At 49.8% G+C, this 246578-nt stretch overlaps 25 protein-coding genes, 1 long non-coding RNA gene and 3 pseudogenes across 37 annotated transcripts; 14 read left to right on the plus strand and 15 right to left on the minus strand.

Moving 5' to 3' along the window:
- Positions 1-2122: 2122 nt before the first annotated feature.
- LOC120642275 lies at positions 2123-6931 on the minus strand. Of its 6 annotated transcripts, none has more exons than XM_039919072.1 (12): positions 6697-6931; positions 6389-6605; positions 6175-6300; positions 6035-6082; positions 5850-5948; positions 5577-5766; positions 4535-4693; positions 4229-4429; positions 4040-4138; positions 3721-3936; positions 3549-3624; positions 2123-3471 (listed from the first exon to the last, which is right to left on the minus strand). In XM_039919072.1, exons 2-9 carry the CDS (start codon positions 6423-6425, stop codon positions 4126-4128), a joined length of 873 nt encoding a protein of 290 aa, XP_039775006.1. In that variant the 5' UTR covers positions 6426-6605; positions 6697-6931; the 3' UTR covers positions 2123-3471; positions 3549-3624; positions 3721-3936; positions 4040-4125. The 6 variants fall into 6 exon arrangements, 5 of the variants coding, with proteins under 5 accessions (XP_039775006.1, XP_039774929.1, XP_039774850.1 ...); XM_039918995.1 differs by having other exon boundaries at positions 2202-3471; positions 5850-5900; positions 6381-6605; XM_039918916.1 differs by having other exon boundaries at positions 2202-3471; positions 5850-5936; positions 6381-6605.
- A 449-nt stretch (positions 6932-7380) lies between these two features.
- LOC120650978 lies at positions 7381-8803 on the minus strand. The gene is made up of 3 exons (XM_039928303.1): positions 8681-8803; positions 7636-8579; positions 7381-7533 (listed from the first exon to the last, which is right to left on the minus strand). The coding sequence occupies exons 2-3, from the start codon at positions 8572-8574 to the stop codon at positions 7393-7395; spliced, it is 1080 nt and encodes a 359-aa protein (XP_039784237.1). The 5' UTR covers positions 8575-8579; positions 8681-8803; the 3' UTR covers positions 7381-7392.
- Positions 8804-12723: 3920 nt separating this feature from the next.
- LOC120650986 (protein FAR-RED IMPAIRED RESPONSE 1-like) lies at positions 12724-14841 on the minus strand. Its single transcript, XM_039928314.1, has 3 exons — positions 13791-14841; positions 13223-13680; positions 12724-13121 (listed from the first exon to the last, which is right to left on the minus strand). The coding sequence occupies exons 1-2, from the start codon at positions 14428-14430 to the stop codon at positions 13238-13240; spliced, it is 1083 nt and encodes a 360-aa protein (XP_039784248.1). The 5' UTR covers positions 14431-14841; the 3' UTR covers positions 12724-13121; positions 13223-13237.
- A 181-nt stretch (positions 14842-15022) lies between these two features.
- On the minus strand, positions 15023-16744 carry LOC120650996. The gene is made up of 6 exons (XM_039928318.1): positions 16533-16744; positions 16237-16350; positions 16020-16103; positions 15681-15737; positions 15384-15566; positions 15023-15289 (listed from the first exon to the last, which is right to left on the minus strand). The coding sequence occupies exons 1-5, from the start codon at positions 16712-16714 to the stop codon at positions 15548-15550; spliced, it is 456 nt and encodes a 151-aa protein (XP_039784252.1). The 5' UTR covers positions 16715-16744; the 3' UTR covers positions 15023-15289; positions 15384-15547.
- A 291-nt stretch (positions 16745-17035) lies between these two features.
- LOC120647864 (putative receptor-like protein kinase At4g00960) lies at positions 17036-21716 on the minus strand. Its single transcript, XM_039924687.1, has 6 exons — positions 21064-21716; positions 20727-20973; positions 19024-19240; positions 18819-18939; positions 18169-18360; positions 17036-17245 (listed from the first exon to the last, which is right to left on the minus strand). Exons 1-6 carry the CDS (start codon positions 21223-21225, stop codon positions 17036-17038), a joined length of 1149 nt encoding a protein of 382 aa, XP_039780621.1. The 5' UTR covers positions 21226-21716.
- A 7947-nt stretch (positions 21717-29663) lies between these two features.
- Positions 29664-31287, minus strand: LOC120651002 (protein PHOTOSYSTEM I ASSEMBLY 2, chloroplastic-like). The gene is made up of 4 exons (XM_039928328.1): positions 31216-31287; positions 30520-30757; positions 30302-30430; positions 29664-30192 (listed from the first exon to the last, which is right to left on the minus strand). Exons 2-4 carry the CDS (start codon positions 30712-30714, stop codon positions 30121-30123), a joined length of 396 nt encoding a protein of 131 aa, XP_039784262.1. The 5' UTR covers positions 30715-30757; positions 31216-31287; the 3' UTR covers positions 29664-30120.
- A 3673-nt stretch (positions 31288-34960) lies between these two features.
- On the plus strand, positions 34961-40144 carry LOC120642588 (nodulation receptor kinase-like). The gene is made up of 12 exons (XM_039919200.1): positions 34961-35621; positions 35876-36026; positions 36226-36297; positions 36379-36450; positions 36626-36694; positions 36794-36975; positions 37304-37524; positions 37856-37982; positions 38057-38125; positions 38331-38520; positions 39092-39224; positions 39439-40144. The coding sequence occupies exons 1-12, from the start codon at positions 35543-35545 to the stop codon at positions 39778-39780; spliced, it is 1707 nt and encodes a 568-aa protein (XP_039775134.1). The 5' UTR covers positions 34961-35542; the 3' UTR covers positions 39781-40144.
- Positions 40145-48069: 7925 nt separating this feature from the next.
- On the minus strand, positions 48070-50035 carry LOC120647893 (cullin-3B-like). Its single transcript, XM_039924708.1, has 3 exons — positions 49899-50035; positions 48591-48731; positions 48070-48490 (listed from the first exon to the last, which is right to left on the minus strand). The coding sequence occupies exons 1-3, from the start codon at positions 50033-50035 to the stop codon at positions 48070-48072; spliced, it is 699 nt and encodes a 232-aa protein (XP_039780642.1).
- Positions 50036-50117: 82 nt separating this feature from the next.
- Positions 50118-50471, plus strand: LOC120647904 (multiple organellar RNA editing factor 9, chloroplastic-like). Its single transcript, XM_039924715.1, has one exon. It carries the CDS (start codon positions 50118-50120, stop codon positions 50469-50471), a length of 354 nt encoding a protein of 117 aa, XP_039780649.1.
- Positions 50472-54033: 3562 nt separating this feature from the next.
- Positions 54034-54514, plus strand: LOC120642772. The gene is made up of 3 exons (XR_005662743.1): positions 54034-54056; positions 54154-54288; positions 54372-54514. It is a non-coding gene; the product is annotated as an uncharacterized LOC120642772 (long non-coding RNA).
- Positions 54515-54783: 269 nt separating this feature from the next.
- LOC120642688 lies at positions 54784-55475 on the plus strand. The gene is made up of 3 exons (XM_039919286.1): positions 54784-54970; positions 55055-55153; positions 55287-55475. The coding sequence occupies exons 1-3, from the start codon at positions 54854-54856 to the stop codon at positions 55458-55460; spliced, it is 390 nt and encodes a 129-aa protein (XP_039775220.1). The 5' UTR covers positions 54784-54853; the 3' UTR covers positions 55461-55475.
- A 10149-nt stretch (positions 55476-65624) lies between these two features.
- LOC120642827 (protein NLP3-like) lies at positions 65625-69448 on the minus strand. The gene is made up of 5 exons (XM_039919466.1): positions 69233-69448; positions 68562-69127; positions 68306-68350; positions 67287-68205; positions 65625-67119 (listed from the first exon to the last, which is right to left on the minus strand). The coding sequence occupies exons 1-5, from the start codon at positions 69351-69353 to the stop codon at positions 66473-66475; spliced, it is 2298 nt and encodes a 765-aa protein (XP_039775400.1). The 5' UTR covers positions 69354-69448; the 3' UTR covers positions 65625-66472.
- Positions 69449-75687: 6239 nt separating this feature from the next.
- Positions 75688-80469, minus strand: LOC120647914. The gene is made up of 10 exons (XM_039924723.1): positions 80147-80469; positions 79310-80065; positions 79068-79220; positions 78715-78984; positions 78452-78641; positions 78231-78362; positions 78013-78147; positions 77484-77925; positions 77320-77395; positions 75688-75762 (listed from the first exon to the last, which is right to left on the minus strand). Exons 1-10 carry the CDS (start codon positions 80153-80155, stop codon positions 75688-75690), a joined length of 2238 nt encoding a protein of 745 aa, XP_039780657.1. The 5' UTR covers positions 80156-80469.
- Positions 80470-82669: 2200 nt separating this feature from the next.
- Positions 82670-86575, plus strand: LOC120642941 (protein STRUBBELIG-RECEPTOR FAMILY 1-like). The gene is made up of 15 exons (XM_039919528.1): positions 82670-82784; positions 82877-83024; positions 83101-83230; positions 83354-83425; positions 83530-83595; positions 83683-83754; positions 83844-83909; positions 84054-84119; positions 84221-84639; positions 84738-85006; positions 85108-85382; positions 85492-85615; positions 85718-85845; positions 85950-86109; positions 86251-86575. The coding sequence occupies exons 2-15, from the start codon at positions 82907-82909 to the stop codon at positions 86356-86358; spliced, it is 2073 nt and encodes a 690-aa protein (XP_039775462.1). The 5' UTR covers positions 82670-82784; positions 82877-82906; the 3' UTR covers positions 86359-86575.
- A 776-nt stretch (positions 86576-87351) lies between these two features.
- Positions 87352-88554, minus strand: LOC120647924. The gene has a single exon (XM_039924731.1). It carries the CDS (start codon positions 88552-88554, stop codon positions 87352-87354), a length of 1203 nt encoding a protein of 400 aa, XP_039780665.1.
- A 20546-nt stretch (positions 88555-109100) lies between these two features.
- On the plus strand, positions 109101-138122 carry LOC120643053 (WD repeat-containing protein 11-like). The gene is made up of 21 exons (XM_039919613.1): positions 109101-110273; positions 110855-111162; positions 111265-111332; positions 111523-111610; positions 111713-111894; positions 118080-118216; positions 118302-118368; positions 118687-118801; positions 118954-119065; positions 125107-125182; positions 125304-125486; positions 133088-133248; positions 134044-134146; positions 134372-134576; positions 134649-134935; positions 135006-135127; positions 135201-135345; positions 136081-136173; positions 136770-136843; positions 137319-137372; positions 137462-138122. Exons 1-21 carry the CDS (start codon positions 109258-109260, stop codon positions 137769-137771), a joined length of 3906 nt encoding a protein of 1301 aa, XP_039775547.1. The 5' UTR covers positions 109101-109257; the 3' UTR covers positions 137772-138122.
- Positions 138123-139017: 895 nt separating this feature from the next.
- LOC120643153 lies at positions 139018-143321 on the plus strand. 3 transcript variants are annotated; one of them, XM_039919690.1, is made up of 8 exons: positions 139018-139257; positions 139457-139547; positions 140283-140388; positions 141167-141355; positions 141599-142063; positions 142181-142264; positions 142360-142446; positions 143018-143321. In XM_039919690.1, exons 2-7 carry the CDS (start codon positions 139497-139499, stop codon positions 142419-142421), a joined length of 957 nt encoding a protein of 318 aa, XP_039775624.1. In that variant the 5' UTR covers positions 139018-139257; positions 139457-139496; the 3' UTR covers positions 142422-142446; positions 143018-143321. The 3 variants fall into 3 exon arrangements, 2 of the variants coding, with proteins under 2 accessions (XP_039775624.1, XP_039775634.1); XR_005662979.1 differs by having other exon boundaries at positions 139019-139257; positions 142367-142446; positions 143018-143309; XM_039919700.1 differs by lacking the exon at positions 142360-142446.
- Positions 143322-146337: 3016 nt separating this feature from the next.
- On the minus strand, positions 146338-147675 carry LOC120643410 (50S ribosomal protein L3, chloroplastic-like). Its single transcript, XM_039919792.1, has 2 exons — positions 147124-147675; positions 146338-146775 (listed from the first exon to the last, which is right to left on the minus strand). The coding sequence occupies exons 1-2, from the start codon at positions 147620-147622 to the stop codon at positions 146486-146488; spliced, it is 789 nt and encodes a 262-aa protein (XP_039775726.1). The 5' UTR covers positions 147623-147675; the 3' UTR covers positions 146338-146485.
- Positions 147676-149523: 1848 nt separating this feature from the next.
- Positions 149524-151058, plus strand: LOC120647934 (protein FAR1-RELATED SEQUENCE 5-like). The gene is made up of 3 exons (XM_039924740.1): positions 149524-150747; positions 150827-150928; positions 151014-151058. Exons 1-3 carry the CDS (start codon positions 149524-149526, stop codon positions 151056-151058), a joined length of 1371 nt encoding a protein of 456 aa, XP_039780674.1.
- An 820-nt stretch (positions 151059-151878) lies between these two features.
- On the plus strand, positions 151879-158612 carry LOC120643490 (annotated as a pseudogene).
- Positions 158613-160919: 2307 nt separating this feature from the next.
- On the plus strand, positions 160920-164242 carry LOC120643571. 2 transcript variants are annotated; one of them, XM_039919999.1, is made up of 9 exons: positions 160920-161174; positions 161525-161633; positions 161764-161907; positions 162290-162377; positions 162535-162634; positions 162980-163085; positions 163220-163366; positions 163599-163684; positions 163918-164229. In XM_039919999.1, exons 1-8 carry the CDS (start codon positions 161104-161106, stop codon positions 163665-163667), a joined length of 834 nt encoding a protein of 277 aa, XP_039775933.1. In that variant the 5' UTR covers positions 160920-161103; the 3' UTR covers positions 163668-163684; positions 163918-164229. The 2 variants fall into 2 exon arrangements, with proteins under 2 accessions (XP_039775933.1, XP_039776000.1); XM_039920066.1 differs by having other exon boundaries at positions 160926-161174; positions 163599-163694; positions 163918-164242.
- A 1749-nt stretch (positions 164243-165991) lies between these two features.
- On the plus strand, positions 165992-179029 carry LOC120643686 (probable histone acetyltransferase HAC-like 1). 2 transcript variants are annotated; one of them, XM_039920234.1, is made up of 17 exons: positions 165992-166450; positions 166607-166842; positions 167191-167296; positions 167431-167707; positions 168044-168547; positions 169229-171006; positions 171852-172148; positions 172249-172527; positions 174422-174550; positions 174646-174846; positions 175003-175145; positions 175221-175536; positions 176732-176871; positions 177209-177287; positions 177430-177819; positions 177966-178183; positions 178290-179029. In XM_039920234.1, the coding sequence occupies exons 2-17, from the start codon at positions 166649-166651 to the stop codon at positions 178399-178401; spliced, it is 5163 nt and encodes a 1720-aa protein (XP_039776168.1). In that variant the 5' UTR covers positions 165992-166450; positions 166607-166648; the 3' UTR covers positions 178402-179029. The 2 variants fall into 2 exon arrangements, with proteins under 2 accessions (XP_039776168.1, XP_039776100.1); XM_039920166.1 differs by having other exon boundaries at positions 165995-166528.
- A 1441-nt stretch (positions 179030-180470) lies between these two features.
- Positions 180471-183771, plus strand: LOC120644032 (ribosomal RNA small subunit methyltransferase H-like). 2 transcript variants are annotated; one of them, XM_039920662.1, is made up of 7 exons: positions 180471-180967; positions 181109-181240; positions 181882-182004; positions 182102-182170; positions 182609-182617; positions 182693-182801; positions 183036-183771. In XM_039920662.1, the coding sequence occupies exons 1-7, from the start codon at positions 180584-180586 to the stop codon at positions 183437-183439; spliced, it is 1230 nt and encodes a 409-aa protein (XP_039776596.1). In that variant the 5' UTR covers positions 180471-180583; the 3' UTR covers positions 183440-183771. The 2 variants fall into 2 exon arrangements, with proteins under 2 accessions (XP_039776596.1, XP_039776538.1); XM_039920604.1 differs by having other exon boundaries at positions 180482-180967; positions 182609-182801.
- Positions 183772-184343: 572 nt separating this feature from the next.
- On the plus strand, positions 184344-190655 carry LOC120643973 (annotated as a pseudogene). The gene is made up of 13 exons (XR_005663284.1): positions 184344-184919; positions 185031-185251; positions 185356-185560; positions 185694-185769; positions 185864-185999; positions 186087-186191; positions 186285-186368; positions 186464-186553; positions 186641-186706; positions 186796-186852; positions 186960-187037; positions 187144-187191; positions 187334-190655. The product of XR_005663284.1 is annotated as a protein HIGH CHLOROPHYLL FLUORESCENCE PHENOTYPE 173, chloroplastic-like (transcript).
- Positions 190656-191737: 1082 nt separating this feature from the next.
- On the minus strand, positions 191738-202374 carry LOC120643889 (probable LRR receptor-like serine/threonine-protein kinase At3g47570). The gene is made up of 3 exons (XM_039920425.1): positions 202301-202374; positions 192645-194722; positions 191738-192559 (listed from the first exon to the last, which is right to left on the minus strand). Exons 2-3 carry the CDS (start codon positions 194677-194679, stop codon positions 192192-192194), a joined length of 2403 nt encoding a protein of 800 aa, XP_039776359.1. The 5' UTR covers positions 194680-194722; positions 202301-202374; the 3' UTR covers positions 191738-192191.
- LOC120647945 (LRR receptor-like serine/threonine-protein kinase ERL2) lies at positions 195492-196222 on the minus strand (the record flags this gene model as incomplete). The annotated part of the gene is made up of 1 exon (XM_039924745.1): positions 195492-196222. A coding segment is annotated over one exon (690 nt), but the record flags the coding sequence as incomplete, so codon positions are not given.
- On the minus strand, positions 201279-202887 carry LOC120647954 (annotated as a pseudogene).
- A 2894-nt stretch (positions 202888-205781) lies between these two features.
- LOC120644157 (guanine nucleotide-binding protein subunit gamma 2-like) lies at positions 205782-208644 on the plus strand. Its single transcript, XM_039920749.1, has 4 exons — positions 205782-206465; positions 207877-207929; positions 208022-208066; positions 208173-208644. The coding sequence occupies exons 1-4, from the start codon at positions 206199-206201 to the stop codon at positions 208273-208275; spliced, it is 468 nt and encodes a 155-aa protein (XP_039776683.1). The 5' UTR covers positions 205782-206198; the 3' UTR covers positions 208276-208644.
- Positions 208645-208814: 170 nt separating this feature from the next.
- On the minus strand, positions 208815-224841 carry LOC120643816 (ATP-dependent DNA helicase Q-like 4A). The gene is made up of 25 exons (XM_039920318.1): positions 224532-224841; positions 223770-223956; positions 223633-223690; positions 222788-223201; positions 222466-222636; positions 222246-222376; positions 221776-222148; positions 221563-221694; positions 221116-221202; positions 220929-221050; positions 220345-220465; positions 220122-220273; positions 219914-220049; positions 213075-213198; positions 212929-212999; positions 212779-212847; positions 212565-212684; positions 212321-212479; positions 212147-212227; positions 211871-212035; positions 211695-211750; positions 210578-210677; positions 210386-210480; positions 210237-210314; positions 208815-209872 (listed from the first exon to the last, which is right to left on the minus strand). The coding sequence occupies exons 2-25, from the start codon at positions 223931-223933 to the stop codon at positions 209419-209421; spliced, it is 3633 nt and encodes a 1210-aa protein (XP_039776252.1). The 5' UTR covers positions 223934-223956; positions 224532-224841; the 3' UTR covers positions 208815-209418.
- Between the last annotated feature and the right edge of the window lie 21737 nt (positions 224842-246578).

The raw sequence follows: 246578 nt of genomic DNA on the forward strand, positions 1-246578 counted from the left end.
GTTCAGGAAGTGTCTCAGCTAGGAAACCATCATGTGGTATTGCTGAAGTATCTCCTACAGATGCAAGCAGACACCTAGCACAATGCATTATCCTTGATATCATACATGTCAGCGAGGAAGGAATTGACCCTGCTGGTAAGGTGCTATATGGACGTGGATATCTCATCCCTTTCACAAAATTGTTGCACCAGCTTCTGTGGGATGTCCTCTTACTTGGAGTTCAGAACTGCGTCATCCTAGACACGATTCGGATGTAGTCAATGCCCTCATAGCATGCTGCAATGAGCTAACAGATGCAACAGTCAGACGGTACGCTCTCGTTTTATGTATGTTATCTGAGGACTTTACTTTGAATGTTTATTTACTTCTAAGTGCAAATTCTAGTTTTCTGTTTTTAGCTGGCTGTCAATGTTTTCTTCTACCTGATCACACTTTTTTAGGTTGGTTCATTTGTTACAGTGAGTGGGTCATTCATCCATAGTGAGTGGGTCATTCATCCATTGCCATGCTACTTGGTACTGACTGGATCAGAAGTTATTAGCAATTTTGTTCAAGGTAAGGAGGCTGATTCAGACATTATCGATGTTGCTCTTCATCGCTTCCGACAGTTAGATGCTACCACCCAAATTGGTAATGTACGTTCACGTTGGCGTCACTTCCTCGAATCCGATTTTACGGTAATACTTAACTGATCATACCATCTTTTTTTGCATTAGTAGGAAACCTTTTTTTTGTTGCTATTTGATTTTTCCGTTCGTTGTGTTATTTAATATTTTTCCTATGGTTATAGATGAACTTCCTCGCTGGGTACAGACCGGAACGCATCTTATCTGTACTAAATCAGTTTACTGATGTTGATTACTGCATTCCAAGTTGTCAGATGGTATGGCAGACACTTTTTTGTTTGGCTCTTTTCTTTCTACTCTGTGTTACCACATTTTCAACTTTGATGGATGTTAATTTTTTTTTTGCCCAGCATATGTCTCACTTATCCCCCCTCCTTTTTCATACCTTATACAACGATGTGCAGATTGTAGTACCTGTTCTAATCGAGAACATATGGTGTGCGTACATGTTTGACACGCATGGTGCAATCGTCTATGTGCTTGATCCGGCACACGCTGCTGCCCGCTACCCGGTACATGAAGAGATCCACAAATTGCTTCATGACTCCTTAGCCAATTGCCTGGATCGTTTTTTCGAAGGATGGTATTTGAAACCAATCTCTTACTAGAATCTCGAGTACCCTGCACTCGGTCTCGACAATGTTACCCCGTACGTGTTACTAACATAAGCTCCAATTGTTTGGTGCTTTTTTGTAATTGTACATGCTCATTGGAATGCTCCATTTCTCACTGTGCATACTTTTGCAGTGATGATACAGGCATTGTGATGTTACATTATGCTCGCAGTTTTAATGGTGCTCAACTAGAGGAGCTCTTGAACAAGGTTACACAGCTAATATATCTGCTGCCAGTGGATATGTTGTACAAATGTTATTGATTTTTTGTGATTTTTATTGGCATGTCACTCTCTACTGGAATGTTACTGATTGGGCTCTAATCTTAACAGTTACACAGGATAACCTTTTAATCACCAGGCACTCTATTTTGGCTGACGTTCTGATGTTGGAAGACAATGATGCTGTGCTGCTAGATTCGGTGCTCCAGTGCTTCTGCAAGTGATACACCATGGCTCAAGGACAAGTTACTGGGGATATCATATTTTGTGTCTTAGTTTATCACAACAAATACAAAAATGCTCTACTGATAAGATAGAGAGTTTGTGTATTATACTCCTGCTAAGGCTTCTTTGTGTTAAGCCAGGACTTTAGATTGTGAACTACCTGTAACATGGAAGGCAGTTTATTTTGTGAAAGACAGTGGCACAACGTTTTAACGCGGGGAACTTACACATGGTGCTTACCGTTTGCATAAATAATTTGGTGTTGTTTCGTTATAGTTTATTTATCTGCCAGATCTCAAACCAAGCACATATGCTGATTGACATCCATTTCATTATCTTTAAAGTACGGTACTAATGCAGTGGACACATAGATAATTGGATAGGCAATGTGATAACTTGTAGCACACATGTAGCCATAACATTTTCATTCTTGATCTGCCACACACAAATACACATGGTCATTTTAGTGCTTTTTTCTGCCTTGAGCACTCCCATGCAACTTTACAACGACTAGGTTATTCATCACATACCGATATCTAGTACTAAATAAGAGTCTTACAAGTCTGATGGTACCAATTCATGGATCCATTACAAGACATCCCGCTAACATTACAATTTTTTCTAATGCCGGTCAAAACCTCATGAGCTAGGTTATTGGCAGGAGTGTTGAACCTTTAGTTCATGAGGTAGGAAGTTATCGCCAGGAGCAGAGAAAAAATGAGCACCAGCACGACGGCCATGTCCTATTCAGCCGCTGCAGGGAGACCAGCTGGAACATCAGCTTCTCCTGCAATTGCTTCTGGAGTCGCTGGACCTTGAACATTTGTCTCTGCCGCCACCGGGAAGACTTGTGTGCCCAGGGCTGCCCCATGGAAACCAGATGCATCGGATGCAGTTGGATCTGCCTTCCCGAAGTAGGCAAGGTACGCCGCAAAGTGCTTGTTCTTGTGAAGGGTAGCTGCGGAATGAGCAACCCGGGAAACCACAAACCTGATCATTGCAAGATGGCCAATCCCGGTAAATGCCCAGGATCCTACCTCGGAACACCACGTACCATGCCATCCCTTTTTGTCTTGCAACCCTGGAAAAGAACAGACAAAGCACTGCGAACATAAGTGTTCCACGATAACGGAAAAATCCAGATCTGCAAAGGAAATGGATTCAGTAACTAGAAAACCAAATAAATCTGCGAATCGGAAACAAGCCAAGGCAAATCAGAAAAACAGGGTCGACATCTTTGTCAGCAGAACCTACCTGGTCTCTTGGAGGCTTCTTCAGAGCTTTCTGCTTTTTTCTAGTGCTGCCTTTAGGGGGGGCTACACTGAAGCTGCCAAAGTGGATGGGGGAAGGGGGGTGTTCAGCATTGGTTGGTTGGGGGCGTTGGCCTAAGGTTGTGTGTTGTATTTATTGCCGGTCCTAGAGCCTTCTGTTGTAGTGTGGGCCCCCGCATTAGCAGGTGTGTCCACTTGAACAAACTTACTTCGGGACCATCCGCATCAGGTATCAACCTTTTAGTGCCACGGAAGTACAAATTCTTAGTTTGTCCCACATATACCAATTTTCAGCCATAAATTAAGTAATTACATCATACAGTGACAATGATATGTCTTCGTGAGCGTGCGTACATGTCTTATGTTACATCATAGGATTAAACGATCCAAAACAAGGTTTCAGACTGTAGTATCAATTGACAGCTTCATCTCCCAGCAGGTACTTTGGCTTCGACACTTTGTTGGATTGCATCAGGTTACAGAATAAAATCATCCTTGTATTTTTTGCCTTCCGCTGCCATTTATTCGGAAATTTCTGTCAGTCTATGAACATATGTGCAAGTTTAAAAAGGCTATTATTTGAGCTCGTACCTTATCAATCACAAACGTTAGTTTATCTCCATCAAACCATTTTATGTAATGAGCAACATAAAACGATGAGTCCTCCCTACACTCAAGAGTGGAGTAGCTTGTTTGCATCAGTTCAATTAGGTATCGTCGTACACGAATAAACCAACAAGCAACTGGAACAGATGGTACTTACTCTAACGCTGGTGGATGTGCAAAGTTGTAGAATAAACAGTTCAAATATATAGTCAAATAACTTCTTATGCATTGTGGCAACTGTGTCAGAGTGAACTGCCCTATGAGCTTCTCTTGTCTTTTGGCACAGCACCGGGTCTAGTATGTGTATTCTGAACTTTTCTAGATCCCAAGCATACAAGGACCAGTTCCCACTAAAAGCACAAGGTACCATTATCTGTACACAGTAAGAAGGTTTATTTCTTTTTGCATGTTATGCCACATTTCTCGTTCCCAACAAAGATGAAATCTGAGCATGTTTTGCGAGATCTAGGACTTACCAGTCGGCAATGCTATGCGTTACTCCGAAGGTGGTGCCCTAGAAACAGCTCCTTAATCTTTTCACTGTAAATTCCTTCACCATTTGCTATCGCAAAATCCTGTTTCACATATATTATGACACTGGAAGATATCAAGGTTTTTTAATAGTGAGTTGTTTTACCAACAAATAATTTCGAGGTCCTGCTTACCGTGAAGCATGGCGGTAACAGGTGCCGCCATTGTCGGTGCTCACAGCTACATCTTTGTACATCGATGTGTCTTCCTCCTGGAGTAATCTTACAATTGCATCAAATATTTCTGTGGTAATTGGCACAGATTGCACAAACCCTTTCCAAAGTTCATATCCTGTCAGCCTTATTGTCCAAGGATCATCATGTTCAAACCATACACTGTGAACAGTATGTGGAGAAACCCAGGTTACTGTGGATCATATTTAAAAAAGTAGCGTATGAATCATTTTTTATGTAGACAGTAAATGGTGATTTTTTACTTACCTATTGAGTGCTGCAGGTTCTTCTTCTTCAAACTTCTTGTACATTTTCTCTATAACAGATATACTTATGGTTCTTGGAATCAAGTTGAGCTCAAACGGTGACGGAGGTACTTGCCTCTCAGCAACATGACACTTGATGGGAGTTACACCTTTCTTGGATCAGGGGCGTCCCGACCAAAATGGGGGCCCAGTGCGAAATGCTAAGATGAGGCTCTAATGGTCTAGTAAAATCAAACAACAGTAATAAGTAACATATAAATAGGATATTTCAAAAATTATCGTAGCTATTTTTCACTTGAAGAACTTTATTTTTCGGTAACTCTTTGAAATAAAATCTTCAATGATGCGCACAAGAATCATATTTGTTTCTTTCAACGCTTTTGATAGAATCATATTTCCTATGCTGTTTTGCTGACGATATGACTTGCATTTGCAATGGAAAGAACAAAATTAATAGATGTATTTTAATCATCAAGACATCAACATAATTAAACGAGAAATGAAGAAAATAACACTGAATTAAATCTTACTCTTGGGCTGGCCTTCCGCCTTGGCGAGTGCCTCTGCAGGTGCAGCCAATTGCAAATGCAAGCAACGATCAGGATGGAACACACCTGCGATGGAATTGGATTTGAATGCAGATGGACGTTGGGCGGTTTGGGCTCTGGACGAGACATGAGTCCTACTCAGTACTCACCTGTCATCGACGCCGCCGGCCGCCATGTTGCTTGCCTGCTTGCTTTGGACGCACACGCAGGGGCCAGGGGTGATGCCTGCCGCGATGGCGATGCCGATGGGCGAGGAAGCCGAAGCTTTAGGGTTCCGCGTCATGTGTGCGTCGAGAGAATTGGTGTGCTGCCGATCGGTTCAACTTCTATCAATTTGGGTCTCGTTTCCTATAAAATGGACTGCAAACTCATAGAATTGAAGCCTCCTATACTACTATATACTAAGATGTACTTCATATTTTGGGGGCCCTTCAAATTTGGGAGCCTTGTGCGGTCGCACAGCCCGCACGGGCCCAAGGACGCCCCTGCTTGGATACTGGGATAATAGCCCCTTGGTCCATGAAATAATCTGCCCCAGAACCACACTTGTTTCCCCTGGCGGAACGTATTTTCCTAGATATTATCTTCGTAGTTCTTCTCCGTTTTGAATGCAAATTATTATCTGGGCTGGCCTTTCTTTTGCCCATACTAGGATTGTCTAAACCTTTTTTAATTCGAGTACACCCTACGGCCAGTCGGTAGTAATATAAGTTGTCAGCTATAACAGCAAAATGAAAATGTTCTGTACCAGATTTCTCCCCCACTTACTTGAGTTATTGGCTGCTACGGCATCTGAATTATTTTCTGAAGAGTTCTCTCCTGCGCCGGGCCACAATGAAACTCGAGTTGCAGTTCCTATGCCATTTTCTTAAAAATCATAATAATTGCTATCTGCATGGATCTTCAACTGTTTTTTTGCAATATAATCATTCAACAGAATTCAGAAAAATTACCACTTGTTCCTGGAGTTACATTGAAGATCGGTTGTTGACGCTCTCTCACTGCCACGAGGAACATCAGTTAAATGGCAACAGTTACGTCTAATGACATAATTTGCAAATGATCATATATATGGAGTGTTTGTGGCTGTTACCATGTTCTTGTGAAGTGCACCGTTTGTGGCCTGTAGCTGAACCATCACTTTCTTTAGATTTGATTCCTGCATCCACGCCCAGTTTCTGCTTAGAATCAGGCAGACCCGACTCATCCTGGTAATTCCCTGCAGAAAGCAACAACCTCACACATCAGCATTCGGGCAGTATACATTGTCACACTGTTTGTTCTGTAAGAGAGAACAACCGGAAGACCTTCGTTCATCCGCGCATGTGCCATCACATCTTGCATGCTCCTCGTTCATATTGACTTCAAATGGATTTGCTCGGTCCGATACACCATGTACACCCATGATACCTTCCTGGACATTGCTCTGTGGTACAGTGAAGTCTTCCTTCCCCACCTCAGTATTCACAGGCACAGCACACTTCTCTGAACCAGTTGCAGACGAGTCTTTGCCAATATTGGGACCTGCATGCAGTAGTAGTAATTTATCACAGAGATAAACGCCCTCTTAGCAAACGGAAACAATTTGTCTTTACCCATGACAAACACGCAGTACCTGCTTGGTTGTTGCTGGGGCCACATTCAGTTTCTCATACATTTGTGTACGACTGGATACACTGTACCAGGTTTTTTTCAGACCTGCGACAACGCCCTCCATATCTCCGAACAAATCAGTTATTCGCCGTGCATGTTCCTCAAAGTTCCTCTTGTTTTCTTCATGGGCCGTCCTTGAAACACTTTGTAGCTGTGTGGTAACTTGGTCCAGTCCTTTTTCAATTTGAACAATAATGCGGTACAAAAGAAATTGTATGTACTTAGTTTAAAGTACAGATGGAAACCATATACTATGTTGCTAGTATGCAACCTATCTTTTCTAAACAAACCTCTATCGTATTGGCCCCTAATGGTGGTGTTGTTGTAGGAGTTGGCCCTTGCGGCTGCTTTGCTTCAAAATCTTCTTTTCGATCATCTGATTGGTGATTCAGAGGAATATCTCTTTGTTCACGGTCGCCCGACAGATCCTGTTGCATTGAAGAATGTGCAGTCTCCTCATTCTTCTCATCTGGAGCAGTTTATGTTGGCAACTGCCTTTGGTCATGCTCACATGGCATGCGCCTCTATGAATTGGTAAGCAAACAAAATAATTAAAAAAATAAATACTAGATGAAGCATTTAGATCGCATATAATATTTGTACAGATCCGTCAAATAATATGATGTTTTCCGTTGTTTACCTTCCTGTTCAAGTATGCTTATTTGGCTCGTATTCCTTTGCAGTTCTCATGAAGATTTGTGAAGTCCAGCAGGTGTTGGGTCTCATACCACCTAACCCTTGGGAGCCATCCTAAAGGGATGTTGTTCTCTCCAAGGTCAATACTATCCATGTAAAGTAACTGCAATATTTTTTTAGTGACAAAAATAACTCATTAGTTGAGTTCAGTCCCTAATAACAGTCTAACGGTCTAAATCTAGAATAAAAGCACTCCAAATTATACCTGCAAATACAACCAGCATCCGCCAAGCTTAATTGAACTTGGGTTGCTCCTCGCATTCAGCTGTACTGCCCGCGCGCTTGACTGTAAAACTGCTAGCACATAGCCACCCCAGTTGCAATTCAAGAGCTTCTTTGGGTATGCTATGAAGTTCCATATATCTCTTGGAACAGTTGCTGATCGTTTGGCCGGCCCAAACATATATGCGTAGCAGTATCCGGCCATAGCAATCATGAATGTTTCTTCATCATATTCAGACATTACATTTCCATACTCCCGACATAATACTTTTCGTAAGTCATCTAAATCTGGGAGATCCTTGCTTTCTTCAGTCCCAAAACGCTCATGCAGCCTGACCTTCACATACTCTGTTACTTTACTACTACTAATCATCATCTGTGCACCAGTACATCTTATCCCCAGTATTCTTCTAACAGATTCAAGATTCATTTTAACAAATGACCCATCAACAAGTTTTATATTCATATTTTCTACATCCATCCTCTTAAGTAACCAGAAAACCAGATGGCGGCTATTATGAAATCCATGCTCAAGGTACTGCAACCCACTTAACCCTAGCTTGTCTAGGATCTCTAATTTCTTGGTGTTGAATGTAGAGACTACTTCTTGTACCGCATCCGAGGAAGAACACCCATGGAATTTAAAAGGGCAAAAATCCTCTTCTTCCCCATTGTCCTCCTCTTCGGATGCAGTATACTTACTTGTACTGTTCGGTGGCTCGGAATCATTGCGTCTGGTCTTCAGTTTGTTGAGCAGCCGATTTCTGGCTCCCTTGATGTTCTTCGCATCTACATTCCCCGCTGCCTCCCCTTTCGGTCGTGATCCGCTCCTTGTTATACTTCTAGTGACTGCTCGACGCCCGGCGCTGCCGGAGCTTGAATGGTCGCGTTGCCGGAGTCGCCCAGGATCCCCCTCTTCCATGTGTCCTTTTCAAAGTATCAGCAATGCAAAAAAAATCTTTCATTTACAACCAGATAGTAATCGTTTCGATGTGTACCAAGTGGGACTCGATCAAACGGAAACGTACCTTAATTTGCGCCAGCCGCTTGCTTCTTTCTTTCTAAATCTTGCGGAGCAGAAGGTACCTTGTACTCACCCGTTGCCGCCCCTCTTTACCTTGCTCACCTCGCCTTTCCAGATTCTGTCCCAAAAAAACTGGAGCCACGTATTTATTTAATGAACAGCCGCCCACCCGGTGCCTAGATTGCACCGACCACCAATTAAACTAATCAGATTATTAGATTAATTAATACCCCATGGTCTTAGTTAACAATTCCGACTATCTCACTGTGGCTCATTTCTCAACACTGCTAACTCATGGTCTTAGTTAATAGATCTTGCCACGGAAAAAAAACGCATCATCGAAATGAAAATTAGTTTACTCAAACTTCAGTACTAGAATCACACTTTCTCTGGAGTGGCAGATACTCCAAAACACTGTGCCACTGCTACAGCCAAATACACCTTCTCCTCGCTGGACAACACAGGTGAAGGATTTGAGGACTTGGGATTACAGTTAGCTACTAAATCTTCACGCTAAATAAGAACAGGATCCTGCCAAAATAACAAAAGCATCCATTCGTGGCACATCATTTACAAAATACAGATTAAACACCGATGCCAATGCCGAATCTAGCACACTCTAGCCTTCTTTGTTCGAGCGCTGCAAATCTCGTCCTCATAATCATCCGCAGTACAACCATCACTTAGGTTTCCATTCGCGCTGGAAGCAGCATCACTGTCGTCCAGTCATGGGCATTCAGTTGTGCTTGTGCACCATTCTGAATCCCCATGCCCTTCAATGCCATCCCCTACCCCGACTGATTGCATCTGAAAACAAAAGCATTTTTTTTTGCAGACGGTATATACAAACTTCTTGAAATCGAAGCATGCTGTCTCATACCTTGACGATGGAAGGAGGAGGTTCATGGGTCCTGGAGATTGTCGCACCTATCTGTGCATTCACTGACTCCTGATCCACCCACGGCAAGAACAGTTGCACATGTCTCATCAGAACACTGGCATATAAACAATCTGAATGCGCATCATTAATAACTTTTCTTACCTGATCCGAGGTACACTCAACTATTGATCCACTGCTTCCGGCCCTTTGCGTCGCCATTATTCGACCAAGCAACAGACCATCCCTCCTCTCCAACCGGATTTGCTGATCAGAACCCTTTGCCACGAGTACATTATGTATTAGCTCACTAGCTTTGGAAATCTCAGAGATGTGAGCAGGCATAGATCACGTACCACCGAGGAGACACTGCCTGATTGCAGTCCCGCCATTCGACTTTTTCCAGCTACAAAGATAAATGACAATTCTTATTCGCATTCCAACAGGTCGTCTCTTTATATAAGCGTGCTGTGTCATACGAGTTAACTAATGAGTTCAAAATTTGAATTACCAGGCACCAATCCTCACTACACGGTACCCAAAGACAGGGGTTGGGGGGGAGGTGGCATGCGGCTCTGTATTCCAGACTGCCACGTATCACAGCCACAAAATTAGCACGGTACTTGCACAAACCAGCACACTAGTAAGCAAACCCTGTACCAGCTTGAATGCTCAATATGCCCAGGCCCTGTTTTATTGTCTGGCTGATACATTCTATCTTATCCCAGGTACTGTTTTATTGTTAGCCAGATTTATTCTCTCTTCTATTTAGTTGATTTCATTTCCTCTCTTTTTTTCCCCGGCTGCCTAACCATACGAACCGCACTCCCAAGATATTGAATAGGAGTTCCTGAACAAAATCATCATTTCTGTCCTCCACCACACTGAAAGTTGCAATAAACATAAACAGCCAGCATTTCGCAAACAGGATTTTTACACACTACTAGTGCATTATTTTTATCTAGACCTGCAAGTGCATTTTCTGGTAACCATTACTAGAATAACTGGTAATTCCAAGGCAGATAATTTCAACCTACATACTCAGCACATGGGGGGGGGGGAGTTGGAAGTGAACATATTTGCACTTGAAATTGAACATGGTGGGCCTGAAAGTTAACTTGTAGTTAACTGGTAATTGGCAGGCACAATCTTTCTACAAACGTACTAAGTACTGTCACAGCAATAGTCAGGTATTATACAAAATACTAGTGGTTCCCCCATGGTGCCAGGTTTCTGCACTGATATTTTATGCCCTACAGGAACATGTACTCAGTTGATGCAAGTTGCTGCTGGTTCACATTACAACGATCGACTGAATGCCCGGTAACCCCACAACCGCTGCATGTAGGTGGTCTTCTTGTCTTCTTTGTTGCTGGATCACGATCTGGGCAGCTCTGCATTGTGTGCTTCTCGCTTCGACATAGTTTGCAAAATCGTGGCTGTTTTGACAGCTTCTCATGACTTGCTTTCTGCCTCTTGTTGCTTGGCCGGCCTCGTTCGCTCTTCCTTTTAGGTGCACGCTGAGGGAACTGATTAAATTGATCAGTATGGAATGCACTCTTGATCTTCAGATTGACTGTGTCCTAACCCCATTCCATCTTTCTTCTTCGAAACTTCAAACAGTGCTTCTATTCCTTCATCAAGAATTTTCATTGCCATTGTGTAGCTTTGTGCATTGATGTTCCCCATCTCCACGAAATGAAGAGCTCTCAGCATCAATGACGAGTGCTTGTACGTTTTGTAGGAATATGGGGTAGCAAAAACAAAAATTTTCTACCGCATAAACCAGGATTACTGCAGTTATAGATCACGGGATTACCACTAGACGCATGGTTGCGGAACTTCTGTAGTGCGTCGGTGAAGTGCAGATGGAAAGCCGGCAGTGCAATTGCGAGAACCTTCTCACGTGCGGCTCGTCCTTGTGCAGCAAATGCGGCACCTCCAAGGTATCCACACGTACGGGAAGAAGCGTCACGATCCGGACTACTAGATCCGCGAAGGCGACCTCGGGCTTGGTGCACAGGAGGGGCGGCACTATTCACCCGCGGCTACTGTTCACGGTACTGTAGCGGCGGCAAGGAAGAAAACTAGGGTTGGCCTTGTGCGCCCCCTCCCCTGTTTATATAGCCCCTTAGGTGGGCTACCTTGGGCGCCCCCTTTTGGGTCTAAAAGGCCCATTAGTGCACTTAAGCCTAGTCTAATTCAGATCTCATCCTTATCAGGCTTCTTTCCCTTAAGTGTGTGACCCTATGGGCTCACATGCGAATAGACATGGCCCGAGTACTCTTACTCGGCCCAATAGTAGACAGTGGCCTCTAGCAAGACATGTCAACTCCTATACGCACACAAAGATCATATCAGACGAGCCGCCACAATATCATATACATGATGTTCTCTTTGCCTCACGATATTTGGTCTAGCTTAAAGCCGACCACTCTTTCTCGAACCTGTGATTCGGAATCCTTGGTTAACTCTTAACCCCAGCATGGCCATGCATTTTCTGATCTGAATCACTCGAGGGCCCAGAGATATCTCTCTCTTATAGAGAGGGGCAAATCCCATCTTGACCGACTATGTCTCATAGCATGCTTCTTGACAGACCCGAAAGCCACCTTTATGACTACCATGTTACGGTGCAGCGTTTGATGGCTCCTAAGTAAGTCGGTTCACATCTTAAGTACATATGACGATCTCAGGTCTTAGGACACAGCATACATATTGTGTAATGAGAAGTCATCATCTCGTATTGGGTCAGTTCAATCTCATATCTCATATGAGCCCACATTATTAGTTTGACATCACCATGTCTATGACTTGTGAAACATAGTCAATCAACTAATACATGTGCTAGTCTAATATTCATGTGTGTCCTCACATGAACTCCGACTAGGAACACTTTAGAATATTCATACAAGTAAAGAGTTTCACAAATACTTCACATAAGTATTAATCAATGCAAGTTGTCATCTATGAATATTCAAGGAACACTTTATTAACCATGAATACAAGGAAATATGATTGCCTCTAGGGCATATTTCCAACACGTTTGAGCCAAAAGAGCTGGATTGTCTTTCCTGTACTGAGCTAGCTCAGCAGGCAGTACACGTCGCGCCTCCTTGGTCCAACGTTGCACTATCATACTCTTTGGAATTTCCTGGACGCCAGTACTGATCATAACATGCATAAAATACGTACCATTATACATTGCTCATCAAGCAAATATCCAGTTCGGAATGATCACATTTATCTCATATGTTGAACCAAACTGCTAAACACTCACCCTCAATATGTGGCTGCAGGGTAATCTGAAATGCTCAAATAATCCACACTCGCAAATGTACCTTGAACCTCCTTCTACCACTTCAACTGCATATTTGCCCTTGCACCATTGTTTAACCCAGTTAAAGTTATAGTGCTCGGCCAAAAAATGCACCCCTTGTACAACCTCTATTGCACGGTAAAACTCTGAATCTTCTTTTAGCTCACAGAATAATGCAAACACTTTGAGAGTATAAATCTTGTGTGCATGGACTACTAGAGGGCCACCAATGCTCAGTTTTTGCATATTCTGTGTGGCAGAAAAAATAAACACAGAAGATTGTCACTGCTACGCGAACTTAATAGTTGGACATAGCAAGAACAAAACAGCATATTGTACCCATTACTTACCAGCTTATTACGCCTTTACTCATAATTTTCATCCTCATCCCTGATGTATTGCATTTTCATGTACTGGTCCAAGAACTGACGAAGCGTGCAAGCAGGTGACAGTATATTTTTAAGCATATGATTTGCACTCTCGCTCTGCTGTGTGCTTGTCATTCTTGCACAAAACACCCCCTTGAAATAGCTCTTCACCCATTTGTGTCTCGTTTCATAGATCTGTGCAAGAAAACTGTTGTTCTGAAGTCCAAACTCCTTCACCAATGATGCCCAATTAAGTTCAAACTCCTCTATTGTCAACATCTCATTTAGTATCATATGGAATTTGTCTCGGAATTCCTTGATACTAGTGTACTTTGTCCCCAAACACTCTTTCACTCTCTTGAGTACATGCCACTTGCACCAACAGTGTATGCTATCCTTCCACTCCTCTGCAATAGCTACCTCCATTGCACGGCATTGGTCTGAAAATAAAACCACCAGTTCAGAAAACTTGCAACAATACCTAACTGTATTACTCATTGTAAGAAGAAAGGGAAAGCAATACGGAAAACATCGCAACCGCCATCTTTACCTGTTAGTACTGTACTAGGCTCCTTACCGCCCATCAATGATGCAAACTCCCGGAACACCCAGCGGAAGCTATCAATTTTCTCATCAGTCATTAGTACACCACCAAAAAGAACTGTCTGAAAATGGTTATTCACTCCAACAAATAAACCAAAAGGCATGTCATACATATTAGTTTTGAACGTTGTATCAAAACTGACTACATCCCCAAAATGCTCATACTGCATCCTGCTTCGACTATTCGTCCACATCAAAGTCTTAATTCTACCATCCTCATCAGTATCGACACTAAGCATAAAACCTGGGTCAGATTTACGGAGTTCACGGATCAAATCCAAGGTCTTCTTGATATCATCCTCAGCCTGTTCACGATTAATATTTTGGCAAAGTGTTTTCAAACATCTTTTCGTTGCAGGCACATTTTCCATCGACCCGAAAAAATTGCCCAAAATAGTGTAAAGCTTAGTGATACCGATGTTATTTTGCCTTAGCATACGGATCAAGTCCTTTGTGTACTTGTCAAGATGATGGTGTGAAGGCCAGTGTTTCTTCTCACCATATGTTTCAGAGAGCGGGTGATTATGGTCAGAAATATGCTCCACCACGACCCACCCATCATCCGATATTCGATGAAGGCGTAGCATTGCTTTACAGTCTGTTTTAGAAGAACTGGTCTTCACATTACCCTGGGCTTTCCCTTGAAAACATTCATAGCAAACATAACACAAGTAGTCATATAACTGAACCACCACTCATTTTTATATTTTATTACTAGGTGTTTTTCTTTTACTCCTCTTCTCAGACCACCTCTTCTTCCCCCAGCAGATGCCAAACCCACACTCCCAAGAATACAGGTTGTAATACTCATAAGCTTCATCGCAGTTGTCAAATTCTGTCCCCACACTTGGGTTTATTATGTATGCACTAGTCCGGTCACCAAACTTCATGATGGCTTGCTGCAGAGCACTTGTCCTACCTCGTACAGGCTCCCTGAAGTTAGCGCCTTTAACCTTAGTTCCTGAGGCTGTGTTTAGTTCCGCGAAAAGTTCCCAAAATTTTTCACTGACGCACATCACATCGAATCTTACGATACATGCATGGAGTATTAAATGTAGTTAAAAAATATAACTAATTGCACAGTTTGGTTGTAAATAACGAGACGAATCTTTTAAGACTAATTACTTCATGGTTGGACAATAGTTGCCAAATAAAACCGAAACGTGCTACAACAACTTTTTCGCGAACTATACACACCCTGAGTCACAAGAACAATGAACTTCAGAGTGCAGGCAGCATATCAAAATCAAACTAATAAATGTCAGCATTTTTGTCCTTTGCCTTGCTTACCTTTTCTTCCAAGGGGCAGGATTACTTTGGCCTGCATAAACAACTGTAGAGAGCACCCCAGAAGCAGCAACCATTGCAGTGTTATCGACACAAGAATTATCTAATGCAAGCTCATCAGGTGGCGTATTCAAGTCAATTATACCAGTTCCATACAACCTGTACAGAAGTTGCAAATACAAAGAAAATTAATTAACACCTCATAATCGACATCAAAACACATGCAGTTACCAGGGCTAAACAAGCACTATACCTTTCAGCTTCCAAAGGGTGCACACCGGTTCCAGGCAGGTTCATGTTGTCAGGTGCGGCGTAATTCGTTGCAATTAAAGAATGGATCAAGTTGTGGTCAGCAACATCAACAGTGCCCGGCTCAAACTCTAGCCTCTTTGTTACATTATGATCGACATCACATCTTCAACGCCCATCTCCCAGCCTGATTGTTAATCAAATTATCTCTACGTTTTTGGTAGCAGTTGAAATTACATAAACGAATATATGGAACGTGAGGATGAAATTTTTTTTAAAAAAAAGGTTCAGCAGGTATTACCTTGTCCGCATTTTAGTACTAGAACATTTATCATGGCAACTTAGCGCAGCTTCCATTCTGAAAATTACAAGCACAGATAGAGTCCATTTAATTTCATCAGTACAGCTAATGCTCAGCTCTCCAACTTTACAAAGTAGAATAGGAGAATACGTTGGAATCAGAATATTTGCAAGGTAAACGTTTCCTACTACTTACCCTTTTAGGAGTCATCATTAATATTCACAGTAAATAAATGACGAGTACATAATAGTATACACCTATCAGAATTGCTAGTTCATCGAAAGGCAGGAAAACTTTGTGAAAACCAATGTGAACGCACGTTCACATAACTACACTAACCTGACAATTGCCCCGTTAGCACCATAATTCATCTTGGTGTCAATATGTGTTGCACCACAAGTTTCTTTCTCTGCATCCTGGAGGCTGCAAGTACAGCAGGGTACATAGCAGAGAATCATATACGAGCTTTATAGACAGTGAGAAGAACAGCAGTGTACATAGCAGAGAATCATATACGACATTTCACAGATGCTGAGAAATCAGTCGGCCAAATTACCTGGTAATCGAGATGTTCAGGTCTAAAAGATCTTGGCTCCTGGACAGGCAACTTCCCCTATCAGATTCTTCTAGCATTGAATACGACCATATATTGCCAGCAGCATTTCCTTGTCTGGATAAAATAAAGCAATCGAACAAAGGCCCCGGGTTCTGATCAGTGGTGCTGGAAAAACAAAATCAGGGTCCTAGCAAAAGCAAAAAACTTTCCGAAATTGCCGAACAAATGCGCGCAGAAACTTTCGAAAAGCAAGACATTCCCGAATTCGTGACATATTGTTGAGCTAAGGAGCTAACCTTCCATTCTGAACAGGGGACGAAACCTGAAGTTCGTCGGCGTAGCAGCCGTCTTCGCGATTCGCCTCCCCACCTCGCGCTGATCTCGTCTGAGTATCACCGGATGGAATGCAACTGATTGCATCAGTTGCAGTTGCCAATTCCTCCTCGCTATACAGCAACCGTTTCGCAGCACTCGCCATCGCCCTCACCCCACTGTTCTGGTAGGTGAAGCCCGGAAGCTGAGCGGTTGAAACTAGATGCCCATCCGTCTAGTTGTTTTTAATTAGCTCTGGACGGGGATTTTGAATTTCGAATCCACAAACCGGGAATTAGTAAGTTAAGCCACCTAAAAGGGAGAGCATCTCCACCTGTACACGAATCCTATTGGCTAAATATCACATCGTATACACTACGTACCCTGCATGCGTATCTGCACACCTCCTGCACGCCGGACAGAGCTGCCCACCACATCTGACACGAAGCACGAATCTTGGGGTACATATCAACGGTACAGATACCTTCTACCGCGGTACCCTAGTACTATAAATCTTCATTCTGAACAAGCTGGCACCGTCGGCCGGAGCAGCGTCCAGTTGCCTGCAGAGGCTTTGCACTCCCGAGGCCATGGCGGTCTCCGTCACCGAGTAGAGCTCTTCACCCTTGTTATTCGAGTTAATTCTCTGAATGCCATCCGAGTAGAGCTCTTCACCCTTGTTATTCGAGTTAATTCTCTGAATGCCATCAAAATTTAAGATAATTCCTTGAATGCCATTAAAATTTAGACCATCCCTTCATTGCCACTAAAATTTTACTTCAATCCCATCAATATCATTCCGTGAGTCTGCTGTTAGAGTGACCGTTAAATGAGAATAAAAAGACGTTATTGCCCTTGTAATATATGGATGGCGGCACCCCTCCCATGGTGTTGCGCACGGTCGTGGGCGGAGCTTCTCCGAGGCCAGGTCGCCACAGATCGGGCTGCCATGACGCCCCTCCCGCGGTTCTTGGGCGCGTGCGCAGATGAAGGGGGCGGTGCTACAGGTTGAGCACACGACACGCCGCCGTGTGGGGTGTAGGCCCCCTCCCCCAACCCCTCCCTCACTACAAGGGCGCCTACATGTGGGTGCCGAGCAGGGGTGTCGCCAGCCAGGGCGCCACCGGCCCTCTCTCCCTCCCCCAACCCTAGGGCCCGGGACGCCTCCGCGTGGGCGCCGAGCAGGGGCGCCGCCGCGTGGGCCTCCTGGTGGCGGGGGCGCCGCCCGCCGAGCAGGGGCGCCACCCAGCCAGGGCGCCAGGGCGCCGAGCAAGGGCGCCGCCAAGGCCCCCACACGCCAAGCAGGGGCGCCGCTGCGTGGGCCTCCTGGTGGCGGGGGCGCCGCCCAGCCATGGGGCCGCTGTGCTGGCGCCGAGTAGGGGCGCCGCTAGCCAGGGCGCCGACGGCCCCCTCTCCCTCACCCCACCCTAGGGCCCAGGCTGCCTCGCGTGGGCGCCGAGCAGGGGCACCGCCTAGCTAGGGCGCCGCCGCGTTGGCGCCAAGCAAGGCCGCCGCCAGGGCCCCCACGCACCGAGCAGGGGCTCCGCTATGTGGGCCTCCTGGTGGCGGGGGCGCTGGTCTGGCTTCGCGCGCCCTCCTAGCGGCGTGTCGCCGACGCGCATGGGCGGAGCCGAGGAGGCGTTGGGAGATATTCTCTGTTTGCTTAAGAATATCGATTATACCTTGTGCAGATGGTCTCTTCGCCGGATCATAATCCAAGCATGTCTTGCCCACCTCAGTGCACACTCTTATTTGTTCCAGCTGCTGTTCTTTCTGTGATTTCTCCACCTTATGCCTCCAACATTCAAGTACCTACAAAATTGCAATCATGAGTATGTATTTAAGTGTACAAATTAAAAACTATATGTCTGGTGAAACTCACAAGCCTCATCAACTGCGAAATCAAACTAACAAAAATATCTCCAAAAAGTTGATTGTAGCCCAAGGTTCCAACGCCATGTGAATAATATTTTTGGTATCTTTTAAGCGACCAGAACAAATAGAAACAAAGACTAATTATATGCTACAAATTAATGACATATGCGACAGTGTTTATTTAATGTCTTCTAAGTTTATGTACTCCATGATTTCTACTCAGGTAGGATGCTTTTGCAGCCAAATTATTTATTGCCCCACTTGATGTGCTCTCAGTAATGAAATATGTAATGTCTCATATACAAAGAATGATTCTCTTAAAAAAAACTACTATGCAATATAAAAGGGGGATAACGAGCATCCAGCCTATATGTTGGAACATGAACTCTTCTTACATCCTCAACAACAGGACACCCCTTCTCTGCTGTCAGTATCTCTATGATGATAACACCGAGACTATATATGTCTGACTTGTATGAAATTCCTCCTTGGAAGACTTCTGGTGCGAAATAGCCCCTGTGAAAATAGGAAAAAGAATAATGAAGTTTAATTCAAATCCGAGCAAAATGATTTGAGCGCCCAGGATCTTAATTAGCTTACTCTGTTCCCACGAATTTTGAAGTGACAGTATGGGTCTGCTTTTCATCAAAGCATCTTGAGATACCAAAGTCTGCAATTTTCGGCACCATATCATCGTCCAGCAGTATATTAGCAGGTTTCAAATCTGAGTGAACAATTCGTTCATTGTGGAGATACTGTAAACCCTCACAAACCCCCTTTATTATTCGATAACACTTTCCCCATTCACGAGATGAATCTGTAAAGGGAGCGGAAAACGTGGGTTTACTGTCCTTGATTTTTAAATGCAAAAGGATACTGGAAACGAACAATCTTAAGAAAATATAAAGGTGGAAAGCAAAGTTACAGGTCAAATGATTTTTTTTGAAAGAACATAAACCTTGTGGTTCAGCGTATACTAATAAAAAGAAGAGAATTGATCCAGTTTATAGGTAAACCAGTTCCGAAAACCATACACCACACCTACAACTATAGCCGATTGCATTGACGGCGCCGCACACTGGCCGGTTGGATTGGGGCAACACTATCACACCACCGCCCAAGTCAGATTGGGACATCGACTCAGGCTTCAACTCCGACAGGTTGGATTGGGACATCAACACAAGCCTCAATGGATCTCCGCCCGGTCAGATCGGGACGCGACGCGAACAACTACACAACCAACACCGCACACTGGAGTTAGTTAGGAAAAAGCAAATAAAGAAAAGCGCCCAAGCAAGCATCCCCGCTGGAACTACCCGACAACGCCTTCCGCGTAATAGAGATGCCCAACTCCGCCTTTAGGAAGGACGTGATGCCAAAGGCGCCATCGACGCTGCCAGCCCCACCACCATGGCGGGGCTGGGGAGTCTCGCACGGCCGAAATCAATGACGTCACCACGACGACGCTGACATACGACCGAGCAAACCGTTATCGGCCACATCAAAGTGGTGCCGCCGACACATCATCGCACAGATCGCAAACGCCGGCACCTAGGAGCTCGCCCGCCTGCCATGCCAGAGACGCTACCGAGAGAGCAGTCATCGCGTGCCAGCCACAGGCGCCGCACCACCACCACCGCATCAAACCACGCACGCTCGTAAGGCTGTGGATGGCTGCAGCCGCGTCGAGCCATGCCATGCTAGTGGACGCTCTCGTTACCTGGCGCCGCCGCGCACTGGCCAAAGCCGCAGCTTGACCCACGCGCCACCCGCATGTCCCCAACACGAGCTCGGGTAGGTAGATCTAGGGGTCGAGGTGCGGGCCAGCCGCGGGAGGCGCCGCCGCCGCCGCCACGTCCCCGCTACCGCCGCACCCCGTCGCGCCGAGGCCCTGGGAGGGCAGATTTGGGTGCCGATGGTGCGGATCCGGCCGCGGGGTCAACCGCCACGGCCATGGAGGGAAGGCTACCAAGAGAGGGCTAGGGGGGAGGAAAGGAGAGAACAAGGGGGAGGTGGAGCCCCGCCGCCGCCTTTCTTGCAGCCGCACGGGTTTCCAACGGCCGCTCGGGGGGCAGCGAGATGGGGAAGCAGGGCTGGGTGTGGCGGCGCTTTGGGGGGAGGGGGGACAAGTTCCTCTGCAGTTCACTCACTCACTGTAGTTGGGTGACTGCCATGTGGGCCTCGTAGTGGTGGAGCCCACGTGGCAGTCACTCAATTGCAGAGGATCCCGTTGGGCGGAGCGGGGCAGGAGCGACGCAGACAGCTGTTCCTGAGGTGGACAGGTCAAATGATCATACTCGTACCTTTGATGTATTTATCAAGACCTCCATTAGGTAGATACTCAAAACAAACCAACCTTTCGTGTAAATCTGCCATGACCGACTCTACCCATTGCCCTTGTGTGACAGAGCAATATCCAAGAAATCGTACTATGTTTTTGTGCTTGGCCTTCATCAGACAGCGAACCTCTCCACTGAATTTCCTATCATCAAAATCAGGCCTTCGTGCCAACAGCTTCTTCACAGCGACTGCCCCATTCTCAAGCAGTCCCTGCAGTAGCAACACAAACCTTTTGTCAGCATTAACTTGATTTTTCAGAGCAACTGTGACCAAGACACTGGGGAAACTGAGAGTCTGCACCTTGTAGACCACAGCGAACCCACCACATCCAATTTGTTGGTCATCAGTGAAACCATTTGTGATGTGATCCAGAAGAGAGAATGGCAGGGCTTTAGCCTCCATGCTTTTATCAGAAAGCATGCCCTCCAGGTCACTTTCTGTAGTACTAGCTTGGCGATCCATTTACCACAGTACCTTGAAACAATCACATAAGTAAGATTGAAAGACTTATTTACTCTTCTATTTTGCAAGAAGAAAAACTTTATAGTGAACGTCAATCAACAGGTAAAATCGTGAAATAAAGAGTTCTCAATAAACTGGACATGTATTATGAAACAGAGCAAGTATATCAATTCCAGGCTCCACATTGATCTTTGTTGCTCATTGTTCATGCCAACTGTATAACTCCCCACTTATTTGACAGCGTATATAAGTAGAATAACACAGGAAATTGATGGTTATCAATTACGGAGTGGCATACAGCTGCAGTGATGAAAAAGACAATCTAATCACCTAAAATTCAGAAACAGAGTTCTAAATTCGAGCTTGTGTGCACGTTTGAAAAGAGCAATTGCAACAGCAATCAACTAATTATTATTTCCATATCTTTTCAAGGGAAAAATGGTACTCATTGACTGGAGAAGCCTAATATGCAGTGGGTGGTGAGTTTCAGATATGGCTGTAGTATGGCTGACAGACCATTTCTGAACCCATTTAGGGGACGAGAGGCAGGGACGGAGGCAATGGGGACTGAGCCATGGCTCCCTGCATGCATGTGCAATTATACAAACTAGGTGGGCCGCGCGCCTCGCTGCGCCCAGTAGCGTTGATGGGCCTTGGGCCGAGCAGCACACGACGCACAACGTGGGTCTAAAATCATGCCCAGCGGCGAGCTTCTTCGTCTAATCCCACCCAGCGCTGCCACGCGTCAGGCAGGCGACGCGAAGGCCGAGCGCTGTGGAGTGCCCTCGCCGCTTGCTGTATAGGGATTAGACTATTTGAAAGTTACCAAATTCCGGATACAAATGTTTTGATGTCACCTGAAAGTAAGAGGTGCAGGAGGTTTTGGTATATTTAGTTTGATAGATTTTAAATTCTAGTTACAAAGGTTTTAATGTATGAATGAAAGCTAGAGATTCACAAAGTCTTTAATATATGATTTGAGAGTTTTTAACACGTAACTTAAAAGTTAGAGATATAAGAAAATTTGAATGAGTAATTCAATATTTTTTAATTTTAGGTGCAAAGGCTTTGATGTCTCACTTACAAATTGAATTTTGCAAAGTAGACTGCACAAAGTGGTTTCAAATCCTGATATACATTTTTAAAATATATGAACTGAAATTTAGGGATCTAAAAAGTTTTATATACATGGTTTGGGAGTCCCTCAAAGTGGAATATGAAGTTGCCAATACATGAATTGAAAGATGTGGTGTCGAAAGAACTGTGTACGTGATTTTAGCTTCAACTTTTGCAACGTGACTTGCTGACTCCAACACTATCCTACAAATCATGTTTTGGATGGAACAACAAATCTTAAGCAGAGTTGTGGCGTTATGGTAAATTGTAAGTTAGAACATCTGAAGAATGTGGCATTAGGCGGCAGTACAACATCTGAAGAATTTAGCACTAGGCGGCAGGCAGTACGCATGTATGACCTTAACAAAGCCTGTAAAACGGACTAAGAAAGATGGGCATGAATCATTCGGCTCCCAAAGACCATACCATGTTCTGCATACTGATAATTTCAAAAGACCACGCTATGTGTTAGCAGCTCAATTTTCACTCTCATTGAGCTGAGAGGATGACACTCAAGTTGGGGAAGTTTTCTGGGTTTTTCTTCATTCACACTCACAATGCCATGTCTTCCAACGGGAGGGGTGGCCACATATATATACAGCAGGCTGCTGGGCAGCAAACGAAGCCAATAATGCTAGTCTAACACTAGTCTAACTGCTGTCCTAGAGATGACACTAACTGTTGTCCTGCAGTCCAAGATGCTGCAGGGGTACAAGAGATGCCTGCAGTCCAAGATGCTAAGGACTACAAGATGCTGCAGGGATACAAGGGACCACAAAGACCAACAGCAAAGACTTATCCATCATTCTCCCCCTAAGTCTTGTGCGTCGTCTTGTGGGAAGATTGGACCATCCCAGTCCTGGAGCAAAGCTCAAGGAACTTGATCCTCCCAAGGGGCTTGGTGAGCAGATCCGCAAGCTGATCCTTGGTGTTGATGTAACTCGCATTGATGCTTCCTTCCTCCAAGCAGCCTCGGATGAAGTGATACCTCACCCGGATGTGCTTGCTCCGTTCGTGGAAAACAGGGTTCTTCGCCAAGGCCAGAGCAGACTTGCTGTCCACCCTGACCTCCACTGCTCCAGTGTCTCTGCCGAGTAGATCACCAAGTAGTCGAGCGAGCTAGAGCGCCTGAGTCGACGCGGTGGAGGCCGCTATGTACTCGGCCTCGCAGCTGGACAAGGCCACCACCTGCTGCTTGATCTACTGCCAGCTAACGAGGCACTTGCCGAAGAAGAAGAGGATCCCGCTCGTGCTCTTACTGGTGTCGATGTCACCGGCATGGTCGCTGTCGCTGTACCCGACGAAGTGTGCCGCTCCAGGGCACCTCGGGTAGTGGAGACCATGGTCGAGAGTCCCCGCAACATAGCGGATGATCCTCTTCACGGCCTGCTGGTGCTCCGTCGTCGGTCGCTGCATGAACCGACTAACGTAGCCGACGGAGAACGCCAAGTCCGGCCGTGTGTGGGCGAGGTAGCGGAGGCTCCCCACAAGGCGCCGGTACTGAGTAGCGTCCACCTCCTCTGCTGTGCTGTCACGGCTCAGCTTCAGCCTCTCCTTCATCGGAGTGAGAGCTGGGTTGCAGTCGGTGAGCCCAGCGAGCTCGACGATGCGCTTGGCGTAGGCGGTCTGTCGAAGAGTGATCCCGGAGTCGTCCTGGTGCACCTTGATCCCCAGGTAGAAGGAGAGAGGCCCCAGGTCGCTCATCTGGAAGGTGGCCTTCATCTCCTCCTTGAACGCCACCACCTCCGCATCCTTGGTGCCGGTGATCACCAAGTCATCGACGTAGACACCCACCAGCAGGGCATTTCCGCCATTGCCCCGCCGGTAGATGGCCGCCTCGTGCGGGCTTTGCTCGAAGCCCATCCCCTTGAGCGTAGAGTCCAGCTTGGCGTTCCACGCCCTCGGGGCCTGCCGCAAGCCATAGAGGGCCTTGCTCAGGCGTAGCACCTTGCCCTCCTTGCCGGGGATCGCAAACCCCGGCTGCTGGTGCACGTAGACCTCCTCCCTCAAGTCGCCGTTGAGAAACGCCGACTTGACGTCCATGTGATGGACGCGCCAGCCCTCCTGGGCAGCCAGCGCAAGGAGAAGTCGCACGGACTCCATCCGTGCCACGGGAGCGAAGTCATCGTCGAAGTCGACCCCCTCCTACTGCACGAAACCTCGTGCCACCAGGCGAGCCTTGTGCTTGACGACGGGACGACGGTGCCAGCTTCATCCCTCTTCAGCTTGAACACCCACTTAAGGGTGATCGCGCGGTGACCACGAGGGAGGTCAGCAAGCTCCCAAGTGCGGTTCTTCTCAACCGCGTCCATCTCCGACTGCATCGCGGCACACCATGCCGCGTGTCCCTCGGCCTCTGCGAAAGACCGAGGCTCGCCGTCGTCGCACGCGAGGTGCAACTGCGTCTCTAGGTCGTGAGGCACCAGTCCCGGCACCGGCTGATCACCGAGAAGGTCCTCCATCGTACGGTACCGCAACGGCTCGCCGTCGTGATACGCATCAACGCGCTCCTCGTCGTGAGAGCAGGTGTCGAAGTAGATGTGCCCGGAGGAGTGGCTATCGGTACTGGAGTGCGCGGCGTCGCCGGCTGTGGTGGTGCAGCCGAGGAACTCGGCGCAGCCGGAGTCGTAGCTGAAGGGCATGGTGCCGCCGGTGTGGCGGGAGCCGGAATCGGTGGAAGCTCGGGGACCGGGGTAGGCATGCTCGGCGAAGAAGAGCTGCCTACTCCCCCAGCTCCCTCGAAGTGGACGTACTCGACGGTGAAGTCGTCGTACGTCGGAGCCGAGCCGTCGTCCACCGCCTTGTCCCACGCCCATCCTCACCCTTCGTCGAACACAACGTCGCGCGCCGTGCGCACACGCTGTGTCTCCGGGTCGAGAATGTGGTAGGCCTTCGAACCCTCCGTGTAGCCGATGAACACTCCCGGAGTGCTCCTGTCGTCGAGGTTGCCGATGTGGCCAAGCTCCTTGGTGAACGCGAGGCAGCCGAAGACCCGCAGGTGGGAGACCGTCGGCTTACGCTCATGCCAAGCCTCATACGGCGTCATGCCATCGAGTGCCTTGGTGGGCGAGCGGTTGAGGATGTAGACGGCCGTCACCACCGCCTCTCCCCAGAAAACAGCCGGCATCCCCCTCTGCTTAAGGAGGGCCCGGGCCACCCCCACAACCGTCTGGTTGCGCCGCTGTAGCGAAAATGGCCTCTCATGCCATATTTCAATATAATGTTTTGGCGATTGATGGCATACACAACACTTGGACTAATATGATTGTTAAGATGACCATTCTCAGGCTTTTAGGTTCAAGTGATGACAAAGAGAAGATAGGCGTAGCTAGGCCCGAAGGGCCGCCCCTATGGGGGTTCCTGAAAGCTCTTCGATTCAGGAGCACCGGAAGAACCGACGCCAGGGCATCGGAGCATCCGGTGGTAGTCGGAAGAACCGATGCCATGATACTTTGGTGCAGAAGGGAATCGAAGCCAAGTCAGCCTATAGGCACCGGTTGAACCGACGGTCCAAAATAGGGCATCGGTGCAATGGCCGTCCTTTGTACCAGAGACGATGTCAAGTGCCCAGAAGAAGTTTCTTCAGCACCGGTTCAACCGACGGTGCATCGGTGCATACCACCGGTGTAATGACGTCAGCGTCCAGGAGAAGATTCTTTCAGCACTGGTTGAACCGGTGAGGCATCGGTGCATTGCATCGGTTCAACCGGTGGTCTCTGCGTCAGCTGTCAGGACTTCAACGGCTACTTCATGTTGTGAGTGACCGGATGAACCGACGCTACCCCACCAAGAGGCATCGGTTCTTCCGGTGATACGCAGATTTACAGCTGACCGTTGGAGCAACGGCTACAAGACTTGGTGGCCTATATATACACCTCACCCCGTCCATTTGAAGTGTGCTGGAGTTGCTGAACATCCCAAACACACCCAAGAACATCTCCAACCACCATAGAGCTTCATTGTACATCATATAGGCTTAAGCACACTTGTGAGAGTGCTTAGTGCTTGTAATAGGGATTAGTTCTTGCGAGAGCTCCCTTGAGAGAAGTCTTGCTGCGGCAAGCAACTTGTGATCCGTCGTGTGACCCTCCGTATTGGTGTGGAGTGGCAACGACACTTTGTGCGGGGGAAGAGGAGGCCCCCTCCTTGGTGGAGAAGCTCCGTAGTGGATTTCGGCCGGGTGACCGAGAGAGACGGTGGCGGTGCACTAGACTCGGTGTCTTGTGTGCACTTGCCTTTACTTGCCGGCATCGCCTTGGTGGCGTAGTGCAAGATGGTGATCGGAAGAGCCTCGGTGTCCCGTGGACGTAGGCGTTTGTGCCGAACCACGTTACATGACCGTGTCTACTCGGGAGTTTGCATCCCTCTTGCACTTACCTCTTTACTTACCTTATTACGTTTCCGCATTTACTCTTTCTTGTGTGCCTTTACTTTCCTAGTTAGTTTGATTAGGATTGTCTATAGGTTGCAAGTTTTTAGGGGTAAGTAGAGAGTTGCATAGATAAACCTTAGTCATAACTAGCATGTGTAGGACGTGTTAGGTTTATCTTATGCAATTAGATTAAGCCCTAGGATAGAAAAGCGATTAGCGACCCTATTCACCCCCTCCCCCTCTAGGGTCGGACACCCCGGTGATCCTTACAGCCGCTCAACGACGCCGTTCTGCTGCGGGCTGTACGACGCGGAGTAGTGGCGCTGGATGCCCTCATCCGCGTAGTACGCCGTGAACTCGGCCGCCGTGAACTCTCCGCCGTTGTCGGTGCGCAGCACGCGCAACTTGCGGCTGCTCTCCGCCTCCGCAGCAGCCTGAGCGGGCCTGATGGCGTCCGCAGCCTCTCCCTTGCTACCGAGGATCATCACCCACATGAAGCGGGAGAGGTCGTCGACGAGCAGCAGGAAGTAGCGCCGTCCTCCTGGTGTGACCGGTGTCACCGGGCCACACAAGTCCCCGTGTACGAGATCGAGCCGCTCCTTGGCTCGGAAGCTCGCCTGCTGGGGGAAGGAGTGCCGCTTCTGCTTCGTCAGCGCACAGACATCGCAGAGTTGCTCCACGTGGTCGAGGCATGGGAGGCCTCGCACCAGCTCCTTGGCACCGAGCCGCTTCAGGACCTCAAAGTGGAGGTGCGCAAAGCGCTCGTGCCACTGCCATGCCTCGTCGTCCCTGCGAGCTGCAAGACAAAGAGGCTGGGCCACCCCGACGTGGAGGATGTAGAGGCGGTTCTTCCCTCGAACCACCTTGGCGAGAAGCTGGCGACGGTAGTCCCAGATGCGGAGGACCCCGCTGTCGGTCACCACGCGGGAGCCGCTCTCATCGAACTGCCCAAGGCTGATGATGGAGTTCCGCAGCGTCGGGATGTAGTAGACTCCGGTGAGCATCCGGTGCTCTCCGGACTTGGCGGTGAAGATCACAGAGCCCACGCTCTTGATCTCCACGGCGGAGGAGTCCCCGAACCTGACGGAGCCACCTACGTCGACGTCCAGGTCGGAGAAGAACTCCCGCTGCCCGGTCATGTGGTGCGTGGTGCCGGAGTCGAGGTACCAGCCATCGACCCTGTCGTCATCGGAGCCGTTGCCGAGGAGGACTCGGGCACGCGGCTCGTCGAGGTAGAGTAGAGTGGTGGCAGGCGGTGCCGCCGGATGCGGCTCCATGTCCCCATGGAGTAGGAACAGAGCCGGCTCGTCATCCGGCTGGGCCCCCGCGACGTGGGCTTGGCCCCCACGCCTCCGCTACGGGCAGTCCCTGGCCCAGTGGCCGGGCCTGCCAAAGTTGTGGCAGGCGTCGTCTCGTGCCGCCTTGGGCCTATCGGCGGCGCCGCCCTGAGCATCTCCGCGGGTGCCACCCTCGGCACACCCTCGTGCCCCGGCTTGGGCACCTCCGCGCCCCTTTCGCGGCTTGCCGCGCTTGCGGCCACCAGTCGAGGAAGAGGGCTCCCCCTCCTCCTGTCACCGCGCCGGGCCTTCCACTGCTCCTGAGTAAGGTGGAGCTTCCCACCGATGGAGATGCCTCCCGAGGGAGGCTGTGGCTCGTCGTTGTCGACGACCTTGAGGCAACCTATCGCCTCATCGATCGTCATGGTGGAGAGGTCCAGTAGAGACTCGATCGAGCGAGCGGTCTACCTATACCTCTCGGGGACGCAGCGGAAGAGCTTCTCGACGGCTCTCTCCTCGTCGTAGGTGTCGTCGCCGAACTGCACCACCTTCTGTAGCAGAGTGTTGAGACGGAGGGCGAAGTCATCAACATCCTCACCTGGCTTGAAGGCCAGGTTCTCCCACTCCTTGCGAAGTGCCTGGAGAGTGGTCTTGTAGGCGCGGTCTCTGCCGATACGTGCCGCAGCGATAGAGTCCCAGGCATCCTTGGCAGTTCGCTTCTTGGAAAGCGTGAACTGCATCTCGGGCGGGGCTGCTGCGATGAGAGCATCCAGCGCCCGTCGATCCTCATCGTAGTCGACGTCGCCGTACCGGACTGCCTCCCACATATGCCGCACCTGGAGCTTCAACTCCATGACTGCGGCCCACTCGACGTAGTTGGTCTTGGTGAGGGTGGGCCACCCACCGCCGGGACCGACGTCCCTGACCACCGCCTGGAGGCCGTGGTAGCCGGGGGCGCCGCCGCGCGCACCCCAGCCAGGAGCGCCGCGCTGCGCGCCGCCGCCAGGGGCGCGGCCTCCGCCGCCGGGTGCGCGGCCCCCTGGTCCGTCGCCGGGCGCGCCGCCCTCCAGGCCGCCGCCGCCGGGGTGGGCTGCCCACCGCGCGGTCCACTCCCGCGCTCTCTCCCTCTCCAACTCCTCAAGGTCCCCGTCGGCGGTGTTGTCGACGGCGATGGAGCCGCTGAGGCTGCCGCGCAAGGTCTCAACCTCGACCTCCACCGCACGCGCTGCATCCTCCGCCGCCTATGCTTCCACCTCCGCCCTGTCCGCCGCCAGCTCTGCTGCAGCCAGCCTGGCCGCCCTCGCCGTAGCTGCAGCGACTTGTGCCGTCGCTCGCCTGCGCTCCTCTGCCGCGGCGAGCTCCGCATCTCGCTGACGCCGTGCGCTCGAGGCGACCGAGTGCTGAGACGGTGTGTCGGACATGGCGCGCCTCCAAGGGGCTGCTGCGTGGAGAAGACGCAGCCTCAGACGAGCTGCTCGGGTGAGGAAAGTGGAAGAGGGGCTGCTGCAGGTGCTGCTGCGCTAGCTGCTACTGGTGCTGCAGCAGCTGCTACTGCTGCTTGGGAGGGAGAAGAACAGGAGATATCCAGTCTACAGGAAAGTACGGCTCTGATACCAGATGTTAGCAACTCAATTTTCACTCTCATTGAGCTGATAGGATGACACTCAAGTTGGTGAAGTTTTCTGGGTTTTTCTTCATTCACACTCACAATGCCATGCCTTCCAACGGGAAGGGTGGCCACATATATATACAACAGGCTGCTGGGCAGCAAACGAAGCCAATAATGCTAGTCTAACACTAGTCTAACACTAGTCTAACTGTTGTCCTAGAGAGGACACTAACTGCTGTCCTAGAGAGGACACTAACTGCTATCCTGCAGTCTAAGATGCTACAGGGTACAAGAGATGCTTGCAGTCCAAGATGCTAAGGACTACAAGATGCTGCAGAGGTACAAGAGACCACAAAGACCTTCAGCAAAGACTTATCCATCACTATGCGAACAACACTTGTCAGGCATTCAGATTCAGAGCATGTGAGACTACAGTGTGCTGTATATCTGTATACTTGAAATATGATCCACAACGCAGTCATCAGAAGGAAAGAAAACGTAATTCAGATGGTCAGGGCCCGTCATGACTCGTTGCTCTCCGGGTAGGTGACGCACTTGTACACCCTGCATCTCGGGCACAGGATGAATCCCGCCTGCGACGCCGACGCACACGCAGATACGATGGAATTCGGAAAAGAAGAAGACGATGGAATGGAAGTAGTGGCCGGAATTCAGAATTCAGAAAAAAATACAGTCACGCACGGCTTTGCAGGTCGGGCAGCGGCGGTACAGCCGGCTGCCCTCGGACTTGACGTTGTTGTTCTTCCCCTCGCAGAAGTCGCAGAGCAGCCACCCCGCGCCGCCGCACGCTTCGCAGGCTACACCTTCTTCCTTGGAAGAAGCCACAAGCATACACGGAGAAACGTCAAAGGTAAATAATGGCAGGAAGCGCGAACGGCAAGCTGGAGACGGTCACTGACCTCAGTGTCGTCGAAGACCACCGGCGGCGCGGCCTGCTCCGCCTCCGCGGCCGCGGCGAGCTCCCTTGGCACGGACGCGCAGCCGATCCTGCCCGTGCTCCTCGCCCGCACGGCCGGTGGCGGCAGCGGCGAGCTGAGGCGCCAGTGAGCAACCCACCGGTCCAGGCTCGCCGCGGTGCTCCATTGCGCCGCCATCCGAGCAGGAGCTCCGTGCTCGCGCCTCCCCCACCCACCGCTCCTTCTCGTGTGGATAAAACAAATAAGAATAAAGCCACGCGGAGGGAGATCTCACTACCGAAGCAAGGCCACCACCAGAAAGGAACGTGAGCGGCGGCGGCGGCGGTCGAACTGGATCCGGCGGCCTTTCGGCAAGGGCGGCGCTGAGGCAGCGAGTGCGGCGCGGAGGGAAGCGAACCGGCAGAAGGGGCGATTGGCCCCAACCCTAGGGACGCCACGGAGAGACGCCACGGAGAGAGGTGGGCCGAGCAACACGCGACGCACGACGCGGGCCGAAAATCAGGCCCAGCGGCGAGCTTCTCCGTCTCCCACCCAGCGCTGCCACGCGTCATGCGGGCGGACGCCGAGCGCTGTGGAGGGCGCTCGCCGCTTGCTGTATAGAGATTAGACTATGTGGATAAAACAAATAAGAATAAAGCCACGCGGAGGGAGATCTCACTACCGAAGCAAGGCCACCACCAGAAGGGAACGTGAGCGGCGGCGGTGGCGGTCGAACTGGATCCGGCGGCCTTCCGGCGCAGCAGCGCCCCCACCCCCAGCCGAACCCCCGGCCAGAAATGCGGCACAGCAACTCGAGCTCCACCAAACCCTCGCCTCGCCCTCCCCTCCCCTTTCTCCCTTCACCGAGGGCGGCACGGAGGCAACGAGTGTGGCGCGGAGGGAAGCGAACCGGCAGAACGGGCGATTGGCCCCAACCCTAGGGACGCCACGGAGAGACGCCACGGAGAGAGGTGGGCCGAGCAACACACGACGCACGACGCAGGCCGAAAATCAGGCCCAGCGGCGAGCTTCTCCGTCTCCCACCCAGCGCTGCCACGCGTCAGGCGGGCGGACGCCGAGCGCTGTGGAGGGCGCTCGCCGCTTGCTGTATAGGGATTAGACTATTAGCTCTTTACTCCCTCGGTCCAAAAATAATGCAACTCTCGCTCCCGAGGAGTCAAATAATTTAATATTGATCAAGTTTTTATAAAATAATATTTATATTATAAAATAAATATTATTAGATTACTCATGTAATATATTTTCATATTAAGTATATTTGAAGCTATAAATGTTAGCAAGCTTTTATATCGATTTGGTCAAATTTAAAATTGTTTGACTTCTCGAGAAACGAGAGTTGCATTCTTTTTGGGACGGAGGGAGTAGTTACTAGGTAAATAAAAATAAAAAAGCATTAATTAGCACCATTATTTGTAATTTACACGCTCTTGGCCCCCTCAAGAAAATTTTCTTGCTAATCTCTGAGGAGAAGGAATATGATATCAGCAACAGTGAATTCTGAAAAGAGGATTGCTATCAAGTAGAAAGTATACACACGTTGATCTGACAATACACTCTACTACCTCCGTTCCAAATTATAGTTCGTTTGACTTTTTTTATCTAAAATTTGACCAGTTATGTTATTCAAAAAAAATGTGTAAACTTAATCAAATTTAAGTCATTTTTGAAGACCTTGTATTGATAAAGCAAGTCATAACAAAAGAAGTGATATTTTGCTTAAATTTTTGAATAGAAGAATGGTCAAACTTGGAGTTAAAAAATCAAACGAACTATAATTTCGAACGGAGAGAGTACAATTTATCTTGCAATACTCGAGTTACTGGTATTGCCTAACTTTGATGCCAGCAGCTCAACAAGCCAATTTCGACTCAGACACATTAATCAATTGCAATCATGTGTCCTATGTGTCCACATATACATGATTGTAATCTCTGATAGCTTAGTGCTAAAACTGGAGTTCGTTTAAGTTTACTTTACACTACAAACATAGACTTGCACGGCTATGGAGTACTATGATGCAGATCAGGACATGCACAACAAGCAAAAGCCTGTTAGCTATGGGGTGCGCAGCTGGTCAGGCAAGGCATGGAATGAAGCAACTCCGGATCCGCGTGAGAGGCCGGGGAAACGGAGGCCGGCGTGTCCAGTGTCCCCCCCTCCGGCCGTGCTCGGGCGAGGCTTCCGCAGCGCTGACGCCTGAGCTGGTGGCGGTGCCCCCTCCTCCTCTCGATCGCACTCGGATCCTGAATCCTGATCGGAGGCGGGGGTGGTTTTTGGCCGGGAGGAGACAAGAGACGGAGCCACGGGACACCGATTCAAAGTCAATGAGCCATTCCCAACTAGAGTTTTATGAATATTAATTAGCTAGCATGCTACGATGACATGATGAGACTTGCTACGGTGCTTGGAAGGAACATCTGGTTCCTCCACTCTAAAAAAAATCTGAGCCATTGATCTTTAGAATCCATCTTTTTCTCTAATGAGGGATACTTTAGTAATTATATTATTTTATTGTGATAATGTAGCGACTATCAATATAGCAAACAATCCAATTCAGTTTGATTGAACGAAATATGTGGAGATTGACAGATTCTTCATCAAGGAGAAGATGGATAGTGGGGCTTTAAAGTTGGAGTATGTAAGTCTCATGATCAACTAGCTGATTGTCTGACAAAAGATTTAGGTTCTAATAAGAATAATGAGTTCGCATGTAATAAGATGGGCATGTTGAATATCTTTAGCCTATCTTAAGGGGGAGTGTTGGTATATTGTAAATAGTAAATATATAAAAACCATTGTGTAAAGTGGAGGAGATAAAGAGAAGAAAAGAGTTACAGAGAGTAGGGATGACCCAGCCAAAATTTATTTCCTAATTCCAACATTTTATTTTCTAAAAAATAATTTGTAGAATCAAGCACGTTATCCGCATCTACAAATCAATTTTTAGCTGCGACAACTAGAAGCAGGTATCATACCTGCCTCTAAAAATATATTTTAATCCACCTCTACAAAAACATTTTTATAGTAGTGTGTTATATCATCTCCAAAGTACGCCGAGTCACAAGGAGAAGCTCGTGCGTACGACGCCGCAAGGGCCACAACAATCATGGCGGAGGTATGTGATATGCCAAACAAAAATATTTATATATAAATTGGTAAAATTCAGTTAGTAATTCAGTAAAATTTTATAAAAATTACACAACAATTCGGTACACAACTACTAAATGGCCTAATAAGTCTAAAATTCATAGTAAGTCTAAAATTACAATCTATAGTTTAAAACAGCACACTAATAGTTTAGAATATAAACAACGCAAACTTAAATAACAAATATGATTACAACACTATTTTTCAAGCGTACGCTTTCTAGTTTCTAATAGCCATGAAAATCTTGACTACACCATCTTCATCCATATCTTCCAAAATGTCTCTCTCAATGAACAGGATCTAACAAGGCAATCATCCAAGAGACTATATATCACTCATCTTATTTCTTTCCTTGATTTTGACAAATCCATACTAGAAAATGCCCTCTAACACTTGGCGTCGCCACCAGTAGAAACAACAACACCGTTTTAAGAAGCAACTAAGCCAAATCATAAACTGTGTGCCTATTTATTTGCACTAGTTTAACTGAGAGGTCAAGAAGGTTTTTTAGACCACTGTCCACTGAATCTATCATCATGTCTCCTAAAATCAATATAGGTATCAAGTTGCAATTCTTGCTTAAGAAAATCAGAGCCAAAGTCGGCATACCGAGGGATGGATATCGAGCTCGGCTCGGCTCGGCTCGAGAATATTATAATATCCTATGTTTGTCGGTAGAACTGGGTTTAAAGTAATAGTTTCTTTAATCAATGTATAGGGGATGAACAAAATTGATTATATTTTTACTCAAGCAAGTGTTTATACTTTTGTAGTACATCTACTCTTTCATTGGTGTCAACAGGCTCTGGTTGGCCTGGCTGAAGAGATTGTTAATTTTGATGTTCCGTTAAGGTCTACTAGGAAGATAAATGGAAAATATATTCAATCTCTTCGTCTCTCCAGATTAGAGGGTAAGTTACAGAAAGGAGCATGCAATGCTTCAAGTTGAATCAACATCTGAAAATTTGGTGACAAATTATATTTGCTCCCTGCAGCTGTTCATGGCAAAATTATGGAACATATAAAGGATGTTGACTCTTTAAAGCCCAGGGAAGTTTCTCACTCTGTTTGCTACAACCAGCGAATAATATTTTTCTCTCACACCAAATCAGCACCAACTACCAACCAGTCAGTATTATTTTTCTCTCACAACAAATCAACACCTGTTACCAGCATAGAATAGCGAATAGAGTGTCTGTATACTGGGGTAAACAATTTGGACTCGTTATTTCACAGCAATATATGGCATGTCCGAACCAAGCTCTGCCAGCATCTTGTTCACAGGCATCACAGCAGCAACTAGTTCATCCACACATCCTCTTCGCTTCACCGCCTGGATGAGCCTCTCCCGGATCTCGTCGGAGCTGGTCACGCCATAGGCGGAGCCCCAGCTCCTGAATGGGCGTCTTGCGATTGGTGGGGACGAATGTCCTGTCCATGTACATCAACAAGTCTCGGGTCATCTTGACGGCCTCGATGTGCTGATTCCACTTGGCCAGAAGCTCCTGCAAGAACGCGGCGCCGCCCTCCGCCGGAGCTGCCTCGTTCAGAGTCCTCCAGAGGCTCTGAACTTCAGAGGCCATGGCGGTCTACAGTGCGGGGGAAAGAAAGGCGCGACGTCGCTGTCGACGGCTACAAAACAAGGAGCTCCGTCGGTCAATGACGCACCGGAACAGTGCGGGGGAAAGAAAGGCCGCCGTCGCTGTCGACGGCCGTCCCGAGCGCCAGCAGACAACCGGCGACGCTACAAAACAACGCGCCGACCAACCGCCCCACTGCTGACCCTTTCCACCCCCCAAGGCCCCCTGCCTTCCGCCGGCCGGCAGCGGCAGCGGCAGCGGCCACACCCCCACATGGTATGGCCGCCCGCTTCCTCCTCAACGGGCTCCTCCTCCTCCTTGCCGCCGCCGCCGCGCCGTCCTATAGCCTCACCCAAGGTAGTTTTGTTTGACGTGGTAGCCAAATCCTTTCTCCAATTCTTGTCTTCTTGATTATTTTGGTCGCCAACGCCAATAGTGCCGATGGTTTGTTTGGGTCGATTGAACCATGAATCGGAATTTCGTGCTTAAAGCAGGCTGTTTTTTTTCTCTAACTGACGTGACTTACTGATGTTTTCTTCCAAATTTGGTGACTGTGTTGAGCTTTTCTTCTGATGTGATTGGGGACTTTTTTCTTCTTGACTTTGACACAGCCGATGTTGCAAAGCGATTGAAGGAGGAGCTGTCAGAGAGGAACCGAGAGAATGAGATGCTCAAGTCATGGAATGGGGACCCGTGTTCCCTGTCTACCTGGGAAGGATTCTCTTGCGAACCCAAGGATGGCGCCCGTGTCGTCGTCAAGCTGTGAGTGACACAACTACCTGATGATCAACGTTCACGCACGTGCTTTCAGAACACCAGCTTGCCATGTTTTTATTGCTGTTATGTTCAGATTTGGTTGTCCTGTACTGTGAATTGAGATGTTTTTATCTTGTCAATATGGTACTCGCCTTAGCAAGTGGTATTGAATCAGAAAGAATGTGATGAACTGGTACTTGCGCAGGAACTTTTCTTCCAAGAATTTGCAAGGCCAGATTCCAGCAGCGATTGGGAACTTAACAGACCTAACTGAAATGTATGTTTCACTGTCTGATTTCCGTAACAAATTCATGCTTTGATAGGCATTGGCTTTAATGTCTTATTCTTGTTGGTGCAGTGATCTGCAGGTCAATAATTTCACTGGATCTATTCCGGCATCCTTTTCTGCTCTCAAACACCTGCGCAATCTGTAAGCATAAATTATCTGTTTCTCTATCTTTCTCCTTATAACACAAAGGCTTCAATAAAACTCATGGGTAATTCCAAATTTTGCCATCTGATCTCATATGCTTCTCACATAACATGGATATTTTGTGTGAATGGCGACCTAAAAGATTTGATCAAACAAATGTCATCTAATCTAGGTCAGTGAAGTGCAACCCCTTCCTAAGCAACCAGCTACCTGATGGTTTATCAACTGGGGTGGATTTCAGGTAGCATTTGTTTTGTATCCATTTTCACATTATATTTCTTTTACGTGGGGCAGCAACATAATGTCACTAGCCTTTCTTTATGTTATGCAAAATAAAAAGCCATGGAGCCTGTGCTGCTGAAGTGTACGAAAGCCCACCTGGAGTTGCTAGTCAGAGAGTAATTGTTATCGGCGGTGTTGCCTGTGGATCTTTGGCATGCACTTTTGCTCTTGGATTTCTATTTGTTTGTTTTAACAAACGTGAACGGCGTTCTCCAGAAAAAGACTGCTCATCTACAACAAGTATGTCTCCTGCTGCTACAGTCATATTGTAGTTGGTCTTCCGATTTCTGTGCAGTCTTTATTTGGGGGCATGAAATAGAACTTGCATGCCATGTATAGCCTCTTAGATGTACATGTACAACTACCAGCAGTTATATGATCGAATGCAAAAAAAAGAACAACACTGGCAATAGGGCATGAAACCCATGAAAATAGAATCATTCCATTTTTTATTTCAGTGGGAGGCTAATAAGCAGAAAGCAGGGCAAATATTTCACTGTTTCAGTGTATCCAGTGCTTAAATATTTGATAGGTAAATTCATTTCTTGTTTTAAATTGGTTTGTGCAGATCCCATTTTTCAAGAATGTGGCATCCAAAACACTGAAAACCCTGCGGTGCATCCTTTCTCCCTCAAATCTATCCAGACTGCAACAGGCAACTTCAAAACATTGATAGGAGAGGGTGGGTTTGGAGCAGTTTATCGAGGTACATTACCGCATGGACAAGAAGTTGCAGTAAAAGTCCGATCAAGCTCATCAAAACAGGGAACACGTGAGTTTAACAATGAGGTACAGACCAATTCTACCATATTAGCTTTGTTTTCTCCAAAAGAAAATCACACCAGCATAAAGGAATCTTGTGTGGAAGAGTTTGTTCTGAATCATGGACGTAGCATTTGAGTATTTGATCGCATCACAATGTTGTTTGAGAAGTTTTATTTATCTGTCTGTTGTCATATCTAGCAAAAATTCCATGATAACTCTATTTTATATATGGTCAAATTTTACATCAATGTTCAGTTGTTCCAGATAGTTCAATTTCTATCTTTTCTGTATATATCTATTTAATCATTTCATCAAGCAAAGTTCCTCTGATCTCTGGATCAACCAATTGACACAGTTAAGACTTCTTTCTGCTGTACGGCATGAGAATTTGGTCCCACTTATTGGCTACTGCTGTGAAAAGGATCAACAGATATTGGTATATCCATTCATGTCCAATGGCTCACTACAGGATCGCCTCTATGGTACCATGTTCCATGAAACTTTATTTACTTTCACTTGTTATACCCTTATTTATAATCCCCATTTTGTTTTGCAGGTGAGGCATCCAAAAGGAAAGTTCTTGATTGGCCTACCAGGCTATCTGTTTGTATTGGTGCAGCAAGAGGTAAGAAGCACCTTTGTTCTGTGAATACCCACTCTGCTTGTTTCTCTTTGTCCTATAGAGGAATCAAACTAAATATTCTTTTTTGTGCAATTCCTGGAATATCTTGTTGCTTTATGTTGACCTTTGGTCTATAAATATTGAACAGCATGAATGCTTCCTTTTATTTCTACTTCTGCATAACTCATTGCTTGTTTTACTTGTTCAGGGCTGGTATATCTGCACAATTTTGCAGGGCGTTGTATCATACACAGAGATATTAAATCAAGCAACATACTTCTGGATCACAGCATGTGTGGCAAGGTAGCCGATTTCGGGTTTTCTAAGTATGCACCTCAGGAGGGTGACAGCAATCCATCAATGGAAGTGAGAGGAACTGCTGGATATTTGGATCCCGAGTAAGTTTTCTCATGACTTTCATTTTGGCAATAAACATTAGAGGATCAAAGACTAAGTTTGGAGCAGCAGTGATTTACATAGATAGAACAACATATTGTTTGAAAAATAACGTTGAGAAAAATTTAAATGTTTCCATCAACCTGAACATAGCATTTGGGACTAAGTTAATCTGAACAACAATGTTTCGACCCAGTAGATAATGTTCAGTTGCATATTTCCGCTGTCCAACTGAGAATCTGTGACCAACATTATTGCAATATAGCAGATCCTATAATTTCAATAAATGACTTCATTTTAAATCATCCAAAAATTTAACTGCAACTTGAACTCTAGAAATGCATATAATTGTGTAAACGAAGAGTTGTTGCATGTGTAATTTCTTGATTTTTAGACATTGTTAAATGTGGACTAACTAAAATTTCTCTCTTTAAGAATTCGACACCATAGAACAAACCACACATCATATGTCAGTTTCTCAATATTATAGGTCAGTTGAAATTTCGAATCATCATGCATCGAGTCATCCGGAACATATTCATCATGATTTACTGATGCTTCCTTTTCCTTTAGATACTATTCCACTCAGGTGTTATCCACCAGAAGTGATGTCTTCAGTTTTGGAGTAGTCCTGTTAGAAATTGTGACAGGAAGAGAACCTCTTGATGTCAAAAGGCCCCGTGATGAATGGAGCTTAGTTGAGTGGGTATGTTCACATTACACTCTATAGCCATCCATTGTGCATCTCAATCAAATGTACTCAAATGAACAGCTTCTGTTTGGAGGCTTGCAATCCTTTGCCTGCATCCTCTAGTTTTTGTGATTGCTAAAATATTCATCATAGTAGTTCTGACAAAAAAAATGCTATATTTCAGCTACACAACTCCAAAAATAATCTACATTGATCCGACATCATGCAGGCAAAACCTTACATAAGGGAGTACAAGATCGAAGAGATGGTGGATCCTGGCATAAAAGGGCAATATTGTTCAGAGGCCATGTGGAGAGTGCTTGAGGTTGCATTGGTATGCACCGAGCCCTTCTCGACCTTCCGGCCAAGCATGGAGGATGTTCTCAGGGAGCTGGAAGATGCACTGATCATCGAGAACAACGCATCCGAGTACATGAGGTCCATCGAAAGCACCGGGACTCTGGGGTCCAATCGCTATCTGTCAATTGACAGGAAGATTTCTGCATCAGGTTCAGCGCGAATTGACCCGATAAAGGGACATTTGCAAACGATGCCCTCACTTCCTAGGTAACTGGACTATGGATTGTGCTTATGATCCCACAACAGGTGCCATCAGGGATATACCCTTGTTCAGGGCACATCTGAGCTTGGACGCTGAGCCTTGAGCACCTGAGAAGGGCATGGGGGGAATTGTTACCCATGTCTGTAGCCTGTACCCATGTACAGTACCCACCGTGGTGAGAGCACAGATCAGCTATACCTGCACCGGGAAATGTTTCTGAAGCCCAGATAATGGGCTAGTTTTGCCTGTAAGATTTCCATTGATTCAATCACCTAAAAGCTGGTGAACGTATGGGCGCAACTATTCTTTGGACATTGTTTTGAACGACAAACATTGGAATGTGAGATATGTTGACGCAACTCCTCCCAAAAAAGAAGAATATATGTTGACTTACCATCACTTCATTATTGAAGTGTTGCTATATTGCTGAGCAGGCGCCACTGAAACAAATACATATTGAAATCTGTTGTCTGAAGAACTCTTGTAAAATTTAGGAAAGCAAGTGTAGGTCACAAACAAGCTGACCTATGATCATCACATAAAAGCCTTACGACCAAACAAATGCAATCGATGTCTGTCAATTTCAAATGTATCAAAGGATGAAAGGAGAAATTGATAGAAGATTTAGATCACGCAATATTGGATTAATTGTCATCTGAGAAACCAGGGTACAATATATAGGGACCTAATCTAGGCAATCTCAACCACCGTGACTTATAGAAACAGAATCACGTGGGAGATGCCGATCTGATCCTATGCGTGAAACAGAAAGGCACAAGGCAGGCGATAGCCTTGCCGTGCAAGTACAAAAGCTAACCATATTAGCTAACACCCCCCCCCCCCCCCCGCAGTCTGAACTTCGGGTGCACAGATGTTCAGACTGGTCCTGAATTTTGTGAACACTGAGGTAGGAAGACCCTTGGTGAAGATGTCTGCAAACTGGGATGTCGTCGGAACGTGAAGCACACGAACGTCACCAACAGCAACACACTCACGGACGAAGTGGAGATCAATCTCAACATGCTTCGTACGTTGATGCTGAACCGGATTGGTGGAGAGATACACAGCACTTACATTGTCACAATAGACAAGTGTGGACCGTGTGAGAGGACAGTGAAGTTCCAGAAGTAGCTGTCGCAGCCAACAAGCCTCAGCAACACCATTTGCAACTGCCCTGTACTCAGCCTCAGCACTGGAACGGGACACCGTAGTCTGGCGCTTGGAGGACCAGGAAACCAGATTGCAGCCCAAGAAAACTGCAAAGCCTGAGGTGGACTTACGGGTGTCCGGGCAACCCGCCCAGTCGGCGTCAGTGTAGACCACAAGCTCGGAAGGCGACGACGGTCGAAGGAGGAGCCCATGATCAAGGGTGCCGCGCAAATAACGCAGAATGCGCTTCACAGCCGATAGGTGAGGCTCACGCGGAGCATGCATGTGAAGGCACACCTGCTGCACAGCATAGGAGATATCTGGCCGCGTGAAGGTGAGGTACTGCAAGGCACCAACCAGGCTTCTGTAGTCCGTGGCGTCGGTCACAGGGTTACCATCTGTCGCTGAAAGCTTAGTCTGGGTATCCACTGGTGTGCTGCACGGCTTACACTGAGTCATGTTGGCAGTTCCAGAATGTCCAGGGTGTACTGTCGCTGTGAGAGAAACAATCCACCAGATCGGCGCTGAACAGCAATGCCCAGAAAATGATGAAGCTCACCGAGATCCTTCATCGAGAATTCCTGCTGCAGAGCGGTGATGGTGCGCCGAAGGAGAGCATGATTGGAAGCTGTGAGCACAATATCATCCACATAGAGAAGCAAGTAGACGGTGTCATGACCATGGCGATAGATGAACAATGACGTGTCCGACTTTGCTTCAACAAAACCAATGGAGAGCAGGAATGTAGAAAAACGGCTGTACCACGCACGAGGTGCCTGCTTCAATCCATAGAGCGATCTGTTGAGCTTGCAAACATGATCAGGACGAGCTGTGTCAAGGAACCCCGTAGCTGACTGCAGTAGACCGTCTCAGACAAGGTGCCATGCAAGAAGGCGTTCTTCACATCGAGTTGATGAACAGGCCACTGCTGCGACAAAGCTAGGGACAGGACTGTGCGAACGGTGGCGGGCTTAACGACTGGACTGAAAGTCTCATCGTAGTCGACGCCAGGCCGTTGCGTGAATCCTCGAAGAACCCAACGTGCCTTGTAGCGATCAAGGGAGCCGTCAGCATGGTACTTGTGGCGAAAGATCCACTTGCCTATGACAATGTTGGCGCCTGGGGGCCGAGGCACCAAATCCCAGGTGTTGTTGGACATCAGCGCAGAGAATTCCTCTTCCATGGCAGCACGCCAGTTAGGGTCAGCAAGTGCGCTTCTGTATGTCTTGGGGATGGGCGATGGTGTCGTCGAGGCATGGAGGAGGGACGGCTGACGGAAGCCATGTTTTCCGCAGGTCGCCATCGAGTGGTTGTTGACGACGGGGGCGACCGGCACGGCACCCTTGGGAAGGGGAGGGCCAGCCGCAGCACCGCTCGGTCCGGGCGCTGGGCCAGCCGCAGCACCGCTCGGTCCGGGCGCTGGGCCAGCCGCAGCACTGCTCGGGCTGGGCGCAGAGCCAGTCGCAGTGGGCGGACGCGGGCGCCGTGTGTACACGTGCGGTAGCGGGGGACCAGCGCACGGGGTGCTGGCGTCGCCGAGTCGGAGGAGGCCGCGCGTGGCGCGGGCGTCGCCGAGTCGGAGGGGGCCGCGCGTGGCGCGGGCGTCGCCGAGTCGGAGGGGGCCGCGCGTGGGGCGGGCGTCGCCGAGTCGGAGGGGGCCGCGCGTGGCGCGGGCGTCGCCGAGTCGGAGGAGGCCGCGCGTGGCGCGGGCATCGCCGGGGCCGCGCGTGGCGCGATGACGAGCGGGTGGAGGACCGGTGTAGGACGTGCCGCGCGTGGCGCGAGCGATGGCAAGCCTGGAGTGCCGCCGTCACAACCTGCATGGGAAGAAGGAGGACCAATGGGGGGAACACTGGTCGTATGGTCAGTAGACAGGAGCTTAAGGTCAGTGGTCGATGGTGGTGTCTTGGAACGGGGAAAGGAAGCCTCATCAAAGACAACGTGTCTAGAGATGATAATCCGGTTCGACGACAGATCAAGACACCGGTACCCCTTGTGATCGGAGGAATAGCCAAGAAAGATGCAAAGGGTGGACCGAGGCGAGAGCTTGTGCGGCGCTGTGGCGGACAGGTTAGGGTAGCAAGCACAACCGAACACACGGAGATGCGCGTAGGATGGGTGGGATCCGTACAGGTGGAAGAAGGGCGTCCCGAAGTCGAGCGTCTTGGTGGGGAGGCGGTTCAACAGGTAAGTTGCCGTGTGAAGGCCTTCGACCCAGTAAGAGGCAGAGAGGGACGCCTGAAACTGCATGGAGCGCACGATGTTGTTAATGGAACGAATCATACGCTCAGCTTTACCATTTTGGGAGGAGGTGTACGGGCAAGACATCCGTAGCTGCACGCCATTGGTAAGGAAGAAGGACCGGGAAGAAGAATTATCAAATTCTCGGCCGTTATCACATTGAACACTCTTGATGGGACATCCGAACTGGGTTCGCACATATGTAAAGAAATTGGTTAGTGCAGCAAACGTCTCAGACTTCAGACGAAGTGGAAACGTCCATAAGTAATGAGAACAATCATCAAGAATGACAAGATAATACTTGTAACCGGACACACTTGACACAGGAGATGTCCAAAGATCACAATGAATCAAATCAAAATTCTTGAGTGCACGAGAGTTTGAATTGTGAAAAGGCAAACGGATGTGACGACCAAGCTGGCATGCATGACATAAGGTGTCGATTGTGCTTTTATTACAGGAGATGGCTGTAGTACTAATGAGCTTGGACAGTGCCTCAGAGCCGGGGTGGCCAAGGCGGCGATGCCAAGTGTCGACTGGTGTGGCGGTGGCAGCAACAAGGGCGCGCTGTGAGGAAGATGACGCCGGGAGGGACAACGAGTAGAGCGGGCCAGCGCTATTGCACCTGGTGATCACGTTCCTGGTGCGAAGATCCTTCACAGAGAGGCCAAACGGGTCAAACTCAATGGAACAATGGTTATCAGTGGTAAACTGGCGAACAGATAGAAGGTTCTTAATAATATCAGGAGCAACAAGAATATTATTAAGATAAAAGGGGCCAGGTAAGACTGAATGACCAGAAGCTGTAACAGGGAGAGTGGAACCATTGCCAATGATAATGGAGGAAGGATAAGCGGAACGTGGCGGGCGAAACAGCGAGACGTTACCGATGTCGGGCGTCATGTGAGCGGATGCGCCGGAGTCGACGACCCACTCGGTGGTGTTGGGGGGGGGGGGGTTCAGAGTCATCGTGCTGAAGTTGTTGGCAAGATGCTGCTGATCCCACCCGCCTGACCAAGGAGTCCATGGCGAGGATAGAGGCGGCGCAGGTGGCTGCACCGGAGGCTACTGCTGGTAGTACGCCTGTTGCCACTGTGGTGACGGAGGACGCGGCGCCTGCTGCTGCTGGACGTAGGCGGCGAGCATGGCCTGCTGATAGGCCTGCGCTTGCTGGAAGGCCTGGGCCGTCTGCGGGTTCCCGGCGCGCGGGTTCGGCGCATTCTGGTGAGATGGAGGGCGCTGCTGTCCTTGCTGATGGCCGGTGTCACCCCCCTGGTTAGGCCACGTGGTGATCTTGCCCGTCCAGGGGTTGTAGAGGGACGGCCACGGGCTGTTGCCCTTGTTCCGACGTCGGCGGCGGTTGGAGTTGCCGGAGGACGCCGTGGTGGAGGGTCGTGGCTGTGGCCCGCTGCCGGTAGGAGTGGTCGCAGGGCCACCAGTGCTGGGAGCAGGCGGCGTTGGCGTACCGGAGCTCTTCGGGGCGTTGGCGAGGAGAGCACTCGGAGAAGACGATGCAGGAGTGCCGGTGATGAGTTCCTCGAGGAGTAGCTCATTGCGGACCTCGTCGAACGAAGGGAACGGGCCACGGCGAAAGTGAATCCGCATGTGACCGAACTTGTCGTTGAGGCCGCGCAGAACATTGAGGACAAGGGTGCGATCGTTGATGACCTCGCCGAGGTCCCGGAGCTTGGCCGCCATGGACTTCATCTGGCGGCAGTAGTCGCTGACAGACAGCTCACCCTGAGAGAAGGCGCGGAACTCGGCGTCAAGGCGCAGCGCGCGAGTTTCGCTGTTGCCCAAGAACTGCGCCTCGATGCCAAGCCACGCCTGGCGAGCAGTGCCGCCGCGGACGCGGACGGAGTCCATGATCTCCGTGGTGACCGCACCGTAGATCTAGGAGAGCACGACGGCGTCCATGCGCCTCCATGCCGAAACACCAGGGTGGGCGGCATCGGAGAGGATGTGGCTGGAGAGAGCGTAGCGATCCAGGGTGAGGAGAACGAGATCACGCCACCGATCATAGTGATTGGACAGCGGATCAAGGACGACGGACACAAGAGTCCGGATGTTCTCCACGCCGGCGGCCTGGGCATGGAGATTGGCGATGACAGCGGCTTCGAAGGCGGCGGCGGCGTCCGCTGGTGGGTCGTCGTCATCCTCCTTGGGTGGATCGGCCCGTCTGCGGGCCTCTTCAGCCTGATGGGCGAGATCGGCGGCGGCGCGCCGCTCCTTCTCGAGGGCGGCGGCGGCGGCGCGCACGCGTTCTGCGGCGGCAGCAGCGGCCTGGGCAGCGGCGTCGGCTTCGGCGGCAAGGGCCTTGCGCTTCTCCTCCTGGTCGGCGGCGAGCTTCTTAGCTTCAGCAGCCGCGTGCTCCTGCTGCTCGGCAGTGAGTGCGCTGTCGTCAGAGGGAGGTGGCTGAGGCGCCATGGGCACGACGGGGAGCGGCGCAGCTACGTCGGCGGCTGGGGTGCGGAAGCGAGAGGTCACGGATCGTGACGGTCTCTTGATACCATGATAGAAGATTTAGATCATGCAATATTGGATTAATTGTCATATGAGAAACCAGGGTACAATATATAGGGACCTAATCTAGGCAATCTCAACCACCGTGACTTATAGAAACAGAATCACGTGGGAGATGCCGATCTGATCCTATGCGTGAAACAGAAAGGCACAAGGCAGGCGATAGCCTTGCCGTGCAAGTACAAAAGCTAACCATATTAGCTAACAGAAATACTGATAGTTTTTAGGAGGCAAAAGAAGAAAAGTCGAAAAACCGAAAAGTAACCCGCCAGCTGACGCATCTTGCATTGTAGCATACACCAAACCTAGGTCTTACTCAGCAGGTAGAAACTCTAAACCGCCGAAAAGATCATGGGTTTTGTTCAACAACAACCAAAAAAAAACAGATCATGGGCATACAGATTTCACAAGTAGGCCTTCTGGGTTTGTCAACAGAGAGAGTTTTCAAGTTTAGTTCATGTATGGTTCTTATATGGGCGCTCTACTACACGCTTGTTCCGTTATCCCACATAGTACATGTAACGAAAAGCAAGAGTAACTTGCCGTAAAGTTTTATCAGAAAACCTCAAAGAAAAAAAAATGTAAAAGCTTCATCATAGGCTTCTGAACAAGAAGCTCATGATCTGTCACATAAAACTTGATGAGCCACCGGAGGCTGCAGTGCCCGATGTGAAGGCAATTGTCTATCACATCTTTATTGTTCACTGGCGTCATATGTTCTTGATAAGTATCGAGATCGAATATTTAGGCAATAGACATGCACAAAACTATAGATGAAATTGAAAACTTAGCTGTATATTCTTCCTCCATTCGTAACGTGAAATGAGGTAGGAAGTATCTGGAAATACTAGACTAAGGTACATGATTTGTTGAATAAAACCAGTCTCAGACTGAAGTATATTCTTCCTACATTCGTAACCGTGTGGTCGTGTGGACTGGAAAGGAATCGCAGATCAGCAGGCGCGCTCAAACGCAACGTGAAAGGTCAAGGCGGGTCGGCTCCCTAGGCTGGATGAGGAGGGAGGTGAGAACGGAGGAGAGACAGAGGAGGCGAGGGAGTTATTTAAGGCTTTTGGATGCAGCCCTGCCAGGCAGCATGCCGCCCAGGCAACGATCCTGACCCCAGACCACCAAAATCGGACGCTTGGGCTCGCTGCCTGGGCCAGGCAGCTTTGTCAGGGCACCAAGCAAACAAGCGATGCACGGGGCAGCGGACCTGGCAGCGATGCACGCACGCAGAGGCAGAGTGAGAGCAGGTACAATAAACCATGTCAGCTTGGCTTATAGCTAAGACAGCTCCAAAATTCTAGGTGGATGAAAGAGAAAAAAGAGAGACAACGATCTTGGCGTCGCATTTTGCGCCGAGCTCCAGTGCGAGAAACAATGCGGCCGAGCCGATTAAGCGCCGAACTCGTCGATTACGGAGGCGGTTTGTGGGCCCCTTTCCTTTTTTCGATCTCGTGCGCCTCGCCTGAGTTTTCTCCCTCCCACTGCGATTTTCCTTGAGCGTGCTCTCTCCCAGAGAAGAGGCTAGGTCTCGGGGACGGCGTGGGAGGGGGAAATGTTTGTGGGCGACGGGTCCATGGGGTGGCCGGTGCGACCCCCCGCCAATGGATGTTGTGTGCCCACCAATTCCATCCGACAGCCAGCTTCTGGATTTCCACCGTAGAGCCAGAGGCTCCATTGGCTGGCGGCATCGGTTAGAGCGGGGAGGAGCCTAAGGTCCCCCGCAATGGGCGAGTTACGACGATTGATCAAACTATTTTTTGCTCTGTTTTAAGTTTGAAGTGAAAACGAAGTAGTTTAACTAAATTTACATGTTGATTTTATGAAAACTTAAGATTTAATATGCAAATTTTTATGAATCGGGAAGGTTGTACTGCGGGTTGATTTTAATAAAAGTTATGATTTTTTTTGTAAAAAATAACATAAAGAGGAGGTCATATTGCGGTTGATTTCGTTAAAGGGTGAGAACTTTTTCGCAAAAACACTTGAGAGAGGAGTGGAGGACAGACTACAAGTTGATTTCGCTAAAAGTTGGGGTGCTTTTTGCAAAATGACCGAGAATGGCACAATCTGGACCATCCGCCTGGCCAATCCGACGATCGGGAAAAGTAGATGACGTGGCCCTATAGGATGCCCTGCTTTGATGTGTGAATCGTATATAGAGATTATTTCAGCGATAAGAGTATATAGTACTTGTCTGTTTGACGAACATAAAGAGTAGTAATTATAGGTTACTACAATATTTTAAATTATATGACGAGTGGTCGAGCTTGTGTCAAAAAAGTCAAACGATCTATATTTAGAACGGATGGAATATCCTTTTTAATACCCTTTATTGAGCACTAGTTTCATAGGGCACAATCCACTCTTCTTATTAAGCTAACCAAATACCCTTTGAAAGAAAAAACCCGGAACGTCCGGACCAAGCTCTGTCAGCATCTTGTTCACGGCAGCTACCAGTTCATCCTCGCCTCCTCTCCGCTTCACCGCTTCAGTGAGCCTCTCCCGGACCTCGTCGGAGCTTGTCAGCTGGTCACGCCACAGGCGGAGCCCCAGCTCCCGAATGGGCGTCTTCCGATTGGTGGGGACGAATGTCCAATCCATGTACATCAACATGTCTCGGGTCATCTTGACGGCCTCGATGTGCTGATTCCACTTGGCCAGCAGCTCCTGCAAGAACTCCGCCGGAGCAGCGTCGTTCAGAGCCCTCCAGAGACTCTGAACTTCAGAGGCCATGGCGGTCTCCACGGCCGAGTACAGATCGGCACCCTTCTTATAGAGGACCATATAGTAAGCGTTCCTGTCGGCTCAATAGAAATTGATCCGGTTATGATCAACTGGGAAGACACAAGGAAAAGAAGAATGGGGGCTGATGAGAGTGAGAGGTGAAGATGATCAACCTGTGCAGCATCTCAAGCAACATGGTTGTGCTGCCTTGAGCGTAGAATTCCCTGATGGCCTGCGTCGCCATCATGCATGCTCCGGCGAAGAATTCCGGGTCTTGCTTGTGCTTGAAACGCTCTGGTTTCTCCATCGTATGCCTGCACATGAGTTGTGAGTTACGAATAGGATCATGATCTATGTAAACTGGGAGATCCATCCATGCATGTAAATTTATTTGCAATCTATATGTTTGATGAAATTAAACTCGTAAATTAAATCTCGTCAACTACGGAATCCACGCTCAACAAAACATTGGATGATTGGGGAAATCCGAGGCAAATGTGTCTGTGTTTTCGTTCGCAATTCAGGACCAGTTTAACAAACTCGCAGATAAAGATGAAACTATGCTAGATTAATTAATATTTAACAGATCGAAACAATCCAAGTGAAGAACAAATTAACACTTTTGCATTGCATCATGCCCTGCCCCCAAAGAGGAGGAGGAAGAAGATTCATCACAGACTTTGACACTAGTTCCAGAACACGATTGGGTGAGCGAGTAATAACCCGTGAGCTCGTCGCCGGTTCCTCGCGCCTCCGCTCGTCGACAGATCCTTGGTCATCTCCTCGTCGCCGGTTCCTCGATCCAATCCTTGAGAACCTACCGTTCCCCCACCGGCCGTCGCCGCCGCCGCGTCACTAGAGCAAGATGGGGTAATGGAAGGGGAACGAGTAAGATGGCAGCGATGGGGTTTACGTCTTTGATTACCCGGTTATATATGCATGATTTCTGACTTTACCCTACCTAGGGGTGGTAATGGGTCATGGCCGGTAATGGATCATGACTCTAGTGACCTCTTCATGGCCCAATAAAATCCTTAAATATTTTAGTTTAAAATTATATAAAATTAGAGTTCAGTCATTTTAGAGTCCGGCCCTTAAATTTTATAGTTCCTTTATCACCCCTAACCCTACCCAAAGCTTATCAACAAAATTTTGTTTCTTGCTCTAACATATGGATGGTTTCTAGATTTCTTTTGGTGAACGTGCGACACGTGCATCGGTACATGGCTGCTAGTACATCGTAACTTCTTGTCATGCCTGCTGACTATGGGCCTGCATCTTGTTTAGGCCAATCTCAGTCGGAGTGTCATGAGAGTGTCATAGATATTAAATTTGCTAACATATACCAATAGTATGAGGAGAGAGAAGAGGGGAGTGTCATGAAATGTGAGGAGAGGGTCATCACCATGACACTCTATTGGCACATTTCTTAAGATTCCAATCTAGATAACTATGTCGATGACACTCCCACTGAGACTGGCCTTACATCTGCTGCCAGTTGATCGTCCTCGCCTCCTCTTGGCTTCACCGCCCCGGTGAGCCTCTCCCGGATCTTCATCACCAAGTGGTCGCGCCACAGGCGGAGACCTAGCTCGTAGATTAACATGTCGTTGATCATTTTGACGGCCCTGATCATATGTTGATCCCACTTTGGGTGGACGTACGTAGAACTCGCTAAGTTGGAGGAGACGGCTGCAACTATGGCCCTCGCTTTGCGCCTCCGGCGGACCCTTGTCGCCGCCGCCACCTCCTCCTCCTCGCTTCTCCGTCCGGCCGCACCAGCCTCCCTCTCCCAGCCTCTCCCGCTTCTTCTCCCCGGCGCCGCAGGAGGGTTCCAGTCGAGGGCGGCGGCGGCAGCGGTGCGGGAAAGGGGCTACAGCGGCGTGGCCGAGGACAAGAACTCCCCTGACAATGGGTGCGACTACAAACACTGGCTCATCAGGATGAGTTTCCCGGACCCCAAGCCGTCCCGCGAGGAGATGATCGAAACCTACCTTAAGACCCTCGCCATAGTCGTTGGAAGGTATAATTTAACTTCCAACAATTTAGCATAGGCGTGTTGTTTTCGTGTTGATTTGAAGGAAATTTGGAGCGAGTCAGATTGCAGTGGCAGCATCCTGCCGGTGAGCAGCAGTCAAGCTGCATACACTACTACAGAACAGGCATTTGTTCCAGACCTTCAAAGGGGTTTTTTTTTGTCCCGGATCCAATGGCTAGTCCGGCAGGAAGAGAGTCAGGGGCCTTTTGTCCCGGTTGGAGCCACCAACTGGGACAAAAAAAAAGTATCTTTTCATCCCGGTTGGTGGCTCCAACCGGGACTTGGACCTTTTGTCCCCGTTGGAACCACCAACCGGGACAAAAAAAAAGTGCATCTATCCCGGGTGTAGCCAACGACAGGGATAAAACACTCATGTCCATATGTTTTATCTCTCTCCCCTCCCTGACGACAGTCCACACCATCCATTAATTCCCTGCCTTATCTTCTTCTTCCCTCCCCTCTCCTCTCCCTCTCCTCCCTCTCGTTTCTTCCTCTGGCTTGGGGATGAGGTCGATCTGCGCCTGCAGGACAAGGCGACGGCGAGAGCAGCGGCGTAAGGCGGCGGCGAGCAGCGCCCGCTGGCTCGTGGCGAGCAGCGCCCGGCCGCGGCGGCGCGAGGCCGCAGCGGAGCAGCGCCCGCTGGCCCGTAACGGCACGGGGGCCGTGGCGGAGCAGCGCCCGGCTGCGGCAGCGCGAGGCCGTGGCGCTGGGACGACACGGCGGCGCGGGATCCGGCGAGCACTGCCCGGCGGCCATGGCGCGTGGCCGTGGCGAGCTGAGGCTGCGGCGTTGGGCTGCGGCGAGTGGAGGTGGCGCTGGGCTACAGCGTTCCTCTTTGCTTTTTTTTCTTCAATGATTCTGGGATTGAAATTGAAATTATGTGAATGATTTGGTATGGATTATACGCATGATTTGTTTGTGGATTTCGATTATGATTGGGTTCGTGGATGATTTTTTCACTGAGAATAAAAGATTTGGAAAAGTGGGAGCCTGCATGTGGGCGAACCGCAGGCGAGGTCGGGCCTGCGAGATTTTTTTATTTTGCAAAAATATCATTTGTCCCGGGTCGTGAGCTGCCGGGACAAATGGACAAAGGGCATTTATCCCGGATGCTCAATCCCGATTGAAAAACCGGGATAAAAGCCTATTGGCAACCGGGACTAAAGCCCTATTCTGTACTAGTGATAGTTCATCTAAGCAAAGATGTGAGAAGGAACAAAGGAGCGTGTGTGTGGGGTGGGTCGGGGATTTTTTTTATTTTAATCCTTTTTAATCTAATATTTTATAAATAACTCATGCAGATCTAAATTTCCAAAAACTAGCCCTTTTGGTCGCGCCAAGCTCTGTGGCGCGACTCCCTGAAGAGTCGCGCCACATGCTTTGGCGCGACCAAGCTGCCACGCTGGAACGCCTGCGGCCAGGCAGCTGACGTGGCAAGGCTGAATCGCGCCACATGCGTTGGCACGACTGAGTCGCGCCATGCGCCATGGCGCGACTCAGCCCATTACTAGGCGGCCCAGCAAGTAACCCTAGCCCACCTTTCTCTTTCTTCCTTCTCTTCCATCCTCTTCCAAGCAGCGGCCGCCGCCATTTTTTTGCATCGCGGAGCGGAGAGACCCCGCGCCAAGGCAGCACTACCCGCGCGGCGCCCGGTGGAACCACCACCCGCGCCTCCACTGGGCCGCCGCCATCCGGTCTTCGGTCGGTCGCCGCGGAACAAGGAAGGAAGGGCGCGGCGCGGGTCACCGGTCCAGCCGCCTGCGGAGTCTGTGGAGGGCGCCGGTCCCTGGCCCGCCGGCGGCCCGGCCTTGCCTCCCGCGGAGGCCGCCGGTCCCTGGCCTGCCACGAGCGGGGGCCCGGCCTTGCCTCCCGCAGAGGCCGGCCTTGTCCGCCGCGGAGGCCGCCGGTCCCTGGCGCCGCCGCGAGCGGCGGCCCGGCCTCCCCCCCCCCCCCCCCCGCGGCGGCCGCCGGTCCTTGGCCCGCCGCCATCCGCCCCTCCCCCACCAGCGCCTGACCTCCTCCCTGGCCCCCTCCTTTCAGTGAGCAGGTACATTTCTTCCTTTCCTCCTCTGATTTTTCGATTGAGGTATTCATGAAGAAATTTAGAAATCAATATTCGTACTGCATATGTATAGTAGTTGGTGGGTATGATTTGTTTCAGCCATGATTGTTCCTTTCATAATACCATTTGTGAATAGTAAATAACAATTGGAATTGGGTGTTACTCACTAACAATAACCAGAATTCATTTATATTTGAAAGATGGTATTCAGTGAATTAGTTAATTGATTAGCATTTTCACTGATACTAGTGCAATAAGAAATTTGTCATGTGCGCTAATTGTATCTCTGTACTTGGTTTAGGAAAAAAAAACATGTGCAGGCTCGTTGTTGTGAATATTGTTAACAAAAATTGAAGTTGAAAGCTGGAAAATTATAAGCTGTGAACTATAAGCTCAGAACTTAGAAGATGGACTTGCAGTAGTTGACTATAGCCAATGATTAGGGCTTGTTTTTTTTTTTTTGAAACGAAAGTGCAGCGTAAATACGTCTAGTGGTAATCTGGATCAGCATTACTGAATTAGGCTGACTAACACACTAAGGTACCAACAAAACTACAAATGAAATATTTAATGACTGCATATGAAATATGACCTTATAGTGATTTATCACTTGGTTGTTCTTGATTTCTCGGTTTTTGAAAATGTAGATGGCACAGCACCCGCAGTATCCCCTCCTACAAATGGTTTATGATGAGCGGCACCGTGGCAAGATACTAGAGGAGCGTACGGAGGTGAACTTGTGATTGAATTTTTTTTGTGTGAAATTACTAATTCGACTTTAGTTGATTACAATGTTGACTGATATGTTTGTAGGTTTTGAGGCCTCTACGTCCCCGCCTTCACAAGACTCACACTTGGGACGATAGGTACGCACCATACCTTAAACGGGCTGGATTCCTCCCGTTGGCGTGGTTGGTCAAGGATGGGCTCCCCAGGATGGATAATGCAGCTCTGACAGCACTTGTTGACCGATGGAGGCCTGAGACACACACATTCCACCTTCCTGCCGGTGAGATGACCATTACACTACAAGATGTGGCTATGCTCTTTGGACTTCGTATAGATGGAAGAGCTGTGACCGGGAGCATATGTCCAAATGGATGGAGAGATAGAGTGGAGTTGTTGTTTGGAGTGCACCCACCTGAACCACCAGAAGACACGAAGGACAAGAAGCCTACAGGAGTGACATCAGCATGGTTGTCCGATCATTTTGGTACGCCACCTCCAGCTTATGCTCCGGCAGGGGTGGTTGCTAGGTTCGCCCGAGTGTGGCTATGGCAATTGGTCGCAGGGTTTCTATTCCCGGATTCGAGCGGGAACACAATCTCGTGGATGTGGTTAGAACTTATTGGTCACGAATGGGACAACATTGGCAGTTTCAGCTGGGGAAATGCAGCACTTGGATGGTTGTACCGTCAGATGTGTGATGCGTGTAGGCGGAGCGGAGATAATGCAAGCCTTGGGGGTTGTGCTTACCTTTTGCAATTGTGGATGTGGGAGCGCATTCCTATTGGCTGGCCCGAGAGGCATAGTATTGGGGTAAGGACCTGATTTGTGCAGTTGTTTGGCACTATTGTTGTCTGCTTCATATAATCTTGAATATTGGATAACCTCATTACTTATTGTCTTCAATAAGGTTGTTCCATCATACGAGGAAGAGGCGGTGGGTACTGTGGGTTGGCTGTGGAACAATAGTGAAACCGTGCACGGGAATCCAGGAAGGCGGTACGTAGACTACTGCAATGCTCTTGACTGCCTCAGTGCTGCACACGTAAGTCTACTACGACTTCCCTACCGCAAATCATGTAATGTAGCCATATCATTGTTGTAATCAAATTGAATATGTTGTCTTAGGTTGAATGGCAACCATACAATCGCCAAGAGGTGCAAAACATGGAGCTTAGTCCGCAATGCACCATGGATACTAAATATTGGCGCTCCGTCTGTCCTCTTATTTGCTACTATATTGTGGAGTTTCACCTTCCAAATCGCGTGATACGTCAGTTTGGAATACTTCAGACATGTCCTCCCGAGCATCTCAGTACTAGCCAAGAGCTGCATGCGTAAGTTTTTTTTATGCAATATCATGTTATGGAAATTATTTGCATGTTTTGATATAAACTGGAACTGCATTAATGCTTGCAATATTTACATGTAGAATCGATCGTCGCAAGCAAAGGGGTATGAAAAACTGGGAGGAGAAGCACGTTGCCCATGTCAATGCTTGGAATCTCCGGGCAAACATTGTTTTTGGCGGATCTGTTCACCGTGACTCCCAGTTCAAGACATACTTGGAGTGGTTGAAGCAACAAACAAGGCTGAAGCTAAAGGTTGCAATGGACGCTACCAACATCGAGGATTTGCCTTCGGACCCCGAAGATGTCTTCGACGAGTATGATGCTCACACGAGAATGGGTAGGCAGCCCGAGAGAGGACCCTTTGAAGATTACATTGTAAGTTATAATTTACATTACTTGAATACAACGAATCATGCAATAGATTGTGACCTATTGTGTATATGACATATGCACCTGCAGGGTCATCAAATTGGTCGTTTTGCTAATGAGGCGGGACAAACGTTGAGCGTGCCAATAGGCTCTCCGGATGAGGCCACTGTGCTTAGGACATTTTTGCAGGTAAATGTCTAGATTTCGCTCTAAACTGGCAATTAGTCTTTGGTGGAGAAATAGTACTCTTAAACGGTTTTTCTTGCCTATTGTAATGCAAATTTATTCCCTATTAAGGATTTTGTTGCCTAATGTAATGTAGAGGTTTAGACGGGGATGCCGGAAAATGGCCTTCAAACTAAACTGCTTATCAGCACAAGGACAAGGACCGGCGGATCATGAAGAACCTTCCGGATCGCGCCAACGTGGTGGAAGGAGCATGAGTTTAACATCAGATTTGGGCACATCATCTACAGGTTCCGTTCCATATTTCTAAAATGATTTCCATTTGTGCTACTTCTTGTTTTGTGAGTAGTTATACAAATGTTGAATACATACTGTTTTGTAGGAGGACGTCGCAGCCAACTAGGGGGTTGTCAATATGTCAATACCTCGTAGGAGGGGCAAGGAGGCACCACCTCGGAAAACTGGCAGCGAGGAGTCTGAGGAGAGCGTCACCGACGAGTCCGAGGAGACATCAAGATCACATGATAGCGATCCACCCTACGGCCCTGATGAGATTGGACACTCACAGCTTCCAGGCGCTCCAACATCCTCGCAACGTTCTCCAGCAGCGAAGAGGCAGGCCGGGCCGTCCCCGTCGTAAAAAGAAACCTTACACCCCCCCCCATTCCTCCCATGCCAAGACATAGTCTAGAAGTAGTTTCATTTCATCAAGTCTGCACATGTAACGGTTCTCAGGATATGTGCTTGTTTTATGGTCATGTAATGGGCTCTTCGTGTGCACTGTAGTCGTTCTATTAGTATTGCACTAGTAATTGTGGACAATTTATATCTTGTATGATCTTCTGAGATCTTGTAATCGTATTTTATGCTGTGTGATGTGGTTTTGTTGTGGCTTGTTGTGGAGAGGAGTGCAAACTGGTTTGTGTGCTGAGATCTTGTAATAGTATTTTATGTTGTGCGACCGTTTGCACCAGATTTGGCCTAGGGAGACTCCCTACTGAATCACGCCAGGACTCTTGGCACGACTACTTCAGTCACATTTTACCCCCCAGCAAATCTGGTTTCGCTAGTAGGTTGGCGTGACTCTTCATAGAGTCGCGCCGACCGTTTTGGCGCGACTCAATAAAGAGTCACGGCAAGCCAAATGGCGCGACTACTTCAGTCACATTTGACCCCCGGCAAATCTGGTTTGGCTGGCAGGTTGGCGTGACTCTTCATAGAGTCGCGCCGACCGTTTTGGCGCGACTCAATGAATAGTCACGCCAAGACAAATAGCGCGACTACTTCAGTCACATTTGACCCCCGGCAAATTTGGTTTGGCTGGCAGGTTGGCGTGACTCTTCATAGAGTCGCGCCGACCGTTTTGGCGCGACTCAATGAATAGTCACGCCCAGACAAATGGCGTGACTACTTCAGTCACATTTGACCCCCGGCAAATCTGGTTTGGCTGGCAGGTTGGCGTGACTCTTCATAGAGTCGCGCCGAACGTTTTGGCGCGACTCAATGAAGAGTCGCGCCACGCACAGCCATCGACCAGTTTTGCCCTAGGCCAAAATGGCACTAACTAGTCATGCCATTCCCCACGGCGTGACTCGTTGAGCAATTGCAACACACCACGATGCCGACTAGTTTTGGATTAGGTCTGAATTGTGACAGCTTGTCACTCCACAATCCAGCCCCGACCAGAATTGGCAGCATCTAGATTGGAATAATCCACGCTACAATACAACAACCAAATGAGTACAAATATTTAGTGCACGAAGGAGTACAAATACGTACCAAAAGTCCATACAAATAGGCCAACAATACAAATAGTCCGTCACACACAGTCTAGAAATAAAAATAGTGCATCACACACACAGTCCAACTATACAAATAATAACAACCTAATCTGAATCGTGGTCAATCAAAAGCTCATCATCTCCCCAATCATCATCGTCTGCATCATCTTTGTTTATGGATATGTATGCAGGATTTGCCTTATTTGCCTCAACTTGTGAAGCAATCAGCTCTACTTCCGCTCCATTCATTGCCCACCATCCATCGTCATCATAATCATAGTCATTGCTACTTTCAATGGCTACTCCCTTTCCTTTATCGTCGACTTTGGATTTGCATATGGGCAATTCATGAACTAGTGCCTTCTTTGCCTCCGTCTAAGCCTCCCTTGCCGTCTTGTCACTGCACATCTCTGAATTCACCTTTCCATGCCCTAAGACACCCTGAGCACCCACAACATCAGATATGTCAATAGGCAGGTCACGAACTAGTGCCTTCATGGCTTCCATTTGAGCCTCTTTTGCCATTCGACGTGCACTTTCCAAATCAATCCCCCTTTCTCTTGCCTCCGTGAACTGGAAGTATTCCTCCCATGAGCATCTACGATATACCTTCGTAGGATCAAATTGATAAGGCTGACGAACTTCCATGGACCTCAATCTTTATGCCTCTTGCTTCCTCCGCTCCTCCTCCTTTCGCTCTTGTTGCCTCTCCTGCTTTGTGAGAGGTTTAGGATACTTGATTCGGTTCTTCCTCCAATAGGAAATGAGTTCTTCCTCAAACGCCATGCCTGTTTTGTCGAACCTACGCAATCCATATTGGGAGACCATATCTGCAAATACAGGGCCCCACAAAGTGTTATGGTCTGGAATTGGAACATCTTACTTGGATCTTATAGTCTCTTTTTTCTTGATTGTTTCTTCTATCTTCAATGACTCAGAGCACCGGGCCAACTGTATCCTCAGCTCTTCTCTACCCGGAAAGGTCTCCCAATCACATGTCCTCCCCTCCTGCAACATGAACATGATGTTCAACCAAAAGTATACACAATATCAAAGTTTTTCCCGAAAAATAACAATGCGAATAGTACAAGTTGCTTACCAAATAATCTCCGTACGAGTTTCCACAAAACCAGCCATAGCCAAGCTACGTCTAGACCACACCTCTACGAGCCAAGATGCCACACTTGCACCGAGGCCGAGGAGTCCTTTCGCATGGCCGTTTCTATTTCCCACTCTCGAATGCTCGCACTTCCTCTTCGGTTGGCCAATGACTTTTCGGACCGTAGATGTACTCTTCGAAATCACATAGTGGCCACCCGTCCTAGAGCGGAGTTAATATTAGTGAACAAATATGACACCATGGTAATGACACAGGTAGCAGACAAATCTTACATGTGTTGTTAGTTTGCAACGGAAGAACGGTGTGAACTTAACAAGTAGTTCAAGGTTAGGTCTTTGAAGCTTGCAAGGGACTCCACAGTGGCACAGTGGCCGATTTGTAACACGGATGCTTGCAGCCTCGGCCTTCTCTTCCGGCGTCATCGAAGGAGGATTTGGTGGAGGAGGCACCCATCGCTTGAACTCATGGTATGGCTTAGTTTCATTCTCATGATAAGGAAATAAACGAATTCTAGGGTCAAACTTCTCAGGTCCGTCAATCCATTGAAAGAAGTCGCATGGGTTACACGTGATCGGACACCCAAAACACATGGTCACACTCCACTCCCGAGAGCACGTGTAGTAAGCTCTTGCAGCTGTTTTCGGATGCCTTGATTGCTTCACCTCTGCTGGAATTCCACATTCACAATTCGGGGAAGGCACGGGGGCATTCTCATCATATTCGGAGTACACAATTTTACACTTCCGTGAAGGCAACATCCTGCAAAAAAGTAGGAAATAATTAGAATACTACTATTTGAACATAAACAATATAAAATTATAGTGGTTCACACGGTACGAAGCATTAATCAAAGTTTCAAAAAAATCAAAACACTTTATTATGTACAACTATTTTCTTACCACTGCCGAACTATTTCTCGACACTCTATTTCTTTGGTTTTTGGGCAAATTTTTTGGGCCCTCCTTGTGCTTCTCCATTCGGTGACCCTCTTTATGGCAGATGCTACACCGAACCTTCGAACTTTCTTGGTTGAAATCACCATAACCATAGATATCATCACCGTAACCACTAATTTGATCCATCTCATTACGGAGCCATTTTTTCTTCCTCCTTCCAACCTTATCTTTGAGCAATCTACAATCTGGAATGTACTCATCACCATTATACTCGGGCCAATATGCCGGATCAAGAATCGGTTCAAATCTAGATTCTCATGTCTTCAAGACAGTATTCTTAGAATATAACAGTGACATGTATGCTGGTGATAGGTGGGGACACACCTCTAACGCGGCATGCTGCAATCATATGCGAGCATGGTACATGCAACAGCTGTGGAACACAACAGTGCAAGTGACGCTTGTGAGGTCCACTTTGTACATGCGGCCACCAATCATCTCTCCTCCTACAGTCAATGCGGTTGCTGTCCTAACAGAATACACATATGTTGTCGGATCAAACAACTCAGCTGACATGCTTGCAACTGCCTTACCTGCTTTGGTTAGGAGCTTCTTGGCACTTTTCCCCCATAGATCTTGGTTGGGCCTAGAAGCTATTTGTTGCCTTGCTTTCTCCCATCTATGCACAAAGTATGAATTGACCTTGTAGAAGGTGTACTCCACAATGGCAGAAACGGGCATAGCACGTACCCCTTTAAGAACCTTATTCAACACTTCTGAGATATTTGTGTTACATACATCATATCTAGAACCATCATTATAGGCAAGAGCCCACTTAAACTTATTTTCCATTTGGTCCTCCAACCACATTGTTGCCGGTTCGTTCATCATACCCTTTAGTTTTGCAAGCCTAGTTTCAAATATCTTCTCCGCCTTTGATGCACATACTAACTTTAGCTGCTTTATGACCTTTTTACTCTTCTGTCTTTGCCATATATTAGCGGCAAAGTGTCTCATACACCACCTATGCACGACTGGTTGGTACCCTTCCATGTGGTCCTCAACTGCATTAAGAATTCCTTGATGCCGATCCGAAATAATGCACACCTTACGGTCCGGTCCAACAACATCTCTACGGACCAAATGCAAGAACCATGACCAGCTGTCGTTGTTTTCACCCTCAACCAACAAAAATGCTAGGGGGATCAAACGATCCTCGCCGTCCATGCCTGTTGCAATCAACAATGCCCCTCGGTACTTCCCGGTAAGAAACGTGCCATCCACACTTACAACAGGTTTGCAATGCCTGAATGCCTGTATACATTGCGAGAAGCACCAATATGCACGTTTCATTACAGGCTTCATGGAACCCTTGTGCATCTCTTGCCTGCCAGTGGTATGATAGCACCACTTTGTCCCCGGGTTGAAGTGTGCAATTGCACTTAATATTCTTGGAACCCTTCCATAAGCTTCCTTCCAATCGCCCCATAACATTGCTATAGCATGCTGCTTGGCCCTCCAAGCCTTTCCATATTTTACCCGATAATTTGTAAAACCATGAATAGCTTCAATAATAGCTGCCACAGAAACATCTGGGTCAGCATGAACCATTGCGGCAATGCGTCTCCCAATGTAACGTGCGGTACATTGGGAGTGCTCTTGAGAAACCTCAGATGTCCCACATGTGTGAGGTTGTTTAATATTATTGATCCTCCATTTCACCCTATCATCAGCGACAGGACGTGCCCAAACCTTCCAAGGACACCCCTGCTGGCAACGAACCGTGTACCTCAATTTAGCCGACGAATGCACCACGGCGTACGGTCTATGGTGCCGCACAGAGTAGTCCCTCAAGAAAAATTTAAGATCCTCAAGGCTATCAAATATCATTCCCTTCTCTATCAACTGCTCACCACTACCGGGCTCAATACATGCATGACGTAGACCCGAATCACAAAAACTCCCTTTTGGTATAGAATGAAAAATAGGGACATCTGGAACATCAACATGCACAGCCTTCAACTGCCTCAACTCAACTGTAGTCAATTGGGATATACGTCTTCCAAACATTGTTGATCTATGTTCTCTAACTGTCTCTTCTGCCATTTCATCTCCCATTGGTGTTCGTGCCACGAATGGAGTTTTTTCAGTTCTTCTTGTAACGAATGCAGATGCTTGGGACACCCTAACCGACGGCAGCCCATGTGTTTGTTGCCAAATATGTGTCCCATCTGTTTCTGGAAGTACCATATCATTGTCGTCTTCACCACCCTCATTTTCTTCCGAGCCCTGAGATATGTCATCATCATCGACCTCCTCATTGTCAAAGTCGTCTTCATCGAAATTATTGTTTACACGGCATGTGTCAAACCCAATTTCATCACCACTGTCATCATCATCTGAGTCATGAGAAAGATCATCACCATAACTTTTATCTTCCTCCTCGGGTGCATCGGAATCATGATCCGGTGAAATGGCTTCTTGAGTTACATGTTCAATGGGGTAATCATTACCATCTTCAGCAGGGGCATCCATGCTACGATTGCACACATCAACCACTATCTCTGCACAACCCACTTGCGAACCTCTGACCAACTCTTTGTAAAACAACCAATCATTCTCACAACCAATTGGCATCATCACATAGTGTGACCTTTCCTTTCCAGCATCAAACCTACCACAAAGCCTTAACTCCATATGTTTATTTTCTACTTTGAATAATGAATTTACTCGACACATTATATCATCGAATGAAGGTGCCACATCAAATCTTGCTACTTCTTGCCTCATTCTTGCAAACTCTACATTTTCTTTAATCGTCCCGCCCGAAAATAAACGAACTAAACGATCCATCTACACATATACATATACACAAAATGAAGAAGATAATATAACTATATATGGCATTACTTCATTATAAGTACAACACACTTCTTTACTTCATACATGATTAAGATAATATAACTATATATAGCATAACATAAGAATTTTTACCAAAATACACATAAAATAGATTTGCTACTATGACGATTATTCACACTTTATAGCTCTTTGTAATAAAAAAATCTAAACAACACTATCACCTCCAAATTGATACATGCAGCAATTATTACACGATACAAAAGTGTCACAATCGTTCAATTGCACGATACACCACAACTAATCCTACCCGATTCGTACTCAATCCCCCATTTCAACTCAAACCCTACCTAAACTCTAGCCAACTCAAACCCTAACAAAACCAAGAAATGGAGAAAAACCAATCGGATAGAGTGGAGGAGCTACCTTCAGGGATCGATTTCCCTTCGTTTCCCCTTTGAATCGGGTGGAAGATCGAGTGGATCTAGAGGGGGGTAGCGACGGGCGGCGCCATGGAGCTCAGGTTGGGTGGGGAGTGAAGGAAAAAAGAAGGGGAGGTGGAGGAAGAGGCCGTCCAGCGGGTGGGCCTATATTCAGCTGAGTCGCGCCACGGCGCATGGCGCGACTCAAGCGCGCCAAAGCATGTGGCGCGACTCCGCCTTGCCACGTCATCCGCCGCATCGTGCGTGTGCCAGCGTGGTAGCTTGGTCACGCCAAAACATGTGGCGTGACCCTTTAGAGAGTCACGCCATGTAACTTGGCGCGACTAAAAGGGCTAGTTTTCGAAAATTTAGATTGGTACGGATTATTTATAAAATATTAGATTAAAAAGGATTAAAAAATCGTGGGTTGGGGGGTGCAAAAATGTCCATGCTGACACCGTTTGTGTCTAAAATGGACGGAATGGTAAATTTGTAAACAATGCAATCTTTCGAAGGTAATCTTGACGGAGTTTTTTCGATGGTAAATTTGTAAAATGTGGAACTTTTGGTGTTCGGATCCAATTTTCCCTTATAAATATAGTAGGTGTTTCATCCTTAACCAATCGAGTTTTCTCTTACTGACAGTTACGAGGCTTATATAAATGAGATAGACATTTGAATTCAGGCAACAGCAACATAATTTTTTTCTCATTTGCTGAGACTTGAGCTTCTTGTTGTTATGAGGAGGCTAAGAAGAGGATGTATGCTTTTAGTACAACAACATATATTGGTTTTCAGGCTGCAAAGGATGAAGAAATGACTGTAAATTTTCGTGGTGAGTGAACATGATATGAACTAATGTTTATCCTGCAGTATGATTAAAAAGTTATAGTTCTTACCTGCCTGTTTTGGTATTTTGGCCAGGGTTGCCTGGAGTATGCCTGTTTTAGTATCAGCCAGATCCAAGTCTCAGAGGGGAGAAGACGATCCGGCGGTTTGTGAATGTTGTGGCGGAAAACATCAAGAGCGCCCTGCACTCGCTGCATCGCCTGGACGTCTCAAAGCATCTTTTCTACCCATCAGCAGCAGAAGCAGAAGCAGAAGCAGAAGCAGCAGCAGCATTGAAGAGGAAGAGCAGCGGCTGGGCACCACAGATACCAACCTTAGAGTGTCTGCCAGCGCGTTCCATATGTTTCCGGTCGACTCCCACGACTCGATGGGATAATGCTTCCATGGAATTCTTTGCCCTCCTGAGCCCCCGCCGCAGCGAGAGCAGAATCTTCTGTAGCACAAACAGTGGCCATTCTGTCCTCTACCACGCCGACTCGCAGTGTGTCCAATTAGGGCTGGAAAAAAAAGCTCGTTAAGCTGGCTCGGTGGCTCGTTTCAAAATTGTTCCGATTACGTTCGTTCTTTTTTAAAAATAAAAATTAGTTGATTTGGAACAAAAGTCAATTTTGTCAGGCTCGGCTCGGCTCGGCTCGTTATGCTCGATTTGAAGTTGCATATCAAACAACGCGGGAGACTATAATAAATACGAATATATTGATTTCGAATAAATCTCGAAAAAAGTCGAGGCTCGGCTCGATTTCACCCCTATGTCCAATGCATGCCCAGCCTGCAGGATGAGTTCATAGGAAGGAGGCCTATTACCTTCTCCACAGGACACCCCAGCGTCCCAGAAGAGGACCTTTTTCATCTTGCATCCCGGTGCACAGTTATCCAGGTTCCATGTCCTCAGGTTTGGCCCCAATAGAGATGCAAGTGGGTACCCAATAGTATTTTATGGGTCAACTAAATAATTACGATGGCATGCCATTTTAGTTTATTTCTCCTCCTAAATTAATTACACACAATACCATTCTAATTCATTTTATAAAAATTTGGGTCGACCCAACAACTCAAAATAAATATATCTTACATCCCTAGCCCAAGGATAGAATGGATGATTGCACTAGGAGCCGCAAGGGCTGTACGTGGGAATCCCTTCCGCCGTTACCCTTTGGTGGTACCATCAACTCTCACACACTGATTGATGATGGCCGCACCATCTGCGTTTCATCCGCTCCAGATGCAGATGGTTGGGGCACCTATTGCTTTGACACAGTGAAACGCGAGTGGTGCTGTTAGATTTAGTCCCATATCAGAAATTGATAGTGGGGGAGCACAACATATAAGTTGAGCTAGTTCTCATCTAACAGGCTAGTCTTTTGAGTTGAGTTTGACCTGAGATCTAACAGGCTAGTCTTTTGAGTTGAGTTTGACCTGAGATCTAACAGGCTAGTCTTTTGAGTTGAGTTTGGCCTGAGACCTTGGTTGGGCTTCTCCCTCAGCAAGCACCGTCACCTGTGTGTGACGTCGGACCTCTGTGCCGTGGACCAACCCCCGATGTCACAGGTTGACATGCCATATCTGTGGAGACCCCACCCCCGATGTCGCAGGTTGACATGCCATATCTGTGGAGACCCCTGATGACTGGTCGACGCTAAGGTTTGACATCCTCAACCTTGGCGAAGGCAAGTTTTGCATGGTTGAGATCTTCGAAATTGCTGGTGACTCTGAATCAGAAGACTACTTTGAGCTGGGTGGAGATTTTGCTGTGCTTACAGGTGTTGACAGCCTGTTCAGTTGGCTTAAGCCACGGCAGATTCACTGTAGCAGCTGGTTTTGCAGACTACGTTGACTACGTTGAGCCGAACGGGGCGTAGTTGGTAACAAGCAGTGGCGATGGTGATAGAAAACTAGAGGGGCTCCGGATTCACAAGTCCAGACGTTACACTTTCATGCAAGATCAGGTAAAGTGGGTGATATACTCTATATCATATACGCCGTGGGAGAGGAGCGCTGAGAGCCCCCGGCGCCCCTGGGCACGGCACGTGTCCCAGGCCTGACGCCCAGCGTGGAGAGGGAGAGCTGGGAGCCCTCGGCGCCCCTGGGCACGGCACGTGTTCCAAGCCCGACACCCAGCGTGAATTTGCAGGCCGGATGCGCACCGCCTCCGCTAACACACTCAGACAGCACCGCCTCCCTCCTCTGGCCCACATTGTGCTCCTGCACATCGCGCGACGTCTTCACCTTGCCCCTTTTCCGCTTACCTCTTCTTGCCTTCGTTTCTTCCTCCTGGGCAGCGGGCGGCGCACACGCAGTTTTTAGTCCTCCAAAGTAGTGCGTTACTAAACTTAGCTTTTTGGTTACTAATGTGATGTCCGGATCTTATTTAGGTGTCACAATTAATTGTATCTTGACGCTATATATTGTGGGATCCTTCGTTCAAAAATGTTGTCTGGATGTGCTGAATGTTTTTTCCCATAACATGTGCTTTCTTTCTTTGCATGAAGCTTGTTTTACCAATCTCGGAGGTACTCGTGTGTCCACAGCATAGTGTAAATGCGGATCTTGGTCTTTCAAGAATATTTTCATTCTTTTTGAACATTTCGATTTCCCCCTTCTTGTATGCCTCTTTACATTCCCTTGTTTATGTACTACTAACATCGGAGGGAAGTAAGAAAGCACAGTGGGAAGAATAGCTGTCACTTCCTCAGAGCGTGTCAGATATTTTGTTGCAAAGCTTCTTCCCTGGCTGGTTATTTCGGAAATTCTGCTCCTGCATGCAGTATCTTCTACTTCAGTAGTACTATCAGATTGGAGTATACTGTCCCAGGTTGAGGCTCTGTGTATGGAGTATTCAGGTTCAGGTGGGCGAGCTTCGTCCCCGTTGTTCTTTCCATGCGTTCATTTCTTGGTAAGTAAACTGATTGTATGCCCCCTGAAGGTATGAGATCAAGATCAAGTTATTGGTTGATGGGGACCGGAGATTGTCACCTGAATACCCCATCGGCCCATCGCTGGCAAGGGAGTGGAGTGACACAGAACAATATTCTTGTTGTGGAGTAGCATATTTCCCTCTTCTATCAAATCTGAAACTATGCCGAAGCTACCTCCTTTCACTAGTAATATGTTCAGCTACCGTTCGGTTGCCTCACGCTCTCACAGAAATCAGTATTTTGTGAAATGCATACCTCCAGCTGCATCAGTATGTTCTTTACTGTTACACGTACTACTAGATCACACTGACTAGTTCTTTTTGTGCTATACCATCTGCAACAGTGTGATATGCTCCAACTTTTGGCTTGAATTTTCGTGAGGTCCAGTAGTGACACTGATCCGTGAAAGGCTGAAAGCTCTACAAACGCTTGTAAGGAACATTGGTTAAGCCCCAAGGGCCAAGTCTCTACTTTCAGTGACTACTCTGAACTGCCACAGGAGCTCCCATGGTTTTCCGGTGCCTCCTGAACCATCAGCCTGACCACCGGCTGAGCCAATGCGGAGCCGGACGACGCCGCCGCTCCTGACACCGCTGGAACGACCTCGAGGCACTCCTGGAAGTCAGCGTCGCAGGACAAGAGCACCCACTCGTTGTCATCGTCCAGGTACTTGACGTCGAACTCGCTGGCCTCCAGCCCCAGCCTCTTGGCCACCTCCCCCTTCACCGTCGCCACGCCTGCAGAGCTTGGCACCCTGAACCTGACGATGTCCCCTCTGTAGCTGGCCTTGACCGTCACCACGCCGGCGTCCACGCCGCGCAAGGGCGTGCGCAGAGCTGCGTCCCTGGGAGGAGGTGGAGCTTGGCATGAGCCTTGGGAGGAGGTCACTCTCAGAGCACTTGATAGGCATGGCAGGGCAGGGCCACCGCGAGCAGTAGCCGCAGCTGGAGCTTGGTGAGAAACAGCAGCAGCCGCAGTCGAAGCGGTCATGGGGTTTGTTGAGCCTGGCACCGATTCAAAGACACGCTTGATCTTGTCGAGGGAACGGTTAGCCTTGGCGATCTTGCGGAATGGCCATCTGGAGATGTCGTGCTGCCTGCAGATGCGCTTCATCGTTGTCGGACAAACTGCACAAGAACAGAGACATGTTTTACCTGAGTGCCTGACTCATGATCCAACATTCAGTCACGAACATAGTTCATGTTAAAACTAAACGTTCAGGACAATGCAGTGTTTGTGCATAAATAGTTGATGAATTCAGGTTGTTCTTAGATTGGAACAAAATTTGCCTTACCGCCTAGGCTCCTCGCCGCATCTTTCAGGCTCCCTGAGAAGTACCGATGCAGTACCTCCAAGCTGACAGTTTTTTCACCCTTTCTTTTTGCCTTCTTTTTCTCCTCAACAATTTGTGATCTTGGATCCTTGTCTCCATTTTCATCACCATCGTTCATCTTGGGTGCTTCAATGTCTGCAGCACCCACAGCTGTTGCCAGATGTAGACCCTCCTCGTCTGAATCCCTCTCATCCTCTCCATGATCGTTCAGCTCAAGCTCAGGGGCATCAGCCATGACGACACCATCATGCCGTAGCACGCACTCGCCGTCTGCAACGATCTCAAAAGCCAAATCCTGCAACCCGCTTATAGTGATCGCCTTCAGGTGGCCATCGCCAAAGAGTTCCGTGATCGTGGCCGCGACAGCGTCCGCCGCCGCCTTCTGCGCCGCGCCGTCTCTGCAGTCCGTCGGGAGAAAGAACTCCAGCACGCACTGTTCCCGGCTGCCGTCATCCATGGACGCATCGTCGTCGTCGTCGCCGCGGCGCAGCTGCACGCACACGGCGAGGCAGCCCGCGAGGCCGCAGAAGCGCGCGTGGTGCGCGAGCGGGTACGCGTCCATGGAGTACTTGGTGACGTCGGCGCAGAAGCGGGGCCCTCGCGCCGCCGCCGCCTCCTCGACGAGCCCGCCCCGGCCGGGACGCAAGTGGTGCTCGACGCAGGCCTCGCGGAAGCCGATGAGGATTTGGTCTGCGTCGCCGGCGAGGTAGAACGGGGTGCCGGCGGCCGTCAGGGTGGCGGCGTGCTCCGTGCTGGTGTTGCAGCGCTTGCATCTGACCCAGGCCTGCGCCAATGGCAGCCTGTGAGCTTCACCCACGGTGGTCAAGATGTCTGACACCTCGGACATGGCCAGCTGAGCCGCCTCGTCGTCGTCAGAAACCTGAGAAATGGCACTGGATTGGATCAGTAGATGAACACAGTATGATCGTGAAATCAATTGTTTCTGATTTTGCATTTCCTGTGATCGCACCCATTCGCACCTCGGCTGCAGGGCGGCAGATCCCTGCACCTCTCAACGCCACTGCCTGCATTGCATTTGGTATGTACAGTAAACACAAGTTCAGAAAGCAGGTCGTATTTTTCAGAAGCTTTGGAGGAAATTGTGCCATTCGGTCGGTTTGATTCTTGTGAGGCTTGTACTGTTCATGAAATAGTGTTGCATCTTGCCGCAGGAACTAGCAAGATCGATGTGCAGATCAAGAGTTGGAGTTGGAGCAGAGTAGTAGGTTAGGTCACCTGGAGGGCCTTGGAGAGCTTGTCGACCTCGGCGGCGAAGCGGAGCCTGGGCGAGGAGGTGACCAGCTCGACGACGGCGACGCAGGAGCCCGTGCCGGGGTCGAGGATGGGCAGCGCGAGGGCAGCCTGGATGTCGTAGATGAGCGCGTAGCTGATGCGCGCGTACTCGCCGGTGCCGTAGTACTGCACGTTGGGCGTCCACTCGGGCGCGCCGGCGTCGAACACCCGGCCCGGCAGGCCGCGCTCCCCGGGCACGCCGGCGCCGCCGACGGGGAAGGCGTGCGTGAGCGAGACGGTCCGGTACTGGAACAGGCGGTGGCACTGCGGCGGCGCCAGCACGAAGGGCTGGCCCCGCGTGGCCAGCACGCGGCGGCCCCCGTCCCGCGCCGGCGCCCACACCTGCACCAGCGCGCCGCCGCCGTCCCCCGCCGCCGCTTCCTTGTAGATCCTCAGCGCCCGCGCGATCCGCTCCTTCACCGCTCCCCCTCCTCCGCCGACCTCCTCCTTCCCCTCCGTTCCTCCTCCTCCGCCGCCGGCGCCGCCGCTCCGGCTCCGATCACTCCCACCTGCACGCCCACGCACGGATCCACGCAAACAGCCACGATCAGGCAAGCGTTCCGCCGGACACCCATCGATCCACAGCAGCAAGCAACCGGAAAAAAAACGCTCACTTGCATCGCTCCCCCGGCCACCGCCGTCGCGGTCGAGGCGGAGGTCGAACCACTGGATCACCCCGTCCATGTTCGCCTCCATCTCCACCACCATGCCCGGGCGATCCCCCCCGCACCGCATGCAGCAAGCCGCCGCAGCAATGTCGAGCCGCAGCTTCCCAAATCAACTCAACCACCCCGCGTCGCGGCGCGGGTCAGCGTCTGCTCCCGAGTCGGTTTGTTTACTCGCCTCTGGCGCCAGCTGGCGGGCCGCCATTGGCGAGCCGCGCGGGGATCCAAGGAATATTACGGCTGGCAGGCTGGGTGCCTGGGGGTGGGGGGATGCGGCAATTCTATTTATCGCGCGCGTGGCTGTCAGCCATCACGTCGCACAAGCCCGGAAGCGCAGGAGGAAGTTCCGCTGTGTTCGGCTGTTCCGTACTATGCTGGACGGTGGCCTCATCTTTTTTTTTCTATATCCGGACTCATCTAGTACTATTTCACTCTCCATTAGATCGGTCCGTATTAATTAAACACATGTTCTCGTATCAATTCGCTAGCTCCTCAGTTCTCGATTTTCTACCTAGGGGATGATATGGAATTTGCAGTTCTCATTTCACCATCATTTTAATTTTGTTAATTGATTAGGATGGACCAATGACACGTATAATTCTCGTTTCTTTCTTCTAATCCTAATTTTACTACTTTAATTTGTCTTAACTTTTGCCTTCATGCATTAGGTACGGGGCGTTTATTCATTGCGCGTGTTTTTTGCGCGCCGTTGCATTGCAGAAGGCTTCCCCCGATTCTATTGTACAATCCGTTTAGCGTTTTGAAGAGTTTAACAACATTTAGAATTATGGAACATTTTAAAGTGTTTAACAACATTTATTCAGAACTTTTTTAAATGTTCTAATGTTCCGGTACAATTCTGAAAAGTTTTACAAACATATATGAAATGTTTCGGAACAATCTAAAATGTTCCCAAACAAAGTCCAGAAATATTTTTAGCACAATCTGAGATGTTCCCAAACAAATCAAAAATGTTCCGGAACACTTTGAAATGTTCCAAAACAAAGTCCTGAATGTTTCAGAACTTTTCAACTGTTCTAATGTTCCAGTACAATTCTGAAATGTTTTTCCAAACATATCTGAAATATTTTACAGACATATCTGAAATTTTTTGAAACATAATGAAATGTTTCCAAACAAACCTGAAATATTTTTAATCATCCAAAACATTATAAAGTGTTTAACACTATTTATTTGGGTATTTTTTCATGCAAACACTCTGAGGTGTTCCCAAACTAATTTAAATGTTTCGAAACACTCTAAAATGTTCCGAACATTCCTGGATTGTTTTTTATCACTTAGAATATTATGAATTGTTCTTAATCTTTCAAAATTTTCTAATGTTCTAGTATAATATATGAAATGTTTTACAAAAAATATCTGAAATGTTTCGGAACAAATCTGAAATGTTTCCAAGCAAATGTAAAATACTTAATCATTCAAAACATTATGAAGTGTTTAACAGACTTTATTGGAAACTTTTCATGTAAACATTATTTCTAGCACACTCTGAGAGGTTCCCAAACTAATTTAAATGTTTTGGAACACTCTAAAATATTTCGGAACAAACCTGAATTGTTTTAATCATTTCAACATTTATTTAGAATTTTTTGAAATGTTCTAATGTTCTGGTGCAATTTTGAAATATTTTCAAACATATCTGAAATGTTTTGGAACAATCTGGAATGTTCCCAAACATTTTAAAGTGTTTAACAACATTTAATCAGAACTTTTCGAAATGTTCTAATGTTCCAGTACAAATCTGAAATGTTTCGAAACAATATGAAAAGATTCAAATATTCAGAACCTTTCCAAATTCTTTAACAATATTTAACTTCAAACTTTTCTTGTACACAAATATTTTTCGAAACAGTCTGAAATGTCTCCGAATTAACTTGAAAAGTTCTTGATTAGGTCCTTCGGTCCTAATGTTTGTTTTTCCTTGCTTCTTCGGTCCTCCCTGATCTTCCCCCAATCTGCCGATTGTTGATTAAGATCAATCAACTGTGTACTTGTTATAACTGCTTAATGGGCCGGGCCCAGCTTTCGCTTCCGCGTGCGTGGCGCGCGGCGCGCCCCCAGGCTTCTGCGACACGATCACGTGAAGTCGCATAAAGCGACATATAGACGCCCCCGGGGGATGTGCCGGTGGGGGATTGGGTTTGGATCGGGGCTGGGGTTAAGCCGCGGCTTTAACTAATCCGCGGGGGATTAATAAACTAGCTTATCTTCATGCTGCAGCTTTGGACTTTTGCAAATTGCATCTGGTTCAGTCTCGCATTGGGTGCTGGAGGGAAGCAGAGCACCATGAGAAAATCTCGTTTGATATCTTTCGCCTTGGAAACAACGACCGCGACAGAGGCGAGTTGTGATTAGCCACGAACATGTGCGTTTAACACGGCAAGAGTGTTATGATACAAATAAATTAGTGATCAATTCTGTAATTAGTTAATTACTTATTTAGATTAATGACATCATTAGGATGTCATCAAGTAGTTGTTAATCTCATAAAGGGGTCACTCTCAAAGGGGTATGTCCTTTGGAGAAGAGACACCCTTTCCCTCTTGTATATATAAAAGGAATGATCCAATCATCAATCTATACAAGAATTCACTCATTTCATTCTCTCTTCATTTTTGACTCTCAACACGTTATCATGCACTGTCTCTTCACTGAGCGCAAGAGAAGGCGGAAGAACTCGCCGAGTTCTCGTGCAACAGGAGACCGAGAACACTGCCGAACTCACATCTCTGGAACTCGCCGGCTCCGATTTCCCATGCGAACTCGCCAAGAACACATAGACTCGACGACTACTACTCTGAGTACTTCGGCATCTCGCCGGGAACACGAGGCCTCTGCACACCCATGGCAAGAACGACGAGTAAGAACGGATTTGTTCATCTTCCTTTCTTTAAATCACAAAAGAACGCACCTTCATTCTTCGACGATGACGCCGCCGCCCTCGATGGCGGCGGTGCCCATACGGCCGCCATCGGCAGCAGCGGGCACCAAACCCCCTGGCCGCACCACCGCGGACTCGGAGACGGCCTCGCCGATACCCAACAGCGACGACACTAGATGTGGCACCCTCGGTGCCCACTGCTCCAACAGGGACGGCGCCCATGGCGATCGCTCCTCCTCCACCCGCAACAGCCACTTCTTCCCCGCCCTCGGCGATTACCGCACGACGTCCTTGCTGCAGCGATGCCTTCAACATCATCCGTGATGACCTCGCTGGAGCCCGCATCACCGCCATCGGCGGCCGCACCCCCACATCAGCGGCGCCAATGGCGCTGGGCACCGCCCGCGGCGGCACCGGCAGCGCAAGACCCCCGCGGCGGTAGCGCCCTCCGGCGCGAAGGCAATCGGCGGCCGGCGTTTCACCACCCGAAGCACCCCGCCACGCAGGGGCCCTCCTCCGGCCGGTGGTGGCCGGCGACCGACTGTTGGCCGGCGTACAAGGGGGCGGCCGGACCGGCGACGCCCAATCGGGCATTAAGCGGCGGCGGACCCGCAGGGGGCCAAGGGGCGCCGCGGCGTTTGGGGCAGGGGGCGCACACCAGGAGGAGGCGGCGCTACAACGTCGCACAAGGAGCCACCACGGCGCCCAACGGCAACACCCACCTGCGGCAGCGCCCACCGGCAGCAATGGCGGCGGCGGCGGCGCGCCAAAGGAGGAGGCGGCGGTTCTAGGGAGGAGGCGGTTAGGGTTCCCCTACCGCATCCCTCCCTGCCTCTTGAATCGGGCCGAACCAGGCCGGCTCAAGCCGAGCCAGGCTGCCAGCTGGCCGGGCACCCGCAGGTGGGCCGAGCCGAGCCGAACGGGCCCTTGGCAGGCCGCCGAGCCAGGCCAAGCAGACTGGCTGTAGCCAAGCCGAGCCCCTGTTCCCTCTACAATTTCACAAAAAGGCCCCCAAATTTTAAATATATTTACATGTTTTAGTATATTCAATACTACATGTACGTATTTAAGGCCCCAGATTGTTTCATTTTAGCCCTCAGGATATTCTAAATTTGCATAATTTTGAAAAATGCTATGTAGACTATCAATTTTAGAAATTAGCACCAATATAATATAGATATTATAATTACCGCAGTAATTATACATATATGATCCGCAGATCTCATATCGATTATGCAAATATTATTTTAGAACATTTTTTCATGTGCAATTTATTTTATTTGTATCATTACAAATATAGGGCTTGATTTTTATTCTACATCATGTAGAGTTATGCTAAATTAAAATTAAGGTATATAAATTTGAATTTTGGAAAAACACAAGGTAATGGAGGCCTAGGCATCGGCTGCGATAAATTCTTTACGAATTTATTTGCCCTGAGACCATGCTTTTAGGCAGCAAATTATTTGCCCGTTACTAAAGGTCTACATCTTATGATGATTACCTAATGTGTATATCTAAAATATACTGCACAATTAAAATTGTATAAATATGACTATCAAGTCATTTATTTCCGTAGGAATATTATAAAAATAGTTACACTATTCAAAACAATATACCTTAAATTATGATTCAAGAATCATCTTGAATTCAAATATTTTGCATAAAATTACACACAATATATTTTAAATATATCTCAGTAAATTAATCCTATACATGATCTTTCATGTAGAAAAATGGCTCATCTAGTAAAAAAGGATTTCATAGATTTCGCAACTATCTATCCCGGACTATACATGTCAAAATATTGCTAACAAGCAAAGGTCTTATTGACAGCATCAATGAACTTATACACAAGCCCGTATTTCAAATATAACCAAATATATAACATCATAATTCTTGAGACATCATCTTTACCCTATCTCAAGATATTGGAAAAGGATCCGCACAAACTTTGGGTTGCACTCAAAGAATATTATTATTAACATAGGGCAACATTTTTCCAGAAGCATGGCGCAAGTGGTCCCCACTTCGCATTATGAACTACAAATCTATCGCAGAATTCAATTCTGCAGTGCCCAAAATTTGTTGCAAACTTCAGTTTTGTGATCAAATTATAGATAATGTAGAAATAATAAAAAAGACAGTATCCATATTTTCCCTTTCAAATAGGTAATTGTAACAGCAATACCGTGGGCATAACAATGCCAAATATTCTGATATCATACATGACCTACTATAGGTAGCAAAATATGATGCGCTCTTAACAAAGAACCATCAACTTCGCCCCGCAGGGCCCAGGACTACTATCAGAAAATAAATATAATGATCAGAATATCGAAATGAAATTTGGTGGCACGAAATTCAAAATGAATTTCAAGGAAACACCAAGAAATATCACAAAAATAAGGGTCCTAGCATAGGCAAAGGCATTTTTTTTAGAAAAAATACTCAACATGACAACTTTCAAGTTTGTCAAACGTTGTGATTATCACAATCACATCACTAAAAATGCAACATTGTTAGATATTTGGTTGACTTATTCTTGAAATCCGTTGGTAAACAAGTTCAAGAAAACAAGTTTGAAGCACACTTCAACACTCGACCTACTAACAACAGTTGCTCCAAGATGTTCCTACGGAACACAATGAAAATGTTCTATAGAACAAAATAATGAGTAGATCCCACTATGTGGAACAACCTATTGAGCACTGACGATATGATCGTAGAATTTTAATTCAACGATATATTTAGAGAAAACTTAATCTCTATAATTCCCATCAACTTGATTACCTAGCCATATTTATATTGTGTCGTAAATATTTGTTGTCAAGGATTATCCCATAGGATCAATCCAAATAAAGAAGGAATTTATTTAGTGGACATGGTCCCACTAATAATATACTTAGGGAATTAAATACTTCCAAACTCTCACAAAGAGTAAAGGAAATTTCACACAAATCGCATGAAGCGATATTGTGATAATTGGTTTTGGTCGAGCCATATTAATTCTCCCTATAGTTATTCAACTACTGATCGAGGATGTGTTCTTGTATCCAGATTCGACTCATACTTTATTGAGTTATAAAATATTTGTCACAATGCTTTCCATATGGAAACTCATAATGACAACAATGATGAATATAAATTCATCATAAAATTGACAGATATATAAAGCAAATGCTTGAAATAATTCTTTCAGTACATCAAACTCATAAAAATGTTGCGTACAAGATAATTTTCAGAATCTTGATATCATCAAGATAAGGCATTATTGCCTTAATCATCCTAAAATTTTGATGACGTCAAAATTATCAGCAATTCAATTAGTCATCACATAGATAATTCAAAATTTCCCAAATCTTCAGATTTTTTTTGTGCACCGCATGTGCCATGAGAATTAGTATTAAGAACCTCTTATCTTAAGATCAAGGTTGAACCACTACAATTCCTTGGACGCATTCAAGCAGTGGTCAATCCATCCATTAGCCGGACCATATTTCTACTTCATAGTACTTATTGATGCATCAACTAAACGGTCCCGTATGTATTTGTTATCCACATAAAAATCATGCCTCTGCATGATTCATTGCTCAAATTATCAAATTAAGAGCAAATTATCCGGAATACCTAATAAAATCCATCAGGATTGATACTGCTGCTAAATTCTCCTCAAAAGTCTTCAATTATTATTGTATGACTCTAAGCATTAATGCGGAATATTTTTATATCATATATACATATACAAAATGGATTAGCCAAATCTCTTATCAATAGATTAATTGACAGACCATTATCAAAGAATTGCAAATCACCAACATCATGTTGGCATCATTCGGTCTTACAAACCATAATTATTTTAAATTCAACTTACTGCAATCATAACGGCACCCCCGTTACAGTAATTACGTGGAATCTGGCCTCAGCCAAATATTTCTCATCTGCGTGTCGGTTATGTTTCACAAATACCGATATCACCACCGCAGCATACATCTATGGGCGTTGAGGATCCATACGAGATATTTATCCGTCATTTATAAAATATCTTGGATCACTCACAAGGGATTTATTCATTCATTTAGAAGCCCGTATGCTGATTACATTTTGAGGACAATTCCAGACATTAGGGGGAGATTAATACCACATATAGAGAATGCCAGGAATTATAAATTATAGAAGAGTGTTATCACATTCGATCCTCGTATCCACGTATACACAAATAATATCTAAACCAATAGTTCAGAACATATTATATTTGCAATACATTGCAAATAACCTGCCAAATGCATTTACTCATCAAAAGTGTCATCAAATAATATTCCTACAAGTAAAGTGCCAGAAAGAAGTGAAATGTCACTCAACTCCCATAAGAGGGGAGAAGTATGGTCACAAGCTAGGAATACAACTTTAATAAGCATCCGCGGGAATAGGGGAAGACATCCTCCAAGACAGTAAATGCAAATCAACATTATAAATGTTATTAGACACTTTATTTATGTACAGTTGAATTTGGTTTTGCCATGCGATTAGACGGAAGTAAGCGCGCGAGTCGTCGCCAGGAGGCACATGCATGCGTCCACGTCAGACCTTACCTTCCAATCTTCCATGTTTTATTCAAACGCAGACAGCAAACAGCAGCGGCGCACCTGGTCCTGCCCTGCCTCGCGAGACCCGTTCGTCACTGGGAAATTAAAAAGAGCCGCCGGGCGCCGTTCCGCCGGTTATACGGACGGTCCACAGGTGCTGGCGCACATAGCTACTCTGTTTCGAGATGCGTGAATTGGGGGGTTTCGTTTATTTTTTTCCAAAGTATACGGTGTCATGGAATTGAGGAATACGGAGCGTAGGGTCCCGCAAGCGGATTAAAGAAAAAAGAAGTAAACAAGAACTCGGCTTCTTGTAGCCCACTCATCGAAATATCTAGAACAGCGGTACTGTGCAGCTACTAAAGAAGTAAACAAGGACTCGATTTCTTGGAGGCCGCTCCTCGAAAGATCTGGAACAGGGGTACTGTGCAGCTGCCCACTAATCTCGCACCTCAACGCCATGGGGGAGGAAGGGGGTTTCGCAGGCACATTCGATCTGGAGCTTTCGCCGATGGGTCCCGGGCTTATCGGCGAGGAAGAACCCGTACCTGGGGGGAGAATTGACGCTTGATTTCAAAACCAGTAACTTCAATATGACGTGGATATGGGTGCGTCACCCATGGCCTGCATACAAATGAAAAGCTCATATTATGCAACCAGCTCACACCTGAACCGAGGAGTCTGCATCAAGGTTATCACACTAATGTCTAACCTGGCTAAAGCCGTAACATATTGTCCCGTCACCCATATAGACAGAGACAGAATGGATTCAGGGGTTGGTTTCCGATGCACATGACCATTGTAGAAAGGATTAGGTGCGAAGCCCCCAAATGCAAGCTTCCGTCTCGGAAGTGGTGTAGTTGTGGATGCACCAAACAAAACCTTACCCTCACTACTAGTCCCTTTGTCATCCTCAAGCATTAGCATCCCACCTATCAAAAGCTCGCTGTAGTTTTTATTCGAAGATCTTGGAGACAATTTTCGTTTTGCTGCTGCGCTACCGGTAGGTGTCACAGTCAAGGGACTAGATATTTCTCCCCTGTGTACTTGAGTTACCTCAACCTCAACATCATCATCAATTCCTAGATCAAATGATGGCATATCAGATCGATCTTCCAGCAGCCGTGACTTCCCCGATTGAACAGACACACTTCCTGTGTTCCAGGTAGCAATAAACCCACTTAATCATGCAATTTACCTAAACTTATTAGCTATTAACAATGCAGAACATCGAATCACACCTTCCGACGTAAAACGCTTTATCCTATCTGCATCGCCACCTAAGGAGTTGAAGCTGCCTCTCTTTCTACGAATATCCGATGATGGATGTCGATTGTCATGCAGCATGCTGTCCATCATTGAACTCTCCCCATGTCCTGCAATATTACACCAAAAATAGTAAAGATTGCTACTGTTTATCTGAATACAAATATGTCACCAGGCTTCAAATCTATCATACCTTCAGAATCACTAAACTCCAATCTATGGCCCCTCAAACTTTCAGCAATAGCTCGCCTTGTACCTTCAGAATCATCCACCTCCAATCTATGGCCCATGAAACCTTCACTACTACACCGCCTTGTACCGATACCTAAATTAAATGACACAAAAAAAACGTACATATGTCACCAATCAGATGAGAATGTAATCCACAAACTGCTGACCAACAGAGATACATACCAGGAGGAGTCTTCAACCTCGAGACCCCTTGACCCTTCTCACTGCTTGCAATACATTCCTGGCCTATCATCTCAATTAAGCCCTCCGCCAACAATATATTTTCCTTTATAAGCTGACGCTGATGTTCTACATAATGCCTTACACAATTGGCATTGTGTCTCTTCAGAAGGTTGACTACACCACTTCCGATCTATAAAGCACAACCACCCATAAGAATGGAAGGCAAAATGTGGACACCAAAATTATACTTGCATTTTACTTACAATGTTTGGATATTTAATCTTCAAGTACTCAAACAATCCTCCTGGGTTCAGGAACTTTCCAATGTCAGCAACCTGAGGTGTAGAACTCCGAAATCTGGAGGTCCCAGCATGAGCACATCCATCTGGATCACCAGAAGCAGGAGCAGTTTGTTCAGCTGGTGTGCTGTACGCTCTTCGTGCAGTGCGGCACTTGGGTGTTAATGCTTCACCCCTAGACATCGACCTCTCCACACGTCTCCTTTGGTAGCACACGCTTTCAGCAACCCTAGGCTGCAGCAAACACAGACATGCATCAAATTGTAACCACTAAATACGTTGTACTTCAATAACAGCACCATCTAGCCATCACTTACCATAGCAAACGCGCATATATCATCTGACCCGCCACAAATAACACTCCGCTGTATCATAACCCTCATCCTATCATTATCAAACACACTTATCCTTGGGAACACATTGTGCGGCAAATTGTATGGCCCAACATCAATATTGTCCAAATAAAACACCTGCCAGCACATTACATGCATATAAGTACAAGCCTTCACTTATGCTAAACAAAACAAATCTCAGTAGGTCAAATTTTGAGCTTTTGTACCTGAAGGAACAGATGGCATCCTGGAAGTTGTATTGTTCCCTTCGCAGGAGATGCCGACTGAACTTTACTTGCAGCTTCCAACACACATCTGATGACGTACTCACACCAGTTATAGTGGACTATGTGATCAGCACACTTCAAAGCGCCCCAGTAGTCTATGCTGACATAGTCATGCTTTACTGATGGTGCTAGTAGATGGCCCATGACATAAATAACAAAAGCAATTTGGAAACATTCGTGCTCCAGCTGGCTAGAGCTTTCTGTTAGTTCCTTTGTCAGGAAACTCTCGATGCGTTTCAAACTGTGGGATTCCCGGTCGACTAGACCAAGTGATTCCCGCATAAACGCCACTGCTTCTTGCGATACATGTGCATCACGTCCATCAATTTTCCGTGGCCCACATGGTATTCCAAACACTTTGTGCACATCACCATCGAAGAAACGGATCATATGGTTATCACCAACCACAATTGCTTGTGATTCGATATCAACTTGATTCAGCAACCATAAGCTAAGCTTCAGGTTCAGCTTGGTCAGATTAGGCACATTCAGCATACCACCGAAACCAATTGCCTCCACAAGCTCCCTTTTCCTTGGTGAAAATGACTGCACAAGCCGATAGATCTGACCTGGGGAAACACGGGAGCTACCAACCTCGATGTGCCCTTGCACCAAAGCCAGACTTCCATGTTCCTTCTTCCCGGTGGCTACTTCTCCCCCACCTTGTCTGCTCCCAGATCCGGCCGCATCCCCTCCCTAGAATTACATCAAGGAACACATTTCTCAGAAAATGTAGCTGTGCTTGAATACGGAAAGAAATCGGCACCGAAAACTCACCTCCGCCATGCTCTGACGATCACGCGCGACACAACTGCTGCCTGATCCTTGTCACCGATAGCTCATGCCGTTCAACAGAGATCTCCGTTGAGTACTAGGATGCCACAATGGATCTACAAGCAGCTGAAGCGCCGGGTTCTATTTCCAACGTCCGCCAAGGCCCCAAGCAAAAAAAATGAGCTGTAGGATATTCTATCTCCAGAAGACTCCAGCTGAGCCCCGCAACTCCATCCAAAGCCACGCGTCCAACCGACGCCTCGATACATGTGCCTTAGAATATAAAATATGCATCCAAATACGGAATTCGCTGTTATTAAATACAGCACCAGTACGCGCGCTCGTATCTGGACGTCCTGATCTCAACGTGATCCGCGCCGTACAGATATCCGGCGCACCGGCGCCGCGCGGCACAAAATCCCCTCTCGTTCGTCACTGGCTCACTTGTGGTCTTGTTGTGGATAGACTCGGGTCGACACGATCGACAGGCAAGCACGCATTCCCATTTTGAAAATCGGTTACTCAGTTCTCATTGGCTCTTGAACAGAACCAGCAGCCACATATAGGTTGGAGCAGCAGCCAGCTAATAGTAGGGTCACATACTCCATCTATTCTGGAACGTAGGACATTCTGAATTTTTACAGACAAATTATAAAAGTAGAGAAAAGATACATGTACTTCTCATTAGTGTACTTTTCAATTAGTCAATTGCTTAGTTTTTAACTACTCGCACCAAAACCGAGGAGATTAGTAGCCCTTTTTTTACTCCTCTTGCCCACCACAATTGATTCCTTTACAAATCTAGCACCAAAATCAAGGAGATTAGCATGATTTTTTATCCAAAAAAAAACTCTAGGGTACCTTACATTTGAGTACAAATTTCAAACCCTCCAATGTTTTACGTTTTAGGACGGAGCGAATAGACACCATCTAAGAAACTACAGTAACTTCCAATGCATAATTTATAATTGTGGTTACAAAATAAATTCCTCCAATAACCTTTCTCCTCTCCCCACCTTCCTTCCGCGGACGATGTTGTGGCGTCGTGGTAGCAGCTCCAGTCTAGGAGCTGGCCAACCGGGGTTCGATCCCAGTTCCCACACCTGGGACTGAGCTTGGGGGCTCGGTAGGCTGCCCAGGGGCTCGGCAGCCCACCTGCGGCTGGGCGCGTGTGCCATTCTTCTCTCTTAAATAACGGGTCAGTGCTCCTGGCAGCTTTCAAAAAAATCACCTTCCTTCCCACTCTTTAATTTTATCTTGATACCTGTGATATCTATCCAATAGGTTTTATGTAGTTTCTTAGATTTTAATTTTTGTGCAAGAAACTATTTCTTGCACGAGGTCTAGTTTCCTAGTTGCTCTCTCTCTCCTATTTAATTTTATTGTCAAATCAGCAAAATACTATTTTAATCACTGCATTGGGACTGCCCTAACTAAGGCACTTGATGTCTCTCTCTCACACACACGAGATGGACCGGGCGAAACATTATCGGCGTGTATTTAACACTCAAACCTTGTATATTATGAAAAGAATCATTGAATTGACATCTTTGTAATTTTGCTGATATAAACATAACATTGTAACATACGCGTAATTAGCATTCAAATGCTAGTTTCAAGGACCATGCATTATGCTTTAGAGATTGTTTTTTCTCTTTATTTTGTCCGAGGCACTGAACCGTTGAAAATGCAGGTCTGGTCTGGACGGAATGCAGATGCATTGAACTTGGACCTGCCCCTTCTCCATCTTCTGATCTTCTCTCTGTTGCCGAAAAATGTTTTTTTTAGACATGTAGCCGAAAAATGTTGTTCCACGAGGAAGGATGGCTGTGTTTAGATACTGGAAAAGATGGAAGAAAAAGTCACATCGGACACTGTAGTATACTATAACAATTTTCGTTTGTTTATGGTAAATATTGTCCTACTATGACCTAACTAGGCTCAAAAGATTCGTCTCGCAACGTACATCAAAACTATGCAATTAGTTTTTTTATTTATCTACATTTAGTACTCCATGCATGGATCATTTGTTATACTTAATGTTTCGATGTGATGGAGATGTGATGAAAAGTTTGGAGTTTTGTGGGATCTAAACACACCGGATGCCGCTTTTCCCCGGGCAAGTTGGGTGGTGATGGATTGCTGCCAGCTGGGCAACATATGAAACGTGTAGCCTTTTCCAGCTTTTTTTTTCTGAGAAAAGTCTTTTCCAGCTCACTGTTCAGCCCAAGCCCTCCAAAAACCTAGGCCCATTTTACCCGGCCGACCCTTTTACAACCAACTGGGCTGGGCTTAATTCACCAAGCCCATACTCAAACGGCAAACGCAACCACACTGGCGGTTTCGTCTCCAAGGTACGCCGAGCAGTCAACAGGTAGCTCACCGGACGGAGCTTCACCGCCTTGATTCTGCGTACCTGGATTGTACTACACTTCATCACCATGCTTATCTGATGACTGTGCATCAGCTGTCTTAGAAAAAAAATCCGATGATTGTGCTACACTTCATCAGTTTTACAAGGCAGTGTGATCACTGACCAGCGACATGTTTCCTCCACAAGCTCGGGCAACATGGTCTGAGGCGCCAGCTCATATCTCCGTCTCAGCAGCCATCGCTTGGACACCCTTCCTGCTCATGTTCGGTGAGAAGATTCACTCGCATATACAGTCAGCTGGGCATCGTGATCATTCGCTACCGCCATTGCGACTGAATTTCTCCGTCCCCTTCCTGCAGCTCCGTGCTCTGAAGTTCTGAATCCACACAATGCGCGGCGGCAGAGAGCACCTGGGGGTGGCGCTGTGGCTCGCCTTCTGCTTGCTGCGGCTGCACGCGTTCCCGTTCCCCATCCCCTTCGTCGAACCCTACACGAGACAGCAAGACGGTGAGAGGAATCTCCGAGCTCGGCTCCATCTTGCTTCGTGCAGAGGCTAATTTCTGTCAGTTTTTTTTTAATGCAGTTGATGCTATCAACGACCTGTACGCGGCCCTGGGCTTGCCGGACCTCGACGGCTGGACGGCTTTAGGAGGGGACCCCTGCAAAGAAGCATGGCAAGGGGTGCAGTGCGATGGCCCGAAAGTGACCGCAATGTAATGCAGCAGCTCTTTCCTCTGAAGATGCTCTTCAGTGAACGAACATCTTGCATCTGTGCTTTGGTGAAGTTGTTCATGTCCTGAGTCCTGACTGATGAGTCATTAGTGCCAACCTGACAGAGAGCTCCGAGGTGCGGGCCTGGGAGGGAAGCTGAGTCACACACTCGGAGATTTCACTGCCGTCACACTGCTGTGAGCATTCTGCATTCGTGCCTTTCCTTTTTCAAATCTCTGCTACTAGGTTATCACTTTATTTGCTTTGATCATCTTGTTATTGCGGCAACCGCGCGCAACAGAGACCTCAGCGACAACAAAATCGGCGGCGTGATACCGCAGAGCTTACCGCCTGCGCTGACTCAACTGTGAGAGAGAACTCTGAATTGATCCTTCAGTGTCGTCAGCAAACCCTGGTGGTGTGCACCTCACTGACTCTTTGATCCTGCTTTCAGAGATCTTTCTTCAAATAGTCTCGGCGGCGAACTTCCGGATTCCATGGCAAAGCTAAGCTCACTGTCAACCTTGTAAGTACCAACCTTATACAGAGGTATTCGTTCTGGCTGATTGTGCAAAAGAGAGTTTTCTCAAATGTCGATGTGTTTGCACCTTGCAGACATGTGCAGAACAATCAGCTATCTGGGACACTTGATGTGCTAGAAGATCTTCCCTTGAAAGATTTGTAATTTCCTCAGCATATTTGCACTTGAACATCTTCAGTTCCTTTCTGTGAAACAAATTCTACACATTAGCACTGACACTGTTGCAACTGCCTTATCAATTTCGCTGCAGTTGTCACCTATTCTTCACTCTTACTGATTTGCAGGAACGTAGAGAACAACCAGTTCTCAGGACCAATCCCAGAAAAGCTTCTCTCCATCCCAAAATTCCTGTAAGACAACCATCATTTACTTCGCCAAATTAGCTCCACATGTCTGCCATAAGTAAGTTCACTGTCTGTCTGACAAAACTTGGTCCCCTGATTCTATGCAGAAGAGATGGCAACAAATTCACCATACCACCGGTCCCCGGCTTCTCTCCAACTCCAGGGACACCACCACCTCTCGTATCATCCACATCACCTCCTTCTCCAGAGCATGTGCCGGCACCACCAGCTGCAGTGATTTCTGGTTCACACCCTCCCATATATGTGATTCCAGCTACTCCACAGGATGCCCCTCCGAGACACAAGAACAAGGTGTCACCGGCGAAAGCCGCCGGGTTCAGTATCCTCGCCGCCGGTTCATTGAGCATTACTGTGGTTGCGATCGTGTTCACGGTATCAAAATGGCGCCAGAAGAGATCTCTTCGTGTACGATACCTGAGGGGTGTTGAGATGAGCACGCAGAGTTGGGTGAGAGAGCCTCCTACAGTGAGTGCAGTTGCCAAACCAGAGAGAGAACGTCATTCAGGTACACACACAAAAAAAAAGAGGGCATAACTGTCATTTCATTTGCACTTGTGGGTTCCATTTATTTATTTATTTTCGATAATATGCTGATTGCTGAAGGTGCTGAAGGGAAGATTGATTGGCCTCCAAAAGATTATGTTAAGGCGCCAGGATCATCAATACACCCATCTTTCAAGAACAGCAGCAAGGACATTATTGTGCCCGATAAGAATGTTCAGGGAAGTTCAGAAGGTCCAACTCAGCAATTTCCTTTCACATTCTTTACTGTTGCATCCTTGCAGCAACACACCAACAGTTTCAGCGATCAGAATCTGATCAGGGAGACCTGTTTCGGTAAAATTTACCTAGCAGATCACCCAGGAAGCAAGGTAACTGTGCCTGCAAAAGCACCAGTTCTGATGACATACAACCAATTTCTTCAGTGCTGATTGTGACATTCTCGCCTGAACCATCTCTCTGTATCCTCTAGTTTTCAGTGCTGAAGCTTGGCGGTGACACTGCTAAAATGCCGGCGGCTGAATTCCTGAAGATTGTTCAGGAAATCTCCGAGCTCCGGCACCCCAACGTCGAAGAACTTGTGGGTTGCTGCGTGGATCACGGCCAGAGATTACTCGTCTACAAGCACCTCAGTGACAGCACTCTGAATGACATGATGCAGTTCGAGCACCGGGCGTCTGATCCAGCAGAGACGCTTTCCTGGGATGCCCGGATAGCTGTCGCCCTTGAAGCTGCAACAGCACTGGAGTATGTCTTGCCAAGATCATCTCGTTGTGTGCTTGCAAATTAGTTGTTACTGTGTGGATAAATCCAAAATGTTTTTGGCTTTTTGCCTGAAATTTAATGTTCTTGTAAGGTATCTTCATGAGGAGAGCCACAAGCAGGTGGTTCACCGGCATTTCAGGCCCGAACACATCCTGATCGACGGCGAGCTCCGGGTGTCCGTGTCCGGAATCGGTCTTGCTCCATTTGTCCCACAGGTAGTACTGCTAAATTAACCCGAAAAAAAAAGTTCAGATATGAGATTAGTTTCTTGAGTTCCAATTCCATCATGCCTGCTGGCTGCTGCTCATCAACTTCAGCTGTCCGACTACTGCGGCGCCACGATGAGCTACGAGCCGCCGGAAGCGGCGTGGACGGCCAAGGGCGACGTCTTCAGCTTCGGCGTCGTGATGCTGCAGCTCCTCACCGGCCGCAAGCCCTACGACAGGTAAGGCTCTCCTCGACCTGCGGCCGGCGTCGCCTGCCGGCGGCGGCGGCCAGCGCGCGCGATGAGCTAGCTGACCATTGACGCGCGCGCATCCGTGCGTGCAGCTCGCGGGCGCGGGGCGAGCGGCACCTGGTGCCGTGGGCGAGCCCGCGGCTGCACGACCTCGCCGCGCTGGGAAAGATGGCCGACCCGCGCCTTGGCGCGCCGCCGGTCAGGTCGTTGTCGCTGTCGCGCTTCGCCGACATCATCGGCCGGTGCATACAGGTGAGCCATCCGTCGTGTCGTGCTCCGTGATCTGATCCCCCTCTCTGCGAGGGCGCACGTCACGTGCGCTCTCGACGCGGCGCGCGCGGCCGATCCATGGCTATTGACGTGTGTGAGCTTGGCGTGTCGTGGCGTTGGCAGCAAGAGGCGGAGTTCCGGCCCGCCATGTCGCAGGTGGCGCAGGACCTGCGGCGGGCGCTGGAGGACGCGCGCGCGGAGGCGGGGAGTGGCGGCGCTGCACAAGCTTAGGTAGCTATCTAGCTGTGCCCACGGATCGGCTCGCCCAGCAGCGACATGGGTGTACCGTGGAGCGGAATGGTATTCGCTGACGCGTTGTAACTACTATACTTGTAATGGTGTACAGTAGTACATTGATTGTGTTCTTGGTGTGTGTGTTTTTTTTGTGTAAAAAATAGAATGGAATTATAGTCAAGTGGCAATGGAAAGAGATAAATCATACATAATATATATCTTTTTACATGAAAAGAGATACATAATGTATATTGTAAAGTACTTTTCTAAAAATATACATAGTAATGACAATCTTGTATATATTATAGGTACTTTGATTCAAATAAAAAATATATGGTGTTAACGACAGCTTGAGTGTTTGTGTTTTAGAGGGTGCCAGGAAGATATTGAGCAAATGCAAATGGACAACATTTTTTGCATAATAAATGGGAAAATGGACTTCCAAATTGCTGAAATTAGAAGCTGCACATGGATTACCATCAACTATATTTGTTCAGGACCCAAAGTATGTTTGGGTCATCTCAAACTGAGCACACTGATTTGTAACATCAATAAAGTTATATCTTCTTACATGAAAAGAGATACACAACGTCTATAGTAAAAGTATCTTTTATATTAAATTTAGTACTGACAATCTTTTGTTATCGGCCTATATTATAAAGATGTTTCGATTATTGGAAGGAGTAAAAATACATAATTCATAGGATAAAACAGATAAAACGGCTGGATTGAAGTAAGAAACATTATTTCAATTTCAACTCCTAGGAACAACAAGACTAAACTGCTGAGCATTCTCTGCTTTTTAGCATCAGAATGATAGTACCGCTGCTAGCACTTGGCACTGGAAGTCTGAAATAAACCGTAGCAGACGTACGTAATCAGGGGGAAAGAAAATTTGGCTCACAAACAAAAACGAATAGCAAGCCTATGATAATCATCCAATAATTTGTGCTAAGCTAGTTTGTTCTTTTTCAACTCATGCTGTAAAACTTAGTGATATGCACAATCTTGCATGCTAATATCCCATTCACGCAACCGTTGACGCAGCAGCTCCAACCCAAGCTGGGAGTGCTCGACATTAGATGTGTAACGGCAAAGAAGCTGAACGACACTAGGGCAAGCCTTCATGCTAAAAGTGCGGTGGTGTAACTCAACAAAGGCCCCACCGCCCCTCACTTCTTCCTCGTCCTCGAGGTTGTAGACGTGGTAGGAGGACGAGGAGCCATGGACGTAGTAGATGCAGTTAGCTTCGACGGACGCGAACTTGTCGGCATCGACGGAGAGGGACCTGCGAGCACCGACAAAGATGGCACGGTTGCCTATGCTCTTCACCTGTTCAAGCGCATTGCTCCCGGTGGCCATCTTGAAAACCTCCATGTAAACCTTCGGCCAGCGGCGCAGCACGAAACAGATGAGGATTTCTCCTGCCGATTCCACGAGGAAACAATTCCTCCATGCCAATGTTGCATTGCTCGAGAAGTAATCGTTGGTGAGCGGCGGCCTCGTCTTCACCAGACCCATGATCTTGCTGACCGTGGGATGGAGAAGCGTCGACGGCGGCGATCCATGCTGCTCGAGCTCAAGGCCGGCGGCGTAGATGCCGCCGACGAGGGCCTGGCCGGCCAAACGAGAGTCGCAGTGATTCTGCTTGAACACGTTGAAACTTCCGCTGTTGGGATCAGCCCAGTATATGGTAGTATTATCGGCACCTACTCTGAGCAGGATGAGCTTCGGCGAAGAGCCGCCGATCACGTGAGCAGCAACCTTGAGCTCCAACTCCAACTCGGGAGGCACTGGCGCCGCGAACTGGACAAAGGAGCCCGTGAAAGGGTTGAGGAGGCACGCGGCGTGCGGCGAGCTTCCCCCGGCGAGGACGAGCGAGCCGCCGCCGGCGCCGGCGACGAGCAGGAAGTAGCTCTGGAACACCGGGCGAAGGTCCTTGCGGACGAAGCGGCCGGTGGCGGCGTTCACGAAGAGCCGCGCGCCGTCGCTCTGGTGGGCCTCGCCGAGCGTGACCCAGTCGCGCGGCCGGAAGCGCGGCTCGCGCGGACTCTTCCTAGGGTCGGCGGTGGCGGACCGCCAGCCGTGGCAGACGGCGCGGAGGTCCATGTAGGAATCGAGGTCGCTGGTGGTGAGGAGGCGGTCGGCGACGAGGTTGACGAGGTCCCCCGGGAGCGACGACCAGCCCGCCATTGCCGCTCGGCTCGCAAGCCGGGTTTTTTTTGGGGAGGAATTGGAATTGGATTCGGAGCTGAGGGGACTAGGGCAGTCCCAATGAAAAAAACTACGGTTTATATAGCACAAGAAATCATCTATAGAAACTATTTTTCACAATAAAAAAGTTTTCAAGTAATAAATATTTTCTCTTTCTCTCTCCTAACTTATTTTTTTCTCTAATAGTAAGCCAGTATGAACTCCCTAAAAACTACTAGTTTCTCCCTAATGGTGATTTTATAGTTTTTTGGTGCATTGGGTGAAATGAAGATTTAGTTTCTTCTTTAAAAAACTGTTTCTAGAATTCTCTCTCTCTCTTTTTATTAATTATGTTGCCATGTCAATATTTTATTTATGTCGGTACCCCAGGACTGGGTACCCCCTCTTGCTGTGTCTAGGCAAGTGCCTTTGTAGTTATCCTTGACTACATCTAAACAGCTAGACCCCTGCGGTCCGAAGTCCTGTTCTCCCGACAACAATCCGGAACCGTTCCACGACTGGGGAAGGTCCGGAGACGCCACATGTCCCGGGAGAGGCAGGCACTCAGACGCAAGTAGCTGGGGCTCCAGACCTCCTGAGGAGTCCGGACCCCCGCGGAGTCCCGGACCCCTCATGGGGTCCTGGACCACCTGTATAGTGACCGGACCCCTCTCTGAGGGAAGAAGTCGACGCCCTGCCTCGGGGCGGTCCGGGGCCGACACGTGTCTACAGGCACGAGGCCGCTTACTAAGCCTCACCCACCGCTGCATTCATTGTGGTAGGTGGACGTCCGCATTGATGCAGCAGAAGCCGAGGCGATTCCTTAGCCAGGGGGCTATTGATCGCGTATTACCAAGACGCGTAGTGGAGCCGCTGGCGCCGCCCACTCCGCGCCTGCCAGTCTGCCATGACAGAAGGATGAGACTGCTCGGCTTCACCTATTATGACGCCTACATAATAGCCTCAGCAGGCCACGCCGTAAGCTACGTTACTCCAACGGGCACCTAGCTGACGGGACAAGAGAAGACCCCCCTGAGTCAGAAGGGCAACAGTGTGCGGAAGCATATCGGAGGAAAGATTCGCGACTACTGTAGCCGTTCGAGTACTCTGCGCAGTATGCTGCACAGTCACGTTGGGCCCACCTGTCGGGGCCCAACGTCCAATGTATCCGCTCCCCCCTTGGTCTATAAAAGGAGGGGGCACCGCTAGAAAACCTCAGGCTGGGTGAGAGCCAAGGCGGGCAGAGGATAGGTTCATACACACCACCAAGAACAATACATCTCCCAGTGGACGTAGGGTATTACGCTCCGGCGGCCCGAACCACTCTAAATCGTGTGTTCTTGAGTCCTTGTCTCGGTGAAGATTCAGCCCCATCGCCTAGTACTTCCCCGAGTACTCCCTCACTGGGAATAGGCGGGTGCGCTCCGCCACCCGACTGCGGGTACCCCTAGAAACCCCCGCGACATTTTGGCGCCGTCCGTGGGGAAACGACAGGCGCTGGCTGGATCTTCAAGCTTCTGGGGCCGTGTTCATCCTCTGCAACGACGAACAAGAAGATGAAGGAAGGCAGGGCGTCACCCACGCCGCATGCTGTGGCACTGGGGCGCCAGCGCCCTCGGTGCGACGAAGCACGGCAGCTGCGCCTGCTGTGCGTCGCCACTGCGACGCCTCAGAGTCGGCACGGTGGTGCGCGGGGGCGACGCCTGTCGCGTGCCGCCCCGCGCCATTCCGGTGTCGGCTCAAGGTTTTCTCTCAAGCAACGGCCATCCTTCCCCTCCGGCGGCATGACGTCGGCTCAAGGCTTCCTCTCAACATGGAGCCCGGAGCCGACGGCTATCCCGGAGGAAGTTGGCCGTGTCGTCCTGCCGTCGCCAGCACCGGAGATCCGCCTCAGCGTAGCTCGGTGCTGCTGCAGACAAGGCCCCGTCGCCAGGCGCGGGGACCCCTGGCGCTAGCACCAAGGACAAGCCGGCGAACGACCGCACCTCTCCGCGCTCCACGTCCGGTCCATCTGCTGCGCAAGGGCGTCTGGTTTCCATCGGCAGACGACGACGACGGCTGGGAGCCTCTCCCATTCAAAGCCAAAGAATTTGTCTCATGCCATGTAAGCATGTGACAGCTCTTAGGCAAGGAGGGGTCCCCCGAGCTCCCGAGGTGATGCTGGATGATGCGGTTCAGGCACATCCAGGGCGCCATCGCCTCCGACGACTATAAAGAATTCGGGAGTGGTCGCACCACTTCCAACCGGAGAAGGACACGCTGTATAGCATGCAGCCGTAGGTTACTCCTAAGAAAAGATTAAGAGAGTCCTCCTTTGTAATAACGTGGCGCCTATGTGTGAGTCCAGAGCGGTCAATGTCTGACCTTGTAAACCCGTCCTCTGGCCCTATCACACAAACAAGCAAAAAGCGGTCCGGAGCGGTGGGGGTCCGACCTCGTAATCCCGACCTCTGATGTATACCGTGTCAACCACAATAATAAAGGAGATTTTCTTCCTCAGATTTACCTAGGCTCCATCCTGATTACATTTATTCGCCTTGGTTTAACTATTCTTTCCTCTTGAACGGAGTTTCCCTTGTTGCTAACAATCCAAGTTAAGTTGCTGGCTTGTGATCAGGTGAAGACACCCCTTCTAGCTGGAAGGCAGTCCGGACCCCTAAGGACCTGCACTGGAGAAGTGGTATTTGTATCCTGGGGTAGAGAAGATCCGCGTAGCTTAGCCTGGTAATGTACCCTAAGTTTACATACTTCACTACCCTGTTACAAGTACTCTAGTATCCAGGACTGCTGTCTTTAGAGGTCCCGGGCTCTTTTCTAGTATAAGGTTTGGTTTCTTTGCACCTTACTATGAGGTCTGGTAACATACTTCATCGGGTTGTCAGCAACGGTCGCTCCAAGTCCACTCCGGTGGCCCGCTCCGGCGGAGACCGCTCGCCACGGTCGATCCAAGTCCACTCCGGTGGCCCGCTCCGGCGGAGACCGCTCGCCACGGTCGCTCCAAGTCCACTCCGGTGGCCCGCTCTGACGGAGACCGCTCGCCACGGTCGCTCCAAGTCCACTCCGGTGGCCTGCTCCGGCGGAGACCGCTCGCCACGGTCGCTCCAAGTCCACTCCGGTGGCCCGCTCCGGCGGAGACCGCTCGCCACGGTCGCTCCAAGTCCACTCCGGTGGCCCGCTCCGGCGGAGACCGCTCGCCACGGTCGCTCCAAGTCCACTCCGGTGGCCCGCTCCGGCGGAGACCGCTCGCCACGGTCGCTCCAAGTCCACTCCGGTGGCCCGGTCCGGCGGAGACCGCTCGCCACGGTCGCTCCAAGTCCACTCCGGTGGCCCGCTCCGGCGGAGACCGCTCGCCACGGTCGCTCCAAGTCCACTCCGGTGGCCCGCTCCGGCGGAGACCTGAAGCAGGGATACCCTCTCTTACTGCAGCAAGGCAGGACCTGTGTAGTTATCTGTAACTGTGTGGGAAGACGGAGTAGCCAGGTCCCACGGGCCAGGCATTTCCTTCACCAAGCCAACGGCCCCGGACCGTTCCCCACATGAGTATGGGTCCGGTGACGCCACGTGTCTCTAAGGAAGGGAAGCTCCGTGCTGACCGCCGAGGCCCCGGACCCCCAGTAGGGTCCGGGACCTCCTGCGCCCGTCCGGACTCCCCTCACCATGTAGGGGTCCGGAGCCGCCACGTGTCCCGGAGGCGCGGGAACGTGCGCGAGTTTTCCGCAGGAGGGACTCGCCACCCACCGCATTCAATGCGACGGACAAGGCGTGCTCTGCCGCCACGGTACGCGAGGCAGCCTTTGTCAGGCCCCGCTGTGCACCGCGTATTACCAAGGAGCACAGTGGAGCCGCCTGTGCCGCACCCGCGCAGAGCCCGCCTGCAGCATTAAATGGATACAACAGCACGGCACTTTTCCATCATGCCGCCTACGCCGCAAGCTACACCACCCGCCTAAGCAATGTGGCGGGCAGTGCCACTAGCTACGACAGGCCCGTCCTGACAAGACAACGCCAGGACATGATGGACGAAGGGCTCCGGGAGCAGGCGAGGGAATCCAAGAGAGAGATCTCCTTTGCCTGCGACGCCATAATATATGAACAGTACGTTATGCTGCATCGTTGGACCCACCTGTCGGGGACCCAACGGCTGTGTACGCGCCCCCTTGAGATATAAAAGGGAGGCACTCGCTGCGCACAGGACAATCAAGACAGACTCAAGCTCTTGCAACCTTCTCACTCTCGTGGGAAGGCAATACAACACACAGTGGACGTAGGGTATTACGCTCCGGCGGCCCGAACCACTCTAAATCCTGCTGTGTTCATCGTGTTCTTGAGTGAGATCGATCTAAGACCAGCTAACCCCCGAGTACACACCCTCAGGGCTAGGGCGGGTGCCATCCGCCACCCGGCTGTGGTCTGCAGCACCATGACATTTGGCGCGCCAGGTAGGGGCTTTAGCTGGTCGCAGTTCATCTCTTCTTCGTCCCCATGGTTCGCGTGGACGACGTGGAGATGACGGAGGGTGTGGCGTCCTCCACGCCACATGCCTCTCGTGTTCCTGCTCCAGGGGCAACTGTGCCTGCGGAGCAGCCACCGTCGGCGGCAGCGCGCGCTGCTCGCCGGCAACAGTCAGGGCGCCCATCAAGGGCCCCCTCACAAGCTGCGAGCGGCGGAGCGCTGGCAGCGGCTAGGGAGTTGCTTCGCAACCCCCCGGCTGAGGCAGCTTCGCCAGATGCCCTGAAGCAGTGGCGGGACGATGTTGACCGTCTCCTCTACCTGGTTCAGGCCTCCCCCAGTTCTGCAAGGACTGGGCAACGACCTCCGCCCGGCAACGCGGTGGTACCTTACCACTAGCGTCAGGGCGGTGCGTCGGCGTCCGTGCGCTCCCCTACTGTGAGGGGTGCACGAACAGAAGACCTGCGGGCGGAGCTCAACCGCCGGCGCGCGGGAGAGGATGCTCGTGTCTCCGTTGAGAGGGCGCGAGAGCGCCGTCTTAACATTGAGGGCCGTAACCTCAACGCCGACTTGGACGTGGTGGCACCCAAGCCCCCGGTGAACGCCCGGATACAGCCAGGCGCACCAGTTGCTAGGGTGGGCTGCGCTGCGCTGGCGGACCACCTCCGAGCAGTGGCATGGCCATCCAAGTTCAGCCCCCACCTGCCGGAAAAGTACGACGGTACCACTAACCCGTCGGAGTTCCTGCAGGTGTACGTTACTGCCATCACAGCGGCTGGTGGTAACACAGCCGTCATGGCAAGCTACTTCCATGTAGCCTTGTCTGGGCCAGCCCGGACCTGGCTCATGAACCTCACACCTGGGACGATCCAGTCCTGGGAAGAGCTCTGTGCGAGGTTCACAGCGAACTTCGCCAGTGCGTACCAGCAGCATGGTGTGGAGGCACACCTCCACGCCGTGAGGCAAAAACCCGGAGAAACGCTCCGGGCCTTCATCTCGCGCTTCACCAAGGTACGGGGTACCATTCCTCGTATCTCAGATGCATCTATTATCACTGCTTTCCGTCAGGGGGTACGTGACGAGAAGATGCTCGAGAAGCTGGCGACGCACGAGGTGGAAAGCGTCACTACGCTTTTCTCCCTGGCAGACAAGTGTGCCAGGGCCGCTGAGGGTCGTGCATGGCACTCAGCCCCCCAAAGCGGAGACGCCAAGGCTGGCGGCTCCAGTGCTACTGCTCAGGGCGGTGGCAAGAAGAAGAAGAACAAGAACCGGAATCGCGGAGAACTGCAATCTGGTGGACCAGTCGTTGCAGCGGTGGCACCAGTGGCGGCACCGGCTGCGGCAGCAGCGGCTGGGGGCCAAAATGCACATGGCAAACGCCCTCGCCCGCAAGGTGGGAGCGGAGGTTCATGCCCAGTGCATCCCACCGCACGCCACAGCGCCGCTGACTGCCGCGAGATCCAGAAGCTCGCAAAGCGGGTCAGTGGGCGGCGGGAGCAGTCCTCCAAAGACGGCTCACCTCCTCCTCGCCAGCGGGCCGGCAAGGAAAAGGCCTCCGACAGCGGGGCCGCCGCCGGGGAGAAGGAGTTGGGGTACCAATCCCCCGCTCGAGAGCTGAAGGGCGTCTACCACGGCGACGACTCCGATTCCGACAACGGCGACCGCCGCAAGAAGCTGTACGTAATGTACGGCGGAAGCTGGGAGCTTGTCTCCCGACGGGACATGAAGACCCTTCGCCGGGAGGTCCTCTCGGTGAAGCCGGGGGTCCCGAAGGCGGCGCCGCACCAGAGGTGGATGAACACCACCATCTCTTTCGGCCCATCCGACTGCCCAGAGAATATGGCCGGAGCTGGCGTACTACCTCTAGTCACCGCTCCCGTCATATCCAATGTAAGGCTCTATCACGTGCTAATTGACGGTGGGACAGGCCTCAATGTCATCAGCTATGCAGCGTTCAAGCAGCTGCAGATTCCGGAGTCCAAGCTGACTCCCTCTCGCCCATTCTCTGGAGTGGGCCCACACCCGGTGTTCCCTCTGGGGAGCATCACATTGCCGGTCACGTTCGGGACTGAGGAGAACTTCCGCACAGAGAGCGTTCTGTTCGATGTGGCAGAAGTAAACCTCCCGTTCAACGCCATCATTGGCCGGTCGGCGCTCTACCGCTTCATGGCCATTGCTCATTATGGGTATTTGGTCTTGAAGATGCCTTCCCCTGCCGGAGTCCTCACCGTGCAGGGCGACCGCACCGCTGCTGTCGCTGCAGTTGAGAGACTGCATGCTCTGGCGGTAGAGGCTGCGCGTTCCGAGGAGGATCCGTCCACCTCGCAACCTAAGGCGCCTGCAAAGGTTCCCAAGGTCCAACCGTCCGATCCGGACCATGTTCCCGTGAAGACGGTGCAGATTGGAGCGGACTCCACCAGGACCACCCGCATTGCGGGGAACCTGGAGGAGAAATAGGAAGACACGCTCATCGCTTTCCTCCGGGCAAATGTCGACGTGTTCGCCTGGGAACCGTCACAGATGCCCGGGATCCCCAGGGAAGTGATCGAGCACAATCTGAGGATCTACCCCGACGCCATGCCGGTGCGCCAGAAGCCTCGGAAGCAGTCCGTGGAGCGACAAAACTTCATCCGCGAAGAAGTCCACAAGCTCCTACATGCCGGCTTCATCGAGGAGGTCCACCACCCCGAGTGGTTGGCCAATCCGGTCGTCGTCCCAAAGGCCAACGGGAAGCTTCGGATGTGCATCGACTACACCAGCCTCAACAAGGCATGTCCTAGAGACCCCTACCCTCTTCCGCGTATCGATCAGATCGTGGACTCCACCTCCGGGTGTGACCTTTTGTCTTTCCTAGATGCATACTCTGGTTTCCACCAGATTCAGATGTCTAGAGAGGATAGGAAGCATACTGCCTTTGTAACAGTAGATGGGCTTTATTGCTACATTGTCATGCCGTATGGTCTAAGGAATGCCTTACCCACGTTTGTACGAGCCATGAACAAAACCTTCTGTAATCTAATTAGAGATGTTGTTGAGGTTTATGTCGATGACATTGTGGTCAAGACTAAGGTAGGGTCAACGCTAGTGGAGGACCTGTCCCTCGTCTTCGACCGGCTCCGCGCCACGCGCACGAAGCTGAATCCCGAGAAGTGCATCTTCGGCGTCTCAGCAGGGAAGCTGCTGGGTTTCCTGGTCTCACATCGAGGCATCGAGGCAAACCCAGCCAAGATCAAGGCGATCGAAGCGATGAGGCCTCCTGGCCGCATCAAGGATGTCCAGAAGCTCACTGGATCTCTCGCAGCTCTTAGTCGCTTCATATCAAGGCTAGCTGAGAGGGCCCTCCCCTTCTTCAAACTATTGAGGAGGTCCGGTCCATTTTCTTGGACCGAAGAGGCTGAACAGGCCTTCCAGGAGTTGAAGCAGCACCTCACCTCGCTGCCAGTATTGGTGGCTCCAGAGCCCGGTGAGCCGTTGTTTCTCTATCTTGCTGCGTCTGCGGAGGCAGTCAGCATGGTGCTGGTCGCCGAAAGGACGGAGCAAGCTCGCCAGGGGGACACCAGGGTCTCCCCAGCCAAAGATGGTGAGCCGGACCCCGGACACGGGGGCCCGTCAGCCTCACCTCTGCCTGAAGCCCCGGACCCCGCACAAAGGGGTCCGGACGAGCCTTGTGCCAGTGGGAACCCAGAGTCACTGGGGGCCCAAGGATCTGATGTGGTGAATAAGGGCGACCCGGACCTGGTAACCAGGGTCCGGACCGTCCAAAAACCAGTTTACTACGTCAGTGAAGTCCTCCATGAGGCGAAGGCCAGGTATCTTGAGACGCATAAGCTTATCTATGCGATACTTATTGCGTCCAGGAAACTGCGCCACTACTTTCAGGCACACCGAGTTGTCGTAGTGACCTCTTACCCGTTAAGAGCGATCCTGCACAACTCCAACGCCACAGGCAATATCGCCAAGTGGGCGGCAGAGCTGGCCGAGTTCTAACTGGAATTCCAGCCACGCCATGCAGTCAAGAGCCAGATCCTGGCTGATTTCATAGCAGAGTGGACTCCTTCCCCAAGTAATTTTGGGGGTCCGGTCGTCAACGCTGGACCCCCGGAGCCGGAAATCAGGGCACCAGTCTTCACCGAGCCCCACTGGACACTTTTCTTCGACGGGTCCGCCCGCGAAAAGTGGGCCGGAGCTGATGTGGTCCTCTTCGACCCAAACGGAGATCAGCTGAAGTACATGGTGCACCTTGAGTTCAAGGCCACCAATAACATGGCGGAGTACGAAGCTTTGATCTTTGGCCTGACACAAGCCCTCTCATTGGGGGTCCGGTAGCTCCTGGTGAAGGGGGACTCCCAGCTAATCATCAAGCAGGTCCGAGGGGATTGCAACTGCAACAACCCCCAGCTCGCGGCATACCTCATACACGTGAGGAAGCTCGAGAAGGACTTCGACGCCTTGGAACTACAACATGTTCCCCGCGAGCACAACTCAGCAGCAGATGATCTCTCTGCGAGAGCATCTACCTGGGCACCCGTGCCCGAGGGTGTCTTCGAAAGACGGCTGCTGAGACCTACCGCCCAGCCTGCCGACCTGGGTGAAGGGGATCAAGCTAGCACCTCAAAGCCAGCGGTCCCGGCAACACTCCTCCTGTGGTGCCCAACCTGGGCCGTGTGCCCTGTTGAGGATCCTGGTGACCTCGCAGGGCCACACCCACCTGCTCAGGGAGCTCCCGATGCATGGATCTCCGAGATCCGGGACTACCTGAAGGGTAACATCCTCCCTGATGACGATGTGTCCGCTGAGCGCATAGTCCGATTGGCTAAACGCTACGCGGTGGTAGAAGGGGATCTCTACCGCCGTGGCACCAACGGTGTCCTCATGCGGTTCATTTCCCAGGATGAGGGCCGCGAGTTGCTCGCAGAGATCCATGGAGGTGAGTGCGGAAGTCATTCCTCCTCTCGCACGCTTGTTGGCAAGGCCTTTCGGCATGGTTTCTACTGGCCGACAGCACTCCCGGATGCGGCTAAGCTGGTGAGGTCCTGCAAAGCATGCCAATTCCATGCAAAGCAAATACACACCCCGGCTCAAGCTCTGTAGATGATTCCGCCCTCATGGCCATTCGCTGTGTGGGGTGTGGATATCCTGGGACCATTCCCCCGGGCTGTTGGCGGGTACCGGTTCCTCTATGTCGCCATCGACAAGTTCACCAAGTGGCCAGAAGTTACTCCTGTGGTGAATATCACTAAGAAATCGGCAGTCGCATTCCTCAGGTCCATTATATGCAGATTTGGCGTCCCAAACCGCATTATCGCGGACAACGGGACCCAATTCAAAAGCAGGCTCTTCCAAGAGTACTGTGAGGACATTGGCATCCAGCTATGCTTCGCGTCCGTAGCACATCCTCGCAGCAATGGACAAGTTGAGAGAGCGAATGCAGAGATCCTCAGGGGACTCAAGACCCGCACCTACAACTGCTTGAAGAAGCATGGTGCCAAATGGGTTGACGAGCTTCTATGTGTGCTATGGGGCAACCGGACCACACCCAGCCGAGCCACCGGGGAGACTCCGTTCTTCCTGGTCTACGGGGCTGAAGCATGCCTTCCCCCAGAAATCCACCTGGGCTCACCACGAGTCCAGACCTTTGACGAATCCATGCAGGAGCAGCTGCGGTGCGACGACATGGACCTCGTTGACGAGCGAAGGTGGCGAGCAGTAATCCGAAACGCACGCTACAACCAGGCGCTCCGGCGCTATCATCAACGGTTCGTGCACAGCAGGGAGCTCCGGGCTGGCGACCTCGTCCTCAGACGGATCCTGAGCCGAGCAGGGCTCCACAAACTCTCCCCCAGCTGGGAGGGGCCCTTCAGGGTTACAGAGGTATGCCGGCCCGGATGCGTTCGCCTCGCCACAGAAGATGGAGTGCCGCTGCCCAACCCATGGAATATAGAGCATCTGCGTAAGTTTTACACCTACGCAGAGCAGGGAAATAAACCTTTCCTTTGTAATAAGATAGAGTTAGCGTGCGGCCCAGAGCGGTTGGGGGCCACCCTCGTAAACCCGACCTCTGGCATCCATCGCACCACCGGCTAACGCGCGGCTCAGAGCGGTAGAGGTCCGACCTCGTAAACCCGGCCTCTGACATCCATCGCGCAAGCCATGTACATCAAGATTGCAAAGGAAAGATTTTCTCCTAGTTCTGTCTTTGTGTCAAAGTTAAATTACGCATTTCGATTCTCGGAGTTCTCACCTTTCTAACCCCCGCGGGAACCTCTACTCTTGTTGCTACAACTAAGATCTGCATTGAGCTGCTGGACTGCCGTACAGATCTGGACCCTCTTGCTGCTGGAGGGGGGTCCGGACCCCTAGGGACCTACTCTAGGGAGCGGGTACTTGTTTCCAGGGGTGGTCCGGAGCCTGTGTAGCCGCTTAGCTGGTTCCGTACCCAAAAGCCTACACACTCCACCACCCTGTAACGAGCGCTCTAGTACCTGGAGCCGGGTAATTGGGGGCCCGGACCTCATTCCAGCTCAAGAGTTGGCTTCCTAAGTCCAACACGGCATGTCCAGCTCTATATCTCAAAGGATCAAGTACAGCAAGGTGACCGCACCCACTACTGCGAAGGGTCTGGGACGATGAAGCCAGGTCCGGAAAGATCGTGCTGTTTCCTGGAGCGGTCCGGAGTCCTGTGTAGCGCCTTAGCCTGATTCCGTACCCTAAGCCTACGCACTCCACCACTCTGTAGCAAGCACTGAGCTACCCGGACCTGCGCATCTAGAGACCTGGACCTGGTACCAGCCTGGGATTGGTCAGGAATGAGCCCCGCGGGTCTGCTACTAAGCTATAACTTTGAAGTGGTACACAGGTTAAAACCTGGCTAGTGGTAGTCAGTCTCAAACCATTGAGCCTACCTACCAGGGGGTCCGAGTATCTACTTTAAAGCTTTCATGCAGGATAAGAGCCAGTCTCGATGGTAGACAGACTCATAGCAACTGAGTCTCTCTCCCAGGGGGCCCAGGGCATCCGCCTTGTCCCGGACATCATGGATGAATTCTGCATGCGTCAAATAGCTAAGATGCAGTATCCTTGCTACTATATAAGCGAACTTGATTCTCCTATCTGTACTCAAGTATACTACACAGGGAACAAGGCGCTTGCTCATCTTACAGGCTATGCAGCCCTATGCCAGGGAGATCCGGAGTATCTTCTACGGCTCAGATGGCAGACAGGTCCAAGCAACTGAACCTATCTGCCAGGGGGCCAGGGCGCCGGGGTGCTGCGTATTGCAAATCAACAACTGACAAACAGCTAAGTTGAAGTTTTTCTGCTTCAAAAAAAAAAATTCAGCTAGTACAAAGTTTGTTACATAATGCAAAAGAAAAATTTTTTGCAAATCAAGGGTCTGCAGGCTCTCGCTTGAAGTAGGAGGCGACGAAGTCAACGACCTCCTGCACGCTGTCCCGAGCGGCGGCCTCTGTCTCCGCTACAGGGCCATCGACCACGGGCGCCAACGAGATGGTCGGGTCGTGGCTCCGGAGGCAGGTCAGGATGTGCTCCGCCACCATCCGGATCAGCTCGCGGCCCTCGGTTTCGAGCTGTCCAGCAAGGACCGGCCCCAGGCGCTGGAGCCTATCCGAGGCAGAGCTCAGCACTGGGAGCGCGTCAGCTATCGAAGCTGGCGGCTCCGCCACCTGGATTGGGCTCATCCCAAATGGCACCAGTGCGAGGCTCGCTTCGGCCGCCCAGTCAGCGATCCGCTGGGCTCCTGCGCGCTGGTCCTCCTGGTGCTTCCGGACCGCCTCCCGGACCGCCTCTTGCACCCGGGTGTCCAGGGCCGCTTTCGCCACCTCCACCTCGCGGGACCTCTCCTCGAGCACGCGGGACCTCTCCTCGAGCTTGGCCTCCCTCTGCTCCGCCCACACCTTCAGTTTCTTGAGCGAGTCTCGCTGACGCCCAAGTTCCTTCTCTATGCCGGTGGCGTGAGCCTCCCGCTTGGCGAGGGACTTCCGGCCCTCCTGCAAATCCGCCTCGTCGGCAGTCAGCTGGCGGGCCCTCTCCTGCAGTTGTTCACGCCATCCCTGCAGAGTCGCAGAGAAGACGTCGAGCTCCTGCCTCCGGACCTCGAGGTCCTCGCTGCGAGTCTCCAGCTCTGACTGTTGGGCTGCGAGGTGGGCCTCGAGGTCGGACCGTTGAGCAGCGAAGCCAACAACCTCCAGGGTGAAGTCCCGCTCCTGCTGCGCCAAGGATTTCTCTCAGTTTGACACCGCGAACTCTCGGTCAAACACCTTCCTAAGGTTGGCTCGGTAGGCCTCTTGGTCCGCCTTGAGCTTTGACCGAGTTTCCGCGGCGTGGGAGGCTTCAGCCTTCGTGTGCGCCTCCAGACGGGTGTGCCAGTCGGAGAGGCGCTGACGCTCGCTCTCCAGGGCTGACCACTCCCGCCGGAAGGCCACCTCGGCGGAGGAGGTCGCCTCCTCGATCGAACGCCGAACTCGCAACAGCACCTGAGGAAGCGGAGTCGCATCCTCCTCCAGGAGCTGAAGCTGCAGGAGCTGCCTGCCAAAGACCACCTCCAACTCCTCCTCTGCAACAGGACCGGAGCTGGAGGTAGGGGCTTCTGCTGCGGCACTTGTCTCCGGCGCCTCCGCTGCCGCCGAGTCGGGCGCGGCCGGGCCCAGCTCCGGCGCCTCCGCTGCCGCCGAGTCGGGCGCGGCCGGGCCCCGCTCCGGCGCCTCCGCTGTCCCCGAGTTGGGCGTGGCCGGGCCCAGCTCCGGTGCCCCCGCTGCCGCCGAGTCAGGCGCGGCTGGACCCAACTCCGGCGCCCCCGCTGCCACCGTGGCGGACGCGGCCGCGTCGGGTACGGTTGCGGCCGCCGCGTCGGGTGCCCCCGCCACCGATATATCAGGTGCGGCTGCACCCTGCACCGGCACCTCCACCACCGTGTCGGGTGCGGCTCCAGAGCCGGCTTTTCAGCCACCATGGCATCGGGCGTGGCTGCACCCAGCACCGGCACCACCGCCGCCGCCGCCGCACTGAGCACTGCAGAATCTAAAAATGGCACGCCAGTCAGCATCACGTCACGCACCATGGGGCTAGCACAGGTCGCCGTACCTGAGGGTCCCGCACCTGCTGCCGCCGTCGCTGTCGACGCCAGGGCCGCCGCCGCCTGGGCACCTGCCGATGTGCCAGCGATGGTAGAAGAACCGCTGGGGCGAGGAGCCCTGGTTGCAAAGCAGAAAAGCCATCAGAGAAAAAAAAAACGGAGCAGCGGCACAAAGGAGGAGAGTAGAATGACACTAACCCGGAAGTACAGGGTACCCAGCGTCCCCGGAGCCCGGGCCTCCCATCTTGCGGCTGCTGCTGCTGCTGCCCCTGCAGCTGCGATGCAGGCGCAACCCGGGCTTGCTCCCGCTGCTGCTGTCCCTGTGGCTGTGGCATGGGCGCAACCCGTGGTCGCACCTGTTGCTGCTGTTGCCGCCCGCGTGCCTGCTGCCGCTGCTCTTGCGGCTGCTCTTGCTGCTGCTGCTCTTGCTGCCGGCGGGAAGAATTCCTCGGCGGCGATGGTGGTGGTCCAGTTGCGCCAGAGGACCCGAAGGGGCCGGCAGACTGGGAGCTACCCTGGCCTGCACCCTCAGAAGACCTCTGGCGCTTCGCGGCGGGCTCCGAGACCAGGGTCCCGTCGCCCCGGAGTAGCCTCCACCGGCCTGCGTCTCCCGACGACGCACCGGAGCTGCCCTGTGCCCGGCTGGAGCCGGCCGCGACTGCACTGCTAGCCGCGGCCTGCTTCCCCTTCGTGGTGGCACCGGACCCCGCAGCGCTCAGCGTAGCCTGATCCCCGGACGTGCCAGGGATCCGGAGCCCACGATTTGAGTCACCTCCGGTCTGCCATGGGGCCAGTCCCCCGTCGTCCAGGGTAGGCAGGGTGGCCAGTACCGCCACCCTCGCCGGGTCCTCGCAGAGGGGGACTATGCTCTGCGGAAGGATCAGGTTCTCCGGGATGAAGGTGTCTCCCGTCACGTTCCGCACCAGGACCTCCAAGGCCTCCTGGGTCAGGTCGCTTCCCTCCCCGCGGTGGGTCCTGCTGCAATCGTTGAGGCCGGTGAAGCTCCACGCCGGTCGCGGCCGCTGCTTCAGGGGGGCGATCCGGCGCTTCACGAAGTCCCCAAGCACGTGCCACGAGGTGAGGCCGCTCTCCGCCAGCGACCTGATCTTGTCCAACACGGAGTCGAACTCCGGCTACAGCGATGGCTTGGCCCTCCAGGATGCCTTGTCGGAGGCAGGCCCCGCGGTCGGCAGGGCAAGGCGCTCGTTGGCTTCGGTGGTGGCGATCACCCAATCCCTGCGCCACTCCTCCCACCTTCCGCCAGCAAGACCGGGAATGTAAGGAGTCGGCAGGTCGCTCCTTATCTGGAAGTAGTACCCTCCCACTTCGTCCTTGCTCATTCCGGACCTCACCAGGATGAAGAAGTAGCGGAAGAGGATGACGCAGGGACGCACTCCCACGAACATCTCGCATAAGTGCACGAAGATGGACGCCAGGAGGAGGGAGTGGGGCGTCAGATGCTGAAGCTGGAGGCCGAAGTCTTCCTGCAGCAGTAGCAGGAATGAAGAAATCGGCAGTCCCACGCCGGCGGAGACGTGCGAAGTGAATAGCACAAACTCCTCGGCGCGGAGGTTGCCAAGAGGAACCGAGCCTGCTCGAACCCCCCAGCCGGTCTCCTGTGCACTCCACCCAAGTAGGCGGCGCACTGTGTTCAACTCTCCCTCGGTCTGGAAGCGGCGGGGATGAACAAGGGATGCCATTGCTTAGTGGAGGTGAGAGGAAGCCGGCGCAGGGGAGCAAGGGGCAAGGAAAGCTCGAAGGCAAGGGGGCGCAAAGGCTGGAGGAAGAAGACGAATGCGGGAAAGCAACCGTGGAATACGGTACGCCCCGTTATAAAGCCTGACTCAACCGGCTCGCCCCGGAACCGTCGCCGAAACTCAAGCGACGCCCGCGCCTGGAGTTAACCGCCCAGACCATGACGTGGGGGCCCAGGCCCACCTGTCAGGGAGAGCGGATAATCAACGGAGGTGTGAAAAGGCGGGATCCGAACCGTCGCCCGCGCGCGTGAAGCAAGGCGGAAGCTGAGCTGACGTGCGCGCATTAATCGCAGGCGTGGCCGAGCTTTTCGGGAGCTGCGCCGGTGGTAAATGATCCGTTTACTCGGCCGCAACAATGCCGAACGTCGCGCGTGTGACTAGGTGAACCACTGTTCGTGGGGCCCATAGTCAGTAAGTCGTTGCGATGTGATGAGGCAGCAACCAACCCGAAGGGTAGTCAAAGCCGGTCAAGACCCCTGCAGAAAGGAGCTTCAAGCTATACAGAGCCAAATCGCAGAAGTGGCCCCACCTGTGGGTTCGTACCTCCCCCAAGGTGGGCCCGGGGGCCACTGTCGGTACCCTGAAGTAGGGATACCCTCTTTTACTGCAGCAAGGCAGGACCTGTGTAGTTATCTGTAACTGCGTGGGAAGACGGAGTAGCCAGGTCCCACGGGCCAGGCATTTCCTTCACCAAGCCAACGGCCCCGGACCGTTCCCCACATGAGTATGGGTCCGGTGACGCCACGTGTCTCTAAGGAAGGGAAGCTCCGTGCTGACCGCCGAGGCCCCGGACCCCCAGTAGGGTCCGGGACCTCCTGCGGCCACGTGTCCCGGAGGCGCGGGAACGTGCGCGAGTCTTCCGCAGGAGGGACTCGCCACCCACCGCATTCAATGCGATGGACAAGGCGTGCTCTGCCGCCACGGTACGCGAGACAGCATTTGTCAGGCCCCGCTGTGCACCGCGTATTACCAAGGAGCACAGTGGCGCCGCCTGTGCCGCACCCGCGCAGAGCCCGCCTGCAGCATTAAATGGATACAACAGCACGACACTTTTCCATCATGCCGCCTACGCCGCAAGCTACACCACCCGCCTAAGCAATGTGGCGGGCAGTGCCACTAGCTACGACAGGCCCGTCCTGACAAGACAACGCCAGGACATGATGGACGAAGGGCTCCGGGAGCCGGCGAGGGAATCCAAGAGAGAGATCTCCTTTGCCTGCGACGCCATAATATATGAACAGTACGTTATGCTGCCATCGTTGGACCCACCTGTCGGGGACCCAACGGCTGTGTACGCGCCCCCTTGAGATATAAAGGGAGCCGCTCGCTGCGCACAGGACAATCAAGACAGACTCAAGCTCTTGCAACCTTCTCACTCTCGTGGGAAGGCAATACAACACACAGTGGATATAGGGTATTACGCTCCGGCGGCCCGAACCACTCTAAATCCTGCTGTGTTCATCGTGTTCTTGAGTGAGATCGATCTAAGACCAGCTAATCCCCGAGTACACACCCTCAGGGCTAGGGCGGGTGCCATCCGCCACCCGGCTGTGGTCTGCAGCACCACGACAATTTAGATGATAAATTATTTAATAAGAATAAAAACTATCATCAATACACTATTGGGACCGCCCTTATGGCTGGTGGATGGAGGAGGTCTTGCGCCATTAACACGTCGTTGGCCTCGTAATCGAGGAGCTGGAACTCCGAACGGCCGCGAGGTGGGCGGCCGGCCATTACTCCTCGAGTTCGTGGGAAAATGAGCTCGCCGTTCTATCGTTTGACTTGCTTGTGTTTCTGAATCCCGAGTGCCCGGCGACGACCGGCGTCGCCTCTGCAGTTTTGCAATTGAGCCATAATTTGTGGGCTAGGCAGACTGACGAAGCGAAGGAATCGTCGGGCCAGACGACAGAGAGGAGGGGACGACTTCCCCGGCCGGTTGCCATGGACGCCGATGCCGTCGCCGGAGACGGCGGCGTACGTGCGTGGCGCCCGCAGCACCGGCTCGAGGCCCGTCGCGAGCTGAGTAAGCATACATGGCGTTAACTGCTACTAGCACGAATCGTAACTGGTACGTGCACACATCAGGCCCGGATTGCTCGTGCGCGACCACAGAGCGACCACGCACGTCGGATTTCGTCTTCAAGGGTTCACTAGATCGCAACGCCGAGCAGGGCCACCGGCTGACCGGCCGGAACTTCAGAGCTCGATCTGGTTTTGAGTGTTTAATTTATGCACCGATCAGCACCATATCATAGTTTACTCGTCCATGGTGGTGCCATGAAAATATCGATCTTGCACGGTAAAGTGAAGTGTCGAGAGACATTGTGCGATCACCGATCAACGACGTGGATGCTTTCTCTCTTCTCCACAAACTTAGAGAACTCCAGTAAGACTGCTAAATTTGGGTGAACAAATATCCATTTAAAAATTCACTTTTAAATTTTACTTACCTAAATATGAGTCTCCACTCCAGCAGGCTGAGTAAATTAGACTTCCATTTATTTCTAAAAAAAATTGAACTTTCATTTTTTTCAACTGACAACTGAACCCCACCTGTCATCCCCTCAGCACCCCACCCACCTCTCCCACTCGCCGACGCCTGCGGACGGCCCTAGCCGCCTCCTTGACGCCCGCGTCGCAGTTCGCCTGCAGCACGCAGCAGAGCTTCCCCACTGCGCCGACGCGCGCCGTCTCACGCAGGACCTCCGGGGATGTCGCCGGGCCGCCCACGGCCGCAACCACGCGCACCACGCAGGCGTCGGTGCCCGCCACGGCGACGCCCGCCGGGTGCGCCGCCACCGCTGCGCGCCCGTCCGCGCACGCGCATAGCTCCGCCGCCCTCCTGCCCCCCGCCGCGGACGGCGGCGGCGGCGGCGCGTCAAGCTCCAGTTCGATGGCCTCGTGCGCGGCGCCGGCGCGAGCGGTTGGAGGAGCTCGAGCGGAGCTCGGCACCGCCGCTAGCGGAGCTCTGCCGCGGTCCCCTGGCGGCCGGCGGCCCATGCGGCAATGCAGCCATGGCGGGGCGGCGGCGTGCGCCCTCCCTACCCTTCCTCGCAGGCCTCCCCATCCCCACCCTCCCCGGCGCGCGAAGTTGGGCTGCGGCCACGGGGGCGGCCGGATCCGCACCGGCGGTGGCGCGCCATGGCGGGGCGGCGAGGTGGAGGGCAGGGCGGGGGCGGCGGCGGGGTGAGGGCGGGGCCGAAGGGGATCGGGCGCCGCCGTCCTCAGCTCACCTCCCACCACGGCACCGCCGCCGAGCGTCCTCCACCATGTCTCCCGCCACCACGGTCGCCCCTGCGTGCGGCGTGCGTGCCCCGATGTCGCGGCCCGGGACGCCGCCGCGAGGGGTAGCTTGAGGTGGAAGTCGGGGTAGGAGCCGTGCGGCGTCGCGGAGGTCTTAACCCGCAGCGCCAGACCGTGCCCGCCACGGCCTCCAGGAGGTCGGCGAGTCCGCGCAACATCACCGGCGGCGGCGGCTCCCTCGGCGACGCGTCGGCAGCGGGGTAGGGCGGTTCCTGTTTCTACCGACGGCCATCATCGGCCGACCGGCGGCGTTTTGGCTGGCGGCGTTCGCGTGGCGAGGGAGAGTGATGATGGAGAGCCGAAGGGGACCGGGATGAAGAAGTGAAAAAAAAGAAATCGGTGGGGCCACAGTTGGCAGCCCAAATAGAAGGCCACCAAATTGGGGGGTGGAGGAAAAAATTTGGAAGGCCTAGCAAAATGGCAGCCCTTTTGCTCCCCCTGCAGGAGATTGATTTTTGATGTCCACCGACTAAATCTTCATATAGAAGCCCATTTGCTCTCCCTGCTGGAGTTGCCCTTAGAGATTTTAACAAATTACTCATCCCACTTCTCAATATAAAAATCTGTACTTTTGGTAATAGAAGGTGCTCCAACAGATTGATAATTCAATTACCAACATTTAAATTTATTTTATTGTCAAAACACACCTCCCTCCTACTGTGAGTAGGAGATTCCTCTTTCATCCAATGTTTTGAGTAATCTGCTACAGCGCTAACTACCCAAAATATAGAAACTTGGAGAGAAAATATATAAAGTATGAGAGATAAGTAATTTGCTGGAGATGTTATTAATTGGCGTCGAAAAAGAAGGCACACCTCATTTTCGGGTGGCTTTGATTGACCTTTCCAACCTTCCTTTTGCTTTAAAAAGCTAAAAAACCAACCAAAGGGCAAGCCTCGTACCAGATGCTTTAGCCAAAAGGCCAATTAATCTACTAGCCTGCCACTCGTATAAGTAGAGAAATACAAGTTCGTTCCCCGTCCCACCACACCAGAAAGAAGCTAGCGAGGTCCGCCGCGATCGCGAGGTCACTCCACCGCAGTTGTGAACACCTCCACGGCTGTGGGCATGGGCGGGCACCATCGCCATGAGCTCCTCTAGGCTGCGAGGGCTCCTCTAGCCGCCGTGGCTCTGCCGCGCCCCAGTTGCGAGGGCTCCTCGGGCCTTCGCACCTAGGTTGGCGAGCCCTTGGCTGCTGTTGCTCCTTCGCGCATTGACTAGTGAGAGGGAGAAAAAATGTTTCAGCTTGCTCACAGCCCACACTTTACAAACAATTTTTTCAGAGTTCATAATTATTTTTTCAAAAACCACAGCTTAACCAAACACATCTCGTGATTTGTATCTCCGTCTCATCATAATATGCTAGAGCAGCAAGGAACATGCCCACATGTATATATTGGTTTTTTGATCACTATTGTATTGTTGTTGAATCTCGCTGCCCATTCGCTCAAGTGTCTGTTCTGACAATATGATGAGCATAAAAAGAAACGTATGCTAATTAAATGGAGCGTACTATGAAACAAGGGAATTTTTCGGAATAAAGAATTGTGACATTAGAAACCGATGTCTCCTTTGCCAAAAAAAAAAGGGGCCACATGTCACCGTTGTCACACCTATCAATTTTCTAATTACACGTATAGAAAAGCTTCATTCACGAGTCTAGTATTAAGAAGAAGGGTAGAATGCTGAATGAACAATTCCTAATCAGCAATTCAGCATACATTCACCCGGTACACAAACGACCAATCAGATTGAAATATGGAATACATGTGTTATTTTTTTTCGCGAACGTGACTGAGCTGAAAATGCTCTGGAAAAAAAACGCACCCTATGAGAATGGGTTGCTCGCCGCATAGGATCCGATCAGTACGGTGCGTGAATCTCAGAGCAGCTGGGGCTTCATTTCATTTGCGACGGGTCAGATCGGATCTCGTGGTCCGGCAGACTGGCCGTACCGGTCTTCCTTCCATTCCACGGGGGGAGCGGGGACGAAACCGAGACCCCTGTTCAATTCCCAATCTGAAATGGTGATCCGCGGCGAGATCTGAGAGCCGCCGCGCGCGGCGCGCACCGCCCAGCCTTCGCCGGCCGCCCCACGCGATGGCGTCCTCCGCCGCGCCGCCCGCCTCCCCGTCGTCGCGATCGCTCGGCAATGCGGCCGGCGCCGGCGGCAGCGCCACGGCGATGATGCTCCCGGGCCCGCCCGGCCGGGGCAACGGCGGCTGCATCGACCTCAGCCCCACGGGCCTCCTCGCGCACGGCGCCGGGAGCAGCGTCGTCGTCACCGACCCGCGCTCCATGCAGCTCCTCTGCGTGCTCCCCATGCCCTCCGCCGCCCTCGCCTCCTTCGTCACCGCCGTCCGCTGGGCGCCCCCCGCCGCGCCCTCCTCCCTCGCGGGGGACGACGACGACTGCCGCCCGCTCCGCCTCGCCGCGGGGGACCGCCACGGCCGCATCGCCGTCTGGGACGCCCGCGCCCGGGCCGTGCTCTGCTGGCTCAACCTCGACGAGGTGCGGAGCGTCGCGCCGGGCTCCAGCGGCGGGGTGCAGGACCTCTGCTGGGTCCACCACGCCGCTGGGTGGCTCCTCGCCTCCATCCACGGGCCCTCGCTGCTCTGCATCTGGGAGACGTCCAACAACCCGCGCGTGCTCTGGATGTTCGACGCCGCGCCCGAGTACCTCTCCAGCGTCCGCTGCGACCCTTTCGACGCCAGGCACCTCTGCGCGATCGGCCTCCGCGGGTTCCTCCTCTCCGCCATCGTGAGGCACGACTCCGACATCTCGCTGCAGGAGCACCGGATCACCTGTGGCGCGGGGTACGTCGCGGAGCTGCAGAGGCTGGAGAAGGAGATGGCGGCGCCTGCGCCCGCCCCGGCGCTCGCGGCGTTTCCGCTATTTGCCGCGAGGCTTTGCTTCTCCCCGCTGTGGAGGCACATCCTCTTTGTCACGTTCCCGCGGGAGCTCATCGTCTTCGACCTCAGTTACAGCACTGCGCTCTCTGTTACTCCATTGCCCAGGGGGATTGGCAAGTTCTCGGATGTCATGGCCGATCCTGATCTCGACCTGCTCTATTGCACACATACTGACGGCAAGCTGAGCATCTGGAAGCGCAAGGAGTGAGTTTCCAGTCTTACCATTTATGTGTCTAGTGTAGGATCAGAGTTTAGCAAGAAACACATAAATCAGAGGCTTCAGAGCTCTTACTGAATGCCCAAAGTAATGCAAACTTCGTTTGTTAGACAAATGTGATGGTAGGCATTTCCGTTTGCTTGTGCAGCTGTATAAACATGCTATCAGTGCCCTAGTTGTCTAAATGCGTAGGAAAACAGGGTTCAATGCATCAAATGGTAAACTATGGGATAAACCTTAGGAGTGAACTGAAAAAGCTTATAGAACACTTAGAAATGAATGGATAGTCAGTTTGTGTCTGCACAGTACTCAGTAAGGAAACCTTATTCTTTCCCATCAAACTGAATCCCTTTAAATGGAAGGACATACTGTTCTTGGAACCAGACATTTTATGTGTCATGGCCATTACTCTATCTTGAAAATGTGTAATATCCTCAGTAGATTGACATATGTGCATTAACAAATTTATACACCAACATATCTATAGTTTCACTGCATCTGTACATGAATGAATGCTAGCAGTGTTGTTTTCAAATATTTTGATTTTCTCCTTTGCTTTTGGTTTCAGGGGTGAACAAGTGCATTTATTGTGTGCCGTGGAAGAGCTCATGCCTTCAATTGGTACTGTTGTTCCTCCTCCAGCTGTTCTTGCAGCTACAATATGGCAGTCAGAGTCTATTTTCCGAAACATTGACAAACAATGCCAGGATTTGGCACAAACACAGCCTTCACATTCTTTCATCACTGATACAAATTCAGACCAGAATGTTTGCCAAGGGACTATGACTTATCTAACGTCAATATCAGAAGATGGCAAGATCTGGTCCTGGCTTTTGACATTTGATAAGTCTGCACATCCTAACAAAGCTACTCTAGGTGCGAATCTACACGGTCATTCCAGTATAAATGCGATTATCTACCCAACTGTTAAACCAACTAATGTTTCCATTTCTGTCACTAATATTGGGAAGGAACCAGGTAGACAGAGCCATAGCAATGCTGCAAGTGCCACCACATGCTCCAGTAGACCTGATTTTACGATAAAGGTTACAACACAAAACTATTTCTCTTTGTTGTCATTATTGGATAATTGCCATGATTAAGAAGTAGGATCAATAGCTCAGTGGTAAGTGAGCACCTTATCCTGGGTATATTGTATCTGTTTAGTTATTTAAATGTACTCCTTTGTTCTATGTCTTCTCTTGCTGGTTTGCTTATATTCATTACGCCCTGCAGATTAATTTGACGGGACAGCTTCATCTTTTGTCCTCTACTGTGACTACCCTAGCAGTGCCATCCCCTTCATTGCTTGCCACAGTAGCTCGTATGTCCATGGCCATAATACCCCTTGCCTTTTGTTCTGAAATTATTTCTAGCCATTTAGTTTTACACTTCCATAACATCAAACAATAATTCTTATCTGAAGGTGGTGGAAACAATCCTGCTCCAGCAGTGCCGCTTGTCGCTCTAGGGACTCAGAATGGAACTATTGAAGTTGTAGATGTTGTGGCCAATGCAGTTTCAGTCAGTTTTTCTGTTCACAGCAGCACTGTGAGGGGATTGAGGTGGCTTGGAAACTCGCGTCTTGTTTCATTCTCATATAATCAGGTGCTTCCATGTTCTGATAGTTTTAACTCTTGTATATTGTGAATTTTGATTGCAAGTTTTTGTACTTTGCCAATGAGATTGCTAAGTCACTCCTGGCAATCAAAACATAGTACTGATGTTTTAAGCAATATATTTATTGGCTTCAGTTTGTGCTTATGTTTTATTTCTTCAACTTCATACACTATTGCATAACTTGATAATTTGTTTTCAGCATGTCTTCATGTTACTTCTTGTTAGAGTATATTGAGCCCATGTGTATAGAGGCCCATGTATAGGTTCTATATATACCCACCCATCTAGGGTTGGAGGAATAGAGCAATTATTCCCGTCATTATGGTATTAGTAGCCTAGGGTTAGGGTTCCTCTCCTTCCTCTCTCCCTCCCAACCTCCCAGCCCGCAGCCCCCCGCCGCCGGCCATGGCCGGCCGGCCGCCGGCGCCGCCGGCCCCCTCCCTTCCCCTCTCCTCCTTCCCTCCCCTCCCTCCCTCCTCCTCTGCTCCGGGCGCGGGGAGTGCTGCGCCGGGCGCGCTGGGAGCCGCCGCCGCCGCCTGGCATCACACCTCCTCTGCTGCAGCCGCGCTACGCGCGCAGGAAGGCCCGCGGCCGCCCTACGCCGCGGTCGCGATGGCCGCCGCCGGCGGCGCAGGCCCTCCCGGCGCGGGCGGCCCGCCTCCTCCTCCCGGCCTAGATCCCGCCCTGCACACCCCTGCCGCCGCCACTGCGGGCGCGGGCGCAGGGGGCGCGGGGGGAACTGCGGCCGCCGCCTCTGCTGCCCAGCGCGCCCCTGCTGCCGCGGACGCCGCCACTGTTGGCGCTGGCACGGGGGGCGCGGGCGCAGGGGGCGCGCAGGGGTCTGCAGGGGGAGCCGCTGCTGCCGCCTCTGCTGCCCAGCGCGCCCCTGCTGCCGCGGCCGCCGCCACTGCTGCCGCTAGCACGGGGGGTGCGGGCGCAGGGGGCGTAGGGGGTGCTGCCGGCCCCCTGCAGCAGCCCATGCTGCAGCCGCTGGCCGGTGATGCGGCCCACCGCGCCGCGATCGCTGCGGGCAAGCAGGCCACCACCGCCGCCGCCGCCGCGCTCGATCCTGCGTGGTTGGGCCTCGCGATGTCCCCCGCGGATGCGCCGCTCTCCGCCGCCGCCTTCCGTGGGCAGCAGGCCGACGCCGCCCTCGCCGCGGCCCTCCTCGCCGCCAAGTCGGAGGCTTCGGTGGCACAGGAGCGAGTCCGTGTGGCAGCCCTCACCTGGGAGCGCGAGCGCGCCACGGCCGACGCCCTTGCTCTTCGAGTCGCCGAGGCAGAGCGCTACCTCCGCATCTCCTCCGGCCAGCCAGTCGACCCCGAGCACGGCGCCTCCTCCTCCCACCAGGCCCCGCCAGCTGGATCTAGAGCCCGGTACGACCCGACCGACCCCATGGTCGCCCAGCTCCACCTCCAGGCCGCCGGCGTCCAGAACATCAGGGCCCTGGTCTCCGTCCTCCTCGACCCCGCGTCCTCCTCCTACGGCCGCTGGCGGGACCAGGTCCTCCTTACCCTCCGTCGCTACACCCTCGACGACCACGTCCTCGTCGACTCGCCGATCGAGGCGCGGGACGTGGCGTGGCTACGCCTCGACAGCGTCGCCATGTCCTGGATCTTCGGGACCATCTCCCTAGATCTACAGGACCTCGTCAGGACCCACGGTGGCACCGCGCGGTAGGCTTGGGTGGCGCTCGAGGGGCAGTTCCTCGGCAACGCCGAGTACCGCGCCCTCCAGCTCGACGCCACCTTCCGCACCTTCGTGCAGGGGGACCTCTCCGTCGGTGAGTACTGCCGACGGATGAAGAGCATGGCCGATGCTCTTCACGACCTTGGGGATCCGGTGTCCGATCGGGTCTTGGTGCTCAATGTCCTAAGGGGACTGAGCAGCACCTACGACCACCTGAAGGGCTGGATCGCCCGCCGGAAGCCCTTCCCCACCTTCCTGCAGGTCCGGGACGACCTCGCCCTCGAGGAGATCACCAGGGGTCTCGCGCCAGGATCGTCCTCACCCGCCCCCGCCGCGCTCGTTGCTACTCCACCGGCCTCCTCCGCTGCTCCTGCCACCTCCCTCCTTGGTGCTGCTCCCGCCGGGCAGACCGGAGGAGGGGGGGGGGCGTGGACGTCGCCGGCGACGGGGTGGTGGTGGTGGTACTGGTGGCCCTACTTCTGGGAGCACCGGTATCGGTGGGGGCCGTCGGGGCACGCCGACACCGGCTCCGGCTCCCGCTCCTGCCCCTGCAGCTGGAGGTACGCCCTGGCCATCCTTCAGCAACCCATGGTCAGGGCGCATCTCGATGTGGCCGTTCCAGGGTCCGGGATGGGGGCCTCGTCCTCAGCTCCAGCCGGCGGCCATGTTCACTGGCGCTGCTCCACTCTTCGCGCCGTCCTGGACCCCGCCCGCTCAGCCCAGCCAGCAGCCGACCTGGCCTGGGGGTGGGACCAGGCCGCTCTGGCGCAGTCCTTCAGCACCATGGGACTGACGCCGCCGATCAGCACCGAGTGGATCGCCGACTCGGGTGCCTCGTTCTACACCACTCCCGATACTGGTATCCTCTCTTCTGTCCGACCCCCATACCCCTCTTGTCCTTCTATCATGGTTGGTGATGGGTCTTGCCTTCCTGTCACCGCCGTGGGTTCTGCTTCTCGTCTTCCTAATGTTCTTGTTGCTCTTCAAATGGTTCACATCCTTCTTTCTATTCGCTAGTTTTCTGCTGACAACTCATGTTCTATCGAATTTGACTCCTCTGGTCTTACTGTGAAGGATTCGGCTTCCCGGCGTCCGCTCCTCCGATGTGACAGCCCGGGTCCCCTTTACACTCTTCGGCTTCCTGCTTCCGCTGCCTCGCCTTCGGCTTCTTCGTCTTCTGCTTTTGCCCTGACGTCTTCTTCCACCACCGGCACCGCCGGCTTGGTCACCCCGGCCGCGACGTTTTGGCTCAGCTCCGCCGTAGTACCGATGTTCCATGTACTAGGGCTCCCGCTGAGCACCTCTGTCATGCGTGCCAGTTAGGTCGTCATGTTAGACTTCCGTTTTCTTTTTCTTCTTCGCATGCTGCACATGCTTTTGATCTTATTCACTGACCTGTGGACATCTCCTGTCTCAGCATGTCTGGCTATAGATATTATCTGGTCATTGTTGATGATTTTTCTCATTACTCTTGGACTTTCCCTTTGCGCGCCAAGTCTTAGACCTTCTCCACCCTCCACTTCTTTGCCTGGGTGTCCACTCAGGTCGGCCTCACCGTTAAGGCCGTCCAGTGTGACAACGGGCGGGACTTCGATAACTCCACCTCCCGGTCTTTCTTTCTGTCTCGGGGTGTTCAGCTGCGTATGTCTTGTCCGTATACCTCTCCTCAGAACGGCAAGGCAGAGCGGATGATTCGCACGACGAACGACGTCGTGCACACCCTTCTGATCCAGGCTTCTCTCCCCCCGCGCTTCTGGGCTGAGAGCCTCCACACCGCCACCTACCTGCTCAACCGCCTTCCGTTCACTGCTTCTCCTGCTCCCACTCCACACCACGCTCTTTTCGGTACCCCTCCTCGCTACGACCACCTTCGGGTCTTCGGGTGTGAGTGTTACCCTAACACCTCCGCCACCGCTTCTCACAAGCTGGCGCCCCGCTCGACTCGTTGTGTGTTCCTCGGGTACTCCCCTGACTACAAGGGGTACCGATGCTTTGACCTCACCTCTCGCCGCATTCTGATCTCCCGACACGTCGTCTTCGACGAGTCGGATTTCCCCTACTCCACCTCCTCCACACCTTCTTCTGATCACGAGCTGGCGTCTCTGTTTCCGACTGACCTGGTGGTTCAGCCACCGTTACCTGTCTGTCCTTTTCCTGCAAATTTTTCCGACGCACCGGCACCACTTCCGGTGATCCCTGCTGTGCCGAGCGCGGCCCCGGTGCCCGCGGTCGCGCCACGCGCGGCCCCTGGACCTCCGGTCGTGCCGCGCACGGACCCGGTGTCTCCCGCTGCGCCACGTGCGGCCCCGTTGCCTTCCCCTGCACCTGCGCGATACGCTTAGCCGGTGCAGGTGTACCGGCGTCGCTCGGCGCCGAACCCGGCGCAGCAGCGGTACGCGGAGCCGGTGCAGGTGTACCGACGACATTTGGTGTCGACACCGGCGCCGCCTCCTGCTCCAGAGGCTCCTGCGACGCCGACACCGGAGCCGTCGCCGCCGCCGCCTCCTCTGGCTCCCTCTCGAGCCGAGCCAGAGTTGTACCACCCGCCGGTCATTCATCGGGATCCTCGGCATATCCATCCCATGGTGACTCGGCAGATGGCGTCCCAGGCCGCGACTCTCTCAGCCACCGAGGGAGAGCCGCGGGTCTCTCCGGTACCCTCCTCTGTCCGCGACTCCTTGGCGGATCCTCACTGGCGTCGCGCGATGGAAGAGGAGTACACGGCTCTTCTTGCCAACCAGACGTGGGACCTCGTGCCACGTCCGTCTGGTTGCAATGTGGTGACTGTCAAGTGGATCTGGACGCATAAGCGTCGGGCTGACGACACACTGGAGCGCTACAAGGCTCGCTGGGTTCTCCGGGGGTTCACTCAGCGGCCTGGTGTGGACTATGATGAGACCTTCAGCCCGGTCGTGAAGCCCGCTACGGTGCGCACGGTCCTCTCGCTTGCGCTCTCGCGCACTTGGCCTGTGCACCAGCTGGACGTGAAGAATGCGTTTCTTCACGGCACCTTGTCAAAGACTGTTTACTGCTCTCAGCCTGCGGGATTTGTGGACTCGAGTCGTCCGGACATGGTCTGCCGGCTCAACAAGTCTCTATGGACTGAAACAGGCTCCACGGGCTTGGTACTCTCGGTTCGCCACGTTCTTGCTGACACTGGGGTTTACCGAGGCCAAGTCTGACACGTCTCTCTTCATCTACCGTCGTGGGGATGAAACGGCATATCTGCTGCTATATGTCGATGACATTGTGCTCACAGCTTCCAGTCAGCAGTTGCTTCAGAGTGTCATATCCTCTCTGCAGCAGGAGTTCGCTATGAAGGATCTCGGTCAGCTCCACCACTTCTTGGGCGTCACTATTGAGCTTCGCCCGTCTGGTCTTCTCCTTCACCAGCGGTAGTACGCCCTCGATATTCTGGACCGGGCTGGGATGATTGATTGCAAGCCCTGCTCCACTCCTGTCGACACTCAGGCGAAGCTGTCTGCTGATCTGGGTGATCCGGTGGCTGATCCTACTGCCTACCGGAGTCTGGCCGACGCTTTGCAGTACCTCACCTTCACCAGGCCGGACCTCACCTACGCTGTTCAGCAGGTCTGTCTCCACATGCATGATCCCCGGGAGTCCCACCTTGCTGCGCTGAAGCGTCTCCTCCGGTACGTCCGTGGCACTGTGGACCTCGGCCTGGTACTTCACCGCTCGTCATCTGCTGAGCTGGTAGTCTACACCGACGCTGACTGGGCTGGCTGCCCGGACACTCGTCGCTCCACCTCCGGCTACGCCGTCTTCCTGGGCGGCAACCTGGTCTCCTGGTCGTCCAAGCGGCAGCCGGTTGTCTCCCGCTCCAGTGCTGAGGCGGAGTACCGGGCTGTCGCTAACGGCGTGGCGGAGGCGTCCTGGCTACGACAGCTCTTGGCGGAGCTCCACAGCCCGCTCGCCAAGAGTACGCTCGTCTACTGCGACAACGTCAGCGCCGTGTATCTCTCCACCAACCCCGTCCAGCATCAGCGGACGAAGCACGTGGAGATTGACCTACACTTCGTGCGCGACAGAGTCGCCATCGGCGATGTTCGGGTACTCCATGTCCCGACTACCTCCCAGTTTGCTGACATCTTCACCAAGGACCTGCCCTCCTCGACCTTCTCGGAGTTTCGATCCAGCCTCAACGTAGCCGGTGGCTAGTTGTGGCTACGGAGGGGGGTGGTATTTGCCCTTTGTACTCTCATCTTGTCCAGTCTTGAATACCGCTGCGTTGGTTGTTCAGACTGCGGGGGGTGTTGGCTTTCTTGTTGTCCAGTCTTGAACACCGCTGCGCCGGTAGTTCAGACTGCGGGGGGTGTTGGAGTATATTGAGCCCATGTGTATAGAGGCCCATCTAGAGGCCCATGTATATGTTCTATATATACCCACCCATCTAGGGTTGGAGGAATAGAGCAATTATTCCCGTCATTACTTCTCTCCTTGATTTGACACTTTGACTACTACAGGCTAATGATAAAACTGGAGGATACAATAATAAGCTTGTTATTACATGCTTAAGAAGTGGGCTAAATCGCGCTTTCCGTGTGCTACAAAAGCCAGAACGTGCACCAATTAGAGCATTGAGGGCTTCTTCATCTGGAAGGTTAGTTTTATGTTTCTAACATATGCATGCATATGTACCAGTACTTGTTCTGTCATGATTTCTCAAGCATAATATTCTTTTTCAGATACCTTCTAATTTTGTTCCGTGATGCTCCTGTTGAAGTGTGGGCTATGACAAAGAACCCCATGATGGTACTACTTCCTTTTCTTATATTTATACAATTATCAACTTGTTCTTCTCAGAAAAAGCAAATCTTACAACATTACTGTTGCAAGGAGCGATTGATTTGTGCTTAAAGCTATTCTTCAAGATTATAATGGGAATCAAAAGTTAGTTTAGACCAAAATATAAGTTCAACTATAGTCTGCCAGAAAGAAATCTGCTGTTATAGTTACTCTTCTTGAAATGGTCTTGCTGTGCTATATTATTTGCAAACTGCTAAATCAGTTGTTTCAGTTGGCAAAAGATCCAGAAGCATGATATTCATTATTGTTCTGTACTTGTTGTAGCTTAGGTCCTTGGCGCTTCCTTTTACAGTGTTAGAATGGACATTGCCAGCTGCACCTCGGCCAGGTCAAAATGCATCATCAAAGCAGTCGTCAACCTCCAAGGAGCGATCATCAGGTGCAGTTTTCAACTAGAAAAATTATATAAACTGAATAGATTGCCTTCTTAATCTATATTTATTGAAGAGAAATTTGGAACTCTCTGGGCCCATTTTGACCAAACATTCACTGACTATACTGTGAGATGACAGGATCTATTCTCGTTTGCAGAGACTTCTGGTGCAGAAAATTCTGATGAAACATGTGAAAGTTTTGCTTTTGCATTAGTCAATGGTGCTCTTGGTGTGTTTGAAGTTCATGGGCGGCGGATACGAGATTTTAGGTATGTCAATTGCTGTCTTTGCAGCTTTCAACTATTAAAGTAGAATCAAATGCAGATTTAGTGAAAAATACATACAACACCATTTTTCTCATGCATGCATTATTAAGTAAGCACCAATTGATTTATATAGTCGTCAACTTGGTTCCACCTGAGCATCAGCAGTGCATCACTCAACTGATTGACCAAAAATGTAATATGTGTTACCAGGCTCATAACAGTAAACACAATATGATATTCTTGAATGATACGCTTGCTGCTACTTCTAGTCTAGCTGTTAAATTTATCAAGCGGCAAATGATATTTTTTTTCTTATGTTTTTTCTTATTTGATTTTTCATATAGGAAACAAATACAGGGCATTTTATTTTTATGTGCATATTGATTACAAATGATAAATCGTGCAGTTCCTCCAGTTTACTGTATTGTGAAGATGTGCTGATATTTCCTGCAATATATGCCTATTCCGTTGGCTTTATTGAGCCAGGTGGGAGATGATTGGCACTTTTAGGAATAACACATAAGGTAGAAAGTACGATTGATTGTTATTTAAGAAATGTTAGTACAGCTAATGGTTATGTATCAGTTTGTGATTTTGTTGTGGGAGCTACGGAGGAAGTATGAATGGCTAGGAGGAGGACGTGGTTTGGGTGCGCGGCGAGGTTGATTACTCGACGCCGTCCTGACGGCCGGCGGCGAGGCTGCAAGGAGACGGAGCGTAGGCGCAAGTCGCCAGGGAGAGAGAGATAAATTCTATCTCTGGCTTACTCCTCATTACTTGCATGATGGTTCTTATACAGAGTATCTTTAACAAACTTGAGGCAAATCAACTCCTAGAATCTAGGGAACAAGCAACCAACTCGAGTAACATACGCCAACGAGAGCAACAGACGCCGCACGCCATGGACTCCGCGTCAGCCACGAACGACGTTCCTCCTGCGTTCGTAGACTTGACCAACCATAACATCTCTCCCGCCGTCGACAAACAGCTCGTCCTCGAGCTGGAACATAGGATGCGCTTCACGGAATGCCTCCAATGGTTCCCACGTAGCCTCAGCCGACGGCAGACCCGTCCACTGGACGAGGACGAACCACACGCCACGGCGGAGCTTGGCGCGCAGGACCTTCTCCGGTGCCTGGAGAGGACGACCATGCTGAAGAGGATGAAGAGCCGGAGTCGATGTAGGCGGGGTTCCATGGAAGGGCTTCAAAACGCCGACATGGAACACGTCGTGGATGCGCGCCCCCTCCGGCAGACGAAGGCGATACGCCACATCGCCCACACGTTCCAGCACCTGGTACGGACCAGCATAGCGCGGGCTAAGCTTGCTCCGACGCCCAGGAACCAGTGACTGAGCCGGCCGATGAAGTAGTCGAAGCCATACCCAGTCCCCGACGTCGAAAGTCAGGTCCCGGTGGTTGGCGTCGTAGTGGCGCTTGGCGTACTCCTGGGCTTGTTGTAGGCGTTCCCGGACCTCAGAGATGAAGGCGTCGCGGTCCTGCAGAAGCGTGTCCACCGTCGAGGTCTGCGCCGAGTGTGCCGTGTACTGAAGAAGCGCCGGCGGCGGCCGACCGTAGACGACCTGGAATGGAGTCGTACGCAGCGCGGAGTGGTAGGCGGTGTTGTAGCAGAACTCCGCCCACGGAAGCCAGTCGAGCCACGCGCGGGGTCGGTCGCCGGTGATGCAGCGCAAATACATGGCGATCGTCTTGTTGACAGCCTCCGACTGCCCGTCGGTTTGCGGGTGGAAGGCCGTGCTCATCCGTAGCTGGACGCCGGCGCACTTGAACAGGTCCCGCCAGATATGACCCGTGAACACTGGATCACGATCGCTGACGATCGAGGATGGGAACCCATGGAGGCGCACCACCTCAGAGAAGAAAACCCGTGCCACTGAAGCTGCCGTATACGGGTGGCCGAGGGCGATGAAATGGGCATACTTGGACAGGCGATCCACGACGGTGAGGATGACGCTCTTGCCATGTACCTTGGGAAGGCCTTCCACGAAATCCATGGAGATGTCCGACCACACCAGTGCTGGAATGTCGAGTGGTTGGAGGAGCCCCGCAGGATGTAACGACTCCGTCTTGTTGCGCTGGCAGATAGCGCAGGACCGAACATACTCACGGACCAGCCGATGGTCGCCGTCGACGACGAAGTCTGCCCGGAGTCGGTGCAGTGTCTTCTGAACGCCCTCATGGGCGTTGGTGTGGGCGAGCTGGAGCACAGTGGCCAGCGCAGTCGACGTCGCTGGTATGAAAACGCGCCGGCCGCAGAGGATGAGGCCCTCGTCGACCCGCCATGGGGCACCACGGGTCGCAGTGATGGTGTCGCGGAGGCTGCGCAGATCGTCGTTAGTCTCCAGTTCGGCGCGAAGGTCGTCGTAGAAGCTGAACGTTGGGCCCGAGAGCGCCGCAAGCTCGGCCTGGGCGACCTCCATTCTGGAAAGGGCGTCGGCGACGGTGTTCATGCGCCCGGGTCGGTACTCGACTGAGAAGTCGAAACCGAAGAGTTTGCTGATCCATTGGTGTTGCGGGACCGTTGATAGGCGTTGATCGAGCATGAACTTGAGGGTGTAGTGATCAGTGCGAACGACGAACGGCCTGCCCCACAAGTAAGGCCTCCAATGGCGGACGGCCTGGACTAGGCCGATGAGTTCGCGCTCGTAGGCCGCAATCTTGAGGTGGCGCGGCGCGAACGGCTTGCTGTAGAAAGCCAGGGGCCCTGCACCTTGATGTAGTACGGCACCAAACCCCGTGCCCGAAGCATCGCAGTCGACCATGAACGGCTGGGCGAAGTCCGGCATGTGCAGCACCGGAGCCGTGGACAGCGCGCGCTTGAGGGCGTCGAACGCGGTCGCAGCTGCGTCGGTCCACAGGAAGGCGTCCTTCTTGAGGAGCTGCGTCAACGGTGCCGCCAGGGTACCGAAGTCCTTGATGAAGCGCCGATAGTAGCCGGCCAAGCCCAGGAAACCGCGCAGGGCGCGGGCGGAGCGCGGCTGCGGCCAGGCGGCTACCGCGGCCACCTTGTCACCATCCATGGCCACACCGTCCGCCGATATCACGTGGCCGAGATAAGCCACAGATGAGGTCGCGAAGGCACATTTGGAGCGCTTCACCTTGAGGTGGTGTGACCGGAGCGTGTCGAAGACGGCGCGCAGGTGCTGCAGGTGTTCACTCCAGGAATGGCTATAGATTAGGATGTCGTCAAAAAAGACTAGAACGCACCTCCTGAGGAATGGCTGCAGCACGGTGTTCATGAGCCGCTGGAACGTCGCCGGGGCATTGGACAAGCCGAATGGCATGACCAAAAACTCAAAATGACCTTGGTGCGTTCTGAAGGCCGTCTTCTCGATGTCGGCCGGGTGCATGCGCACTTGATGGTAGCCGGCGCGGAGATCTAGTTTCGTGAAGAAGCGGGCGCCATGGAGTTCATCACTGAGTTCTTCCACGACCGGGATGGGAAATTTGTCCTTGACAGTGCGGTCGTTGAGTGCGCGGAAGTCCACACAGAAGCGCCACGAGCCGTCCTGTTTCTTGACCAGGAGAACAGGAGCTGAAAATGGAGAAACGCTCGGGCGGATGATACCTTGAGCGAGCATGGCGGCGCATTGCTTCTCCAGTTCATCCTTCTGGAGTTGCGGGTAACGATATGGCCGAACAGACACCGGCGGAGTGCCAGGAAGGAGATGTATCCGGTGATCACAGTGTCGTGGCGGCGGTAGACCCGTCGGCTCCGCGAATAGGTCGTTGTAGTCGTTGAGTAGCAGCGCCAGGAGGTCCGGTTCGGCAGCGCGGACACCATGAAGGCGACCCGCGGCCGCTGGGGTCGTCCAGGACGAGTCCAGCCCGTGCCAGAGGACGCGACGGCCACGGCGCCAGAATGCCAAGCACATGTCATCGAAGTCCCAAAGAATGGGTCCCAGCATCCGCAGCCAACGAACACCAAGGACCATGTCGTAGCAATCCAGCGGGATGGTGTAGCAGTCGATGGCGAAGTGTTCGTCCACGATCCTGATGTCGACGTCGCGCGCGAGGCCGGCACACGGCACTCGGTCACCGTTGGCTACAATCACGCTCATGCCCGCACTGTCGCCAAAACGGAGACCCGCCCGTTCGGCAGCTGCGGGGCTGATGAAGTTGTGGGTCGAGCCGGTGTCCAGGAGCGCCGTCATCACGTAGTTGCCTACCGACACACGCACGCGCATCGTGTCCGCGGTGCGGATCCCGGCAATGGCGTGCAACGAAATCAAAGGCTCCTCCGGTGCAGCTGGGATGGCGTCTTGCGGTGGCTCGTCATCGTCCACGAAGTCCGAGACTTCGAGGTAGAAGAGACGCTGGCACTTGTGGCCGCGCGTGTATTGCTCATCGCAGTTATAGCAAAGGCCTTGACGCCGGCGGTCCGCCATCTCCGTTGGTGTGAGGCGACGGAACGGCCTGGGCGGAGGCGACGGCGAGGACGCTGGCGCCGTGGTGGTGGCCGGAAGAGACGCTGGGGTGGTGCCCGCGGCCGGATGGTGAGGGCGTGCCGGAACGCGAGGCGGTCGGAACGCCGGAGTAGTGACCGCGGCCGCGGCACGGCGCTCATAAGCGCGCGCCAAGCACATGGCGCGTTGGAGGTCCTGTGGCATCTGCAACTCCACGTCGACCCTGATGTGGTCCGGTAGGCCCCCGGAGAATAGCTGCACTTGTTGTTCCTGGGTGAGGGACCCCGCGTGAGCTAGGCGCTGCTGGAAGGCGTCGATGAAACCGTCGACGGTGCCTGGGAACGGAAGGCGCGCCAGATCGGAGAGGTGGTTCGTGCCCAGAGCCGGCCCAAAGCGCTGCTGGCATAGAGCGCGAAAGGTTGGCCACGGAATGTTGTGGACACCGCCCGCATCACGCTCGAGCATGTCGTACCATTGTTGGGCGCCCTCCGTCAGATGGAACGAGGCGAGCCAGACCTTGGTGTTCTCCCGGGTGTGCTGGCCACGGAAGAATTGCTCGCACTTGTTCAACCAACCCAAGGGGTCGGTTTTGCCGTCGAACGTCGGGAACGTGAGCTTGTGGAAGCGCGGCACCTCCAGCTCGTCGGCGGCCTCCATGGCTTCAAACGGCGGCGTCGCGGACGGAAGCGAGAGCGACGGCCCGTTCAAGTTCGGGATTGGCGAGGGTGAGTGTGGAAAATTGATCTGGTGGATGGGTAGTGGGTGGGATGCCGCGGTGGTATGCACGATGGTCGGCGCCGGGGAAGGAACTGGCAGCGGCGGCGCCCCGTAGCCCGGCATCCCGAACGACGACGACTGGGGAGCAAAAGAAGATCCCGCAGCAGATGGGGATCCGCGACCTTCCATGGATGACAAACGTGTTGCGAAGGATCCCATCTGGCGCTGGAGCCCATAGATGGCCGCCGTCAAAGTGTCAAGGGTGCTCGGCTCCGCGGCCATAGCAGGCGGCGTGGACACGGTGGAGATGGCGGTGGTCGGCGCGGTGGACATGGGTAGAGAAGGCGCGGTGGCGGCACCAGGAACGGCGTCCGGCATTCCTGATACCAGAGTGTTGTGGGAGCTACGGAGGAAGTATGAATGGCTAGGAGGAGGACGTGGTTTGGGTGCGCGGCGAGGTTGATTACTCGACGCCGTCCTGACGGCCGGCGGCGAGGCTGCAAGGAGACGGAGCGTAGGCGCAAGTCGCCAGGGAGAGAGAGATAAATTCTATCTCTGGCTTACTCCTCATTACTTGCATGATGGTTCTTATACAGAGTATCTTTAACAAACTTGAGGCAAATCAACTCCTAGAATCTAGGGAACAAGCAACCAACTCGAGTAACATACGCCAACGAGAGCAACAGACGCCGCACGCCATGGACTCCGCGTCAGCCACGAACGACGTTCCTCCTGCGTTCGTAGACTTGACCAACCATAACAGATTTTGTCTTCGAGACTGAGCATAACTGTGAAGTTTGACATAGCAAGACTAAATAAAGCAAATTTGGACCCTCTGCTTGTATGCATTCTGCGGTTTATTTTAACTTGTCATCACCATATGTATGGTCCATGTTTGCAGGCCAAAGTGGCCGTCATCATCATTTGCATCTTCAGATGGTTTGGTTACTGCTATGGCATATCGGCTACCCCATGTTGTATGTTTTTTTTTGTTGCATTGTATCTCTTTTATAAAATCCATACTTCCATTCCAATATCTTTTATATCTGTGAAACAAGTTATCCTGGGACACTCTGACCAGATGCTATTATCTTTTAGGTAATGGGGGACCGATCAGGCAACATTAGATGGTGGGATGTTACAACAGGCCTTTCTTCTTCTTTTAGCACTCACAGGGAAGGCATCAGGAGAATAAAGTTCTCTCCTGTTGTCAATGGTGATCGAAGCAGAGGACGCATCGCTGTGCTCTTCTATGATAATACATTCTCAATATTTGACCTGGTAAGTACAAACTGTTTGAGGGAATAATTGATACATCCCTCCAACCCTAGAAGGGTGGGTATATATAATTCCTATACATGGGCCTCTAGATGGGCCTCTATACACATGGGCTCAATATACACCAATACCCCCGCAGTCTGAACTACCGGCACAACGGTGTTCAAGACTGGACAACAAGAAAGCCAACACCCCCCCCGCAGTCTGAACAACCGGCACAGCGGTGTTCAAAACTGGAAAAGAAGAGAGTACAAAGGGCTAATACCCCCCGCAGCCATAACTAGCCACCGGCTACGTTGAGGCTGGAGCGAAACTCCGAGAAGGTCGAGGAGGGCAGCCCCTTGGTGAAGATGTCAGCAAACTGGGAGGTAGTCGGGACATGTAGTACTCAAACATCGCCGATGGCGACTTTGTCGCGCACGAAGTGCAGGTCAATCTCCACATGTTTCGTCCGCTGATGCTAGACGGGGTTGGTGGAGAGATACACGGCGCTGACGTTGTCGCAGTAGACGAGCGTGCTCCTGGCGAGCGGTCTGTGGAGCTCCGCCAAGAGCTGTCGTAGTCAGGACGCCTCCGCCACGCCGTTAGCAACAGCCCGGTACTCCGCCTCAGCACTTGAGCGGAAGACAACCGGCTGCCGCTTGAACGACCAGGAGACCAGGTTACCGCCCAGGAAGACGGCATAGCCGGAAGTGGAGCGACGAGTGTCCGGGCAGCCAGCCCAGTCAGCGTCAGTGTAGACCACCAGCTCAGCAGAGGACGAACGGTGAAGCTCCAGGCCGAGGTCCACTGTGCCACGGACGTAGCGGAGGAGACGCTTCAGCGCAGCAAGGTGTGACTCCCGAGGATCATGCATATGGAGACAGACCTGCTGGACAGCGTAGGTGAGGTCCGGCCTGGTGAAAGTGAGGTACTGCAAGGCTCCAGCAAAACTCCGGTAGGCAGTAGGATCAGCCACCGGATCACTCAGATCAGCAGACAGCTTCGCCTGAGTGTCGATAGGAGTGGAACAGGGCTTACAATCAGTCATCCCAGCCCGCTCTAGGATATCAAGTGCGTATTGCCGCTGGTGAAGGAGAAGACCAGACGGGCGAGGCTCAACAGTGACGCCTAAGAAGTGGTGGAGCTGACCTAGATCCTTAATAGCGAACTCCTGCTGCAGAGAGGAGATGACACTCTGAAGCAACTGCTGACTGGAGGCTGTGAGCACAATGTCATCGACATAGAGCAACAGATATGCAGCCTCATCCCCACGGCGGTAGACGAAGAGAGATGTGTCAGACTTGGCCTCGGTGAACCCCAATGTCAGCAAGAACGTGGCGAATCGAGAGTACCAAGCCCGAGGAGCTTGCTTCAGACCATAGAGAGACTTGTTGAGCCGGCAGACCATATCCGGACGACTCGAGTCCACAAATCCCGCTGGCTGAGAGCAGTAGACACTCTCTGACAGAGTGCCGTGAAGAAACACATTCTTCACGTCCAACTGGTGCACAGGCCAAGAGCGCGAAGAGTGGAGCAGTGCCAGTGAACATGGCCGCCGGCTGGAGCTGAGAACGAGGCCCCCCTCCCGGACCCTGGAACGGCCACATCGAGATGCGCCCTGACCATGGGTTGCTGAAGGATGGCCAGGGCGTACCTCCAGGGGCAAAGGCAGGAGCGGGAGCCGGAGCCGGAGCCGGCGTGCCTCGACGGCCCCCACCCGTACCGGTACTCCCAGGAGCAGAGCCACCAGTACCACCACCACCACGTCCCCCCCCCCCCCGCCGGCGACGTCCACGCTGTGGTAGAACCGCCTAAATTATCCCGGCTCAAGTGCGTAAACCATCACCATAAAGGCAACATTAGCTTAAACGCACTTCAAACGGAACAATTTTTGGTCTGTCGGGTAACGTCCCGATACAACCACCGATTCTCGGATCGAACAAGCATACCTCGCACGAAGGCGAGTCCAGAGATATTACAACCACAAACTTTACAACACAGGCAAGTTCATTAGTGATTACAAAATAGTTCAAACCATTATTACAAAACCGACTTAAGTAATACAGGTATACAAAACATAAGAGTAAGTTCAGAGTTTAAACAGCGGAAGATAAAACACGACGGCTACAACACGTCGCAAAAAGGATACCAGGCTAGCCCAAGCATGGTATCACTCGTCATAGTCATTGCCGGCCGAAGACGTATCCCACTCTACGGACCAGCCAGGAGGCAACGAGCAAGGATAGGTTAAGCTAGCGATCTGATCCTCAAAACTCATACTTGAAAAAGAGTTTCAACAGCAGTATTCTAATACTCAGCAAGACTTAACCGACAACGGGTATAAGTAGCCCACCTTAGCTAGACTATGCAAGGCTTTGTAAGGCTCTGGTTTTCCTTTGCTGAAAAGCAATAAAGAGTAGGTCCTTACTTTCAAGTTTTAGCTTCAAGATTCTAGTTGATTAACCATTCTATGTAAGCATCTACTAACCAAACATGGTGGAACTTCTAAGCAAACATCAAGATTAATAAGAATATTGTTGCTCTTATTACTCTGTGCGGCAAAGAGATCAAGCAGTCTCATTTCATCGTGAAAGGCGGACGATTCTGAATCGAAATTCAATCTTGCAAGGGTAACCTAGCACACACGTCTGGAATACCGTCGGGTCATTCCCAAACAACCGTTAACCTTTCTTTCCGGCTTGTGGATAGTGTCACTCTCCCCGACTACAGGGCTCCAAGGCCGAACCTTGTCCCTAGAAGTCGTAGTGTTGCGCAACATATAATAAAACCTATCCCTACTGAGAGAGTGGGAGGTATATCCACTCTCCGGTCCAATCGGCTACTAGGCTTGCCGCGTACCATATTTACGGCATGTGACTAGTACTTTCAAAAACTTAACCAGCACTACCACACACCGCGACCTTAGCAAGTTCATTGACACAGACGGGGTCTCACATAGGACATAATATCGAACACAACCCCGTCCGTCGTCCTTATATTGATAACAGAAAGTAAACAAGCAATTCCTATAAAACTCGCGAGTGACAGGCAATCACTCGACTTTTACCGTTCCTATAAGCTTAGCAGATAGTCGAACTCAGGTCTAGTGTTCAGTACATAGGTTCCTAGGATCATGCATCTAGGGTTTCAATTCAAATCCTAAGAACTGTAAATGCACAAGTAAGTAATAACAGTAAATGATAATAATTTGAAATATAGGTTATGTCCGGGACTTGCCTTCTCGGTAGTTACTAACTATTTCAGCGCTAGGCTCTTCCGGACTTTGGTTCGGGGCTTCAGTTAGTTCCGCAGTGTTCACTTGAGCTTCGAGATCACCTCCGTCAGACTCCGGAATCAACTCGTACGTCCCGTCCGACAAAGTAGTCGTATCTATATGTAATGCAAGAACAACATTACAACCACACATGGGCAATCGTTTATAGAGTAGTTAAATAACAAATTTAACTACACAAGGCATCAGGATCAACAGCACAAAAGAAGTTAACTAACTTCATTAACAAGTGGGGGTTGATTCCCATAGCACTTAACTCAAGGTTTGCTAAATAAATAAACAGCTTAGATCACAAATAGCAATAAATCTAGCAAAAATTACCCTAAACAGAACATGAACAGACTAAGCTACCCTACAAAAATCATGCCAAGACATGTAGCCATTTAATCACAATAAAACATTTATGCAGGCAACACCTAGTACAAGCTTGAATTATACAGATCAAAATAGATCACAACAGAAGCTCAAAATTTAACAGGAGATCTACACAGGGATGATCTATCTACTGTGAATTTTTCATGATTTTGTCTACACCGAAATAAATCTGAGAAAATAAATAAAACAGACAACAGATTAGCAAGATTTATTTTTAGCCCCTGATCTAGCCATGAACTAAGGCTCAAACTTCCTGGACAAGCTAATATACTCCAGAAGATCACTCAGGAATATTTTCACGATTTATTAAGAACAGAAACTATTTACCATGAATAAAGTATACTAAACAAGGATTAAATCAAATAAAAAGCTACAACAAAGAACTGATCATGAAATTTTTATAGCAAAGCTAGTGTAACAAGAGTAAACTACCACCAAAATTTGCTAAGCAATACAAGCTTTCAAGCATCAGATAAGAAAAAGATTAAAGAACAAGTATTTATATACCTAGTAACACAAAACAAAATCTACAGCAAAAACTTGCAACTAAAGCCTAACATATTCTGGTTCTACTGCATAGAGCTCTTCAAGAGGATTCCAAAACATTAAGATTTGCTATTTTACGAATTTTGTACGAATTGATATTGAATTTCAAAGTTCACTGAAAAACATTACAAAGCAGTCCTTAGTGGCACTATTCAAATGAGTCATAGTCTATTCACATAACCCCCTGGCCTTTCTCTAATTCTAACAAACAAGTCCCCGGCCGAGTCAGAGCAGGGGGCGGTGGTTTGACCGGCCAAAACCGGCGACGGCGATCGCCGGCGGCGAGGGTGGGGTTGGGGGAAACGGAGAGCAGGCCAGGGCGGACCTCCTGGTGTACTTAGCGCGTCGGGAGAGGGTTGGAGGAGGGCGGTCGGCGATGGACGGCGGCCTACGGGCTCGGAGCTCGGCGGCGGGATGGCTCTGGTGAGGTTTGGGCGAGGGGAAAAGGCCTGGGAGCTGCGCGAGGTCGAGGCGGTGCTAATGGTGGGGGATGTAGGGGTGGAGCGGGTCTGGGTTGGCGGCTCCGCGGTGGGGTGGAGCTCGCCGGGGTTCAAGCGGGGCGGCGGCGGCGTTCTGCGGCGTGGGAGCGAGGGGAGAGGAAATGGACGAGCGAAATCGACCTCTGGGGTTTAAGTAGTGCTTAAGCGCTCGCTAGAAGAGGGCGGCGTGCTCTGCAGCGGCCGTTCCACGGCGGCGTCGCGGTGGCGGCCGTCGGGGAGATTCTGGGCGCGGCGGGGGTGCGTGGCGAGGGGTGGAGGCTCCAGCGCGAGGCAACAGGAGGGGGAGGAGCTCGCCCGCGACGCGTGGGAGCCAGCGCACGGCGAATTAATGGCCGGGAAGGCCGGGAAGGCGCTCCACGGCGGTGACGGGCGGCGCTGTCGGCGGCGAGAGAGAAAACAGAGCAGGGGGGGTGGAGGTGGAAGAAAAGGTTCGTTTTGCAATTACCAAAAGTTCCAGGGACCCCACTGTAAAACAGCGATAACTTTTAAAATAAAGCTCAAATGAAAAAGTGCCCAACATGAAAGTTGTTCAATTTTTCAAGAGCTACAACTTTGATGTTGTGCAAAAATTTATTTGACCAAAGGATAGAGAGCTAAATTTGAAAACACAAGAGGGATTTTAAATTCTAGGAATTTTGTCTTTTTCAAAGCAAAATCACTTGAATTGTAGACTTACAAGCAAAATGACTACCATGCATTAAATGCACTGAAATTTTGCACAAACACCCTCCACTAAAACTATAATTACACAACCTATTCAACACAACTGCAAAAAGGACCTTGCATAAAATTATAATTACACATATAACCTTTCATAATTACAAAAAGATCCTTTTTACGCATTTCAAGCACAAGATGCATAGCCACAAACACAATTACTGTGCAGACACCTATTTAATTACTGTGTAAACACCCGGGGTGTTACACACGCCCCCCCCCACCTCTGGTCTGCCCGGCTGGAGCAGCACCAAGGAGGGAGGTGGCAGGAGCGGCGGAGGAGGCCGGAGGAGCAGCGACGAGCGCGGTGGGGGTGGGCGAGGACGATCCGGGCGCGAGACCCCTGGTGATCTCCTCGAGGGCAAGGTCGTCCCGGACCTGCGGGGAGGAGGGGAAGGGCCTCTGGCGGGCGATCCAGCTCTTCAGGTGGTCGTTGGTGCTGCTCAGGCCCCGCAGGACATTGAGCACAAACACCCGATCGGAGACAGGACACCCGAGGTCGTGAAGAGCATCGGACATGCCCTTCATCCTCCGGCAGAACTCACCAACGGAGAGGTCCCCTTGCTGGAAGGTGCGGAAGGTGGCGTCGAGCTGGAGGGCGCGGTACTCGGCGTTGCCGAGGAACTGCCCCTCGAGCACCACCCAGGCCTGCCGCGCGGTGCCGCCGTGGGTCCTGACGAGGTCCTGAAGATCCAGGGAGATGGTCCCGAAGATCCAGGACATGGCGACGCTGTCGAGGCGTAGCCACGCCACGTCCCGCGCCTCGATCGGCGAGTCGACGAGGACGCGGTCGTCGAGAGCGTAGCGGCGGAAGGTGAGGAGGACCTGGTCCCGCCAGCGGCCGTAGGAGGAGGACGCGGGGTCGAGGAGGACGGAGACCAGGGCCCTGATGTTCTGGACGCCGGCGGCCTGGAGGTGGAGTTGGGCTACCATGGGGTCGGTCGGGTCGTGCTGTGCTCCAGATCCAGAGGGCGGGGCCTGGCGGGAGGAAGAGGCTCCAGGCTCGGGGTCGACGGGCAGCTGGCCGGAGGAGACGCGGAGGAAGTGCTCCGCCTCGGCGACCCGGAGAGCGGAGGCGTCGGCCGCGGCGAGCTCGCGCTCCCAGGCGAGGGCAGCCATGCGGACCCGCTCCTGGCCGCCGGAGCCTCCGACTTGGCGGCGAGGAGGGCCGCGGCGAGAGCGGCGTCGGCCTGTTGCCCGCGGAGGGCAGCGGCGGAGAGCGGCCCATCCGTGGGCGACATCACGAGCCCGGTCCACGCGGCATCAGGCGCGTCGTCAGTGGCGGTCCGGTTGCCCGCGGCGACAGCGGCGCGGTGGGCCGCAACGGCGGCGGCGGGATCCTAAAGCAGCGGCAGCGCGGCCGGATCGGCGCCCGCGGCATGCAGCAGCTGTGCCGCGGCCCGCAGGACGGCCGGATCGATGGCGGCGGCAGCAGGTGCGCCCGCGGCCCCGGCAGCCTGCTGGGCGGCGGTAGCTGCGTCCGCGGCCCGCCCCTGCTCAGCTGCGCCCGTGGCCCCAGGGGCCTGCTGGGTGGCGGCCGGGCCGCGCCAGGGGTCGGCGGCGGCCTGGAGCAGAGCAGGGGAGGAAGGGAGGGAAAGGAGGAAGGGGAGAGGGAGGGCGGCGCCGGCGGCCGGCCATGGCTGCCGGCGGCGGCGTCGGCTGGGAGAGGAGAGGAGGGAGGAGAAGAGGGAACCCTAACCCTAGGCTAATGATACCATGTTTGAGGGAATAATTGATCCATCCCTCCAACCCTAGAAGGGTGGGTATATATAATTCCTATACATGGGCCTCTATACACATGGGCTCAATGTACACCAACACAAACAAATGCTGCTGCTAATTATCTTGGTTCTTCTGGATCTTGGACTCATACATGTGCATACGGTTTGTGTCATTGGATTGCAATGTTTGATTTTAAATGATGTTTTATCATTCACCTTCTTGTGGTTTCATATATTTTAAGTATTGATGTATTGCAACCACTTGATGTCCTTTGATTGTAGAGAAGATTGCTTGTGTAGGACTGTCCTAGTATAGTTTCATAAGATGATGCTTGGCCGCACTCTTCTTTCATCGTTATTCCTCAATTCATGCATGATTTATTGCTTGTTTCCAATATTGCTATCCTTCTATGTCTTGGCATGAATGTGCAATTGTCTCATATGGTACTGACTTCAGGAACTATGTTTTAGGATAGTCCAGACCCCTTGGCGAATGCCCTTCTTCAACCGCAATCTCCTGGTACCCTTGTCTTGGAGCTTGATTGGTTGTCAACCCGAACAAAAAAGGATGAGCCACTTGTATTATGCATTGCCGGAGCTGATAGTAGCTTCCGACTGATTGAGGTTAACATGTATGTCATTTTCATCATACATATGATACTTCTAATCCCAGTGTAGAATTACTCTGTTTATTTATGATATTTAAATATGTTTCTTTACCCTCTGCCATGCTTATGAGCTCAGAAGTAACATATGGACTCGAGCTCTTTAACTTTCTATTTTGTTATAATATAGCTATGTTACCCTGTGAGTTTATTGAGCTGTATGCTGAATATAACCTTTCCTAGTTGTTAGAGCATGCTAAAGAGATTGCCAACATGTTTCCAACACAAAACAAGAACTTCTACACAAATGTAAGCATAGTAGGAAAAAAAAACTTGATAGGGCACTAAACTGAAACAACTTAAGAAAATGATTTGAAGAAAATTTCCAAGCCATTATATCTCATTATTCACAAAAAGTATTGTCGACATGATAGGGCACTAAGTTAGCGAAGTTAAATTTTTTTTCACCTAATTTTCCCACTTGTTAATCCTTCCCTTCCTTCCTTTTTCTTTGCTGTTGGTGTCTGATAAAAATGATGATGTAGGTGCTGAAATGTCCTACACGTAGTTTCTAGACAGGTAGCCCCCCAAAAGTAATTGCATATTACCATTTGTTCTCTGAATTGTAATCTAGTCTTCTGTAACTTGAAAATACGGTGTAATGTCTAAAATGGTTTTTGATACTCTTCTATGATGCTTTAGACCTTATCCACTTTAACATGCCACTTGTTTGTGGCTATGACCTTATGTCTGATGCTCTATTCGCCATTTTCAGAAAATTTACATGTGGATTGTTTTTATTTTCCTTTTTTATTTCACCAGTGATGCCAAGGGCAGTTCAGTTTCAAAGCCAGTGGTTATGAAAGAGAGGTTTAGGCCAATGCCATTTTGTTTGCCAGTATTATTCCCGACAGCTCATGCTTTGGTAAGGTGCATATAATATTTAAATATTCATATTTTTGATATTACTACGCATAAATTCTGCTGCATGGGTATATTACTTATAATTTGCGTCATGTGTTTAAAGTGATGGCTGGATTTGTTGATATTATTCTCTTCGCAAAGAATTATTCATGTGCATTGCATTTTGGTCTTTTGAATGATCAAATTCTGAACTGCAAACACTCCACTTGTGCTTTTTATGTCCCAGGCTGTGCGTATGATTCTGCAGCTTGGTGTGAAGCCTTCTTGGTTTGAATGCAATAATAGTGATAAATTAGGTAGGGACAGCTTTAAGGTAGCGCCAGCATTTGGAGATCTTCGTAGTTACATGATTGAGACAACACTGCCTCCTATTGGCGACACTGTTGTGGCTGAATTGCTCCTTAAAGTGTTGGAACCATACAGAAAGGAGGGTATGTCAGCAACATTTTTATTTGTTTTTCCAGCAGATGATTTGGCATAGTGACACTACTTTTGTTAGGAAGGTTGCATTCTTGATGATGGAAGAGCCAGATTATATTCAGCTATAGTGAACAAGGGAACTTATGCAAGGTTTGCATTTGCTGCTGCGATTTTTGGTGATGTCCAAGAAGCACTTTTCTGGCTACAGCTGCCTCAAGCTCTTCGCCATTTCCTGGATAAATCAACAACTAGATCAAGAGAGAAGATGTCACAATCAAATCTACATCCAGATCCTGAACAAGGTTCCACATTGAACCAGATATCTTCAAGAGAGAGATCTGCTTCTGGAAAGCTCATTAAAAATGCTACGGTAGTATGCACTGTAATTTTAAGTTGAATATGCCTATTCTCTTGAATTTAACAGTTTAACCATTGTGCAGAATTATGGGCAATTAAGCTCAATGGCATTTAAGCAAGAGCAACTGTGGTTCAATGCAAATGAAAGGATACCATGGCATGATAAGCTTGATGGTGAAGAAGCTTTGCAAAAACGTGTTCATGAGTAAGAATGTTCATCACTAGGATATATATAGGTAGTTGTTTGTGCACATGTTTATCATATTCTATGAACACAGGCTTGTCTCTCTTGGCAACTTAGAAACTGCAGTCTCACTGTTACTATCGACGCCCCCCGAAGGATCAAATTTTTACCCAAATGCATTAAGAGCAGTTGTGCTGTCATCTGCAGTCTCACAATCCTTGCATGAACTTGCAGTGAAGGTGAGTGGCCATAAGACAACCATTCTTCAGTACAGTTTTCTTTTCTAGGATTACGCAATATACTGACTGATAACAATTCCGGGCAACCGCTTGAAATGTCTGCACGCTTATTTATCTTTATTTGAAAATAATGTTGCTTTGTATGCATGGCAACCAAATATTTTGAATTTTGATCATTGATCTATGTAAAGTTATCGATATTGGCCATGGGCTAATAGCATTGGAATGATTGGTACTAATGATATCAACTTTTAGCAGAAATATATTTCTACATGAAAAGCAGTTTAAATTAAATATAACTCTCAAGCATGGAGAACTATAAACTGGAATAGCGCTAAAGCTCAAAAGGAGTGTAGCAGAATGCATTATTTATTTCCCAATTGTAGGATGCAAGCATTGCAGTGTTCTCAAACACAGAATGGAAACATTAATGTTTTCTACATTGTATCCATCAACATGAACTAAGCATAACTACTTATACAGTCTAGTGGTGTCAACACAAGCATTCTTAGCTTTCAAAAAAAAAACACACAAGCATTCATGATCCACAACTAACTCCTAGTTGTTAATCCTTTATATATATTTTTTTGTGATATGTGTCGTGTTAGAATCCCTTTGTACTCAGAATAAAAAAAATGAGCTAGAAGTTGTTAGGATCTCCTTTTTGGTAAATTCCATATGTCCATAGCTGTTTGTTTGTAGAGGGTGGTCTTTTTTAAGTATGATCTTATGTAGGTTGTTGCAGCCAATATGGTTAGAACGGACAAATCTCTATCTGGCACGCATCTTCTCTGTGCTGTAGGACGATATCAGGAAGCATGTTCACAGGTACTATTAATAAACAAATGTACCCTTTAAACCTTATAGTTCTTATGTTTATCTTTTGTTTGGTTTAGTTTTGAAAAATCTGGCTGGCTTATCATGCTGTTTTATCTAAGCATATTCCATATATTTACTTATTAGATATGAAATAATCTACAGTTCTGTTATCTGTTATGATAAATATAGATTTTTTAAAAAAATGCAATTTACTTGTGCCTTCAATATTAAATATCTTACCTTATATCATGCTGCTCTCCAGTCAATTAATCTCCTAAGTAGTTCTGGCTCCAGTATTTGTTAAAGGAACAATATTAACACCAAAGTAGTTAAAGCTCTTTATGTCAGTATTATCTACTTCCTCTTTCAATTGATGTATGCAATGGATAATCAACATGATGTGCGGGTTATAAACTATTTATTTCTGTATCTTTGTTTACAGAATGGTTCCCTTTTCTAACCACAATATGCCCATCAAAGTTGCATTGCATCAAAGGAACCTTTTTAATTATTGTGATATTTGTTTTTTTCTAAATCTTATTTGTGCATAATGCTAATTGAACTGAACATGGGCCGAACGACACTATTCCTTGGTTCTGTTTCAGCTTCAAGATGCTGGTTGCTGGAACGATGCTGCTACTTTGGCCTCAAGCCATTTGCATGGGTCTGACTATGCAAGGTATAATTTGATTATGGCAATAATTATATGCCAAAATATGAATAGATTCATCGGTGTTTTGTGCTCTCAAAGTACTTATAAAAGTCACCTTGTTTCTGTCTTGCAACTTATTTAATAATAACTATCGCTTGAACTATCTGCCCATGGTTGTGAATCTCACGGCCAAAGTGAATGGAGTACGAGAGTTAGTAAACGGTTGGAGATATGAAATTTATGATCTAGTCATAGTGTGGCACATATGTTTTCTGCAGCACTGGATGAATCTGTGCACCTGTGGCACTGCTGTACCTAATATTGTTGATCCATAATTGTTGATGCCAGACTGGAACCAGATAACAGTGGGCACATTTGTTTTCTGCGGCACTGGGTGATGCCCAAATTTTACTTCGCTATTTCTTGAAGCTGCCAGTAGTTAAACACATTCCTTGTTTTTTTTACTAAGCTAACTCTTATCCGTGGTGCTTGATTCATGCAGGGTGCTGCAGAGGTGGGCCGATTATGTTCTTCGTGGTGAGCAGAACATGTGGAGGTAAGACTGATCCCTAACAGCCAAACTAGAGTTGATTGATTGTTCTATTCCTCTTCTTGGTACCAACACATTTTTTGAATCTTCTATAGAGCTCTAATACTATACGTTGCTGCTGGAGCCCTGCCGGAGGCTTTGGATACACTCCGCAAGAACCAGCGGCCAGACACCGCCGCCATATTCTTGCTAGCCTGCCATGAGATCTACTCACAAATCGCCACGGAATCAGAGCCCACTGAGGACACGTCAGGTTCAGAACCGATGCCGGAGCAGACTGAGAAACTCCGGTTCCCTTCCAAAAATGTGGCCGAGGAGGACCTGATTGCAGTCAGTGAAGTGTTCGGGCAGTACCAGCAGAAACTGGTTCATCTTTGCATGGACACCGAACCCAGTGCTTATTGATCCTTGTGCGCCATGTCAACATGCTCTGTGGACTGTGGCTGATCTGCTCTTGTAATTGTAGTTTTCGGCGTCTAGCTTTGGCTTCTCCATTTTGTGAAGCTTCTCGACAGGTTGTAAGTTCCTTCCAAGTTTCTGCGAAGTTTTTTGTTTTGTCCGAGGTACCAAACACGGGATTAGGACTGCTGATGTGGCAGAATCTGGTGAACAGGAGGCAGGAATAGGCGTGCAGTGTTGTATCCTAGGTGGCAGTGGTTGGCACTGTTTATATATAGACACACAGCAAGCATATTGTATTAACTACAAACTAGCATATAAATTTGTGTTAGAAGAGGGTGCAACGAAGTTTCCTTAGCCTGGATGCATTACTTTACATTACGCCTGCATGAAATTTCCTAAAGATAATCGTATATGCTTATCCGCATATGGATAATTGCTTCACGGCTTCAGGCCTTTGGAGCCGTCGGCCGTCGCTGTCATTGGATCAATCGTCCCCTTTCTAATCCGTGGAGACATTGTTTTGGAAGTTTGAAAGCAACGTTCTTGTTCTATATACTCCCTCTATTTCAAATTATAAGTCATTCCAAGAATCTTGCATATACTCTCCGTTTCAAATTATAAGTTATTCCGAGAATCTTGGAGAGTCAAACCATGTCAAAGTTTGACCAAAATTATAGAAAGAAATATAAAGATTTATAACATTAAATAGATGCACTATGAAAATATAGCTAACAAAAAATCTAATAATACTTAATTGGTATCATAAATAGTATTATCTTGTCATATAAATTTGATCAAATTTAAAAAATTTTGGCTCTCCAAGATTTTTGAAACGATTTATAATTTGAAACGGAAAGAGTATATGCGGCCTCCACGACTATGGGTCATGGATAACATATTTTCCTTAAACTTGAAAGCTTATTGCCTGATCTACAGAGGAGTTTTTTTTACTCTTAACACCATTTTTTAGTAACATTTTGCATCTGTGTTGTATCACCAAACTAATCAATGCCATTATCTCATAATTCTCGCCAAAGCGAGCAAATGTCTTGGCATTCCCAATTTGTCACGGTAGATTCGGACAATTCTCTCTACGGTAAAAACACTGGCAGGTAACTAAGCGGTCTGTGGTCTGAGCTGAGAGCGTGAGCTCAGCTGACCTGCGGCAGCACGGAATCGGGGTGTGTCCGTCCCACTCGGCCTCCGCTTCCCCGTTTTGTTAAACCGGATAACACCTACATAACCCGACGGGATTAGCATCCCACCAACGACACCTTGGCCGCTTCCCCCTTTGGTGCCTCCTGCCTCGCGGTCTGGCTGCGCCCCCACCTGATCGCCGGGGCCATCGCCTTCCTCCACCCCACCTCTCTCCGCCGCCACCGCCTCCCAGAGACGGGACCCGATCACGCGCGCAGACACCACGCGCGGCCGGCTGTACTCCGTCCCTCCCTCGTACTCCGCCGCTCCTGCTTCGCCCCTCCGGTTCGAGGTAAGAGAGAGGGCGAAACTTGTGAGATTTCACGGCGGGGCCAGCTGGATCGGACGATTCCTGCCCTGCTTCTTCCCTTTCTACTTTGCTGGAGCTTGGTTCGGTTGATTATTACGCCGCGTGATTGATCGTCTCTCGCGGCGGTTAGTTTTATCTGTTTGTTTATTTATTATAGTCTGCTCTGGCTTGGCGTTCGCAGGGAGATTTAGGGCATAGGGGGTGCCTGAGGAGCGTCGGCCATGCCGGGAGGAGAGGACGTCCGAAAGGTCTCGCGGCAGGACATACAGCTTGTGAGCACCCTCAGCATGATACCACCCCCTTTTCTCCTCGTTCATCCTGCTTCCTAGTTTTTTTTTTCTTTTAGTCTGTGTTGTGGTACTCGGGTGACGGGTCCCGCATCAATCATGCAGAGGCAACCTTGAATCGTGTTGCTTGCATTATTGGATTTTTTTCCCCTGCATGCTTGGTTACCTTATAAGCTTGGTGAGAACTGAGATGTATGGGATGGCTTAGGGTTACAAATGGTTGTGGTGCTGCGGCAATTGTATACCCTCGTTAAGGCTTTGCTTGCACACTAGATCTTATAGTACTGCTGGGCTGGTACTGAATTGATGTAGGGGAAGAAGCGTGCATGGGGAAGAGAGGAGCGGCGAATTTATGACGCCACTAGGGTTTGCCACCTGTAAGAATGATGTGTATTAAAGGAAAAGCCGTGTGTTCCCATTGTCGCTTTGCGCTTTTGGATGTATCTATTTATTAATTATCCTTTATCATGACTTGTGCTTGCACTCTCATTTTGCCTCGGCCGTTATAAGTTTACCTCATGCAGATATCTGCACTTTATGGTTCCTGAAATGCCTGCATCTGTTTATCTCATCTATGCTCAAACAGCAATGACTACCGCATACGTTTCTATTTTCTTTTAAGAAGTTGTGATTGAAACATTTCCTCCTCATGATAGGATGCGCTAGTTCTTTTTTTGCACTTCAAGCAGTAAGTCCTCATTTGCAGAGTCTTTTTTGCAGGTCCAGAATCTCATTGAACGTTGCCTTCAGCTCTATATGAACCAGAAAGAAGTGGTTGATACTCTATCTTTGCAGGCAAAAATAGAACCTAGTTTCACTGAACTTGGTAATACTCTTGTAGTCTTGTATGCACAAAAGTCCCTTTTTTTCTTAATTTTCACTTTACATTTCACAAGTTTTGTACATGGTAGTTTTTGTAAATACAAAACTATTAGTTATTTAATTTAACAAGATTTCAAATCTGTAAATGACAGTGCATCATGATTGCAACATTGTGGGCTCTGCCACTCACTTAGCATAACATTTCCTCGAAATTGGAAAAAAAATATATTTGAGTATTGTATGTTTATTTTGTTAAAGCTATTGTCATGATGATGTTACTCTGGAGTCTGGGAGTCCCTTTTTTCATTGGTTGTGAACAACTATTACCGTCTATTGGGCATAGACATCTCTTGCTTAGTTGAAATATTTTTCTTTTTGTTGATTTAATCTAATAATGTATTATTTTTACTTTTATTGGACCGTCATTTTATCATCCCGTTCTTTTATAGACTTGGGCAACTTGAATAAACATGCACGACCTGTGAACCAGAAACAAAAGAATGTTCTCTGTCATGGACCTAGAAGCTACGACTCAGCCACAAATGAACAGCCTGTCAACCAATTTCTGTCCTGTAATCAATTCATCAATGCGTAATTTGCTTTGCGCTCTAACTTTCTATGTTCAGATTTTGGATGTGGTTTGGGCTATGTGATTTTTTCATTGGTGCGAATACCTGCCTTTCTCAAGGAAATTTTCAAGGATGTTGGTGCTGTCCCATCATTATAATATTAACAACGGTTTCTTCATTTCCAGTTTACTTACTCATCATTCTTTTCTCCAGTATGGCAGAAACTTGAGGAAGAGAATCGTGAGTTTTTTAAGGCATACTATGTCAGGCTAATGCTTATGAATCAAATAGTAGCCTTCAATAAGCTCCTTGAGAAGCAGTATCAAATTATGAGTAAAGATCATCCTTCTGGAGTATCTTCTATGCCTCCTGCTGCTCCTAATGGCTCAAACTCTAGCGCATGTAAGTTTCTTTTTTTCAGCAGCTATACATCTGCACTAACTGCCAGCGGTTACAATAACTTCTTTAAACTATTATATCATTATGACTTTTTATTCTTAAGACATAAATGCAATGATACTATGGTCATTTCCATAAAACATTTACTATTTATCTTCTGATTCACTTAATCGCATTCCTGAAATATGACCTATAAAACCAATGGAGGTGATGAGTTCTAATATAGTCCAATGTTGCCTGTCCCAGTGAACCAAAATGTGCCCTTTCTGCCAGACACTATCCCCAGTACTGCAATGCAAGATAGCTTGCTGCGTAATGGAGGTTCTAGTGGTATAGTAAATGGTGCTGCATCCAGTGACCAATTTATCTATGCTGAAGTTGTTCATGGCCTTCCTAGTGGCATGGATGATTCATCAAGTCTGCTAGCAGCGCATAATTCTACTGTTGGGCAGTTTAATGGACACAATGGAACAACAATAAAGACAGAGGCTGGCTACTCGAGCAACTCAGATTTTGCATTCGGCAATGAGAATGTGTTCCTAGAGCAGTCGGTTGGAGATGTATCAGGAGGATCTTTTAGCAGTTCTGAATTGAATGGACCGCAATTAGGAGATCCAATTTTGGATGTGGAACCATCATTTGGTTTCTTGAGCCAGATCCCTCGTAATTTCAGCTTTTCGGATTTGACAGAGGATTTCAGCCAAAGTGCAGGTACTTTTATACGATATTGCTTATCATTTTTCTAGTGTTTTCTTTCTTCATCATTGCTATTTTATACATTTGTTGTGTAATGCATGCATTAAGGCATCTTATGTCTTTCACATGCAGAAATACTAGAGAATTATGGCCGATCCCCTTTTATTCCTTCTGAGACAAACAACTTTCCAGAGTCTATCACTGGAGAGCATACAGGTTAACCATTTTCCTTCCCCCAACCACTTGGCACAATACCACGATGCTCCATTTGCTAATGATTTCCTAAATGTTGATGTTGTTGTTGTGTTGAGGAAATAGGCGGCTAGATACAGTATCTGAGGGTGTTAATTTTGAAGATTTTGGAAGTGATTAATCAGCCTGTGATGGCACTGCATGAGGTAACTTCGTCAACAACTTTATGATTTTTGCAGTTACAAGGCAAATATTTGCAAGCAGATGTTCTTTTGTTTTAGTTTGTGTGCTTAACTTAGTTCCTGGTCTTGGCTTGGATTTGGTTGGTGGGGTTGATGCACAAATGATAAAGTTAAACAGAAACCTGTACCAAACTAAGGAGTTGATATACAGAGCAGGGATGCAAAAAAAAAGGATGGCGAGTTTGCTGTACAGTGTAGATGCACTCCTGTACATTGTAGCCACCAAAAGCTGGCTTCAGAACCTAGCTAAAGAAGGAATTGTAGGGGAATCATAGTCTGCTGCATTACTAGGCAGTCAGCTCTGTATCTCACTGCAGAAACTGCTGTTAGACGGGCTTTTGTAACTGATACTTGCTGCTTGGCCTTGATTTTGAACAGAAGAAAATTAATCCAGCATTTAGACCTGCTGGTATCAATACTGTATTGCGTGCTCCCAAATTTACATTAACTTAAAATACTGATGGTGGTATGTGTCAGGTAATAGCAGTTTCTATACTGTTCCTAACTTGTTTGGTTGGTCATTCCTTCTGTGCAGGTTGAGCAGTGATGCACCGTTTGTACATACTATTTTGGTCAGAACAGTATCTACAATTGTGGTCAAGGAACTAGCTGATTTGGCAGAAACTGTTTCTTCTTCGGTTTTAGGTTCTGTGCTTTCTAGACTGCAAGCATGGATGACTTGTATGAAACCTTGTTAGACCCAATAATCTGTTATTTAAGGATGTAAAAGTCTGTGTTCTTATGTTCGCTGATGATTCTGTGGCGGTAACCTGTATTTGTTTAGTGTTAAGGTACAATAGCTGTGGTGGAAGCTCTATCCTTGACTTGTCCCGGTTGCACATATACTCTCTCCATACGAAAAGAAAGTTGTTTTGGACAAAGTTTGGGTCAAACATTGGGAATATAAATCATTAATAACTTTTAAGTTGTTGAGTTTCAAAATACAAAAATCATATGAATAGATTTGTCTTGAAAAATATTCATAAAAATATAAAATATATCACTTTGCGATAAATATTTTTATAAAAATAAGAAGTCAAAGTTAAGCTTTGAAGACTGTGTCGTTGTCCAAATCTACTTTCTTTTCGAGTATAGAGGGAGTACCTGTCATGTTTCTTGTTTGTTACATTTCCTGGTTCCTTTTTCATTGCATTTGGCATCCGGTCTGACAGTCCTGCATGGTTAAGCTTCCGGTCTGTGTTTCTCTGCCAACTCCGCAATCTGCAGTCGGCGCGTTACTACACAATATACTAGCAGATCTTCCACCAAAGCATCGGGCCAGAGATTCTACTAGCTCTCAGTCCGAAGAATGAAAAGAACAAGTTGTCAACAGAATGCATGGTATCACACTCATTACTCGTATCTGAAGATTAGCTTCTCAACTGGTCTGAAAATTCGTGTGTATAAAAAAAAATTGTAATTAGCAAAGAATTACATCCACTATGCAGCAGGGTCTGAAAAAAAAAACGGTTCCTGCGGATGTTCTTGCCGTTGTCGACGATCTTGGTAGGCGGCACTGCGGACCCCGTCCCTGCGCTTCGACCGGGGAGGTCGTTATCGATGTCGAGCTTTCCTGATCTGTGTTGGTGCCTCCCATCCTCCCGGGCATCCTCTTGTAACCCAGCCGCCTATGGCTCTTGGAACCGTACGTCACCAACCCACGCTTGAAGTTGCGCCTCTTGAATCTTGATGCCACCTGCGTAACGCCACCAGTAACCGCGAACCGATCAAGAACATGTAGGAGAACAAATGCCTCACAAAGAGTGGCATTCCAATTGCAAAAGCAAGCGCTTGAAACTAGAACCAAGCCTTGGCAACAACTTCAAGGCACTCAATTTTCAGCTCACTAAGGATGCCAAAAAAATATCGTATTCTTATCTTTGCTGATAATGCTGACGTAGTAATCTGTATTTTTTTCAGTTAAGTTAGCATTAGCTGTGGTGGAAGCTCGACGTTAGGCTCTCCGCACTCATCACTCTCTAAATTCACTCTCCAAAAGAAATATTCCTGCCTGGTCATCGAGATTCTCCTCTCTATATTCAGTTTCGCTGCGCTCGTTCACTCTCTATATCTCTACTATATCCCAACTATCACATATTTTATTCAACTATCTCCACCTAACATCTCATTTTCTTTTCCTTTTCTTTTTTTTCTCTCTTTTATTCTCCCCTTCTTTTCTTTCCCCTCGTCCGTCTCGCCCCCCTCCCCTGCTCTCTGTCTCTCTCTGTCGACCCGCCGCCGCTAGCCTCTCTCCCTCCCTCGCGGCGCGGAGGTGGATCCATGGCGGCGGCGCCGCCCATGGCGTGTCCGGCCACGCCTTCTCCCTGGTGAGCCGCGGGCTCGGCCCTCCGCCCCCTCCCATGGCCACGCGGCGAGCGGGTGGCTCCAGGCGGCCAGCGCGCCGAGCGCCCGAGGCCGGGGGCGGGGAGGTCAAGGAGCGGACGGGGCGGGGGCCAGGACATGCCCCGGCGTGTCCGTGCAGGGGCCCTGCGCGGCTCGAGCTCCGGCCTCCCACCGTCGTCCTCGCGCCGGAGCGGCCAAGGCGGCGGCCCACGGCCCCTCCCCTGCAGCAGCCGCCCATGGCTGTGGCCGTGGCCGTGGCCGCGCCGTGGCCACGGCCACGGCCCCTCCCCTGCTGCAGCCTCCCTCGCGCCGGAGCGGCCAAGGTCGGCGGTGGGCATGTGTCCCCTGCAACTGCATCCCCTGCGAACGGCGGCCACGGCGACGCAGAGGTTCGCGCGGGGTGGTGGAGGCCGGCGCGCCTGCCCCCGGCGGTGGGCCTCGCGGTGGCCTCGTGCTCCCTGAGCTGGGCGCACGGGCGCGGTGGCCATGGCGGCGGCCCTCCCCGGCTCCCTCGGCGGCGCGCGCGGGCGCGGGCGGCGGGGCGGGGCGAGGCGGAGGTGGCGGCTCCATGGCGCACGCGGCCGGATCCCGCCGGCCTTCCTCCCTCGCCGCTTGGGTCCATGGCAGCGGCGGCCCTCCGCCCTCCTCCTTCGCCGCGCGGGTCCATGGCGAGCTGGGGGCGGCCGCTCCCTCGGGGGTCCTGCCGCCGCCAAGAATCCGCGGATGCCTCGCTCGTCCGCGGATTCTTGGCGGCGGCGGGACCCCGAGCCACTCCCTCGCCGGCGCCCCTTTTCCTCCTCCCTCCCTCCCACTCCCTCTCCCCCAGTGAGCAGGGGCGTGCCGCCGTGCGGCCTGGCGGTGCCAGCGGTGGAGGAGGCCTCGGCCCAGTGCTCGGCCCCACGGCGGAGGAGGCCGCGGCCACGAGCCCCACGGGGGCGCAGGCGGAGCAGAGCCACGGCGGGGCAGCGGGCCTCGCCGGACTGGAGCTCGGCGGGCCTCGACCGCGCGGCACCCCTTCTCCTCTCTCCCTCGCTCGGCGGGCCTCGACCGCGCGAGGCTATTGGGCGGCGCAGGACCCGCGCCACGGTGGCAGCGTAGCGAGCGGCCGCTACCTGCGCTCGATTTGCCGCGCCGCTCCGCGTCCGCAAGGATAGCGCGCGCGATACGGACCCCTGCTGCAATGCTTTTTTGCGGTAAAACGAACTGCATAAGATGTACCGTTTGGTCTACAGAGCCCAGTGCGGGCAGCCTTACCGTCTTAGTTATCCCTGACTTGTCCCTGTTGCCCATTGTATATCTGCCATGTGTCATGTCACTTGTTCGTTGCATTTCCTTGTTCCTTTTTCATTGCATTTGTCAGCTTCAGATCAGACATTGTTGCATTCGACATTGTGGCATGATCTACTTATTCTTCAGCAATTCCTGAATCTGCAATCCGCACGGTACAACAGAATGTGCTTGCAGATCCATCACACAAGCATCTGGTGAGAGATTCAGTCCAAAGAATGCAAATGGACAAGCTGTCATCAGAATGGACGATAACACTCATATCTGATGATTACTAATCTGAAATCTTATGTGTACAAAAACTGGTAGTTGGTGAAGAAATTACATCCAGTTTGAAGCAGGGTGGGGAACACTCAAAGTTTAGTGAAAGATTCTAGTTCTTGGGGATGTTCTTGCCGACGATCTTGGCAGGCGCGATGCGGAGGAGGTTACCAGGCTTCCCTGGTACAGCGCCCTTGATCATGAGGACCCGGAGGTCGTTGTCGATCTTGACGATCTTGAGCTTCCTGATCTTGGTCTTGGTTCCTCCCATCCTCCCAGGCATCTTCTTCCCCTTGTACACCCGCCCTGGCGTTGTTCCAGCACCAATGGAACCCAGTTGTCTGTGACTCTTGGAACCGTGAGTCATCAACCCACGCTTGAAGTTGTGCCTCTTGATACCACCTGTACAATGCCACAAGTAACCGCGAACGAATCAAAAACATGGTAGGATATTGCATAGCATTGGCATGGGTGCCATTGCAATTGCAAATGCATGTGCTTGAAACTACAACCAAGCCTAGCCAAGAACTGGGAAGCATACAATTTTCAGCTCATGATAGTGCTGGTGGCCCAATGGGCATACAAAACACTGGCAATGGGATTGCAATGCCAATAATTTGCAAGAAAACCATTGATGTTGCTAACTTCATGCTTCATGAAATGGAATGATACGACTGGATAACTTGCAGAAATGTGGGTAACTGTTGTTGTCCATGGCATTGCAATTGGCGGTGTCAGAGATTGCTGTACCTTGGAACCCCTTGCCGATGGAGTTGCCGGAGACGTCGACGAGGTCGCCCTCCTTGAAGAGCTCGGCGAAGTCGAGCTCCTGGCCTGGCTCGAACGCGTCGACGGCGGTGAGCCTGAACTCCTGCAGGTGCCTCAGCGGCGGCGCGCCGGCCTTGCCCAGGTGGCCCAGCTCCGGGCGCGTGAGCTTGTCCTCGCGCACGCCGTGGTACCCGACCTGCACGGCGTCGTACCCGTCCGTGGCCGCCGTCTTCACCTGCGTCACCACGTTCCCGCCCTCCCGGAACCCGACGACCGTCACCGGCACCGGCTTCCCCGTAGCCGGGTCGAAGTAGGTCATCATCCCCACCTTGGTCGCCATCACGCCCACCCCGGCCTCGTACGACGCGCGCACCGCCACTGACGCCGCGCGCCTGAACGACACCGCGCAGCGGCCGCGGCGCTGCTGGGGGAGGAGGGGCGCCAGTGCCCCGCCGGCGATGCCCACGGCCGCCATGGCCATTCCCTGATTCCAATGGGAGTGACTGAATTCGATTGGGATAGGGGGGCTTCGCTTTGCGGCAACTCCCCTTATCCTCCCGCCTGCTCGGAGGCGCCTTCTGGAAATACGCCTTCATTAAAGAGAAACGGAGAAGCGTAGGCACTACGGGCGTAGGCACCAAGCCGCAACGCCGGCTCGGAGAGGGCCTTCTTGAAATACGCCTTCATTGGAGAGAAACGGAGAGGCGTAGCCACCACAGGCGGTGGCACCAAGCCGCCGGTTGGGCTGGGTCGGAGTGCGGCTCCGATCTGATAAGCCGCCGCGTCGGCGTGGATTGTCTAACTTGGTGAAGGCAAGTCACAGGTAACGTGCCCCCTCTCCGATGCCGTTCATTTGCCATCCTATGGTTGAGAATATAGTACCTTCCCACTTCCAAAATCACAGCCCAGTAGTGTTTTGTGGCCCAGTAAGGCCCAGCTCGGATTCCCCAAATCAGCTACGGTGTCTAAGTTGCTCTGTGGCCGCCGGAGAAAATGGCGCGATACGGACGACGCACGCGGTAATTTTGGGCGGGATTGGCGCGCCGCCGCCGCGGTCGAGCATTGCGCCGTCGCTGTCCCAGCTGCGGCCGCGTCCGCGCGGTCTGCTGAGCTTCGCCCGCATCCGCGACGCCGCCTTCGCCCGCATCCGCGCCGCTCCCATCCACGCCGCCGCCTTCGCCTACATCCGCGCCGCCGCCGCCTTCCGAGCTTTTCTGCGCCACTGCCGCCGTAGCTCTGGCCACATCAGCCGTTGACCTTTCTTCGCCCGCGTCTACGACGCCGCGTGCCCAGCTACGTGTACGTTCGCGGTCTGCTTCACCTTCGGCCGCTTCGGTCCGCTTCATGCTGTTGGTTCGTAATGGCACAAGCACAACCCAACAAGTAAGTTATGTTCACATTCCACACTTCATTCTTGTATTTGTCTGTACTTAGATACGAGCAATGAGAATGCATTTTTTCATGTACAGAGAAAATGTGAACCCTAGCTGGGTACCTCAAGTTGGTCAGAAATTTAGTAACTTGGACGATGCGTGGTCATTTTGGATAAACTATGGAGGCCGCGTTGGTTTTGAGGTTAGAAAAAGGTACACAAATGAAAGCAAATTTGATGGGAAGGTAACCTCATGTAGATATGTGTGTGCCAAGGAGGGTTTTCGAGCACGAGACAAGAGAGATCACACCACAAAAAATCATCGAGAAGAAACAAGAACAGGTTGTCCGGTTCGTATGACTCTTACATTAGATCGAGTTTCAGAGAACTATGAAGTCCTTGATCTGGTTATTGTGCACAATCATGTTCTTCACTTGCCACAAACATGTCACTTGATGCTATCGCAAAGAAAGATTTCAGAAGTGCAAGCTTTTGAAATTGAGGCTGCCGATGATTCAGGAATTAGGCCAAAAGCTGCACATGAGTTGGCTAGTCGCCAAGTTGGAGGACCAATGAATCTCAGCTACACTTGTCGTGATCAAAAAAATTACTTGCAGGGTAGGCGTCAAAGGGAGTTGGCATATGGTCAGGCAGGAAGCATGTTGAAGTATTTTCAAGACAAGATCTCTGAGAACCCTTCTTTCCACTATGCTTTACAATTAGATGTGGAAGAACATATAACTAATATTTTCTAGGCTGATGCTAAGATGATAATTGATTATGCTCACTTTGGTGATGTGGTGACTTTTGACACTACTTTTGGCACAAACAAAGAATACAGGCCTTTTGGTGTTTTTGTTGGATTCAATCAATTTAGAGAGACTGTTATTTTTGGAGCTGCTCTTTTATTTGATGAAATCTGTGCATCTTTTGCATGGCTATTTGAAGCTTTTCTAGCTGCACACAATGGGAAACAACCTAGAGCAATATTTACTGACCAAGACACAGCAATGGGAAATGCTGTTAAGGAGGTATTCACAGCAGCTTGGCATGGACTGTGCACTCATCACATAATGCAAAATGCTGTCAAGCACTTATGCAAAAAGAAAAAAGATGAAGTTGAAGATGAAGAATCACATATTTTGACAGATTTTAGTGCTTGCATGTATAGCATTGAGGACAAGAAAGCCTTTGAAGAAGCATTTAACATCATGAGGAGTAAGGTTGACAATAAGAGGGTGTCATGGCTTGATAGCATCTACAAGTTCAAGGAAAAATGGGCTGAATGTTACATGAGAGATGTTTTCACTTTGGGTATGAGAAGCACACAATTAGATGTTTTCACTTTGGGTATGAGAAGCACACAATTAAGTGAGAGTTTCAATAGTGACTTGAAAAATCATCTGAAATCAGATTTTGACATCATTCGGTTCTTAAAGCATTTTGAAAGAGCGGTGCAAGGAAAAAGAAACAAAGAACTAGATGAAGAATTTGAAGTTAGGAAAAAACTACCTAGAATAAGAATGAGGACACCTATGCTAGTGCAAGCAAGCAAACTTTACAGCCCTCAAATATTTGAAGCATTCCAAGCTGAATACGAGAGATCCATGGCAGCATGCACTAGAGCATTGGATGAAAATAACAAGTATGCTGTTTCTATTATGAGGTCTAATGGTGATTTAAGTTCTGAACAAGAGCGCATAGTTGTTGGTGATCCTCAGAAGCAAACAGCTTCATGCAACTGTGAGCAGTTTACAAGAACCGGTGTTTTGTGTGGCCATGCTTTGAAAGTTCTTGACTTGATGAATATCAAGTTATTGCCCAACCATTACATTCTGAAGCGTTGGACAAGGAAAGCCAGGTATGGAACTATACAAGACAACAAAGGAAGGAGCATAATTGAAAATCCAAAACTAGATGCTATGCTCCGCTACAGGTCTATGTCTCATAAATTTCTAAACTTGGCATATCAGGCTGCAAGCTCAATAGAGTGTTGCCTTTTGGTAGATAATGCACTTGATTGTCTTAGTAATCAACTGAAGGACAAACTCAGTGTATCTACAAGTATTTTGTCTGATTCATACAATGTCCAGCCTAATATTCCACAAGATGAAGACATGCTCAGTGCTGCACGCTTAAAGAAAAAAGACATTCAACCAAAAAATCCGAAGAGACATAGAAGTTGGCTTGACAAGACTCGAAAGTTCACAAAGAAAGTACCTAATGAGTCTAATGTATGTTGCTGAAAACCCTTGCAATGTATTGTAACTATTTATCACTTTGCTAACAAACAAAATTGGATGCTTAATGCAGCATGAAGAAAATGCTGGTGGTGTTCAAACTCAAGAATCCATGGATAATGCTCAAAACAGCCATAATACCTTGCTCTTCGGCAGCCTCACAGATTTGCTAATGGTAGATTCAATAACTCTCTTGTTCAGTTGTGTAGAATTAACTATTAATTTTTCTCCTATTTTAACTTTTCCCTTTGTCTTTACAGGATTCTAGCACAATTGACTATATGTCTATTCCAGATCTTCTTTAGGCTCCTACCCCATGGAAGGATATTTTGTTCTTTTGGGCAAATTTGTCAAGCACATGTGCGCTGACAGATGGCTTTTGATGAAGATTATTTTGTTTTTAGCCCTAACAATTATGTGGCTAAATTTATATATATATATATATGATATAGTGGTCCCTTCGGTGGAGCTTATTTTGATTATTTGGAGCATGTATCTATTGAAAATGCTTATTAAAATGCTTGTGTGTAACAGTGCACAGTGCTCATGTGCTTATTCTACCGTCAGAATATAAAATAGTGAGAGGACATGTGTGCATTGATCATGTAATTCCGAACTGAGCTTTATTTGGGCCAAAAGTGCAACTGGACTATCCTATTTGAAGTGAAAACGTTACTTGTTTTATTAGTCATGGGATGATAAATGGAGGGCATCCGGCAGGTGGTAAGTCACCTGTGACTTGCCTTCAGCAAGTTAGACAATCCATGCCGCGCGCCGCTGCCCGCCCGCCCGCCACCGCCGCGCTCTAGGTCCTGTTTGGTTGAGTGCAGTAGTAGCATAAAAATTTTGACCAATAATTAAGGGTAAAGTCAATGTACAAATCTTTGACCGCACGATTAGAGGATGATTACTGTAGCATCACTGTAGCCAATCATCAATTAATTACTGTCATTAGATTTGTCGTGAAAAATTACACCCATCCGTGAAAAAGTTTTGCAAATAAACTTCATTTAGTACTATATACATGTGAGATTCTTTTCTCGAAAATTGTGTGTGCTACTCATGCTATGCAACCAAACCCTTCACCCCCCGGGCCCCGCCGCCGCCGGAGGAGGAGGGGGTCTCGGCGCCGGGGCCGCGATGTACCTCTACAGCCTGACGCTGCAGCGGGCGACGGGCGCGGTGTGCCGTGTGCGCCGTCAACGGCAGCTTCAGCGGGCGCGACACGAAGAAGTCGGCGGCGTCGGGGTCGGGCTCCACGCAGGAGATCGCCGTGGCCCGGGGCGGCACGCTCGACCTCCTCCGCCCGGACCCGGAGCCGGGCCGCCTCCGCACGCTCCTCTCGGTCGACGTCTTCGGCGCCATCCGCTCGCTCGCGCAGTTCCGCCTCACCGGCGCCAGCAAGGACTACCTCGTCGTCGGCTCCGACTCCGGCCGCCTCGTCATCCTCGAGTACTCCCCGGACCGCAACCGCTTCGACAAGGTCCACCAGGAGACCTTCGGCAAGTCCGGCTGCCGCCGCATCGTCCCCGGCCAGCTGCTCGCCGTCGACCCCAAGGGCCGCGCGCTCTGCGTCGCCGCGCTCGAGAAGCATAAGCTCGTCTACGTCCTCAACCGCGACGCCGCCGCGCGCCTCACCATCTCGTCCCCGCTCGAGGCGCACAAGTCCAACACGCTCACCTTCTCCCTCACCGCGCTCGACTGTGGATTCGACAACCCCGTCTTCGCCGCCATCGAGCTCGAGTACGCTGAGTCTGACCGCGACCCCACGGAGCAGGCTGCGAACCAGGCGCAGAAGATCCTCACCTTCTACGAGCTTGACCTGGGGCTCAACCATGTCTCCCGCAAGGCCTCTGAGCCGATTGATAATGGTGCCAATCTCCTTGTGACTGTCCTGGTGGAAGCGACGGTCCGAGCGGGGTTCTTGTGTGCTGTGACAACTTCGTGCTTTACCGGAACCATGGGCACCCAGAGGTTCGTGCTGTCATTCCGCGCCGTGCTGACCTCCCAGCTGAGCGTGGTGTCCTCATTGTTGCTGCAGCTACACACAGGCAAAAGACACTGTTCTTCTTACTGCAGACTGAGTATGGTGACATCTTCAAGGTGGACCTTGAACATAGTGGGGATACTGTTACTGAGCTCAGGATCAAGTACTTTGACACCATACCTGTAACATCAGCTATCTGCGTGCTGCGATCTGGTTTCCTCTTTGCTGCTTCTGAGTTTGGCAACCATGCACTTTATCAGTTCCGTGATATTGGCCGGGATGCGGATGTCGAGTCCTCTTCAGCAACACTGATGGAGACAGAGGAGGGGTTCCAGCCTGTATTCTTTCAGCCCAGGGCACTAAAGAACCTCATGTGCATAGACAACATCGAGAGCCTTATGCCAGTCATGGATATGCGTGTCGCGAATTTGATTGATGAGGAAACACCCCAGTTGTTCACAGCCTGTGGCCGTGGTCCACGCTCCACACTGCGCATCCTGAGGCCTGGACTTGCCATCAGCAAGATGGCACGATCGATGCTGCCTGCAGAGCCTATTGCTGTGTGGACTGTCAAGAAGAATATCAATGACATGTTTGATGCCTACATTGTTGTGTCCTTTGCTAATGTTACGCTTGTGCTCTCTATTGGTGAGACCATTGAAGAAGTCAGTGACAGCCAGTTCCTGGATACAACTCACTCCCTAGCAGTCACTCTCCTTGGTGAGGACTCTCTCATGCAGGTCCATCCAAATGGTATCAGGCACATCAGGGAGGATGGCCGTGTCAATGAGTGGAGGACGCCTGGAAAGAAAACTATTACAAAGGTTGGATCAAACCGGCTCCAGGTGGTAATCGCTCTCAGTGGCGGAGAGCTCATCTATTTTGAGATGGACATGACTGGTCAGCTCATGGAGGTGGAAAAGCAGGACATGTCTGGGGATGTTGCATGCCTGGCCATTGCGCCGGTCCCTGAGGGGAGGCAAAGGTCCAGATTTCTCGCTGTAGGATCCTATGATAACACCATCTGTATCCTCTCCCTGGACCCTGATGACTGCCTGCAGCCTCTAAGTGTCCAGAGTGTATCATCTGCACCAGAGTCACTCCTATTCCTAGAGGTACAGGCATCAGTTGGTGGTGAGGATGGTGCAGATTATCCTGCCAACCTTTTCCTCAATGCTGGCTTGCAGAATGGTGTTCTTTTCCGGACCAATGTTGACATGGTTACGGGTCAGCTATCGGACACAAGGTCTCGATTCCTTGGCCTGAGACCTCCAAAGCTATTTCCTTGTATAGTTAGCCACAGGCAAGCAATGCTTTGCCTGTCCAGCCGTCCCTGGCTGGGCTATATACATCAAGGTCACTTCCTCTTGACACCATTGTCCTGTGATACACTCGAATCTGCCGCATCCTTTTCTTCTGATCAGTGCTCGGAAGGTGTTGTTGCTGTTGCGGGAGATGCCCTACGTATTTTCACCATTGAACGCTTGGGAGAGACTTTCAACGAGATGGCCATCCCTCTGCGCTACACCCCGAGGAAGTTTGTGATTGTACCAAAGAAAAAATATATTGCTGTCATTGAGAGTGATAAGGGTGCATTCGGTGCAGAAGAGAGAAACTGCTAAGAAAGAGTGTCTCGAGGCTTCTGGTTCAGCGGAGAATGGAAATGCGAATAATGGGGATCCAATGGAGAACGGTGATGGACAAGAAGATGGTGCTGAGGGCAACACATTTCCTGATGAACAGTATGGTTATCCAAAGGCAGAATCGGAGCGGTGGGTTTCCTGCATTAGGATCCTTGATCCAAGGAGTAGGGACACGACCTGTCTGCTGGAATTGCAGGACAATGAGGCTGCTGTCAGTATTTGCACTGTGAATTTCCATGATAAGGAACATGGCACTCTTCTTGCTGTTGGCACTGCCAAGGGATTACAGTTCTGGCCAAAGAGGACCCTTGCTGGTGGGTTCATCCACATATATAAGTTTGTGGATGAAGGGAGGTCACTTGAACTTCTACACAAGACACAAGTGGAGGAAGTACCTCTTGCGGTGTGCCAATTCCAGGGGCGGTTACTTGCAGGTGTTGGTTCAGTGCTCAGACTATACGATCTGGGGAAGAGAAAACTGCTTAGAAAATGTAAAAACAAGCTTTTTCCAAGGACAATAGTGTCTATTCATACCTACCGTGATAGGATCTACGTTGGCGATATGCAAGAGGTATCCTTGCAATCTTTGTTCAATTCTGTTGCATTCCCCTTCTTATGAGTTTTGCCACATGGATGCACTTTAAGTATCTAATAATGTGTAGCCAAGAAGACAGATTTTTAAATTTAATTATGTATAAACATGATATAGTTGTGAACCTCTTGGCCTGGTTGTGATGTACACAATGATTTGAAGAACCTGACATTTTCATATCTAATTAGACAGCCAGGGCCGGACCTAGCTCCAGCCCATGACTAGGGCTAAATTCAGCGATGTACATGGACCTCTACTTTTTGGGCCTTTTCATTGGATCGGACCTCTAGATTTTAGACCAAAATTGAGGAGTGGTAGTGGAGATTATTGGGCTGCGCCTAGGGCCACGGCCCGGGTGGCCCTAGTGGCAGGTCCGCCACTGGACTTAGCAGGATATGATTTGTTTGATTACTGATGTGGGGTTGTGATTGTCTGGCATACTTTGAGTCATGTAGAATTATGGATATACAATATTACAATATGTATCTTCTAGGTTATTTTTCATGAAGTTTTTTTCCTTCGAGTTTTCGGATATTTTGAAAGTTACATATGTTGTGATTCAGAGAGTTCCTTGTGACCATTGTTCAGCGTTAGCTGTTGTTCACTAGATTACCTGTGGTTTCCTTGCTTATATTTCTTCTATGGTGCCATTTCTGTGCAGTCATTTCACTACTGCAAGTACAGACGAGATGAAAACCAGCTCTATATCTTTGCTGATGACAGTGTCCCAAGATGGCTTACAGCAGCTCAACGCATAGATTTTGACACTATGGCTGGAGCAGATAAGTTTGGGAATATATATTTTGCTCGTCTTCCTCAGGATATCTCAGATGAGATTGAAGAAGACCCAACTGGAGGCAAGATTAAATGGGAGCAAGGAAAGTTAAATGGTGCCCCTAACAAAGTTGAGGAAATCGTGCAGTTTCATGTCGGTGACGTTGTCACATGTTTGCAGAAGGCCTCTTTAATTCCTGGCGGAGGTGAATGCCTTATTTACGGAACTGTGATGGGCAGTGTGGGAGCACTGCTTGCATTCACCTCCAGGGAAGATGTTGACTTCTCTCATTTGGAGATGCATCTCTGTTATGGTTGTTGTTGGACCGAGGGATTGGGGAGGAAGAGAGGGGCTGATGTGCTACAGTACCGGCGGTGCTACAGTGCCGCGGGTACTGTTCACTGGTTGGATCGCGGCGGCGGCTAGGGTTGGGGGCGCTGGGAACGCCAGCCGCGGGGCTTCGCCCACGGCCGGTAAGAGAGAAGGGATTTCCTTCTAATTTCTTGTTTGATTACATTGATACATCTCATCTTATATAGAAAGGTTTACTTGACCCCTAAGCAAGCGACTAATTAACCCTAATGGGCTAAGGCCCAATAAGCCCTTGACTCCTCTAACACTACACCCCACCTGGACATGCAGCTCGACCTCGAGCTGCAACCTAACGATGATGCTAACAATGACTCCACTAGACGCAAACCGAAAACCGAAGAACAAGCCTTTTACATCTCGGCTTATTTTAAATAAACTGCAATTCTTTATTTTTGACTCTTGAAGATACGGCGGACACCCTCCTTGTGCTGGACCTGCACGTAAGTAGCCGCCTGGATCCCATGGAGACCATCGGAACGAGAGGGGAGGACAGATATCGCCACCGGAAATTAGTCGCAACAGCGACCAGCGGAGACGTCCTCGTGGCGGCCGGTGACGGAACGTGATGGCGCTAGGCGATGTGCCTCCGCCGATGACAAGGAGGAAAGCGCCTCCCTTATTGCTGCTGTAGGATTGGAGTTCGCTACCCAGCGCGCGCTTGAAGACAGCAGCGAGTTGGCGCGAGCGCTGGTGGCCTTCCGACGGGACAAGGTCGCACCCCCATTTGCCGAGGTCGCGCCCCCAATTGCCGAGGTCGATCGCTGTCAAAGCCGCCTCTTGCATCTCCAAGCGCATCTTCTGCAGCCGTCGCCGCGCCAGGAGACGGCGTGCTGCAGCCTGCAGCCGCACTGCCGCCTAGATGAATGAAGCCGCTTGGTCCTGTTGCTCCTTGCGCATCACGCGGACGAGCCGTCGTGCCAAGAACTTGCGTGTTGCCGCTTGTAGGTGCACGACCGCCTCTCTCTTTCGCTCAAGTTGTATCGTCTCCTGGAGAGTGGCTTGTATCTGGACTATTGTAACCCTTATGTCGGCGCACAGATCCTTGGTGATAGGCAGGGTCGGCGAAGACGTTGGGGGTGCCGTGGACAGCTTGGCGGCGGCCGTCGATGAAGAACTCGCCAGGGTTGTAGATCCGTACCCTGGCATCCCATAGGGCATGGACGCCGCAGGGGTCGACGTCGGCGGCGGTTGAAGGCGCAACTCCATAGAGGTGATGCGTGCCTCCATGCGCGTCTCCATGTCGCCCATGCTGCTCAGCAGCTTCGCCTCCATGCGCGTTTCCATGTCGTCCATGCTGCTCAGCAGCTTGGTCATCTGGGCGGCCAGACCCTCCATGGTTGGCGGCGGCGGTGGTGGCTCGGACTTGTCGTCGCCTGGCATAGCTGATACCAGATTGTTATGAACGCTGATGGGGTTGAGAGTGCTGAGGGAAGCGGCGGTGGCGCTACAGTACCCACGGGTACTGTTCACAGTTTGGACCGCGGCGGCTAGGGTTGAGGGCACTGGGAACGCCGGCCGCGGGGCTTCGCCCACGGCCGGCAAGAGAGAAGGGATTTCCTTCTAATCTCTTGCTTGATTAGATTGATACATCTCATCTCCTTATATAGAGAGGTTTACTTGACCCCTAAGCAAGCGACTAATTAACCCTAATGGGCTAAGGCCCAATAAGCCCTTGACTCCTCTAACAATCTCCGTCAGGAGCATCCACCATTATGTGGAAGAGATCACATGGCTTACAGATCTGCTTATTTTCCGGTGAAGGTAATTTTTTTTTTCTGATCCTTCTTTACAGTCTATAGTTCTGCTTATTCTATGATGTCATTAAGTCAATTGTTTAGTAAGATCAGTACACTGTCAAGCCATTGCTCACAAGATGGTTTCGTATCAGATAGCATATGTTCAAATTAGCCCACGGAATTTATTTGGGTGTCATTTTACAGATAAACTGTAAACTGCAAAGGCATATTGAAACACACTGTTACTGATGAATTCTGTTCTGTTACAGGATGTGATAGATGGTGATCTCTGCGAGCAGTATCCATCCCTACCAGTTGATATGCAGAGGAAGATTGCTGATGAGCTCGACAGAACACCTGGTGAAATCCTGAAGAAGCTAGAAGACATCAGGAACAAAATCATCTAAGCCCACGCACGGTATAGTTTGGAAGAACTAGGGTAGCGGCAAAGCAACTGTTTGTCTGTCTGTCTGTCTGGTCCTCGATGGTTTCAAAAGTTCCATCTAGTTTGAGCTGTTGCAGCACTTCAAGATGTGATGCAGCACCCAACAAGTTCAGAGCAAGCTTGTGATGTGATTTGTAAAACCCTGTCCTATGCTAACCAGTCCAGTCCACATTTTAGAGCCAATCAATTAGATCACATTACTCTGCACCAGAGTGGTCTTTTGTATCCCTTAAGAGCAGATTCAGCTGATGCCTTTGACTGTTTGTTACTTGGCTTGATGTAATTGAGGTTATTCATGTTGGATGCTTATTAGGTGGTAGACACCAGGGATTGCACTATCGTTCGATAATCAATGATTATCGACTCATAATCGAAGCCGATTTTAGCGATAATCGTGATTATCATGATAATCGAAGCCAATATCAACGATAATCTGTATTGATTATCGCTACCGGGCTCCACTGATAAATACCTTACCAACGGTAAGGTATTCCCTGGTAGACACTGCTGTAGGCAGTAGCTACCTTGGTAGTGTACCATAGAAAATTTTTCCAAGTGTTAGATGCCTCAGGGTGTTATGTCTGTTGTTGGGATTGAGATCGTGAGGGAGCAGTAGTGGCTGCTGCCGTGCTACAGTACCGCGGGTACTGTTCGCGCGATGGAGGGCCGCAAGGGCGAGAGCTGCGGCGGCTAGGGTTGGGGGCGTTGGGAACGCAGGCCGCGGGGCTTCGCCCACGGCCGGCAAGAGGGAAGGTATTTTCTTCTAATCTCTTGCTCGATTAGATTGATACATCTCCTCTCCTTATATAGAGAGGTTTACTTGACCCCTAAGTAAAGTAGCAAACGACTAATTAACTCTAATGGGCTAAGGCCCAATAGGCCCTTGACTCCTCTAACACTACACCCCACAGCTCGTCCTCGAGCTGCAACCTAATGATGACGCTTCGACTCGATATAAACCTAACACCTAAAACCAAGCCTTTTACATCTCGGCTTATTTTATTATTCTCAACTTGAAATAGACTGGGACTCTTTATTTTTGTGGCCTCCTGAACAGAAGGTGGACACCATCTGCGAAGCGGACCTGTACGTCTATAGCCACCTGGATCCCAGGGAGACCATCGGAACGAGAGGGGAGGGCAGGTATGGCCACCGGAAATTATTCGCAACAGCGACCAGCGGAGATGTCCTCGTGGCGGCCGGTGACGGAACGTGATGGCGCTAGGCAATGTGCCTCCGCCGATGACAAGGAGGAAAGCGCCTCCCCTATCGCTGCTGTAGAATTGGAGTTCGCTATCATGCCCGCGCTTGAAGACAGCGGCGAGTTGGCGCGAGCGCCGGTGGCCGTCCGTTGGGGCGAGGTTGCGCCCCCATTTGCCGAGGTCGATCGCCTTCAAAGCCGCCTCGTGCATCTCCAAGCGCATCTTCTGCAGCCGTCTCCGCGCTAGGAGGCCGCGTGCTGCAGCCTGCAGCCGCACCGCCGCCTGGATGAATGAAGCAGCTTGGTCCTGTTGCTCCTTGCGCATCGCGCGGACGAGCCGTCGCACCAAGAACTTGCGCGTTGCCGCTTGTAGGTGCACGACCGCCTCTCTCTTTCGCTCAAGATGTATCATCTCCTGGAGAGCGGCTTGTATCTGGACTATTGTAACCCTTACGTTGGCGCACAAATCCTTGGTGATCGGCAGGGTCGGCGCACAGATTGTTATGTCTGTTGTTGGGATTGAGATCGTAAGGGAGCGGTAGTGGCTGCTGTCGTGCTACAGTACCGCGGGTACTGTTCACGCGATGGGGGCTGCGAGGGCGAGAGCTGCGGCGGCTAGGGTTGGGGGCGTTGGGAACGCCGGCCGCGGGGCTTCGCCCACGGCCGGCAAGAGGGAAGGTATTTCCTTCTAATCTCTTGCTCGATTAGATTGATACATCTCCTCTCCTTATATAGAGAGATTTACTTGACCCCTAAGTAAAGTAGCAAACGACTAATTAACTCTAATGGGCCTCCCTAATGAGCTAAGGCCCATTAGGCCCTTGACTCCTTAACACAGGGCCATCCATTTCAGATTGTTCTACCGACGGAAATCCTGAACTGCTGCTGCTTTTTTCCAGATGCTTCTTCCGCTTGAATCTTGCATTTCATTCAGAACATTTACTTTCCATCAGGGTTGTTTATGTTATGATTTAAAGTATACTTCATTCGATAGTATTGCCTACGGTTCAATTCGATTTCTAATTTAAAAGGCACACCTGGGCTGCTCGTTGCTTTGGTTCTCTTTTATTCTCCAGTCCAGCCTGCACTTAACTCTGGTAAAAATTCCAGCAACTGGTTAGGTTCACAACACCCTGTGAAATGTTACCGAAAAAAACAACCTTCAAGTGAGATTAATCCTGGTAAATTCAGAGAATATCCTCAAATGGTCCGTCCTGTTTGCAAGTAGCTGCACTGAAGTCAAGAGTCCCGGGTTCGACGCCTCCATGCTCCCCAGACAAGCACGTCCCGGGCGCACACGCAGTGGGTGACCGCGACGACCGAAACGGCGCAGACCGGCGGTCGGTCAACGCCAGCTGCCCAGCTCGGCCCCGTCGCGTCGGCCAACGCCTCTTTCCCTTCGCCCTTTCCCCGCATCGGTCGTTTCGTCCACGACAATTTCCCTACTCCTTCCACAGAAAACCCCCCCTTCCTCCTCGGCTCCTCCGCGACCCCCGCTCCCGTCGCCGCACGCCAACCCGGCCGCCCCGTCGTCTCCGTCACCAGGCTGTCGTGTCGCCGGCGCCGACGGGGCTCCCGTAGCCCCAGCAGGTGGAGGGCATGGCATCCCCCTCAGGAGCGGATGCGGACCCGCAGTTCGTGATGCTACGAACCGCTATGCGCGAAAAGATGTGAGTTTTCTTTGGAGCATGTGAGTTTTTATCGGTGTTGGCCTATCTAAGTGCACTACTGAGTTAGTGAGGCTCGGCTGGCCGGAAACGGCAGCATAGTATCTTGGAACTAAGTGGCAGAACCAAATTGCTTAGAGTCTTAGATCTGACTACAAATAGTACAGCCTACAAGTGATTTCTTATCCATAATTACGAATGCAAAAGTGGATGATGTACTGCTTGGTCATTGACTTCCCATTAATTTTTGAATCTACAAGCCGCCATAATTCCGGTCTGTGGCTGACTTTGTGAGCCAAATAGAAGGTACGTGACTAGAATTTGTCTTTTTATTATTATTCTTAAATTGGCAGATTTGAGTATCTAGGAAGGAAACAATCATTGTTGCCCGAGTGGCGGAGGCGGTTGCCGGAACTGGCAAAGCGGCTTGAGGAGGTCTTGTATAGAAAATTCCCAAACAAGGTATTGCTCTCTTTCCTACTATTTCCTTCTGCAGATCTGGTCTTTGTGTACTTTTCATGGGACAAAAGTAAACTTGGCTCTTTGTGTGTTCCGCCATTCTGGTTGTTTGATCCTGGTATTGTTTGAGCAGAATGACTACTACAATATGATGAAGGGGCCAATTGAACCGCATTTGCAGTTTGCTCTCAGGACACTGAGCGCTCAGAACCAGCAAATTCAACAGAACCTACAAAACTCTAGGGAGACAACATCTTCATCTGGCACAATGATTCCGGTAAAAAAAATTGACATTACATTCCAAAAATTGACCAGGACCAAACTATATGCAATTTTGAACCCCTGGGGTGAACACCATTATCAGCATCATGGATGTTGGACTTGTCTTCCTCTCAATGCACTCAATGTGTTTTTACATTGGAAATAATTAAAAATGTTCATATAATTAAATAGGGGTTCCCTTGAGTCTTGAGTCTTGACCTTTTCCCATGGAGTTTGGGGTCACAGATCATATTCACTGTGTGACTATTTAGCACGACCTGAAAAACCGAAGATCCATAACGTCTGTTCCGTGTCAGAAAATTTATTCACATTTTTCTTGGATAATGGGAATGCATTTTAAACACACTGTAACTGATGTACACTGTTGCCTGTTGCAGGTTGTGAACCATGATGCTCTCTGTGAGCAGTCTGCATCCCTCCTGGCAGATACACAGAACAATAATGCTGATGAGCGTGACAGAACTGGTGAATTTTTTGCACTAATACGTCACTATGCCTGCTCTATCCTTGCTTGCATTCAGGACATGTACAAAATGATACATTCTAATTTAAAGCACACTAGGTCTGCTCTTTCCATTGGCTCTGTTCTATTCTCGATCAGTTTCTTATGTTGCCATGTCAGATAGGGGGCTCCCGCAGCACCAGTCAATGGTGGACATGGCAGCCCTCTCAGGAGTGGACCAGCAGTTTGTAATGCAACGGACCGCTATGCGCGAAAAGATGTGAGTTCTTTTTTAGATTGTGTGAGTGCTTACTAATTGCAATATTTTGTAGTCAGTGTATTAAACTTATAGATTATAGATACTACTAAGTTAGTGAGGCTTGGCTGGTCGAACACAGCGTACATCCTGAAACTAAGTGGCGAATCCAAATTGCTTAGATTTCTTATCCATAATTACAAAGGAAAAAATGGATGATGCACTACTTAGTCATTGACTTCCCATTAATTTTTTGATTTGTTGAATCCGCTTCACAAGCCGCCAAAATTTCGGTTTGGATCATTTTATGAACATAATAATAGAAGGCACATGACTGTTTTTTGTTTTTTATTATTCCCAAATCGGTAGATTCGAGTATATAGGAAGGAAACAATCATCGCATGAGTGGCGGAAGCGGTTGCCAGAACTGGCAAAGCGGCTCGAGGAGATCTTGCATAGAAAATTCCCAAACAAGGTATTGCTCTCTTTCCCTTTTCCTTTTGCAGCTCTGGTCTACAACTGATCAAGCACTTTTCTGGGGACAAAAACAAACCTGTCTGTTTCTATGTTTCACCATTCTGGTTGTTTGATCCTGTATTGTTTGAGCAGAATGACTACTACAATATGATGAAGGGACCAATTGAGCCACATTTGCAGTTTGCTATCAGGACACTGAGCAGTCAGAACCAGCAAAGTCAACAGAACCTACAAAAGGCTAGGGAGACAGCATCTTCATCCGGCAGCGCAATAACTCCGGTATTTTCTTGGGCACATTACATTCCAAAACTTGACCGGAACAAAAAAAAAATAGTTTAGTTGACCCCTGAGGTCAATCAGGTCAACACCACCATCATTCAGTTTGTCGCTCAAGCCACTGAACATGTTGGCAAGGTGGCAATGACATGGGTGTGGCATATTCACATCTTTTAGACAATCGGAGTTCAATTTGAAACAGGCTGTTACCGATTTATACTATTGTTTGTTACAGGATGTGAACCATGATGATGGCTGTGAGCAATTTGCATCCCCCCTGGCTGATGCAGAACAAAAATGCTAATGAGCATGTCATGAGTGGTGAAATTCTGTACTGATTCCTCTGTTCTATCCTTGCTTGCATTCAGAATATTTAGATTCCATTTGATAATGCTGGCCAACTGAACAAGCACAAACATAGTCCTAAATTTTCATTATATGTGGAATCCATTCTGACTTTTGCAACGAAGATTGGGAGCAAGCTGAATAATCCTTGTCCTGGAAAAAAGACCAGAAATGCGATAATTTATCATGTGCTTCTTTTTCTCATGCAGAATGACTACTATGCTATGATGGAGGGAGTGATATAAGTACAGCTCAGTGTCAGGATCACTTTCAGTTAAGCACGAGATCTGAATCAGCTGAAGAAGATTGGATATCTGAAGTAGGCGTTTGTTTGCAGGAAGATGTATTGCTTGTAGGAATGCAATGTTTATCTTCGTCGTGTTCAACTTGGCTAAATATGAGAACCTAATTCCTGAATTGGTGTTGCCTGATAACGATATTTAACTTGGCATAGTTTGCTATTTAATGTCCTGCCTCGTTGTTGTAAATACATGATTTTTTCTTATCTTTTTAGAGCTCAACAATTTTTGCGCCTCCCCTGCGACTCAATATTTTCTTCATCCTTCAAGCCCCTTGATGACAAGCACCTTCACAATATTTTCTTCATCCTTCAAGCCCCTTGATGACAAGCACCTTCAACGTGTGACGTCTCCGTCCTGCCATCATTCTCATGGCTCTAGTGGCTCACTGATAGCATCCGTTACTGCCATCATTCTCATGGCTCTAGTGGCTCACTGATAGCATCCGTTACGGCCTTCTATTTCCACACTGTTCTGTTGGTTGTCAGCGACAATACTTTTCCCTCACACCAAATCACAATAGTATTTTTCTCTCACAACAAATCAGCACCAGCCATTAACCATGGTCAGTAGAACAAAGTGACTAACCCTGCTTTACTTTGAAGTCCCTAGCATCATTCTCAATGTCTCTAGACGATGTCCCTGCCCCTTCCTCCTACGCCCTTCCCTCAAAAAAAAAAGAAAAAAGAAAAGAAAGGACTAGCAACGCCCTCGTCACTTGGCCTCTGAGGCTTTGAGCCCTCAGGGACTAGAGAAAGATTTGCGTTGAGCCTGGAGCCTAAAAACTAACCCGAATAGTTCCCTCGAGAAGCCCCGTCACTAGAGAAGACGATTCTTCCTTGATAGAGCTTCAAAGCTATTTAGAGAAAAGGAAAGAAGAGGAAATTCGAAGCGTGGAGGGAAGAAGAAACACCCAAATACATTATTGCAATCCTATTATTTTATTAAGCCAATTTTTTATTATAGTTACTAATAAATTTTTAAAATATTGAATTCAAAATTACAAAATGATTTCAAAAATACAACATGACTTTGATAACCTTAAATTGATCAGAATTTACAAAATCATCTTAATGAAAAAAGCTATCAAAGTCTTGCCTAAACCCCTTGGACAATTAACTTGGCATGTCTTTTCTTGTGGTCAAACGAAGTACAAAGTTTAGGACAATACCATAAAAGCAAATAATGCGTCGAATATTAAAGAAAGTTAAGAAAAATACTGTGAAGGCTTCATGGTGGTAGGCAAAAGACAAAAATATCCACGTCCCAAATAACATTCATCCAAGTTAAATTCCCCTTACAACCATTCAAGTAGAGCCTAATGCTACACTTTTAAGATCCAAGTGTTAGTTCTCACTTGGATGGAAGCGAAGTACCTTAAGATCACTCTTTGGTTTAGTTGCATAAAGACCATTTAGTTCACACTTTTTTCCGTTCTATTTTAAGTTCTCTCTCGTTGAATAAGTGTTTGCTTTGGGAAATGAGATACTCTATTGTCATTCATTCAAATTCATATTTTATTTCAAAAACAGATTGTGTCGATTTATCCCCATCTTTCTTTTTTATATCTACATAATTTATACAAACATTTAGAAGTAGGTTGTTCCCTGAAATTGAAATTTCATAGGATTATGATGCGTCACCGATTGCGTAGATCATCGTATAACAAGCCGTGTGTGCTCCACGACTAATTCATCGTGAGGGTACCACTCCCTAAGCAGTAAAGATCTGTCTTTCTCCCCCGCAAAGATGTCATCTGGCGATTTTCGTTGCAACTTTACACTAGAAACGGAAAAAAACAGTTTTCCGTTACCTGACGTTAGATAACTGAAAGTCTGAAACGAAAAAAAAAACACGACAATCTTTTAACAGCCTTAACGAGCGGCGAACGCGCACGTGTGAAATGAAGCCGCCGCAGCCTCACTCTACCTCTGCTGCCCTCTGCTTTGCTATTTTTGCACCCAATCATTTACCCCCGCCCTGCACCGGAGCCTAGAGCCGCCGCTGCCCGGGCCCACCCGCAGCGACCCGTCGCGCCCGAATCCGGGCAGATCCTCGATTGGTCGACGCCTCCTCCCCCCCCTCCCCTTCCCCGCGTTGCTCGCCCCCGACAATTTTCCCCCAAATCCCCCAAATCCCCGAGCTCCTCCGAATCCGCGAACCCCGCCACCCCGGCCCCCGCCGCTTGCCGCCGTACGGCCATCCCGGTGCCGAATCGTCGCAGTTGCCGGTTGCCTCGTCCGGCCGCCCCCCGCGTGGCCCCGCCGGGATTCTAGGGTTTCGGGCGGGCCGACCCCAGGGGTCCTCCAATTCGCGGGCCCGGCTCCACGCCCCTGGGCCCCGGACCGCGCGCGCAGGCTCTGATCGCTGCTGCATGGTTGTCGCGGGCTGCCCCCGCGTGGGCGCCGGCGCTCGCTTGCTGCGCTGATACATGACACCGCTGGTACAGTGCTGTTTCTGCTCAATTGGGAGGCATTCTAGCTCGGATTCAGCGCAAGATAGATCCTTTCTTGCTATTGCGGTGTGTGCTGAAAAAAAGTTTGCTCCTTTGAATCCTTTTGTTTTCACACACTTGCTCATCTGGGTCCGCTGCATCCAGTGGCTCTGCGCAGGATGACCTGAGGCTTTTCCAGCGGCGAAGATGAATGTGGGGCAGGCTGCCCACCTGTCCGGGCAGATGTCTGGGCAGGCAGCTCAGATGAATCAGGTTGCCAACAGCGGTCTTGGTGTTGTTGGTGTTGGCGGTGCCGACGGGCTCCAGCAGCACCAGCCGATGCAGGATATGGCGGCGGACCAGCAGTTTGTGATGCTTCGGACCGCTATGCGCGAAAAGATGTAAGTGTTTATTGCTGTTGACTTGACTGAAGTAGACTATTCTTGTAGCCAGGGTATTGATTGTACTGAGTTAGTGAGTCTCGGCTGGCAGAAGGGCGGCATATCCTGAGTCTTGACACTTAGCAGCAAATCCAGAATGTTAAGATGCTCTGGCAATAAATATTGCCAATTAATCTTTGTACAGCTAATGTTATATCCTTTCAATAATTATGAAGGAGACAATGGATGCATTACTTATGTTATTGGCTTCCCTTTACATTTTGAGATTAGTTGAATCCCTTCCTCAAGCCCCCAAACCTTTTGAACCATGTATAGCACTGATCTTTTTTACTATTCTTAAATCGGCAGATTCGAGTATATAGGAAAGAAACAATCATCGGCTGAGTGGCGGAAGCGGTTGCCGGAACTTGCAAAGCGGCTTGAGGAGATCTTGTATAGGAAATTCCCAAACAGGGTACTGCTATCGCTTTCCCTTTGCTTTTGCGATGCTCTGGTCTAATAGCAATCACTTACTTTTTGGGGGACAAAAAGTAAATCTTTCTGTTTCATGATTTTGATTTTTTTTTAATCCTGGTATTGTTTGAACAGAATGACTACCACAATATGATGAAGGGACCGGTTGAGCCACAATTGCAGTTTGCTATTAAGACCCTGAGTGCTCAGAACCAGCAAAATCAACAAAACCCACAAGTGTCAAGGCAAATAGCATCTTCCTCTGGCTATGGCACGATGATTCCAACACCTGGTATGACGCAAAGCTCCAGTGGAAATTCTAGGATTCCTTATGTCACAGACAACAATACTCTTTCATCATCTGGTTCAAGCATGGTTCCTCAGAATGCCAACATGGTTGCCTCGATGCCAGGTGCATATAATTTTACTTCCAAATTCTTTGGCCTGTGGTTTCCATTACCTGAAGCCCTCCTCTAGCCATGGTCTAGCTCTGCATGCTAAAAAGGGCACACCTCTTTGAGGCTCTCGCTTATATGCCTTATACTAAAAATATATCTGTTGGCTACATCTGTAAACCAGGAGCATGCCTTTTTACTCTGTATTGTCAGGAAGTAGATTTGATCACTTTAGAAAGAAAAGCCAGGAAGCAGAAGCTTATGCAGTGCCTAACTGGCCCACCATCTATTCTTAGTTTTTTTTTCTGCTAGTCTCTTTATATTCCGCTGCTCAATCTTATTCCTCTGTGCAGGTTCGATGTCTAACGGGTACCAGCATTTAAATAACACCATTGCACAAAATTCTACCCCAAATAGCATCCAATCAACAATGGGTTCAGTTGGTGTTCAGCGACAACTACCTCATATGATCCCAACTCCAGGATTCAGCAATCAACAGAATGTACCTGCCAATCCTGACTATTCAAATGGAACTGGATATTTCAATGGTGAGTCAGCTGTGGCATCACATATGCAGCACCAGAAGCAATTTTCTAGCAACCAAAATAGCAATCAAATTCAGCACATTGGGGGCCACAGTAATTCTGGGATACATTCAAGCATGCTGGATAACTCGTCTGCATATGGTCTATCAGATGGGCACATGAATGGTGGAATAGGATTGCACGGGTCAAACATGCAGCTAACAAACAGGACTTCAGCACAAGAAGCATATATGAATATATCAAACCCTTATGGAAATTCGCCCAAACCTCTGCAGCAACAATTCAATCAGCACCCTCAGCAGAGAATACCGAGTAAGCTTGATGTCTTTTGGCATATGCATCCTCTTTTCACTGCCATCTTATGGATGATTGTCCTATAGGCCATAACCTGACATTATGTTTGCAAAGAAGTGAAGAACACCAATTGAAAAGTTGCAATGATTCTAGTCCAAACTTGAACCTGTATAGTATCATCATTTAAATCTATTGTCGGCAGTAGCGCAAACTAACTAGCTGGATTATTCTTCACCAGTTAGGGAACACAGAAAAAATAGCACATGCTGCTTCTTATACTTCTAATGTGTTACTTGACCCAAGGAATGCGATGATACATTCACTGATTTAGTATATGTAGTACCAGTCTGAATATCTTCAGATGGAGCTGGTAGGCGTGTATGGTATGCTTTCGATAATTCAATGATTATTTAAGTCCATATCTGTTAGCTTTGAACCAGTGTTATAGCTTATTGTTATGAATGAAATTATTCTAAATAGGGACAACATTGCATCTCCCCTCTTTCTGTAGTACATAATAGAAGGTTCTAGAGTTTTCATAAGCAAACAACCTATATGATCTGTACTTAGGGAGGCGGTACAACCTCCTTTTGTTAAGCTTGGCATTATTGTTTCTAATTGAGTAATTTATCATGCATTTAGTTTAAAAATTGTGGCATTGCAATTACATAAACTGCATTTTTTTTTGTGTGTGTGTAGCATCAGTTGATATGGCTGGTTCTGGCAGCTTTTATGCTACTGGCTCTACACCTTTAACCACAGTGAATAGCCAGAGCATGAATGTTGCAAATTTGCAGTCTAGATCAAGAATGAATTCAATGTTGGTTAACAATCAGTTAAACATCCAGTCCATTCAACCACAGTCTCAGATAAAAACTGAGGTTTTGGATCAACCAGAAAAGGTGAACTTTCAGTCGTCACAGTTGACTCATGACCAACTACTACGCCAGCACTCAATGCCACAACATCAGGTGCAGCCCAATTCCCAGTTTGTTCAAAATCAGTATCATATAAATCAACAGCAGCCAAATCCACAGCATCAGCAGGCTATGCTGAGGAGCAATTCCTTTAAACAGTCTCAAATGGCTTCCAGCCATTCAATGCAACTGTCAGAACAGGGGACTCTGCCACACACTGAATTGGTATCTTCGCAGGCTAGTGATCCTGTTGATCTTCCAAACTTCCAGGGCCAATACCAACAAAGAAATGCTCTTGACAATGTTAAAGGAGGGCAGATGTTTGGTCATTTGTCTGGCTCTCAAAATTTTCATGCTTCTGCCTCACATGTTTCTCAGCAATTGTTGCCCTCTAATCCGCAGCTTGATGACGGTTCCAATGATGTGAGCTATGGGCTGAAAGGATCACAGACAGACCAAATGCTGCGGCCTCAATGGCAGCCACAAACAATGGAAAAGGCTCCTATGACTACTAATTCATCACTTGAAAAACAAATACATGAAGATTTTTGTCAAAGAACCATGGCACAGGATGGAGCGCAGCAACCATTTTCATCTGATTGGCGTCTTTCTCATGGCACTGTGACTTCAATTGATCCTGCTGTGCCAAAGCCCACAGGTGGGGGATTTGAACAGGTCACTGGAAACATCCATTACCTCCGTCAGATAAGGTGGTTGTTGTTACTGTTTCATGCAAAATCATGCACATATCCTGTTGGGAGTTGTAAGTTCCATGGTTGTGTTCAGGTACAAGAGCTTTTGAAGCATTTTCAGAACTGTCAAAGAAAAGATTGTTCGTACAGGAGCTGCAGTAGGTCAAAAATGGTGTTTCAGCATTACAAAACTTGTGTCGATGAGCAGTGTCCTGTATGCAGCATTGTAAGGAAGTTTTTGCGCCAATCGACTGAACAGGCATCTAAGCAAAAAGCTCTCGAGTCTAGAAAACTTGCTCAACAAAATGTGACTCAAAGAATCATGAATGGGGTAGAAGGTGATAGAATGGATGTTGACCCAGTGTCAGCTGAAGTATTTGATGATCAACCATCTGTACCAAAACGTTTAAAGATGCAGCCTCCATCACCCAGAGCTCCAGAGAATGATATCTCTATAACCTCCAATCCTCATGTAAACTCAGGCTTTGTATTGCAGGAAACACAGCCTGAGCAGCTTGAGCACAGTAACAGAGGGACATATTTGAAACGGGAGATAGATGCAAAGGCTGACGTGCGAGCTCCACAAAAGCCCATAAAAATTGATTACGGTATTGATGGAAATGTGACTACAAGGCATAACGTGATTCCAAGTGCTCCGAATGATGTGAACATCAAGCAAGAGAACTTGTCCATTGACAAAGAGACAAGTGAAATAACCACTGAGGTTAAGAATGAAACAAATGATCCAACAGATGCCACAGTGTCTAAATCAGGAAAACCAAAAATAAAAGGTGTCTCATTGACTGAATTGTTCACTCCAGAACAAATAAAGGAACATATCGACAGCTTAAGGCTGTGGGTTGGTCAGGTATGATTTTTTCTTAAAGTAACCCCTTGTGTTTTATTTCATTTGAAAAAATTGCAAAGATGATTAGAGAGATGACAATAGTGATTAGAAAAAAAATAAAAAAATGTACTTCATGCTTGCCTGTTAGCAATTCGGGTAGGCTAGAGATGAAACCCAACAGGATCCTTGGTTATGAAAGGTTTTTACCAATGGATAGCTAGTTCCTCTCTCCCTTGCGTCCTTGCTACTGTAGTAACTAGAACATAATTACAGACTATACTTAACAATATAGCTTTGCCAGGCACTAGTTAGCAAGTCTGGACTCTGGAGAAAATTCTTTACATGCCAGGGACTAGATGGGGCTTGATTTAGTCCCATCCTTGTTTTCCAAGATGGATGGGACTTGAAAATTATTCTTGGGTTCTAGGACATTGCAACTTGTGCCATACTCCCTCCGTCCCATAAAACAAGTCATACTAGGAATTCTAAAACAAATTAACAAGAAGGTAAAATGACCATGTTTGTCCCTATATATTATCCATGTTTGGCACTAATTGATTCTTGCATGCACATGCACTTTCTAAATAGAGTAGGGTGACTTGTTTTTGGGGACAAATTTTGAATCCCAAGATGACTAGTATTTTGGGACGGATGGAGTATCTTACAAAAAAAGGGCATTTTACCCTCTTTGTCAGAAATTACGGATGATTTGTTATCCTTTTTTTTTTTTGCAAATACAACAATTTACTCTTGGCTAAAACTATTGTGCATACTGCTGTTTCACATTGCTTCTGGTAAACTTGTGCCTTAACCATACAGTATATTTATGGGCGGAACTAACTTTTAAATGCTCCATCATTTGACAGAGTAAGGCTAAAGCTGAAAAGAATCAAGCTATTGGTCACTCTGAGAATGAGAACTCTTGCCAGCTCTGTAGAGTGGAGAAACTTACTTTTGAACCCCCACCAATATATTGTTCTCCTTGTGGAGCTCGGATAAAGCGAAATGCACCATACTACACTGTAGGTACTGGTGATACACGCCATTTCTTCTGTATCCCTTGTTACAATGAATCCCGTGGTGAGACTATCGAGGTTGAAGGCCAAACATTTTTGAAGGCGAAGTTAGAGAAAAAAAGAAATGATGAGGAAACGGAAGAATGGGTAAGTCCCTCATTTCCATTGATACGATCGTACCGTCAAAGCTCACATTTTCTGATGTCTTTGTTCTGTGCTAAACATTTTCAAATGACGCGTTCTGCAGTGGGTTCAGTGTGATAAGTGTGAATGCTGGCAACATCAAATTTGTGCTCTATTTAACGGCAGAAGAAATGATGGAGGGCAAGCTGAATATACTTGCCCCAATTGTTATGTTGAAGAGGTGAAATGTGGGCTGCGCAAGCCTTTACCACAGAGTGCAGTTCTTGGGGCAAAAGACCTGCCGAGAACTGTTCTTAGTGATCATATTGAAGATCGGCTCTTTAAACGACTTAAGCAGGAGAAACAGGACCGTGCGGCTGCTGCCGGGAAAAATATTGATGAGGTTAGTGAGATTAGATCTTTTCTGTTAAGGTTGATACGCTGAATGGACCAACTGGGAAGAGCTTGGTTGTACCTTAAGTGACTTGAGGAAAGCGTACCAATTAAATCAAAATTTCAACTTATGACTCACATTTACATTTATTCTGCTAATTCTCCAAGACTTAATATGAATTAAAATGGGCAATCTACAAGATGGAGAATAAAAGTCAACAAACATTTTTTATGCAATTTGGAGCAAGCAAATATGCTTTCCTTATTTTACCTGATTTTCCAATCATAGTGTGGAAAGGCAGTTTCTTTATTGCAATTTGATGATTCAAGCACAATGAGTTTTGCTCATAAGATAAAGTTTTATTCAGTAAGCATTACATTTTATATTTCTGTTGGCATGGTTCTTTGTTATTTATTAACGAGATAATAGCCTTTGATGAGAATTGGGAGTGCTGTCTGTCTATAAGAATATAAGCTTACTGTGGATAGCAAATAGGCCGAACAAAATTGGTTGCTTTGCTCCCATACAACCAACATCACCATAGCAACTAGTTGTTGCAGTGGTCTTTTGCTGGGGTTTCATTCCTCCTTACCCAAGCAACTACAGCCACTTAGGTGTGTTTGGTCTAGTGTGTTAAGGGTATAATAGTCAAGGGTAGTATGGGGATACATATAGTACGTGAGAGCACCCAAACTGTAGAATAGGAGATTAGAATACTACCCTTGACTATTATACCCTTAACATAGTGCTCCCGGTTTTTGACAAGAGGGTGCCACAAAAGCTAAAAGGCAAATTCTATAGGACAGCAATTCGTCCGGCGATGCTATACGGTGCTGAATGTTGGCCTACAAAAAGGCGACATGTCCAGCAACTGAGTGTAGCAGAGATGCGGATGTTGCGGTGGTTTTGCGGGCACACAAGGAGGGATAGAGTCCGGAACGAAGTTATTCGGGATAGGGTCGGAGTGGCACCAATTGAGGAGAAACTTACCCAGCATCGGCTGAGATGGTTTGGACATGTCCAACGAAGGCCTCCTGAGGCGCCGGTGCGTAATGGGGTTCTTGAGCGGGTCGATAATGTAAAGAGGGGTAGAGGTAGACCTAAACTGACATGGGATGAGTCGGTTAAGAGAGACCTTAAGGATTGGAATCTCTAAAGAGATAGCTTTGGATAGGAGCGCTTGGAGACTAGCTATCAATGTGCCTGAACCTTGAACTTATTTCTTTCGGGTTTCATCTCTAGCCTACCCCAACTTGCTTGGGAAAAAAGGCTATGTTGTTGTTGTTGTTGTAAGAGTAAATTAGCTTTCTTGTCTGTAAGAAGGGTGGGTTATAGGCCCTGTCATCGGTAACACTGTGGGCTTCTCTACTTTTCTTCTTCTTAATATATTGATGCGCAGCTCTCCTGCACGTTCGAGAAAAAAAAAACATCACCATAGCAGGTGAAGTGGGTAAGAAATGTCATGCATGGCAGGTTTTTATCCCTCTGTACTGAAGCAGCTTCCTGAAGTGCTTAGGTATTTTTTTGAAAAGAAACAGCAGGGGAACCCCCTACTGTGGTATATATATTAAAAGGAGAAAACAAAATAAAATAGAAAATGTACAGATCCCGAGAAGGGCAACAACAGCACAAGAGTGCCCCCAACGGAGAGAAAAAGTTACCTTGGTATTAGTGCCACAACAGCACAAGTGCTCAGGTTTTTATTTGGATTATAATAGGATGGCATGCTAGATAGCAGGAAAAATTACCTTGGTATGCAATTATTTATTTACTTTGTGTACTTGTTTCCCTTGTGTATGTACTGTTTAAGTATTTTTTTTCCTCGGTACACCCAGCAAGTTGGACTCCTGGTATAGTGTCCTTTTCTCCAAAAGTTTACTTCTAACTGTTCCTTACATGTTAGATTCCTGGAGCGGAAGGTCTTGTCGTCAGGGTTGTTTCATCTGTGGATAAGAAGTTGGAGGTTAAACCACGTTTTATGGAAATTTTTGGAGAAGACAACTACCCTCAAGAGTTCCCTTACAAGTCCAAGGTAAGAATTAGTTCTTGACATTTGAAGCCTGAATTGTGGTCCCACACATACGCAAACTAATTTCTGCAACTGTATCTTTATGAAATGTTGGACAGGCTGTTCTCTTGTTCCAGAAAATAGAAGGTGTGGAAGTATGCCTATTTGGAATGTATGTTCAAGAATTTGGTGCAGAATGCTCTTTCCCAAACCAGCGTCGTGTTTATTTATCATACTTGGATTCTGTTAAGTACTTCAGACCTGAGATTAAAACAGTATCGGGAGAGGCCTTACGTACATTCGTGTATCATGAAATTCTGGTAATTTACAATCTACTATGTTGAGTTTCTTGTGACTAATACGAATCCATTGTTTTACCAGGCTTGTCAAAACTGTATGAAAACATTTGATGGAAACTGTTTTCCCCCTTTTTGAGCAAGCGATTGTTTTTTGTCTAATATTTCTTCACTGTACAGATAGGGTATCTTGAATACTGTAAACTGCGTGGATTCACAAGCTGTTACATATGGGCTTGCCCACCTTTGAAGGGTGAAGATTACATCTTATATTGCCATCCTGAGATTCAAAAGACTCCAAAATCTGACAAACTGCGGGAGTGGTAAGACCTTGGATTGCCAATTTGTTACTCTTTTTGCCCTTTCGCTCCTTCATTTCTAATATCTTCGATACTCAGGTACTTATCTATGCTGCGGAAAGCTTCTAAGGAGGGAATTGTTGTTGAGCTGACAAATCTCTATGACCATTTCTTCATGAATACTATGGGGGAATGCAAGGCTAAGGTGACTGCGGCTCGCTTGCCGTACTTCGATGGAGATTATTGGCCAGGAGCTGCAGAAGATATGATCAGTCAACTCCGTCAAGAAGAGGATGACCGCAAGCTTCAGAAGAAGAGTAAGACAAAGAAGATTATCACAAAAAGAGCTCTTAAAGCTGCTGGCCACACAGATCTCAGTGGGAATGCTTCCAAGGATGCTATGCTGATGCAAAAGGTAAAGATTTTACTTGATCTCTGTGTGTTTCTTACTAATGCTCTATAATGGGTGATACTATACAAAGGTGACCCTTTTGTTCACAAATAGGTAAGCCCATCAGATAAGAGAACAAATGGGCCTATTAATTGGGCCATCGCATAAAGATGTAAAAGATTATTCTGAGCACAAAAATATTTCTGAGGGAAAAATATTTCGGTCAAAAATAGTAATTGTTCCGGAACAAATAAAAACATTCCATGAAAAAAATTATTCTGGGTAAGAAATAAAGATGTTCCATGAGAACAAAACAAAATGTTCTGGGGGAAAAGTATTCTGAACAAGGGAAAAAATTTCATGCAAAAATAGGAATTGTTTTGAGAACAAATGAAAAATGTTCCAAGCACATAGAAGAATAGAATTTCGTTGTGTTTCTTACTAATGCTCTATAATGGGTGATACTATACAAAGGTGACCCTTTTGTTCACAAATAGGTAAGCCCGTAAGCCCATCAGATAAGAGAACAAATGGGCCTATTAGATGGGCCATCAGATAAAGATGTAAAAAAATATTCTGAGTACAAAAATATTTCTGAGTGAAAAATATTTCGTTGAAAATAGTAATTTTTCTGGAACGAATAAAAACATTCCAAGAAAAAAATATTCTGGGTAAGAAATAAAGATGTTCCATCAAAATAGAATTTTTTTCTGAGAAAAAAACAAAATGTTCGGGGGGGGGGGATTCTGAACAAGAAAAAATTTCGTACAAAATAAGAATCGTTCTGAGAACAAATGAAAATGTTCCAAGCATATAAAAGAATGCCCCCATGCTCTATTCAACGTTGAATAATATTTTTTTCAGAAATTCGACATATATTCATGTATGATCTTATTTTATTGCATTAGTTTTTTAAATAGCGAAATAGTTCAAACGAATTTAAAAAGTAACTTGCAGTTTTAGAGGTAAATGTGTTTAAAGATTTGATTATGTACTGTAGCGAGCCCTGTGACCAATACTGCAGCGATAACTGTAGAAAGTACCGTAGCAATACGGACTTCGCTGTGGCCTGCGATTCCCTTCCAATCCATAGCTGCCACATCCCACATGGGTGACTGGGCTGATCAGGGTTGGATGCCCGTGAAATTGGATTGGCATTGTAGAAATTTTGTACTACTTGGGTTGCATATTTACCACAATTCATTTTCGGTGTATGCAGCTTGGAGAAACCATACATCCTATGAAGGAAGATTTCATTATGGTCCATTTACAGTATTCATGTAGTCACTGTTGTGTCCTTATGGTGTCAGGAAGACGTTGGGTTTGCCATCAATGCAGAAGCTTTTACATCTGTGACAAGTAAGTTGAATTCTTTGGCAATATTAGACCATGCTGGACTGCACATATGTGATTTATGATTTACCTATTCTGACCTACGTTCAATGTTTATAAGCATTACCACCGAGTAAGTTTCTTGTAATGATTGGTTATTATAGTACCCAGCAAGGCAATGTAGCAATCCAATGATGTAATGTCCCATATTATTGCCATTCTTAAACATATTTCATTTAAATTGCGGATGGCTATGTCATCATTTTTTATAATATTTGTCTTGTATACCGGTTTTCAAGGTGGATAAACTATTAATTCTTGTTAGGTTCTTTTGTTGAAATTGATTTTTGTTTTGTTGGTGCAGGTGTTATGACGCAGAACAACAACTTGAAGACAGGGAGAGGCACCCAACTAACAGTAGAGACGCACATATGCTCCATCCGGTACTAATCCTTTTTATTCTCTGTGAAGAGCAGGAGCAGATAGTCTTAAGATATTAGTTGATTGGTACTAACCCTTTTTCATTCTCTGTATAGAATTGGAGCAAATAATCTCTGAACTATTATGTGATTCTTTGTATTTTAGGTTGATATTATCGGGGTGCCCAAAGATACAAAAGATAGAGATGACATCTTAGAAAGTGAGTTTTTTGACACCAGGCAGGCATTTCTTAGTCTTTGTCAAGGAAACCATTATCAGTATGACACACTTCGCCGTGCAAAGCATTCATCAATGATGGTGTTGTACCACCTACACAATCCAACTGCACCAGCATTTGTCACTACATGCAATGTCTGCTGTCATGATATTGAAACTGGTCAAGGCTGGCGATGTGAAGTTTGTCCAGATTTCGATGTGTGCAATGCTTGTTTCTCAAAAGGAGCAGTCATTCATCCTCACAATTTAACAAACCATCCATCAGCTGCAGACCGTGATGCCCAAAACGCAGAAGCTCGGCAAATGCGTGTTCAACAGGTAAAGCCTTCTTTTAGTTGTTCCCACAAGTTAAATGTTCTTGTTCCACCATTGCTAAAAGATGTGATTTCAGTTAGATCATCTGTCACACTTCCACTTGCTGGAATCACTTGCCTAAATTGATTTTCTTTTTCATGATGCTGCAGCTAAGGAAGATGCTTGATCTTCTGGTACATGCATCAACATGCCGCTCTGGTAGTTGCCAGTATCCTAACTGCCGGAAAGTCAAGGGACTATTCCGTCATGGGATGCAGTGCAAAACACGTGCTTCTGGAGGCTGTGTCCTTTGCAAGAAAATGTGGTACATGCTTCAACTCCATGCCCGAGCTTGCAAAGATTCAGAATGCAATGTGCCGCGTTGCAGGTGTGTTAATTCATTCCACTTGTATTCCGTCTCCCTGGCCCAATTGTGCTAATGCATGTAGCATTACCATCTGCAATAACACCTGATTACTTGTAACTATACACAGGGATCTCAAGGAACACCTTAGAAGGTTGCAACAGCAGTCTGATTCCAGGAGGAGGGCTGCTGTAAATGAAATGATGAGGCAAAGAGCAGCGGAAGTCGCCGCAAATGAGTAGTTGCATCTGTACAGGTATACTTTGTGGAAAGAGGATAGGAGGAAGTATGCAGGGTTGCCCTCCTCATTCCCACACCAAGGGGAAAGCTTGGGATGGCTGAATTGTAGGGTGTAGGTAAAGAACAGCTGCTTCTCATGGATTCTTTCGACTAAGGTCTTGGGCATCCTCCACCATGGCTAACAACGTGTAGGATGGGGGGCCTGCGCACCTTCCTCCAAAGAGCTGAAGCGGAAGGGTGCAGCACCATAGTCTGGAATTTGTTTGCACCCCCTCCAGTGCTAACCAGCTCCACCCTGCTTCCTGTGCTGTCGTCGACGTCGTCATCATCATCGACGGGGCTCAGCCCTTGGGTGTGGTGATTCTTTGATTTGACCTGTACTAGCTGAACTGATCCCCCTTGTTGCTGTTTGCTGATGATGTATAATAGGTGTCTCTGGACAGAGTCTGTATTGCTGAAAATTTGGTGTAGATGTTTCCCTCTCCAGTTTCTTCTTGTTCCAGTCCAGGAGAGGGATATAGGTTAAAAAGGTAAAAGGGAAGGGCGTTATTGGACAAGTATTATTTGTTTATTTCTGCCCCCCATTTTGTAGACGCATCTTTGTTTAAAGTATAAAGCAAAGTAAATCCACCATCTCGTCTCTTGCAGGAGCAGCACTGCTCCTTCGATCTTTTGCTCTTTCAGGTGCAGCTGACCAATGGAGGCAGGAGGGCGTGTGCTAGTCTTGACTCTGGACTATACTTTATCTTGGTTTGAATGGAACTGGAACTTTATACTCCGTTCGAATTTGTAGTGCATACTTTATTTTGGGAAGGTTAGAATGATAACCCTGCAACTAGATTATAATATTTCAAAGAACTTCCAGGATATTTGGTTTCATAAATTTTGTCAGAAAACACTGGTCAAAGCAAAGTTTTGTGGGATGTGGTTAAGAGCGTCTCCAAGAGTCTTTTTAAAATCTACTCTCTAAATCATCATTTAGAGTCATTTGAGTAAAAATCGTTTTCTATATCTTTGTATTTTCTAACAACTTTTTTATATTTTGTATGTAGTCTAGAGAACCATTCTGGTTCTCCATCTTTGGAATAGAGGATGTCTATATTTAGATATCCAATTGAAGAGACTATTGGATGGTATTTTTTCATCAAGATCTCTCTTTCTGTAAACTAGAAAAGATATGAAGAGTCTCTTAGGATGCTCTAATCTCGAGCTTTATAATTTTCACTGAAAATTAATTAAATTATATAAAGATTATATTAATACATCCACATTTAACACATCAACCTGGTTGAATTGAATCGACTTTGTATATATATCGACTTTGAAAGAATTGTATGAGTAGATGGTCCGAATATAGGCTTTTTTTTAGTGTTTTTAGATTATATAGTACAACTCAAACACTCACAATGCACGTACACTCACACCCCTATGAATATGTGTACGCAAGTCCTCTCTATGAGCATCTTCGAAGACTGAAAAATATGCATGGTGTATGTCTAAATGGATGTGTTTATGCGTTTTGCCCTCAAACAAATTTATGCAAATGCTGCAGCTAAAATCTAGGAAATCTATTTGCCGCATATGCGGCCCCGACGCATTGCGTCGCACAGGGCGGGGCCTCTCGACCCGCCGCTGGTGAGCTACGGGAGGACAAGGGGGAGGAGCGGCCGCCGGGGAAGGGCAGATAGTGGGGGGTGCGGCCGCCGGAGTGGTGGCGGGCGGCGGCGGCTTTTAGGTTTTGGGTTGCTGGGGTTCCAAGGTCCACCGGACCTAGAAGAGGGGGCCGGGGCGGCGGTGGCCCGGCGGTGGACGAGGCGGCGCGGAGCGCCATCAGCCGGGCGGGGCCGGATATCCGGTGGGCGGTGGTCGGCGGCGGGGGCGAGAAGGGCGTCGGCACGGCAGTGCGTGGTGGGCGGGCGGGGCGGCGCGGCGGCGGAAGCCGCCGGCCAGGGTGGAGGATGAGGGGGCGGGGCGGAGGATGCGGGGGAAGAAAGAAGCTGCGATGACGCATATGCGCCGAATAGATGCCCCGCTAAAATCTGCGATTGGGTGCGAGGGACCCAGTGATGACTAGTGCATATCCGGGCCATCCGTTTCTGCATCGGGCGGCGCACGGCCACCCCAAGCGCGCTCCCCGTGTGTTATCCACGACTAGCGCCGTGCCCGGCGTCGGCCACGGCGGCGATGGCGGCGGCCAGGCGCCTCTTCTCCTTCCACCTCGCCCTCCGCCCCCGCGAACCCGCACGCCCTCTCGCCACCGCTGCCACTGCCGTCGCGGTTCCGCACCGCCGCGGCAAGCACGATGCGGTCGCCTGCAAGGCCACCGGGAAGCCCAAGCCCAAGGCGGGTAGCAAGGGCGGCGAGCAGCTGCGGAGGCGGCCGCTGGAGGAGCACCTCAAGCGACGCACGCGCTCCGCGGCCGCCTTCGACGCCGACCTGTACGGGCACCACGGTCACGCGCACCACGTGCCGGTGTTGCTCGGCGAGGTCCTCGCCGCCTTCCGCCGGCCCCGCCCGCTCCGCTCCTTCGTCGACTGCACCCTCGGCGCCGCCGGGCATTCCCTCGCCGTGCGTATCCACCCCTTCTCGTGCTCCGTTGCTTTTGCCGCAGTGGCCCTGGTGGCTGGTGCTGCTGTCCACTGTGCTCTCGCTGGAATGTCCGTGCCTGCAAGTTGTTTGATGGAATGCCTCTGGGGCTTTGTGTAGTAGATGATGGAGGCGCACCCGGAAATGGAGCTGTACGTTGGCATGGACGTCGATCCCACTGCCCTGGAGATCGGCTGTGGGCACATTGAGGCCTTCCTTGCTAGTAGGGAATCGAATGGAGGGGAGCTGTGTGCCTACACTGTTGGAAATAAACCCAGCGCGATCGTGTTCGCGGCTGGGGGGCGCGTGTGTGCGCGTGTGCGCGCGGGTGTGAGCTCGGGTCCGGCCGTGTGTGCGCGCCGGGACGAGCGGAACGCGATCGTGTGCGGCGATCGTCGTGGCGTGAGTGGAGTCAAGATCGGGGGGTGATCGAGCTCGTCCGAGCGAGCAGAAGGGAGGCCGGTGGGGTCGTTAGAGCGCCCGCATTGACTGCGGTATCTCCGGAGCACGTCGAGCGCGTGGGAGCGCGTCGCGGCGGAGCAGAGGAGGTCGTGGCGGCGAGATAGGGTCGTGGGGTGCGTCCGCCCGGCTATATAGCCTCCTTGTAATCCCGTGATCAAGCTACCGCGAGGAATTGGAAAACGGCGTTCGGCGTCGAGCATTTGAGCACGAAATCCTCCCATGTCTACTGTTCATCTTCCACCTCTCGCCGGCCGAAATTCGTCGCGTCCGTGCGCCAATTCGCGAAGCTAACTGGTCGGTGAGTTAGAGGGAGAGGTGGTGCGTCTGCTGCGCACCAAGTTCTGGGCGGAGCTTCACCGGAGGGGTGAGTTCACCGTCGACCCCTCGGCGGTGCTCTGTTTCGCGGCGTGGCGGCGATCGGAGCCGCGCCTACATACACTCACATCAAGAACTTTAAGTACATCAAGCAAGTTCTTGGTAGTGTGGACGAGAGGCTAGCTGTTGGCTCGTCTGGAGTTGACGGCATCCTCATTGACCTCGGCATGTCATCCATGCAGGTTAGTCAGCTGAGTTAGATGTTACGGAAGTGATGATAAGGATCCTATATGCTATTTACTGGCTTTTTTTTACATTTCGTCTTACTACTTCCATCAGGTAAACAGATCAAATAGGGGATTCAGTGTACTCCAGGATGGCCCTCTTGATATGCGCATGGACCCTAAGGTCAGTGTTACATTGCTTCTTCCTTTTCAGGTCTTTTCTTCATTCTACTTGCTTATGAAAATTTATCATGTGTGAGTGTTTCTTGCTTCAAGATTGGAGTGTTAATGATGAATATCATAGGGCTACTTCTAACTCACATTACTTTATCTATGGGCAGCACTATTATTGGTAGCTAGCATAAACTGAAAATCTTTAAGGGCCCTGATTTATGATATGATCTCTCACAAAGTCTATAAAGGAATTTTGTAATCCAGTTAATAATACATATATATTTTTGTCGAATTAATCTATTTATATCTTTTAAATTACTCTTACTTTGCCATTGCTTTAATTTTGAAAGTATGTTTACAAGAAAGATGGGTTATGTTAGGTCATGTTATCTTCAAATCAACTTTGATTGTAGTTGCACTACTCTTACCTATACATGAGATTAGACAGGCAACTTTAAGAGCAGAGGATATCTTGAATTCTTGGCCGGAGCTTGAAGTTGGACGTATCCTGCGTGATTACGGGGAGGAGAGCAATTGGCAATTCCTCCAGAAGCAAATTGTTAAAGCCCGGGAAATGGGTGGTCTGCACTCCACCGGGGATCTTGTCAAACTAATTCAAAGAAAGTGTACCATCTCAAAAGGTATGTACAATCCTAGTATCATTGTATGACAGTTTGTTTCTTTTGGTTTTGGAATGGTCAAATTTAGTGAATTTCCAGATAGTAATGATTCATAGATTTACCATATTTTTACTTTCTGCTTGCAGTTTCTCAACTTTACTTATGTAGCATATAATAGAACTTCTTTCAAAGGAAACAAAACCAAGATAATTTTGAAAGACATTACGAATGTCATGATAAGTTGATAAACTACAGGAAGGCAAGGCTGGATCAAGACTGCAACAAGAGTGTTTCAGGCCCTCAGGATTGCAGTTAATGATGAACTCCAGGTTCTTGAAGATTCACTTCATTCAAGCTTTGACTGCCTAGCGACAGGTGGCTGTCTTGCTGTAATCTCGTTCCACAGTCTGGAGGACAGAATTGTGAAAAAGACCTTCTTGGAGCTCATCCATGGGGGTGAAGCAGATGGTGAAGAGGACGATGATGATGACCTGACACTCCCTGACATCGATGATGAAGATGAACCATGGTTCAGCCAGAGAGTGCAAGGAAGCAATGGAATCGTCCTTACGAAAAGACCAATGACCCCTTCTCAAGAGGAGGAAAAACTAAATCAGAGGTGCAGAAGTGCGAAGCTGAGAGTTATCCGAAAGGCCTGAATAATTTAAGATGGTTTTGCAGGATTAATGTGGATGCCCACACAAAAATTGTTGGAGCCAGTGCACATGTGAAATGAGACGGTCCCTTATGTTATGTACGCTGGCAACCACGCTCTGGATCACCAGAAAAAATTACCTCGACCAGACAAAACAGTATCATTTTTCCTCCACATGAAACCTAGAGGCTTAGGTTAGTCAAAAAAAAAATCTCACTGTATCTGCATCAGTTACTGAAATTCATCCATGTGTATCATCAGCACATGTACTCCATCAGACCATTACCTTGCAAGATAAAATAGCCAGTTTATGGTTTCCTGTGACCCACTTATCCACCTGGCTGTACATGATTAACTAATTTAACTTGCATATATCGTTTTTATTTACAGTTTAACAGTGTGTCAAGATATATTGTCACGCATATCTACATAGCCAAATATCAGAGCACTCAAAACTGTACATGAAAATCCCTTGCTCTCACGAAGAAGGGAACTAGCTAGAGCCATCAATGAGAAGTGAAGCCGAAGAAGCCACGTCATCCCATCGCGACGCACAGAGGCAGCCACGTCGCCCTCCAGCTCACCACGATTCCTGGTTAATTTCCCTCCAAAATTTCTCCTCGCCTTCGTCTCAAACGAGTTGGCGTCCGTCTCTGCCGCGAGAGCCCCACACGGCCTTGCAGCAATGGCGGCCACAACCTGAGCTGCCACGCGAGCGCCTCCCCCTCCACGTGATTTCAAGCCGGCGGGAACGGTGGTGGCCAGTGGTAAATACCCCGCAGATTCTTCTTCCTGACATCCAGACACTCGATAAAAAGCCGGCGCCGAGCGGCCAAGAATCTCTTGGGACAGAACCGGACACTCCCTGCTCGCTTCCGTTGATCTCCGGACTCACGAGATCGAGGTTGATGGCGGCCATGGAGGCGCCGCACTGCGCGTCCACTTCCTCAGCTTTCCTCGGCCTCCCGCACGCCGGCAACGGCAGGCGGCGCCACGGCAATTCATGCCGCTTCGCCGCCAACGCCTGCAGGCTGGCGCCGGTGTCGGCGACGCTGGACAAGGAGACCGCGGCGGCGAAGCCCCGGCGGTCCCGGAACCGCCGGTCCAGGAAGGCGACCAAGTCCTAGTCCACGGCGCTGCTCGCCCCCGACGAGCCGGCGGAGGCCAAGAACGGCGGCGGCGGCGGCGGCGGCAGGGGGATGGTGGCGCTGGACGATGTGATCGTGAACCCGGTGGGGCTCGGCCGGCGCTCCCGGCAGGTGTTCGACGAGGTGTGGCGCAAGTTCTCGCGGCTCGGCCAGATGTCCAGCGCCTCCTCCTCCGCCGTGGCCGAGCAGGACCCCGCCGTCCTCTTCCGCGGCGGACCCATGTGCGAGTTCACCGTGCCTGGTGCGCAGGACACCTCCGTGCTCGTCGTCGGCGCCACCAGCCGCATCGGCCGCATCGTCGTCCGCAAGCTCATGCTCCGCGGATACAACGTCAAGGTACTTCCATTCCTTTCCCTCCCACTTTGTTCATGTTCAGTCACACAATTCCGGTGTTGTTTCTTGTGGAATCTGCATGTTTTGATCTGTTCATATGCTATTCTACAACAGGCGTTAGTCAGGACGAATGATCCGGAAGTGATTGACATGCTTCCGAGGTCTGTGGACATCGTGGTTGGCGATGTCGGTGATCCTTCTTCAGTTCAGGCTGCCGTTTCAGGTTGCAACAAGGTAATTTACTGCGCTACCGCACGGTCGACTATCACCGGAGACCTCAACAAGTCAACAGGGTTGATAACCAAGGAGTAAGGAATGTTACCAAGGCTTTCCAGGTACTTCACAAAATCTCTCATTCATCATTCTAATTACCATGTAAATAGTAGCTTTTCTGCATGTTTCTGTTAAGTTATTCACTGAATATCAACTGTTTCAGCAGGATTACTACAATCAGCTGGCCCAGTCAAGGGCTGGTAAAAGCAGCAAGAGCAAACTGACGATTGCAAAATTTAAATCCGCCAAATCTGTGAAAGGATGGGAGGTGCGGCAGGGATCATACTTTCAGGATATCTACCCTTCTAGATTCGATGGAGGCACCGATGCGTCATTTGAATATTCGGAAAGTGGACAGGCTGTGTTCTCAGGTACCTGCTAACTACTATCAGAGCGCATGATATCAGAGATGTAGTTTATTAGAGGCTGGCTTTATGAATCACTACAAGTTCACTAGTGTTCTCTATGCTTTAATTCTTCACTGAAATTTTCTACTACTTTCAGGGTTTGTTTTCACAAGGGGTGGCTACGTTGAAATGTCTAAACGGCTTTCGCTTCCTCTGGGTTCCACCCTGGACAGGTATTGCAAGCTGTTGTATTTCGTTTCAATTCCAACCTATTTGTCTACTGTTACAAGATCTTGACATCTGTATACTGCATCATTCTACCTGAAGGTATGACGGATTGCTTCTTTCGGTGGGCAGAAATGGAAGATCATATGTTATTATTCTTGAGACTGGTCCGCTAGCTGACACCTCACAGACCAAGAAATATTTTGCCCGGATGAACACAAAAGTTGGATTTTGCAGAGTAAGTGGCATTTGAAGATACATCCCTTCTGTTAAGGCATCTGGTTGTGCACTACTGAATATAGAGAAAATTGTTTGCTTTGTGCAGGTGAGAGTGCCGTTTTCAGCTTTCCGGCCAGTAAACCCACAGGATCCTCCATTGGACCCGTTTCTTGTGCACACACTAACCATCAGGTTTGAGCCCAAGAAGCAGGTTAGTACGAAGCGGTTTGTGATTTGCCATTGCAACATAGGCCAATTCTGCTGAACTGTTGGCTCACCGGTTACCGACGAAACCCTTCTACAGAGACCTGGTGATTCATCTGAACAAGGAGCTGCTAGTGACCCCAGAAACTTTGAGCTGAAAATGGAGTTTATAAAAGCTTTGCCAGTAAGTTTCCACTTTGTGCCACATGTTGTTATGATAATTGTCCTTTCTCCCCTCTTTTTTTTCTTTTCGTTAACATTTTGTGGTTACTTTTGCAGAGTGGTCAAGAAACAGACATTGTGCTGGTCTCATGCACAGGCTCAGGAATTGAAGCCAACAGGCGAGAACAAGTCCTCAAAGCGAAGAAGGTTCTTGATGCACTGACACATATAAACTCTCCTTGATGCACAACTAATGAAGGAAAGTTAATCAGTTCTTCTCATCAATTTTACTAGGCTGGAGAGGACGCATTGAGGAGATCTGGCCTCGGGTATACGATTGTGCGCCCAGGTCCGCTGCAGGTACGACGAAATAGTAGCAGACATACAATACAATGCTGAATAATATGAGGTCACTGAATTGCTTCAATCATCCATTTCGTCTGTTCTAGGAAGAACCTGGGGGTCCGCGCGCCTTGATCTTCGACCAAGGGAGCAGGATCTCTCAGGTGGCATTTGTGGATGAATACATTATACCGTACCATTTGTAAGATTAGTCAAATAGTTGGCACTGTTGCTGTAGATGCTGACCGGTAGCCATGAACTCACGATGCAGGGCATCAGCTGCGCCGATGTGGCTGACATCTGCGTGAAAGCGCTGCACGATTCGACAGCAAGGAACAAGAGCTTCGATGTAAGATGACAATCTCATGATGCATCTGACGCAGCAGTTTATGATAATTTTTGTGGTGGTGTAACAATGAGCTAACTCGGGAGCCATGCCTCTGCCTTTTTTTCAGGTTTCCTACGAGCATGTCTCGGAGCAAGGGAATGAGCTGTATGAACTTGTAAGCCTCCAGCCGAAAACCACCTAGTAGTACTATCTTTGAGCTTATGTTGCCTGATTGATCTGGTTTCTACAAGCATTTTGATGTGCTGGTTCGGAGGAATTGGAATTACTGACGTTTGGGGGTTGCTGTTGCATTGCAGGTGGCTCATCTACCTGACAAGGCCAACAACTACCTGTCGCCGGCTCTCTCGGTTCTGGAGAAGAACACCTGATCTGATCACCAGTGAATGAGTGGTGACTATGAGCTAGCACGACGACTCTACAAGCGATGCACACACATTTACAGGTTCTCTTTGGGCTCCCATTTTCGGTTAAGATACGGTGTGGGGTCCACATTCAGAGGGTAGGAGATTTTTTTGTGTGCGTACTCCCTCATGTCACTCGTCAAAGAGGACTAGAGGAGCACAAAGGAAGGGACTTTGGAAGCCCATCCTTTTAGTGTAGTGGCAGTTTCGGAGACTGGGACCCAGAGGCAATGGAGTGATCTGGCCCCTGCCAGGCATGTAGATGTACGATATTATTGAACAATGATGCATATAGTTGTTGGCGCAGAACTAGGGCCAACACACAAAAGCGCTAGAACGCGCAATGAGCGACGGCACAATGCAACACCGATGCTCAGATTGGTCGGGTATACCGGTCAGACCGGTTGTCGCCGGGCAGGCCGGCGGCGAAACCAACGAACGTCGCCCGGGAAGGACCCGTCAGGGCAGGCGCACGCAGGGTTGTTCTAGGGTCGGCAGGCCACCTAGAACACCCTCAATCGACGTAGAGACGAATAAGAAACAGCAGATAGTAGATTAGAAAAACTAGGGCAAAAAGAAAATATAAAATGATAAAAGTGTTTATATTTGATCGATTGGATACCCTAATCGGCCATGACTCTTTATATTTATAGGGTAGTGTGGACTTATCCCGCAAAGAATCCTTTTTACAGATGGAAACCTACAAAATAATCTAATTACACTCGGACTCCTCATAGACCGGTCAGACCGGTCGACCCTACCGGTCAGACCGGTCGGCTACTGCCGGATCAACTACAGCGTCTGACCGGTCAGACCGCTAGGGCGCACCGGTCAAACCGGTCGATATTGTCCAATGTCAATTTTGGTCGTCAACATATGCCCCCCCTGTTCTTTGGCAAAACTTGCGTGCCAAAGAACACTCTTCTGGACCAAAATTGTCTAAAGGCGATGAATACATCGGCCATTTTTTGTGCTAAGGGCGATAACAATTTATCGGCCGTATCTTGTTTCTTCTTCAAGCTGATGACGAAACAACTTGCTTAGTCCTCCATACCTGCTTCATGGTCGCCGACCTCGCTGGTATAATCTCCGCATGTTGTTTCATGGACTCCTTTTTGCTCATCCGTTGCAGCCTTCTCTTTTGGGTGTGAGACAAGCCTGAGAGACACTACCTCGGCTGTAGATATTTTGAATTTTGTTTTATGTCCTCACACTCTTTGCTGCAATCAATGTCTTTTTTTACCAGATTATCGCTAATCGGTCTTTGTGAAGCATAACTCGGATATATAGGAGAAAAATGAATATAATATGACTGCATGTGCATCCTACCATAATCCAAAGGCATATAACAAGGATGCCAGCAATACCATGGAGCAATCAGTCCATTAAATGAATTATCTTGTCTCAAACTCGATTGCTTTTGAGACGATGATGACTTTGCATTCTTGACTTTGTCTGGCCGTCCCCTCTGCTTCTGGATGACTTCTTTCTTCTCATATTTGGCCAAGAGTTCTTTAAAACTCGGCCTTTCTTTTTTTTCTGGAATTTTTTCCAGAATTCTAAGATTGACCGGTCAGACCGGTTTCTAGACAGGTCAAACCGGTCTTAGCAGACCTGGTGCCTTTGTTCTTATCTTCCCCCCCCCCCCCCCGAGCATTGAATTCTTCAATGAGTCTTTAGGGACTTTCTTTGCTGGAGCTTTCTGGCGAGATTTTGAAAGCTCAGGTCTCTCTTCACCAACAATTATATTTTTTCTCTTTTGCCGATTCGGCTTGATTTGGCCGAATTAACACTTTGGGATTATTCAATCCAAGCATGTGTGTATGTGCAGGGAAAAGATTCTGATCCACCTTCATTTGTGCAACAATTATTCGGCCTTCATTAACAGCCGATTGAATTTGTCTCCGGAGCACATTGCAATCATTAGTTGCATGAGAGAAAGTATTGTGAAACTTGCAAAAACCTCGCCGCTTTAATTCTTCAAGTGGCGGTATGACATGCGACATCTTGATGTATCCTTTTTTATATAATTCATCAAATATCCTCTCGCATTTGGATACATCAAAAGTGAATCTTTGTTGCCGATCTTTGTGAATCTGTTTAAGAGAACCACAAACGCAAGGTTTATCATTAGAGGGCCAAACAAATTCAGCGGTATAAACATCTTTACCTTCATTGTCCGAACAAATGGAATCACACCCAAGCACATAAACAGGACGATTAGGTTTTTCGTTGGACTTTTGAGAATCTCTAGCCTCCTTAACTCGGCTTTCATTAGCCAGAGCTTTTTGCAAGACTTGACTAACATCTAGGAATCATTGTCCCTCTAGCTTTGCTTTATGAAAATCAAGTAAACCAGCAAAAGCTAGATCGGCCAAATCTCTATCAGAAATTGTCAAACTATAGCATTGGTTTCTAGTATCTCTAAATCTTCTAATATACTCAGAAACACCTTCGTGTATTTTTTGTTTAACCGATAAAAGATAGGGTAAAAGATATGACAATCTCAATTCAGTTTCACCAGTAAAGAAATAATCATGGAATTTCTGCTCTAAATCAGCAAAAGTGAAAACTGAATTTTCTGGCAATGAAATAAACCAAGTAAATGCAGCATCCGATAGAGATAAAGGAAATAACCTCAATTTATAAATGTCATTAGTGCTAGCCTCACCACATTGTATAATAAATTGACCAATATGCTCCAATGTAGTTCTACTATCATCACCAGTGAATTTAACAAATTCAGAAATTTTAAACCCTTGAGGATATGCAACATAATCGTAATTCTCAGGGTATGGTCTTTGATAAGTTCGGCATTTGGCTTTAGATTCTATACCAAAGGTTTGCCGAAATATCTTCATCACCTCCTCTTTAATACTACCTGATCCAACATCATCGGTATTAGGCCGATTTGTGATCGGTGTATTATTAGGTTGAGTAAAGTTCAGCGGTGTAGAATGTCGCAACGAACTCGCTGCCTCATATGGCACATTGGCATTAGTTGATGCATTATAATTAATTCGGCTACGCTGATTAGCCGAATTAGTCACAATAGCATTATTAGTTGGAATTGCCGAACTACCCGTTGTCTTATCGGTATTAGACGTAGACACATCATTACTAACAGACTTCATACCGAGATGTATCTCAATTCGGCTAAAACAATTATCAAACATATCATGCATATTTTGACCAATAAATTCCAACTTATTATTCACATGAGAAGAAACTTCATCATCTATAGCATTAGCTATTTTAGAATTAAAGACAGGCTGCTTGTTCTGATCGAAGTTTACCTCAAACTGCGAAGCATCGAAGGCAGCATCCGTTGTGACCTTCCCTTGTCGGTCGATGGAAAAGTGTGAGATGTACTGGTTCATGGCTTCTTCTTCCAGCCTTTGGATCTCCTTCTCCTTCTCTTCTCTTATCATCTTTTGGATGCCATCAAGAACCTTCTGATGTTCGGCCGAAAGTTGCTGAAAAGTCGGCCTCTTGATGTTGGCAGCATCAACTTCACTAGGTTTAGGAATACCGGTCATGACAGCTAATTTATTTTTTCTATTCCCCAGCGGAGTCGCCAAAAAGTATGTTAGCGCAGAACTAGGGCCAACACACCAAAGCGCTAGAACGCGCAGCGAGCGATGGCATAACGCAGCGCCGATGCTCAGACCGGTCAGACCGGTCGGGTATACCGGTCGGACCGGTTGTCGCCGGGCAGGCCGGCGGCAAAAACAACGAATGTCGCCCAGGAAGGACCCGTCAGGGCAGGCGCAAGCAGGGTTGTTCTAGAGTCGGCAGGCCACCTAGAACGCCCTCAATCGACGTAGAGACGAAGGAGGAATAACAGATAGTAGATTGGAAAAGCTAGGGCAAAGAGAAAAGATAAAAAGATAAAAGTGTTGTATATTTGATTGATTGGATACCCTAATCGGCCGTGACCATTTATATTTATGGGGTGGGATGGACTTATCCCACAAGGAATCCTTTTTATAGATGAAAACCTACGAAATAATCTAATTACACTCGGACTCCTCATAGACCGGTCGGCTGCAGCCGGATCAACTACAGCGTCTGACCGGTCAGAAAGCTAGGGCACACTGGTCAGACCAGTCGATATTGTCTAATGCCAATTTTGGTCGTCAACAATAGTCTTTCAGAAGGAGATCATTTGAGATGCCTGAATCAATTTTCATCCTCCAAAATAAGTTCTTTGTTAATGTCTGCTTGCGATTGGAGCTCAATTTTTTAAAGAGATTAAAGAAGTTTGATTGATCTCAAACAATTACATCAAGTGATACATTTTGTTCAAGATCACTCATGACCTCTGCACACCTAGGATACACGCAACCAATGTCAAGTATGTTGCATCAAATTACAACACACGCTGCAGCACAGTTGGATTAAATTTGAGCTTTTGGGCTAAATTTTGTAATCTATTTGATGAAAAGTCATCAAAACTTACTTAGCCTTTTCAGGGGCGCAGATGAATTGAACATTGACCAGGTCATTTCTCTGGTGAAAAAAAACTAGCAGTTTTGCTGCTGGTTAATGATTGATAGTACTACAACTCTACATCTCTTGCAAGTGACGTTCATGTGCAGATAAGAACAACAGATCACGTTTAATACCAGCTATTCACATATGAATTTCAGTGATCTTCTCGGCAAACCATTGTTTCAGTCGGTCCGTCAAATAGACAGGCTTCCACTAACAATCTACTATACTGCTAACTATGAACCAGTAACTAGCGCTGTCAATGAGGAAAGTTCAGTATGAGACTTCGAAAACCTTCTCTGATAGCAGAGAGTTTTGCGCACACATCTCGCATCCCAGGCCTATCTTTTGGAGATTTCATGGAACATGAAAGTCCAAGCGCAACCAGGGGGATAATGTAGCTCTGCATCCATACCTCTTCACCCGGTTGTGATTCCTCACGCATCATATGAGGATCTATGATCTCTGCAAGTCTATCTGGGAACATGGAGTCAGTAAAATTGTGGAGGCTAAGGTCATCAACAAAGAAATCATCGGTGGGCTGCTTTCCCGTTAGCATCTCCAGAAGAAGCACTCCAAAACTGTACACATCTCCTCCTGTGGTGATTTCGGAGCCCATGCCGTACTCTGCAAAGGTGAATGAATTTCTTCAAGTTCAAGATGAACTCTAGTTGGTACGCACTCCGCAGATATGTGAGAAAAGTAAACTCACCAGGTGCCATGTATCCTATTGTTCCTCCAACTTCGACCAGGTTTTTTGGAATGATGAGGCCTGGAAATAGAAACTTTGGTGACCCGAAGTCACTGAGACGAGCAGTCATGTCATTGTCTAAAAGGATATTGCTCGGCTTCAGATCACAGTGGACCAAAGGAGGAGTAACCTGGTTGTGGATATAATCCAGAGCAGAAGCCACATCTGCGGCGATGCATATGCGCTGGCCTAAGCTTAACACTCTCTCCGGCATGCCACTGTAGTACTCACAGTGCAACCATCTTTCAAGGCTGCCATTGACCATGAACTTGAAGATTAGAGCTTTGAATTCATGGTTTCCTGTATCCACTGTCGAGCACAGAGTCACAGGTCGCATTAAGTTACGATGACGCGTGCTTCGTAGTACCTCGCACTCAGTGAAGTAACTCTCGTATGCTGCAGCTTCATTCAAGTTGAATACTTTGATGGCCACTAGGCTTCTGTCATACATGAACCTACCAACATAAACAGACCCGGTGCGGGTAGAGCTGATTGCATGGACTGAAGATAAACAATTGGTAGCTCTCAGGATGTCGCTATACGACACCTTCTTCAGTGTATCACAGTTGCGAGGTAGAGTTTGCACTACCTTCTCCAGTGTCTCACAGTTGCGAGGTAAAATTTGCACTTGACTTCTCTTCAGCTGGGCAATGAAACATAGAAATGGAGTTATAGCAACGTCCTTCCACTGTGGAAATTCAAACACCCTTTTCTTCCAAAGAGTTACCAGAAACCACAGTGATAGTACTGAGGTTATAGCAACCAGTGGTATTAGTATCAACAGCAACAACGCATGGTTCTTTGTCTCGGGATCACAAAGTGGTAGTGCTAGTTTGGAGGACCTTGAACTTGAACATAGTCCCTTGTTGCCATTCAAAATTACAACAAGAGTTGAATTTAGAAAGCAGCCACCAGTAGGAACTGGCCCTTCCAAGTTGTTGTAAGATAGATCGAGTTTTTCCAACATAGTCAGGTTCTCCAAGGATTCTGGGACAGTACCGTTTAACTCATTCTGAGAAAGATTAATGTATTGGATAGAGAGTAACCTTCCAAAACTTTCGGGAATTGGTCCTTCAAGCCTGTTCGCTTCCATTCGGAGGGACGATAGAAAAAATAATCTGCTTAGCGCACTAGGAATTACTCCAGAAAACAGATTGTTGGAAAGATTTAGAAGAATGATATTTACCAGTTGGCCAATATCCTCTGGTATTTCCCCTGTGAGATTGTTGCGCGAGAGGTCCACACCCAAAGCAAGGGAAGGACCAGTAAATAATTCCTTTGGTAAGAAACCATCAAGGCTGTTAGGGGACAAGTTTAGCTGAACCAGCCCCAAGCACCCACCTAAACTACTAGGTATGCTTCCACTCAAGTCATTGTCATCAAGGAAAAGCATTCCCAATTGCCTAATGTTACCAATTGATAATGGTATCTGACCTGACAATTTATTCTTGGATAGGTTCAGGATAAATAGGCTCCGCAGTTTCCCCACTGTAGCTGCTATGCCTCCTGAGAGCAAATTGTTTTCCATGCTAAGCACAGTGAGGTTAACAAGATTGCCAATCTCAAGAGGTATGGAGCCTGATACTTGGTTGGACCCAAGCAACAAAGTTTTTAGGCCTGTGGAACGATTACTAATTGATCCAGGTAGGCTGCCATTCAGCATGTTTCCCTCCAGGGACAATTTAGTCAGCTGGGAGCAATTTGTTAGGGAGGCAAGGAATTGCCAATCATACGCTTCTAGCTGATTCCTTGCTAAAAGCACTTGGAGCAATTTTGCCAACGACCCAAGAGATGGAACACGGCCATGCAGGGAGTTGTTGGAAAGGTCAAGAACTTGGAGATTCGACGCATTTTCTAGTGAAGTAGGGATCAGGCCCACCAGGTTATTGTTCTGCAGGGGGAAGACTTGGAGATTTGGTAGTGAGTAACCAATGTCAGATGGTACCTGCCCAACAAGGCCATTGCTGCCTAAGCTCAAGTTTCTGAGTGAAGACATGTTGTAAAGAGGCAAGGGGACATGCCCTTATAAGCTATTGAAACTCAGATCCAGGCAGGCCCGGCTCATGGCCTAGGCGGGAGGGGCGACCGCCTAGGGCCCATGCCTGACAGGGGCCCGGCACTTCAGTTCTACTGCACTCGTCGTTGGGTTTTTTTACTAACTAGTACTGCATTCGTTGTTGAACCATCAACTAGATATCCAGCCCGTCGTCCATCCAGATCAGAGTGACAGCGCACACCGCTAGTCCTACTACGTTAGCTTCGAGCAATGGATGGAGCAAGCGAGGGACGCAGAATGCCTATTCGCCGAAACGTCGACTCTGCAGAAACGGTTCGTCGACCAGCGCGATTGCTGCGCTTGCTCATGCCCTCGTACGCTTGTCTAATGATCGCGGCTCGTCCCGGCGAGGCTCTGCAGTCCTGCCTCATGTCTCATGCAGTCCTGCTCCTGCCGCATCGCCACTGAGATTCAAATAATGGATTGTGGCCTTCCGTTCATGACAGTAAGTAGTGAGTTGACCACTTTTGGTGCATTACTTACTCACCATTTTCTGAGCGTGTTAGTCTGATAGATAGTTAGGTTACTATTTGCTAGGGACTTAAATGTTCAATTCTAGTATTTATTTTTCTTCGTATGTCTTCTGTGAAGAATTATTGTCCATGGAGTTTGGTGCTTATCTGAGATAATCAGACTAGTCACTATTTTTATGTTTTATTTTTCTGTTCCCTAAGTTTGTAGTATCACTATTGTATTTTAAAAATCAATTACATGTTATTAGTACTGTTGTCTTACTTTCATGTTAAAAGTGAAAAAAAATATTTAGCATAGGGCCCATAGTGTCTCCTTCGCTCTAGGGCCCTACAAACCGTAGAGCCGGCCCTGGATCCAGGTCAAGAAGTTTCGAAAGGTGCCGCAAACTTTCTGGAATTAATCCTGTAAGTTTGTTTTGGCCTAGCAACATGAAGCGGAGAGAAGAAATATTTCCTACTGAAGCAGGTATGCTTCCAGAAAGGAAGTTGTCAGTAACGCAAAGGTACTTGAGGGATGTGACCTTGCCGAAAGGCGGGATGGCACCAGTCAGAGAATTCATCCGGAGATCAACCCTGGTAAGTGCAGACGCGTTAGCAAACAGAGTAGCAGGGATCTGACCAGCAAGATTGTTGCGCGAGAGGATGAGCTTGCTGAGTGAGGAGGATGAGCTTCTGGCCAACCCGGGAGGGATGCCACCGGTGAGGCTGTTGTTTGCAAGATTGACATAGCTGAGAGGCTGGCCATTGCCCAGCTCCTCAGGGATGCCTCCAAAAAACTGATTGTTTCCAAGATCCAACCGTGCTAATGAAGAAAGGTTACCCAGGGAAGGCGACAATTCCCCAACCAGCTGCAGAGAGTTGAGCTGCAGCGAAACAACGCGGAGGGGGAGAGCATCACCACATGTGACCCCTCTCCGGCTGCAGTAGAGAGAGGCGTTACCACCCCATGAGCTCAGGGCGCCGGGGGGGGTCGGAGGCGGCTTGCATGAAGGAGAGGAGGGCTCGCCGGTCGATCACGGATTCGTGGGTCGATTCTGCAGCTAGGATTGCTGCAGGATTCGGCAGGAAGATGAGTAGATGAGCCACGAGAAGAGAGATGAGCAGTACACGAGCCATCTCTCCAAGCTTGAGAAGTCAGTAGTTCTGACTGATTCCGTGGCGTGTAGATTCCTCTATAAATCACCCCGGCCGGCTCCTGTTGTCACACTCAAATCAAGCAGTCAGTGGACTACACGCTGACTTGTGCCGTGTGTAGACTGTGGACTGGCTAGGATGACCAATAAGTGAATGTGAGATGCCGCGAGAAAGCAAGAGAGATGTGTCAATGAAACGTGGTCATTTACACGTTATCAGTGCTGTTTGGCTCAGATTTACTGTGAATTTGATGATTATTAAATAGTGTATTTATATTTTTCAGAGAACTAAGTTGCATGCAAATATTTTTACTAGAAATGGTCAGCAGTACCAGAGGATGTTTGGATCCAAGTACTAATAATATTCTAAAATGCTAAACTTTAGTACTATTCCTCCAAATAAGAATGTTGATGGAGTGGGCTAGCTTTTAACCAAGACTTAGACTTAGGGTGTATTTGTTTAAATTGCAGCTTTTGAGCTTTTCTGAAAAATTGTTGGTGTCCTTTTTTTTCCTAAAAATCCAACACTAACTTTTAGAAAATGTGTTAGCTTTCTGAGCTCGAAAAGCTAAGAAAAGCTTATACAATTGAATATTTCAGTTTTTCATATAAACTCAATTTTTCTAGGCTTACAACTTTTCAGAAGCTAAGAGAAGCTATGAGGAAGCTTAAACAAATAGGCCGTTAAAAAGTTTAGCAAGAATATGAGTGCTAATAGGAGGTGGTAAATTTAACCTCGACTTTAGCCCATCCAAACATATCTTTATTCAAAATATGGTCAAATCTCTATATACGATTCACGGATCAAAAGAATGCAGCACATCATGCCACGTCATCTAGAAAAATCGTGGCTGTCGATCTGGCGACCAACAGCCGGCGGCTAGCCAAGCCCCTCCTCCCCGCGGCCAGCTCCTCGCGGCCGCTACCCGCTGGCCGAGGCCACCCCGTGCCGGCTCCTCGCAGCACCGCTCACGGCCACTGCCCGCTGGCCGAGGCCACCCCGCGCTGGCTCCTCGCAGCGCCAGGCCGACACTCCTTGCGCACGCGGACAAGAGGACAGCGGCCGCGTGCTTCTCCCTCGAGTCTGCCAGCGACTAGGGCCGTGCTGCTCCTCGCGCCCACGCTCGCCCGGGGATGGAGCCGGCGGCCACCAGGATCCCCACCCTTGAGGCCGGAGGCGACGCAGGTTGCGGGCTCGGGCAGTGGGGTTGCGCCGGCCCACAGAGAGGCCCTCGCCCGGCATCCGGCGACGCCGCCCCAGATCAAACGAAGTACAACGTCGGCAGAGCGGGCTCGTCGCAGGCAAACTCCAACCACTGTGGTATGGCCCCACAGGGCGGTGTGGGCGAGCTCCAACCCTGGCGCAGGCTGGGCTCGCGCGAGCTCCAACCCCGGCCACCAAGGGTGCTAGCAGAGATGAAGGCCAAGGCGGCGCAGAGGCTGAGACGGAGGCTGCCGATCACCACTGCTGCAGACTACACCAAGAGAGAGGGAAGGAGGAAGGGGCCTCGACCTTTTGCCGGCCGACGTTGTGAGAGAAGAAAGAGAGAAGAAGATGACTGAGTCTGGGACATAAACATGGCCCTGGTTGTTGATGCACAAGCCACCGCGTCCGATTCGGTGGCCACGCACAACAATCCAATCATCTCCTCGCTCGATCCGATCTCCGCGCGCCTGCCGCCCCCGCCGACATTGCCGCCGCGGCGGCCTCCTGGCTTCCGTCCTCCACGGATCTGCTCGCAGGATCATCGGACCCAGGGCCGCCTGCAACCCTGCCTCCATGGAACTTGCCTCGGGCTCCTGCAGCCATGGAACACACCGACCCAGGACCAGATTGATGGGAGCCTGAGTTCTGGATCGATGGGAAGCTAGAGGGAGCAGATGGGGAAAAGAAAGTGTGGTGCGGTGGATAAGAACAGACTCTGGATGGTTCAGGAGGCGACTGGAAAAAGGAAACCAGATGCGTGCCATTTTTTACTCTGAAAATCTGATTTTTACTCCGAAAATCTGATGATGTGGGCCATGTTCAGTGGACCACAGGACTTGTGCTTGGCTTCCACCTCCCATGGGCAACAATAATTCAAATATCTTGCAGTTGGTTCAAAGAGCTACAAAGGTTGATGTGCAAATCTAAAATCAATTGACGATGCAATCAAAAATTATTAAGAACATGTAAGCATGAATCATTAATACAAATGTTGTTGTTTACGGATGATTAGCTCACAATGCACATACTTAACATCAGAGATATTACCGCAAGCAGGCCATTGGAGGTTCCCACCAGGATTATTCCAAATTATATTTATCCGCAAAATTAATTTTTGGTTTTGATATGTAGGGCAAACCATTTTTATTGGAAACAATTCTATAATAAGTTCCTTAGTAACCTCCATAATAAATGGAATATACCTAATTGTGATCAAACAAATATTGCTAAGTCATGATATTTACTACCGCTCCAGGTTAGACCTGCAAATCTCGGCGCCGGCGACCAAACAAGGGATGGGGATAGGGTCGCGCTGACCTGGGCTACCAAGAATTTTGTGTTCATTATTGCTCCAACGATCCACCCCAAAGGGTTACATTTTCTTAAAATTTATTAAGATATGATAAAGTAGCTGCTTTTAGCACTGTTCTAGCCTCGAACAAATAGCAGTAAGTTGACTACAAATTGTGGTCGTCAATCTGGCGACCAATAGCTGGCGGCTGGCCAAGCCCTTCTATAATGAATTCCTTATGAACCTTCATAATAAATGGAATGTACCTAATCGTGATCAATCAAATATTACTAAGTCATATATTTACTACGACTCCGAATTAGACCTACGGCCTTGGTGCCGGCGACCAAACAAGGGACGGGGATAGGGTCGCGCTCACCCGGGCCACCAAGAATTTGCGTTCATTATTGCTCCAACAATCCACCCCAGAGGGTTACATTTTGTTAAAATTTATCAAGATATGATCAATTAGCTGTTTTTATCACTTTTCTAGCCTCGAACAAATAGCAGAAAGTCGACTACCATTCTTAGTTCTTTAAATTCTGTTTAGGAACACTCTTCTGCCATCAGCTACATATACCCAATCCATCTACAGGATAATATTGTGGGCACTAAAAAACTAAAATTGTATTAGATAAGTACTATATGAATCAGTTGAACAAAACAAGTTGCAAGTAGTCGTTTGAGCTTGATCCATATGCATTATCTCATAATCAAGCAGCCGGTTGCATGTTACGATATTAACAAGTAACCATATATTCAATTTATGGTTACTACTCTAGACGTTCATGTGCCTTCTTAAATTGAACTTTTAAAAAAAATTCTCTTCATGCCAATCATCATAAAATCAATAAAAAACTTGTCTATCTATACTTTTGTTCCCATCAAATATCATATGTACATCCACTGGCCACCCGCGGCAATGCCGCGGCGTTTTCTAGTTAAGTATGGTACTGCCTCATTATGTTGACGACTAATTAGATTCTGAAAAGAAAAGGAGGAAAATAAGGACAGACATAAATATAATCACTATAATATCGAGTATTAAACATTTTCGTCTCCAAAACACAGAGCTATAACTTGGCAGCACTAGTGTGGGCAAGAAGTGAAGCCAAAAAAAGTTATGGTCATAATATGATAACTGAAGGTGGCATTCTTTTCGTCCTGCTGTTCAAATTGTTTTGTTCAGGATGACCAAGTTTTTGCCTGTCACATTAAAATAAATCTTGTCATTTATATTTGTCTCGCAAATTAGCTCGGGGTTCTGCAATTCGTTTTTAGTACCACAGCCTGGCCAACTGCGTCTATCATCTTGCTTTCACGTTGGGCCTCTGTCAATGGCTGGAAAGATGGAAGATTAAACTTCTTGATCACCTCACCAGATCTGTTAACGCTGTACGACTTGAGGCATTCACGTTTGAATTTCTCCACCAGCTCTTCATATTCCTTCTTTTGTTTTTTTTTTGAGCTTATCTTCAGGAACAGGAATCTGATTTTCTTCACTAATTGCAGATTTATCAGTAAGTTCCACCATGTTGAAACTTTTCGGGTCCCACCGGGTGTGCCAAAAAATGTGTTGACGCAAAAATCAACACACTAGAATCCGAGGGCAAGTGTTCGACAAGCACGAAAAAGTCAACCAAGTGTGCTAGTCAATTTGACCTGAAATTGACAAGGGGGGAAACAAAGTCAAATTCGAGAGCGTATCGGTTGGGATTCCGAATATCTCTCAGATGGGCGTATCGGCAAGTTTTGACGATACTATAGACGACAAAAAAATATTAAATGCAAGCACGTAATAAACGAGCGTATCGGCAGGATCAACCGATACACTAAACGACAAAACCGGCTCTGAACAGCCGATCGTGTATGTATGACAAGATCTAAACTACGAATGTATAACTTAGATGATGCGAAGCTAAAAACAGATCTAAAACGGCTATTGAAATAACAAAAGTGTCACTCCAAAACCTAAAGCCGATCTAGTATGTTTTTAGATGTGATAATGGCCAAAAAGCATAGGAAAACCTATAAATCTAGCCGATATCGGTAATTGGTGAATAAATCTAGACGAGACGATAGCGATGCTTCCGGAAGTCAAAACCTAGATAAACTCGATAACTTTTGAATAGATTTGAACAAAGCCACAGCGATGCGCCTGGTAGCTAAAGCTCAAATATACTCGGTAAAACGAAAACTCACCAGCAAATCAAGTCGCTCGAATATGAGGCGTCCTTGAACAACTTGAAAGAACTCGTCGAAAAAAGAAGAGAAAAGACGAAGTCGCCGAAAATAGTGCAAAGGAATTGTAAAATTTGTTGTATTGGATGTGTATCAAATTTTTCCGGTCCCTAACAATTGATATATATATATATATATATATATATATATATATATATATATATATATATATATATATATATATATATATATATATAGCCTAGTGCTATCAAGTACTGGCCGATTATGGCAAACATTACTTGACTTAAAAGAAAAGACTATCTAAAGATAAACTACTTTAAATACTACAACCGAATCATCAAGATTCTCGTAGAGTTCGAATCCTCTCCTCCTCCCTTGACTTCATCGGCAACTCTCCATTGGCCGGATACCAGAGCTAGCGGATCAGCATCTTCAAAGCATGTTCTTTTGGCCCATCGGACGGACTCCATCAGCCGATTCCAACACTGTGCAATTTTTTGTTTCTTCTAAATTGGCCACCTCCTCTTCACAAAAATCATCTTCCTTGACACGTGTCAAAAAACGGTGTCAACAGCTTCCACTCAAGTCATTGTCATCAAGGAAAAGCTTTCCCAATTGCCTAATGTTACCAATTGATAATGGTATCTGACCTAACAATTTATTCTTGGATAGGTTCAGGATAAATAGGTTCTGCAGTTTCCCCACTGTAGCTGGTATGCCTCCTGAGAGCAAATTGTTTTCCATGCTAAGCACAGTGAGGTTAACAAGATTGCCAATCTCAAGAGGTATGGAGCCTGATACTTGGTTGGACCCAAGCAACAAAGTTTCTAGGCCTGTGGAACGATTACTAATTGATCCAGGTAGGCTGCCATTCAGCATGTTTCCCTCCAGGGATAATTTTGTCAGCTGGGAGCAATTTGTTAGGGAGGCATGGAATTGCCAATCATACGCTTCTAGCTGATTCCTTCCTAAAAGCACTTGGCGCAATTTTGCCAACGACCCAAGAGATGGAACACGGCCATGCAGGGAGTTGTTGGAAAGGTCAAGAACTTGGAGATTTGACGCATTTTCTAGTGAAGTAGGGATCAGGCCCACCAGGTTATTGTTCTGCAGGGTGAAGACTTGGAGATTTGGTAGTGAGTAACCAATGTCAGATGGTATCTGCCCAACAAGGCCATTGCTGCCTAAGCTCAAGTTTCTGAGTGAAGACATGTTCTAAAGAGGCAAGGGGACATGCCCTGTTAAGCTATTGAAACTCAGATCCAGGTCAACAAGTTTAGAAATGTGCCGCAAACTTTCTGGAATTGGTCCTGTAAGTCTGTTTTGGCCTAGCAACATGAAACGGAGAGAAGAAACATTTCCTACTGAAGGAGGTATGCTTCCAGAAAGGAAGTTGTCAGTAACGCAAAGGTACCTGAGGGATGTGACCCTATCGAAAGGCGGGATGGCACCAGTCAGAGAATTCATCCGGAGATCAACCCTGGTAAGTGCATATGTGTTGGCAAACAGAGTAGCAGGGATCTGACCAGCAAGGTTGTTGTGCGAGAGGATGAGCTTGCTGAGTGAGGAGGATGAGCTTCTGGCCAACCCGGGAGGGATGCCACCGGTGAGGCTGTTGTTTGCAAGATTGACATAGCTGAGAGGCTGGCCATTGCCCAGCTCCTCAGGGATGCCTCCAGAAAACAGATTGTTTCCCAGATCCAACCGTGCTAATGAATATAGGTTACCGAGGGAAGGCGACAATTCCCCAACCAGCTGCAGAGAGTTGAGCTGCAGCGAAACGACGCGGAGGGGGAGAGCATCACCACATGTGACCCCTCTCCAGCTGCAGTAGAGGGGGTTTTTATATTTTTACCATTAATCAAAATATCACTCTTACGATAACACCTACAAATTTAGCATTCTTATCTCGCGCCTCTTACATTTTTATTATATTTGGTTATGTGGCACGCCACGACGGCCTGACACGCTAGCGTACAGTCAGCAATGCATGCGAAATGTTGTGATTGCCCCTGATCTTCTCCTCTCTTCTCCCTTCCCGACAGGTGGATCACACAGCTTCTCTCACTATCAGGTGGGGCCCACTGGTCAGACTCGTCTCCTACCTCTAGCACCGGCTCTCACAGCACGAGGACGTAGCCGGCGCCGGCGCCGGCGAGCTCGGGCACCTCGAGGAGCACCCAATGCGTCTCCATCTGCAGGTCGCGGCTGCGCCGCCCCGCCCGCGCCGTGCTCCACCACGTCTTGAACCGGAACACGCTCGGCAGCGTGAAGCCCAGGAACGCGCCGCGGCGCGCTCGGCCAGCACCCGCGGCGCGTCTGACGCCGCCGCCGCTGGGTCGAAGGCCTCGGCGAACGGGGGGAGCGTGATGTTCCCCGGCACGCCCGTGAGGAGCACGGCCTTATCGCTGCCGCCGATGGTGAGCTCCCCGTCCTGCAGCGAGAAGAGGCACGGCGCGGACGCGGACGCCGCTGCCGCCGCACCGCGCTTGGCCGCGTTGGCTGCAAGCTTGGGCGCGGGCGTGGCGGCGAGCTTGGGCGTGGGCGGCTTGGACTCGTTAGGCGGCCCCATTGGCAACGCGACCGGCCGGGGCCCAAGAAGACTGGAGCGAGAATGTTCAGAGAGAAGAAAATTCAGGCGATGCCAAGAATTGGATCAGCGGAGCCGAGCTTGGCAATGGCGCTCGAGGAGGAGGCGAGTCTAGCCAGTGGGTCCATCTGGCAGTGAGAGAAGCTGTGGGACCCACTTGTCCGGAAGGGAGAAGAGAGGAGAAGATTAGGGGCAATCACGACATTTCGCATGTGTTGCTGACTGTACGCCAGCGTGTCAGGCCGCCATGGCGTGCCACATAGACAAATATAGTAAAAATGTAAGAAGCGCGAGATAAGAATGATAAATTTATACGTGTCATCGTAAAAATAATATTTTGATGAGTGTCATTCACTATAATGGTAAAAATATAAAAAGCCTGCAGTAGAGAGAGGCGTTACCACCTCATGAGCTCAGGACGCCGAGGGTGTCAGAGGTGACGCCTTGCAGGAAGCAGAGGAGGGCTTGCCGGTCGATCGCGGATTCGTTGGTCGATTCTGCAGCAAGGATTGCATTAGGATTCGGCAGGAAGATGAGCAGATAAGCCACGAGAAGAGGGATGAGCAGTACACGAGCCATCTCTCCAAGCTTGAGAAGTCAGTAGTTCTGACTGATTCCGTGGCGTGTAGATTCCTCTATAAATCACCCCGGCCGGCTCCTGTTGTCACACTCAAATCAAGTAGTCAGTGGACTACACGCTGACTTGTGCCGTGTGTAGACTGTGGACTGGCTAGGATGACCAATAAGTGAATGTGAGATGCCGCGAGAAAGCAAGAGAGATGTGTCAATGAAACGTGGTCATTTACACGTTATCAGTGCTGTTTGGCTCAGATTTACTGTGAATTTGATGATTATTAAATAGTGTATTTATATTTTTCAGAGAACTAAGTTGCATGCAAATATTTTTACTAGAAATGGTCAGCAGTACCAGAGAATGTTTGAATCCAAGTGCTAATAATATTGTAAAGTGCTAAACTTTGGTACTAGTTCGTCCAAACAGAAGAGTTAATGGAGTGGGCTATCTTTTAGCCAAGACTTAGAGTATGTTTGTTTAAATTGCAGCTTTTGAGCTTTTCTGAAAAATCGTTGCTGCCTTTTTTTTTCTAAAAATCCAACACTAACTTTTAGAAAATGTGTTAGCTTCCTGAGCTCGAAAAGCTAAGAAAAGCTTATAAAATTGAATTTTTTAGTTTTTCGTATAAACTCAACTTTTCTAGGCTTACAGCTTTTCAGAAACTAAGAGAAGCTATGAGGAAGCTTAAACAAATAGGCCATTAAAAAATTTAGCAAGAATATGAGTGCTAATAGGAGGTGGTAAAGTTTAACCTCGACTTTAGCCCATCCAAACATATCTTTATTCAAAATATGGTCAAATTAAGTATGGTACTGCCTCATTATGTTGACGACTAATTAGATTCCCAAAAGAAAAGGAGGAAAACAAGGACAGACATAAATATAATCACTAGAATATCGAATATTAAACATTTTCATCTCGAAACACACAGAGCTATAACTTGGCAGCACTAGTGTGGGCAAGAAGTGAAGCCAAAAAAATTTATGATCATGATATGGTAACTGAAGGTGGCAATCTTTTCGTCCTGCTGTTCAAATTGTTTTGTTCGCCATGACTAAGTTTTTGCCCGTCACGTTAAAAAAAATCTTGCCATTTAAAAGTACTAAAAACAAATTGCAGAATCCTGAGCTAATTTGCGAGACGAATATAATGAATTATACTAATCTCTAACTAACGGATAGGAGTTGTAGTAGATCATAGATTAATTAGGCTCATTGTATTTGTTTCGCGAATTAGTATTCATTTGTGAAAAGTTTTGAAACTAATTTTTTAATATTTTAAATAGTAAAATTCTAATTAAAGTTTTAGCCGGAGAAGCGCCAAGAAACCAATATGGCGCGTCTTAAAAAGAGCATTTCCCAGGAAATTTATCAGCAATCAGATCCTGCCAAGCACTCCATTCAACGTACGGGATTCCACGAGGGAATCGACAGGTCGCTGCGGCTGCTGGTGGCGCTGGCAGGTCGCTCTGCCTGCTGGCTGCTGCCGTAACAAATCCATTGACCGTTGACCGGTCAAAGCACCAGCAGCTCCGGCCTGAAATGCACGCTCGGTTCTCGCCTCACGTCCTCACCTTGGTGGTTGGCGGGCGCTGCTGCTGCTCCTCCACGGCTCCACCCTGCCTTTGACTGCCTGCCCCGCCCGCCGCCCTCACCAATCCCTTCGCTTTGCTGCTCCTGCGGCGGCGGCGTATGCCATTGACCCACCGGCGGCCGCCATCGCCAACGCACGGGCGCTGCTCCCCTTCCCCTCACCTGGTTGCTTGGTTGAGTAGCTAGCGGCGCCCACCCACTCCCACCGCGCCCGCCCCCGCATATTCCTTCGTGTCCGGTGCCCGCCACGCGCGGGCAGATCCCGCTCCACCCGCTCTTCGCTTCCACCCGCTTCGCTGGCGCGGGGCAGCCGCGGGCTCCCCCGGCAGCGGCGGAAGCGACGAGGAACAGCAGCAGCAGCAGCTAGCGAGCTGTGTCGGCAGGCCTGGCCTCCGGGATGAGGGGGGAGGCCAACGGCGGGGAGGCCCGCCGGCCGCGGGGTGAGGACCCGGAGCACGAGGACGAGGAGGAGGAGCGGCAGGGGGGCGAGGGGGCGCCGCCGCCTCAGGGGCAGCTCCAGACGCAGAGGCCCGCGCGGCCGCCCTCCGGCCCGCAGCAGCAGCATCAACCGCCGCCGGCGAGGACGAGGAACGTCGGGTACGTCGGCAAGCACCGCCTCTCCGCCGCCATCGCCCGCCTCGACCAGGAGCTCCAGTCCCTCCAGGTCCGCGCTATTCTCCTCGCTGAACCAACCAACCACCGTGGCTCTCCTCCTCGTCCGGAGAGTCAGCAGGCCCCGACCTGCGGCCGGCGTTCCCGTTCCATCAGCAAGCGTGTGATCCAGATCTTGCCTGGTGAAAGCAAGCAAGCCACCCGTTTTTTTCGCATCCGATCTATAGCCCAAATTGCACCTTACTCATCTTGGACTATTGCCGTAGGATTAGTCAGTTATGCTTGCTGCCTCCGTGTAGAAACTTGTTTCTTACCGTCTCGTGCTGTCTAGTGCTCGAGAAGAAATGGAGGACCCGGACACTTTATTACCTATATTAACAAGCCAGTCATGAAGATAGCATGATGAATTGCCCTTCGCAAACAACAGCACAGCTAGCGGTAGGGTTGTTGTGTTTGTGCGTTAGCCATTTATAGCTTGATTTGCATGTACTATGAGTCTATGACCAGACAATCTTGAGCTGTGAACAAAATAGGGTCCTGCTCTTGCACGGTAACTCTTAACGGAAAGGAAGAAACACTTGAAGAAAATGCAGTCCTTACTCGTCCTTCGCACCTTTTTCCTGTTACTCTGTCTAAACAACCAACCCTTTTCTTCTAAGTTGAGGATCTTCTGGAACTTGTTGATGCCGCTTCTTTTTTTAGAGGAACGCCTTTTCCCATTCAGTTCTTTGGTCTATCTATTTATGCAAAGGTTAACTGAATCTTTTCAGTACTTCACATTGTTCCAGGAATAGACTGAATTTTATCTGCAAAAGATGTTTTGACATTTCTTTTAATGAACTATTAGCTTTCAATCTTTGCATCATACTTATTTTTATTAAAACCCTATATTTTCTATCCCATGCACTAACATTAGGGAACTATGTGTGACTTACTTTTGCATCAATTGGTTATGCTTCTTGTTGGTATAACTGTGTAGCTAGAGCATTGAAATCCAGATCCCACAGAACTGGCCGGTGTTGTTGGTACATGGATTTTTTAGAGAAAATTACATTGAATATTTTTATGACTTGGTACAGATGCGAGTACACATAATCAGTAATTGGTCCTTTGTTCATCTCGCCCTTTCAGTCTTTTACAAGACCCCCCAAAAAAAACTTTAGTCGTATTTTTAAAAGGATTCTAGATGGCATAAGTTGCTCATTCTATTTTGTTTATGTCTAAGGCTCTGTGGTTACTACAAGGTTCATTGGGAGAATGGGAGGTTAGGCTAAAACCTGTACCCTTCAGAATTTAGGAGAAACCAGAACTGGTAACTAGTGATTTCTTTGTACGACTGCTCTGAAATAGCAATTTATTTGGGGACAAATTTCTACCTTTTTTTATGAATGGAGGCAATGTTCTGCTGTGACTTTATACAGCATGGTCTACTCTGACAACACTCAGTGTGCGTTTTCATGCAGGAGGAATTGAATGAGCTTGAAACCATGGAACCTGCATCCACTGCATGCCAGGAGTAAGTGAATTTCAGATTAACATTTGTTTTCCATCACATTATGTGGTGTTTCTTCCAATTGTTGACTTGTATCGTCCTTATCAATAAACCAGTGTGATCACAAGTACAGAAGGGAAACCTGACCCGCTTCTTCCTATGTAAGTACTGATGCTATGCTACTCTTCATATTTCAACTATCTCACCATGCAAAAATCCTTGTGCATAATAAGCACGCAAGTAACTATGATCTCCTCATCTTTACAGCACCAGTGGTCCGGAGAACTCTTCTTGGGACAGATGGTTTCAGCGGGTTCGCAGCTCCCGCAGCCACAAATGGTGGGCATCAAGAGGCTCTGACTTCTCCTAGCTTCTGCAAAGCTGAAAGCATCGACATCAGTTGAGTGCAGATTAAGATTAAACCAGTTGAATTGTGTCATCATTGAGTGTCTTGGCAAACAGAATTACAAGGCAGCGTTCCATTGCGGCATGACTCAGAGTACCTGATAGTTTTTGGAGAAAATTGTTATGTATGTATGTAGTAATCCGGTAATCCCTGACGAGACTGAACATTTGATGTGTCCACATCAGACCTGATTGTTGTTCACAAGAGTCTGAAGATCATTTTCCCACAGGTTCTGACTTGCTCTGTCAGATTCTGATGGTCATGTAATGTTGCTGTTCTTTTTTTTTCACACGTGAAGATCCACAATGTCATAGAAAGTTATCAGAAAGAGCATCAGATTTAACATTGTGTTGTGCTTAGAGGCGGGAATGGATTTGAATCTAAATTCAAATGAAGATGCCGAAATGAACTACAAACAATTGCCCGATGGAAAAGTCAGATGAAAGGCAAGGAGTGTAAACGTAAAAACATCGGCATATGATCCAAAACCAATGCAAAGGTCATAATATCAAATCCAAATGTTTTAAATCAAAAGGTGGTCAACAATCGCACAAATTTTGCACTTAAATTCTAGCACTACATTCATGACATAAATTAAAACACACACACACACACACACACACACACACACACACACACACACACACACACACACACACATCGTACATGATTTAGGCAATCGTCCTCATATGCCTTGTTGCATGCTTTTTGTTCCTTCATTTATAGTAGCGCGTATTTGTTGGGCGAAGTAAGCTCTGCACTGCAACTATCGCGATGCCGTCCGTAAAGTAACAGAACTGCTTACGCTACTCTCAGCTGCATGCTGCTGCTACTTATAGTACTACAGTGAGCTACTAAGTTCTCATGCACCAGACATGAGACATGATTCATGAAGTACGGAAGTACAAGGCATTGTTCCTGAATTCCTATATACAAGTCTATCACTCGCTGCAGTGGCACATATATTTTTACAGGGCTTCCATCACAGAAGCCGTTCACACTAGTAGCTTGCTACATGTGCTCGATGAAGCTATGTGGAAGAGATGCGAGATCCCTAACAAGTGTCCTGGTTGGCCATCCTACATTCCTACTGGTACCCTACAATGCTTACTTCACGTATCCAAACTCTTGGAATAAGTTAGAAGGGGGAACGCTACTGCTCTTGGCTTTGGCCGGCGCCCACTTCGGCAGAACCCTGCCAGAAGCCACAGGCTTCTGGACGCTGCACTGCTCGTCGTCCAACTCCAACACCTCAACTCCATCCAGATCAGCGTCCATACAGCGGGCACCATGGACCATGCTCGCAGCATTGGATACCCCCTGGTTTGTGCTCCGCGTCTTTGCCAGGCGCTTCTTGGTCTGAACCGAGCGTTCTTCGAAGTCATCCTCGCCGTTGCGTCCCGCATAGCTGGCAGTGAAGCCTCTCCGCTTCTTGGCTGCCTCGGTGTGCTCGTTGCTGCCACTGCCACTGCCACTGCTGTTTCGCCTTGGATTTGGGTGTTTGATGAGGAAGTCCTCGATGGTTGCCAGCACACGGTCCCCGTACTTCTTGACTTTTGCCCTGAATGGAAGCATGTAAAACATTGATGTAGTTCTTGCTCTACTTTTGACAAGTGCGTAAAAAACTAAAAATTGCTTTCAACACCAAAAGATAGGAACATATCAGATGCAAACCAATCTCTCCGTGCAAACTATGAAACTTCAATACCATCGGATCAACATCCGGGGAGGGGGGATTTGCAAAAGTGTGATTACCCAATCCAATGGCGGGTGGTTAATTATAAAATTACCCAATCCTCCATACCCCTTGGATGTTGATCCGATGGCCCAGATTGAAATTTGCACGGAGAGGTTGACTTGCACCTGATATGTTCCTCCAAAAGATAGCAGCGTAACATAAGAAAATGGAAGAGTAAATGCATTACTTGCCAATGCCGTTTATCTCCAAAAGCTCTTCTTTTGTCCTTGGTACTCGGATGCTCATTTCCTTCAGGGTGTCCTTTCTGAAGATGGAAAGGTAACCATGTCAAAAATCAGTCACTGCGAACATAGTAGGCTTTAACAAACAACTTACTTGAATATGTGGTACGCATGGTATCCTTCGTTACACTCATCCATTATCTGTTCCCTAAGGGTAACTAAAGCATCGAAGAGCATCGAAGCAAGATTCTGCAATGAATGAAAATACATATCAGTACAGATAAAATCATATAAAAATCCAGCACCACACACCTACACTGATCCGGACGTTCATTCATGTCTTTACCTCGTCAACTTCGCTTTGTTGATGAGCAGTTTTATTGATTTGTGGAAATGATGACACATCAAGTTTTCCCATCTTAGAGGCCTTATCAGGTGCAGGGAACCTGCGAGATAACATTTGTAGGATACATGGCCAGTTGTAAGAAAGTTTGAATTTTGGAAATCAGGTGCAGGGAACCTGCGAGATAACATTTGTAGGATACATGGCCAGTTGTAAGAAAGTTTGAATTTTGGAAATCGACACCACAGGCCATAGCAAAAGGAGTGAGAAACAACAACAACATAGCCTTTTGTCCCAAGCAAGTTGGAGTATGCTAGAGATGAAACCCAAAAAGAAAACATGAAAAAAATGCTAGGCAGGACCATAGTCACAGGATTCGGGGTCGAGGGTACCGTTCCTCGACCACCCTCGACCCGAAAACACCGATCCCGTTCTAGAAACGCAGGGTCGTTTTCGTCCCCACCTTGTAAAAACCTCTTACAAGGACCGTATCTCGTTCCTCGACCCCGTCCCTCGACCCCATCGACCCCGAATCTTTGTGACTATGGGCAGGACAACCCTACTAACCCAAATAGACTGCTACCAACTCCTAGGAATTCATAGACAGTAAACAGCCTGTCCACAGAACTATAAATCACTGATTTGAGGGCCATTGTAACAGTAATTGAAAAATTGCAAGCTGGTCTCAAAGAACCTAAACCAGGCAGGATTTAAAAATAAAGGCTGATCTAGGATTTCTTCCAGTAGTGAAATGTCCCAACCAATTTAAAGCACTATCTCTAAAAGACTAAAACATAGCAAAGTCAACTTTTATCACTTGCAAGACACCCATGTTAACAGTTGACCTCGCATATATTTCAAATGTGAAGGTAATTTACTGTGACAAATCCTAGAACACTCTTTTACATACATGCATATTAATATACATATATAATCAGAAGAGCATATCCTACTTTTCATTAAAGAAAAGATGGCATATGAGAAACAGATGTATGACCAAATAAAGTAAGAAAAAGACTAAAGGAGATCACTCTCAAGAGAGAAAAATAAGTTCAGAATATGTGACAACTTCAATTATATTGCAATTAAGTTGGATAGTTGTAAAAGGAAGAAAACTAACTTCAGGACAATGCTGTGTTTGCCAGAGCGAAGTTCACTAGCTTTCAATTGATTAGCCTGCTTAACCAAGATCAGGAAAATGTATGTGTTAGACCCAAGTCTGCTACTAAGGTTGCAAAAGAAATAAATTGTAGCATTCATTTAAAAATAAACCAAGGCATGTCAAATTATTTTCACCTTTAGGACAGATGAAATTGATCCGTATATGTTGCCACTCCTTTTCACATCCTCAATAAGTATTCCCTCAGTTACTAAATGCCGCATTATCCTTGCCGCCTCACCTTTGGCTAGATGCTTCCCAGCTCCATGAAAAGGTAAAGCATCATGCCGCTGCTTCTTGACCTATGGGTAGTGGGATTTTTAAATTTTGAGTTGAGTTACCTTTAGCCTAACAAGACTGCACTAAAAAGGCATCAGAACATAATAATCTTGATTAGTTGTCCAAACACATACATTTTGGCTCACAGATCCTCTGTAAACTTCAAGAATGTGAGAAGATGAATGTGACTGTCCTGTCATTGTGACAAGCTCAACCTAAAGAAGCAACAAAAGAAGACTGGAGGTTCATGTACATAGAGAGAGGTGTGTGCATAAGTTTGAAAGGAAGGGGCACATTTGTCCACTTACTAATTGCCTAGCAATATTGGTGACATCTTTCTCGACCCATTCCAACTCTTTCAAGCAGTTATCACAGGTTTTTCCACAAAGTGAAGGATCAAACCTCTCTCCAAAATGGACCAGTTGAAGTAGACGCCTGCAGTCCACATCGTTTTCGCAGAAACTGACCTGTCGAAAGATAGGGTGGCATACTTATCATGGTTTCCATACTTCATAGCAACTAACAAAAGTGTGCATATAGAATTTTAGATACCATGCGTAAGAGATTCTCCTTGTGTGTCTTAAGTGCTTGCTCATGTGAATTCGAATAGCCTCCACGTGGTGTTACTGTTTGCTCTGCAACTCCTTGAGTAAGCATGTGTCTGACCCGAATCTAAATATTTTTTGCAAGAGATTATATGTTTGTGATACAGTACAAAGATAGTGATAAAGCTACCAACAAGGTATTAAGGTACCAGAAGACTTACATAGTCAGAATACTGGTAATATAGCACACAAGAGGAAGGTTGCCCATCTCTACCAGCACGTCCACACTCCTAAAAGAATGCTCAACCATCAGATGGGTAAAGTTTACAGTTCCATGTGTTATGTTGGGAAACTTAAGTTATGAGATATACCTGATGATATCCTTCAATTGACTTGGGCAGGGAATGATGAATAACAAAGCGAACATCAGGTTTATTGATACCTACAGTTTGTACCATTAGCATGGGACACCCATCAATAGAAGTGATACATAAAGATGTTTGAAAGATCAAGTTACCCATTCCAAATGCAACTGTAGCGCAGATTATGTTGATTCTATCCTTACTCCATTGCTTCTGTACATGTGTTCTATCCACAGGATCCATGCTACCATGGTAGTGTGATACATTGTGCCCATATTCCTGACAAAGGGAAGTTGGGAATGTTTAAAATTTCTACCCGGAAAGGTCAATTATCTACGTAACCCATTTAAATTCAGGAGATTAATACTAGAGTCGGCCAAAGTTCGATTAGCTGATTAAATATAATATGCCATTTACCGTGCCAACCAGCAACCGATGTTTGACAAAATGGTTACATCAACTTAACCTTGTGAAAAAAGCATCAAGTATATGCCTTTGCAGAGAAGCAATCAAACTGGCAGCACATCTAAGACATCCTGAACCGGATACTTATGAAACCCACAATATACCCAACTGACTTGCTTATCATTTGGTATATGTAAGCAATGTATATTGCGGGGAATGAATGGATTAATTGATAGAGGTGCACAGGGGTGTACATAAATAGGCGGGATACCCTAGATGGTTTATAGAAACACCACCATCAGGGGGATCCCGCCGCCATCTACCAAATCAAGGGGGCGGCGCCCCCAGCCAGGGAGGCTGGGCGCCGGCCACCCAAGGCCCAATGGGCAAGCTACTCATAACCCTAATTGCCTTGCTAACACGCCCCCGCAGTCTGATCGTCGAAGCCCTGAACGTTCAGACTGGACCTGAACTCCTGGAAGAGTGAAGTAGGCAACCCCTTGGTGAAGATGTCGGCGTACTGTGCAGACGTCGGGACGTGCATGACACGGACATCACCAAGAGCAACGCGCTCCCGCACGAAGTGAAGATCGATCTCGATGTGCTTGGTGTGCTGATGCTGGACGGGGTTGGAGGACATATAGACAGCGCTGATATTATCACAATATACCAGCGAGGCGCGGCGTGAAGGTGCATGAAGCTCCAGCAGAAGTTGGCGCAACCAGGTGGCCTCGGCCACGCCATTGGCCACGGCACGGTACTCAGCCTCCGCACTGGAACGGGAGACTGTGTTCTGCCGCTTGGAGGACCAGGAGACCAGGTTGTCGCCGAGGAAGACCGCATAGACGGAGGTGGAGCGCCTGGTGTCGGAACAGCCAGCCCAATCAGCGTCGGAGTACACCGTCAAGTCAGAGCTCCGAGAGGGCTGAAGTAGAAGACCCATATGCAGCGTGCCACGGACATAGCGCAGAATGCGCTTGAGGGCAGCAAGATGCGGCTCCCAGGGATCATGCATGAAGAGACAAACCTGCTGGACGGCATATGCAAGATCCGGACGGGTGAAGGTCAGCCACTGAAGAGCTCCTGCGAGGCTGCGATAATCCGAAGGATTCTGGACGGGCGGCCCATCTGCTGGCAGCTTCGGATTAATGTCGACAGGGGTGGCGCACGGCTTGCACTCAGCCATGCCTGCGCGCTCCCGGAGGTCCACCATGTACTGGCACTGAGAAAGGAACAGGCCAGTGCCACGGCGCTGCACATGCATCCCCAGGAAGTGATGGAGCTCACCGAGGTCCTTCATGGTGAACTCAAACTGCAGCGAAGTGATGGTGCGCTGAAGGAGTCCAGCAGAAGAGGCCGTGAGCACAATGTCGTCGACGTAGAGCAACAGGTAGATCATATCATCGCTGCGACGGAAGACGAACAGGGATGTGTCCGTCTTGGCCTTCGTGAATCCCAGGGACAGCAGGTATGCAGCAAATCGACTGTACCAGGCACGGGGCGCCTGCTTAAGTCCATAGAGAGACTTGTTCATGCGGCAGACGTGGTCAGGATGAGCTGTATCCTTGAAGCCAGCAGGCTGAGCACAGTAAACTGTCTCAGAGAGTCCCGTGCAGGAAGGCGTTCTTCACGTCCAGTTGATGAACAGGCCAGCCGCGAGAGAGTGCCAGAGAGAGCACGGTGCGAACTGTGGCCGGCTTGACAACTGGACTGAAGGTCTCGTCGAAGTCCACACCTGGGCGCTGAGTGAAGCCGCAGAGGACCCAGCGCGCCTTGTACCCCTCCAGAGTTCCATCAGCATAGAACTTGTGCTTGAAGATCCACTTGCCGGTGACGATGTTGGCGCGAGGCGGGCGAGGAACAAGATCCCAAGTCTTGTTCGCCAGCAGAGCGTCGTGCTCGGCTTCCATAGCAGCCCGCCAATTGGGATCGGCGAGGGCGCTGCGGAAGGGTCTTCAGGATCGGCGACAGTGGAGCGGCGTGGAAGAGCGCCGGTTGGCGGAAGCCGGACTTCGCCCTGGTGGTCATGCCGTGCTGGTTCACCACGGGGGGAACGAGCGCGGCTCCCTTGGGCAAGGGAGGAGGAGGACCAGCAGGGGGCTGCTATCGCCGGACGTAGACGTGCTGGAAAGCGGAGAGCGGTCGGTGAAGAGCAGCCGGGCCAGCAGGCGGCCGGCCAAGAGCAGCCTGGCCAGCAGGCGGCCGGCCAGGTGACGGAGCGGCCGGCCGGGGCTGACCGGGCAGCGAGATGGCTGGCTGAGGCCGAGCAGAGGTCGGCGAGGCGCGAGCCATGGCGACGGGCGACGGAGAAGGTCGGCTGGAGCCGTCAGCTGGCGCCGGAGTTCCCACCGGCAGGGGTGGGAAGCCAGGGGGCGGCCCGGCTCGTCGAGGGAGAGCCGGGGCGCCTACTGGGGACGACGTCGGGACGCCGTGGGCCGCGCGTGGCAGCGCGGGGACGCCGGAGGCCGCGTGTGGCAATGCGGTTGTGCCAGGGGCCGCGTGTGGCAACACGGCGGCGTCGAGGGGAGATCTTGTAGAGGAAACAAGAGATGACGGTCTAATGGGGACCGGCACGTTAGTAGTAAAATCATCCAGGAACTCGAAGTCTGCCTCGCTGAGAGGTCGGGATGGCTCAGCAAAGGGAAACGAGGTCTCGTCAAAGGACACATGACGAGAGATGATGACCCGATTCGTGGAGCGATCAAGGCAGCGGTATCCCTTGTGATGAGCAGAGTAGCCGAGAAAAACACACAGCGTGGAACGCGGGGCAAGCTTATGCGCGGCTGTGACAGCGAGGTTCGGGTAGCATGCACAACCAAAGATCCGAAGGTGGTCGTATGTAGGCAGGACCCCGTGAAGGGCGAAGTGCGGTGTAACGAACCCTAGGGCCTTGGTTGGGAGGATGTTGAGCAGGTACGTGGCCACGCCAAGAGCCTCAACCCAGTAAGCTGGCGGCATGCTAGCTTGAAACAAGAGTGAGCGGATAATATCGTTAGTGGTACGAATAACGCGCTCAGCTTTACCATTCTGAGAGGAGGTGTAGGGGCACGACATCCGAAGATGGGCGCCATGGGTTAAGAAGAACGTGCGGGCGCTGGAGTTGTCGAACTCGCGACCATTGTCGCACTGAACTGCTTTGATGGTGGCGCCGTACTGTGTGGTCACATGAGCAAAAAAGTTAGCCAAGATAGAAAACGTGTCAGATTTTAGGCACAAAGGGAAAGTCCACAAGTAGTGCGAGCAATCGTCGAGAATGACCAAATAATATTTGAAACCTGAGACACTAGAAACTGGTGATGTCTAGAGGTCACAATGAATAAGGTCGAATTTATTGGTCGCACGCGAAGTGAATGAAGTGAACGGTAACCGAACATGGCGACCGAGCTGACACGCATGACATAAAGATGTGCTAAGTTCTTTATTACATGAAGATATGACAGAAGATAACTTAGTCATGACTTCATGACCGGGGTGACCAAGACGACGGTGCCACAGTGATGGGGCGCCCACATCGAAAGCGGCGGCAGCAGGGAGGCGCAGAGGATATAGTGGGCCAGCACTATTGCACCTGACGAGAACTCTCCGAGACTCTAGATCCTTCACAGAACAACCAGCGGGATCAAATTCAACAGAACAATTGTTGTCAAAAGTAAACTAGCGCACAGAAATCCGGTTCTTAATAAGACTAGGTGAGACTAGAACATTATTAAGTGAAAAGGAAGCTGGAAGAGTGGCTGTGCTAGTAGAGGTAACCGGAAGTAATGAACCGTTACCGACAACAATGGATGAGGGATACCGCGAGATAAAATTATGAGTGAGATTGGAAGAATCGAAGGTCATGTGAGAGGTAGCACCTGAGTCAAAGAACCAGTCAGTGGTAGGGGGCTGGTTCAGGGAGACGGTGCTGAAGGCGGGGGCAAGCGACTGCTGATCCCATCCGGCTGGTGAGACGGCCGGAGCCTGGACGCCGGGCGCCCAGGGAAAGTACGCAATCTGGCCCTGCGCCGCCTGCGCCTGCGCAACCTGGAGGGTGTGGGCCTGCGCCTGCTGGGCCAGCAAGGCTTGCGCCTGGGCCTGCTGGACCAGCAGCGCGTGCTGCTGCTGCGGCGGTGTCGGGGCGACGGGAAGCGGCGTCGAGGGCCGCATGTCGGGCCACATCTGAATGGCCCCGGCCTACGGGTGGAGGAAGGACGGTCAGGTGGCGCCACCAGCACCGCCTGTGCTGGGCACGGAGGCCGGCTTGCCGCCCCCGGACGGCCCGCCGCCGGAGGACGACGACTGCTCGCGGAGCGAGGCTTGCTGCCCCGTCGGCGATGGTCCTTGGAGCGCCCGCCGGAATTCCCGCCCCCAGAGTTGGAGCCCCCGTTGTGGGAGGGCGGGGGGGGGGGGGGGGGCGAGTGCCCGACGAGGATGACGGCGGCCCGGATGGGGCGCCCTTCCCAGCGGCGAGGAGGGCCGTGGGGGGAGTCGACGCTTGATGCGCCATGGTGAGCTCCTCCAGGAGCAGCTCGTCGACGGCGTTCTTGAACTTGGGGAAGGGGTGGCCGCGGCGAATATGGCGGCCGGCGTCGCGAAAGCGCTCGTTGAGCCCTCGGAGAAGGTTGAGGGTCGGCGTGCGATCCGAGACGGGTTCCCCAAGATCCGCAAGCTGCTGCGCCATGTTCTTGAGGCGCCTGCAAAAGTCCGTGATGCACAGATCACCTTGGACAAGGTTGCGGAACTAGACGTCGAGGTGGAGGGCACGGGTCTCCCGATTGCCGAGAAACTGGTCCTCCAGGGCGCACCAGACGGTGCGGGCGGTGGCGACACGGTCGATCACTATCTCGGCGAGGTCGGTGGAGATCGTGCCGGCGATCCAGGACTTGACAATGCAGTCCATGCGTGTCCAGTCTGGGAAGTCGGGCGCGGGTAGGTCGACGAGGACATGGCTCTCCAGCGAGTACTTGCCGATGACGAGGAGGATCTGATCGCGCCACCGGGTGTAGTTCCCGGCATTGATGTCGAGGAGGACGTGGACAAGGCTCCGGATGTTCTGCAAGCTGATGGCCTGAGCGTGCAGATTGACGAGAGCGGCGGCTTCATGGGCCAGGACGGCGTGATGAAGTGCGTTCTCGTCGGAGTCGACGGAGGGGGCGTCCTCCTCCTCGTCGAGGCCGGCACAGGGGTCGCCCTTGGCGGCGAGGGCCCGTTCCTTGGCCGCGCGGGCAAGGGCGTCGCGGGCGCGCTGGGCAGCGGCGTCGCACTCCAGCGCGGCGGCGGCGGCCTCCTTCTCCGCGGCCTCGGCCCTACCTAAGGCGGCCTCGCGCTCCTTCTGGGCGTCGACGGCGGCGGCGGCGGGGTTAGGGGCGCGCGGGGAGGAAGTGGGGGTCCCAACCATAGTGGATGCAGCGGTAGATCGCCGGCGCACAGGGTTGGGGCGCAGCCGAATCGGCGCGCTATGGCAGCGGAAGGAGCAGGGAAGAAACCCTAACTCGTGATACCATGTAAGCAATGTATATTGCGGGGAATGAATGTATTGATTGATAGAGGTGCACAGGGGTGTACATATATAGGCGGGATACCCTAGATGGTTTATAGAAACGCCACCCATCAGGGGGATCCCGCCGCCATCTACCAAATCAGGGGGGGCGGCGCCCCCAGCCAGGGAGGCTGGGCGCCGGCCACCCAAGGCCCAATGGGCCAGCTACTCATAACCCTAATTGCCTTGCTAACAGTATAGATTTCTATCTTTGGCAGCACCAAGTGGAGATGTGAGTATCAACACCAACTCAATGGACGCCGCATCTATACTTTACAATCTTCCCAAATAAATAGCTAATGTTCAATGCAGGTGTAGCGGTTTATGAAATAGCTACAGATTGCGTGTGACATAGGCCCAGCACACTGACCTATGTTGCTTATATAGTTATCATACCAGATACCAACTACAGCCAATGAACAATCTATACTTTACAATCTTCCCAAATAAATAGCTAATCTTCAACAAAGTTGGGACACAACAACAACATAGCTTTTTTTCCCAAGCAAGTTGGGGTAGGCTAGAGATGAAACCCAGAAGAAATAATTTCAAGGTTCAGGCACATTGATAGCTAGTCTCCAAGCGCTCCTATCCAAAGCTATCTCTTTAGAGATATTCCAATCCTTAAGGTCTCTCTTAACCGACTCATCCCACGTCAGTTTAGGTCTACCTCTACCCCACTTTACATTATCGACCCGCTCAAGAACCCCATTACGCACCGGCGCCTCAGGAGGCCTTCGTTGGACATGTCCAAACCATCTCAGCCGATGCTGGGTAAGTTTCTCCTCAAATGGTGCCACCCCGACCCTATCCCGAATAACTTCGTTCCGGACTCTATCCCTCCTTGTGTGCCCGCAAAACCACCGCAACATCCGCATCTCTGCTACACTCAGTTGCTGGACACAATTGAAAAAAAAAACTAACATGTGCAACCATGAATAATTCTTTTGTAAATGTCAGAATAGGCATAAACAGTCAAACAGATGACTGCTACTCCAGGGAGCAAAGTTAAGGAATAAAATATTCATATGAAGTAGGAAGCTTGGACAGTTTATGGTTTCAAGAAATAACCCTCAGTTTGTCTGCCACTTTTTCACAATCCATTCTTGAAAGGCAATATATGATGCCGCATTCTTTAAAATGATTTGTGCAGATAAAGTTATCAATGTCCTCGAGGCATTTCTTTGTCTTGGGCCTTAAGAAGTACCTGCAATGCCCAACTTATAACTAAGATGGTCTGCTACAGTAGAACTTGCAACAATAACTTACAGGTACTTGCCTTAGATTTGGACGATTAAAACTTTGCCTGAAAACAATGCAGTTTGCAAGGCCTAAAGCTTGTACAACATCTTCCTTAACCCTGGCAGTTGCTGTTGCAGTCAAGGCCAGGACTGGTGTCTTGGGGAAATGTTGTTTTAGAACACCTAAGTTCTGACAGATAGCAAAAGATACATCAAGAAATCTTCTTTTTAACATAAACATCTCTCGTAAGATTGAAATACCTTGTAATCAGGTCGGAAATCATGACCCCACTGGCTTACACAATGAGCTTCATCAATAACAATTCTAGAGAGGTGCCCTTGTGAATATAAATTGTTCAATAGTCTCGATAGAGTATCACTCCTGTATCCAAAACAATGCTAACTGTTTATATGAATATATTCATAGAACACATGAACATGGTACTTCTACATAAGAAGTGGTTCATAATTTCATATAGAAAAATGCCATCATAAATATACATTTTCCAACACTCATGACAACACATTGCTACTGTAACTTAAAGAACATATGTCTTTTACACAAAAAAAAATGTTACACTGACAAATTGAAGAAAGAAGATATATCCATGGGACTAATGCAGCATGTCAGTAAAAAGGGACCGCAACAACTAGTTTTGACCTGGAAGAAAAGTCGCTGCTGGATAACTTGCACTCAGGAACAACAAATTTTATGAATCTCATGTTTGTGAGTATATTATTGCAAAAGAATAGCCTTAGAACAGTAATCAAGAAATGATGTAGCTTATTCAAATATAACTGGTTTCTTCATGTGTGCAACTAACAATGTGCACCATTCCACTTACTTAGCTATTTTCTCTGGAGTGACATACAACAACTTGTAGTGGCATAACATTAAGTCCCTTAAGATCTCTTGCTGTTCAGACCATTCGACGCTGGCACTCAGATAAGTTGCAGGAATATTTGCCTGCTCCAGACAAAAGATGAACAATCAGAAAAGCATATATATAAGGAGATGGAATGGTTCATTACCTGTGACAAGTGCATGATCTGGTCTTCTATGAGTGAGACTAGAGGGCAAACTACTAAGGTTAAGCCCTCACTAATAAGTGCTGGAAGCTGCATATCAATAGATGAGCGTCAATGCCGGTGGCAGATATACAACACAGTGATTGTCAAAGGAACAAATGTAACAGATAAACGGATTAAACAAAATTAAAATAAACTGCCAAGTCTGCAGGAACATTTATCACTTAACATCTCCTACTGGGTAAAAGTATTCTCAAAATTATGTTTTCTTGCACATTAACAAATAAACCTGAAGATCGGTTTGACCAGCCTACCAAGAGATGCTAACAATCCCTTCTCTAATCCTAACCATATCTCTTGCTATACATGAGGAGGGCTGCTCCATGGCAATTGAATGTTCAAGCATGAAACAAGAACAGGAACGGATAAAGAAAATGCTTTCCAGATTACCTGATATGTCAAACTTTTCCCGCCACCAGTCGGCATCAAAACAAAAACGTCATTCCCACTCATTGTGGCATTGATTATTTCTCGCTGGTTTGGACGGAAAGAACGGTTTCCAAACTTACTTCTGTTCTTGGCCTGAGTATGCACTAAAAGTTAATCATCTTCATAGATCAGTGAAGTTATAAATAATTAACAGATGATTTCAAAGAAAATAACCTCAAGTTCCTTAGTCCATGGGAAATTTGTACTACTCCATTTTTTATCATCAGAACCTTCAGTGTAATTAATATCGATAACCTTTGGGGTATATTCTCTCCATACAGAATTCAATGGCGTGCTTAGATTATCTGAACAGGAATATGGGGCAGGAGAATAGCATAAATCACTATTGCCAGGTCCATTTCTGATGTAAACCTGAGATTGGAACCTATTGCTATCCATTGTAAAAGTGCTTCCTGGGGTCATAGGGGGAACATGCCCCTGTATAGCTGCTGTGGAGGCCATAGAGTGTGATCTCTGTCTCTCTTCATCTTGGGCTGACCTCATCATATACTCCTCAAGTAGCTGAATCTGTTTCTTAAGTTGCAATCTGCAAAGTATAACAGTAGCATGTATCTGCATTACTGTGGCAAAGCAGCAGTGCATACTTAAAAGTAATATTGATTGAGTAGGCTAAAGAACCAAACCGTTTTTTACGAAGCTCTTCGGAACGTTGAAGATTGAGTTCACCATCATCGTCAAGTAGTTCATTGGCTACTGCAATCAGCTCATCCTTCATCTCCTGCAAATGAACCATTGCCTCTGGGCAAAAAGCTAGCTGCAAAAGGTAGTAAATAATGACATTACACGCTGAAATAGATCCTAAGTACAGAAGAAAGATGGTGACTTAATAAGTACTTGGCCAACCTTGCACTGATGGTTACATAGTTCAGAGAGTTCTTGTGGTAAATTAGTTTCGTCCACGCCATTGAAGGTACACTTGTTTCCTGGTGGAGTTGAAATGTTATGGGATGCGGATCCTCTGGGTGTACTTGTTGCTTGATAATGTTCCATAACTATACGGTCCACGTCAATACTCTGAAAGATAAATTCGACAGTCGAAGAAAAACACAAAACAATTTTAAAAACATTATCCATTTTTGGACTTGTAACCTGGTACATTAATATAATTATTGGAACATTGGTCGCAGTTAATGAAATATTAGATTCATGAGATAAAAGAACCAACCGCCAGAATATCATCATCATCCATGGCATCTAAGTTATAGTCAGTGCGCATGCTATCAGCAACTGGAGCAGACTGGTGTAGTTCAGCATCAGTTCTTAGAAAATTGTACTGATTTGTTGCTCTCATTATATCTGCCTGCACCACATGGTTGCTCTGGTAAGTCCTTGTAGAGGAGTCAATGCCAGCAGGTTGATGGCTGGGATTGTTCTCCACGCGACCACTTTCACTGGGTTGGTGTGTGCTTTCCTGAGAGAGCACCCTATTTCCTGGCACAGTGGGCATTTTGTTAATGTTATATGTGCCTCCTCCATACGTGGGAGCATGACCCCTATCACAGACTTTCACTTTTGCAGATAAACCAGGTCTTAAATAGACCTTGCAGGCAACCTGAGTGTTGCACAGAGAACGCCAGGCCTGTGATGAAAAATAATTGCAGAAGTAAACAAAGTGTGTTGAGCACTGCGAACAGTTCCAGTTAGACTGATGATCTTTGGATAAAAAAAGTAATGACTGTGAGTACAGAGAAGGCAGACATTGAATTTTCAGTTCGGGTGTAACTAGTACAGGTGATTACATAGCATGTTACATTGTCAATGAACAGCAAGTTTATTCCACCAATCCTGTTCTGTAGTTCTGACAACCCAACCATCATTAGCTTTTACTATCATGAAGAAAATTCAGCAGATATGTGGTTTTACAGACATCTGACTCCTGATGTAAAGTTACCTAAAATAAAATCTATAAGTTGCAATGGTAAGTGACAATGTGACTGTATGCTATACTTAATCATAACAAATATTAGTAACATCAAATATTCATATCATGTCAGCCAGCATTAGCCATACCTTCTCGATCCACGGAACTTGAAGACGCTCTGGGCCTTGAATTTTACACGCAGAAGACCTGAAAAGTATAAAAAAATGGTTTCTTTCTGATTTGGCAAAGTCTGTAACCGATTTGTTTTGCATAAATTAGAGCATACCTTAGAGAAAGCATTCCCTCGCGATTTGCTTCTGTATTAGGCCTTTGAGTTGGCAAAGAGAACAGAAAACTTGAACTCAGAAAGTCATCTTTGCTAGAGGAGCCTTCGATAGCATTTGCATGCTGTGGCCAGTTGACCCGTGGCAGCTTGTTATTGGCTTGCATTGGCGCTCATAAGAGCACAAGGCCTGATTAGTACATTCGAGCAGAGATGTCCAAGTATTAAGCGCTAATATAAGGTACGGTCACCATAAGAGCAGATAACAAACAAGCTAAGTCAGTTCGACTGTCCAGTCGACCACAGCACACCAAGACTGGAACGAATTCAGCAGTGGAAGGCACTGGTCGGTCAATTCACGTTTATCAGATGCCCAAATGAGCCCAAGTAGGATCAGCGTGCTACCACAGCGTCAGAACACGCATTTTTTGTGCAACAGCATAATGGCTCGCCGGAGCTACATCGTTGATAGGCACAGAGGCCTCCTTCAAACTTCCTCACTAGGCCGGTAAGGAAGTAAACCATGATCAGAATCCGCAGACCCACCCCCCCCCCCCCCACCCCACACCCAAAACAGTGAGGACCCCCCGGCGATTCGGCGAGAGTGCCTGAGGCGGCATTCTACCGAACACCCTGTCCTCACACACCGCCCCGCCGACAGACGGAGGACCACCTCGCCGTCCCCCCACCCCCTTCCCCGGCGAGACCCCAACCTTGCACCACGCGCACGCCCTAACAAAACCGCGAAATTACAAAAACACGTACCCTGAAGCGCGAGCGTCACCGGATCGGAGCCTCCGGAACCACCTGCGGGCCGCGACGGCTCCCGGCGGAAGCGGCGGCGGAGAGCGAAGGCGCGAGAGATCCAGCACAGCAGGATGGTTGCGGCGGAAATGGGGGCGGGGCAGGGCCGCAGGGGCGCCGCGCGGGATACGGCACGGGGATCGAAATTGAAAAGCTCCCCCGTGGAGGGAAACAAAAATCGGGCTGCCGGATGGGCGCGGGGATTCGCGGCGCGCTAGGTCTAGGTGGAAGTGGAAGGTGGTGTCGCCAGGACGCCAACGGATAGAAATGCGCGGCTTGTCTTTCTTCCAGAAGAGCCCACACGTAGGGGTGGTAACGGACCGACCCTAGTCTCTTCACAGCCTAACAAAGATCTTAATTTTTTTAGCTCAAAATTATATAAGATTAGAGCCCGGCCCTTTTAAGGCCCGGCCCTTATATTTTCTAGTTCAAAATGTTGGGCCCTTTACCGCCCCTACCCACACGTGTTTCCGTCTGGTACATGGCTGTGTTTAGATGTTTATAAAATCTTACTAATTTGAGGTACTAAATGAAATTTATTTATAAAACTTTTTGTATAAATGGATTGTAAATCGCGAGACGAATATAATGATACTAATTAATTCATGATTAATTAATAATTAGCAGATAGTACTGTAGCATCACTGTTGCAAATCATGGATTAAGTGGGCTCATTAAATTCGTCTCGCGATTTACAGCTCATTCATATAAAAAGTTTTGTAAATAGACTTCATTTAGTATTTCATACATGTGTCGAAATATTTGATGTGATGTTTTATTTGTGTTTACGAGTTTATGAGATGGGAACTAAACGCATAGCCAGATGGCCCAAGAAACGCGGAAGGAAGGACGTCGATTCGGGGATTTTTCCTTCCCTCCGTGAAAGTTGAAACGGGCGTCCGGGCCCATTTCCCGTGACCACTGACGAAGTGACGATCTCCTCGTCCTTGGCTACTAGCAGACTACTAGCAGTGACAACTGACGATGTGTGTAGACTCTTTTCTGGGTTCAAAGTTCAAAGCTACCATTGCGTCTGTGAGGGGATTTTTTTAGCGGTTGTTCGATTGGAAGATGAGAATTCCACGAATTGGTAATTGATAGAACGGCGAGAACAATCCGTGCGGGCAAACAATTGTTCGTGGCCGCGCGGCTGAATGAAAAATGTTAGCACACTCTAAGGGCAGCTTTAACATTTAATCTAGGAGGTGTTTGCTGATTCCATCTTGCTCCAACGTTTATAAATGTGCAGCATCTAACATGGAACCCACACTAATATTAAAGTATTTCCTGCACTTAACTTTCCCGAGGGCCATGAGCTGCAAGTTCGAATCTGATGATAGAGGAAGTAAACTTTTTTTTTAACTTCAGTTCAAGGTGCTTATTATGTCTGTTTGGCTGGTCCAGAAGCTGGCTGATTTCGTCTGATTCAATAATATTCGGTGTAAGTGGAATAAGCCGAAAGAAGTAGGCTAGTGATGCTGCTGGTGGCTAGCCAAACAGAGTAGATTTGGCTGCCGGTGCTAGGAATTTCTAGCTTGGCACTACCGCTCACAATTGTCTTCTCTCTCCTTGAAGCACCTCCTTAGAACACACGTCAAAGCTGCCCTAGCATCATGCATGGTATTAGAGGTGTAAATTGGTTATCCTTAGTGCATCTTCAACTCTCTTTAATTCAAATATTTGTACTGTTTTTTTAGAATAGAATTTTATTTTGAAGAAGCAGTACAAATATTTGAACTAATAAAAAAATTAGAGGTGCAGCCAAGCATCTCTGCGATAAGGGTAGAGAAGTGCGGAAAGGGACAGGTAGCTGTCTTCATCCACGTACCAGGTGAATAGGTTATACCTAAAATAGCATTCTTTTATAAAGACTAATAATAAAATTAGCTTCATGAACGCAGCCTTTTTGCCAAACAGTATATGATGTGTACCAGGTGAATAGGTTGTTATACCTAAAAATAGCATTCTTTTATAAAGACTAATAATAAAATTAGCTTCATGAAGCGTGCGTACTGTTGTCTCGTCCTTATCCCCTATCTACAGCGCTCACAGGCGAAAATGGCGAACTCGAGGCGGAGGGGAAAGGGCGAACTCGAGGCGGAGGCCGCTACCGGCGGGGATTCCGCCGGTCTCCTTTCTCTCCGATGGCCGGCCGGCTGTCGGCGAGGAAGATGGACCGCGGAATTACCGTGCGGCTGTACATAGGTTAGATAGCTATATATCTAGGCCTATATACTGCTCGTCGCCGTCGGGCGTCGGAGATACGGTTTGCCGGCGGTCTCAATCCGTCGATTCCTTTTGTGGTTGGCCGGAGGAGACGGATGTTGAGCTGTTGCGGCTTTTGTTCCTCTTGCTGTTGGTCGCCGGCGGCGACTCGGCGAGGCGGATTTTGCTTCTCCAGAAGACTTCCGGTGAGTTCTTCCGCTTGAAATCTTCTGTGAGATTGGGTCGGGTCCTTTCGTGTCCTTGCGATTGGATCTCGTCTTTGGGGGTGACCTCTATGGCGGAGCTCGTGGTTGGTGCTCTTCGTGTTCTTCCGCGGAGCTTCGGATCTTCTCGGGTCGAGGCGGAAGACGGCGGATGGAGGGTCAATTTGAAGAGATCGACGGCTGAAGTCCTCTTTCTCGCGGATCTCATGCAGCTTACCGTTCGATGTCCATCTCTTCATTTGTTTCGGTTTGATTGGTGGCTTCAAGATCTTGAGCGATGCACGGAGTCCATGGAGGCGCTCGAGCTTCTCTGTCTGGAGGTGGGAGGTGATTTGCAGGGACCGGGTTGTAATTTGTGTTTTTCTTAGGGTTGTTTCTGCAAAACTAAGATGTACTGTGTTGTCTTTTAATTAATATAAGCTGCATCTTGGTTCGCAAAAAAAAAAACTTCATGAACGCAGCCTTTTTGCCAAACAGTATATGATGTGTACTGTGTAGCTACGGACACGGTCACTCCATGTGAATAAGCGTAATCACACTGCCACTGTAAACACGGCTTTTGCTCGGTCATTTCTGTTTGGGCTTATAGTACAGCCGTCGTGCCCAGGTCCGAACGGAAACAGACACTACCGCCATGTCAAGTTCCTGCTGGGCCGAGCTAGGAAATGGGCTCCGATATCCTTTCAAAAAAGGATGGGCTCTGGTGTTCCCCGGCCTTGACGCCTCATCCTCCCACAAGGACATTTTGTTTGCTGTTCTACAAATACGTCAACAACAGAACCCAGTGGTACAAATGATACTCCTCGAATGTTTCGTTCTATGGTAGATGGCTTGAACCCTGCCGACGTTCTACAATTTCCTCTCTTTTTTGTGACTTGTTCTAGAATTTCCTCTGGAGCTGCTCAAAAGAGCGAGCTACTACGTCTGGCAGTGTCAGCTTCAGAGGATGGTTCCAGACAAATAAGCAGAGCATAACACTGAACATAAGATCAGTGTTTTTTTCCCCATGTTATTAGGTACAGTACAGGAAGCGCATTGTAAGATTCTATTTCATGTCTAGAGATTAGCAGTTAGTCAATGTCATGGTGCTGCAAACCACAGCCGGGTGGCGGAAGGCACCCGCCCTAACCCAGAGGGTGTATACTCGGGGGTTAGCTAGTCTAGATCCATCTCCCTCAAGAACACGATGAGCACAGCAAGATTTAGAGTGGTTCGGGCCGCCGGAGCGTAATACCCTACGTCCACTGTGTGTTGTATTGCCTTCCCACGAGAGTGTGAGAGTTGCTAGAGCTTGAGACTGTCTGAAGATGTCCTGTGCACAGCGAGCGCCTCCCTTTTATATCTCAAGGGGGCGCGTACACAGCTGTTGGGTCCCCGACAGGTGGGTCCAACGATGTAGTATAAAATAACGTACTGTTCATACATTATGGCGTCGCAGGCAAATGATATCTCTCTCTGGGTTCCCTTGCCTGCTCCCGGAGCCCTTCGTCCATCATGTCCTGGTGCTGTCTTGTCGGGACGCAACCCGTCGTAGCTAGTGGCGTCGCCTGCCACGTAGCTTAAGCGGGCTGTGTAGCTTGCGGCGTAGGCGGCATGATGGAAAAATGCCATGCCGTCGTATCCATTTAATGCGGCAGACGGGCTCTGCGCGGGCGCGGCACAGGCGGCTGCACTGTGCACCTTGGTAATACGCGGTGCACAGCGAGGCCTGACAAAAGCTGTCTCGCATACCGCGGCGGCAGAGCACGCCTTGTCCACTTGCATTAAATGCAGTGGGCGCGCGAGTCTTCCGGCAGAAGGCTCGCGCTCGAGCCCGTGCCTTTGGGCCACGTGGCAGCCCCGGACCCCTATGCGGGAAAAGGGGGGTCCGGGCGGCGCAGGAGGTCCCGGACCCCTATGGGGGTCCGAGGCCCCGGCCGTCAGCTCGGGTCTTCCCTTGCTTAGAGGCACGTGGCGTCTCCGGACCCGTCCCCAGGCGGGGAGCGGGTCCGGGGCCGTTGGCCTAGTGAGGGAAGAGCCTGGCCCGTGGGGCCTGCCTTTTTTGTCCCTTCCACGCAGTTACGGATAACTACGCAGGTCCTACCTTGCTGCAGTAAGAGTGGGTATCCCTGCTACAGGGTACCGACAGTGGCCCCCGGGCCCACCTTAGGGGAGGTACGAACCCACTGGTGGGGCCACTTTTGCGATTTGGCTCCATTCAGTTCCTGCAGGGGCCTTGACTGGCTTTGACCACCCATCGGGTTGGTTGCTGCCTCATCACATCGCAACGGCTTACTGACCATGGGCCCCACGCACAGTGGTTCACCTAGTCGCGCGCGCGACGTTCGGCATTGTTGCGGCCGGAGTAAACGGATCATTTACCACCGGCGCAGTTCCCGAAAAGCCCGGCCACGCCAACGCTTAATACGCGCACGTCAGCTCAGCTTCCGCCTCGCTCCCCGCGCGTGTGGGCGACGGTTCAGATCCCGTCTTTTCGCACCCTTGTTGGTTACCCGCTCACCCCGCCAGGTGGGCCTGGGCCCCCATGTCATGGACTGGGCGGTTAACTCCAGGCGCGGGCGTCGCTTGAGTTTCGACGACGGTTCCGGGGCGCACCAGTTGAGTCAGGCTTTATAACGGGGCGCACCGCATTCCGCGGTTGCTTTCCCGCATTCGTCTTCTTCCTCCAGCCTTTGCGCCCCTTTGCCTTCGAGCTTTCCTTGCCCTTCTCTCCCCAATGCAGGCTGCTCCTCACTCCACCGAGAGATGGCATCCCTTGTTCATCCCCGCTGCTTCCAGACCGAGGGAGAGTTGAACACCGTGCGCCGCCTGCTTGGGTGGAGTGCTCAGGAGACCGGCTGGGGGGTGCGAGCAGGCTCGGTTCCCCTCGGCAACCTCCGCGCCGGGGAGTTCGTGTTATTCACCTCGCACGTCTCCGCCGGCATGGGACTACCGATTTCTTCATTCCTGCTGCTGCTGCTGGAAGACTTCGGCCTCCAACTTCAGCATCTGACGCCCCACTCCCTCCTTTTGACGTCCATCTTTGTGCACTTATGCGAGATGTTCGTGGGAGTGCGTCCCTGCGTCATCCTCTTCCGCTACTTCTTCATTCTGGTGAGGTCCGGAAGAAGCAAGGACGAAGTGGGGGGGTACTACTTCCAGATAAGGAGCGACCTGCCGACTCCTTACATTCCCGGTCTTGCTGGCGGAAGGTGGGAGGAGTGGCGCAGGGATTGGGTGATCGCCACCACCGAAGCCAACGAGCGCCTCGCCCTGCCGACTGAGGGACCCGCCTCCAACAAAGCATCCTGGAGGGCCAAGCCGTCGCTGCAGCCGGAGTTCGACTCCGTGTTGGACAAGATCAGGTCGCTGGCGGAGAGCGGCCTCACCTCGTGGCACGTGCTCGGCGACTTCGTGAAGCGCCGGATCGCCCCCCTGAAGCAGCGGCCGCGCCCTACTTGGAGCTTCACTGGCCTCAACGACTGCAGCAGGACCCACCGCGGAGAGGGGAGCGATCTGTCCCAGGAGGCCTTGGAGGTCCTGGTGCGGAACGTGACGGGGGACGCCTTCATTCCGGAGAACCTGATCCTCCCGCAGAGCATTGTCCCCCTCTGCGAGGACCCGGCGAGGGTGGCGGTGCTGGCTACCCTGCCAACTATGGACGACGGGGGACTGGCCCCACGCCAGACCGGAGGCGACCCGAACCGTGGGCTCCGGATCCCTGGCGCGTCCGGGGATGAAGCTACGCTGAGCGCTGCGGGTTCCGGCGCCACCACGAAGGGGAAGGAGGCCGCGGCTAGCAGCGCGGCCGTAGCCGGCTCCAGCCGGGCACAGGGCAGCTCCGGTGCCTCGTCGGGCGACGCAGGCCGGCGCAGGCTACTCCGGGGCGACGGGACCCTGGTCTCGGAGCCCGTCGCGAAGCACCAGATGAAGCATCCCCTCATAAGAGAAGACTTAAATATGATACAAAGCACCAGTCCCAGGAGGCTGATGCCACATTTATTACATCAGATGGTTCAAAACCGTACAAACCTTGGAGGACACTCGATACAGATGGTAATAATGATTAACCAAGCTACGACATAACACCAGACCGCAAACCATATGGGGTCTACCACAGGCTCAGAGTACTGCGACAGCGGAGGCATCTCGACAGGGCCGGTACCACAGGCAAGGTTGGGTGTAGAACGATAACCCTACTCGGCGTCGTCTGGTACGAAGTCTGGGTCTTCTTCTGTAAAAAGTAAGAGTGGGGTGAGTACAAACGTACTCAGGAAGTCCAACCACACCCACGGAGGGGTTATAACAGAATAATATGCATAGGTAAATCAAGGTCAAGGTTACGGTTTAATTTGCAGGAAAACGATATTTTATGCAGGGGTTTATTTTATAGAAAACCATTTAGAAATCAGTTTTTGGCGGTAACACAGAGTTCAGGTTTTAAAACTGCTACCGGACTCCCCGTCCGTCGTAGCACACGACACAACTGCCGGACATAATTCCAAAACAACTCACACCAACCCATCCCAATGAAACACTAGTTATGTGACCACACCGTAACTCGCCCAATACCGTGGGCACGGACTATTCGAATAGATTCTTAACTCTGCAGAGGTGTGCAACTTTACCCACAAGTAGGATACCACAACTCGAACACCGTCGTGTCGGTGTAGATCCCAACATAGCCATTACCCACCATAGCTAAGCCTGACTAGCCATCACGGGATGCACCAAGGGGTCATTGACCGTTCACTTAGGTATAACCGGGCATAAGTCACTCGGGGCTTATCCCTTTTCCTTAGTCACCCGTTGCTCTCAGCTCTTCTGATGGCTATCACACCAACTAGTGGGATTTATGCTACGTCGTTGCCCATTCAACGGTCGAGTGGTTTGCACGTTAGTGGAGTTAGGTGAGATGACACACTAACTCGATCCTTAGACACGACAAGATGGATATCTCCCTTCTTTGCCCTGCCACACAGGCATAAGCACACCAATCGGCAATTCACACAGAAGTGCCGTCCATCTCGTCCATACTCATCTTTCGAAAATCCACATTTTATCCCTTCCCACACACACACATGTTCTTTATCAAATAAATCGTATTATGAGTAAAGTCCTAAGCATTCTAATATCGATTAACGTCCAAGCAAAAGCAGACATTAATCTAGGTGGTCAAGGAATGGTCATCACAAATCAAGGGGTGGCTATCCAACCGTGTTTTTTTATGCAAGCAAAACATATGCAATTTTATAAAACGGGCCATGGGGTCGTGTTTATAAAATCTAGGACCGAAACATGCATCAAAGGATGGGATTGAACTTGCCGTCTTCAAAGCCTTCGGGGAAGTCCTGTCCTTCGGGCTCGGGGTCGCGTAACTGGTCTTCGTTCTCCTGCTCACAGTACGGCTCGTTGACGGGCTCTCCTTCGGTCACTCCGTGGTCTACAGCGCACACAAACAAACACACAATCAATACACAGAAAAAGTAAAGATCTGTCGTCGAGCTCGGTTCGGAAATGCATGAAATATAGAGCTTAGAGTATTATTTTTGAATGGTTTCTGAATGGTACGGCCAAAACTGAGTTAAGAGAGGCGTGGTAAAATTTTAGGTTAATCCGGGGTCATTTGGCGCATGAAATGATAGGTCAAAGGAGTGTTCAGGGCCCAAACAGGGGTCCAGGGACCTAATTGTAATTAAGACTAAGTAGGCAGGGGCTTGGTTTATATTTTAGAAACTTCATGGGTCAATCTAAAAGGGTCAGGGGCTTATTTATAACTAAGTTTATATGGTGGGGGTTTGTTTTGAGAATATAACAGAAAGGGGGGGGTTCTAATTGCAAAAATATCAAGAGGTGGAAGGGTTCTTAAGGAAATAGGAGAAAGGGAGGGGGTTCTGGGCGAAATCGCCCTTCTTCTTCCCCCTTCTCGCGTCCAGAACAGGGGAGGGTGGAGGCGGCGCTTGGCGCCGGCGATTCGGCGGCGTCGGGGCTTGGCGGCGGCTGGGATCGAGGGGAAAAGAGAGAGGGAGCTGCGGTGAGATGATCCCCTGCCTTACCTCGGCCGGAGGTGGCGTGTGGCGGCCCGGCCACGGCGGCCAACGGCGGCGGTGCTACAAGGCAGGCGGCGGCGGCGCTAGGGGAGCAAGGAGAAGCTAGGGCGGCGGCGGTGGCTCTGGGTGGTGGATGTGATACCCGGGGATGCTCCGCGGCCCCTTTTATAGGCGGCCAAGGCGGTGGAGGGGTGAGAACGGAGCGACGGCCGGCGAGGTGTCTCTGAGCGGCGTTAATGGTGTGGGGGGGAGGCGAAGCTCTGTGCGGGCGTCAACGGGGGGTTGAGGCGGGATGCGTGCTGGTGAAGTGACGGTTCGAGGGGCGGTGCTGTGCTACGTCAATGGACGGCGAGGTGACGCGAGGCGGCGACCGCCGCAGGCGGCACTGTGCCGTGGTCGCCGGCGCTGTGCGCCGAGGCGACGGCGTGCGCGTGCGGGACAGGGCTACGGCTGTTGACGAGACGCGTCGTGGGCAGAGGCGAGCGGGGCCGGACGGCGAGGCGCCGCGCGCGTATGCGTGCGTGCGCGTGCGCGCGACGTCACGGCGGTGCTGGTGCGGCTCGGCGTGGCGGGTCGGGGTGTGCGGGCTGGGCAGGCAGAGCACGGCCAGGGGGCGCGCGTCGGTGGGCGCCGGGCAGCTGTAGGGCGGGCGCGCGCGGGGAGGAGGACCGGCCGGGCCGGGCGTGCTGCGTGGCCGGAGCGGGGTCCAAGGGTGGCGTGTCCGGGTGGAGGGCGCGGCCGGGTGGAGCAGGGGGCAGAAGGGGCCGGGTCAAGCGCGCGGCAGAGAAGAAAGGAAGGAGAGAGAGGGAGAGGGAAGGAGAGGGAAAAGAAAAAGAGAAAAAGAAAGAGAGAAAAAGGAAAAAGGAGGGAGAGAAATAAAGAGAGAAGGAGAGAGAGAGAGAGGCGAGCGCGTCGGCGTCGATCGCGGCCGCGGTAGGCCACGCGTGGCGCCCGGGCACGCGTGAGCGCGACGCGCGGGTCGGATGGGACAGCGGGTGATTTTGATGTCGGCTCGGTTCCTCAGGGTATCAGGAAATCAGGCGGGAGATGAATCAAGAAGGGGATCGAGCTCAACGACGAAACAAGATTTTAGCGCATGATTTATTTTAGTCAATTTTCGGGATGTTACAAACCTACCCCACTTAAAATGAATCTCGTCCTCGAGATTCGACTGGTTCCTAAACAGATGGGGAAATTCCTTCTTTAGAGCGTCTTCACGTTCCCACGTAGCTTCTTTTACTCCGTGTCTGCTCCACTGAACTCTGCAAATTCGTACTTCGGAGTTTCTGGTCCTTCTGGTGACAGTGTCGAGAACCTTGACCGGTACTTCTTGATACCGTAGGTCTGGCTGTAGATCAATCATTTCTACTGGCACATGCTCTGCCTCGGGTACTCTCAAACATCTTCTTAGCTGTGAGACGTGGAACACTGGATGTATGTCTGACATTTCTTCTGGTAATTCCAAACGGTATGCCACTGCTCCAACTTTCTTCAGAATTCGGTATGGTCCAATATACCGAGGGGCTAATTTTCCTTGTACCTGAAATCTCCGGGTTCCTCGAATGGGTGATACCTTGAGATACGCGAAATCACCTGGGTTAAAACTTATTTCCCGTCTTTTCTTGTCCGCATAGCTCTTCTGTTGGGACTGGGCTGCTTTTAGCTTTTCTCGAATCTCGGCGACCCTTTCCTCTGCTTCCTTTATGAGTGCGGGGCCGACTAGGGCACGCTCTCCAACTTTCGACCACATCAGAGGGGTTCTGCATTTCCTTCCGTAGAGAGCTTCAAACGGTGACATGCCCAAACTTGCTTGGTATCCGTTGTTGTATGAGAACTCGACATAAGGTAAGCTTTGTTCCCAATCTTTGCCATAAATGGGGACACACGCTCTTAGCATATCTTATATAATCTGATTCACCCTTTCCGTCTGACCATCCGTCTGCGGATGATAAGCAGAACTAAAGTCTAGCTTGGTGCCCATGGCTTCATGCAAACTCTTCCAAAATCTTGAGGTGAACTGGGTCCCTCTATCTGAAACGATTCGGCTGGGCACACCATGCAATTTTACTATGTTCTCTATATAGAGCTTAGCTAGCTTCTCCCCGTTATAGTTGGTCCGTACGGGTATGAAGTGAGCTGATTTAGTAAGGCGATCCACTATTACCCATATGGAGTCATGTCCTTTCTGGGTTCTGGGCAAGCCCACTACAAAATCCATTCCTACTTCATCCCATTTCCAAACCGGAATGGGTAGGGGTTGCAACAATCCTGCCGGCTTCTGGTGTTCAGCTTTGATTCTCTGGCAAGTATCGCAATGGGCGACGAATCGTGCAATATCTGCCTTCATCCCATTCCACCAATATTTCTGTTTTAAGTCCATATACATTTTGGTGGATCCTGGGTGGATGGAGTAGGCTGAGTTGTGGGCTTCATTCATGATTATCTGCCTGAAATCTCCTTTCTGGGGCACACAAATTCTGTCTTTATACCACAACGTTCCTTTATTATCAACTCGAAAGTCTGGGGCCTTATTTTCTCCGGTTTGCCTCCGGATTTCCATCAGTCCTTATCCGATTTTTGGGCTTTCCTGATTCTTTCTTCTAGAGTGGATTGAACGTTCAGCACTTGGCTGGAACCTCGAGGGACAATGTGCACATTTAATCGTGCCATTTCCTCTCGTAAATGGTCATTCTTGGGCCCGTAGGATTTCCGACTTAGGGCATCGGCTACTACATTGGCTTTACCTGGGTGATAATGAATTTCCAAATTATAATCTTTGACTAATTCCAGCCATCTTCTCTGCCTCAGGTTTAGGTCTGGTTGGGTGAAGATATACTTCAGACTTTTATGATCGGTAAAGATTTCGCACTTATTTCCAATCAAATAGTGCCTCCAGATCTTAAGTGCGTGCACTACGGCTGCAAGCTCCAAATCATGAGTCGGGTAATTTTGCTCATGAGTCCTGAGCTGACGGGAAGCATATGCAACGACTTTCCCATCTTGCATCAGCACACAACCCAATCCTTGTCGGGATGCATCACAATAGATGACAAAATCCCGATGAATATCCGGCAGGGTTAGTTCTGGGGCTGTCGTCAATCTCCGCTTCAACTCCTGGAAACTTCTTTCACACGACTCCGTCCAGGTGAATTTCTTCTCTTTCTTGAGCAGCTCTGTCATGGGCCGGGCTATCTTAGAAAATCCCTCAATAAATCTCCGATAGTACCCAGCTAATCCGAGGAAGCTCCTGATCTCACTGACATTGGTTGGTTGCTGCCAGTTGGATACTGCTCCATTACCAGGGCTCCACACCCCAGCGGTTCTTCTACCCTCGCCGGCATATCGGCAGGTGCCCAGGCGGCGGCGGCCTCGGCGTCGACAGCAGATGCGGGACCCTCAGGTACGGCGAGCTGCTGCTAACTCCGTGGCGCATGACGTGATGCTGACTGGCGTGTCATTTTTAGACTCTGCAACGCACAACGCGACGGCGGCAACGGGGGCGCCGGTGCTGGGTGCAACCGCGCCCGACGCGGCGACGGTGGAGGCGTCGATACTGAACGCAGCCGCACCCGAAGCCGCGGCGGCTGAAATGCCAGTTCTGGACACCGCGGCCCCCGGCGCTGCGGCGGCGGAGGCGCCAGTGCTGGGCGCAGCTGCACCAGACACGGTGGTGGAGATGCCGGTGCTGGGCGCAGCCGCACCTGACGCATCGGCGGCGGGGGCGCCGGTACTTGGCACAGCCGCACTTGACTCGGCGGCGGCGGAGGCGCCGGAGCTGGGCACAGCCGCACCCGACGCGGCGGCAACGGAGGCACCGGAGCTGGGCACAGCCGCACTCGACCCGGCGGCGGCGGAGGCGGCGCCGGTGCTGGGCGCTGCCGCACCCGACGCGGCGGCGGCGGAGGCGGCGCTGGCAAGTGCTGCAGCAGAAGCCCCCACCTCCAGCTCTGGTCCTGTTGCAGAGGAGGAGTTGGAGGTGGTCTTTGGCAGACGGCTCCTGCAGCTCCAACTCCCGGAGGAGGATGCGACTCCCCTTCCCCAGGTGCTGTTTCAGGTCCGGCGGTCGATCGAAGAGGCAACCTCCTCCGCCGAGACGGCCTTCCGGCGGGAGTGGTCTGCTCTGGAGAGCGAGCGCCAGCGCCTCTCCGACTGGCATACCCGCCTGGAAGCGCAGACGAAGGCTGAAGCCTCCCGCGCTGCAGAAACTCGGTCGAAGCTCAAGGCGGACCAAGAGGCCTACCGAGCCAACCTCAAGAAGGTGTTTCACCGGGAGTTCGCAGTGTCAAACCGAAAGAAATCCTTGGCGCAGCGGAAGCAGGACTTCACCCTGGAGGTTGTTGGCTTCGCTGCTCAGCGGTCCGACCTCGAGGCTCACCTCGCAGCTCAACAGTCCGAGCTGGAGACTCGTAGCGAGGACCTCGAGGTCCGGAGGCAGGAGCTCGACGTCTTCTCTGCGACTCTGCAGGGCTGGCGTGAACAACTGCAGGAGACAGCCCGCCAGCTGACTGCCGACGAGGCAGATTTGGAGGAGGGCCGGAAGTCCCTCGCCAAATGGGAGGCCCACGCCACCGGCATAGAGAAGGAACTTGGGCGCCAGCGAGACGCGCTCAAGAAGCTGAAGGAGTGGGCGGAGCAGAGGGAGGCCAAGCTCGAGGAGAGGTCCCGCGTGCTCGAGGAGAGGTCCCGCGAGGTGGAGGTGGCCAAGGCGGCGCTGGACACCCGGGTGCAAGAGGCGGTCCGGGAGGCGGTCCGGAAGCACCAGGAAGACCAGCGCGTAGAGGCCCAGCGGATCGCTGACTGGGCGACCGAAGCGAGCCTAGCGCTGGTGCCACTTGGTCTGAGCCCGATCCAGGTGGCGGAGCCGCCAGCTTCGATAGCTGACGCCCTCCCGGTGTTGAGTTCTGCTTCGGATAGGCTCCAGCGCCTGGGGCCAGTCCTTGCTGGACAGCTTGAAACCGAGGGCCGCGAGCTGATCTGGCTGGTGGCGGAGCACATCCTGACCTGCCTCCGGAGCCACGACCCGACCATCTCGCTGGCGCCCGTGGTCGATGGCCCTGTAGCGGAGACGGAGGCCGCCGCTCGGGACAACGTGCGAGAGGTCGTTGACTTCGTCGCCGCCTACTTCAAGCGAGAGCCTGCAGACCCTTGAGCTGGGCATTGTATCTTTTCCTTTTTGCACTATGTAACAAACACTGTATTAGTTGAAATTTTTGAAATAGAAGAAACTTCAACTTAGCTGTTTGTCAGTTGTTGATTTGCAGTATGCAGCACCCCGGCGCCCTGGCCCCCTGGCGGATAGGTTCAGTTGCTTGGACCTATCTGCCGTCTGAGCCATAGAAGATACTCCGGACCTCCTTGGCATAGGGCTGCATAGCCTGTAAGGCGAGCAAGCGCCTTGTTCCCTGTGTAGTATACAGGACTACAGATAGAAGAATCAAGTTCGCTTATATAGTAGCGATGATACTGCAACTTAGCTATTTGACGCATGCAGAATTCATCCATGATGTCTGGGACAAAGCGGATGCCCCGGGCCCCCTGGTAGAGAGACTCAGTTGCTATGAGTCTGTCTACCATCGAGACTGGATCTCATCCTGCATGAAAGCTTTGAAGCGGATACTCGGACCCCCTGGTAGGTAGGCTCATTGGTTTGAGGCTGACTACCACTAACGAGGCTTTAACCTGTGTACCACTTCAAAGTTATAGCTTAGTAGCAGACCCGCGGGGCTCATTCTTGACCAATCCCAGGCTGGTACCAGGTCCAGGGCTCTAGATGCGCAGGCCCAGGTAGTTCAGTGCTTGCTTCAGAGTGGTGGAGTGTGTAGGCTTAGGGTACGGAACCAGGCTAAGGCACTACATAGGACTCCGGACCATTCCAGGAAACATCACGATCTTTCCGGACCTGGCTTCAGCGTCTCAGACCTTTCGCAGCAGTGGGTGAGGTCGCTTTGTTGTACTCGATCCTTTGAGATATAAGCCTGGACATGCCGTATTGGACTTAGGAAGCCAATTGCTGAGCTGAAACGAGGTCCGGGCCCCTAATTACCCGGCTCCAGGTACTAGACCACTTGTTACAGGCTGGTGGAGTGTGTTGGCTTTTGGGTACGGAACCAGCTAAGCGGCTACACAGGACTCCGGACCACCCCAGGAAACAAGCTCCCGCTCTCCAGAGTAGGTCCTTAGGGGTCCGGACCCCTCTCCAGCGGCAAGAGGGTCCGGATCTGTACGGCAGTCCAGCAGCTCAATGCAGATCTTAGTTGTAGCAACAAGAGTAGAGGTCCCCGCGGGGGTTAGAAAAGCGAAGTTTCTGAGAATCGAAATGTGTAATTTAACCTTGACACAAAGGCAGAACTAGGAGGAAATCTTTCCTTTGCAATCTTGATGTACATGGCTTGCGCGATGGATGCCAGAGGCCGGGTTTACGAGGTCGGACCTCTACCGCTCTGAGCCGCGCGTTAGCCGGCAGTGCGATGGATGCCAGAGGTCGGGTTTACGAGGGTGGCCCTCAACCGCTCTGGGCCGCACACTAACTCTATCTTATTACAAAGGAAAAGTTTATTTCCCTGCTCTGCCTAGGTGTAAAACTTACGCAGATGCTCTATGTTCCATGGGTTGGGCAGCGGCACTCCATCTTCTGTGGCGAGGCGAACGCATCCGGGCTGGCATACCTCTGTAACCCTGAAGGGCCCCTTCCAGCTGGGGGAAAGTTTGTGGAGCCCTGCTCGGCTCAGGATCCGTCTGAGGACGAGGTCGCCAACCCGGAGCTCCCTGCTGTGCACGAACCGTTGATGATAGCACCGGAGCGCCTGGTTGTAGCGTGCGTTTCGGATTGCTGCTCGCCACCTTCGCTCGTCAACGAAGTCCACGTCGTCGCACCGCAGCTGCTCCTGCATGGATTCGTCAAAGGCCTGGACCCGTGGTGAGCCCAGGTGAATTTCTGGGGGAAGGCATGCTTCAGCCCCGTAGACTAGGAAGAACGGAGTGTCCCCGGTAGCTCGGCCGGGTGTGGTCCGGTTGCCCCATACTACGCATGGAAACTCGTCAACCCACTTGGCACCGTGCTTCTTCAAGCAGTTGTAGGTGCGGGTCTTGAGTCCCCTGAGGATCTCTGCATTCGCTCTCTCAACCTGTCCATTGCTGCGGGGGTGTGCTACGGACGCAAAGCATAGCTGGATGCCGATGTCCTCACAGTACTCTTGGAAGAGTCTGCTTTTGAATTGGGTCCCGTTGTCCGCGATAATGCGGTTTGGGACGCCAAATCTGCACACAATGGACCTGAGGAATGCGACTGCTGATTTCTTAGTGATATTCACCACAAGGGTAACCTCCGGCCACTTGGTGAACTTGTCGATGGCGACATAGAGAAACCGGTACCCGCCGACAGCCCGGGGGAATGGCCCCAGGATATCCACACCCCACACAGCGAATGGCCATGAGGGCGGAATCATCTGCAGAGCCTGAGCTGGGGTGTGTATTTGCTTTGCATGGAACTGGCATGCTTTGCAGGACCTTACCAGCTCAGCCGCATCCTGGAGTGCTGTTGGCCAGTAGAAGCCATGCCGAAAGGCCTTGCCAACAAGCGTGCGAGAGGAGGAATGACTTCCGCACTCGCCTCCATGGATCTCCGCGAGCAATTCGCGGCCCTCTCCCTGGGAAATGCACCGCATGAGGACACCGTTGGCGCCACGGCGGTAGAGATCCCCTTCTACCACCGCGTAGCGTTTAGCCAATCGGACTATGCGCTCAGCAGAGACATCGTCGTCAGGGAGGGTGTTATCTTTCAGGTAGTCCCGGATCTCGGAGATCCATGCATCGGGAGCTCCCAGAGTAGGTGGAGGTGGCTCTGCGAGGTCACCAGGATCCTCAACAGAGCACACAGCCCAGGTCGGGTACCATATGTGGAATACTGCCGGGACCGCTGGCTTCGAGGTGCCAGCTTGTTCCCCCTCACCCAGCTCGGCAGGCTGGGTGGTAGGTCTCAGTAGCCGTCTTTCAAAGACACCCTCGGGCACGGATGCCCAGGTAGATGCTCTCGCAGAGAGATCATCTGCTGCTGAGTTGTACTCGCGGGGAACGTGTTGCAGTTCCAAGGCGTCGAAGTCCTTCTCGAGCTTCCTCACGTGTATGAGGTATGCCGCGAGCTAGGGATTGTTGCAGTTGCAATCCCCTCGGACCTGCTTGATGATTAGCTAGGAGTCCCCTTTCACCAGAAGCTGCCGGACCCCCAAAGAGAGGGCTTGCATCAGGCCAAAGATCAGAGCTTCGTACTCCGCCATGTTGTTGGTGGCCTTGAACTCAAGGTGCACCATGTACTTCAGCTGATCTCCGTTTGGGTCGATGAGGACCACACCAGCCCCGGCCCACTTCTCGCGGGCGAACCCGTCAAAGAAGAGTGTCCAGTGAGGCTCGGTGAAGACTGGTGTCCTGATTTCCGGCTCCGGGGGTCCAGCGTTGACGACCGGACCCCCTGGATTGCTTGGGGAAGGAGTCCACTCCGCTATGAAATCAGCCAGGATCTGGCTCTTGATTGCATGGCGTGGCTGGAAGTCCAGTTGGAACTCTGCTAGCTCTGCTGCCCACTTGGCGATATTGCCTGTGGCGTTGGAGTTGTGCAGGATCGCTCTTAACGGGTAAGAGGTCACTACAACAACTCGGTGTGCTTGAAAGTAGTGGCGCAGTTTCCTGGATGCAATAAGTATTGCATAGATAAGCTTATGCGTCTCAAGATACCTGGCCTTTGCCTCGTGGAGGACTTCGCTGACGTAGTAGACTGGCTTTTGGATGGTCCGGACCCTAGTTTCCGGGTCCCGCTCGCCCTTGTCCACCACCTCAGGTCCTTGGACCCCCAGCGGTTCTGGGTTCCCACTGGGACGAGGCTCCTCCGGACCCGCTCGTGCGGGGTCTGGACCTTCAAGCTGGGGTGAGGCTGACGGGCCCCCGTGTCTGGGGTCCGGCTCACCATCCTTGGCCAGGGGGACCTTGGTATTCCCCTGGCGAGCTTGCTCCGTCCTTTCGGCGACCAACACCATGCTGACTGCCTCCGCAGACGCAGCAAGATACAGAAACAACGGCTCACCGGGTTCTGGAGCCACCAATACTGGTAGCGAGGTGAGGTGTTGCTTCAGCTCCTGGAAGGCCTGTTCAGCCTCTTCGGTCCACGAAAATGGACCGGACCTCCTCAATAGCTTGAAGAAGGGAAGGGCCCTCTCGGCCAGCCTCGATATGAAGCGGCTAAGAGCAGCGAGAGATCCAGTAAGCTTCTGGACGTCCTTGATGCGGCCAGGGGGCCTCATTGCCTCGATGGCCTTGATCTTGGCTGGGTTTGCCTCGATGCCTCGATGTGAGACCAGGAAACCCAGCAGCTTCCCTGCTGAGACGCCGAAGATGCACTTCTCTGGGTTCAGCTTCGTGCGCGTGGCGCGGAGTCGGTCGAAGACGAGGGACAGGTCCTCCACTAGTGTTGACCCTACCTTAGTCTTGACCACAATGTCATCGACATAAACCTCAACAATATCTCTAATTAGATTACAGAATGTTTTGTTCATAGCTCGTACAAACATGGGTAAGGCATTCCTTAGACCATACGGCATGACAATGTAGCAATAAAACCGTCTACTGTTACAAAGGCAGTATGCTTCCTATCCTCTCTAGACATCTGAATCTGATGGAAACCAGAGTATGCATCTAGGAAAGACTGAAGGTCACACCCGGAGGTGGAGTCCACGATCTGATCGATACGCGGAAGAGGATAGGAGTCTCTTGGACATGCCTTGTTGAGGCTGGTGTAGTCGATGCACATCCGAAGCTTCCCGTTGGCCTTTGGGACGACGACTGGATTGGCCAACCACCCAGGGTGGTGGACCTCCTCGATGAAGCCGGCGTGTAGGAGCTTGCGGACTTCTTCGCGGATGAAGTTCTGCCGCTCCACAGACTGCTTCCGAGGCTTTTGGCGCACCGGCGTGGCGTCGGGGTAGATCCTCAGATTGTGCTCGATCACTTCCCTGGGGATCCCGGGCATCTGTGACGGTTCCCAGGCGAACACGTCGACATTTGCCCGGAGGAAAGCGATGAGCGCGTCTTCCTATTTTTCCTCCAGGTTCCCCGCGATGCGGGTGGTCCTGGTGGAGTCTGCTCCAATCTGTACAGTCTTCACGGGAACATGGTCCGGATCGGACGGTTGGACCTTTGGAGCCTTTGCAGGCGCCTTGGGCTGCGAGGTGGACGGATCCTCTTCGAAACGTGCAGCCTCTGCCGCCAGAGCATGCAGTCTCTCAACTGCCGCGACGGCAGCGGTGCGGTCGCCCTGCACGGTGAGGACTCCGGCAGGGGATGGCATCTTCAAGACCAAATACCCGTAATGAGCAATGGCCATGAAGCGGTAGAGTGCTGGTCGGCCAATGATGGCGTTGAACGGAAGGTTCACCTCCGCAACATCGAACAGAACGCTCTCCGTGCGGAAGTTCTCCTCGGTCCCGAACGTGACCGGCAATGTGATGCTCCCCAGAGGGAACACCGGGTGTGGACCCACTCCTGAGAATGGGCGAGAGGGAGTCAGCTTGGACTCTGGAATCTGCAGCTGCTTGAACGCTGCATAGCTGATGACATTGAGGCCAGCCCCACCGTCAATCAGCACGTGATAGAGCCTCACGTTGGATATGACAGGAGCGGTGACTAGAGGTAGTACACCAGCTCCGGCCATATTCTCCGGGCAGTCGGATGGCCCAAAAGAGATGGTGGTGTTCATCCACCTCTGGTGCGGCGCCGCCTTCGGGACCCCCGGTTTCACCGAAAGGACTTCCCGGCGAAGGGTCTTCACGTCCCGCCAGGAGACAAGCTCCCAGCTTCCACCGTACATTACGTACAATTTCTTGCGGCGGTCGCCGTTGTCGGAATCGGAGTCGTCGTCGTGGTAGACGCCCTTCAGCTCTCGAGCGGGGGATTGGTACCCCAGCTCCTTCTCCCCGGCTGCGGCCCCGCTGTCGGAGGCCTTCTCCTTGCCGGCCCGCTGGCGAGGAGGGGGTGAACCGTCCTTGGAGGATTGCTCACGCCGCCCACTGACCCGCTTCGCGAGCTTCTGGATCTCACGGCAGTCAGCGGCGCTGTGGCGAGCGGTGGGATGCACTGGGCATGAACCTCCGCTTCCACCTTGCGGGCGAGGGCGTTTGCCGTGTGCATTCTGGCCCCCAGCTGCTGCCGCCTGGTCCGCCAGAATGCGGTTCCCCACGACCCCGGTTCTTGTTCTTCTTCTTCTTGCCACCGCCCTGAGCGGTAGCACTGGAGCCACCAGCCTTGGCTGCTCCGTCTTGGGGGGCTGAGTGCCATGCTCGGCCCTCAGCGGCCCTGGCACACTTGTCTGCCAGGGAGAAAAGCGTAGTGACGCTTTCCACCTCGTGCGTCGCCAGCTTCTCGAGCATCTTCTCATCCGTACCCCCTTGCGGAAAGCAGTGATAATAGATGCATCTGAGATATGAGGAATGGTACCCCGTACCTTGGTGAAGCGCGAGATGAAGGCCCGGAGCGTTTCCCCGGGTTTTTGCCTCACGGCGTGAAGGTGTGCCTCCACACCATGTTGCTGGTATGCACTGGCGAAGTTCGCTGTGAACCTCGCACAGAGCTCTTCCCAGGACTGGATCGTCCCAGGTGTGAGGTTCATGAGCCAGGTCCGGGCTGGCCCAGACAAGGCTACATGAAAGTAGCTTGCCATGACGGCACCGTTACCACCAGCCGCTGTGATGGCGGTAACGTACACCTGCAGGAATTCCGACGGGTTAGTGGTACCGTCGTACTTTTCCGGCAGGTGGGGGCGGAACTTGGGCGGCCATGCCACGGCGCGAAGGTGCTCCGCAAGTGCAGCACAGCCCACCCCAGCCACTGGTGCGCCTGACTGTATCCGGGCGTTCACCGGAGGCCTGGGTGCCACCGCGTCCAGATCAGCATTGAGGTTGCGACCCTCAATGTTGAGACGGCGCTCTCGCGCCCTCTCGACGGAGACGCGGGCATCCTCTCCCGCGCGCCGGCGGTTGAGCTCCGCCCGCAAGTCTTCTGTTCGTGCACCCCTCACGGTAGGGGAGCGCACGGACGCCGACGCCCCGCCCTGACGTCGGCGGTAAGGTACCACCGCGTTGCCGGGCGGAGGTCGTTGCCCAGTCCTTGCAGAACTGGAGGGGGCCTGAGCCAGGTGGAGGAGACGATCAACGTCGTCCCGCCACTACTTCAGGGCGTCTGGCGAGGCTGCTTCAGCCGGAGGGTTGCGAAGCAACTCCCTAGCCGCTGCCAGCGCTCCGCCGCTCGCAGCCTGTGAGGGGGCCCTTGATGGGCGCCCTGACTCTTGCCGGCGAGCGGCGCGCGCCGCCGCCAACGGTGGCTGCTCCACAGGCACAGTTGCCCCTAGAGCAGGAACACGAGAGACATGTGGCGTGGAGGACGCCACACCCTCCGTCATCTCCACGTCGTCCACGCGAACCATGGGGACGATGAAGAGATGAACTGCGACCAGCTAAAGAGCCCCTACCTGGCGCGCCAAATGTCGTGGTGCTGCAAACCACAGCCGGGTGGCGGAAGGCACCCGCCCTAGCCCAGAGGGTGTATACTCGGGGGTTAGCTAGTCTAGATCCATCTCCCTCAAGAACACGATGAGCACAGCAAGATTTAGAGTGGTTCGGGCCGCCGGAGCGTAATACCCTACGTCCACTGTGTGTTGTATTGCCTTCCCACGAGAGTGTGAGAGTTGCTAGAGCTTGATACTGTCTGAAGATGTCCTGTGCACAGCGAGCGCCTCCCTTTTATATCTCAAGGGGGCGCGTACACAGCTGTTGGGTCCCCGACAGGTGGGTCTAATGATGTAGTATAAAATAACGTACTGTTCATACATTATGGCGTCGCAGGCAAAGGATATCTCTCTCTGGGTTCCCTTGCCTGCTCCCGGAGCCCTTCGTCCATCATGCCCTGGTGCTGTCTTGTCGGGACGCAACCCGTCGTAGCTAGTGGCGTCGCCTGCCACGTAGCTTAAGCGGGCTGTGTAGCTTGCGGCGTAGGCGGCATGATGGAAAAGTGTCGTGCCGTCGTATCCATTTAATGCGGCAGACGGGCTCTGCGCGGGCGCGGCACAGGCGGCTGCACTGTGCACCTTGGTAATACGCGGTGCACAGCGAGGCCTGACAAAAGCTGTCTCGCATACCGCGGCGGCAGAGCACGCCTTGTCCACTTGCATTAAATGCAGTGGGCGTGCGAGTCTTCCGGCAGAAGGCTCGCGCTCGAGCCCGTGACTTTGGGCCACGTGGCAGCCCCGGACCCCTATGCGGGAAAAGGGGGTCCGGGCCCCGGCCGTCAGCTCGGGTCTTCCCTTGCTTAGAGGCACGTGGCGTCTCCGGATCCGTCCCCAGGCGGGGAGCGGCTCCGGGGCCGTTGGCCTAGTGAGGGAAGAGCCTGGCCCGTGGGGCCTGCCTTTTTTGTCCCTTCCACGCAGTTACGGATAACTATGCAGGTCCTACCTTGCTACAGTAAAGTGGGTATCACTGCTACAAAGTACCGACAGTCAGGTCACAAAACTGAAC

This window comes from Panicum virgatum, chromosome 1K (assembly GCF_016808335.1).
Source record: "Panicum virgatum strain AP13 chromosome 1K, P.virgatum_v5, whole genome shotgun sequence".
In the NCBI taxonomy this organism is placed as follows: Eukaryota; Viridiplantae; Streptophyta; class Magnoliopsida; order Poales; family Poaceae; genus Panicum; species Panicum virgatum.

Coding starts and splice junctions, on each gene's coding strand:
- LOC120642275 (XM_039918837.1), bottom strand. CDS start 6,486: ATGGGTGTACATGGTGTATCGGACCGAGCAAATCCATTTGAAGTCAAT. Junction 6,083..6,174: donor GTGCACTTCACAAGAACATG/GTAACAGCCACA, acceptor TCCTCGTGGCAG/TGAGAGAGCGTCAACAACCG. Junction 5,949..6,034: donor TGTAACTCCAGGAACAAGTG/GTAATTTTTCTG, acceptor ATGATTTTTAAG/AAAATGGCATAGGAACTGCA.
- LOC120650978 (XM_039928303.1), bottom strand. CDS start 8,574: ATGGAAGAGGGGGATCCTGGGCGACTCCGGCAACGCGACCATTCAAGC. Junction 7,534..7,635: donor GATGCTGGTTGTATTTGCAG/GTATAATTTGGA, acceptor AAAATATTGCAG/TTACTTTACATGGATAGTAT.
- LOC120650986 (XM_039928314.1), bottom strand. CDS start 14,430: ATGCTACGCCTTCATCGAATATCGGATGATGGGTGGGTCGTGGTGGAG. Junction 13,681..13,790: donor GCCTAGTACAGTACTAACAG/GTAAAGATGGCG, acceptor TTTTATTTTCAG/ACCAATGCCGTGCAATGGAG.
- LOC120650996 (XM_039928318.1), bottom strand. CDS start 16,714: ATGGCGAGTGCTGCGAAACGGTTGCTGTATAGCGAGGAGGAATTGGCA. Junction 16,351..16,532: donor TCCCCTGTTCAGAATGGAAG/GTTAGCTCCTTA, acceptor TATTTTATCCAG/ACAAGGAAATGCTGCTGGCA. Junction 15,738..16,019: donor GCTAACGGGGCAATTGTCAG/GTTAGTGTAGTT, acceptor TGTAATTTTCAG/AATGGAAGCTGCGCTAAGTT.
- LOC120647864 (XM_039924687.1), bottom strand. CDS start 21,225: ATGGATCGCCAAGCTAGTACTACAGAAAGTGACCTGGAGGGCATGCTT. Junction 20,974..21,063: donor GGTTCGCTGTGGTCTACAAG/GTGCAGACTCTC, acceptor TTGCTACTGCAG/GGACTGCTTGAGAATGGGGC. Junction 17,246..18,168: donor GCCTCCTCGGCTCCGCCCAT/GCGCGTCGGCGA, acceptor GATGGCATTCAG/AGAATTAACTCGAATAACAA.
- LOC120651002 (XM_039928328.1), bottom strand. CDS start 30,714: ATGGCGGCGCAATGGAGCACCGCGGCGAGCCTGGACCGGTGGGTTGCT. Junction 30,431..30,519: donor TGGTCTTCGACGACACTGAG/GTCAGTGACCGT, acceptor GCTTCTTCCAAG/GAAGAAGGTGTAGCCTGCGA. Junction 30,193..30,301: donor GCTGCCCGACCTGCAAAGCC/GTGCGTGACTGT, acceptor TCGGCGTCGCAG/GCGGGATTCATCCTGTGCCC.
- LOC120642588 (XM_039919200.1), top strand. CDS start 35,543: ATGGCCGCCCGCTTCCTCCTCAACGGGCTCCTCCTCCTCCTTGCCGCC. Junction 37,983..38,056: donor ACTACAGGATCGCCTCTATG/GTACCATGTTCC, acceptor TTTGTTTTGCAG/GTGAGGCATCCAAAAGGAAA. Junction 39,225..39,438: donor AATGGAGCTTAGTTGAGTGG/GTATGTTCACAT, acceptor GACATCATGCAG/GCAAAACCTTACATAAGGGA.
- LOC120647893 (XM_039924708.1), bottom strand. CDS start 50,035: ATGATCAACGACATGTTAATCTACGAGCTAGGTCTCCGCCTGTGGCGC. Junction 48,732..49,898: donor CAACTGGCAGCAGATGTAAG/GCCAGTCTCAGT, acceptor ACTCATGTGCAG/GCATACGATGGAGAAACCAG. Junction 48,491..48,590: donor TTGCTTGAGATGCTGCACAG/GTTGATCATCTT, acceptor TTGAGCCGACAG/GAACGCTTACTATATGGTCC.
- LOC120647904 (XM_039924715.1), top strand. CDS start 50,118: ATGGCCCTCGCTTTGCGCCTCCGGCGGACCCTTGTCGCCGCCGCCACC.
- LOC120642688 (XM_039919286.1), top strand. CDS start 54,854: ATGGACGCTACCAACATCGAGGATTTGCCTTCGGACCCCGAAGATGTC. Junction 54,971..55,054: donor GACCCTTTGAAGATTACATT/GTAAGTTATAAT, acceptor ATGCACCTGCAG/GGTCATCAAATTGGTCGTTT. Junction 55,154..55,286: donor TGCTTAGGACATTTTTGCAG/GTAAATGTCTAG, acceptor AATGTAATGTAG/AGGTTTAGACGGGGATGCCG.
- LOC120642827 (XM_039919466.1), bottom strand. CDS start 69,353: ATGCGGTGCGGGGGGGATCGCCCGGGCATGGTGGTGGAGATGGAGGCG. Junction 69,128..69,232: donor TGGCCGGGGGAGCGATGCAA/GTGAGCGTTTTT, acceptor GTGGGCGTGCAG/GTGGGAGTGATCGGAGCCGG. Junction 68,351..68,561: donor AGCTCTCCAAGGCCCTCCAG/GTGACCTAACCT, acceptor AATGCAATGCAG/GCAGTGGCGTTGAGAGGTGC.
- LOC120647914 (XM_039924723.1), bottom strand. Junction 78,148..78,230: donor GGAGTTTAGTGATTCTGAAG/GTATGATAGATT, acceptor GTAATATTGCAG/GACATGGGGAGAGTTCAATG. Junction 77,396..77,483: donor TATGTTACGGCTTTAGCCAG/GTTAGACATTAG, acceptor ATTTGTATGCAG/GCCATGGGTGACGCACCCAT.
- LOC120642941 (XM_039919528.1), top strand. CDS start 82,907: ATGCGCGGCGGCAGAGAGCACCTGGGGGTGGCGCTGTGGCTCGCCTTC. Junction 83,755..83,843: donor CTAAGCTCACTGTCAACCTT/GTAAGTACCAAC, acceptor TGCACCTTGCAG/ACATGTGCAGAACAATCAGC. Junction 84,640..84,737: donor AGAGAGAGAACGTCATTCAG/GTACACACACAA, acceptor TGATTGCTGAAG/GTGCTGAAGGGAAGATTGAT.
- LOC120647924 (XM_039924731.1), bottom strand. CDS start 88,554: ATGGCGGGCTGGTCGTCGCTCCCGGGGGACCTCGTCAACCTCGTCGCC.
- LOC120643053 (XM_039919613.1), top strand. CDS start 109,258: ATGGCGTCCTCCGCCGCGCCGCCCGCCTCCCCGTCGTCGCGATCGCTC. Junction 118,369..118,686: donor TGACAAAGAACCCCATGATG/GTACTACTTCCT, acceptor TACTTGTTGTAG/CTTAGGTCCTTGGCGCTTCC. Junction 135,128..135,200: donor TTGCAAAAACGTGTTCATGA/GTAAGAATGTTC, acceptor CTATGAACACAG/GCTTGTCTCTCTTGGCAACT.
- LOC120643153 (XM_039919690.1), top strand. CDS start 139,497: ATGCCGGGAGGAGAGGACGTCCGAAAGGTCTCGCGGCAGGACATACAG. Junction 140,389..141,166: donor ACCTAGTTTCACTGAACTTG/GTAATACTCTTG, acceptor TCTTTTCTCCAG/TATGGCAGAAACTTGAGGAA. Junction 141,356..141,598: donor TGGCTCAAACTCTAGCGCAT/GTAAGTTTCTTT, acceptor TGCCTGTCCCAG/TGAACCAAAATGTGCCCTTT.
- LOC120643410 (XM_039919792.1), bottom strand. CDS start 147,622: ATGGCCATGGCGGCCGTGGGCATCGCCGGCGGGGCACTGGCGCCCCTC. Junction 146,776..147,123: donor CATCGGCAAGGGGTTCCAAG/GTACAGCAATCT, acceptor GGCATTGTACAG/GTGGTATCAAGAGGCACAAC.
- LOC120647934 (XM_039924740.1), top strand. CDS start 149,524: ATGGGAAATGCTGTTAAGGAGGTATTCACAGCAGCTTGGCATGGACTG. Junction 150,748..150,826: donor AAGTACCTAATGAGTCTAAT/GTATGTTGCTGA, acceptor TGCTTAATGCAG/CATGAAGAAAATGCTGGTGG. Junction 150,929..151,013: donor GCCTCACAGATTTGCTAATG/GTAGATTCAATA, acceptor TTGTCTTTACAG/GATTCTAGCACAATTGACTA.
- LOC120643571 (XM_039919999.1), top strand. CDS start 161,104: ATGGCATCCCCCTCAGGAGCGGATGCGGACCCGCAGTTCGTGATGCTA. Junction 161,908..162,289: donor CATCTGGCACAATGATTCCG/GTAAAAAAAATT, acceptor TGCCTGTTGCAG/GTTGTGAACCATGATGCTCT. Junction 162,635..162,979: donor ACCGCTATGCGCGAAAAGAT/GTGAGTTCTTTT, acceptor CCAAATCGGTAG/ATTCGAGTATATAGGAAGGA.
- LOC120643686 (XM_039920234.1), top strand. CDS start 166,649: ATGAATGTGGGGCAGGCTGCCCACCTGTCCGGGCAGATGTCTGGGCAG. Junction 168,548..169,228: donor CCCTCAGCAGAGAATACCGA/GTAAGCTTGATG, acceptor GTGTGTGTGTAG/CATCAGTTGATATGGCTGGT. Junction 175,146..175,220: donor TCTGACAAACTGCGGGAGTG/GTAAGACCTTGG, acceptor TTCGATACTCAG/GTACTTATCTATGCTGCGGA.
- LOC120644032 (XM_039920604.1), top strand. CDS start 180,584: ATGGCGGCGGCCAGGCGCCTCTTCTCCTTCCACCTCGCCCTCCGCCCC. Junction 182,005..182,101: donor TCGGCATGTCATCCATGCAG/GTTAGTCAGCTG, acceptor TACTTCCATCAG/GTAAACAGATCAAATAGGGG. Junction 182,171..182,608: donor ATATGCGCATGGACCCTAAG/GTCAGTGTTACA, acceptor GAGATTAGACAG/GCAACTTTAAGAGCAGAGGA.
- LOC120643889 (XM_039920425.1), bottom strand. CDS start 194,679: ATGTCTTCACTCAGAAACTTGAGCTTAGGCAGCAATGGCCTTGTTGGG. Junction 192,560..192,644: donor AATAGGATACATGGCACCTG/GTGAGTTTACTT, acceptor TCACCTTTGCAG/AGTACGGCATGGGCTCCGAA.
- LOC120644157 (XM_039920749.1), top strand. CDS start 206,199: ATGAGGGGGGAGGCCAACGGCGGGGAGGCCCGCCGGCCGCGGGGTGAG. Junction 207,930..208,021: donor GCATCCACTGCATGCCAGGA/GTAAGTGAATTT, acceptor TCAATAAACCAG/TGTGATCACAAGTACAGAAG. Junction 208,067..208,172: donor CCTGACCCGCTTCTTCCTAT/GTAAGTACTGAT, acceptor TCATCTTTACAG/CACCAGTGGTCCGGAGAACT.
- LOC120643816 (XM_039920318.1), bottom strand. CDS start 223,933: ATGCAAGCCAATAACAAGCTGCCACGGGTCAACTGGCCACAGCATGCA. Junction 223,202..223,632: donor AAGTTCCGTGGATCGAGAAG/GTATGGCTAATG, acceptor TTTTCATCACAG/GCCTGGCGTTCTCTGTGCAA. Junction 221,203..221,562: donor GGAAAAGTTTGACATATCAG/GTAATCTGGAAA, acceptor ATTGATATGCAG/CTTCCAGCACTTATTAGTGA.